General features: G+C 45.2%; 2 protein-coding genes across 6 annotated transcripts; both read right to left on the bottom strand.

Moving 5' to 3' along the window:
* Window positions 1–48,356: 48,356 nt before the first annotated feature.
* Window positions 48,357–104,300, bottom strand: LOC147750900 (regenerating islet-derived protein 4-like). Of its 2 annotated transcripts, none has more exons than XM_086937218.1 (6): window positions 103,972–104,300; window positions 78,879–78,963; window positions 78,407–78,504; window positions 76,714–76,851; window positions 71,638–71,752; window positions 48,357–49,465 (listed from the first exon to the last, which is right to left on the bottom strand). In XM_086937218.1, the coding sequence occupies exons 2-6, from the start codon at window positions 78,943–78,945 to the stop codon at window positions 49,398–49,400; spliced, it is 486 nt and encodes a 161-aa protein (XP_086793344.1). In that variant the 5' UTR covers window positions 78,946–78,963; window positions 103,972–104,300; the 3' UTR covers window positions 48,357–49,397. The 2 variants fall into 2 exon arrangements, with proteins under 2 accessions (XP_086793344.1, XP_086793349.1); XM_086937223.1 differs by lacking the exon at window positions 103,972–104,300 and adding an exon at window positions 87,657–87,903.
* A 17,108-nt stretch (window positions 104,301–121,408) lies between these two features.
* Window positions 121,409–265,802, bottom strand: LOC147750899 (src substrate cortactin-like). Of its 4 annotated transcripts, none has more exons than XM_086918702.1 (16): window positions 265,286–265,802; window positions 220,485–220,568; window positions 215,768–215,841; window positions 198,668–198,797; window positions 195,246–195,356; window positions 193,481–193,535; window positions 180,065–180,175; window positions 169,113–169,223; window positions 165,819–165,929; window positions 161,743–161,798; window positions 159,456–159,525; window positions 150,446–150,591; window positions 139,210–139,344; window positions 135,700–135,982; window positions 127,444–127,512; window positions 121,409–123,304 (listed from the first exon to the last, which is right to left on the bottom strand). In XM_086918702.1, exons 2-16 carry the CDS (start codon window positions 220,566–220,568, stop codon window positions 123,168–123,170), a joined length of 1,683 nt encoding a protein of 560 aa, XP_086774828.1. In that variant the 5' UTR covers window positions 265,286–265,802; the 3' UTR covers window positions 121,409–123,167. The 4 variants fall into 4 exon arrangements, with proteins under 4 accessions (XP_086774828.1, XP_086774856.1, XP_086774838.1 ...); XM_086918730.1 differs by having other exon boundaries at window positions 135,700–135,979; XM_086918712.1 differs by lacking the exon at window positions 265,286–265,802 and adding an exon at window positions 254,280–256,096.
* Between the last annotated feature and the right edge of the window lie 606 nt (window positions 265,803–266,408).

Below are 266,408 nucleotides of genomic sequence, written 5' to 3'. Positions count from 1 at the left end.
TTTGTCCACATTGCAATACAGATTTTTTGTTTCCTAAGACCAAAGGCTGTTCAAGCTCAGAACAGGACCCACATCTGCAAAGTTCTTCTCAGAAGTTGGTTCTAGGACTGCTTCTGAATACGCGCTATCTGATAAAACACAATATTGAATTTGCAGAGCTGCTCACATCACACAATATAGACATGGCCTTTGTCACTGAAACATGGGCAGACAGCACTTCTGACCCTAAGCTATCCTTAGCAATTCCTCAAGGCTACATACTAATCAGAAATGACAGAGTGGATAAGCGGGATGGCGGATTAGCAATTATTATTAAGGGCACAATGCTGATAAGGCGCTCCCCAACAGGAAGCTGTCCCGACTGTGAATTGCTTTCATTTGGAATCACACTAAGTGACAACTATACCTTTGATGGTGCATTACTGTATAGACCTACAGGAGCAAAAAATACATTTGAAGAAACAATTAGTCATATGATCGAATCTAGTATCGATTCACAGGATTTCTCCATCTTGGGTGATTTTAATTATCATCTTGAAAATGAAAATTACCAATACACAGTCTCTCTTTTAGAGTTGATGGCTAGTGCATTGATGCAACAGTTGGTTAAGAATTCTACGCATGAGGCCGGTCACACTCTAGATGGAATCTTCATGTCCAATTCCCAATTAGAAGTACAGGAAGTTCTGCTAATCTCATGGTCAGATCACAAGGCCATTTTATTTGTACTTACCTCCTCCCACCAGTCAGAACCCTGGTTTTGCGACACGCTACGCACCCAGAAGCAACTCTGCAGAAAAGCAGAGAGACGCTGGAGAAAAAACTATATGGAGGCTGAAAATTATTTATATACACAATTTCTGAGCACATACAAAAAAATTATCCTAGACAAGAAAAGCCTCTACTTTACGGAGAAAATCAAGCAGGCTGGTAACTCCAGTAAAATACTTTTATCAACCCTAAAGGAATTATCCTCTATCAGTGGAGCAGGTAGAGTAACTACCAGTGCAGAGTTCTGCAACTCACTTGCAGGTTTCTTTAGGGATTAAGGGCCCGATGTAGGTAAACGCGATTTTCCGATTTCAAAATACCGAGGCGGGCCGAATCGGTATTCTGAAATCGGAAAACGAGATGTAGGAAAAAAATACCGAATGAAAACCGATTCGGTCGGCATCGGTAATGAGATTCGGTACGTTCCGATTCAGCTCGGTCCGAATCGGAAATTACCGAATCGGCCAACAACGAATCGGAAAACACCGAATCGGCTACCACCGAATCGGATATTTCCGATTCGGCGAATACCGATTCGGTAAAAGCCGAATCGGTAAAAACCGATTCGGCAATCATAGACCCATGGCGAAAAAGCCCATAGGAATGCATTGCATGAACCGATTCGGCTTTTACCGAATCGGATAATACCGAATCGGATTTTACCGATTCGGATATTACCGATTCGGTAAAAGCCGACTCGGCAATAGGCGATTCAGCCAATGAGGTGGCTCCCCCTCCCCCACCCAAACAGGGAGTGGCAACCCTGGCAGGTGTAGCCAATTAAGAAGTTTCTAGAAGTTTCTGGAAAGCCTGCCTGAGCCCAACACACAGTTAGCAGCAGTGGGAGAAGGAGGTTGCAAACTGAGCAGGAGAGAATGGCAGATCAGGCAGGAAGCCAGAAGTCCTCCCAAAAGAGGAAGCCCAAGTTCACCACCACCGAACTTCAGGTGCTGGTTGAGGAGGTGGTGAGGGTGCACCGCCAGCTCTTTGGCAAGCTGTCCCTCAACGTGCCAGACAGCACCAAGAGGAGATTGTGGGCCGACATCGCCCAGAAGGTCAATGCTGCTGGTGTCACCCCCAGGTCCATTGAGGAACTCAAGAAAAGGTTTTACGACCTCCGCAGCCTCACCAAGAGGAAGCTTGCTGACCTTCAAAGGCAGGCTGATCTCACCGGAGGAGGCAAGAACCCGGCGCCACCCCTCACCGAGCTGGAGGAAATTGTCTCCAGCACCATCGAGAGGGAGAGCATCGTAGGGATCGGGACCCTGGACAGCACTGCGAGAGCCACAGCTAAAGGTAAGAAGCATGCGCATCATGACACACCCTACCAGACACCTCCCCATTAGACACAATGCATAGGCAAACACCAGCACTGTACTGTCACCAACATACAAGAGACAAGCATCATGGTACATGTAGTCAGCAGAAGTTAGCCAAATATGTCAGTGCAGAATCACAAGACAGGAAACAGTGTGACACGGTGTAAGGAGATGCAAGGACATGTGGAATGCCATAATTGTACTGACTGTAATACATCGGCACTCAGTTTACAAATGCTTCTTTGTACCTAGGGGCACCATCAGGCGGCAACACTGTGACAGCAGAGGGAGCAGCAACATCAGGCACTGCAGTCGCAGGGCCGAGCACCAGCCAGGCTGCCCAGGAGGAGGAGGATGAGGATGAGGAAGGAGACACCCCAGGGCTTGGAATGGAGGGAGTCCTGGTGATTGATTACCAAGCAGTGCACTCCCCAGTACTGGCCAGCACACCCCCCTTGCAATTTTCACCTGAAAACTCCCCTACAAGGCAGACCATTCCGCCAACACCAGCACCTGCCACAACCGTGGCCTTGCCACCCGTCCTACCTGTCCTGGGAGCAGGGGCTCCGGGACCGGCCAGCACCACACCCCCACCAGTGGCACCCCTGCCCACTCAGCAGGCCGGAGGCAGCAGTGCCAGACGCCGTGCCACCACCACCACCACCACTGCTGCACCACCACGGGAGGGCAGTGTGTTCCTGGGCCTGGAGGGCCAGATGGTCAAAATCCAGCGCCAACAGGCCAGATCCACCATGGCCTGCCAACGCCAGCTCCTGCAGCACAACCTGCAGATGGGGGAGTTGGTGAAGGGTTTCCAGGCTGTTGTGGACAGCAACAAGGAGGTGGCAGCAGGGTTGGGCAGGCTGACCACTGCCATCACCCACTCCTCTGCCAGGCAGGAGGAGCATGAGGTTGCGCGCAGGAGGGATGCCCGGGTGCTCAACCGGGCCATGGCCCGCCTTGCAGCGGCGACCGCACAGCTGTGCCATCGCAGCTCAAATCAGGAATCGGTGCAAAGTCAGCATACAGCTGAGCTGACTAGGGGGATGGCCAGGATCACCACGGCCATGGAGGCCATGTTAATATCAAACGCCGCCTCCAATCCTGCCCTGGACCTGGGTGATGCTGGAGACAGCAGCAGCCGCAGCAGCCCGGCCAGCGCTGCATCAGAGCCAAGGAGGAGCACCAGGCGATCCGCTGATGCTGCTGGCCATTCGGAGGGGGCCGAGGGACACCCCAGTGGGTCTGGAAAGCGGGCCAAAAAATAGGCTGGCAAGGGGGGATGGGCAAACCAGAACCCTGGACTTTATTTGAGTTAACAATCTCCATTATTTGATGCACATCAGTGCTGTAACTGTGGTGCATCATTATTAAAACTTTTTTTTCCAAGCAACATTTAGCTGTCTTTGCATCTGTACTCAGTCAGAAATAGTTCTCAGTGATCTCCTCACGTCTGTATCTGCCATCACATGGCGTACACACCCCAGCTGGCTGTGTCAGTGGCACAGCTTCGTCGTCGTCATAGTCCTCGTAGTCAGACAACTCCACCTCAGTGCCCTTCTTGACCGCAAGGTTGTGTAACATTGCACATACAGCTATGATCTTGCAGCAGGTGATGGGGGTATACTGCCTTGCACCTCCACTCTTGTGCAGGCATCTGAATCTACTTTTCCAGATGCCAAAGGTCCGTTCAACAACATTCCTGGTGCGTATGTGGGCCCGGTTATACCTCCTTTGGCTGGGTGTGGAGGGGTTGAGGTAGGGGGTGAGTATGAATGAGCGGAGGGCATATGCACTGTCGCCTGGAAGAGAAAGGGGTCACATTAGACACATGCATACATGTATTACACCTACCTACTATGTGTTATGGGGGTCTGATGATGTGGCTCACCTAGGAGGTATCCTTCTCCAAAATCGCCAGCCATCAGCCGTGCATATATGCCGCTCTGTTGGAATATATAGGAGTCATGGGTACTTCCTGGAAATTTTGCTACCAGGTCTGTGATGGTGCACTTGGCATTGCAGATCACCTGCACGTTGATGGTGTGTGTAGATTTCCGATTGCGGTATATGTATTCGGTGTCCGCTGGTGGGCAAATCGGAATATGCGTGCCATCTATGCAACCGATGATTTGGGGAAAGTGTGCCATCTGGTAGAAGTCCGCTTTGGTTTGTAGCAGTTCTGCGTGGGTTGCAGGGAATGAGATGTATTGGTCCATCCTGTCTATCATGGCGTCAAGGAATATGTGGAAGAACCTTGACAGGCTGCTCTGGCTCACCCCTCCTGCTGCTGCTACTCCACTTTGATAGCTGCCAGACGCTACCAGGTGTAGGCTGCATAGCACCTGGATGTGCGCAGGGATGGCGTGTGCCCTTGGGGTGTGGTGGTCCAAGTATGGCTTAAGGTCCCTGATGAGCTCAAGTATGGTGTCAGAGTCCAGCCTGTATCTCTGTAGGATCTCAGCCTCAGTGAGCATGAACAGGGTTATCCTCTGTCTGTAGACCTGTTCATTTCTTAGCCATTCCCTCTGTCCTTCCTGCTGTAGCCGTAGCCGCCTCGCAATGACATAGAGAGCTGCCATCCTGCAAGTTGCAATGCATTTTGGGACTGTTTATATGGGTTGGAGTTGGTTACCACCTGATTGCAATCCATGGTAAATACCGAGTGAATTCTACCGATTTTGAGCCGATTTCGGTGTTTCTGTGCCTCCCTACATCTCCCCAACTGTCGGAATCGGGGAATTTCCCGATCGGAGATTCATACGATTCGGCATGTTTTCCGATTCGGCTCATGTCCGATTCGGTATTTTTTCCGATTCGGTACATGGACCGAATCGGTGATTTTCCGATTCGGTGTCACTAACGAATCGGTACAAGGACCGATTCGGTGATTTTCCGATTCGGTGTCACTAACGAATCGGTACAAGGACCGATTCGGTGATTTTCCGATTCGGTGTCACTAACGAATCGGTACAAGGACCGATTCGGTCTTTGTAACCGATTCGGTGTTTTTCCGATTCGTTACATATCCGATTTTCGGTATGTACGTATCGGATTCTTTCCCATTCGGTACTCATTCCGATTCGGTTTTCTATCCGATTCGTTCTGTTTTTGGTTCCCTACATCTCGCTGGCTGTTTACCGATCGGTAAGGGCCAAAAATCGGTATTTTCGGCCAATACCGATCGGTAAAGCCCTACCTACATCGGGCCCAAAGTGCAGACAATTTTCGATTCCTTTTCAGAAAAGGGCATTGACCCTTTAGTGGATTCCCCACTACTTCCCCTATACGTCCTGTTCATGGTCTGGACTCCTTTGTTTCACCCAATGCAGAACAGATTTCTCTCATAGTCAGAGCAGTTAAATCCGGAGCACCATCAGATCCATGCCCCCCAAAAATATACCAACTGGCATCTGATGATATTAGTGAGCAACTTAGCCTACTGTTTAAAGAGATCATCAGTGCTGGTATTTTTCCAGAGGCATGGGAAAATGTCTTGATCCTTACTCTATTAAAAATACCAAATTTTGACCCTAGTGACCATACCAATTATAGACCTATTGCGAGGATACCTTTTCCAGCTAAGGTCCTGGAGAGGATGATAAATTCCCAACTCACCGCATATGTGTCTTCCGAAGACCTGCTGGATCCCTCACTATACGGTTTCCATCAAGGACATGGTACGGAGACTGCCCTGGTAATGGCACCAGAGGAGCTTCGTACCATGCTGGATTCAGGTGCAAGGGCCGCCTTGATCCTATTGGATCTATCGGCGGCCTTTGACACCATGAACCATGACATTCTTATCAAAATGATCCAAAAAGAGGGAGTCAAGAACTCAGCCTTAAGCCTGATTAAATCCTATTTAAATAACAGGCTATAATTTGTTCAGATTGGAGACTCTTGCTCAGAACAGTTGACACTTCCATGTGGGGTGCCGCAGGGCTCATCACTGAGTCCTACTTTGTTCAATCTATATGTGACCCCCCTAGCTGATGTCATCAGGCAGTTTGGTTTACCATTGGTCTCCTTCCCAGACGATACCCAGATTGTGGTGTCCATCTCAAGCAATCTGGAGGATACCGCGCTCGCTTTAATCAATGTATGTCTCACGTAGACCACTGGATGAGCTCAAACTGCCTAAAGCTCAATTGAAGTAAAACAGAGGGTCTGTTAATGGGATCTAATACCTATTTTTGGTCACAGAACTCTGGACATGGGAACTCTTCCTACTCCAGTGCACAAGGTTAAGAACCTAGGCATCATCTTTGACGGCAGACTTACCTTTCATCATCATATTCATAAAGTCGCCTCTCAGGTTCATTTAACACTGAAGTTAATCCGGAAAGTGAGACCATTTATTCTCCCAGATGCAGTAAAAACACTAGTGACAAGTTTAGCAATGTCCAGACTGGACTATGGAAATGCTCTTTACTTGGGCATTCAGAAACAGCACTTGCTGAAATTTCAGAGGGTGCAAAATGCTGCCGCCAGGCTGCTACTGAACAATCCTAAGTACCAGTCCATTTCTCAAGGATTAAAAACTCTTCATTGGCTCCTGGTAAAGAGAAGAACAGAGTTTAAACCTCTATGCCTGGCGTATAAAGCTGTTCATGGAACAGGACCGTGTACCTGAAACAGCATTTTTAATGGTACCATCCTTGTAGAACACCACGCTCAGCGCACAGTAAACTTCTTCAGATACCCAATTTAGGAAAGCTCACAGGGGAGGAGGCAGCTTTATCCTGAACACCATAAGACTGTGGAACATGCTTCCTCTAGCCATTAAAAACTGTTCTATTCTGCTTTCCTTCAGAAACGCGCTGAAAACTTGGCTCTTTTCAAAATAAATCCTTTTCCTTCTTTCATTACTGGCAGATTCCTCAGTTGCAGCGCCTAGACGCCCTTGGGCATTCGAGCGCTATATAAATCTCAAAATCAACCAAGCACTACCAAACAATGTTAAAGTTAAGAAGAGCACAACACAATACCATTTCCAACTACATTTAGAAATATTAATAAAAAGGTAATAAGTGTACAAAAATGTTTAAACATGAATAAGGGGAACCAGAGGTATAGATTTTTAGATTGTTAGGGTAAAGGGTCCCTGGGAACAATGGAGATATGAACTTTGCAGTCAGTCCGTGCATATTATCAACATCCAGGCACCAGAGGCCACTCCAGCAGCAGAAACAAAACAAAGAAAAGTTAGCAGCAAACTGTTCTGCAGCATGGAGGCTGGAAGATCAGGGACAGAGTCAATAATGTTCCACGCTGGTAGACTTCACTGCTTTCATTCTTCCTGGTGCTCTTTTGGAGGACTCCAATCACGACTCCAAGGGTCCCACATGCTTCTCTGATATGGTCAAGATCCCCAATATTTCTTGATGCTATGAAAGTCACTCCTGGTCTCTTTTACAGACCACCCAGCTCCCCATGACTAGCTTCTAAACATCAGTTCTCTTTCCAGCCAGGGTGTCTTTAAGGTATACTATAGTTCACACACAACTAGTGCTTTTTTTGTGCCTTTGCAGCAGTGCGCAAGAGACCAATGGTATGTCCCTTGGGAAGCAATTCCACGCATTTGGTGTCAGTAGGAGTTGGAATTTCTACAGTCCCTTTTTCCCCAGTAGTCAGGCTGAATCTTCTCTGTTCCCGCAGATGTTCTTCCAGGTCCAAGAATGATCTGAGGAGGTAGTTGTGAGGTGTCATTCTTTACCTATGGACTTGCCAGCGATTAGTGAATTCCTTACACCCAAACCTGCCAACTTTACCACCCAAACCCAAACTCCTTTTACAGCACTATTTTTCTTCATTTACTATAAACCTTCCAGAAACCTTCTGGGATGGTCCTAACCGTCTTACCTCTGTAAGAGTCTTGTATTACTATAAGACACACCTCTATAGAAATGAAGCACCTCCACTCTCCCTGTAATGGAATCAGTTTTTACTCATGCAGGGTAAACGGATTAATGTCTGCGTAGACTCTGGAAATGAACAGTTCTGTTCCTGGGTGCCACTTTGAGATCTCCACATCAAAGGAAGGACTGTAGTGGCAGCCTTTCTGATGTTGCTGTCAGTTCCTGTCCACTTTTATTTGACTTATCTCTGTTAAGTGGTAACTACTGATGCCCTTTCAGCTTTCCCACCACCAAACACACCTGTATTGTCTGAGGGAAGGTCAGCTATTCATATCTCTTCTATAATGGGAGAAAGAAGTGCACATTCTAAAAATTACTTTTCCGCTACAGTTATAAACATTATACGTTTCAATTTTTTTTAAATAACAAGTAGAAAAGAACTTTGAATTATTTTTCTACTCTTTTCCTAGGCATAATTAGGAAATAGATTGTAGTCACAATTAGGCCTATGCATGAAAAATCTAGTTTGGCCTACACAGTGTAAAAAATATTTTGGCAACTTTTCTCAGCAGGGACATGCTTTACCATAACATTTAGTATTTTCATCTTAAAGATTAAATACACATCCCTGTGGGCTTATGAGGTACACTTAGCAGTGACTTATCCACTATATAATAGTTGGTTTTATATATGGTCATACCCTTTTCCTTGTCATTTGTCACAGCAGTGATTTTAAACAGCTAGCCAGAGCGCTATGTTGCTATCTGGAACCATACACCTTAGTAATATATGATGGTGATCTATATGTACATATTGTAGCCCACATATGACATTTAACTTCCACATCACCAGTGCATTTCCTGCACCAACTTACAATGCCTTACTGGAAAATTTAATAAATCAAATGTCTAGATGTTTCACTAGAACATTGATTTATAATTTTTGTCCTACAAAAAGATTGCATTCAGAAGTCGACTATCACGATATCACGAAGGTGAGTTTAGATTGGTAGATGTCAAGTTAAGAATAGTACATCTATAATTACCTATCTACTTACACTCACAACATTGTGGTAATCATTAAACATTACTCAATACTTTTCTATAACAATATTTTTGTTGTCAATATTCAGACATAGATTATTTGGGTATAACTTTTTTACGTTACAGGTTTAAGGAAAGAGGACACACAATGTGGCACCGAATGACAGTTTCACAGTGCACAGAGCCATAATAACAGTAAAACAAGGTCCATCAAAGGTGGAAAAGTAGGTAAGATCACACCAAAAAGGCCAGTTGTGACACTGTGGCACATATAATGAAAGCTAAGGATCTCCCTATTTGAACCACATTGATAATTCACACTCAGAAGTACTGAGAATTAAAAAATCTGTGAATCCGAAGTGCAGAATTACAGCACAATTCAAAGTTACCCTTACCAAATGGGGCAAAGACTCTGCGATGTGTACCTTCACACCAATTCCCATAGTCTTTTTAGGTCGAGCCTGTAACAGGGCGCATGTGCTGTTCTGACGAAGACTCATGTAGGGGCTTTCAGAAATCGTTTCTGATGCTCGCACACATGTGTGCTTTTACTTTTGCCCCAGGCTATTGGCCTTTGCGTGCGCCGTTTTAACAAAGACAGCAGGCAATTGGCCAAAGGCTGGCGCATTGCTCCGCCCATGGCCTGTTGGTGTCAGTTACCCGCACGGCCGCCATGTGGTTTCAATTATCGTGCCCAGACACGGGCGCGATAATTGAAGCCAGATGTCTCGCTGTGGCGTGCACACTCGCACCACTCGCGGGCTTGTTCTTTTTTGGATCCATTTCACAGGGAAGCAACTAAATGAAAGAAGGAAAGAGAGGTTGTGAACCGTTTCTTCAAGTCACTGTTTTCAGTAATTAATTTTGTTTTTCTACTTGCTAAGATGCTTGCTACCTCTGAGAGGAATCAGAGGACAGTCCTTTCAGTGATGATGCAGCTTCACAATGGGTGCCTCTGATCAGCTAGGTGCATTATCTTCAACAGACCGGAAGTGCAGGAAAGCATACCTTCCTGCACATAAACAATCATTCCCCTCAACGCAGGCACCCTTGCACTATGATGTACGGGTTTTTGTGTTGGTGGTAGGCAACTAAATTAGCACCAGCGCAGGGGGAAACGCAAGGCTGCACCTAATTCTTGTACATACAGTTCAGCCCTGTGTTTCATAAGTGGCGGAGGGCGGGGTTAAGCCAAGCAGGCTAACGCCACCCACCGCCACTTTATTGTAAATATGCCTCTTCATGTTTTACAAAGGCTTTTCAACGTTTTACGGAGTTAGAAGGGAATGTGTCAATAAAATGATGTTGCCTCGCTTTGATGCAAGATAATTTGTTAGTGACTAACAGCACGTAATTATCAACCGTTTGGTACAATGTGAGACATGCCATGTGCCGAATACTCACGAAAAACCAGTAAGTGTTACACTAACTAACTAGAAGGGGCAGTGGGTTTTTTAAAACTACAAGCTTGCTGTACATAAAAAGAAAATAGACTCCTAATCCCTCCAACCGAATGGTGGGGATTCCAGGTTGCGGACCTGCAGCTTCCACAAAGGTAAACCATACAAGTGAATGAGGCAGGAAAATGTACCAAAGGCAAAAGGGAGAGAAGTCAGGTAAGGGCAGAGATTAACAAACATTTTATGCTGGATTTGCGTTACAAAGTGGTGCAAACCAGAACAAAATGTTCTTTTTATTTACTTTGTGCTGGAAAGTTCTCTGAAAGTCAATCAAAGCAGTACAAAATTCTACTTTTCATTACTCTGTGTCAAGGGGGAATCCCTGCAGTGGTACTTGGGCGTTCCCATGAAACCACCCATTGTTTTTGATGCAAAACTGTGTCTAACTTTTCCCACTTCACATATGTGCTGCATTGTGCAGCAGACTTGTAAAGTGTGAAAAGTTTTAAAATTCGACTATGCATAGTATTTTGAACTGGAAGGGCATCCTCAGCTAGGCTCAAGCAGACATCTTTGCGCTATGGCGCAAAGTTGTGTATGTGGCGCTTGGCAGCCTAATTGTCACCAGAAATAGGGAGAGAGAACGGTAATGCTATATCTTTGCAGATGTGTCACTTTCCTGCTCTCCCACTCAAGCTAAGCAGAGCAGCCTCTGCCTGCCTCATGTTGATTCCACACTCAGACAATGACAAACAGTCACTGGTGACCAGCCCCTGGCTTCTGCCGCCCATTTTGGAATTTAAGGATATTCTGACAAATTCTTTGTCCATGGATGTCTCCTGGAGAGCCTCAGTGCCTGCTAATATGGTCTCAGGCTCATGATAAATGTTAGAGTCCTAATGAGGATCCTGGTATTTGTTGAGGATCAAAATGCCCTCAACTGATTATACTGCAGACCCCCTTCTGAAAGTATGATTTGTTATGACTGGCTGTATTGTTATTGCTATTTTGAAACACAAGATGTTTACATTTATTACATGCTTTTGTCACTTATGAAGGAGCACCACACACGTTGTTATGCACTGGCACTTACAGCGCCATTTTTGTGACTTTAATTGTTTAATTGATTAAAATTGTCATTTGACTGAACATAATTTCTGCATATTCCTTCAATTAGGGGGAGCTGTTCTTTGTTCTACAAATAAACATAACATAACATGGCTGAGAAGGTCCACTTGAGAAGCTTGTGGAGTTAATGGGACAGCACTTTATTCAATGTGCTGCTTCTGCATTCAAGGGTTTATTTAAAAGAGAAGAGGAAAATGTTTATCATTACTTTGTTTCTGATTTTGAAAATGAAATTTGAAGATATTGATACTGAAGAACTACAATTACATTTATGGAGCTTTTCCTTTATGGACATAGAAAACGTGAAATAATAATGTGTGCCATTGTAATAGAACAATGAGAAGGAACATAATAGCTACAGAGGCACCCCCATCACAAGTTACCCAGAGCTGTATCCCTGGTGGAGATACCCACTGATTCATTTGTAAAAGGGTAAGTCATGTGGTTCAAATATTTCCTTAGAAGCCAAGGGCTGGTGATATAATCTTGGGGGTGAGGAATACCAAGGATGTGTAGTCTTGATTTCACTCCATTGCTCTTTCTTTTGGTTCAAACATGTTTTATTGATTTTCGTGGTCAGGAAAACAACAGTGCTGGGACATATGCCAATAAGGAGGGGCGGCTCTTTCATGTAGGTGGAGGAGCATCGCCCCACTGCTTTCTCGCAGTGCGAGAAGCAGAAACATAAGAAACGCAAGCCATACAACGTAGGAGTTTTTTCATTGAAGAAGGACATGAGGAGCAGGAAGGAGAGCAGCCAGGCGGGAGAGGCGGCAGCCACGCAGGTAAGTGCCTTCTTTTTAAAATTTTATATAATTTGGGAAGAGGGAGGGAGCCTCTAACTCCATTCCGCGTCAGAGTTTTGCTTACCTCCGTGTTCGCAATGGAACGTGGCACAGGAAACTCTCTGCAAACTCCACTGGCAGAGCGGAGTTACCCGCCCAGTATTACTGTAAACATCATAAGCTAAAGCGCAGGAGCATTGATTGCTTCCTGCCATCTCCCTACAGTGACACCGCATCTGCCGCTAATTGCCAGGGCACGAGGCGGGAGATCAAGGGGCAGGCACTGTCCTCAGAGAGTCAAGAGGACAGCTAATGCAATTTACAACCAGCTCTGACAATATTCAAAGAAAACACGCTATTGCTATGATGATCCCCCTGCCAGTGACCTTGCCGCTGCCGGCCACTATGGCGTTTGTGACTGGTAGGACTGCTGCTTTTGAGTAATGGGGGTGGGGTCAGGGGTGTCATGTGAGTGTGGGGACGCAGCAGTATCGGAGGATACAGAGCGCGTCCGATACAATGAAAGCATTAAATTAATCTTTGTAAAGTTGAAAACTCTATTATGAAACTGAAAGCGGGCATGGCCTGTCACGATTCTCTCCCTGTGTTCTCGTACCCACCACCAGGGGGCCGCATAGTGGGACTTTCCAGTCTTATAATAAGCTTCCAGATGCTCCCCTGCATGCTTATCCTGACTTACAGCTATTTGGACACTTATTGAGAATTGACATCCATTCCCAATCCATGCCGGGTTTTGTGAATTCCCTGCTCACTGCTTTGTCTCCACGCCTGCAGGTCAAGGATGGGTGGAGGAATTCAGCTCACCTGTGGCTGGCTGCTGATAGCCTGCTCACACATGATGCATATGATTATGGTAAGCTCTTTTAAGCCCCAGATCCCTTCAGGCCAAGGTTGGTCATTGTAGCTGTTTACTGGTGAGACCAATCCTTGTTTCCAGTGCTCCCTGAAATTTTGCTATCCCTGTTTCCTGAGCTTTAGTTATGCCTTGTTCCTGACCTGCTTCTGTTTTCTTTGTTCCTGAATTAGCACTGCCTGCAGTGCTACCTTGACTTCTGAGCCTTGGCATTCCTTGTTCCTGAACTGCAGCAGTTTCCCTTCTCCTGAATTAGCACTGCTTGCAGTGCTACCTTGTTTCCTGAGTTCCTGAGCTACAGCTATTCCTTGTACCTGAATTAGCACTGCCTGCAGTGCTCTTGTATCCCGAGTTCCTGAGCTATAGTTATTCTTTGTTCCTGGGCTTCAGCTAGTCCTTGTTCCTGAATTGCACTGCTTGCAGTGCTCTCTCGACTCCCTGTTTCCTGAGTAGTAGCTGTGTCCTGTTTCTTGAACTAGCACTGCTTGTAGTGCTACCTTGTCTCCTGAGCTAAAGTAATTTCCCTGTTCCTGAACCAGCACTGCCTGCAGTGCTACCTTGACTCCTCAAGATTTAGTAATTCCCTGTTCCTGAACTGGCACTGTCTGCAGTGCTGCCTTGACTCCTGAGGCTTAGCTCACTTCTTGTTCCTGCCCCAGCACCACCTTCTATGCTATTTTGTTTTCTTGATTCCTTAACCTGCACTATTCTAGAATACCATTGTAGCCTCCCCTTCTGTATATCCTTTTCCAGTCCCTGCCCTTCTTCCCATTTCCTTGGTTCCAGTTCTAGTTTGTTGTCTTTCTATTCTGATGTCTTGCTTCTGTTGCCTTGTATGTGTGTTACCTGCTTTCTGCCAAGTGTGCCCTGTCATTTCCTTCCTTTCCTGTTAAGCACTCCTCCTTGCTAGCTCCTTGTCTATTGTGCCTGTATTTAGTTCTACCCCTTTGCTGTTACTGCCTTGCGTGTTCCTGTTTGATCGCCAGGATCCGTGGGTACAGCTGACTACCTAGGTGGTGTTTCTTGTTCACTGTGAGTATTGTCTTTGAGTTACATTTATAACATCACCATAGGTATAAACTAAACAGACCCTGCCTTTGCATCCATATCCTACATGTGGGTATTTGCAGTCAGTAACTATAACAGCAATTGTGGGTAAGAAACTTACTGAGCTTCAGTCTTCCTGTGTGGAGCTCCTGAGTGCTTTACCCCACACACCCCTTTATTGTTAATGTTTCATATATGTCTTGCACATTCGTCCTGGGTGTAGCTATTCTGAATGCTAAATTGCTTTGTGAGTGCCCTTCCTTTCTAAGTCTTACCCATCTTGTTCACTTGTACAGGCTTCCCCTTTGGATCCCTCTTTCTCCTCCGACTCCCTGTATGATCCTGGGCCGCGCTGTACTCCTCTTCCTGTGTACGTTTTCTACCCAGTGCCCAGTCCTTGCCCAAGTCCCTGACTGTGTTCCTCACATAGTCCCGGACAATCCCTGACATGGCCCACTGTCAACAATTAAAGAAAATCATTGAACAAAAAGAAAAGCACGTCCGCCATTATCCCAGCTCAGGCGGCCGTGCTGCTTAAATAAACAAGTGACTGGCTGCTTTTTAAATGAAAGTGCGCATTGCCGCTGAATGTTACAGGAAAGCATGTTGTGCCTGCAGTAGTAAATACACATTAAAGAAAGTAGTGCTTACAAAAGATGTACTGTGTAACAACCGTAGTAAAGGGGCCAGTAGCCAAGGAAGGTTACAAATAAAGACAAGACAGTCCTAAGGAGGGACTAACAAGCCAATTACTAAATCAGTAGGCAGCATTTACCAATGACAAAGACCCAACCCAATGGAAAATATGGGCAGGGGAGTGGGCGAGCCTTCTCTTCAGTACTCTACTACAGCAAGTTTTGAGGAGCAGCGCTTGCGTGCTGACCGAGGCTCGACCTACAAACAACAAGGTGATTGGTGGAATGCTTGAATTAATCTCAGTCACTGGCATTTGCCATGGCCACATCCCAATCCATTGTTTTTTGCCCACCAGGCCACCTCAGTTTGGACCAAGCCATATGCAAATCAGTCTTGACCCTGCTCCTCATGGAAACAGTCCAGCCCAATCTGTCAAGCCAGGACTTCACTGAAACCGGAACACAATCACCCCAGGACCGGTTTTGCCCTTATTTTGGCTCTTCATCCAGGTAGGTCTTGATTCTGATGGTACAGTAAACCCGGGACCCACTTCTGTGTGTTCTTTGAGTGATTGAATTCTATTGATTTTCTTAGTGGAGTAGACCATTGTTATTTGTTGTTATTTGTATAAATAAAGTGAACAATAGAGGGGGAGAGGAGTTGTGAAGGAGGGAGAACTGCTGCGAGGAGCAAGAGCGACGTCATGTGTGCTGCGCTGGGATAGGTCGGTTGTAACGCTACGCTGGGATTAGTTGTACTCGTCATTTGGTGCCGCCCAGCTATTGGTGGTCACCTTCTTATGGAACTTGAAATTTATTGAGTTTGGAATTGATTTGCAATTGTCCAGATAAAGAATTTGAAAATGAGATACTTTAAAGCAATAAGGAATATGACACGAGGAGATGTGGACGTATCTACTAGATTGGGCAAAGTGTCACCACCGGAGGAAACGCCTGCTCATTATATGGCAACTAATGTAGAGCTCCACACCATTATTGGGCTTACAAATTGGCACAGGGTCACAGAGAAAGAAGGCGCATTAGCATTTCCATGCTACAGTACATTTAATTTGAGGATAATTAAGAATCTGAGAGGAATGTTGTTTGCATGAAACCCTTACCTAGACCTCCAGAGTTTGAAGCACTTAAATTGTGGGATCACGCTGTGCATGCAAAACAAAGAGACACATATCAAAGGAGAACTAAGAAAGCAATGATTGCATAAGTAGATGCGAGATGGGATGAACATCAAAGAAGATGTAGGGTAGATTTGATTGAAGGAGGGAGATTATACCCTGCCATAAAAAGTGAGGGTAGTGACACTGAGAGAGAGAAAGAAAAGGGAAAAGAACAATATGGGAGATAGATATGATAACAGTGACACAAGTGACAACCTTTTTTATGTACTGTTATCAGAACGCAGTGGAGGTATAGATGTTACTACATGCTCTGGGGGTCCTTCAGCACAGGTAGCTTCAAGCTCTGGTATTGTTGTGGTCATATCAACAGGCATGATACAAACTGCAGTGGGAGGGAATATGGGAGTATGTGTTCCTGGTTCTTCGGAAACTGGTAATTCTAATTTGGCTTCAAAGATTCCAGACGCCCTTACGGTACCAGTTACCATTGGTCCAATAGTCCCCATGTACAACCCTAGTCTGGTTGGGAACTTAAGTCAGAAAATACCTGTACCAATGTCAGAACATTAGAGAAAAGAATGGACAGCCCCAATGTGCGAGTTGTCCTGTTAGCTCCGATAATTGCAAGTTCACCTTGCGCAGCCGGTGAAGATCCGTCTGCAGTACAGAATGGATTCGGACCCATGACGTCCTTTCCTGGATTGGCAGGTATGAATTCATCTGTATGGGGAACACTTCCAAATATACGTAGCAGTACACCTCAAGAGAGTACTACCCCAAAAAGAAATTCCTGGGGCTAACACATATTTGATGTTCAGTATTTAGAGCAATGGTTAAAGGCACACAATAATAATTCAACGTCAGAGTATAGAGACAAGCCACGGAACTATAAAATTGGCTATAAAGGTAGATTGGATTGATGTGGTTACATTAAAACTGAATTAGATGAGATGATAAGCGGGAGCTTAGCCTAATAATTACTTACCAGCAAAACGAATTCCTATACATGAGTAAAGCTGTTACTTGGTGAGTGAGACGGGCTCATAAGAAATTATCTGCAGTGGCTCAAAGATATAATGTTGACAGAGTAGGACAAAGGCTTTATAGAAGAACCACATACTTGCACTCAGCGATTGAGACATAGAGAACCTGAGATTACCAGAGTTAAAGACTCAAATCCGAGAATTAATTCCAAGCATTCGGCTTTGGAGTACATTGGACAAATGGGAAGAGAAATGGGCTAAAAGAAAGAGCTCCAAAATACTAACAGTGGAACCACCTCCCTTATGGGAGAGGGGATTGGGTGACCAGGCTTTTCCTTTGTGAGAGCTATTAAGTGGAGGTTATGTACATGTGCATTGGAGTAGAGGTAATTTTGCGGCATTAAGCAATGATTTCCCGTGGTTGCGGGAGAAGCCTGTACAGTGGTACAAACAGGTCAATCGCTTTGTGCAGGTTTCGAAAGTATTATGGATCAATTTGAATACGCTGTTCGAGATTGTAGTTCCTAGTGATTTGTGGTCTGCATGTAAAATATCTACAGAATGGCCTGAAGGTGAGCCCTGGAGAGATGCAGTGACACATGGTCTTTCACCTCTAGTGATGAAGAAACATGATCAAGTGAACCCTTGGCTGAAGGTTAAGTTGTTCCCACAAGATATTGATTGGGTAAAGATTGACAGGATGACTCAATAGCCTAAGAAAACTATTCATGCATTTTACAAGATATTGTTGTAGTCTTTCACACAGTACAGTGGGATTGGCACCCTCGAACCAAAGGATATGGGACAGTTTGTGTCCAGATTTGTGACTGGATTGAGACTTGAAATTAGCATGATGATTCAACAACATTTGATTTGCTGGCAGAATAAGTCAGTCGACAAAATTCTGCATTATGCTAAATATTGTTGCGATGAGATTTAAATAAAACACAAGAAGGAGAAGTTGATGATGGCGCAGATGAAGGCTGCTCAAAGAGAAGGTCAAATTCAGCCTTATGTAGGGACTACCATCCCTATGCAGGGAGTCTACTAGTCAGGGGCTCCAGTGCAACAAGGTGGGGGATTTCAGGGGCAGGGAGAGAAAGAGGTGGTTCTATAGATCCCAAGACCGGAATTGATGTTGGCACTTTAAAGAAGTCTAACCCATGTCACTATTGTTAGAAGTTGGTGCATTGGAAGTGTGAATGTGATCTTAATCCTGCAAATCAAGAACAGAACAGAGGGTTTAGTCAACTGCAGGGTAATGTTATGCAACCTCAGAATGTGCTCAGACTGAGATCTCAAAAGTCAGTTGTTCTCCAAGGTCCCGTAATGTAAGTGTCACAACCCTGATACCACAGCAAGCTGTAAATAACACTTGGTTTAACCCGAACACAAACATGAATGGGAATCAGAATTTGTCCCATAACAATCCATTCCAACAGTACCCATTGTTTGAGACTTCTAATGGTTACAGCTCAGATCAGTTCTTACGACGATGCCTGGGTGTGGAGGAAGACTGTACACTGGGCACACACAATCTTAGATGTAGACCAGAGTGGACCATATGTTGATGCTGATATAGATGTCCACAATGTCAGTTCCCTGATTGATGCTGATGCTACCTGTCCTACTGTGAGTACAGCAGAGCTTCCAAACCTACGCCTCCCAGGAAAAACAATCCAAGTTGTAGGAGTTGCAAATAAGAAGTTGTCAAGCCCCTGTCTGAAGAAGTACCTGTAAAGATAGGGACATTTGAAGATAATCACTAATTTGTGGTGTGTGATTCAAGTCCTTTGTGTCTTTCAAGAAGGGATTTGTTGCGCAAGTTAAATTGCCCCACCTATTGCACACCGAAGGGCATTGAGCTCCAAACGAATGATGAGGACATTAAATTTAAATTGGCAAATCAAAATTTGTATGCCTCATCATTCTCAATGTTGATGGTAGAAGACTTACTGTTGGATCTTAGAGACACAGTGAGAGACATAGTTTGCGACTTTTCGGGGAAGTCAACTCACTAAAGGAGTTGAGCCAGTCAATATTCATGTTAAGCCAAAAGCTGAATTCCCGCGAACTCCACAGTATTAACCTGATGCCCGAAATAGTTGCAGGAATTACACCTGTAATTGAGACTATGATTGAACAAGATATTCTGAGAGATCCTGAGGAGTCCATGTAACTCACATATTATGTGCTTGCAGAAGCCAAGTGGTATGTACCGCATTGTACAGGATCTCCTAAAAGTAAACAACATAGTGGTTCCCTGTTTTCCCATGGTACCAAATCTTTCTGAAATATTATTTCAGATTCCATGTGAGGCTGAATGGTCCACTGTCACTGATCTCTGCCAAGAGTTGTTCTCCATACACCTTCACGAAGATAGTCAGTTTTTATTTGTTGTTCGGCTGGGGAATCATGTTTTAACAGAATGCAGTGTCCCACAAGGGTATACGGAAAGTCATTGCATTTTTAACCAGATCTTAAAGAAGAATCTGGAGCCTCTGTTCATGCCTTGCAATTCTGTCCTGGTTCATTACATTGATGACCTTTTGGTTGCATCAAATTCTAGAAAACATGTCAAACTAACATCATTGCCTTGTTGAACCATTTGGCTGAGAATGGACATAAAGTGTCCCCAAATAAGTTCCAGTAGTGTATGATATAAGTGCTCTACTTAGAACATCACATTGTGAAAGGTGCAAGAAAGTTTTTACAAGAAAGAATCTTGGAGATCCTGCAAATGAATCCGCCTCGCACGGAGAAGGAAATCAGGATGTTTCTGGCACTGGCGAGCTTCTGTCGTCAGTGAATGCATAATGTGTCCATAATGGTTAAACCTCTGCAGATGTTCACAGACAATAATAAGTCTGATCCAGTACCCTCGGACAATGATTGTTTGAATGCATTCCTGGTATTGAGCGAGAGTCTCTGTCGTGCCCTGGCACTGGGAATGCCAGTCTATAACAAAGCGGTTTCACTTTTCTGCAGTGAAAGGGAAGGTTATGCTCTCTTAGTGTTAACTCAGAAACATGGAGGTGCCCGTAGACCAGTGGCCTACTTCTCAGCTACTCTAGACCCAGTATCATCAGCATTGCCTTGATGTCTCAAATCCGTTGCGGTGACAGGTGTCGCACTAAAATATGTGAAAGTATTGTGATGGGTCACCCATTGACTGTTTATGTACTCCATTCAGTTAGAATGTTTTTGACTAGAGCACATATGTAGTATTTGACTACAGCCGGCTCACTAGGTATACACACACTATCTTGGCTTCTGAAAATGTAACCTATAAGAGATGTTCAGTTCCTAATCTTGCCACAATGTTACCATTACCTGATTGTGTTGCGGATGAGACTGAAGTACAAAATGACTGTCTTGATGTCTGTGAACTGTGCACCAAGCCACGTCCTGATATAATGGACAAGCCATTGCTTGAGTCCGATTACACCCTATTTGTAGATGGCTCTTATCCTAAGGGATAATGAGGGCTGCCTATGCTGTCTGTATTGTTACGGGAGTGGTGGAAGCTGCCTGGCTTCAAGGAGTATTCGCTGCGCAGGTGGCTGAATTGATTGCCCTTACCCGAGCATGCTGTGTTTCAGACCAGTTGAAAGTGACAATATTCACTGATAGCCAGTATGGGTTTGGTGTGGTTTACGACTTCAGACAGTTGTGGTCTAAGAGGGGACTCATGACCTCGTCAGAGTCCCCCATCCACAATGGAGAAAATGTGATGAAACTGTTAGAGGCTTTACAAATGCCTGATCAGATTGTTGTTGTCAAATTCCCTTGGCCATAGCAAAGGACATTTTTGGTTACAGTTGGGAATCGTTGTGCAGATGAGGTCACACGGTAAGGCGCTCTAAATGTCTACACAAATGAAGGAACAGATGAAACCAATTTGAACCTATTGACGACAATTGCTGATTCATGGAAAGAAGTGAAGAGATCGCAAGAACAAGTTAATGAGGAGGTGCAGCAGGGTTGGATTTGAGCCGGATGTGTGAAACGAGATGATGACATTTGGGTTGCAGAAGATGGAAGACGAGTACTGCCCAATAGTTTATTGCCACCGATGGCGAGACACACCATGGGTCAATTCATGTAGGATGGTATGCCATGGTGCAGTTTTTTAGGTAGACTTGGTTTAACCCAAAGTTTCGAGTGATGGCTGAGGCATTGTGTTTTAGGTGCATGATTTGTCAGCAAATCAATGTAGGAAAAAGAACTACACTGAGTCACATAGGGAGATCTGGAGGTAATTGCAACAAAAGGCAGCTGGATTTCATTAAGATGCCAGTATGCAATGGATTGAGGTATATCTTAGTATTGATGTGCATTTTCTCACGTTGGATGGAAGGCTATCCGACTAGGAGATGTGATAGTCTCACGGTAGCTATGCTGTTCTTGAGGGAACTCATTCCGAGATTCGGGTTTCCAACCTCTTTAGAATCAGACCAAGGAACCCATTTTAACAATGAGGTTCCGAGAATGTTACGTGCAGCATTGCAAGTGGAGCAAAGATTGCATTGCAGTTATTGGCCAGAAGCTTCAGGCATTGTGAAACAGGTCAACAGCACTCTGAAATCCAGGATGGCTAAAGTGTGTACTTAAAGGTCTTCAAAATGGCCTGATGAGTCTTTACAGGGTCCCAAATCAAAGGACAGAACTATCGCCCCTTGAGATTATTATGGGGAGGGCTATGCGATTGCCTGCTGTGCCTGCGAATATGCTCGTAAACACCACAAAAGATTTGGTGCTCGATTACTGTAAAGGATTGGCTGATGTGGTCTGTTCTGTATCTGATCAGGTTGAAGCAGTGACAGCCCCACCACAGGAGCAGTGTCATGACCTTAGTCCCAGAGACTGGGGCGTGGTGAAAAAGCATGTAAGGAAGAACTGTCTTGAGCCCGGTTGGTGTGGTCCGAACCAGGTGATCTTGGTCACTATGACTACTATGAAGTGTGGTGGCCTTCCTAATTTGCCGCTTGCATGCCACACTCATAAGGTCCTGTGTCCCCTTGAAGAAGTAATAGCACCTCAGCCCAGAAGAGGTGCCGGCTTTGGTTGAAGGGCCACAGGAAGAGGTCAACCAAGCTGTGGGGGACCAGAAAGAGCCTGAGACAGCACTTGAATGATCCGAGGGAGGTCCAGACAAATCAGAAGTTGAAGCTGGCTCAGAGGAAGCTGGTACAGTAGTGGTGAATGAGTCAGATCCCGACCCAAATGAAGAAACTAGTGATGTTGGACCACGAGTGACAGGGGAAGAAAGCTGGCCAAGAAAATAAGCAAGGAAAAGATTGAAGTTCTCTGAAAGAACACTTGTAACCAAAGCTGAAGGGTCTGGAGAATCTGAGCTGAGGGGAGAGGAAAGTGTGAAGCCTAATCTAAGAAGGTCCAAGAAATTGAGGGTACCTTGTTAGAGGCAATCTTCTCTTGTGTGGAATTATCTTGCTACAAATGACAGAGAGGCAGAATTGGAGGGTCCGGAGTAATAGTGGAGATTCCGCTGAGACTTTAGGAACTTGATTTGAACTTTCTGCTTACTTTTGAACTTCCTTACCCGAAAAGATTGAGTGCCTTGAGAAACCTAGTACTGAACAAAGTTGAATTTCTCTATCTGGACTCAGGGGAATTTCCTTTGCTTATTGATGAGCTAAAAATCCTGATCTTAGAAATGCACCTTTAAGAACTTGGTACCCTTGATGTTGAATGAACTTTGTTGAGTTGCTTAAAAGAAGATTACCTAGGCCCAAGGGGAAGAAGAACAAAGCAGGGTTGACATCTAGAAGAACTAGGGAACTAGAGGGCTAGGAAAGCCTCACAAAGATTTCCATACCTTTGTAAATAAGTTGAGCACAACAAAGACTGGTTCTGCTGTTTGTACAGGTAGAGAACGACAGAGAAGATTCTGTTGCTGCTATTTCTCTACCCACTTGGTCAGAGTCTAAGTAGTATGGAAACAAATAATTCTAACCAAAGATGTAGGAACATAGTAGGTGCAATAATAATACTTATAGTTTTGAGCTTAATAATACTGCTTGTATGATTATATTCAGATTCCACTAGTGTAGTAGAGGAGAAACGCACACCTGAGCAGAAATCATCACATGAAGTAGATAGAGGTTTATATTCATTGGGAGAACAGAATTTGCATTTAGATTTATCTAGCCGTGATTATACATTAAACGCTTACACTAGGGTGCTTTATGTGTATGTCGATACTATAAGAGCAAAGAATTGCTATGTTTGTATGCAGTTACTTACCTTAGTAGTTGAAGGCATTACTTACCATCACATACCCTAAGCATATGGTATCACTTGTAGTTTACTGTTGAGTATTTTCTATGGAAAGGGTCATTTTCAGTACTATTATTCTTCTAATTATGATTTTGTTCTATCAGAAGATCCTTTATTCAAACACTTGAATAGACATTCATAGGCTCAGATTACTGAAAATGGCTGTAGATATTTAGCCCCAGTTAAATTGTATGGCACCGCTTATGCACATAGACATAACTTGACCGGTATTCTCACTGATATGAAAAAGGCATTCTTAAATCAAGTAGAGGATAGATATAGAGCAGTAAAGACTAATGCAACTAAAGAAACTCACTTTCTCATTTGTTCAAAAGAAGCAAAAGATCACTAGACAGCAGGGAACACTGGAGCATTGACATTAGATTGGCAACAGCAAGGAAAGCTGTGCATACAAAATGACAAGAATGAATATGATACTACTTTTTGTAGGGAAGAGTGAATGTAATCATACCTTTGAAGTAAAAGAAACTTGGAATTTGTTTTTAGATGGCAGTGCTACTGCGATTCCTATAGTTTATTTTTTGGTGGGAAGTATGCCAATTTCACATTCCTGAAAACATGGCACAGCACATGTTATTTAGGAATAGTGTTGTTGACAGAATTCAATTGACTTGAGACATACAAAATGAGAAAATAACATTTTTATATGTGGAAATCACACTAACCAACACTGGCATAGAGACGGATTTGTTCAGAAAACCCACGGATAGGAACAATTCTTTACACTATTCTAAATTCCATCAAATGTCTCTAAAAAATCATCTACCGTTCTCCCAAATTCTACGAGCGAAGAGAATCACATCAAATGAAGCACAAGCCATCATTAGAATCGAGGAAATGTCACAAAGATTTGAAAAGAGGGGTTACCCAAAAAAGATCTTGGAACAAGCTAAGGAACGGGTGGCACTCATGCCCAGAATGGATTTATTAAGAAGCACAGATAAATCATAAGACCAGAGAATGGTCGTGGTTTCAAAATTTTCTACAATGAGCCCAGCGTTAAAAAAAATCATTCTGAAACATTGGCCGGTCCTTAGAATGGAACCCGACTTCAAAACATTATTTAAACTACCCCCAATCTTTGTTATGTTATGTTATGTTATGTTAGTATAGTCTTTTATAGCGCACGGCTACTCCATAGAGTGTCCCGGTGCTTTTATTGACAACCTGTAGCAGAAAAAAACACAACACAATAAAATAACACGGACCAGCAGAAAGAAAGAGGAGCGAACTAAAGGGCAAAGAGCCAGGTTTTAAGGCCCTTCCTAAAAGTCAGCAAATTAGAGGTGCTGCGTAATGCCAGAGGCAGAGTGTTCCAAAGCTGTGGCGCCAACAGTTTAAAAGAGCGACCACCAATGCGAGCCCTTTTTACTCGTGGGACCACAGCAAGGAACAATGATTCAGACCTCAGAGATCGGGCCGGAAGGTAAAAGGCAAGCCTCCTTTGGAGATATTTTGCTCCCGAGGCGTGGAGAGCCTTGTGGGCCAAGGTCAAGGCCTTAAAGACTATCCGATTCTGGATAGGCAGCCAGTGGAGTGACTGCAAAAGACCGGAGACTCTGGCTCGCCTATACAGGCCAAAAATGGCCCGCGCGGCCGAGTTCTGGACCACCTGCAACCGTTGCAGGAGATATTAAGGCCTGCACCGTCATCTTCCTATGATCTTCTGAGAGCAGAGGAAGGAACTTGCGGAGCATCCTGAGGAGGCCAAAACATGTTCCCGTAAGACCAAGGATCTGAGATCTTAACGTCAGACCGTTATCAATCTTGATCCCCAAATTCTTTGCTAGCTGGGTTGAGCAAGCTGGAGGAAACATATTAACAGGCCACCATTCCTGCCAGTCTGGGTCAGATGGACAGCTGAAGAAGAGTACCTCAGATTTATCTGAGTTGCACTTGAGGCTTTTAAGGTGGTACCATTTAAAAACAGCCCCAAGGCACTCACGGATACTCTCTCCATCGAAATCTTCTCCTTTCCTGCACGTAAAGAGGAGCTGGGTATCGTCGGTATAGGATACGATCTGGGCCCCAAAAGACTCCGCCAGTGCCGCCAGAGGGGTCATAAAGATGTTGAAAAGAGTCGGGCTCAACACAGAGCCCTGCGGGACTCCGACTCCCAAAGGCGGCATCACCGCAGAGCTGGGTGGGACCCAGACCGTTTGTCGACGACCAGCCAAGAATGATCTAAACCAGCTGAACATATACAAGAAACAAAAACCTAGGAGAACTACTCAAAAAGGAATCGTCAAATCCGGAAATATACAGGGGCCCTCAGGCATGTATGAATTGTAATAATTGTAACAGCGTCATTAAGGGAAATATCATAACCCACCCTATGAAAGATTTTGAAATCAAATAAAAAACCAATGCCACATGTGATTCTGCAAATGTTATTTATCTCGTAAAATGCCCGTGTGGGAAAACCTATGTTGGGAAAACTGAGAGGAAAATAAAGACTCGTATTAACGAACACAAATCCAACATAAGAACCAAAAATGAGAAATCATCCATCGCAGTGCATTTCAATGAACTCAAACATCAGATATCTTAATTGAAATTTCTAATCTTGGAACAAGTCTCAAAACAAGAAGGGAGAGACAATAACAAATTCTTATTACAGAGAGAAAACTATTGGATACTTAAGTTAAATTCCATGAAACCGTTTGGACTGAACGACCGTTTGTAATTTACTTGCTTTTTATAATAATGAAACGGTATTAATGTCCAGATGGACATATGATGCAATGTTCCTTTGCTGTAGTTCATAATTACCATGCACCAATCACCGCTGCCTATTAAGGTAATGAATCACATACAAAACACTAGATATACCACATCACTCACTTTCATATGTTTCATCGTTTGCCAACATTTTTCACCATTTTTTTTACCGTTTGATACTACTTTTGATCATTTTTTAACGATCCTTAAGCGAGGTGATCATTCCAATATGGCCGCCACCCTTCAGAATAGCACAGTCCCCTTTTCATTTTTTGGCACTCATAGTATCACGTGGTCTCATGTTCTTTATTGACACTGAAACCACAGACTCGCCCCGAAACCTTTCAGAAAACAGGAGAACGCGTAACGAGCTGGCGCTTATTTTTGAAAGTAAGTCGATACTCATCGCATTAGCCGCGAGACCCTTCGCGTCTCTTTGAAATTGAATCCCGGTAATTTTTTCTTTTATTCATTTCGTTTTTTACAGTGACCAAGACGCTAGATCTTTGAAAAACGTGAGTGCAAACACTTTGTTGGTATACCGCAAAACATGGCAATAACGGGTACACACAAACGTTGACGCACATGGTGAAACACTAAATGTTTGAAAAACTATTGGTGACATGTTGTGATAGCTACACATGTAAAACGCTAAGATGCTATATCCTTTTGTTTACAGATAAGCTCCCAGAAGAAGGGCGCTGAGCCCGAAATGCATTGGAGTAATTGTGCAAAGATATAATGTATTGTACGATAATGAAAAACATGGAAATGGAATGAAATATAATTCTAATTTCAAACAGAAATGTTCGATAAAACAATATTGAATGAAATAAATAAATGGAACTCAACTTGAAGAATAACTCGAGGAGTCTTTTGTAGAGAACCGGAGGAGTGCCTCTATAAGGGATGCTTCCAATATTTGGAAGCACATCTTTGTCATATTTAGGAATAGTTTTTTCAAAGATCTACCATGTAGAAATTGTGATCATCCTGTTTGGGAAGAAAGATCTGGGCCCAAACGAGGTGCTAGTGCTGGAGAGATTGTGGGAGACATTGTTGGCGCTATAACACCAAATGTAGGCATGATATTGAACGAACGATATTGAGATTAGAAAGCTATGGACTATAGTTGAAAGGTTATCCACTAGAACTGCAGGAGTTCTGTTGCTTGTAAATACTGAGATGTTTGATATTAGGTCTATGGTTTTAATCGGCTTGCATTAGATATTCTGCTCGCAAAAGAAGGCAGATCCTGCCGGAAGTTGAACGTTCAACAGTGTTGTACTTGTATCTAGGGGTGGATGGAATATGCGTGGTCCCGCTACGCACAGCTCTGCGAAACGGTAAATCTCTGCGAGCACGCAAAAGTTCCGCGCACACGTGGAATTGCTTGTTTTGCCCATTTGCGATGCTTTTTTCCAGTTTGCGAATGCTGTTTGCATACTCAGGGAGAAATATCTCGCGAACACGCATTTGAAAGCGCACACAAGCACAAAATTACGCGGATCGCTGACTTTTTGGCAATTCCTCGTTTTCTGAGGAACGCGCAATTACCCAAATTCTGCAAATTCCACGAGCGGAACGGAATTTATCGCCCAGGCCTACTTATATCCCAGATAAGAGTAAGGACTTACAAAAGTATATTAAGAACATTTCTGACATACAAAGGGAATTGAGTGATTTGGCAACCACAGATGTTTGGGATTCAGGTGGATAAAGATTGTGTGCTATAGGTAGATGGTTTGCGTACTTAGGAAGCAGTATATTTGGTTCCATCATGAGAACTATTTTGATCATTGCTCTTTGTGCAGTGGTTGCGGAAGTGAAGGTGTACAAGAGATATAAGGCAAAGAAAGGATTCTATTGAAGAAGTGAAGACATAGAGTTGGAGAAGAGACATAGTGATTATTATAATGTAGTGCAACATTTGGAGACGTTCAGACGAAAAGCAATTGCCACTACAAGGGTTTAGATTGGTAAATCTGATAAAAAAAAACAAAAGAAAAGGGTAAGAGATTATGTGATGGCTTGATACGCCATCAGAGTGGGCATTGGAGCAGCGTAATTTTAATTACACCCTAAGATACTGTAGGAGTGCATTGTAATCATGTGTAGTCGGCACTCGAATATATTCTCTGTGATTAACATTATTAAGAAAAGATGGGGTAATGTATTTTTAAAGTACTCAATGTGAAAACTAATGAGAATTATAAACTGTGTGCTTAGAAATGTGATTACTAGGGTATTTTTTACGCAACACTTACATATTAATATTCTAAGAGAAACTCAGGCTTATAACATCTCATTGTGAAGCTAATTATATGATATGTATTTTTCAGACTAATGTTTAGAGATTTATGCATGTAACACATAATTATATTCATATTGGTGTATTTTATTTTGAAATGACTTTTCATAATCATTTGCATTCATCCATTTGTTAAGAAACTGTATTTGTTTTACGCTTAGTAATGCACACGTATTTGTAACCCAGTGCACCATTAAGTTAACATGATTTTGTGACCTCAAGTATAGTTTCAGCACAAGCCATGTATACTTCTACCCTATGATATGTATTTAACCTGCAGTGGAGAATGTGTTTGCTTCCATTTTTGTTTCTGCTGCAGGTGTGGAAAAAGCTTCATTATTTTGTAAAAGAGGTCCTGTGCTTTAGTAAGATAGTCGAGGTATGTGAAGAGTGAGTTTGGCAAGGAGAAGCGTGGTATCGAGCAAGGAAACGAGTTGAAGAGGAGAAGAATGGCCAAGGACGAATACAGTAGCAGTTTGTCGATGTGGGAAATGTGGTGCCTGTAGCAAATTTGTGCTGGAGTCATGGAAAGTTACTGGAGCTGATCATGGGATTTACCTTGAAGGCAAATACTATCTTATGTTGTAACGTAGCGAGGGACAGAGGGACATCGTAGGACTTCAGGCGTTCCAGACCTCTTTTTCTGCTTTGAGATTCTTGGTTGGAGTTTCTTCTAATGAAGGCTCTGCCAGCTGAAACCTTTATATTGTACATACTAAATGCTTCTTAGCTTAGGGTGATCCCTTTCAAGGTAGTGTAGGGAGAGATAGCATGCTCAAGTTTGCCTTTGAAAATCAACTTATGCAATTTAACATTCAATTCTTTTTCCTTATTTCTTGCATCGTTATAATCGAATTAGCAGTATGCTTTTTGTTATATAAGGTAAATCTCTTCAGCGGATTTAGACTCATTTTGTTTGCTTTTCAGTCCTATACCGTGATGCTAAGACTGGTTTACATAAATCGCTTTTAAATTTATAATTAAACCTTACTAATCTCAAATTGTGTTGTTGAGTAGTTATTGTGTAACTGAATTGGTTACAGTGTATGAGATTTCAAATGTGATTGTTTCCTCCTTCTTACTTCTCAAGCAGCTAAAAAGATTATCTGATTGAGTAGGGATGTTTAAGCGGCCCAAGCTCTCTCAAAATCCACACAAAAGGCCTCGAAATTGGGATAACCTATGTTGCTTGACCCTGTAATTCTGGGTCCTGCAGGTTATTCCCCATACCTGGGCATGAAAATCCTGACGGCCATAAACTGTGCAGAGATAGCACCTGTACTCGTTATTTCCCCACCAGTTTCAGGCTATTTTGCAATGAAGATCGTAGTCTGTTGGAGTTGTCACCAGACAACATATGAAATATAACATCAAGCATATACACTCTATAGAGTTTATGAATATGTGTAAACTTGTAAACTATTCAACACAGAATAAAAGAAAGATTGGGTGGGTCTGCCTGTTCTGCTCATTGTCTATGCATTGCATATCATGTATAAACTTTGGAAAGACCAAAATTACTGCTGGTCAAATAATGTTTTGTTAAGTTTACATTTGACAACATGACTTCTGGAAAAAATTAGCAGTGAACTGCTGAAAAATACAGAGACTAGGACATTTGAAGATAAAAGGAACCCAGAGTAGGCCAATGTGAGATAAAGAGGACACACACTGGCCAGTGGAGCAATAAATTCAGTTTTTTAAAATGTTTTTCAAAGTGTCAATAGCAGCATTGAGAAAAATAGAAACGTATTACATGTAACAATCTTTGAGAATTAGAAATCCTGTGAGCGTTGCATGTTCTAGTACAGTTTGCTCAGCTACCTTTTCTTTAATTTAAGCTCTTTATCTAACTATTCCAGTTTTCCTCTTGAATCTGAAAAAGTTCTTAATGTAATGAACAACAATGAAAAGAAGAGAAAAAACTAAAAAATTTGTGAACCATCCTTAGAAGTACCCTCACCAATCATCATGCAGTTACCTAACATCGCCTATATCACACAAACTATGGGCCATATTATCAGGAACGGCGCAAACATTATCGCCGCTTTAGTGGCAGGAAACTGGCGATAAGGGACTTGAGATTTTTCCCTAGAGAATTCCAATAGAAGCCCAGGTTTGATGTCCTTGACACCAGAACGTGGGCTTCTTTTGGAATTCTCTAGGGCATATTATCAAGTCCCTTATCGTCGCTTTAGCGGCAGTTTCCTGTCGCTAAAGCGGCGATAATGTTTGCGCCATTCTTGATAATATGGCCCTAAAACTGTTCCACTGACATGGCGCAGAAATGAGATATTTCTACATTCTGAACAGGATACATCCTCAACAACGACCCTGGAACAACGAGTTCCAGAGTCACGAAAGCTGAACAACGACTTGCACGAACAACGACTTAGCCTGAACCACGTGCAAGTCGTTGTTCAGAGGAGCTTCAAAACAGAAACAGGTAAGAGGGTTTCGTTTCTAGGGGTTTGGGGGGACATGTTAGTTAGTTCGTTTTTTTGGTTTGAATGTGTATAAAGAAATAAAATAAATGTGAGTGAAGGGCTATGGACAGATGAGGGGCGCTGATCTGAATACAAAGTGAAGGTAAATAAAAACTGCATTTTTAATTTTTTATAAATAATCTGCTTTAACGTGCTTCAATATTACTGACAACTGGAAGAACAAGTGGTTAGGTACTCGGCGCTTGCAACATGCTCTTCTTTATGTTTATCTGCATGAGAGGCTGCGGAGTTTGCCTACACACATTTTGGTGATCAAAGAAACTTCTTGCTTTCACCTGGCAAGGCTGCAGCAGCTTGGCAGCGCGCGCCTCTGGGAACTCTATTGAGGATTCTGATGTTATGATTGATGGATTATTTTCTGTGCGTTTGGTGTAGTGGTTAAACGTGGAGTTCGTGGTTCAATAAGATGTGGATAAATAGTTAGTGGTTTGGCACAAGTCGTTGTTTAGCCTTCGTGGTTCAGGCACTCGTGATTTAGTAGGTAGTTGTTTAGTCATACAACCATGGAAATCCTGCAACCAAACTTCACTCCAGCGCGGCACTCTCCGAAAGGAAATTCGACCACAACTTCGCGCCGACGAAACACCAGACACCTGCAACACCTGAAATAGAAAACAAATTGAAAACAATTACAGCCTCTTAGCGAGGATGGTGCGGTAGGCTGGGAAGCGAGGAGCCAAGAGACAGACTCCTGCGCTCCCCAGCCTTTTAAACTACTCGTCCTGCCAGGCCGGCTCTAACTGGCCTGGCGTTAGCCCGGTTGTATGACTAAACAACTACCTACTAAGTTGTGGTCGAATTTCCTTTCGGAGAGTGCCGCGCTGGAGTGAATAACCCTCGCATGTGCCTACTCAGTGGGTCAACCGCCTATACTTACTTGCCGGTCGGCATCTGCGTACATCCTCCATATTCTCCAACAATCCTAGCAAATAATGTCAGCCAACAATCTCAGTTCTTGGTGATGGTCATTGTTGGCCGCAGATTTATTAATATCAATAATGATTATTAATAACAATATTAATAACATACTGGTTGTACAATCTTCATTTGCGAACTTTAACCATAAATCATGCACATCACATTACAGTTTATGACACCTTCCCCTGGTACAGGTGTCTGTCTCCCGTGCACCCATCAGTTCGTAAATGGCACTTGTGTACAACCAGTTCTTAATCAGTTTCTTGGTGTTCCGGTAGTTGGTTGGCCACACCCCTTTTTGGGTGTCATGGAGGGGAGCTTCTTTGCCTGGAGTTAGGTCCCCAACTCGCTACCATTTGCGCCCTGCCGTTCGGCCGGGTCCGGGCCGCGAGTGCCGTCTCCGTCTTTTCCTCCCCTCCTTTGTGTGGCCACGTCACCCTGCCGTGCGGCATTGAAAAGTGAGTGGCCCTCCTCCTACACACCGCCCACCGGTGTGTTTGGTTAGCCAACGATTGTAGGATTTCCGCCAACGCCTTCCCCACTGTCCAGCACTGCGACTCTGCTGTTCCTCAGGTGTGGGTGGGTGGGCTTCAAACGATGTCGCTGTCGCGCCGCTCTCCCAGCTCATTCGAAGACGTTGTGCTTCTGGTTGGGGAGCAGCAGTGCTTAAATCCCCTTGAGCCCCCTAAGGGCTTCAGGTGAACCCCCTTTGATTGGGGGGTTCAAAGGTAGCAAGGTTGGCCATTGGTCGCCCCCCATGGGCGCCAAGGTCACAAGGTCACTTCCTGTCGGGGTGGCTGGTGCGCACCCCGTTTCCGCTGGTCCTGGCCGCTTCGGGGCGCCCAGGACCAGTTCCATCCCCCTGTTGGCACCGCGTGGGTTATGGCGCCGGCCCTTGAGCCTCCCCCACCCTGCGGGTGGATGCGGCGGCCTCTGCAATAACCCTCGCATGTGCCTACTCAGTGGGTCAACCGCCTATACTTACTTGCCGGTCGGCGTCTGCGTACATCCTCCATATTCTCCAACAATCCTAGCAAATAATGTCAGCCAACAATCTCAGTTCTTGGTGATGGTCATTGTTGGCCGCAGATTTATTAATATCAATAATGATTATTAATAACAATATTAATAACATACTGGTTGTACAATCTTCATTTGCGAACTTTAACCATAAATCATGCACATCACATTACAGTTTATGACACCTTCCCCTGGTACAGGTGTCTGTCTCCCGTGCACCCATCAGTTCGTAAATGGCACTTGTGTACAACCAGTTCTTAATCAGTTTCTTGGTGTTCCGGTAGTTGGTTGGCCACACCCCTTTTTGGGTGTCATGGAGGGGAGCTTCTTTGCCTGGAGTTAGGTCCCCAACTCGCTACCATTTGCGCCCTGCCGTTCGGCCGGGTCCGGGCCGCGAGGGCCGTCTCCGTCTTTTCCTCCCCTCCTTTGTGCGGCCACGTCACCCTGCCGTGCGGCATTGAAAAGTGAGTGGCCCTCCTCCTACACACCGCCCACCGGTGTGTTTGGTTAGCCAACGATTGTAGGATTTCCGCCACGCCGCAGGGAGGCTCACGTCTTTCTGCGGCTCCCCCCTTTTGCCCCTTGGTTCGTGGCTACCTATATTCCCCCTTCTCTTGCTCCTTTTTTAACGACAACCCGCCAGCGTCATTGCGCCCCACAAGTTGCCCCAGAACACCTCCATTCCCTTGTCGGACAGATGCACCCCATCTTGTCCATATAGCTCTGGCCGGCCTGGGTGGATGAGGCCGTGCCGGATTGATTCCAGGCCGTTGGTTGAGCAAAACTTGTGCATGGCGGTATTTAACTTGCGCCTTGCGTTATCCACCGCTTTGTTGGAGTCGGCACCCCTCCAGTGCCTCCTGCTGATCATCTCCGACCAAACCACTGTTGTGGTCCCCAGCCATGCCGCCGCTTTGGCGATGTCCTTCTGGATGGCTTGGCCCACCGCCTTGCGGCCCAACCGCGTTAGGTCGTTCCCTCCTAGATGTATGATCAGCACGTCCGGCAGCCACGCTGAGTCTGCCATGAAGCCGTCCAGGGTCGGTAGCAACTGCTCCCATCTCATGCCGGGCCGTCCGATCCAGCGGATGTATGTCGCCTTGGGTCTGCCTTCCTTGTGCCCCACTCGCCTCCACCAGGATTCCATTCTGGATACGAATGAGTGTCCCACGACCCATACCAGTTGTGGGCGTCCTCCTGTCGAGAGAAAATGCTCCATTAGGTGGCTTTCTGCGCACCGGGTGTGGACGAGGAAGGGGCAAGAAACCCTGCCGTACGGCATCCCAAGGTGGCTGCTCCCCCCCCCCCCCCCCACTACCCCTCTCCCCTTTCTGTTTCTTTTTTTTTTTTTTTTTTTATATGAGATGCGGGCGTATGTAAGACTTGTAGGCCCTGGACCGCCATCTGCCCACGGCCTGGATCCTGTCCTCTGGCATGCCATACTGCGATGCCGAGGTCGCCGCCCCGATCCTGAAGGAGTGCGGGGCAAATGATGTTGCCTGGAGCCCCGCCTTACTGAGGCCCTGGCGCATTACGGCCGTGAACTGGAACCTGCGCAAGTTCCTTCCATCTTGGTGTACGAAGAGGGGGCCATCCCCCGCCGGGCGAACCGCCATGTATTGAAACAGCCAGCACACTGCGCAGCGCCCCACCTCTGGAATACAATGTAGGCGTATCGTCGCCCCTTTTCGGGCCCTATCCGTTTTGGATTGCCTAAGCGTGAGCTCCACAGCTTTTACCATCGGCTTGATGTCCCTTGCCTGCACGCAGCGCTGCGCCGGGCCTGACCTGTTGGGGGCCACTATTTCGCTTACCCGAAATGCCCCAAAGAAAGCCGTGGTGAAAGCGGCCCGAAGAGTAGCCGCTCATACCTGTCTGCAATGATGCTGGTTAGGGCGCTAAGTAACTGACCCAGCTTGTCATAATCAATGGGGCGTCTGGCGTCCTTCTTGGTCCCCTCAATTTTCCGCCAGCCTTTCAGGGCTGCTTTCAGGTAGACAGTTGCCGTGGGGTCCTCGCCTGTGTGGAGCCTGGCAAAGTATGCAATGGCGGCCAGGTGCGCCTGTGCCCAAGACCTCGTTTTCTTAGCGTCGAATGCCCATTGTACGAATTTCTCCACCGCTGTGCGCACCTTTGCTTTGTCTTCCAGCGACTCTATGCCCCCGATTCTCATTACTGTGGTCGCGTATTTCCTGTATCTCCTGTGTGCCTCAGAGGTGAGCGAGTGCCCTATTAATCTGGACAAGTCAACCCCCCCAGGTCCCACAGGTATGGTGGAAAGGGGGTCATCACCTCGTCCGCACCGGGTAGAAGTTGTTTGAACCGTGTCATCTGGGACCGGGATAGCGCATCGGCGACCGTGTTCTCTGTCCCCGGCACGTGTCGAGCCTTCAGCTCCAGGTTCCCCTCGAGCTGCAATTTAACCAACTCTCGCATTAGCCTCAACATGCCCGGGCATCTTGCTGCGCCTCTGTTAATGGCCTGCACTACCCCCAAGTTATCCGACCACAAGGTGAGCTTTAGGTTCCTTATCTCTTTTTTCCATACCGTCAGAGCCACTACTATTGGGAATAGTTCGAGGAACGTGATGTTTTTCGTGAGCCCCTGCGCATGCCACCTGTCTGGCCACTGGCTGGCACACCATCTGTTCCCTAGGACCGCCCCAAATCCCAGGCTCCCGGCTGCGTCTGTGTATAGGGATAGCTGATCCGCTGTTACCCAACCCTTTTTCCAGATCAGCACACCATTGAAATCCTGCAGGAATTCGTCCCATACCTGTAGATCCTGCCTTACACCCGTGCTCTGCCGGATGTGGTGGTGCTTGTGGGTAACGCCAGCCGTTAGCGCAGTGAGGCGCCTGGAAAAGACCCTGGCGGGCGGGATGACCCTCGCCGCAAAGTTCAGCCTGCCTACCACCCCCTGGATATCCCTGAGGGTGGCTTTGCGCCGGCCCCGTAGTTTGGCTATTTCTTCCCTGAACTCCTGCACTTTCTCCGGGGGGAGCCTGGCGGTCCCCGCCGTGGAGTCAAGCTCAATGCCCAAGAACGTCAGTCTAGTCGTTGGGCCTGTCGTCTTCTCTTTCGCTAAGGGGACTCCGAGTGTTTCGGTCAGGTCCTCGAACGCCGCCAATGTACTGGCGCACGTCGAGGATCCCGCCGGTCCTGTGAACAGGAAATCGTCCAGGTAGTGCAGCTTCCCGCCCCCCTGATGCCTGTCGTGGAGGGCCCATTCCAGGAAGGTAGCGAATTGTTCAAAATAGGCACAAGATATGGCACATCCCATGGGCATGGCTTTGTCGACGTATATGTCCCCTTCCCATTGGAAGCCCAGCAGGTGGAAGCTGGTCGGATGTACCGGTAATAAGCGAAAGGCAGATTCGATGTCCGCCTTGGCCATGAGGGCCCCCTTCCCTGACGCTTTGACTAGTGCGATCGCGTCATCCACTGACGCGTAACCCACAGAGCATGCTTCCTGGTCGATGCCATCATTTACGGACCCCCCCTCAGGGTATGACAAGTGGTGTATCAGCCTGAATTGGCCCTTTTCCTTTTTGGGAACCACTCCTAGTGGGGAGATGACTATTCCTTCGCACAATTCCTGAGGGAGGGGGCCCTCGATTCTACCCAGGCTCTTCTCCTTTTCTATCTTCGCGCTCACCACCCGGGGATGCTGCCTCGCTGATTGTAAGTTATTCGCTCCCGTTAATGGCAGTGGGCCTTGAAACGGGATAATGAAGCCTTCTTCAAAACCCTCGGCCAGCGCCCTGGCGTCTGTCTTGTTTGGATACCTGTTTGCTAAACTGCGCAGCTGTTGTGTATTAATGGGGGACCTAGCCAGCTGGCACTGTTGAATGTCTACTAGTGTCCTGCCCCCACTAGCCTTCGGGCTAGTGCTTCTTGTGTTTCTCTTTCTTTTCGCTCTTTGCTTCCCGCTTGGAGCCTTTGCATGTCGCTGCAGCGTGTTTCCCCCCGCAGCTTGAGCATGCATGTTGGAATTTGCACGAGGAGCCCCATGAACAGTCCCCCGCATCGTATCTCCAGCATATGGCCTTGGTCGCGGGGGGGGGGAGTTGGACCGCCCAGAGGAGTGTTTCTGGTAACCTTTGTTCTTCCCCTTGTGGGACGAACTCCGAAAGGACTGGTCGTATTTCCCCGTCCAGGCTCTCACTTCTTTGGCAGCGAGCATTTTATGAATAAAACCTGAAACGTCCTCCTCGTTCCACTCCATCTCTGGGTGCCTCTGCATCTTTAACCTGAAACCCTTATCATAGTCCAACCATGCATCCCCGGGGAATTGCCTCTGCGCAGAATGTATGTTAGCCTCATACAGCCATAGGTCAGCTGCACAATGGGGGAACCTCTCTACTATGATACACGCCATGATCCTGAAAGCGTCTAGCCAATTCTCGAAGTTCCGCTCCTTTCTAGCCCCTCGCCTCTCCCTTTTTTCATCCTCTCTCCTGTCACATGTGGTCAGGTCGAGGCCCTCTAGCTGTATTTCTAGGAGCGAGAATATATCGATGAACTCCTTGCGCCATATCCTCTCTTTCACTGCGAGAGGAATAAGGCACGCGAGCCCCGTGGCTTTCGTCGTCAAGGAGGCAGGGCCGGGGGACGGTCTGGCGTACAGGTCACTGCCTAGCCCCCCCGACCCCGGGCTCCCGGACCCAGTATTGTACCCCCACCCGGGTAATGGGGAAACCTGATCCCCCTGCGGGGATAGGCCCACCTGCTCCTGCACCCTTGACTGCCGGGCCCACCCCGGATCCATCATATGCCACGTTAAGCCCCCTGTCTCGTCAGTGCGTTGTTCCCTGGGCCCCACCGCCCCCTGCCCAGAGCTGTTCAGTAACGTCGGAGCGAGCGATTTCAAGCATTCTTTTACAATGGTACTAATATGCTCACCATTAACCGCTCCGCCGTTCGTCTCACCCTGCTTGCTGTCGTCTGACCTCAGCGGCGGGAGCTTCTGGCGCACTTTCTTTGGGGGATTCCTCTTGGACGTCTTCTTCCTCGGCGTGGTCTTAGGCTTCTTGGGTGCTGACGGGCCTGCTTCTTCCTCCGCCTGGCCGTCCGGCCTATTCTCCTTCCCTTTGGCCAAATGGGGCTGGAGCCATTCGTCGCCGTGTACCGCCGATATCTCGCGGATTTTCTTCAGCACTTCCGCCATGTCTCCAGGCTGATCTTCCGCCATGTTGTCCCCAAGGCCTAGGTCTGGTTTCTGCGGGCTGGTCTGCGCCGCTGGGTCGGAAGGAATTCCGGACCCGCCTTTGAACTTCCTTGCACGTGTGTGCTGTTCGTCTGATGAAGCGGCTCAATGCGCGCTCCAAACTGGACAATTGCTTACCGCGCTGGAGCTTGGCAAGGCCGCCGAGCTCGTCGTCTTTCTCCGTCGCTTCGGGTTCCCGGGGAGCTGGGTGGAGAACTTGACCGGCGCGCCGCTCTGTGTGTCGTCCTTCTGCTTCGGCCGTCCTTCGCCGCCTCCTGCCGCAGTCGGTCCTCTTCAAACGATGTCGCTGTCGCGCCGCTCTCCCAGCTCATTCGAAGACGTTGTGCTTCTGGTTGGGGAGCGGCAGTGCTTAAATCCCCTTGAGCCCCCTAAGGGCTTCAGGTGAACCCCCTTTGATTGGGGGGTTCAAAGGTAGCAAGGTTGGCCATTGGTCGCCCCCCATGGGCGCCAAGGTCACAAGGTCACTTCCTGTCGGGGTGGCTGGTGCGCACCCCGTTTCCGCTGGTCCTGGCCGCTTCAGGGCGCCCAGGACCAGTTCCATCCCCCTGTTGGCACCGCGTGGGTTATGGCGCCGGCCCTTGAGCCTCCCCCACCCTGCGGGTGGATGCGGCGGCCTCTGCAAGTTTGGTTGCAGGATTTCCATTCGGAGAGCATCTATGCTGGAGTGTGTGTGCAGATGAGGTTTCACCGGAGGAACAAGATCGTGTCCGGCTGGGAGTCAGCATGGTCGGTTTTCGTGTCGGACGGCGTTTGGGAAGGTACCCAGTTGAGGTGGCGCGGTATTGAGAAAGCGCTCACCCTTCCGGCTTTGTGTGGTAGCATTAACTGGTGGCTTGGTGCGTTAACTAGCTGTTTTCCCACAGTAGGAGCAGCTGGTTTCCCGAGTGGTATTGGCCGATAGCGGCGCACGCGCTCAGGTGCGGGGAGTTGTTATTGATTAACGAGTGAACAAGTTTAACGGCAGCAGTGCGGAAACAATCTGTTGTCAGCGTACCAAGCAGCTGTTTTTTCCCCCACTAGGGAGCGGAACTGGCGATAGCGCCAAATGCTCATATTCCAAAGTTCTGTTGGGTTAAAATGCAAAAGGGGCAGTAGGATTAAGCCGTGTGTATCGCTGCAGTGGTGGAGCAAAGCGTGCTAAAGCTTATTTAAACACTGACTGATACAGGTAGCAATATTGACTGATCCTTTCAATGCTAAGTGTGCAAACGTTGATGTTGCCAGTGCATGTGGCTTTTGTCAACTGCAAGGGTGTAGCAAGGGGTAATTTCTGGTTTTCCGGCAGCAAGCAAGGGTCAGTTTTATCGCACAAATGTAATTACGTGATGTATTGCCAGGGTGAATTTTAGCCTTTTTTGCTTGCCAGGGAATTACGCAGCCTCATAGGAGGCCACACTTGATTTGTTTCTTGTGGTGTTTGGCGTTTCTTGCATTTGGGTCAAGTTCATTTTCTTGACTGGGGGCATTTGTATAGCGGTTTACATCGCGGTGCAGCGAATACCGCGAGGGGGGGCTGTTTGCCCGGGCTGACCTTTTGGGAACAAATGTACATAATAAATACAGCAGCAGAATCTTGATTTTTTTTATTTTTTTTTTGTTTAAAAACGAATCTATCTTTTTCTCGATTATAGAGTCCAAGCACAAAAGGGACTCATCTCTGTGACGTTTTGGGGGCAACACAAGGGCATCGCTCAAGAGGACACAGACAGGCCTGCACTTCACCGCTTCTGTGAGCTGCACAGGCTTGAGATTACTCGCCTAAACCCCAGGTTAGCTGGTGTGGCGAGGCTCCAGTTGCGTGGGTGCTTATGGTCAGTCTGTGTACCTCCAACAGTCCTAAGGTAAGGACCTGGACAGTGTACCAGGTCTGGAAATACAGTGGGGTGTCTTTCGGTGTGAGACTAAAATACTTAAGTGCGGGTAGCATTGTTTACGCGGTGTGGGTGACCAGCACTTTCAAATTAATCCTGCAATTGGTTAGAAGCTATGGCCAGTAAGGCAAAGCGTGGGGTGAAGCGCTCTCGCATGGAGCACATGATGGAGACAATGATGCACAAGATTGTGACTATGGATTGAAGCTGGAAGAAGGTGGATAAAATTGGGCAGAGCCTTGCAGATCTCAGAGAGAGGGTAGAAGGTCATGGTGAGGCTTTAGAAAGGCCTAGGTGAACCATAGTGCCCCCCAAGGCCAACCAAGGGGGAGTTAGCCCCACTTCTCAGGCGGGCTAGGCCCAAGAAAGGGGTAATGAAAGAGAAGAATTTCCCAAAAGCACCTGTGCCAGTCACTCATCTCGGGGGGCGGGGGGGCGGGGGGAAAGTGCCCGGTCCATCGGGTGTAGTTCCTCTGGGGGGGGCGTTCATTTGGGTGCCCCAGTCCCGGTGGTTCCTGCAGGGGGGTCCCTCTGGGAGGGGTTCCATTAGGTGCCCCAGCCATGGTTGTTCCTACAGGGGTTGGTTCTGGCAGGAAGCCGCGCACAGGATCCAGTGGCCACTGGGGATGGGGACCCAAAGGACGTTCCTGCAGTCTCTAACCCAGTTCCACAGGACTTAGTGGCACAGTTAGCGGCAGTCTTCCTTGGTTAGGGGAGAAGGGGATGTTGTCAACATCAGTTGGGCAAAAGAAATAGGGGAGGACCCATTGGCTGAAGCAAAAAAGATGGTGGCGCAGTTTGTTGCAACACCAAGGGGTGCGCCAGGTGAAGGGCTGGGTATTCCTTCTCTTCCCAAACCAACCGGTGGGCTTCCCCCACTTGAAACCAACAAAGAAGTGCCAGTGAGCAGCCTGGCGAAGGAGAACTTGGCGGAGCCAGCTGGAGCGGCTTCAGTAGGTAAGGAGGTGACATTGCCATTGTTTGGCATGGGTGAATCACACACCGGGAAGGAGAATCTGGCTAGGCATGTAACACGAGAGGTGAAAGAAATTATACGGTCAGGTAGTTATGTTAGCATGTTCTCTATGCTCCTGGATGAAAGAAAAAGGGAGGAAGCAAGGAAACCGAAGGATTGGATGCTTCCTAGGGAATGGGCTAGTGAATTGTTGAAATTCAGGATTGAGGAGAATTTGAATAAATGGATTAGAGGTTTTTCAGTATTCATGGCAGTGACGGCTGAACGTTTTCCTAACATACAAGCAGAGATGGCATGTTATCAGAGTAGGATTACTATGGCTCATGACAAGTATATGGGCATATGGTGGAAGGAGTATGATAGAAACTTCAGGAAGACTGAGGCATCTGACCCATCCATTTCCTGGGACTGCGTTGACACAATCTCCTGTTTGGATCAGTTTGGCCCAGGGCAATCTACTAACCCAGGCCAGTCCTTCAACAGGGGTCAGGCATTTCAATCCTTTCAGCCCTTTCGGCTACCCCAAACCATGGGCCCTGCCCCTAGTCCAGGTAGCGGGGGAGGACGAAAGGGGACATGTTGGGACTTTAATAGGGATACATGCACCAGGACCCCAGGCACGTGCAAGTTCAGACATGCATGCTCTATCTGTGCTAACCCATCTCACCCAGAGTCCAAAAGCTCAAGAAATCAGGATATAAAGGTGGGAAGAAACAGGAGTGAAGTGAGGACACAACATATGGCACATTCACCCATTAATATAACGGCTATGACCCCTTGGTTGAACAAGTACCCCTATCATTCCACTGCTAGGACATTGCGAGAAGGTTTCATGTATGGTTTTATGATCCCTGCACTTGACTACGTAGGGACACCTTAATGCAAAAATCAACTTTCTGTTAGGACCAATCCAGGCGTGGCAGCAACAAAGATTAAAAAAGAACTGCACTTGGGCAGAATAGTTGGGCCATTTGATTGCATCCCTGTACCCAATTTTGTCTGCTCCCCATTGGGAGTGGTCCTCAAGAAAGAGGAAGGGGAGTTCAGGTTGATTCATAATCTATCGGCTCCTAAAGGCAATTCATTGAATGACGCCATCAGTGATGAGATTTGTAGTGTGAAATATGCTTTCTTTGACCAGGCGGTGGAGATGCTAAGGGATTTGGGCCCTGGTGCTCTGCTGGCAAAATCTGATATTGAGTCTGCTTTTCGTTTGTTGCCGGTTCACCCATTGGCTTTTCACCCCCTGGGTTTTAAATTGCAAGACAAATTCTACATGGATATGTGCATGCCCATGGGGTGTTCTGTCTCCTGCGCATACTGTGAGAAATTCAGTTCATTTTTGGAATGGGTTTTTAGACAGGCGACTGGGCATAAGTTTGTCATGCATTATCTGGATGATTTTCTAATCTTGGGGTCAGCGGGCTCCCGGGAGTGTGCGTGGGTGCTGCAGGAATTTTGCGCGCTCATGCGGGCTTTTGGGGTTCCCCTGGCCCCAGGAAAGACAGTAGGTCCAACAACTGCAATAGAATTCCTAGGCATCGAGTTAGACTCCGTCCAAGGGTGTTTTCGGTTACCAGCTGACAAGATTAAGAATTTCAGGACAGCATTACAGCAATGTCTGGCAAAAGATAAGGCGACCTTGCATCAGGTACAACAGACAGTAGGACAGTTGAATTCTGCTCTGAGAGTCATACCAATGGCACAACCATTTTCCGGCTCCATCTAGCAGGCCGCCAAGAAAAACACCACACACAAGACTGTCAGCTGAGGTTAGGCAGGACATGCAGATTTGGATGGCATTCCTGCAGGACTTCAACGGCAGGGTAGTGTGGCCCGGTCCACCCACTTCTTCTGCGGAGTTAGGTTTATGGACTGACGCTGTGGGTAGTGTGGGATTCGGTGCCATACTCGGTAATGAGTGGGTGGCTCAACATTGGCCAGCCTGGTGGGTGGAGAATGGTGTGACAGCCAACATTGGTTTCTTGGAACTATTTCCCATCTGGGTTGCATTAACAGTTTGGCCTGAACATCTGCGTAATCAATCAGTGGTGTTTTGGTCGGACAATATGAATGTAGTTGAATGCATCAACCAACAGGCAGCACGGTGTTTAATGATTCTCCACCTGTTGAAAGAGATAGTGTTATGTATGAAATTGAACATGCAGTTTAAAGCTAAACATGTGCCAGGGTCTTGAATAATGCTGCTGACTCACTCTCTTGCTTCAAGATGCAGGTTTTCAGGGAACACGTACCCTCTGCAGAAGGGACCCCAACATCCTTCCCAGAAGTACTTTGGCAGATTGGTGCCCCCAACTACCGCTAATCAAGAGGGGGGAGGGGGGATCACTTGTCCTGTATAACCTGGGTGCAGTTCTTACTAGAATGACCCTTGGTAAAAGACCCTCATACACGTGTAATCATGATGGTATGGGCGGTATATCTTGATTCTCCGCCTTCGTTTACACGTCTGTGCAGAATCACGGGGTCAGTTGGTATGCATTCTCCACCTGGAGGAGAACACCCTAGGTTAAAACAGTAGTGATCAGTGATTGTTGGTGAAGTGAGAGTGAGTTTCTTAAAAACAATCCAATCATGCCGGGAAGAAAATGATTTTATTGACCGGGATTGAATTGATAATAGAGGATATAGTTGAATACGTTGAGGAAATTATTAGGTTTCACACATATTCAATCCTCCAGTGTTCAAACAATGGTCGACATGTTTCAGCCTTATTGCCCAAGGGGTCGGTGCGGCTTTCTTCAGGACCAGGTGAGTTCGGAGGGACCGAGAGAGGCAGAGACAGCACAAGCTGCATGTTCGCGAGCGGAGCAACGAGGAGCCCCTCCTTCAAGCCTCTGGGTACCTGTGTGAAATGTTAAAAATTAACTAATGGAAGGTCCAATCTTGACCTTCATTAAAGAGTAGACCTCAGTCACTCTCTTCACTGAACTCACCTGGTCCTGAAGAAAGCCGCACCGACCCCTTGGGCAATAAGGCTGAAACATGTCGACCATTGTTTGAACACTGGAGGATTGAATATGTGTGAAACCTAATATTTTCCTCAACGTATTCAACTATATCCTCTATTATCAATTCAATCCCGGTCAATAAAATCATTTTCTTCCCGGCATGATTGGATTGTTTTTAAGAAACTCACTCTCACTTCACCAACAATCACTGATCACTACTGTTTTAACCTAGGGTGTTCTCCTCCAGGTGGAGGGTGCATACCAACTGACCCCCTGATTCTGCACAGATGTGTAAACGAAGGCGGAGAATCAAGATATACCGCCCATACCATCATGATTACACGTGTATGAGGGTCTTTTACCAAGGGTCATTCTAGTAAGAACTGTACCCAGGTTATACAGGACAAGTGATCCCCCCTCCCCCCTCTTGATTAGCAGTATTTAAAGCCAAGGAACTTGGTGGGATCACTAATTTTCCTTCTCCCCATTCTTGATTGCTACACGCCCCCAACTACCGAACATCGTGGCAGCTAGCCTAGCCTAGGACCATGAAAGCTTATGAAGGGGCATTTTGGGCCTATTGTGCATTTTTGGGAAAGGATTGGGCAGAAAAATGGCATGACACAGGGGCACTCCTGCTTTACTTAGGTGCTTTAAATGAGGAGGGGTGCTCAGCGGCAGCAGCCAGGCGACATGTGGCAGCAAACTTTTTTCACGCAAACTAGGGACTGGGGAGACCCCACCAACAGTTTCACTGTTAGGAAAGCCTTGAAAGGGTGGCAACGCCTCCAGGGGTCAGCACCAGACACGAGACGTCCAATAGGGGTAGAGCTGCTAACATCTCTACTGGCGGCTCTTTACGTCATATGTAGCACTACAGGGGAAGCCTTGCTATTCACAGCTGCCTTTTCACTAGCCTTTTATGGTTCTTTTAGGATAGGGGAATTGGTGGCTCAGAATAAACAGGATGTGCAAGGGGTCTGCAGTTAGAACATGCAAAGGTGCAAGGCGATGCCTTATTGATATCTATTAGGAAATCCAAAACTGATCAAGAAGCCCGTGGCGAGGGGGTAGTACTGCACCGTGCACATGGCAACCCTTGCTGCCCCATGACTCAGTTAGAGGCATTCCTACAGCAGAGAACTAGCACAAGGGGGGGACGTTGTAAATTCATGCGGATGGTACCCCACTCACCAGGTTTCAGTTTAAGAGTCATGGATAGAAGTATATATATATAGTATAAGTAATTCCCCACCCTTCTTCAAGCGCCTTGAGACCCTCCGGGTATGTAGCGCGCTATATAAATCTTTGACTTGACTTGACTTGATATGGCAGAACAGTAGGCAGGTTTGGATCCTAGTTGCTTTGGAACTCATTCTTTCATAATAGGGGCTGCCACTGAGGCGACAGCGAGAGGTTTTCACAGCAGCAATGCTAAAAGGATTGGGAGGTGGTCTTCCAATTGTTATAAGCGCTATGTGCGGCTGCACATGCTGTAAGTTGGGCATTTTGCGCAAGTACTGATGCATGTTCCTCCTCTGCTTACATTTACAGTTTCTCAAGCCTGTCATGCAGGGGGAAACTTGCGGCGGAACATCAGGAGCTACACTCAATACAAGGACGTGCACATCCACAGGAACCAGGACCACATGTCGTTTGGATTATTGGCCATTCATATGGGAGACGTTTGAATGCATTTTTCTCTTCAGGAAATTACAAGCAGAGAGCTGAGCAGACTGGTTTTAGGGTGTCATTGCATGGAAAAGGGGGTCGCCGCTTTAGTCCGTTTAGAGGTTTCTTGAGGGACCTGTTGAGTAAGGGCGGGGCTCTCCCTAGTATCATTATCTTACACCTGGGAGGGAATGATTTGGTAAATCTGGGTAGAAGGGGGCTAGTGGAAGCTATAATCACGGGGTGGGTTGGTTAGCTAAGACATGCCAGGGGTGCACCATAGTACGGTCACAGATGGTACCCAGATTTCAATGGAGGGGAGGAGAATCTGTGAAGGCTTTGAATCACTCAGTGAGGAGGATCAACAATAAGATAGAGAAGTTGTTTAGGTCTCCTCATTTACAGACGATCGCCCACGGGTGTATCAGGGGGGAGCCGTGCTTCTTAAAAGACGGTGTCCACTTGTCTAAGGTAGGTAATAAAATCCTGTTCGAGAATCTGCTGCCATGGTAGGGGGGTTTCAGAGGCAGGATTTGACCTTCCAGTTAGCAATTAGGGGGGGGGGGGGGCAGATAGTCAGTCAACTATGCCTGCCTGTGGCTTTAAGGTCATGATTGGCGAGCACTAAATTTAAGGTACGTAGAGGGTGGCGCCTTTCTTGAATGGCGTCGCCCAAGGGGGAGGGACAAGTGGTCTCTCCTAGAACTCCAGGGGCAGTTACAGCCGGTTGGCTGGATGGGTGTGGGGGCGGGGGGAGTCACGCTTTCCCTAGGCTGGTTGGACACCCTGCACGTGCACAATGGTGCCAGTAAACGGAGCAGAACTGCAAGGGCCCCCTTTATGGACATAATAGCATGTACGGGGTAGTCGGGGGGGGGGAAGTACCCTCACAGTAAACGGGTCCTCTGCGCATGCGTACTCCGACTGGAGGGCGTAGTTAATTGATAAGTGACCTTGCCGTAGGCCCAAATAGGATACGCAGAAAAGTAAATGCTGTGATGATTATTGATGATATGTTAGATTCGGATAGGAAATACCTTTGTACTAGAGTTATGTTAAGGTTAGCCATCTGACATCTGTACTTATCAATTGTATTCAATGTAATGCAATATTTTCTGCGTACTTTTGTAAATATTGTTTATTTTAAATTTTGTTTATTTTATGTTTAATAAATACGGCCGGGAGTTTTACGACCCCTATATCCAAAAAAACTCTTCTCATGTCATTAACCAGGGCTTGATATAGGTATAGGTAGTCCCTGGCCATACTCATTTCAAGTCCCAGAGCAATGGACTGAATCTGTCCAGTTTCAAATGGAAGTGGTGCCCCCCTACGCTCTCATAAAAATAGAGTTTCTCTAGTCAATCTCAGACACCGATGGCCTCAAACAAATGTATTACCTGTGCAGTCTTAACTAGAGGTGTATGAAGTTGGTGACTCAAAACTTTGTAATTTGTATTATAAGATATATTACATTTGGGAAATTAGTAGCTCACACAGTTTTTGGTTTGCAGTTCACTACCACTAAATCTACCCCTCTTCAGTAAGAAACCATTCCTAAAATGGTGAGGTGCTGTGGGTGGACTGGCCGTTTTTGGCAGCTTTCCCCATCAGAGCTTCCACCACCAGCATGTCGGTCAACTTCCAACTTGTTACCTCGTCCCCATCAAAATTACCTCCACCTGATACAAGTTACCCTGTTACCCCCACTTATCGTTGTTAGGTCACTTGCCCCTACCACACCATATCTTTGGGCTGTGTTTGCAGCTGCAGGATATCCTACCCTTCATGAATGGGACACCCTGCCGCTGGAAAACCAAAATAATCCTGTTGTGCACGCCATGGGCCAGGAAACTCCATCTTGATAAAATTAAAATTTTCACCCGCTTCATCGGTTTTCCCTTCGCCCTCTGCTAAACGTAGTGGGAAGTTGATCTCTCCCATCTAAGAAAATGAAGCTTCTCTCCATAGTCTCAGAGAAGCCTCATCTTTACCTCTAGCCACAGGGAAATATTACATGTCACTTTAAAAAAAGAATGGGGTGTCTCTATGTAGTCTCAGCAGAGTGGGTCACTCTCCTCCAGTCTCAGAAAGACACCATGCATTTGAGGTGTACGGTCTAATCACAAATGATTGTCATGTTTCAGAGGAATGGCATGTATCTCTCCAGTCTTCGGAGAGGAGAGGCGCAGCGGCCAGAGCGGCTGACTTTAGAGTGGAGCAGGCCGGGCGGGGGGTGGGGGGGGCACGGTTCGATCCCCGGCGGCAGATCAGCTCCCAGCTCAGTTACTCTGGGCAATAGCTCACTTAATCTCCCCGACAGCCCCCATCGCCTTCAAATCTTAAGGGGTCATATGTTACCGCTTTACAAGTAAGGATTTATTTATTTAGTCTTGGAGGAACAGAGTGCATCTTTACAGTTTCACATGGGCCGGGGAACTCTCTGAAGTCTCAACGGAGCAGTGTGCTTCTCTCCAATGTCAGAGAAAAGAGTACAGTCTGAGGCATGCTGTGTCTCTCTTCAGTATCAGTACAGTAGAATGCTTCTCTCCCTTGTCCATGAATTAGGTGACCCTCTCAAGTCATTGATGAACAAGTTGTTTTTCTCTAACATCAAAACATTCGGTGTGTCTCTGCAAGCTCAGAGGAATGAGGTGTGTGATCACTCACTAATACTAATCTTAAAGGAGTAGATTCATCTAACCAACAAGGATGGGGTGTCCTGCCATTCTGCGGATGCGTACCCTCCCCGTAATCAGAAGTATGGCGTGTCTCTCCGGTCTGAGAAAGACAAGAAAGTAATGTAGATTCAGCAGGACAAGATGTGGTTGCATTTCCAAATAAGTTGCATGCATGCCCATTTGTGGACTAACTATTATTAGGAAACATTTCTTTAATGTAGTATTTTTCATTTGGGGGTGCAGGATTCAGCCATTTGACATATTTAGATGCTGCTCAGTTCCAGAAATATTCAGGTTCACAGGCCCAGGTGTGTCTTCAGCCTCTGAACGATTGGTTTTCCCTCCAGTCTCAATGGTGTAAGGCGCCTCCGCAGTCTCTCTTCCATTTTCAGTGCAATGCTGTGGCCATCTGGTGACTCAGATTAGGAAGGGAAGGAAAGCTTTAACCTTCTAGTCTCAGAAGAATGGGGTGGAGTGAGCAATACTGGGCTATTATCATTATTATCATCACCATTATTATTATCATTATTATTTTATTTTTTATTTTTATCAGTGGTAGTAGAAGTAATTATTATTCTTTTTGGGAGCTTCTGGGGTTATTAGAAGCGTGTGTTATAAGGTTATTAGTATAGAGGGCTATCAGGAGGCTTGTCAATCTCGAATAATGGCATTGGGTTCCAATGAGGCTTTCAGTTCCTCTGTTGTGTGGGGTTTCTCAGGCATAAATGTGAGGGGGATTGACAGTCCCAGTGGTGCAGATTAGACCTATGTTAGAATGTATGCTTACGTTTGGATTACGCTGGACCTTTAGGGTTAGACTGATGAGTCTGAGCAATCTCAAAGGAAAGAGTCGGAGCTGTACTTTGAGGGGAGCTGGCATTTCTACCATGGGGTTTCAGTTTGAATTTACAAATGGGTTTAGGTATCTGTAAGATTAGGAGTATGGGTTTAAAATATGGTAAGATTTAAACTAAGGCTATAGAGTTCATGGTCTTGAAGTTTAAGTTAAAGGATGGAATTAGAGTTTCGAGTTAGGATTTGGACTAAGGTTCATATGAGGGTATGGATATGGTTTGGATTTCAATTTGTATTCAGCCTTCATCGATAGGATGAAATCCTAAAACTAGGGTTAAGGTATCGATTTGGAGTGGTTATGTTAGAGTAAAGTACAAGGGGTCTACTGCAATTTCAGAGGAGTGCATGCAGTTGCATCTCTAAGGTTTATATTTGCACAAAAATGTTTTAGATGCACCGCACCGTGCATTTTTCCACTTCTTGAAACCTGAAAAGAAGAAAGACAATAAAAATTCATCATCATTTTAGATAACAACATGCTACCATAGACAATCACATTCAACTTCTGTGCAGTTAATGATCATAGAATGCCACACTCTCCTATGAGCCTGACCTATGTGAGATTCCTTCTGTCGTCTAGTTTCTAAAAAAACTGCTTAACTTTAATCATCTGCAAGATAAAAGATGCTCTGCAGCGTGGAGCAAAACTAGGAATGACATCTTAATGCAAACTTAAGGTACGTTTTGCTTTTTAGGTCTCAGCTACATACAGACTTATGTTGTCTAATACATAAACATGTTACTGAAGTGGACTTTGGGTCAGCCCCTTGTTACACACTTCTTTTATTTGTGCTCCTACACAATTAGTTTTCCTTTTTAGGTTTATTGCTAGCCAAAAACTTTTTTTTATACATCTTTTTATTATGAACATAAAATAACAATAAAATAAAAAAACGACAACTGAAAAAAAGCAATTTTCAAATAGGACACATCATTCAAAATAAATGCCTCACATATATGATTAATAAAATCAAAATAGACAGTAGCGATGACATATAGATATCACATAGTATTAAATCTCTAAGGGGACTATTTATCGACAATATATGGAGTATCAACTGCAAAGGGGGTACATAAGAGTCCTCTATATTCATTCCATGGGCCCCATAGTCTAGTCCATTTGCCCGGACAGCCCTATTCTTCATATATAACCCACTCGGCTTGCATGCACCAATCCATATCTGTAGCCCAGTCCGTACGGCGGGGCACAACTCTTCCCTCCCATGTTCGGGCAATGTTCCTGTTTGCTACAATACAGCCCAGAGAGACCCACGTTTGTTCGGTGGGATTAAGATCTGTGGCGTCCCAGATGTTTAAGAGACAGAGCCTACGGGAAGCCCTATCAGTTTCCAACATATTCGAGACATCATGGATATGATCTCGTTCCAGTAATGTTGGAGAACCGCGCAGTCCCACCATTGATGTAGATAAATTCCTACGACACCACAAGCACGGGGCAGAGTGGGCAGGTTGTGAATCCCACCTTAACCACAGATGTGGAGGTATAATAGGTGCTATGTAATAGTTTCAGTTCAATAAATTTAATGCGGGACCTGATGGCCACTTTCCTAGGAGATGACAGAGCCTCCGTCCAATCCTTATCCGTATGTTCCCTAAGTCGGCCTCCAATTTCTTGCTAATTGTGTCAAGTGGTTCTGGCAGATTATTAAGTATCTTAAAATAAGTTAAGGAAATAGCCTTATCCGGCAGGTAGTCGTCTAGGAGTCTATCTTCTAAAGGTGATGAAAGGGGAAGATCCGAGCCTTTGGGGATGGCTTTGGTGAGTGTGCTACGTGCTTGTAGGTAGCGGAATATTTCCTCCTCATGCAACTGGTATTTAGCTTGTAGTTCAGCAAATGAAACCACCCTGCCCTTCTCCCACATGTCTCCAACTGCAGAGAGACTAACAAGGTCCCATTTATCAAAATCGGGATGGTTTGACAACATCCCTAGATGACAGGATTCCAATAATGGGGTAACTCGTGTAATTTTACCCTTCCAGCCCAGCGCGGTGGTAGCTGCTTGCCAAATTGAAACTGTGGTGCTGGTGGGCGGAAATATAGGTACATGCTGGGACCAGCAGTATAGTGCCCTCATATAATTACCTGGCTTCATATTAAAACAGTCCATTCTATACGCTGGACGATAGGCCCAGTGATTGAGGACCACCAAATGAGAGGCCCAGTAATATGTTTTAATTGCGGGGAAAGCAATACCCATGTCATACCAACTACGTATGAGTTTATCCAATGCAATCCAGGGAGAGCCGCCATTCCATAACAGGGAGCGGACCTCCAAATCAATCGTTTAAAAATAATGCAGTGAGATTGGATAGGGTGTATTCTGCATGGCATACAGAAAGCGGGGGAGCGCCATCGTTTTAAAAAGGGCCACCCTTCCAAGTAGGGTAAGGATCAGCCCTCCCCAATGTTGCACATTCCCTCAAAGGCGATATAGGGGAGGAAGGAGATTTCTCCTATGGAAAGTATCCTGGTCGGTCGTGGCATAGATACCCAAATAACTGAATCCCTCTGTTACAATTCCAGCCGTACAACCCCGGGGGAGCCGTGGAGGATTTCCACCAAGGACATATATTAAGGATTTGTCCCAATTAACAGTGTAGCCCGAGTATTTCCGGAAAAGGGCCAGGATATGGAGCACTGAGTGCAACGAAGACCAGGGCTTGGCTAAATACAAAAGAATATCATCCGCATAGAGCAGAGGTCTTCAAACTTTTGGATGCCGAGACCCCCCCAGTCAAACATTTCAGGCGTAAGGACCCCCTCCTGACAAACAATTCTAAACCTATAGGCAGAGCTACTGGAATTATGAGGCAGGTGAGGACCAAATTATGCGTCAGGCTCGACTAAATTGTATGGTAAGAAAAAATAAATAATGCTATGTGATGCCGCATATTTTGGGACAGTATTGCTTCATTATTTTGACATTTTTTACACACAGTAACACTGAGGAAAGATTTCATCTCATCAGTACCAGTTTATAATGAAAATACATCAATAAACAACAGAAATATGTCTAGTCAACCTTTGTGAAGGGCCTTCCACTCCACAGGAATAAGTGCTGCCACATTAGAAGCTCACCTGGCACAGGCCGGGAGCAGCAAGGGCCCCTTAAAACCCGGGCAGCCTTATGCAGAGTTAAGCAGTTTACCCATGCCACTTTCCTCTCACACCCTCCCTTCCATCCCTCTCTCCTCTTCCAACCCTGGATCCTTCTATCACTTTGCAAGCCATTTTCTTTCACCCATTTTTACAACTTCTGAACTCTCCCCATTCAACCTTTCACTTCATGTTTAATCACCTCTTGCCATTGTGTCTGTTCACTGCCCTCCTCTCTCAGATTTATCTCACGGCCTCTCTGGACACATCACCTCTCTCCCCCATCAGCACCTCAAGTCTCTTCCTACAAATTTCTGTCTATTTGTATCTTACACCTCTCCAGTCCACCATTCATCTTTCACATCGCGCCTTTGTTCTTCCACACCTTCTTGAACCAACATCCTTCTCCCCTATTACCTCAGCACCCACCTCAGTACTCCCTCTCTTCCCTCAACCCTGTTGTCCTTCACCTACGTCGCACCAAATTCTCTTTTTATGTCACAGATCATCACTCAGCTATCTTCTCTCACCATATACAGTATCCCTCCTCTGTGCCCTCACCTTTCGCACACAGTCACTTCTCCTCTTGAGTTTCTGCACTTCTTCAGCACTTCATATTTCTACACATCCCTGACCTCTTAAATCTATTTCTCTCACTCCCATGCTGTCCTCTATCATCCCATCTACTCTCACCCTCTCATCTCTCTGCACTGGGCATACCCGTAGGCTCTTCTCGGCCTGTGACAATCTTTATTGTTGTTCCCTAATTTAAAAAAAAATGAATAGTCGGCCTCACTGTTTTGGTGCGGGATGCACAGTTATGGAACTTTCACCCACCTTTGCTTCGCTCCACCATTAATCTATTATCCTTTAGGAAGGTATAAACACCTGGCCCTTCTACCCTGTAGGTTAACCCATTTGGCTGGTTCTCCTTCCCCTTCTGTGTGTTTCTTATTTGCCTTTCAGCCGGCAGATGGTTATTAGCCCCAGGACACCTTTTTGGAAAATATAATAATAGACAGAAGTGTGACCTGGAATGTGAGACCCACTTTCTATCACTCCACGACCCCCCTGTGGGTCGGGCCCCACAGTTTGAAGACCCCTGGCATAGAGGGATATTCTATCCGACCAGTCCAGCGCCCCATTTAGTCCACGGATGGACGGGTCCCATCTCTAATACATGTTGCTAAGGGCTCCAGAGCTAATGTAAAGAGCAGTGGCAACAGGGGACAGCCCTGCCCCGTGCCCTTCCCCAGTTCGAAAATAGCCGACATGCCACCACTGACTGCAACGCGGGCCAAGAGATTGGAATATAATAGACTTATCCAGCCAAGAAGCGTGGACCAAAACCATAGCTCTCCAAGGAGGCAAATAAAAAGGGCCATTCCATCATATCAAATGCCAGTTTAGCGTCTACGGACACAATTATCGCGTCTTCTTGTATGGTAGAGGCCCAGCCCAACACTCCGAAGAGGCGGCAGAGATTGAGTGCCGAATTTTTGGTTGGCATTAAGCCTGATTGGTCCGGTTTGATCAATTTATGCAGATGGGGTGACAGGCGAAGAGCCAAATGTTTAGCCAGGATTTTGACCTCAGGGTCGAGAAGGGAAATCGGTCGTTAGGAGCCACATTGATCTCGGGGTTTCCCTTCCTTGTATATAACTGCTATATTAGCTAAGTGTTGCGTCTCAGGGAGGGTCCCATGTTCTACACTTTCATCGTACATTCGCAGGAGATACGGAGCAATAACTGGTGAGGCCGCTTTGTAGAGCTCGATTGGAAGGCCACTAGGTCCCATGGCCTTCCCAGAACTTATGAACTCATCAGAACTTATGGCACCAATAGCCTAGCCAAGAACTTTTAATTTTTCTAAAATATGTATAATATACGTTTCCCTTTCCTTTTCTTTCTTTCGCCTTCTCTTTTTTCTATTCTCTTGCTTTCCTTCTCTCTTTCTTTTCCTTTCTTTCTTTTCTTCTCTTTCTTTCTCGTGTTCTTGCTTCTCTCTTTTCGTTTCTATTTCCTCCTTTCTTTCTTCTTTTCTTTCTACCCTCTCTTTCTTTCCTTCTTATTTCTTCTTTCTATCCTCCTTTTCTTCTTTTTCCTTCTCTTTCTTTCCTTCATGTTAGCCTTTTTCTCCTTTATTCTTGTTTTTCTTCTTGCCTTCTTGTCCTTTTCTGTCGCAAATTATTATTTATTTTACACGGATGTGTGACAAGCATATACCAAACAACAACTTTTTGCAACAACCAAAAATAAACTAGAATTGCCAGAATGCTGGCACCAATGTCAGACCCATGGGCTTGGACAATGCTTGTTGAACTTTAATTTACCATTCTAGCATGGCCTTCGACCATGTCAGGATGGAATATTAAAAATAGCAACCAGGTATCACTAGGCATGCACATGCATGTGGTATTAGGCATAAGTATGCATGAACCCCATCACCAGCATCTGCATGCATCATGAAACATGCCCACACTTTGCCAGCCATTTTGGAATTATTTTCTTAAATAGGTGGCTATGTATGAAGCATGTGTTCGCAGGCGATCTTCAATAAAAAAAAACCTCATTGGTAATGGCAAATGCTCAGCCTTATAGAGCTTAGCCCTATTGGGTTTTCCAATACTTGGTACCATTGGCGACTTAGATATTCTCAGTGGGTTCAAGCTGTACATTGAGATTGTGATCTCTCAAAGTGAAGGTTATACATCAGATACCACAAAGACCTCGTTGTGTCACAGGTGCTTACTACTAATAAAAATACAAATCATGTAATTGTAAAGTAATGTATTGAAGGTGCTACACCCGGACCTACTTGCTACTTTAATGAGGCAGGTAAAATCCGGCTCTCCCTGTGATCCTGCACCTCCGAGTTCCCTAATGGCCGTTAGCCACACTATCCTTCCTGTTATGTTGGAGGTACTTAATGCCTCAATCTCCACTAACACGGTCCCACCAGCATGGAAAGAGGCTAGGGTGAGGGCACTCGTGAAGAAACCCAACATGAACATAAATAACTTCAGTAATTATCGTCCCATTTCCCTGATCCCCTGGTTCAGCAAGATACTAGAGAAATACATCAACAGTCTCTTGACTAATTTTCTAGAAAACAATCAATTGCTCGACCTTTCACAAACGGGTTTCCGCACCAAAAATGGGACGGAATCTGCTTTGCTGGCAGTTCTGGAGGAAACTAGAAGAACCTTAGATCGAGGAGGATCGGCGGCAGTCATCCTCCTCGATCTAAGTGCTGCTTTTGACAGGGTGAATCATGAAATCTTATTGCAGCGTCTCTATGACATTGGAATTCAGGGGGGAGCGTTGAAATGGATCAGGTAATTCCTGAGTGATAGAACCTTTCAGGTTTTTGAGGGAAATACCACCTCCACCAGCAGACCTTTGGGCTGTGGGGTCCCGCAGGGCTCCTCGCTTAGCCCGACGTTGTTTAACGTCTATATGAGGCCGCTGGCTGGGATCGTCCGTCCATATGGTATTAAGATCATTACCTATGCGGACGATACCCAGCTAGTGGTCTCTCTGACGCGGGCCGAGGGCTCTGCGGCCATGGTGGATCTGGCAGGTTGCCTGAGTGAAGTGAAAAGCTGGATGACCCTGTCTTGTCTCAAACTTAATGGGGACAAGACAGAGGTTATGCTGTTGGGACGCTCGGCTCCATCCTCGGTAGGCCCGATTTGGCCAGCCTGTCTGGGTCCCCCTCCAGCTCCCAAGAATGCCATTAAGAGCCTGGGCATTTGGCTGGATAGGTCCCTAACGTTAGACCATCAGGCCATCAAGCTATCGGCCACCTGTTTTGGCCTTCTCAGAATGTTAAGGAGGATACTACCCCTGTTACCATTCAAGGCCAAACAAACCGTCGTACAGGGACTGATCCACTCTAGGCTAGATTTTGGAAACGCACTTTATCTTGGAGCCCCCGATTCCACATTGCGGAAAATGCAAGTTATTCAAAACTGTGCAGCCCGTACCCTACTGCAAATTCCCCGTAGGCTTTCTGCTAGACCTGGACTGAAAACACTGCACTGGCTCCCTGTTAGGGACAGGATTAGCTTTAAGTCCCTCTGTATTGCCCATCAGTCATTCTGGGAAACATGTCCAGCAATTAATCTCCCTTTAATCACCCCGTACCACCCTAGCAGACAGCTGCGTTCAGCCAATGCATTTCTTGCTATCGTTCCCAAGGTCAAACGGACTAGAGCGGAGGCCGTTTTTTCACCCTAAATGTGGCCAGGTTGTGGAACACTCTCCCCCCCACTTAAGGTCCAATCCTGACCTAACTTCCTTCAGGAAACAACTGAAAACCTTTTTGTTTAATAAATAGGCCCTCTTAATCCTCTGTGCTATCCACCCAACTGTAAGAACACCTCTTAGTCACAGCGCTTGGACGCCTCCGGGCAACTATCTGCGCTTTACAAAACGCATTTTCATTTCATTTCATTTCAGGTGCAAAGTAATGACTGACCAATGCAGAAGTGAACCTTTGCTGTTGGGTCTGCATATTATTGTTTGGAATGTCAGCTATGTACCATTTGAAAGGACATGAGATATTCAAAAGATGTTGATTCTGGCTGCCTGTGATTGACTCCTGAGTGGTAGTTCATGTGATGGCTGCATTTGCAAATTAGACTGCAAGCTAATTGGTCTGAATGTCTACATTAATAGCTGTACTATATAAGCACAGGAGAACTGATTCACAAAGATAACTTACACTTTTGAGTAATTTACTCGTTTTAGTTTAATGCAGAACAACATAAAAATTGCTAAACCTAATTTTGAAATTAAATAATTCATTGAATAAATTAAATGACATTACATTTGTTATCATGCATTATTAATTATTAAATGTGGTGTATAGAATTAATTAAAATAATGCAATTATCTTTCAATAAAAAATATTGTTACATTGGTGTTCAAATATAAAATAGGGCATTTAAATATTTTATAATTAAATAATAAATACTGAATATTTTTATATATTTTGTTAACATTAAATTATGTTTTTATTATCTTTAACTATTTTAAATATTATAACTTATTTTAATTTGATTAGTTCCTTTGAGGGTTCATTTTAATACCCTACGTCCATAATTTTCCATGGGAGGGTGTCACAGCACAAATGGGTGTCGATGTGTGGTGCTGGTCTTAATACTATTTTTAGGTCTCGCCTATGCAGCACGCATGCGCTGCATAGGGCAAAAAGACCTTTAGCTATCGCTTTAGTTTTTCAGCCAAAAACGTGTGCGTGTTCCATTGCCTTCAATGGCAACGCGTGCAAGTCTGGCGATTCACATGCGGGAGCGAGCGCCACCACATGGTAGCAATTATCACTCCGCAAGGGAATCGCGCAGGCCCCGCTGCTGGCACACGCTGCTGGAGCTCGCACTTGTTGGCTGTGAGAATGACCCAGTGGCATTTCAAATATGTGTTATTTAGTTAACTCCTCTCCTTATACTATAACACGGTCACTGACTCTAATCCTTGTATACTTATATATGCTGACTTTCCTCAATATACACTAGCTCAAAATATCTTTTAAGCTCACTTCAGCCACTTTGTTCCTCCTATCGCGTCTTGTATTCACCAAGGTTCCGTCTTGTCCCCTTGGTCAGGCACTAAATTGTTTTGTGATTTTAATACTTGCACATTATAAGGAGCGTAATATTATGGATGTTTTTAATGGTTGCCACTAATAATGTATCCACTGGCATGATTCTCTAAGTCTGCACTTTCCCCTACTACCTTTCCAATTTTTTTATTTAGAAATATATTACATTATACCGTTTTGCACAATAGTGTGTTCCCTTATGTATGCAACTTGTACATTCTATACAATGTGTGCTTTCGGCGAACAGTGGAGAAAAGTAGTGACCTGCTATTTACTGAGTTTCGTGCGCACTGCACAGAACCACAACATATATAATTAAGAAGACTGCAACACCTTTAAACCAATTAAAAACTCAGCAACCTGCCTCACGTGATCCCTCTTCACTGGAGTTAGGTGCCCGCACAGATGTCCACAGTACCTACACCGCCGCACGCACAGTACGTACAACGTAAACCAAGTTCCACGCTCAAGTGTACAGACCCATTGTCGTTATGTCGGCGGAAGGATGCTGTGAGAGCACAAAGAGGCAGGATGGGGGTCTCACTCAATCCCTGGGGGCATGAGGGGCATTGGTGACTCTGCTTATCTTCAAGGGCCTGGAGACAGGGAGTCATTTGGGGGAAGCCGAGCAGACGGAGAGGAAGAAGACCCGCATGAGGCTTTAGGCCCGGGCCTCCCCAGAATCTCGAAACCAGCTCTCTAAGCCCGACACTCTGCTCCGGGGTGAGTGATGCTCTACTGCTATCGGGCCTCAGATAAGGGAAGGATGTTTTGGTTGGTGGGAGACTCGGGTGAATATTTCTTGAAAGGGAGGGCACCCGACCCCCACGCCGTCTGCTGGCCCCGCTGCTACATACATGTCACTTATACATCCGCACATGTGCCCTTGTTTACATTATGTTTTAGTTCGACTTTTGATATACTATGTAGTTAAAGGAGAGCATTTTAAAAGTGTATATAATAAGACGGTGTTGAGGGTCAAGAGCCTCTGTGACTTTATCAAAACAGTTGTACTTGCACAGTGTGACTTTTTTACCATGCAGCAAAGTTATATACACAATTACAGTCACTTTTTTTCTACTTTTACACCAGTATTTCAAGGGTAAAATGTTTTAGAATTACTGTTTCCACTGACACTACCTTATATTTCCTCAACTTTTATGCGCTATATTTTTATGTCTTTTTTCACAGATTATGTTACTTTCAGTGTGTCTATTTTTTCCTTGTGAAATGTCTTTTAAAGGATTAGAGGTGCTTCAATAAGCCTTTTTGCCTAATAAACAACTACCCTCTATGACATGCAAACTACTGGTGACAAAAGGGGACAAAAGGGGATTAGCCAATAATAAATTACTGCCATTGTTCATGCACTGTTCTTGCATCCTTACTTTGTCAACTAACAATCAGCACAAACCAGTTACAACACAACCCTCCTCCATGTTGGACCCTAGCACTGGAATTTGGCTAAAAAAACAGATTCACTTCTTGTCTAAAGTGCTCATATTAAACAATATTTCCATGAACAACTTTAAATGTATAATAGTTCAAAGAACGGGCTAATGTTACTACATAAGCAGAAGGTAAAACATGGACCACACTGGCCTTCTGCTACTGGTGTTTGGTGCACTTCATATCTGTCCCTTACGTACCAACACCACATCCAACACCACCACCACCACCACCACCACCAATCCAAAACCACCACCACGTCCACCAACAACACCACCACCATGTCCACCACCACCACCTCCACCTCCACCACCTCCACCACCACCACCACCACCACCACCTCCACCACCACACCACGTACACCACCAACTCGTCTACTACTACCACATCCATCACCACGTCCAACACCACCACAACGTCCACCAGCACCACGTCCAACACCACCACCACGTCCACCACCATCATCATGTCCACCACCAACACTTCCACCACTACCACATCCACCACCACGTCCACCACCACCACGTCCACCACCACGTTCACCTCCACGTCCACCAACACCACCCCCATATCCACTACAATGTCTAGCACCACCACATCCACCACCACCACCACGTCCACCACCACCACCATGTCCACAATGTCCACCACAACGTTCACTCCTCGGTCTATTGATGGTAGGTCTCGGCCCAGAAACTACACTCCATGCAAGAGTAAGCAACTTTCTGCATTACATTGCAAGAAACATGCAGCGCACCCAAGTTACATATGCAATATGGAGAAGCACAAGAAAGGCTATGGGTCATTTCATAAATAGGGGCACTGCACAGCTATTCCTCATAGAAAATATTACAGTACAGATCACTTCGGTGGGTGGGCTGCATCCGAACCGGTTTACACGCTCGTTTGATCTTGTGGACGAAGCATGCGGTTTCCCTCAAGGGGTATTTTGCAGAGTTGTTTTGAGTGAGCTTCCTGAATAGAATGTGAGAAAAATAGAAAGCGAGAAAAAGGGAGAGGGGGAGAGGGAGGGAGAGGGGGAGAGAGAGAGAGAGTGAGAGGGAGAGAGAGAGAGAGTGAGAGAGAGAGAGAGAGAGAGAGAGAGACAGAGAGAGGGGGGGAGAGAGAGAGAGAGGGAGAGAGAGACAGGAAGTGAGAGAGCGAGATTGAGAGTGAGAGAGCAAGAGATAGAAAGCGAGCGAGTAAGACAGAGTGTGAAAGTTGGAGCGAGAGAGGGAGGGAGTAAGAGGGCGGGAGGCATCAAGAGGGAGAGGGCGGAGTCACATGTTGAGGAGAGGTAAGCGGAAGCAGGATCTTAGAAAAGCTCTGTCAAGATTCTTTGGGACCTGAAAATGGTATTCCTCACGGTTTCTATTTTCCACATTACATCACTCCAATGCCCTAACTCTGCAAAGTGAGAAAACAGACCCTGTGAACCGTGCCTTCCACTGGAACCCCTGATGTTGCAGCCCTGCTCATCACTACCATCGAAGCCATTGTTAGATTAGAAACTGTCAACATGGTCATTTTGTTTTCACAAATCAGTCCCCTGTGCAGACTGCTGACGCAGGGACAGCAAGGTTTAACAGTCAAAATACAAGCGGTGCTCTCCTCGATAGGGTACCTTTTTACTTCCCTCTTCAGAGACTACCCTAAGTGCATACTGCTTTGATACATGTCTGCTCTATTTGTAACTCTCTGTGGCTGTAATCAACTGTTCTCTGCTGATCGCCAAGCCTTCATAAAATATTGAACTCCATTATATACTTGTTCAAGGCTGGGTCGGCATGAGAGTCAGGAATATTTGTCCTGCCTGCCTGTCCTACCCTCATACTAATAATGCATTTTGCTTGGCCAATTAGCCCCACATCTGTCTAACTCAGAGTCGAAATACACTGGGCCTGTTTGTCATGCGTTAGAAACAAGAACTACATGGAGTTTCTGCTGCTCTAGACGTAAATGCCCAAGGACACCCCTTCACACCAATGCCTTAATGATCTTGCACACACTCGCACACATGTGTACCCAACCCAAGTGACACACATAGCAACTTGGGGCAAAATTCAGGAGGACAAACGGGCATCTGCATCTGCTTTGTGCGCCTCCTGGGCACCATGGTATTACAGAAAGGGCTGCAGATGCTTGTGTGGCCCCCTTCTGTAATGGTGGTAGAGCTGCAGCACATGTAGAGCCAGTGCTATCATCAGAGGACATTACCTCCTCGTCCTGTCTTCCTCGCCACAGTAATTACCCATGAGCCTCCGGCCCAACACAGAACTCCAAGTACAAAAACAGCGCTCTAGTCTCCCTCTCCCTCCTCCAAGATGGCCCCCAGTGGCTCCAGCCAATCCCATAAAGGGACACAGAAGCACCAACACGACCTGTTCTTTTTTTCTGCACTTCTCCGAGTGCTGTGTTCCCTGCTGGTCAGGTGAGTGAGGCTGGGGTCCTGCTTGTGCAGCCCCTTATGTCCCTGGGTATCAAGTTGGGGGAAGTAGTTTAAGTAAGTTATTGCTTGTTGTTTTTCATTCAGCGTCTTTCTTTATGTTTATGTTTGTATTCCCCCTTCTTCTGCCTACACGCCTCTAGTCCTGCTTTAGCGGGCTTGTGTGGCGTCTGTTTGCAGCTGGGGTCGTTTTTCGACTCATTGTGCTGAACGCGTGGGATCCTGCTCTGCCGTTTTTGTGTGTTTTCCTTCCGGCCGCGCGTCCTGATGAGCGAACATAGCACTGCCGGGTGAGTTTCTTCTGGGCCCCGGAGTCTCCCGTTGTGTGTGTATATTTTCTAACTTTCACTCTTACGGGGGCGCTTGGTCTGGGAGCTGGAGGCTCCCGGTCGCGTTTGATTCGTTTTCCCGGGGCCGGGTGAGCTTGCTATGGGGGCCGGAGGCTCCCGTTCTCTTGTTACCTGCTGCCGGTTCTGTGCAATGGTACGGTGGGTGCGCCTTCGGGTATCCGTGGCTCCTGATGCCGGTTACGATATGGGGCTGTTTTTGTGCTTGCACGTGGATCTTCATGCTGACTTTCTGTTGGTGTGGGTCGGGCGGGGACTGGTTTGTATGGTTGCCTAGCAACCTCAGGTCCTTTTTATGCCGGCCGTGTTGTCCCATTCCTTGCCTGTTTTCTTTCCACTACTTCACTCGTGGGAGACTGTGATGGAGGGTGGTTTGCCTGATTGTCTGGATCCTGGTTCCTTGATGGAGGCTTCTGGTTCGGGGGTGCAAATTCCTTCTTTGGAATTGTTGCAGCATATGATTTATTCTGCTGTGGCTGCGGCATTGCTTGTTCAGGTTCCTGTACCTCCTGCTACATGGGCAAAGGTTGATGGCGCTGCTCCTGCTGATTCTGATAATGAAGAGGAGGTTGATGTCAGGGGTCGCTTTGTGCAAGGTGCCATCCTATAGGAGGTGCTGGGTCACATTTGCGAATACTTGGTGTTCTCTGCTTCTGTTGGAGAACGATCTGTTTTCACAGTATCGGCGTCCTGCACCTGATTCTTTGACTGTCCATTCTTCTATTTTAGGGAATTGGATGTTGAATGGTGTGATGAGTACGAGGGCTTTTTTCCGCGTTTTTTGTGTACACGCTGTCCTCTGCATGACTTTGTTGATGCTTTCTCGTCCTTGGTTGGGGTTGAGTCCTTGATGACGGTTTATCCTCTCATGGGGCTGTTGTTTCTGGGGATTCCTCTCCTGTGGATCCTGTAGATCGTAAGGTGGATGGTGCGGTTAGGCGCTCTTTTGCGGCTGCTTCTCTCTCTTTCAGGGCTGCTGCCTATTCCTCTTACGCATTCCAATCCTTGCTTCAGTATTTTCAGTCTTTGGCTGGATTGTTGTCCCGAGGGGTGGATGTATCTGCTGCTTTGTCCTGGATGGAGCAGCGGGTTCGTCTGCTTTCTGATGTTTTTTTTTTTTGATTCGTTGGGGGCGGCGGCCTCAGCAGCTGGGTCTTCGATTGCTGCGGGATGTCTATTGTGGCTCCGCTCCTGGATGTCTGATGCGGCGCAGTGGGGTCTTCTGATGGTGATCCCTTTTTCTGGGGTCTAATGGTTTGGGTCTCCTTTGAGGGACATGGTGATAACCTGGACGTGCTGGTCGCTTCCGAGCCTTTGGTAACCAGAGGGACCAGAGTGACCATTGTCCCTTCGGGCCGGTCACACCACACACTGCGCACACTCCTCGTGAGTGAGCCCAGGCTGCCCCTCGTTGCCGCCACTGCCCGAAGCTGTGATCCTGGTTCTCCTCTGCTGCTGATCTTGCCGCCGTGATCCTGGGACACCGCTGTTGCTGACCTTGCCCCGCTTGCGCTGCAATTGTTGTTTTTACCCTGTGCTCCTTTGTTTAGTGGTCTGTATCTCCCTTTGCCCCGTGCTGTTTTCTTTTTGCGTTGTTGTATTGTCCCTGCTCTCCCCTTGTCGCACCCAGCCCATGCCGTGCTTCCCGCCACCTCCCCGCTCCCTGCCGCTGCCCCCCGCCCCCTCACCTCGAGCGCCCTCCCCATTCGCCCCCCCGCTCCCGCCTCCCAGCTGACCCTCCCTCGCTCCGCCCATCCCCACTCTCCACATATGGCAGAGTGGCAAACGCGGAGCGTTGACGCGCAGCGAGCACGCCCAGCACCCGGACCCCTGGCCCCCGCAGACACCAGCCCACCCGCCGGACCTACGACGCCACCGAACTCAATGCACTCAACACAGGCCGGATACCTGGATGCTACCGAGCCACCCCGAGACACACCCACAGACCTTTCAGCCGCCATTCCTGCAACTTCTCCTGCATCCGGACTTGTACTGCACCCGCCAAACTGAGCTCCAACAGAAACCACCTGAAGTGCATCCTAATCAACACTCGCTCCGTCCACAGACACGCCGTCCAACTCTTGAACCTGATCGACTCAACATCTCCAGACGTCGCCTTCCTCATGGAAACCTGGATGAACGCCTCCTCAGCATCCGACATCGCCATCGCCATCCCGGACGGATACAAGATCACCCGGAGGGACCGCGGCAATCAGACCGGAGGAGGCATCGCCATCGTCCACAAGAACACCATCCGCATCACGACCAACACCGACGACACCCTCAAAGCCGCCGAACACCTGCACTTCCAGATCCACACCGACCCCAAGACCACCCTCAGAGGCACCCTCATCTACAGACCCCCGGGACCACGCACACATTTCAGCGAAGACATCGCCGACTTCATCAGCCCGCACGCCCTCGCCTCCGCTGACTACATCCTCCTCGGGGACCTCAACTTCCACCTGGAGAACAACAACGACCGCAACACCACCACCCTGCTGGACAACCTCGCCAACCTCGGCCTCAAGCAGCTGGTTACCACCCCCACCCACTACGCCGGACACACACTCAACCCCATCTTCTCCTCCAGCAAGGACATCGCCTTCAGCCACGCCACCGGACTCCACTGGACGGACCACAGCTGCGTCCACTTCAGCTTCAGGAAGAACACGATCCACCACCACCAGCCACAGGTTGCACGCAGAAACTGGAACAAGATCACAGCCAACCAGCTTGCCGCATCCCTGAGCCATGACCCCCCCGCCAGCTCAGCGAACCCCAGCCAGGCCGCCAACAACCTCACAATGTGGATCACCAAGTGCGCAGACGACCTAGCCCCACTGAGGACCCCGCCCATCAGTCCCGGCAGTAAGAAAGCACCATGGTTCACCAACGAACTCAAGAGCTCCAAGAAGAACTGCCGTGCCCTCGAGAGAACCTGGCGCAGAAACCCAACACCAGACAACATGACCACCCTCAAGCTCGCCACTCGAAAACACCACCAACTGATCCACGCCACCAAGAAAACCTCATTCAAGGAACGACTGGACAACAACGCACACAACAGCAAGGAACTCTTCAACATCGTCAAAGAGCTCGCCAACCCCAACGCCGGAAACAACGACATCACCCCATCACAAGACCTCTGCAACTCCCTCGCCTCCTACTTCCACAACAAGATCGCAGACATACACAACAGCTTCAGCACACAGCCGACGCAACCCACGACCGCACCGGCACCCCCCACCACCACCCTCCGCGCCTGGACCCCGATCAACACCGAAGAAACCCAACGCACAATGAACTCCATCCACTCCGGATCTCCTACCGACCCCTGCCCCACCACGTCTTCAACAAAGTCGACGCCGTCATCGCACCCCACCTGCGGGACATCATCAACACCTCCTTCGACACCGCCACCTTCCCGGAGAGCTGGAAGCACGCCGAACTCAGAGCTCTACTGAAGAAACCATCAGCAGACCCCACCGACCTCAAAAACTACCGCCCCATCTCGCTCCTCCCGTTTCCGGCCAAAGTCATCGAGAAGACCGTCAACAAGCAGCTGGCCGCCTTCCTCGAGACGAACGGATCACTCTACCTCTCGCAGTCTGGCTTTAGGGCCAACCACAGCACCGAGACCGCTCTCATCGCAGCCACCGATGACATCCGAGCCCCGCTCGACAACGGGGAGACTGCGGCCCTCATCCTCCTGGACCTCTCCGCGGCGTTCGACACTGTCTGCCACCGCACCCTAGTGCAGCGCCTCAGCAACGTCGGTATCCAAGAGAAGGCCCTTGATTGGATCATCTCCTTCCTCGACGGAAGGACAGAGAGTCCGCCTCCCCCGTTCAGATCAGAAGCCACCGAAGTCATCTGCGGCGTTCCTCAAGGCTCCTCGCTCAGCCCCACCCTCTTCAATGTCTACATGAGCCCCCTTGCGGCCACCGCACGTCAACACAACCTCAACATCATCTCTAACGCTGACGATACCCAGTTGATCCTCTCCCTCACCAATGACCCCGCCACCGCCAGAGCCAACCTACACGAAGGGATGAAAGACGTCGCCGAGTGGATGAAGAACAGCCGCCTGAAACTGAACTCAGACAAGACGGAAGTCCTGATCCTGGGCTCGTCACCCTCCGCCTGGGACGACTCCTGGTGGCCCCCCACCCTGGGCAGCGCACCCATACCGACAGACCACACACGCAACCTGGGCTTCATCCTGGACTCCTCCCTCTCCATGACCAGACAAGTCAACGCTGTCTCGTCATCGTGCTTCAACATTCTGCGCAGGCTACGTAAGATCTTCCGGTGGATCCCCACCGAGACCAGGAAGACGGTCACCCAGGCCCTCGTCACCAGCCGACTGGACTACGGCAACTCCCTCTACGCCGGAACCACTGCCAAACTCCAGAAGAGACTCCAGCGGATCCAGAACGCCTCAGCAAGACTCATCCTCGACATCCCCCGACACAGCCACATCTCCGGATACCTGAGAGACCTGCACTGGCTCCCGGTCAACAAGAGAATCATGTTCCGACTCCTCACCCACGCACACAAGGCCCTTCACAACCAAGGCCCAAGATACCTCAACAGCCGCCTCAGCTTCTACACTCCCTCACGCCAGCTCCGTTCGACCAACCATGCCCTCGCCGCCGTCCCCCGCATCCTAAGGTCCACCACAGGAGGAAGGTCCTTCTCCTACCTGGCCGCCAAGACGTGGAACTCCCTCCGACCCACCACCGCCGGAATCAGGACCACCTCGCCTTCAGGAAAAAGCTCAAGACCTGGCTGTTCGAGCAGTAGCAGACCCCCCCTCCCCCCCTCCCCAAGCGCCTTGAGACCCTCCGGGTGAGTAGCGCGCTATATAAATGCATTGATTGATTGATTGATTGAGAGGGCTTTTTTGGTCATTCTCGTGGGGGCCATGCATGGTCAGCCCTTTTGTGGGAGGGGGCATGGCCGGGGTGTTCCTTCCTTTGTCTAGTCCTGGTTCTCCGTTGCTTCTACCTCCTCCGCTCCCGCATCGACATCCTGACTGGTTCACTCCTGGGGTGGGTCCGGATGGGGGTCCCCTCGCTTGCTTCATGGTCTCTGGACGCGAGACTGTGTCAGATCAGTGAGTGCTACAGGTGGAGTCCGGAGTGTGCGTCTTGGATTTACCCTGTCTCCCCCTAACTGTTTCAGGCCTGCTCCTTGTCCCAGGGACGCTTTGAGGCGGGTGGCTTTTTGGAGAATGTCGAGTCCTTTGTTCCAGGGACTGCCTTGATTCCCGTACCCGTGGATCAGTTGGGGTTGGAGGTTTGTTCCTTCCTGTTCCTGGTGACACGACGCCCTGAGGTTCTCAGTTCTCCAGGGGATTTTCTGGCCTCCATAGGCTTGTATGATGCTTTTCTGCATATGCCTGTTCACCCGGATTCTCAGAGGTTTATCCATTTCTGCTTCCTGGGTCGTCGCTATCTGTTCCGGGTTTTGACTTTTGGCCTCTGCTCTTCGCCCAGAATTTTTTACTGCGATTCTGGCTCCTCTTATTGGACGTTTACATGGGGAGGGCGTTTGTGGTTTTCCTTTTCTGGGCATTATTAGTATTTCTGCTTTTTCTCTTCGGGGCAGAGTTTCATGTCCGGAGGGTCTGCCTTGTCCTGATGCATCACGGCTTCCTGGTGAATGTTCCGAAGTCCTCCCTGGTTCCTGCGCGGCACTTGACTTTCATTGGGGCTCTGTTCATGTCTCCGTTGGGAATGGTGTTCCTGCCCCGTGCTTGGATTCTGTCTCTGTTGTCTGCTGTGCGGTCCATGTTGTCGGGGCCTTTCTCATCCTGTGTGCTTGTTGTTACGGGTTCAGGGCCTGATGTCTGCATCCTTGTTGACCGTTCCATGGGCTCGCCTTCACAGGTCCCGGAGTCCCCGGCGGTTCGGGTGGTCCTGGAGTGGTGGTTGGTTTTGGGTCATCTCTCCGGGGGGCGCCCGTTTCTGGTTGTTCCCTCCCGGGTTCTCTCTGCCGGTGCCGGTCTACTGGGGTGAGGGATACTCTGGGGGATTCGACGTCTCTAGGGATTTGGCCTCGGTCGGTGTTGTTTTCCACCTACAGGGTGCTGAAGGCCATCCTGTTAGGTCTGTTGGATTTTTCGGATCTTCTTCGGGGTTGCCTTGTGCGGATCCGGACGGGCGATCAGGTGGTGATGTCTTTTGTGATCCTTCATGGGGGGTGCAGGGTTCACTCCCTCGGTTGCCTATACCGTCGGTTTTGTTGTTGGGCGGTGGTGGACCTGGATTCCCTGTCTGCCATTTTCCTGCCTGGTACGGTGTACACTGTGGCAGATTGTCTGCACCGGGTGTTTCATTCCATGGGGTCTTTGTCCCTCATGCGTTTGATGTTCGGGTGCTTGCGGGAGATGTTTGGCTGTCCGATTGTGGACCTGTTTGCATCTCGGTACTATGCCAGGCTCCGCTGCTTTTGCACGATTATGCCTTGCCAGGATGCCTGGAGGGTGAACACCCTGTAGTTCCTTTGGCCGAGAGGCCTGTTATATGCCTTTCCTCCCTTTCCCTGATTCCGTTGGTGTTGCAGGAGATCGAGAGGGTGGGGTCGTTTGTCCTTCTGGTTGCTCCGGGGTGGTGCCGTCGTTCTTGATGTCCCCTGTTGCTGGAATTGGCTGTGTCTCCGTTCCAGTCCCTGGGTCTGCGGGCCTTGCTCTTGAGTGGGGATCGCTGATGCGTGCTGGTTGTTCTTTTGCGTTTTCTGGCGTCATTCAGCAGTCTCGGAGGCCTTCTACTCTTGAGTCCTATGCTAAGCATTGGGATGTCTTTGCCTCTTGGTGTATGTGTCATGGGTCTGTCGTTGGATTCTTGGACCCTATTCGTCTTCTGGATTTTTTTGAATGATGGTTTCCTTTTGTGCTTGTCCATTTCCACTCTCGGGGCTCGTTGGGCCACCATTCGGGCATTTCATGTCCTGCCTTTGGTTCATAATTTATCCTTTGATGGCTCGACTTTTAAAGACACCTTTCGGGCCTTTGGTGTCGGTGGGCCTGGAGTTCTTGACACTCACAGTGGTGTTTCTTGTGGCTCTTGCCTCTGTCAGGCATATTGGTGCGCTGGGTGCCTTCCTGCGGTCTGCTCCATTTTTGGTCATTTGCCTGATCGTGGGTTATTGCGCCCTCATCCCACGTGTATTCCTGAGGTGGTTTCTTATTTCACCGTTCTGCTGGAGTGGTTCTTCTGATTCTTTGTCCTGATCCTTCCTCGACTGAGGATTGCTTCTCCTCCTGTTGGATGTGCGTCGTGCTTTGTTGGTTTATTCATCTAGCACTTCTTCCTTTTGTGAGATTGACAATTTATTTGTCAATTTTAGTTTGTCTCGTCATGGCCTGTAGCCCTCCATCAGTCTTTGGATTAAGGTGGCCATGCTGTTGGCTTATGGTTCTGTTTCTGACCTTCCCCCTCTTCCTGTTTCTGTATCGTGGGCCACTTTTAAGGGAGTGTCCATGGTGGATGTTTGCCGGGCTGCCACTTGGTCGTCCCTGCATTCTTTCATGTCCCATTGTCGCCTTCGGGTTGGGGGTGGGGTTCTGTTTCCTTTGCCTCTTCTGTGCTTTCGGCTGGGATTCCTTGAGGCGTATGTTTCTGTGGAATTTTTGTACTTCTTGTGATTGAAATATGTCTCTCTGCATGATTTCTGTGGAGTGTTTTCCTTGCATGAAGCTGATTGCTTTGGTATCAGCTCATGGGTAATTACTGTGGTGAGGAAGACAGGACGAGGAGGTAATGCCCCGGTTACTTACCGGTAATCTTCATTACTCCGAGTCCATGTCTTCCTCGCCACAGTATAGTTTCCCTTCCCTCCCGGCCCTGGTGGTGGCTTCATGTCTGCGGCTTGGTTCTTCAGGTCATGTTGGTGCTTCTGTGTCCCTTTATGGGATTGGCTGGAGCCACTGGGGGCCATCTTGGAGGAGGGAGAGGGAGACTAGAGGGCTGTTTTTGTACTTGGAGTTCTGTGTGGAGCCGGAGGGTCATGGGTAATTACTGTGGTGAGGAAGACATGGACTCGGAGTAATGAAGATTACCGGTAAGTAACCGGGGCATTCCCCCATTTGCATGGGGGCATGGACCCATGCAAATGAGGGAATCACTTTGCCTATGCGCCTGCATAGTTTTACCAACATGGGTCCAGAGTCAATATGCCTTTAGGAGGTGCACTAAAAGTGTGCCACAAAAAGGTGGCCCACTGTCAGTGCGCCTCCTAAAGGCAACCATATAGAGGGGAGAAAGGGTATTTCATGGACCCCCCTGACATCCTCCTGCAGGCGGATGCAGTCACTTACTGCACCGGCGTGCAAGGGGATCTCTCCCCCCCACTTCAAAGTGCGGGTGGGTCGCCTCCTGCATAGTGAAACATGCTGCTGATTTGAAGCAGCCGCTCTGTACTTCACTTGAATGCGTTGCTTCCAGGGCAGAGCGTGTTCTTGGCTGACCCAGGGGCAGCACATTCTTTGTGATACGGTGCACTGTCCCTGTTTGTAACCGGTTCACCTTTTGAAAAGTGTGCTGTGGAGCAAATGGGGAAAGTGCACTATATGCATAAAACAGCCCCAGGAGAGAACACAGATATTTGCCTATTGTAAATCATCAGATGAATCTTCGTTAATAGAGTAATTGAGCTGAGAAGTCACTCAAAGTGAATAGATGTTTAGACAAAGGGCTATTTTGCTTGGTTTACTAATATAAAACGTGCACTCTTCATTGTCATTGAATAAATAACATGTATTGCTTGCATTTTGTTTTAAAGATGGTGGGTTTCTTGTTAAATGTGAGTGATTGGACTTTAAACCATTTCACAAGCAGCACATGTGCTCAGTGACAGCATGCTGAAGGCTGAAGCTGAGAAGCAAATATGCATCTCAATAATACTCACCCTAGCAGCTTTCAGGGTGCTTATCATTGTAAAGGCCCTTTGAGAAACAGACACCCTGGAAACAAAGCAATAGAGCTGGAATGAAGTGTGCCCTTGGAAGAAAGAAATCCAGACTCTTATCCCCTGCAGTCCCAGGCAACGGTGTGGGTACGCCGGGTTAAAGGTTACCTGAAGTTACCCGCCACACTTGAAACCCTATTTATGCATCACACACAGAAGGGCAGGAGAAAGTTCTACTCTTTAACATCAAGAATGACAAAGAAAGAAGTACAGACTGATAAAATTCCAACTTAACTTCATTTTTAAATATCGACTTTACTATTATCCCTCTTGAATATCACGAATATGACGTTTGATTCACAAAACTGAAAAGGGAGGCGTCTCCATTATAGAGTATTTTTTTTGGACCCAGCATTGTGGACCATACTTTACTGACAAGCCTAAAGAACAAACGATGAGTCTGAAAATAGCAATAGGAGTGATGGAGGCCTGGCTGATTAGGATGCCCTCTGGTGGTGGGGCTGGCCCTTGTAGGTTTTCTTTTCAGAATCATTCAATTCTAGAGGAGATCAGCTACCTTCTCAGTAAGGACAGGATCTTTCCCATCCTATTAAATAAGGGATTTCTCTCCTCAACTTTCCCCCTTAGAGCACTTCGAAGATAGAAATATGCTAACAAAGGGATCGTTTTACTCACCAGAGCCAGAAATTAGAACAACACAGAATTCGTTCCCCTTTTTGGCTTGGGGAGCTCCAGATTTCCAGGCCTTGTAGCTGTACAAAGCCCCATCATTCCATTTCCAGCGTCCATTCTACAGAGAGGAGGAAGACCAGTACAACCAGTGAAGAACTCACACTCTTCCAAAGCTTGATATTATAAAATAGATATCATAAGTGCGAAGCTCACGATGCTCTCTTATAAATGTACAAAGCATTCCCAGTCCTAAGCATACCTTATCCGCAGCACACACAGAAGTTACAAATCGCCATTCTGGATTGTTTATGTGCAGTAAGGGTCACCTTCCTGCACATAAACAATCATTCCCTCAACGCAGGCACCCTTGCACTATGGTGCAAGAATGCCTGTGTTGGTGCTAGGCAGCTGAATTTAGCAACAACGTAGGTAGAAACGCAGGGGTGCACAGTATTTATGTAAATACGGTGCATCCCTGAGTTTCTAAAGTGATGCACCCCGCCCCTTCATTGTAAATATGCCCCTCTATTTCAAGATACCAGGGTTAAAATAGCACTGGGCAATTATAGCTTTTCATGAAGGCTGCCTGAATCAACCATAAAGTTGAGGCAAACATACACTGCCCTCTACCTTGTGGACAAACTCAAGCTATCAGGCGGGTCCAAAGACCGTTGTAAAACGCCGAAGTAATGCTGCTTGAACCCCTGTCCTTTAAATTGGAGCGACTGATGCACAGTCCTTCTCAACCCAACTCTGACCCCTCAGTCCTGAGTAACTTCCGCCCCATTTCCTTACTCCCCTACTTAAGTAAGATCTTATAGGCCCACGTAGCGAACTGTCTTGGCTCATTTATCGAGCACTCTCAGTTCCTCGATCCTCAGCAGGCAGGATTTAGATCAGCACACTTCCACGGAGTCAGTCATCCTAGCAGTCATGGACGAGCTCAGGAGAGGAGCCGATAAAAACATCACCCATGCCCTGGTACTTTTAGACCTACCAGCCGTGTTTGACATGGTCGATCATGGCCTCCTGATCGATTGTGTCAGTAATGCTGGTATCCAGGGTCTGTCTCTGAAGTGGATCTCCTCCTTTCTCTGCAACCGATTTCAGGCAGTCCGCCTCGCCATCTTCTCTGCCAAGAAAGTGAAGCTGACCGGTGGGGTCCCACAGGGTTCTATCCTCTCTCCCCTCCTGTTTAACCTGTACATGCTATCTTTGATCTGGTCTTTATGTCAAAGAAAAGTAGTAACTTTCAACTATGCTGATGACCTTCAGCTGGTGTTCAAAATTGACTCCTCTAACACTTCTGTAGCCAACTTTCAATCCACCATGAGCTCTATTAGCGAATGGATGTATGCTAACCAATTGAAACTTAACCCTGACAAAACTGAGCTGATTCTAACTGGTGGTCATGCCAACCCTTGGAACTCTCATTTCTGGCCTCTCCTCTTAGGCAGTCCTCCACGCCCAGTAGAATCTGTAAAAAGTCTAGGGGGTAATAATCAGTAACAATTTAGCTATGAAACCCCAGATCAGTGCAGTGGTCTTTGCCTGCTTTTTTCACCTAAACAGAATTCGTAAGATCTGCAGATTTCTGACTACCGAGGCCTTGACCTTAGTCATCTTGGCCTTGGTTATCTCTCAAATTGATTATGCCAACTCACTTTATGTCGGCATCCCGGCATACCAAATTCACCATTTGCAGCGGGTACAAAACCAAGCAGCCAGGCTCATTTTCCATCAACCCAAACACCAACATGTCCGCCCTCTGATGAAGAGCCTCCACTGGCTTCTGGTGGACAAACGCTGTGCATTCAAGCAGGGCTGTACCATCTTCAAAGCCCTCAACGGGAACGGCCCAGCATTCATCTCGTCAAGGATCCATCGCTATGCCCCCTCTCGTGAACTGCACTCCTCCCATCTGAACCTGCTTACCACCCCCACTTTCAAACCTAAAAAACATGGCTGCCTCAGATTTTCATTCATGGCCCCTCAATTTTGGAACTCTATCCCTGCTGGACTGAGGTCAAACATCATACGCCCAATTCAGAACACTTCTCAAGACCCTGCTGCTCTCTCAGGCATTCGAGTAAAGACTCACTGTGTCACTGTCGTCCCTCCCACTCTCAGTGCCATGAAACCACTTGGTGTAAGTGCAATTAACAAGTATTTTTAACATAACATAACACCTGGATGACAACACCTCGACATCCCCAGTTTGGAGCCTAAACCAATGTGCCTCGCGTATTTCATCTTACCCAGACTAGGCCCCCTGTGGCTCCTCACCTCTTCCTGGTTGCCTTTTTCATTGTATAGAAGGGTACGAAATTGACACCTCAGCTATTCCCCTGCAGAGCTCCCGGAGTAACTGGTGCTGGTTTTCACCAGCAACACTCAGAGATTGCCACATTTTGACCCTGGATGATTTTTTCGAGGACTGCAATCTCATATCTTATGAACCACTAGTTAACCGTTGCAGTGTTCCACACGGACACTTCCTTGCACAATATGCCATGAAGTGAGAGATGAGTTCTACGTGGCATACATGGCATTCTATATAACCAAGACTAAACCCCTGTCTCATTATCTCCTCCAATATCTTCATACACTGGGAACTGGCAACCATCTTATTGCGCTTCCTAGACCTTTCCATACTCTAGCATGGAGCACAATAGCCCGTCTCTGGAAGGCTGTTCAACTCCCCAATGTCTGGTGCTATGGAGATTCTTGGACCTGGCTTGGGCCAAATGCAGAGAGCACTGCATTTTGCAGGGAACAGGCCAAGGGACTTCCGGAGCATCCTATCCCGAGGGAGTCTGGAGTGGGACTCCCTTGGCACTAACAGCGCTTCCAAGAGCAGAATACACTCACTCCGAACCTGCCTCAAGCTTCACTCCCTCTCATTCCGACAACACACTTTATATCCAGCCCCCCTGCTGGTACCCTTTTAATGGTCTGCAGCCCCAGGTCATGATAAATCTCAGGCCCACCTTTGCCTCACTCTACGCACATTGCGATGTAACACCTTAGACTACGAGTGGAATCGCCACACTAGTGTGGTTCATACTGGGAAGTCCTCTATCTCCTCTCCCCTTTTCACCCCAACGTCACGGTCATGCCTTGCCAGCCTATCGGTGCCAGGTTGTTTTACTTTCTCTTCCTGACCAGGCCTTTGATGGGTCGGCACTCAGCTCCCACTCTTATCTAATTCCATCTGATTTTCCACCCTCCTTTAGGTTGGCTTCAAACCCTATTTCGCCTACTACTTCTATTAATTTCCTGAGGAATTAACAATTGTCATGTACCTTTGCTACTGTTACTATTGCACTATATAAAAGCAATAAAAATAATTTTAAAAATGTGATAAGATAAAGACAAAATTTAAAGGCATCGTTATGTTTTGCTTCGATCGCATGCCACCAGAAATTAATTTGTGACCAACTTAAAGTTTGTAAAACTCTGCTCTTGAATATTTGCAAGCAAAAGTAACTATCCCGGTCATGATCATATTTGCCAGAAGGTTGGATCAGCTGTTATGGTTGGTGCTCTCTGCAAAGATATCCTAAGATATGGGCGTCTTTAGATCATGGTCTTGCTTCAACCTTAAGATGCTCTCTCAGTCCAGTAGGCAGCAGGCTTCGTTCTTCAATAATGTATTCCCAATCAAATCGGGAAACATCCCTGCACTAGCTTATGCTAAGTGGGGAATCCTGCTCTGCCTGGACAGAAACAGTACTTTCAGATCTTCCAATTCTTTTTTGATACCTTTGAGTCGGTAAGTAAAGGTAAGAATACTTACACTCCACAATTTCCCATTTTATTAGGACTGCAATTGCTAAGTGATATAATCTGGCTTCTATTCATCTTTCCACAAATATTTTGGTCTGAACTGGAAATGTTGTGTCTGCCTCTTATGAAGGGTCAGTGGGGAGTATCTCGGTGGGAAATTTGAAGTGGAGCAACTTGGTCCTCCCAGGACCCATTTATTGAATGTCATTGCCTCGGTATGACTGGAGGGTGGGAGATGGGTAATACATTCTTTACACTGTGCACAGTTGAAGAAACTATGGTGGCTTTTGCAGTCATATTGTGGTCTTGTTCTCTGTCAGTGAATCTCAGAGCAAACTATGTTTTTCCTGTGTCCACATTAGATAGGACCTCTAGTGAAGAGGCAATATGTGCACAATGTCAATTGTGCGCTGGTAAATGTCATTACTAAGATCTAGTCAGGCAAAGTTGATTAGGGTCCCTAAATTCAAGCAGGGAAGGTGGGGGGAGAAGCTTCCTGCTGGAGACAGCTAAAACCTGGAACCAACTCCCTATTACAATTAAAAAAAAATAGCCCCTCTCAACTATCATTCAGGAAGGCTATAAAATCCTGGCTCTTTACCTCCTAGTTAGAACATCATATCACCGGCAGCTCCAGACTTTTGCATTAACTTAGCACCAAGATGCCCCTGGGCATTTGTGCGCTCTACAAATTCAAAAATTAAATCAATCAATCAAATCAAATCAAATTACTCTGAATCTCAGCTTCTTCTTCAGAGTCCTCAAGACCAACATGTGGTTCACTTCACAGAGAAGACTTTATTGGAGGAGGGTATGCAGAGGGAGAATCTTCTGCAAAGTAGCAGATACCGATGTGGGTTCTCATGGCTTCCCTAGTATATTTTCTATTTCTTTAGGAAACAATGCCAGCAACAGGGTTATCTGTCTTCTTTCAGGAACACAGAGAGTGAGCCGTTAATTAAGGACTGTGGCAAGGAAGATTAGATTCATAGTGTAAGACAAACCTGTGTCACACTTATTGTTAAGCGTTCTTTTTCTCCCGCTCTGGCTTACTGTTTATTTGCTCACTCCCATTCAAAACCCCAATTCCACTTCCTCAGTCCCGCCCATTACATTGCAGGTTGTCTTTGCTACTCCTTCCCATAATCCCACTCCTCCGCTCCGCCTTGATCCCACTGACTTCAATGTCCTCACTCCACCACTCCCGGAATATTTGAGCCAATGCTCAATTGACCTCTGTACCACCCTGCTCCACCTAGACACATATTGTCATGCAGGTTCACATCTTACCTGCGCTGGGTCATGGAGTCCCACCCAGACACCATCGTCCTTTTGATAGGCAGAAATGTGGCTGCCAATGATCCTGGCTTCAGCATCATCAAGGATGGAGGCGAGATGGGCACCAGTTCCATAGCTGTGGCACTCAAACTGTGACAAGAACAAATAGAAAATGCATTGGATTATATGCCCACACCTCCCTTGGTAATGGAATATAGCACGTTACTATGTGTGCTATTACCACACAGTGAGTTACAACGCGGTCGTTACAATGACTGCGTTGTTACCACGTGTGACTTTACATCTCAAATCATTTCTACGACTTGTACTAAGTGGCGCCCTGGACTTAGGAATAGTATACATTACTATTCCTACTCCAGTTGGCGCAACAGCAGGGAATGTGTTCGATTTAAAATCAAACATATTCCCTGGTGTTGCACGCCACCTAACGCAAGTCGTAGAAACAACTTGCGATGTGGTAACAATGCGGTCGTTGTAACAACCGCGTTGTTACCTACCTTCGTGGTAATAGCAGCGCTGTAAATGTTGTTTCCCTTGGTAATGACTAACACCACACTGTTATTATTCGGCACATCTTAATGCCCTATCTTTCTTGGGCACTGCCACTCTGGGCAACTAGTCTGCCCAAGCATTACCTTTCCCAGAAACGTACTGAACCAAAAAATTATAAATCTACTCAAAGGAAACCCACCCCACTGTCAAGTCTAGTCAAGAGAGAGGCCTGGTAAGCAAAATTACCAACAGGTTGTGGTGTGTCTTTACAAGGTACGCCTATCCTCAATGATAAGCTTGTAAGACGCAAATGTTTTTTGTTATTACTCAGGATGGTATCTACCAACCATACCTTGTTCTTGCACCCCCTCACATAACACTGTATCTAAGATATCTAAGATATCTATCAATCACCTCATGCTTTCCTTGTATTCTTCAGATAAGCATGGATTTAATAGTACAGCAATTACTTTTGGACTCAAATGCACTTCTACTAGTTTGAGATTCTTGTTACATGAACGTCTCTCCGAGGTCACTCCCTTTGTAGCCACGAAGCGTCATTAGGATCCTTAGCCCCCTAAGTGTCTTGACAATGTCGTAAATTGCCTTGAACATTCAGCGACCCAATCCAACTAATACAATTTGAAGTATTTATTAACATGTCATGCTGAACACTGGAATGACCTGGATGAGGTAAATATAGGATGATGGTGTCATCTGCGCCATATAAAAGCCAATAATAGTAAGATTTTCCGAAAAAACATAGCTAGTATTAGCTAGATGGCTAACCCATGTATCTCGCATTATGGAGTCAAATTAAAATAAAGAATAAGGTCCCCATTTAGATGTCACAGCCTACTCACACACATCTGTCTTAGTAAGAGCTGTTGCATCCTTAGTCATACCAATGCAAGAGGCACCCCCTTCATCGCTTTACCTGAGCCAGGGTTTCAGGGGGTGCTCCCATAACCGCTTTTGTGTTTTTTTCAGGGTACAGGGATTTGGCTCTGTGTCCTGTCATAGAAGTCACAACATGTTTCCTGAAGTTGTGACCAATCAATCGGAGAGCTTTGGGATTATGATTCTGCAATGGCTGGCAGGAGAAAAAGTTCCCTCCGTAAATGTTAGTAAGAATCTAATTCTGCTAAGTCCTGAACCAGTCCTACTTCAGCAGGGGGTATACGGTACTTACCTCAGCATCCGACCAGGGTAAGGCATGTTGGGTGAAGCCATAGCAGTGGGACTTGTAGAAGAACCACCCAGGAGGACAACTGGAGCGCACAGAGGCACCTGCATGATTCAAATCAAATCAAAATAAACTTTATTTGATAGAACATATACATCATAAAAGCACAATTATATCAAACATGATTTACAAAAAATTCCAATCACGTTTATGTAATTAAAAAGAATGTCAAATCAGCATTTAAAAACCAGATTCGTATCTCACATTTTTTCTAGATTATTGAAGAAAATTTTAAATGATTTTGTTTTAAAAAAAAGTAAATATTTTTTTAAAAGATTTCAAGGCTAAGCACACACTGGGGCATCTGTTTTCCTTGCTATGAGACTGGTCTGTGTGTCTTTCTACCTCCTGCCGTCCCTCTTTTGTTTGACTACCATGAGCTAAATAGAAACATGTGGTACTATACTTAAGTACTAACCTTCAATCAATGTGCTGCCGATAGCTCCAGAAAGAAGGCACAGACTGACCCAGGTGGATAGAGGCATTGCAAATGGAACCCTAAACTGAAACAACAAAAACAGAAATGTATAAAAGACTCTTTACTTCCAAAGAAGCATTGCAATATTTAGAGGGAGACATTCCCTTACATGTATTCTAGCAGGTTTAATCAAAAATAACATTGGAGTTCATAAAAAGAGAAAATGTCGATTCAAAAACAAATCGAAAACACCAACTCATTTACCCCAAACATGCAACTCTTTTAAAAAAACGAAATGTATTTCAATAAAAATCAACACATTACACAATGCAAGAAACACACCACTTTGTACAATTGCAGGAATATCAGCAGAAAAAGGTGTTTTTTTTACCTATTTTGGATATCGAAAAGGTCCCACCACTAACACGAGACCGGTTTGTATTAGTGACAGCTGTGCCAAACGTTATATATTGATTCTTTCCACTTCGTGCATTTGTCTATGGCTTTCAACCATTCCAGGATCAAGGGGAAGGGGATTCTGATTTACAGGTTCAGTCCAGATATCTCATTTGGGTACCACGATGATGTTACCCACCAGTGTACGTTCACCTTCGTTGCCACTGAGGTCCATTAATAGCCCCTAGAAGGCAATGCGGGCCGAGTGATCTATTGGCCTGCCTAGTTTTTTCAAAGGGTTGGTAAGTATTGTTCAATATTGCGCAATCACAGAGCAGTCCCACACTACAAGGAAGAAAGTATCTTTAGAGGAGCCAAAGCAAAAGCAGGGTAGACAAAATGTTACCCACATGCCACATCATTAAACGACTGAAGTCAGCAGCATACAAACTCAAGCTGCATGACACATGGGGTCTAATTTAGAGTTCGGCAGATGGATCACACTGTCGCAAACGTGATGGATAATTTGTCCGCCGTATTACAAGGGCCATTGGAAATAACGCGCTTGTAATACTGTGGGTGGGATATCTGTTATATTTGTTAAGGAGTAACCCGTCCGACAAACTCAAAATCTGGCCCACAGTCTGGCAGAGATGGCAGTCTTAATCGAGTTCATTTTCACATCCCTCCAGTCACATTCTTCCAAGGAGTCCACCCATCCGTTTTTTATTACTCTGAGGTTGGTGAACAAATCCAGGTTGTTAAGAACAAGGGATCTGAATATATGGGTGATCCATCTTTGCCTAGTGGATCCAAACCACCCTTGCTTCCAGTGGACTGTACACTGGGGAATCTATTAAGATCCTTCGGCGAGAGGCCAGGGTATGCCTTAATTGATGATGTTTAGAAAACTGTACTTTATGAAGATTCAATTCTGCTTGTAACAACAGGAATTAATCCATTTGCCTGCCCTGGCAGGTATTGCCCAACTAAGAGATGCCAATAAAAGTCCCACTGTCCAGACCCGGACAGTTGCACACTATGCTGCAGCCAAGTCTACATTAGAAGGGGCATCGGTCACTCATGTCAGTTCATCCAGCAGAGCCCCATGCTCCAGCATCGTGTGACCACGATTGTAGGACCTTGCTGGGATTAGGCTATGAGATTGCCTTACATAAGACCCAATAGGTTATCTCTATCAATTAGGGAGAGCTTTGTCTGAAACGCAGGTTCCTCATGCCCTCTCAAAAAAGTCAGTCATTCAGGTCAAGGATAAGTGATGGCCAAAAATATAGATACATGTAAACTATTCCCAGGACACTGTAGAAAGAGGATCACATACATTTGTCAAAGACAATGCCCGGTAGATGACCAGCCCCCCAGAAATGAGTCTGCACTGGTTGGCAAATCATTGAACCACTTTTGGGGAATCTCAAGAGGAAAATTCTGAAATAAATATAGGAATCTAGGCAACAACATAATTTTCTATATGGCCACCCTGCCTATAATATTTAGTAGGATATTCAGCCAACCATTAATATCTTTCTGTATCCTAATTAACAGCAGAGCTTAGGCTTTTGAGTAGCATCTATTCTAAGTTAGTTAAAGTTGTGGGTCTGAATGCAGAGCTGGGTCTTCCACTTCGACTCCCCTGAATAACCCCTGATGTGTCTTAAGTAAACACACCGGAAGTTAAATTTGTAGAAGAAGTTTATTCCGACTCGAACCTGGTCAGAACTCAACTTCAGCCCAGAGGCCCCAGTGTATAGGTCAAGTATTTTGATGAACCTAGGGGCATTCTCTTGGAGACAGCCCATGAAAAGCAACACGTCATTCATATAAAGTGCTGTGTGGTCTTTGTTGTCTCCTTCCCATTGGAACGCACGCACCTGAGTGTCACATCTGATCCAAGTCACGAGGGTCTCAATCACTAAGGTGAAAAGAAGAGGCGAAAAGGGACACCCCTGCCTGGTGCATGGTGATTTGGAAAGGGCAGCAATAGGATTCTGTTGACTTTGACTTGTGTATGGGGACTGGCGTGCAATACTCTAAAGTAGGATAAAAAGTGAGTCCTAAAACCTGTGCATGTCAGAACCCGAAAGAGAAAAGCCCAATCAAAGATCTTATCAAAATCAACCAATAAGAGTACGCTGAATTCCTTTCAAGTATGGGCCTGTTTGGGGCAATCTGCGAATGCAATGCCATGTGCTGGGATTTAGGATGACACCATATTGGTCAATATGGATCAGAGGAGGATTAGCAAAGTAGACCCTTGCTAGGATTTTTGCAATTTTTTTTGTCTCAGCATTTATTAAAGAGACTGGAAGTCATAATTCGAAATCTAACTGCGGGTGCCCTGGTTTGGGAATAACGAGAGTAGCTTACTTGTCGAGAAATGGAGGCAAAGCAACCTGCTGGGTCACTTCTTGATATATTTTTAGCAGGTGTGGGTACAAAAGTGATATAAGTTTAGCATAAATAATTTAGTATAATATTCGTGCAGAAACCCATATGAGGCATTCAACCTGATGGGGTTTGTTATGGTCATAGACTCTGCAAATGGATCCTCTGTAATAAGACACTCACTCCAGCATGTCCCTATTGTGCTCGTTGATGACTGTAAGGGAAATGTAATCGATAAGGGACAGAAACGGTTCACTTTCTGAAAGTTCCTGCTTAACGTATAGTGCTTGGTAGTAGGAAACAAAGGCAGATGCAATACTGATGGGAGAATTGGCCATTACACCATATGAACTACCATGGAGACTGTGTGCCCGGTGACCAGCAAGTAGGAAAGCTTTGCTGATGTATCTTCCATGCCATAGACAAACCTGGTGGAGGCCATCGAGATTTACCTAGATTCAGCTGTCTCAAAGATTCACTATCTGTAGCGAGCTGATGTTCCTAAACGCCCTCCATCACCCGGGTCGGCCCTTACGCTCCAGATCAAGGACTCTGGTCTCAATATCAGTGATTATTTGCTCTTTTCCTTTTTCCTTCTCCTTCAAAAACGTCTTTGCCCTGCCACTGAGAGCAGCATTCCCCACCACCCACAGTATACCTGGTGAGTTCACGGCGCCCTTGTCGATCACTAAGTACAATTTCAACTAAGCTTGTAGAAATCGGGTGAGTCAGATCCCTAAGGGCAAATGATTTGTCATAACCCTAGGAAGTCAAGTCAAGTCAAGTCAAGAGATTTATATAGCGCACTACATACCCAGAGGGTCTCAAGGCGCTTGAGGAGGGTGAGGAGTTACTTGTCGAATATCCAGGTTTTAAGTTGCTTTCTGAATGTAAGGTGGTTCTGAGTGAGGCGAAGGTGAGTGGGAAGTGAGTTCCAGGTTTTAGCTGCCAGGTAGGAGAAGGATCTGCCTCCCATGGTGGTTTTGTTGATGCGAGGTACAGTTGCAAGGGCTTGGTTGGAGGATCGTAGGTGGCGGGAGGGGGTGTAGAAGGAAAGTCGTGAGTTGAGGCATTCGGGTCCAAGTTCGTAGAGTGCTTTGTGTGCGTGGGTTAGGAGGCGGAAAGTAATCCTCTTGTTAACGGGGAGCCAGTGGAGGTTTTTCAGGTGTCCAGAGATGTGGTCTTTACGCGGGATGTCTAGTATGAGTCTGGCTGACGCGTTCTGGATGCGTTGGAGTTTTTTCTGGAGTTTTGCGGTGGTACCGGCGTATAGGGTGTTTCCGTAGTCCAGGCGACTCGTGACCAGTGCGTGGGTGACCGTTTTTCTAGTTTCGGTGGGGATCCAGCGGAATGTTTTTTTGAGCATGCGAAGAATATTGAAGCAAGAAGATGAGACGGCGTTGAATTGTCTGTTCATAGAAAGTGAGGAGTCCAGGATGACACCTAAGTTCCGTGCGTGGTCCGTCGGGATGGGTGCTTTTCCAAGGGCCTCTGGCCACCAAGAGTCATCCCAGGCGGAGGGGGATGTACCAAGGATGAGGACTTCAGTTTTGTCGGAGTTCAGTTTTAGACGGCTGTACTTCATCCACTCGGCTACTTCTTTCATTCCTTCATGTAGGTTGGTTTTGGCGGTGTTGGGGTCTTTGGTGAGTGATAGTATCAGTTGGGTGTCATCAGCGTAGGAGATGATGTTGAGGTTGTGTTGGCGTGCGATGGCCGCGAGGGGGCTCATATATACGTTGAAGAGGGTGGGACTGAGTGAAGATCCTTGTGGCACGCCGCAGATGACTTCTGTAGCTTCTGATTTGAATGGTGGAAGGCGGACTCTCTGAGTTCTTCCGGCAAGGAACGAGGTGATCCATTCCAGTGCTTTTCCTTGGATTCCGATGTTTCTGAGGCGTTGTATTAAGGTGCTATGACAAACTGTGTCAAAGGCTGCGGAGAGGTCGAGGAGGATGAGGGCGACTGTGTCTCCGTTGTCTAGCAGAGTTCGAATGTCGTCAGCTGCTGCGATGAGTGCGGTCTCAGTGCTGTGTTTGGCTCGGAAGCCGGACTGTGAGGAGTCGAGGGACTTGTTGGTTTCGAGGAAGGCGGCGATTTGGTTGTTGACAGCTTTCTCGATGACTTTGGCCGGGAATGGAAGGAGCGAGATGGGGCGGTAGTTTTTGAGTTCGGTGGGGTCAGCTGTAGGTTTCTTCAGAAGGGCGCTGAGTTCGGCATGTTTCCAACTTTCCGGGAAGATAGCGGAGTTGAGGGAGCAGTTGATGACGTCTCGGAGGTGCGGTGCTATAATGGAGTCTGCTTTGTTAAAGATGTGGTGAGGGCATGGGTCTGTGGGGGATCCTGTGTGGATGGAGTTCATCAGGCGGATGGTGTCCTCAGTGGAGATTGGGTTCCAGTCGTTGAGGATGTTCAAAGGGGGTGGGGGTCCTGCAGAGGGTTGGGTGGGTTGGTCTTCGGGTCGGTTGTCGAAACTGTTGTGGATTTCTGCAATCTTGTTGTGGAAGAATGAGGCTAGGGAGTCGCAGAGGGCTTGAGAGGGGGTGATGTCGTTGGAGTTGGCTGAGGGGTTGGTAAATTCCTTGACGATGTTGAATAATTCCTTGCTGTTGTGGGCGTTATCTAGTCGGTCCTTGAAATCGGCTTTCTTGGCAGACCGGATTCGTTGGTGGTGTATGCGGGTGGCGTTTTTGAAGGCGTCCCTGGTGCTGGTGTTTGGGTCTTTTTTCCAGGCCTTCTCAAGGGAACGACAGAGTTTCTTAGATTTCTTAAGATCATCGTTGAACCAGGAGGCCTTCTTGCTGCCTAGATTGATTTGACGTTTTTTCAACGGTGCTAGGATGTTGGCGCTGTTGGATAGCCATTGGGTGAGGTTAATGGCTGCTTGGTCGGGGTTTGTGGAGTGGGCAGGGGGGTTTTGAAGAAGCGATGAGGAGATCTGGTCGATGGTGATTTTGTTCCAGTTTCTTCGCAGAGTGGGTTGAGGATGGTTGTTGGTTGTGGTCTTGTTGTAGGTAAAGTGAAAGCAGCTGTGGTCCGTCCAGAGGAGAGCTGTGGTGTGGCTGAAGGAGACATGTTTGCTGGAGGTGAAGATAGGGTCGAGTGTGTGACCTGCAATGTGGGTCGGGGTAGTGACAAGTTGTTTAAGTCCGAGGTTGGCGAGATTGTCCAGAAGGGTGGTGGCGTTGCGGTCGTTGCTCTTTTCGAGATGAAAGTTGAGGTCTCCCAAAAGAATGTAATCCTCGGAGGGGAGGGCGTGTGGGGTGATGAAGTCCGTGATGTCGTCACTGAATTGTGCACGGGGTCCTGGTGGCCTGTAGAGGAGGGTGCCTCTGAGTGTGGTCTTGGGATCGATGTGGATCTGGAAGTGGAGGTGTTCAGTGTTTGCGAGATTGACATCTGAGCTGGTTGAGATGCGGATGGATTTCTTGTGGACGATAGCGATGCCTCCTCCTGTTTGGTCGGTCCGGTCCTTACGGATGATCTTGTAACCTTCCGGGACGGCAATGGTGATGTCTGGGGCTGAAGTAGAGTTCATCCATGTTTCTGTTAGGAAGGCGACATCTGGGGAGAAGGTGTCTAGTAGATTCCAGAGGTCGATGGCGTGCCTGTGGACTGAGCGGGTATTGAGTAGGATGCATTTTAGGTGGTTGGCGTCAGGTCTCTGTTTAGTGTTAGTGGATGTGGAGTTGGTCTTGGTGCCGTCAAACTTGCAGGAGTTGCACGTGAAGGGTCCATGGGTGTGTCCGGGGGCGGCTTGAGCGCAGTCGGAGAGGCGGCCGGGGTTAAGGGCTAGGAGGGTGGAAGCGGCATAAGTAATGCGGGTGGGGTGGGTGGGACGGGGGCCAGGGGGTCTGGCGCTGGGCGCGGTCCAGGCGCGGACGTGCGTAGACGGGCTTACCTTTGGCGCACCTTCGGCGCGGCCGTAGCGCGTGGACGCTGCGCGTTGGGGCATCTGCCTTAAATGGTGGATAGGGGGCGGAGCGTGGGAGGGGCAGCTGGGAGGCGGTATCGGGGAGGGTAGGCGGGCCAGGAGACTGCACACCAAATGGAATGGGAGTGGAACGTGAGACGAGGCAGAGGGCACAGAAGTTCCAAAAACAATAAATAAATGGCGAAAATGCTATAGAAAGCAGCAGTATCAAGCAGCACCTTGAGTTCAGCGAAAATACCACGAATAATAATGCTAAAGCTCACAAATGCGCAAATCAGGGGGCGTGACTCAGCGCTAGTTAAGGTAGAAAGCGCCAGCAATTACAAGCCAAACGAGGATGCAGACTACTGTTGTCCACGGCTAGCAGAAAGAAGCAGTGATTTTTGGTCCTAGATTTGTTTCCTTTGAAGTTATGGGTGTACTCTTCGGCATCGGGGTTCCATACTCACCACACATCACATAGGCCTAAGGAAGATGCCCAGTTCACAAGGGCAGTGCTCACATGTGAACCAATCGCCTGTGTCCATACATGAGCACCTTGAAATACCCTCTAAGAACAGACAGGCCATGCTGGAGACCAACTAACACTAATATTAGTCATCCAGACCATATCCTAGACCCCAGTTCTAATGGAGCAGAACATGTGATGGGAGAGTAATTGTTCACTAAGGTCCACAACAATTCCAGTTAGGTTCAGTTCATGGAAAGGAACTCCTCATTAGCAATCATTCAACTCTACAGATATTTTAAGACATCTGGTACCACAATATTAGCCAATGACCTGAATTAACCTGTGTCGACAAATGCTCTTCCATGCTTCTGGCAATCAAAATTCAGCTCCGAGTTGGAAGTCAAGGAAACGTGTAAAAAGTAAAAGTTACAGATTTCTTATTGCTCATGTGTTTGAAATCTGAAATAGCTGAATCAAACTTTCCTAATGTTTGGTAAAGTTTTATAAATGTTATAACTCTGTTTCGGAAGGGTTTATTGCCGAGACATTTATAGCGATTTTCTCGATATGTTTTCTATTTTTTTGAAGGCATTTGATCTTAATAACATGTATATTTAAACGTTTTAATATTTTCGCTAGAACCGATTTTACTTGTTTATTTTGTAATGCTTTTGTATTGCAAGGCAGCTCAGTGAGTTATGTACTTGCTACTGACATTCGGTGAATTATGAAGGTCAGATGTTCCAAGCCGGTAAAGTCAACTTGGTCTTCCTTACTTATGAGCTTGGTAAACTCAGCACTATTAAAATGGGTGATACTGACATCAGTTATATAGGGTGGATCTGTGGAAGCCCTCCTCCAAACCACTCATGGAGGTAAATTTGGTGGCTGCTTCTGCTGTAATCCCCTAGAAAGACAAACCTGGAAACAGAACTGACTCTTTACAACCCTACTCAGCATCCCACAAAAACCTCAATCACCAGACACACTATCCTCTTTTTGAGTCAACAGCTCACTATATGCTTGCCCTACACACTTTAACCTTTAGCACCAATCCTCTAAGGGGCACTTCTTGGCATCATCCTCAGTGCAATCACCACTGTGCTTAAGCCCTACAAAATGCATTTTAACAAGCTTGCTTAACACCCACAAGAAAATGGGCCCACTAAAGCTATCCATCACTAGCACGACTAGTAGAGCATGCAGGGGGTGAGAGGGATGTTGGGAAAATACAGCTCACCAGCAGGTATCCAACCAAGAAACCCCAGACATGTGATCTGCAGAGGTAAGCGTGCCTACACAAGGGCAATTACAAATGCAGACAAAATCTCCAAGTTCTTGAAAACCTCTCCCAATATGCCGCAAGTTAAATGCACTAATTAACAAATCGCCACAAACCTATATCTTTGCAATTATCAAATTCAAACACATAATTGCAAAATCTGCATTCTAAACCACTTATTGGTCTCTCAGAAACACCCGCCAAGCTTTCTACTTTTGTTCTGTTTCCCCGCCTCAATTGTCATTCAGTTTGCAGAACACAGCTTCTGACATCAGTGTCTTTATCAAAAAAAAAATTCAAATGGATCCTTACCTCAGCACCTACAACATACCACTCTTTTAAGCCAAACTCTTCCCCCAATCACTGCTATATCTCAGATCTTCCTGAATTGACAGACTTCTGGCGTAGCTGATGATTGAGAGACTCAAAAACTGTCAGAAGAAGGCCACCCAACCAGCCAGCTTTCAGACTACTACAAGGTATGGACTCTCCCTTCCTGTATGCAAAGGCAAGTCTCCTAGAAGAAATACACACCCATCAGACAGTCCTGCTTTTATTCCTTGGTGTGGCGTCAGCAGGCGATAGAGCAATAATGATTTCCGGGACAAGATAAGGGACTGATTCAGGGAAGTATGCTCGGCGCTCATGTGGATGATATCCTTCTATATGAATTTCTCTCACCAGCTGAAACTCAGTCCATTCCTTCGGGTTATGCTGGCACAGAGCTGGAGTGCCAGGGGAATCTCTTTTTCACCCTGTTATCTATCTATGCTTGCATGCTTGTGCTGACCAAGACCCTCGAAAACTTGGTCTGAGTTCCAAATGTGTGTGGATGATGGGTTCTGTAGTCCTACATTCTGTTCAAGCATGTAGCCCTTACCCCTTAGAGTCTCTCTCTGGTTGCCTCAAAACACTTATGAGTGGAAGCTACATCAAAACTGAAATTTTCCAGATCAGTCTCTATAAACGTGCCCTCCTTCCTTCCCACTAGCCTACAGACTGGAAATAAAGTCCGCATCAAAACTAAAATAGTTAGAATTCTAGAATTCTTGTTCGGTGACAATCACGCCCTAAATAACCAATTTGACTTTCCTGCAACTTTCACTTAAACCGTTCAAGCAACATCATAACTTTGCTCAACTCTCTAAATTTTAATAACCTCAGATTAGAGCCAGCATCCTCTCCAGACAAAACTATACCAATTCTCTCTGTATTGATCTCCGATAAACATAGTATTGTGTACTCTGTGCAAAATGAATCAGGAAATATTTCACCCTAGAGGAGCCAAACAATCAAACCTCTCAGGTCCATCATAAACTTCACATGTTGACTTTGATTTCTCACATAAAATGTAAAATCCTCTGATTCACCTACATAGCACTAAACAAAGCAGACCCTACTTAACTTTAAGCCATTATCAGAGGTTCACCGGTTGTATGTTCCACATTCTAAGATTTCCAAAACAAAGAATCAGCAATAGTTGTTTATCGTTATCTGTTTCTGCTTACAAAGATTGGTGGAGGGTGAGTTTGCTTGCTTCTTCACAGAATTGAGAAGCCTCTGTTTGATACAGCATTCTCACCCCTTTTTCTAAAACTTTCGACAGCTTCCTTGATTTATTCTGCCCTGGCTACTTTTCCCTCATTTTGGACCTGCTTTTTATACTCTGATGGGTGCATCTGTTTGCATGAGAATGTAATAATTATCACATGTGTTTTTTACACAACGAAAGTCGCTCCTCGAGTACCAAATTCTCATCTTCAATTGTTGGTGTATGGTCAAAACAGCGTCTGCAATTCAGGCTTCAGCTCTGCATAAAGCCCTTATCAACACTTGAAGCTAATTGTTTGTACTGACTATGCTCAACAATACCAAGCCTGCTTTATCTCTTACACTCACCCCTTCCAGTAGAATCACACATTGGTCAGCCTTCAAAGCCCCATCTCTCCTTAAGCTGGCTAAGATACTCAACTCCCTCAAAGTTACTTCTTATGATGAGGATGTCTTACAATAATCCTTCATCAAAGGTCTCTCTGTGGGTGCTATCTTACCCTTCTTACTATAACTATGCCTCCCTTACTAAAGGCATCTTCCCAGAAGCTCTCACGACTGGCCAGATCCTCCCACTCCTAAAGAACCCTACTCTAGGCCCTTCTGGACTCGCCAACTACCGGCCCATCAATCCCCTACCATTTGTCAGCAAGATTATTGAAAATACCATTTGGTTCAATCCAGAGATCAAATCAGTGCTAACTAAGCATGGGCGAATTTTGCGAATTCGCGATCCGTGAATTTGCGGATTTGCGAATTTGCGATCCGCAAAATTCGGGAATTTGTGCGAATTTGCAGATTTTTGTTTTTTTGCGTGTTCGCGGGGTTTTTTGCGTGTTCGCGGGGTTTTTTGCGTGTTCGCAGGGATTTTTGCGTCTTCACGAGTCGCTTGCATAGCGAAGTTACCCATGCAGTCGTTTATGGGAGAGGGAGAGAGAGAGAGATAGATAGAGGGAGAAAGAGAGGGAAAGAGAGAGGGAGAGAGAGAACGAGAGAAAGAAATAGAGGCCGGATCTCTGAAGGGCCAGATTCCTGAGTTGCCCCTACAGAACATACAGCTTTTTATTTTTAGCAAAATGCATATGAAAATTGTGCTGTAAAGGTCTCTTTTAGTTTAACCCCTCCTGACAACTCAAAATGGGTGTATTTGCCATCCTCTCCCTTCTTCCTGTTTTTTATATCTGTAAGTGCTTCCTGATGAGGTTTAATTCCTTGGACAGGTGCCTCGTTGCCTACTTGTAACTATTCTCTGACCCTGCTTCAAGGGTCAGAGCAGGGTCAGAGAATAGTTGCAAGTAGGCAACGAGGCGCCAGGAAGCAATTAGCAGCAGGTGTCCAAGTTGAAGTTAATTTGTTTGTAACCCTTTTGTAAAAGGTTACAAAGAAATTAGGTTCAACTTTTGCACCTGCTGCTGTAACCCTTGCTTGGCTGAAAATTCATCCCCGCTGATTCGCGGATTTTACCGCGATTTCTCGAGATTCGCGGATCGCGGAAAATCCGCAAATTCGCCCGCGAAACGGATTTTACGCCCACCCTTAGTGCTAACCACCTCGTTTATGGCTACCAGGCAGGCTTCAGATCAAGTTGCAGCAAGGAGACCTCCATATTACACATCATTTTGATGACCAATGAAGATCACCCCTGCCTCATGATATTGCTGGACCTCTCATCTCATCTGCCGTTAATGCAGTCGACCTTTCCACCTTGATATGCATCCTCGAGTTGTGAATGGGATTTATCAGCAACGTCCTTCACTGGTTCTCCTCTAACCTTTCCATCCTACACCAGTTTGTTCATATTGTCACCTCAAAGTCACAAAAGATCCCTATCACATGCAGGGTTCCCAGGAGTTCTATACTTTCTACTGTCATCTTCGACCTTCACATGGAGCCGCTTGGTGCTCTTCTCACATACAGCAGCATTAAAATTCACTAGTATCAGTACCAGTATTTCTACTTCAAAGCTTCCTTTGCTTCAGACATCCAATGCCTTAAACACTGATTGCATATCATCCACAACTAGATGGCCAGCACCTGCCTGAAGATCAACCCCAATCAAGGTTGAATTCCTATTGTTTGCCAAGAACAACAAATAAGATCCATTGCAACCCTTGCTCAATGAAACAAACCTTGAAATATTCAAACCATTACCCTCAAGGAACATATTGCCCAAAAAAACCAAAGACAGCATGATACCAGGTTTTTCTTCTAAAGAAAATCAAACGGTTTCTTCCAGAAAGCAGCTTCAGAGCTGCTGTTCATGCTCTTATATCTTCCATCTGGATGGTGGTAATGCACTACACCAAGACCTCCAGAACGCCACACTGGCACCCCTCTGAGCATTCTACACCCTGCAACATGTCTCACCCAGGGCTTGCAGAAATGTATTCACATTACTCCCATTCTGCTGGCACTCCATTGCCTCCCCTTGCCAGCTCGGACCATCTGCAAAACCAGCTTGATTGTTTACAAAGCCATTACAACCAGCACCCCTGCTTATCTCACAGGTAATCTCACCATTTCTGGTGGTTCTCGGCACACCCACAACCAGGACATCATCAGGCTGCAGACTAAGAAGGGTAAAAAAGAAAAGACAAGAACAGCAGCCTTTTCCAATTTATGCAACTAGAATATGGAACAACATCCCCTTATCCATCAGATCTGCCCCAGTTTAGAAAAGAGTTGAAGACTCCCCTCATTAAAAAACACCACATCTAATGCATTAACTCCACAACCCAACTTCCTTTTCTATTAATTGTTGACTTTAAGCTACCCTGTGACCAAGTACAGTGTTCTGCTGTCTTTTGGCTTGGGCAAAAAGAACAATTGATGGACAGAATACAGAACAATGTCATACATTCACCGCAGTACAGAGATCTGGGCCTAATCCATCGTTTTTTTACTCCCTATGCCATTCTAAACTGGGGTGGCATGGTGAGAAAAAGAATGATGGGTTTAACCGAGAACTCTGACTGGTGTGAAGGTTTTGATTTGTTGGGAATTCCGTCCATCAATTTTGTGTCTTTTGCCTTTTGGCTAGGTTCACGCTACAGAAATTCAATATACACACCTACATACATTCATGTTCCTGCTACTCTAAAGATCAGCTGACTGAAAGTTATCTAATTAGGACATGATATGTATATTGTTGTGTGATGGTAATAGGGAAGTAGCTTGCTAAGGAGTTAATATATGCTGTTAACCACAGACATTCTGTTGACAGTAACTGTGCAACAGTATGAAGCAGCAGCTGAGGCTGTAGAGAAACCTAATGACCTGCAGCATGCTCTGGACTGTTTACCACTGCAAGGCACAATGTGAATGCATTTTATTTCACATTGCTGGACTTTGAATGAGAATTTGTGATTATTTAAAAGTCAGCACAAAGATCACTAAGCATTGATTTCTACTGAGCATGAGAGCCTACCCGAAAGCAGTGCGGAGACTGTGCACTTGCTGGGCACGTGTGAGAGTTGGACAAGACCCTTTGTGTTATGTGCTGTGCAGCATGCACTGTTGTAGGGCATTTTCCATCCCAGGGTAAAGAAGGAGAATAGCTCAATGTGTTCCCTTTAATGCAGCCACAGTGGTTTGTACAGGTGTTGGAGCCAAGTTTCAGGCCTTGTTTCTGCACCTTACGTTCCAAGTTTTATCTATAGAGGCAGCAGGAATGGATGTTGAACTTGGTGATGTTGGGGCTCGATCATGGGCTCCTTATACGCCAGAGCGCAGGCTCACAATAGGTCCATGCTCCTGCTGAAATGACACTGTGTGAAGCACATACAAGGATACTGAACAATGGTTACATTTTCATGTTCTGAGCTGAATAGTGTACATACTGATCATACACTAACTTGTAGATTTTATGACTTAATGTATGCCATGTAGGCAGAGCTGTTTCAGCAAAACCAGCATATGCTGGTGGAGGCGGTGGAAGACGGTGGCAGTGTCTTCCCACCGCTAGCTTGCTGTATGCGGAGTCAAATTGTCAAGTGAGAGACTAGTAGCGCAATTTTAATTAACAGCGCATTTTAAGATTTGTGGTGTTTTAAATTACTCAGCGCACGTTTTCTAGAGAGCGCGGCTCGAAATTGTTTAATTCCCTTTTAAATACCTGCATTATCACTATTATAACTTCACCGGAGTGCTGACCCGATTCCTCTTCCTGCCCGCCTCGGTCCGACTCGGTAATTCATTACCGTTGTGCGGAGGGCGGACAGGTGAGGGCCAGGCACTTCCGGGAGCGGTTAGCGCTCTAGTTGTCCACTGGGGGCTACTTAGCCATCGCCTCTCCGGAAGCGCGCAGCGATTGCGCGCAGCCTCATTGCAGCCGAAGACCAGCCAAAGAGCTGCCCGTCTGCGCCCGTCCGCGACAGGACGTGGCGACGGGGCATGACACTTACAACATGCCGCCTTTACGAGCGGATAACCATATCAGGTATGAGGCTACCTTTCTGAAAACCTTAAACCAACAAACATCTCCGTGCTATTCAGAGGATAGCAGACCCTGCTTTGTAGGACCGTTTTCATGCAAAAGATGTCATTACTCCTCTATGCCTTTCACTGAATCCCATATACCTAGCAAGTCACCTCATGATTTGCACTGTATCCTAATTAATGCTCGCTCAATGCCCAAACATCAAATTGAGATCTGGGATTTAATACATTCTTTGACTCCAGATCTCTGTTTCATCACTGAAACTTGGCTAAAGCCCCACACGGTATCTGCCATTGCATTGGGAATACCTCTGGGATACAAACTTCATCATTCCGACCGTCCTGACAAAATTGGTGGCGGCATCGCCATAATTTATAAAGAGTCCTTCAAACTAGACATTTTGGACAAACAATGTTGCAAAGAAATGGAAACTATGGTTTTCAGAATTATTTTCCCAAACAGAAAAGCTAGTAAAGGCGTACTTATATACAGACCACCCCCTCCTTGTCCCAATTTTTCTACATCTCTCTTAGAGATGCTTGGCCCCCATATACGGGCCAATGAGGATTTTCTCCTTCTTGGAGATTTTAATATTCATACTGACCAACCTGACTCCATAGGCGCTAAAAGTTTGATTACCGACATGAACACCATCGGTCTGACACAAAAAAATCAGGATCCCACCCATGAAGGTGGACACTGCATTGACCTGATATATACCAACTTTGACAACATACTGTGTCATAAACCCATCCAACTCAATTGGTCAGATCATTTCTTACTACAATTCACAATCTTTAAAGCCAATGCAGGTCCCCACAAGAAACCACTACCCCCCTCTATACGCAGACAGTGGCATAAACTTACACTGGAGACGTTACAAAAGGTGTGGGAAAAACCCGAGATTAGAGACACCGAAGACGTAGAACACAAGTTAACTATGTTCCAACAATCTCTTACAACAGCCATTGATAAAATTGCTCCCCTGAAAACATTCAAACAACTTCCTGTAGCTAAGCAGGAGAAATGGTATACCGAGGCCCTTAGGAAAGAGAAACAAGAATGCAGGAGGATAGAAAAAAGGTGGAGGAAATCACACTCTGAGGAGAACGAAAAGGCACACCGTGCAGCGCAAAACAACTACTACAAACATATTAAAGCTGCCCGCAAAAACACTATTGCTCAACAACTATTAGAAGCAGGCAATTCTCCTAAAGAATTGTATAGGATTTTGGAAACTTTCACTAAACCCATGGCCTGCACAAGCCCAGATGACTTCTCACAAAATCTATGTGAAGAGGTCTCATTATACTTCGAAAACAAAATAGAGGCAATCTATGAAAAAATTCTGGCATCCCAACCAAATAGTGATACCATGAATACCTCCTCCCCCAATAACAATACCAACTTCACTTTAACCACATTTCCTCCTGTCAATACCGAAGAGCTCCACACAATTATGACCCAAGTAAAATCTGGCTCACCGAATGACCTCATTCCTGCCAAAACCCTGACTTCTCTCCGCACCTTGCTAGCCCCCCACATTCAGGATGTAATAAATCAGTCTTTGAAAGAGGGAAAAGTACCAGCTGAGTGGAAAAATGCAGTGGTGAACCCCATCCGCAAGAATGCGGCACTCCCGTGGACAGAGCTTTCCAACCTCCGTCCCATCTCCCTTCTGCCTTATTACAGCAAGATGGCCGAGAAACACGTTAATGCACACCTGTCTAGTTACATCGAGGCAGCGGGCAGCCTAGACCACTCGCAATCCGGTTTCAGGCCTAACCATAGCACCGAATCAGCTCTCCTCTCAGTGACAGATAACATCAGAATGTCACTTGACAGGGGGAGCTCAGTGATTCTGGTGCTATTGGATTTGTCCGCTGCCTTCGACACGGTGTCGCATAAAATTCTTCTCGACCGTCTGAAGGCAGTGGGAGTAAAAGGGACCGCCCTTGCATGGCTTGAAAGCTTTCTTGAAGACAGACAACAAGGGGTCAAACTAGGCTCTCATAAATCTGTCTGCAGGAAGCTTACCAAGGGTGTGCCACAGGGCTCATGCTTGAGCCCCACGTTATTTAACGTATATGTGGCCCCTTTGGCAGAGATTATAAGATCCTACGGGTTCTCTCCAATCTCCTACGCTGACGACACTCAGCTGCTGTTTCCCTTTCAGACCATCACTCCTGCTGTCATGAAATCCTTCCAAGATGGCATGAGAGCAGTGGCGGGATGGATGGCTCAGAACTTCCTCCAGTGCAACGTGTCCAAAACGGAGGTCATGTTGTTCGGAGGGGCCACTTTGCTCTGGTCGCCAGATTGGTGGCCACTTGAGCTAGGACCTGTCCCAGCGCCCAAACTCACCATCAAAAATCTGGGAGTACGCCTAGACCAAGCTCTGATTATGAAAGATCACGTCAGTCAGGTTACAGGAACATGTTTCCGTACAATAGGTCTTCTACGGCGTATCTTCCCCTTCCTACCCAACATCTATAGGAAAACGCTGGTACAGGCACTAATCCTTGGACGAGTGGACTATTGTAATAGTCTACTCATTTCCGCCAACCAGGAACAACTACGCAGACTGCAGGTGGTGCAGAATACTGCGGCAAGACTCATCCTGAATGCTCCCCCCGCACCCCTTCCCGCCCTCTTCTCTCCCATCTCCATTGGCTTCCAGTGCAACAGCGTATAAACTTCAAAATGTGCTGCATTATGCACAAATGCATATATGGATCCGGCCCCAAATATCTAAGAGAAACTTTTCTTCCATATTCTCCTGGACGGGCTCTGCGCTCCAGCAACACCATGCTGCTGCATGTTCCTAAAGTCTCCAAAGCAAGACAGGGGGGGCGTGCCCCCTCCTATAAAGGCCCCTTGTTGTGGAATTCTCTTCCACCTCAGTTGAGGCTAACTCCTAATCTCTTTTCCTTTAGGAAAAAATTAAAAACTCACCTGTTCTCATACGAATAACATGGCCACTCTCTTTGTCACCTCACTTACTACAGTCTGCCCAATTCATGCAAGCTACGCGCGGAGATACCCCTTCGGGGCTGATTCAGGCGCGATACAAGACTATAAATAAATAAATAAATGCAACCCTTATGGGCCTGCAAGTGGGCACTAAATATGTTCATCATGACATGGCCCCTAACCCTTTGGTAAGAGGGGATGTGGCTGTTTTAAGCGTACTTTTCAGGCTATGATGATGTAAATAAGAACAGTGCGGCGCTTTATGGAAGGACATTAATTCAGGAGGTATTTGTATGTATAGTTATAGTTGATGCATAAGTCGTGATACCTGAGCTTTCAGAAAGCAAATCTTGGTCCCAATCTCAGTGCACAAACCTATTTCCCTCCTATCTTTTCTGCATGAACAGTTCTACCACAGTGGCGGGTTTCTCTGCTCACGCAGGTATACACACTATTAGTAAATGTGGACGGGATAAGAGGGTGCGAGGGGAAAACGGGGAATAATTACTACTAAATGGGAGGAATTTGGGGAGATTTAAGGAGGGATTTGGGACATGCTAATACAAAACACACTCCCACAAAAGAGTAAAACAATTTCAGTCCGCAAAATGCTAATATAAATATACTACATCCCTAAACGTGTCAGAAAAGGTTCAAATATATAAATATATTCCTGCCCCTCCTTGAAGGAAGTCATGCATCACCCATGGCCAACCACCGGTACTGCAACATACTCCGATAGAAAATAATAAAGGCATGGAATTAAAACAACCCCCTATAGGAACTAATGTTAAATTCACTAAATTAGTATGACTTTTAAAATTATATATATATATAGGGCTGACATTCTATCAATAACTCTGACCCATAACATGGTTAATCAATGAGATGAGGCGGAAGGATCTTGCTGTTTTTTCCTTCCCAGAAGCCTCCATCTCCTTCAAGCGCGGCTGTGCTACTCCCTTCTGCCACCCACCGGTCCTGCTTTCACCCGTGTGGCCCAATAAGTGCCTTATATAATGTTTAGGTGTGTGTGTATGCATGATTTCATGGGTATTTACACGTATGTGCTGTGACTGGGTGAGTGCTAGTATGTGAGCGTATGTGCTAGTGAACAGTTTGGTGTCAGTATGTGTGTGCACATGTATGTAACTGGGCGGGTGAGAGTATGTCTGTGCATGTGATTGGATAGGAATGAGTATGTATGTGCGTGTGTGCTAGTGAATGGATGGGTGTATGTGTTTGCTTGTGGATGGATGGGAGTGCGTGGTTGTGTGTATGTGATTGGATATGAATGAGTATGCATGTCCGTGTGTGCCTGTGAATGGATAGGTGTGAGCATGTGCGCATGAGTGTGCTTGTGAATGGATGGGAGTGAGTGTGTGCGCGTATGTGGTTGGGTGGAAATGAGTGTGCGCATGTGTGTCCTCCTCACTGCTCCTCCAAATTACCAGCGCAAATGACAGGGACCCTTTCTGCATCTGCGACCTTTATTTAAAGGCATCATGAGATGTGCATTTGACAAAGTTTGTTTTCTTCTGAATGTCTTCATTACTAACCCTAAATGCCTTTCTACAATTCCTTGTAATTACAAAACAGTTGCATTGCTTCTGTAATTTGTAAAGTTCCCTGATATCAGTATTAATCTAGGGCCAGATGTACGAAACACTGGTCATACTATATTTAGCAACCATTGTGGAATTTTGAGAACTGATCTATGCACAAATAGGTTGGTTCCAAAAATTCCAAATCATAATGGGTTGTGACCAGCCTACTCCACCAACATTCATTAGGTAGGGCCCAAACTGTGGCTCATTACTTTTGGTGGCCGTCCTAGGGAAGTGGCCTACTAGGGTCAGCAAACCACCATGTCTGAGATCACTTTTTAAATACACATACATTTCTTTAATTACAGTCCGTATTCCTTGAATTAAACGGGACAATGGTTAAAAAAAAAGTTTGAAAGTTTTTTACGTTTTTGGGAAAGTAGGCAGTGGTTCACTGGACCACTGTTCCTTCCCAACAAACTGTGTTTAACATTCACAAAGGAAAGACAGTCCCAATGGAACCTACTCCCTTTAATGAATGGCTTGCCATTCCATGTTGGGAATTGGTAAAATGTCCATGATTTTTTTTTACAAGATTTAGGTTGCAAAACATTGAAACATCCCAGGGGAAATCTCGATTTGAAAAGTATGTCTTAAACATGCCCCTTCTAAATAGCAATGATTAATGCCCTTCAACACCAATTTTGGGATTCAGTAACCTGTTACTGAATCACAAAATGGGTTTAGTACATTGCAAAAAGAATGTTTACAGTCGCAAACTATGACCTGGAGCACAAACATTCTTTGTACACCTTCCACTGGATTAGCAAACCAAATCTATTCTTATTCTTACTTTTTCTATTTTTTTCCTTAGGCTATCTTTTATTTTTGTGAATAATTTTCTATCTTTGTAACAGGAAGTGACAACAAATTACGACAGGAAATGTAGTTTGTAGCCCAACTCCCCACTGAATGTTTACCAAAATAGCCACTCTTAAACTGGTTTGTGCCATCACTAATAGGCACATTTTTATGACAAGTTGTGTAGTGGATGCAGGACTGAGCACACAATAATACATGGTTAGCTCGTGATCTCGCTTACATGGTTAGTTTTCTACAGGACTTCAACCTACACCTCATTGGACTTCACCCTAAATCTCATAGGGTTGGTGAAGAGCTTCCTTTTGGGGGGTTTTCTGGTTGTGGGATTACCACTTAACATAAAAAGTTTTTTTTGTAGATCAACAAAGTTTTATAGTTTGTGAGAAGTTTAAAGGCAGTAACAAGATGGGAAGTTGCCCAGTACCCCCAGTCTTCCAAGTGGCCAACTGGAAAAGTGGCCTTTCTCTTTACCTCCCCTCTATTTCTTTTATCCCAGCCACGCTCCTTCTCTCCGTCTCCCTCTGCTTTGCACACTTTCTGTCCCTATCCAGGATCATCCTAAGACGTTTGGAGACACTGGGCACATATTTTATTTGCAAGCCAGTCATTTCTGAAAGGTCAAATATAATGCAATATGGTTTGGCCTTTCGCAGGCTTAAATTAGCAGAAATTGTGCAGTACAATCCTATATTGTTCCACACCGGAGCCCAAGAAATCCTTAAAACAGCATGGACGGCTTAGGGTATCTTATAGCGCCCGAGTCTGTATAACTCACAGTGTGCCATTGAGAAAGCCTGGTAGCACTTTTTGCAGTGCTGCGGGCAGGGTTGTGTGGGTGGGGCTGGGATTTATTGGGAGTGGTAAAGTTTTATGGCAGATTCATTCTTCAAAGCAATTTACATAAGTAGGTAAGGTAAGCGCTTTCCATAGGAAGGCTTGTTCTAAAAATAGGACAGAGACATAAGACTCCAGGAAGATGCTAGGAAGCTGCGTTAGAAAATATTTCCCCATATAAAGATTAGAGAAATCATGGGGCCGCCCAGCAGCAGATGGGGAGAAGCAGGTGGGTGCGACTTATCCAGCACTGTGCAGGAACATATGCCTATAGAGAACGGGTAAGAGGGAGAGAGAAGACGCCCACGTGTGTCACTTACTGCTCATAAACACTCCTTGCCGTGTAAGAGCACCAGGACCCTGTGGATGCCCAGCCCGGGTTAGATAAGAGCTCTATCTATATACATATATGTTGGTATCGGTTTTTACAAGTCCAAGCCAGATTAGAGCAATGCATTATCAGGCCCTGCCCGTATAGGAGCACTAAATACCAGGCCCCAGCTGTGATAAAACAATGGCTATCCAGCCCTAGACAGATAGGAGCACAGCACTAAATATTATCTGTAAGTGTGGATGTCTGACGGTGTGCTTGTGTGCCCTTGGGCATGTGTGGGTGTATGATAGTTTGCATGGGCAGCATATTTTATTTATTTATAAAATTTCTATAGCGCACAATTACCTTCCGGTGTCTCGCCGCTGGAGTTCACAGAGATTGCAAGGGGTTCCTACTTAATTTTACTGGTCAAAAAGCCAAGTTTTAAGGTGTTTTCGAAATATTAGTAAAGATGAACTGAATTTAATATGAGGAGGAAGCGCGTTCCATAATTTCGAGGCAGCAACCACGAAGCGTTTGTCTCCGCATGTTGCTTTCATTGTGCGTGGGATGTTAAGCAGTTGAAATGCCGATGAACGTAAGGATCGGTTGGGTTTGTAGACACTGATAGATTTTATGTGTTTGGGTTTCATACGGTGGGTTTCATATGGGTTTCTGTGTGGGGGGAATCTGATGGTGTGTCAGGGGGAATCTGAGGCTGTATAGGGGTAGTCTTATGGTGCGAGCGGCTACATGATGGCATGTCTGTGGGCTTTTAATGGTGGCATGGTCAGTTTCAGCCAATAGGGCTATGTTTTGGGTTTGAGAATGCAAATCAAAGGGTACAGCTATCTCTATTTTAACTCTTTAGGCATGGCTTGACTGTTTTTCTAATTATTATTATAGTGCAACCTAATGTCAATGCAGGCAGCCTTGCGCCATGGTGCAAGGATGCTTGTGTTAGAGACAGTATTGTTTTTGTGCAGAAAGGGGCTCAAGAATGCCCCAGCATTATCAATAAGTGTAAGAGTCCACCAGCTTGGAAAAACTACCTCTGGGCACGTGCACAACATTGTCGACGCACTGTCATAGTTTCAGCGCTAAGCGCTATTGCTCACTGTAGCCGGTGTGCACAGATGGAAGTAACCCTGCAGCATGCGAACTCTCAACTGTCTGTAAGAGTCAAACTATGCAGCAATATTACACTTGCGTACACTTACACACAGTAAATGCCCAGCTGCACAGTTGTGTAACTGTCTCCAGTATGGAAGTATTTCATCTGGGTTTTGATTAAGCCCAACGAAATTTAAATTACGCTGGCATTATGTGCTTAATTACAGGAATTTGACGTTATACGTATTATGTGAAATTCCAGAAATTATCCTATTATGCCCGTCACATAATTAATCTGCCATTTGTGGCCAAATCATAGTGCAGGAACAACCAGGATGCAAGCAGATGTTGTTCATGGCCATTGTGGTTTTCGTGCTATTTTTTAAACAACTGATTTGCATTTTGTGTAATAATGGGTACCTTTCCCAAAATTTCACATAATTTCATTAAAGCAATTTTCGCACACCCCAAGTGTAAGTGCTTAACTGGGAAGTAAGAACCCCACTGTGTCTAAATAGAGCCCTGTTCATCAAAGTTGAGACTGTGAAAGAGTGTCTTTCTGAGCAACAAGGTCGCCATAGTGGATTAGTGCCCACCATTCAGCAAGCTTCACATTGGGTTTACTCAGGGACGTTTAAAGGACTTTGGGGGCCCAGGGCCAAATGTATTTTGGGGGCCGCTGTTCAGAACAGCTTTGATTTTATGATCCAGTTTCACCTCTTTCATGCCCTCTTTGTTCAAATTCTAAATGTGTGTACGTACATCTAATATTCAGGGATAGTGATGTGTGTTTTCAGCATCACAACAGAGTAGTAGCTCAATAATATTACTGCAAATAATCTCTGTCACAACCTCCCATTTCTCATATGTGAGGTCCTGTATTGATTTAAAAGAGACTTTTTATATGGATTTTGCATGAAACAAGTATATTTTGTCTGAAAAATGCCTGTAATAGACTCTCACACATTAAAAATAAATTATAGGAAAACGCAATTTACAATAATCTGTTTCAAAATGATTGAAGGTCATCAGGGCAAGACTCTGCAGAGCAAAGCTGACTCTATCTGGGGGCCCCTGAAAGGCTGGGCCCTGGGCCAGAGCACACTTTGCCAATGCCTTAAAACGTCTCTAGGTTCACTGTGTGCTTCTCACTCTGTATTAGCACAGCATTTTAGCAAGATGCTAATGGTGTACAAGGCTCCACATTACAGGAGTATTGTCTCTGTGTATGGGTGGGGTGGGTAACGCTGTACAACGGTGTCGATTTGATCTGTATTTCCAACTGTGCAGAATTAACCCCCAGTGGATGTCTAACCACACAGAAAAGCCTCAGTAAGAAGCATTCAACTGTGTAAAAGGATCCCCACTATGTGTACATATAGCCGCTGTGCATACATTTCCAAGCGCGCAGATTAATTACCCCAGCTATACAATGGTGCTCAGAGCCGTCCTATATCGGTAGCTGTTCAATTGTGCCAGAATACACACAGGCTCTAAATGTCCAGTTATGTATATTTTCGCACACTGGGCCATATTATCAAGAAAGGGCGATACATTATCGCCGCTTTTATCGGCAGGAAACTGCCGCTAAAGCGTCAATAATGGGCTTGATAATATGCCCTTGTGAATTCCAATAGAAGCCCATGTTCTGGTCGAACATGGGCTTCTATTGGAATTCTCAAGGGCATATTATCAAGCCATTATCCCCGCTTTAGCTGCAGTTTCCTGTTGATAAAAGCGGCGATAATGTATCGCCCTTTCCTTGATAATATGGCCCACTGTCTATAAGTAGGGCATCGTTGGGCATCACTGTCCACCTTATAGAAGGGCTCTCAACCCCCGGCTTAACATACGGGTCCCTACGAAGCATCTGGATGGATGTAGGATTCCTCATTAACAATAACTCAGCAATCTTCCCTTTGAGCTTCGACATTTGTTTGTCAATTAAAGAAAAGGTGAGTACTTAGCACACTGCAGTAGAGCTTTATCATCGCGGCCCCTTAGGGCATTGTAGCTACTGTTTGCAGTGTTCTCCGTGCTCTTTCAGAAGACAGACACTGCAATATGCAGGGATTTAGACAAAGATGGAAGGAAGGGATTAGACAAATACAAAAACCTCAGGTAAAAGAAAGAGCGGGAAAAGAAGGGAAGGAGTTTCTCTCATAAGAAAAAACGGAGAAAAGAAAATACTGCAAAAAAAATGGGTCAACAGAGAAACAATAAAAATGGGAATCACAGAGAAGTATTAAAAATAGGGAGGAGGTTACCACGATAAGGAAACCGAAAAGATGAGGTTGAACAGATAAAGAAATGGGGAGGGAAAATCCGGAACCACGGGGTGAAAAGCTCAAAGTAATACAAAAATAAAACAAGAAAAAAGAAGTAAAAAGTGAGAAGGACAACATTGGAAGAAATACAACTGAGAATCAATACAATCGAAAAATTCAAGGTGCACTCAGAATGCGCTCGTTACAGGCTTAAAGGAATATGGTACTTTCACCCTAAAAGGGCTTCCTAATGGCATAGCAGAGGCATGTCAGGACTGCGGAGATTGGATCACATTTACTCCTGCGTCTTCGGCTTCTTCCATGGTGTCTACAGCTGAGTCTGAAACATTAGTCCTGGACCTGGCCTGCATGGGTCCCTCATCCCACTGGGTTGGGCACGGTCACCGCTCACCATCCTCTAAAACACAGATTAAGCGATCTCCCACCCTAGGAGCTTCATATTTAAATATGTTTGTGTTTCAGGATTTTTCAGGACTGTCCCCTTTCAACAATTACTCGACTAGACTATTACAGTCACATAAAAAAGCTGGCACTTCCTTGTAGCTGAAGGCTACCAGCCCCTCTGTGGTGTGCTACGTGATGGGCACCGGTTGGTGTCTTACCTCCATCCTTCACCCATCATCCCTTTTTAATGCCCTGAAGCAGACAAACAACTTCCGCAAGGACAGCCAAATAACAGAAAAAATACCTTAAAGTAAGTCTTCTACCTGTCTGAAGACTGATGCTTCACTCTTGACTCAGTTGCTTTGGCTTATCGACTGGTTGAGCTCAGTCTGTGAGGAGTTCCCCAGAGAGGATATCGTAGAAGTGTGAGTGAGAAAAGGCAGATTGCACAGTCGGTGGATGTTGCAGTTATACTGGGCGCCAAAAATATAGAAAATGCGACGAAATGACACTTCGTATGTTGGTTAATGAGCAAACAGGAAAGCCAAACATATCGACGGGCATCGGCTTAAAGGTCACGGAGCGACAACAGACGGACAGCGTCTGACTATTAGGAACACACAAGGACAAATAACTGCTCATACAGCCCTTCCCAGATAACATCACTGACTACCCCCCGCCGGCGCCGGCTCTCTGTGGGTGTGAATTGTCAATGATAGTCTGATGTTTGCCTTAAGTAGGCCCTCCCGACCACTTGTTGGTATACAGTTGTAATTGGGGTGCAGTGGGGACTCCAGTGACGCAGCGCGTGCTGCACAAATCCTAGCACCATGGACGAGGCGTGGAAGATGGTGGCACGTACCGCTCGTGGTATTGAGATAATGGCAGATTCCTAACCTGGAGAGACAAGATGGCGTCCGCGCGTCCCCCAATTCCTTCCATGCACTTTGCTGTTCTTGCTCCTCAGTTTAGCAATAGCTTGTTCTGGGTCACTGGATAGTCAATGATGACCATGCTCATCTAAAAGAGCCTCGTACAGCTATGCGTTACTCTCTTGTTTTTTGTTGTTGTGTGTTTAGTCAGCAGGAGTCAAAATGCGCATCACAAGGAGTATAATTTTGAATTACACTTCTCAAATATTTTCCTCTTTTTTGTCTTCTGAAGCTTCGCAGGAGGATTCTTCCTGTGAAACCTACGTATGCAGAATACCACCAGAGCCTAGAAATTGCTTTCTGTAGGGTGGGGTGAAAGGCACATCAATAAGTAAAGCCTTCATGGAATACTGATAAAAACACGCTATTGTAAGGGCCTTCAATGGGACACAGCACTCACTGCCCTTACTTCACACCAACCAATAGGAACCCTTCTACTAACTCATTTCTGCTTCTTATTACACCTTGGAAATCAGGGGCAAACATCATGAAGATAGTGAACATGAATACCTGGATGAATCTTGAAGCTACAGGCGCCTTCAAAGAGGAGACAAAAAAAAGTGTATTTGTTGCTGAGATCTCTTCCTTGATGCAGCTGCAATCTTATTGAAGTGCCAAGAGGCACCTATTTAGGGTTTGACTTTTGGGGGGGTAATAGTCAAGATTTACTCTTAAAGACTGGTGTGGGGGTAGAATATCTAGTTCGAGCAGAACATATTAGATTGCCTAAGTATCATTATTAGTTTTATTTGATAAAAAATAATACACATTTTATAATGTAATGAGCAAACATTTGCAGCAACTTTTTATAAATTCTGCGGCACAGAGATTACTTGACGCTCTTCCGGTAAACAAAGTGCTACCACTTTCTACGTTTAGCAGCCAAGGGATTGTGGAAGGAAAATCAGGGTGGTGATTGATGAGGTAAACATTTTTATTGAGATTTACCAAAGTGTCGAGTTTGCTTTCACTAACAGCACTGCTGTTCTTTCTCCTACAGAGTCCCGGCCAGATGGTTTGCAAGTTCCACTTTGGTTGGGCTGCGCTGCAGAATACCATTTTTAGTCTCAGCCAGACTTTGCAGCGTTAATCACCTCACAGCAACACAGGCACACATTATCTCAGGTTCTAAGCACACAAGGCAGGCTACCTCCCCAGCAAGGCACAGCAGAACAGATTTTCTTTTCAGTCCTGTGGATTTGCTCCTAATGCTTAATAGTAAAACAGCCATGGATTCCGCGTCTGGTTCAGTTGTTTGTCTACACACGTGTGCCGATCTTCAAGGAGTCAAAAAGTGACACCTGGAAAGTGTTACTAGCCTGCTTAAAAACCGATCCAGAGGGCAGTTGGATTTACCAAATGTACAATCAAATGTAAAATTCAACCCAAACCTCTTTAGTGCATGTACCTTTTCAGCTATCCACATTACCATAGCAACGATTTGGGGTGAAACTCTTGCTTTGCTCATTGAGTATTGCAGTCCCTGCCTTTAGCACTAAGAACAATATACAGGGCTTTTTGAGGAGTGCAGCATTTGGAGGCACTATCGGAGTGTGCCGTTTTGAGTACACTATCGGAGTGTGCCATTTGGGGTGCACTAGCGGAGTATGCCTTTTAGGGTGCACTATCGGAGTGCACCGTTTGGAGGCACTATCAGAGTGTGCCATTTGTGGTGCACTATCGGAGTGTGCCATTTGGGGTGCGTTATCAGAGTGTGCCATTTGGGGTGCACTATCAGTGTGTGTTATTTGGGGTGCACTATCGGAGTGTGCCATCTGGTGTGCACTATTGGAGTGTGTCATTTGGGGTGTACTATCAGAGTGTGCCATTTGGTGTGCACTATCAGAGTGTGCAATTTGGTGTGCACTATCAGAGTGTGCAATTTGGTGTGCACTATCACAGTGTGCCATTAGGTGTGCACTATCAGAGTGTGCAATTGGGGTGCACTATCAGAGTGTGCCATTTGGTGTGCACTATCACAGTGTGCCATTTGGTGTGCACTATCACAGTGTGCCATTTGGTGTGCACTATCAGAGTGTGCAATTGGGGTGCACTATTGGAATGTGCCATTAGGTGTGCACTATCAGAGTGTGCCATTTGGTGTGCACTATCAGAGAGTGCAATTGGGGTGCACTATTGGAGTGTGCCATTTGGGGTGTACTATCGGAGTGTGCCATTTGGGGTGTACTATCGGAGTGTGCCATTTGGTGTGCACTATTGGAGTGTGTCATTTGGGGTGTACTATCAGAGTGTGCCATTTTGTGTGCACTATCAGAGTGGGCCATTTGGTGTGCACTATCAGAGTGTGCCATTTGGTGTGCGGTATCAGAGTGTGCCATTTGGTGTGCACTATCAGAGTGTGCCATTTGGTGTGCACTATTGGAGTGTGTCATTTGGGGTGTACTATCGGAGTGTGCCATTAGGTGTGCACTATCAGAGTGGGCCATTTGGTGTGCACTATCAGAGTGGGCCATTTGGTGTGCACTATCAGAGTGTGCCATTTGGTGTGCACTATCAGAGTGTGCAATTGGGGTGCACTATTGGAGTGTGCCCATTTGTATGCACTGTTCGAGTGCGCCATTTAGGGTGTACTATCGAAGTGTGCAATTTGGTGTACACTATCGGAGTGTTCCATTGGGGTGCACTATCGGAGTGTGCCATTGGGGTGCACTATCGGGGTGTGCCATTTAGTGTGCACTATTGGAGTGTGCCATTTGGGGGCACTATCAGAGTGTGCCATTTGGTGTGCACTATCGGAGTGTGCCATTTGGGATGCACTTTAGGAGTGTGCCATTTGGGGTGCACTATCAGAGAGTGACATTTGGTGTGCACTATCGGAGTGTGACACTTGCATGCACTATCAGAGTGTGCCATTTGGTGTGCACTATCGGAGTGTGCCATTGGGGTGCACTATCAGAGTGTGCCATTTGGATGCACTATCAGAGTGTGCCATTTGGTGTGCACTATCAGAGTGTGCCATTTGGTGTGCACTATCAGAGTGTGCCATTTGGATGCACTATCAGAGTGTGCCATTTGGTGTGCACTATCAGAGTGTGCCATTTGGTGTGCACTATCAGAGTGTGCCATTGGGGTGCATTATCGGAGTGTGCCATTGGGGTGCATTATCGAAGTGTGCCATTTGGTGTGCACTATCGCAGTGTTCCATTTGGATGTACTATCGGAGTGTTCCATTTGGATGTACTATCGGAGTGTGCCATTTGGATGCAGATTACAGGACAACCTGGAACCTGTACCTAGTTTTAGCCAGAATACAAAAGCTCCAACCTGGGAATAAGTATTGTAAGCCATATTGTGCTCTTAAAACGAGAAGACTAAAATCTCTGACTATTGCTAACCATTTATTAATAACTAGCAGCCCGCCCCAGCGTTGCCTGGGGCAGAAGGGGGCTGGGGGCAGCATTTCAGGCTTGCGTGCACTCCCGGCCCGGCCCCCGCCCGCCACGACATTGGCTGTGTCCCGGACAATGTAGTGGCGGGGCAGGAGTGCACACAAGCCTGAAATGCTGCCCCCAGACCCTGAACCTTACCGCAGTTGATCCGGGCCAACCTCTCGCACCGGCTCCCTCCCGTCCTGTGTCCCAGAGCCTTACCTGAGCCGCCGCTCCTCCCCGAGCTCCTCACTTCACCGCCGCTCCTCCTCGTCATCACGTACGTGGCTGTCAGCGTCGCGGCCGGCGCTACTTTCAGGGCACTACTTTTTTTTTTAAGTTATATTTTTAAATTTACGTTTTTATTTTATTTTCTATTGCCCATGTCCATCTGCACACCCTGAGGATTACAACAATGTTTTTTTTTTTTTTTTTTTTTTTTTTATGTTTTCTAGAGCGCGCAGCTACCCTGAGGCATCCCGGCGCTAAAAAAAAGACCACGGTACTGAGGGAAGGAAGGGTCAGGAGGTGAACTCAGGGGAACAGTAAGGTTTTTAGTTGTTTCCTAAACCTGAGGTAGTTGTGTTCTTGCCTCAGGGAAAGGGGAAGGGCGTTCCACAGTCTAGGAGCATTATAGGAGCCTGTTCTGGCCTTCCTAATTCTGGGGACCTTGGCTAGGGAAAGAGAGTTGGATCTTAGTTGGCGACTTGACTGTTGTTGAGTCACCAGTGTCCTGAGAATGGGAGGGCCTTCATTGTGCAAAATTCTGTGAGTAATGCACAGGGTCTTAAAATTGACCCTCTCCTTCACTGGCAGCCAGTGCAGACTTCTGAGAGCTGGTTTAGCTGAATTCCTCGTTGAAGTTCCTGTGAGGATTCTCGCCGCCGCATTCTGTGCGCATTGAAGTCTATGGATCACCGAGGCTGGGGCTCCCAGGTACAGGACATTTCCGTAGTCCAGTCTGGAGTTCACGAGCCCCTGCAGCAAGAGTTTCCTGGACTGGAGCGGAAGTAGATGTAAGATCTTCCGAGCCATTTTTATCAGGCCGAAGCAGGTTCCCGCCGTTTTTCTCGCCTGAGTTTTGAAACTTAGATCCTGGTCAAGCCATATCCCTAAGCTCTTGACTTCGGACTTAGGAATGGGTGATATTCCCATGCACGGTGGCCAAGGGAGGGAAATGGGAATTTTGTTGGAGGTTCCTAAGAGGAGAATTTCCGATTTTTCCCCGTTTAATTTTAGCCTTGATTCGCACATCCATTGATGCACCTCCTCTAGACAGCTGCTCAGGTTCGACAGGGCGTTGTCAGCCTGGTTAAGGGAGACGATCAGCTGGGTGTCATCAGCATACATTATTGATTTAATGCCAAACGGCTTTACAACATCCTCAAGTGGAGCCATGTAAGCATTAAAAAGTGTGGGGCTCAGGGAAGATCCCTGAGGCACACCACACCTAAGAGGCTGAGCCGTGGAGACGGAGTAACCGTCCGCCACTTGGAAGGACCTGTCTTTGAGAAAGGATGATATCCAGGCCAGGGCGGATTTGGCCACTCCCATTAGGCTAAGGCGCTGGACAAGGGTTGCATGGTCCACCGTGTCGAAGGCGGCACTCAGGTCGAGGAGGATCACTGCCACTGATCCTCCTGCGTCCAATATGCCCCTGGCTTCCTCGACAACGGCTAACAAAGCGGTGTCAGTCCCCTGTCCTGGTCTGAAGCCTGAAGAATGTATTGGGTGTGTGGATTGGCGCTGTGGTTCCCGAGTTTACCTTGCCAAAAGGTTTGTGTTCTCTCTTTATAATAGTAGTATAGATAATAATAACATATGCCTGCCTTTTCAAACGCCTTTTCATACACCAATTGGGTGCATTTGTCAAATGCAATTCACTGCTATTTACCCGCCAACAGGAAGCTATGAGAGCATGCATGCATCCCATCAGAAAAAGCTGTGAGAATTAATGTATGTAATTTTTAAAAATGCAAAAGAAATTGAGGAAGGATCATTTATATAATGCAAGCCTGACTCGTATGGCTATTGGGAGTCTGTTTTAAGCTCGTTAATCGGTAATCTGCACCGCCACCACGGGAGTCATGTTAAGGTCCTAGACCACTTCAGATCAACAGCAATGTGAATATCAAGGTATTTAAAGCCATTGGTTTGATTGCATAACTTGGTATGCCAATTTGCAGCTGCATTCCCCTATTGGATCGGATTTATGATTGATTAACACCAGTTTACTGCCAAGCCGTTAATTAAAAGACTTTCCATCAGTCCTGGCCCTGTTCTTTGTGGGTAGCGCAAGAAGAGAAGCAGGTCATCTGCATACAGGCATATATGATTTATACGATTCTCAATGGTCCCTTTCCAATGGAAACCATGTATATATGTATTGCAGCAAATCCATGTCACAAGTGGCTGCATAGCTAAGGCAAACATCATGGGAGAAAGAGGACTGCTCCCTGTCTTGCACTTATCTCTCTCTCTGGTGAAGGGACTGAGAGGGCATCATTCACTTGAAGTTAATCCCACTGATTATTACACAGTATACCGATATAGGACTGAGTGCAAGCACCACAATTCATTTTATGAAGCACTTAGTCACAAAACTTTAACTAAAGGGAATCAAGACCTTTATGAAGTCTATTAGTATCAATGCATTGATTACTTATTTTCCATTATGCCGACTGGCATGTAGGCCAGCAAAGGAGAACCGCCATGTCTCTCTGTCTTGAGCAAGTGTCTGTATGGTGCACAAAGCTGTGGTTTAGGGTCTAGGTTTCTGTTTCAACAGTTTGCCTTCAGGTGTTCTTTGGCCTGCTTCTCTTCCATTTGCCTTCTAGGGTCCAGTGGAGAGCTGCTCTTGTAATGGAGTCTTGTTCTATTCTGATAGAGAGTTCTATCCATATGCAGGGGGTATTTGAGAGAGCAAGGCTAGGTCATCTGCATAGTCATGGTCCTCCGGTGTAGAGAATAAGGTCCATCTGATGCCTTCATCTTGGTCTTCTGCTGTGCGTCACATTACACCGGTCGATGATTAGTTTGAAAAGCATTGCTGACATCACACATTCCTGTCTTAAACTGGTCTTGACTTCAAAGCAGTGCTCACCATCTCCCACCGCACAGCTAAATTATTATAGAAGCTCTTGATGAGGAGAACTATCTGTTATAGTATGTCATAGACTCTCAGTATACACCAGAGGCTGTCATGGTAAATACTGTCAAAGGCTTTCCCAAAGCCAATGAAATTGATATGTAGTTGTCTCTGCACTCTGTGCCCTGCTCTACAATGTTGTGTAGAGTCCGGGTCTGATCAACACACTCAAATGCCTTTGTAGAACCCAGCCTATTCTTTTCTTAACTGCTTGCCCACAGCATCAGAAAATCATTGTATAAAGATTTTTACCAGGATTTTACTCTGGATTGACAGAAAGATGATCCCACACAAGCTGTTACAATTGATTAATGCTCCCTTCTTTGGAAACCTGATGATGATGATGCCTTGATCCCAGTCACCTGGTTCTTTCTTCCCTCCCAATTCAATGGAAATAATAGGAGGAGGATCTTAGCTGTCGTTTCAGGGTCTGCCATGAACATTTCTGCATTCAGGTTGTCTGGGTCAGGAGTTTTCCCATTCTTGAGAGATCAGATAGCAGTGGCAATTTCTTCTTTCTGTGGTGGGGCTGTGTTCACATTCAGGTCTGTCTCTGCTTCTTGGATGTTCGCTGTGCTTGCTGGTACCGGTCTGTTCAAGACTTCTTGCTCTTTCTCTGTTGTGAGTAGTCTGTCTTGCTTGAACATGATAGGGGTGCTATATGATCCATCAGATTTACCACTGACTATCCTTGTGATCTTGAAGATCTTCCCCTGTTTTACTCTACTGGCTGCCTCCTCTGCTTGACTTGCAAGGATATCCATGTTTGCCCACTTTCCTCTCTAGTCATCCTTTTGATTGCTTTGTTTGTTTCTATGTACTATTGCTTGTACTTCTCTTGCACCCTCTTAGATTTGGCCTCCATGATTTTATTTTTCAATTCTTCTAATGAAATGCCGTGTCCAGCTTTCCATAAAGCAATTGTGCGCAAGTTGAACAAAATATGTTATTACTTTAACTAACCTATTTGTGAGTGCCTTACCAATAATCTTGGTCTCTGAATTAATAAAGGAGATCGAATTATACAATATGCATTGTTTAGGGGGCTATCCTGGTTTCAGTGGGACAGAGGTTGTAGCAGTCTCCAGCTTTTCCAAAGTAGAGCCTGCCTGTTGGATCTCATCAAAGATTGTCAAGAGGTGGGGTGGGGGAGAGCCAAGAGCAGGCAAATTGCTTAAAGTGTTAAAGCGGGAACCCCAATTCTTTGTCCTTTGTTGAACCTCCAGTCATTATCATGTCCTAGGTGTGGGGGGAGGCATACACACCCTAACAAAGGCACTGACTGGTCCTTAATCCTGCCAATCAGCAAAATACATACTCCTGTGTGTTTGTCTGGGTAACCACCAGAGGTTAGGATTTCCACAGCAGAATAGTTATCCCTAGGATCCCCTAGTGAATCCTGAGTAGGATTAGGTTACTCTGTTCCACACCAGTTAGTGCCCTAAAAGGTGTGGCTCTTGCAATAAGAAAACATAAAGGAAGCGTTGTTGGACACATTGTAGTACTTGCATTCCAGAACATAACCTACTATCTGGCCTAACTATCCTGGTGATCCATAGATACCATGGTGTAATGGGAGAGTCATAATTACACCATGTTCTACCATAAACGGAGCCCAAATTAAACTTGTTTTGATATAGTACGACCTCCCAACTTGCCCAACCCTCCACTTGCACCCCAAATCACCTGTCATCTGGTTTAAACCCCACTTATAATCAAAACAAAGAGAGCATCTAACTGCACTCACAGACAACTAATGCAGTAAACTATGTGGAATGATAACCTAAAAGGATCCACAGTAACATGTAATCTGCAGAACAGCCATCTACTCACCCACCACCCAGGCACAGTATATGGAAGGTCATTCAGCTACATATCATCCCAACTAAAATCAATAAGTTGAAACATGTAGATCATCTGACTTAACTAATTCTGATCTGGATAATCCTAGCGGGAAGTATGACTTGGCTATGCAATAGCCTTCTATGGGGCCCAACTGTTAAGCACTGTTCCTGTGACTCCTTAAAGTACACAGGGTGTGACCTCCTCTCCCTCAACACCTGCCATGGTAGGTCCAGATTGCATCCTTTTCCCCTGGTCATGTGTTCCTAGGCCCAGCTCCCTAGGGCTCAAGTCTAATGACCATCAAAGGCCGATGGGTGCACCCCTGGGTGAGGCTCTTCTTTTCAGTATGTATACTATGTTCCTAACTATCTGCTTTTGCTGAGCTTCTTTAAAGGAAACTTTTTGTCTTTGGACTAGACAAGTGTGGTTAGGAATGTCCAAGATGTGGGAGGATTCAAATTGTAACACTAAAAGATGATGGACGGAATGCTAAACATTGTCAAGCATTCACCCCCAGTCACTGATCTGGGTTTAAACCATCGTTATTTTGCTCACCACGCCATTCCAGTTTGAACCCAGCCATATGCAAATCAGCCTTGACCCGTTGCATCATGGGAACAGTCCAGGTCAAACTGCAAGGCCAGGTCCTCCCTTGGTCGGAAAAGAAGCATCCTGGATCCGAAGAGTCAGCAGTGGAGAATAACTTAGTTTGACCTGTGTACACCAGTGTACACCAGGTGAGTTTGCTTTGGTTTTGTTTGTGGCTATGGCGCCTCTTTTGTTTGTGTTTGGTACAGTCTGAGGATCGTTTTTGGACAAGCCGTTGAATTTGTTTGAATTTTTAATGAACATGGTTCTACTTTGATTTGGATTTGGTGAGGTCTGAGGACCAACTTTGGTCAAATATTTACAAATATCTGCTTGGTATAAATAGTGAACGTTTTGTTTGGAAAAATGCCCTGCTTAAGTAAACTCTGTTGTGTGAGTTTTTGTTGCTGTTCTGCTGATGCTCGATTGGAAGAGAGTCAGCCTGCGCCAAATTTTGAGATGTATGCGAAACACGGCCTTGGCCCTATTATGTTTAGTACATTGTGGCACAAGGATCCAAGGGATTCGCATTTCAGGACCCCAGTCGGGATGACCACTGGGCGAGGTACCGCCCAGTCAGACAGACCGGGCAGTTGCGAGTATTAGACTCTTGTGCAAGGATCCTCCATCTGCCCATCCGACCCGACGTGGCCCTGTCCTCCCCACCAGTCTGCGGGCGGAGATGGGTCACCTGATGGAGTCCCTGTTCAGGCGCCAACTGAAGTAAGTAACTCCTGACTGTAATGTTTTAGCAGTCTCACGTATAAGACTAGTGTCTATAAAGGATTTAAGATACATGCTTGAGCATCATATAACTCTATGTGCTCCACTACCTGTGTAGTTGCATATACTGTTAAATGTAGGTTTCATAACAGTTGCCCTGAAGAGTGAGCACTGCTTAGACACTCAGGACAAACAGTGTGCAGCGAATTTTAGGCCACCACCATTTGTTGTATTTGTACAGTATTTACAGACTCACCATGAAGGCAATGAAAAGCATTTCTCAGGCCCAGGGAAGTAGTTAATTGGATTTCAGCTAGAGGCACCCAATCTTCAGTAGAATCTCATATGCATCTTTCTGGTATCTAGCTTCAGGAGTGCCTGGGTTGTGTCGCTCAGGGAGCATCTAGTGTGTTCCTCTGTAAAGAAGGGAAGACAGAGCAGACAAGTCTACATTGTGACACTACACTCTCCCAGCAACCCCAGGCAAAGCCTGCACCCTGCGGTTTCTGTAGCTTCGCCTTCTGTGCCTGCAATAACTGTAAGTCTCCCTGCTACACCTATTGTGTCAGTGTCACTCCTCTCCTCTCCCCAACCCTTACCCCTACAACACAGTCATTGACAACTTTAGTGCCTGTCCCTTCTGTCACTACTCCTTCCCTTGCCCTTCATTACCGACCGTACTGGGTAGCGGGACACCTGTACGAGGAACAGGGACTGGGCGACTGCTAGGGAGCGACTGGGACAGATTGATACGGTTGATGTGGCAGATGAGCAGAGAAAGCGGTAGCCAATCAGGCAGCTCAGTGTACCTATCACCCCCATCCATAGTAAGGAAGATGTGTGGGGTGTAATGAAAGAGTATGAGCTGTTCGTGCAGCAGCATGCCCTTTAGCACATGTCAGCTACACTGATTGGATTGAGGGAGCAGTGCTTCAACGCTGCAGCGCCTCAGATTATTTATGATATCAGGGACAATGTGTATGCTGCTGGTATGGTGCCTGAGGAGGTTTTCGGCAATGTTGCAACCCTGTTAGCTTATCGAGGGAGAATGTTTGAGAAGAGTCCGAAGACAGTGATCCAGTTTCCAATGAGGGAAGTTCACCCCACATATCACCCTGAACTACCAGAGCTACGGGATCAGCAGAATACTTTTATTAGACAGAGAGTAGAGGCCTGTTTCCAAGAACAATGGGTCTACACTCCGTGGAAAAGGAGTGAGGTTTTGTCCCTAAAGACCCAGTTACCCGACTCTAGAAAAAATCGAACTGCATATTATTAGGAATTGACTGAGGCAGCTTCTTCGACTGTAATGATGCTTGCAGACATTGAAATGTTCTTTGGTCTGCTGGTTACCCTCGACATTTGGAGGCAGGTGCACATGCAGGACCATGTTGGGAAATTGCGTGGTCCGGCACAAAGAAGTATCTTCTAGGACGCCAACAATATCATTTGTTCTTTATAATTGTACATATATTTGTAATTTTGGTTAAACTTGTTTACAAATAGGAATGTCTTTGAAACATACATCAATGTGAAAATTGGAAAATATATGAAAAAATATATGAAAAACATAAGCAGTAATTAATTGATTAGTGTAGTATTTTGTGAAATTGTTTAAATTATTCAATGTTGTTCTAGAGGTAGAACCACACCAGCAACAGTGCACGGAGGTTAAGTGTTGTGTTCACTTAAGATAGGATGTTCAAGGAGTGGCACGGTTGGGACAAACGTGCTAACTCCGCAGCACGCTTAAGTTTAAAAACAAGTTAAAAATAAGTTGAAAGTTTAAAGCTTTTACAGTAGTAAACAGAGGAGTGCTTCTCCAACTTCAAAACAAATTGGGTGGTACCTGGGAGCAGATTAAAGAATGGGACAAGGGGTAAAGGGGAATTAGGAAAGAAACACCTCACTGTGCAGCACCATCTCTAGGATCTGGTATGGATTTGTCTCATACAGTCGAACGCCAAAAACAGTAAGCAAAAAGCATTCATATTTAATCTCCTGAATAGAATTATCTAAACTATGTACAAAACAGTATATGATATACCATTCAGAGTTGGGTAGCACCCTGCAGTTAGGTCTGATTGTGAATACAAATGGTTTTCCTGCAATATATAAAAAGAAATATTAGTTGAAAGTCTAACTCTTCTGCAGAATGATGATATATGCATGCCTAACATAATCCCTCACCTACCTTAAATAATATAGAATGCAGTTTATTTCACATTCAGAACATCAAATACAGTGCACAGTTCAAAGTCCTTAAAAGGAATGGGAGATTGTAACACCACAGCAGAAAATGTAACTTTAGTTCAATGGAATTAGTCGAGAAACAATCCTGCTTTTGAAGAAATGTCCGGGTCCATACAAACACAGATGGCGGCACTCCAAGAAGTCAATTCCACTGAATAAATTCGGATGATGCAACAAAGAGGATTTTCCAGAGATGATCATAGCACCATTCAGACTAAAAACTAAGCAAGACACAAGCAGACAGAAAACGGCCACTGGGAAGCAAAGATCTTCAGGGTTAGTGCCTTGATATACTAGAGTTCAAAGATGGCTGCCACATTCTAGTTCATTTGTGTTCTCCTTTGGGATGTGATTTTCACTATGTGGCAGCCATCTTGGCTTGAGAAAGAAGCACAAAACACTCACCATTTTGGCTTCTATCTTAGAAGTTTAGAACGTTACTTAAATTTCTATTTGATATAAAACACTTGAAATCAATATTCACAATTTAAATGTACAGATTGTCTAAATGTAGAAAAATATAAAAGTACTTAAGGCCTATGTCCAAGTACCTGATTGACCCGGTGATGAATCTTCTCCTACTCTGAACACAAGTAATGTATACTGTGCTGATGTTCCGATGATACCCACTATGCCCTTCTAGGCACAGACCGTGTCAGGTTTGGTTGGGTGGGAATCATGACATTTCTTTACGAGTCTATGTGCACAAATGTGCATAGCTGGTTCTCAAGATCTTTCTTCTGGGCCAAATATACTCCGAGCCATTAAATATTGTAGTCTACCTGATATACCTGAGAATATAAATTGCAGTTAACTTCATATTCTCGTTTGGAGCCTACTACAACAGATGGAGGAGACTGCACCAGAGGAGTATTGTTCCTCATCAGTTTTAAAAGAGCCACATGAAAGACTGGGTGAATTTTCATAGTTGGTGGTAAGGCCAACTTTACAGATGCAGCATTTATTACTTTTGTGATGGAAATTGGATCAGTAAAACAGGATGAAGAGTTTGTTTTCCATACAAATACTGATGCTTAGAATATTCAGGCAGACATGTTGTGGCCTTACAACAATGTTTATCTGTATTTTTCTTGTTCTTTGGCTTTCAATAATGCAGCCTTAGTCTACTCAAGAATAATAGAGATTAAACAAAAATCTTCATCCACAGATCGCAAAGAAGTTACTACTAGATCTATAACCTAAGAGCAATCGAGGATGATATTCTTGATAACAAAAAATAGACTGTGATTCATTGAAACACTAAGTGGATTATTATTACAAAATTCTGTCAACCATAGCCACGGTGCTCAAGAAGTCTATTTTTGCAGGCAGCATTGTAGACAAGCTTGATCTGATTTGATATTAGGTTTTATAAAATGAGCAACTACTTGGGGGTATTCTGGCGCAGCAAGATCTTGATTTACTCATTCAGTTTGACCATCATATTGCGGGTCGTATGCTGAAAGCAGTCACAGTTTCAGATTCTAGTATGGCAAAATAAACCCCGAAATTGTGAAATAAATAGTGATCCTCGATCTTAAATTATTACTGAGGATATTCTGTGGATCCCCTCAATATTTTTTGAAACAACTCCTAGTTTCTGTAGGATTGCCTTTGGCTAGTATACAGTGTGTCATATTTGTGAATAAGTCCCTCATCACCAGAATAGTAAAAACTCCATTGTCAGCAGATAGTTCAACTATGAAATCTACTGATACAGTATGCCACAGATTAGGAAGCGGGTGTAAATAACCCATTGACCTGATTCTATCATTCTTCATCCTGACACAAATGTCACAAGTAGATACATTCTGTTGCACTTACTTTCTTAACTCTGCCCACCAGAAATGTTTTTTGAATTAGTTTCTCAGTCTTAGTGATAGGAAAATGACCAGCAAAAGGAGAATAGTGGATTTCACAAAGTACATGTTGTCATAATTCAACAGTAGGTACCTAAATACTCCAGTTGTACCACAAAACAAATCTTTGTTCATCTTTTGGCACCCACTGAACAATTAATTCAGAGATTACTTTTCCTGTTATGGGTTCTGTAAAGCTTAGTTCTTGATCTTTAGAGTTTGCTCCAATTATTTTTGCACTAGGTATTATCAGCACAAACGACTCCACCACCATATACGAATCAAGAGTTTGAGTTCTTGGTTATGTATCTGCTGTTTCATTTTCGTTTAAAGGTGATGACAGAAACATATTGAGTGAATAATAAAGACCATATCAATAGTTGTGCAGTTAATGATTTAGCAGATTTAAGGAAAGTAAGATTTTGATTATTGGTATACACCATGACTGGAGTTCTTTACCGGACATTGTATATTGTATTTCTGCTGGTGTTCGTTTTCTGGAAAAATATGCCATAGTTGTAATTGACCTGAAACTGGATACATTTGGGACAGAATTGCTCAAGGGCAACATCTGAAGCATCAGCTTCTACAAAGTATAGTTGTTGGGAATTTGGATGACAACAAATAGATCAATACACTCACAAAGGGTCAAATGAATGACATATTGAATTGCAGCTGGTGTGTGGCACAATTCGAATGGCATAACTTGATGCTCAAAGAGCCTAAACTTAGCATAGAAAGTGGTCTTACATTAGTCACATTCTATTACATGAATCAGATAATCCACACCTATCACAGCAATTTTGCTGAAAATGTTTGCTTTCTTAATCTGATCAAGAATGTTTGGTATTGACTGTAATACAATGCAACACAATGTAATCTAAGCAGGTACATAACTCACCCTCTTGAGCACAAAGAAAAGATGGGCATTGTTAGGTGATTGTGATGGACAAATAAATCCATTTGCCAAGCATTCTTCCAGATATTTGGGCAGATACTAAGTCTCTCAGGCCCTGTCAATGCACAGATTTGGCTGAAAGGTATTTCTGTTCCTAGTTCCACAATCAAAACAAAGGGGAGATGAGGTAGTATTGTTTCTACCTTCTTCTTACTAAACATATCTATATATGTATGATACACTGGAGGCATAACAGCAAGTGTGGATGATGTTGGTCGCTCAATGTTATCCTTAGTGGTACCTCTCAGGTGCAGCCATCGCGCCATTCTTTTGTGACCTTGCCAATCATACAGAATGACATTATGGACAGGTCAATTGTACAATACTCTGATCGTAATTAATGACAGGATTATGCATGGTGAGCCAAGGAAGTCTCAAAATAAGTTGGACGTGTGTGTGGTGTCTATCAAATGAAAACCTAATGTTACCTTGTGAAACTAGAAACAGGTCATGGTTAAGTATGATGTGCACTATATGATGGGTCCTGAACTAGGCATGTGGCATCCACTGCTCTAATTATTTGGTTTTATTTTCAGACATATAGGTTACCGCTAACATCTTAGCTTATTTTCAATCAATAAAATTCAACATAGCACCTGATCAAGTAGAGCAGATAAATGCATCTCTTGACGTTCCTGTGATTCATATCCGAGCTAACCACAGGTGAACTGTATTTAATATCACCTTATCTGGGGAATGAATAAAGAAGTGCTTAGTGAATTCCTCTGCTTTGTCATTTCCCTAATACGGACACTTGCTTTTCCTGAGACAACTTTTTGAAAATGTGTGTCTAACCCGCAATAAAGACATAAATTCTTACACCTAGGATTCTTCTTTTTTCCAATTATCATTTGGTGAGTCAAGGGATTTGCACAATTTGGCTACCGCCAATAAAACGTATTGCCTTAAGTGAGTCAGAGGCAGCATGCCAGAGAAGCAATTTCCTTCCTCCAGTCCGAAAAGTGCACCATATTCATAACAACAATGTATTGTACCCAAAGGCATGCTGCCTAATGTGCCCCACCAAGCCTCTAGAGCCACGCCATCTTGTTGTGATACCTACCTTTTTCCTTTAAAGACCTCTGTCTGCCTGTTACTCTGCTTCTTGGCCCATCTACATCCAAACAGGGCTCTTCAGTTCTTCCTAAGACTGATTGCCCTTGCTGGTGCCAGTCTGGGGTCTGCCCTCTACTTCCTGTATTCTGCTCACACCCAGGTTAACTACCACCACATAACACACGAGGAGCACAGGTAGCTAAAAGAAGTCCAAGATATGGGTAAAGAGGTCTTTTATACCCCTGGTGGAGCCTGGGAGGACTTCATGCACACGATTGGGTGACTCCAGGTAGAATTGTTTGGGCACAGAGCCTTAAAGAAGCATGTGCACCATCCTGGCTAGGCCAGTCTTGACTACATCATATTAATGATCTATACAACTGATGCATTTTCTTGAAAGATGAATGGCCACTGGCCTCATTGAACAGTCTCTATATCGCTGATTTCTTATATGACAGCTTTCTTTACATATTGGCCACCTCAACAATATCCTATAGACTGCCTTTTTAACAGGGAACCAGAACATTCTTTTGACATTCTTCACAGCACAGCCTCTCCACATATGCCACACACTGCCGCTTCTTTAACTTAAACTTCTCATCACAACTTAAGACATTCCGTAGACATGTATCCTCTGGTCACACTGCAACACCTTTTACTCATTCCTCACACGTCAGCTTCCTTTACATATGCTTCACACCACAGCCACTTCTGAATATTCCTCACACTCACTTCCCATTGCAGAATCCCTTCTCCTCAGCTTCTTTTCGATATTTACCACTCCAGAGTTTTGTTTCCACATTCCTCACTCCAGACACCTTTGGACATTCCTCGTAGCATTGGTGCTTTATACCTTAATATCAACAACGGTCTTTACACAATCCTCAGGCTTCAGCTCCATGTGCACGTCCCTTACCACTCAACCCTTTAGCAAACTCTTCCCACAAGCCCTCTACGCTATGTCTTAACAAAACAAGCAGAGTTTCCAAGTTCCTCTTGTGTTTTTTCTTTATTCCGCAAAGAAAACTAGGTTGTACAAAGATGACGTATAAACCAGCAAAATATACAAAATAGTTCAAAAGGGTTGCTGGAGAGTTGAACTTAGCAGAGGGGGAGGACAGTCACTCCCAAAAAGGGGTTTAGGAAGAGTTGAATCCAGCATGGATGGGAGACAGACATACCCAGCAGGGCTGGGGCGAGACACCCAAGGTTGATAGGGGAAATTCACACGCTAACATGGCGGAGAGTCATAGCCAGTAGGGATAGGGACAGTCACCCAGCAGGGAAAATGAGAGTTTCACACAGAGAAGTTGTACATTTCAGGTGTGGGGCAGAGCAGCATCCAGCAGACCACAGGGAAGAGTAACACCCAGGATGGGCAGAAGAGAGTCATACTCAGCAGGGCAGAGAGTAGTACACCCTGGAAGGGTGGAGAAGAGGGACATCCAGCAGGTCAAAGGAACAGTACACCCAACGGGGTGGGACTGCATCCTGTACAGCAGAGTAGAGTGACAACCAACAGGGCAAATGAGTAGTACAGCCGGCAGAGGCGGATGAGAGCTGCACACGCCATTGTGTGGGGGAGTCACACCCAGCAGGGTGGCAAAGAGTCATAACCAACAGGATTCTGGAAACAGCCCCACCTAGAAGAGTGCATGTGAGAGTTACACCCAGTTGAACCTGGAGACAATGTCACAACCACCAGAGCAAGGGAAAGTCATTCTTACAGGGGCAAGAGAACTGTCACACGGAGGAGAAAGGGTCACACTGAAGAAGATATTGCATAGAGTCTCACTCAGTTGGAGTATGGAAGTCACATGTTACTTTGGCAAGTTCGTAACCTCTGAGCAAGATATTCTTAGACATTTCTTGAATGCTGCAGCATAGCAGGGGTGGAAGCTTAGAATGCTCATAACCAGGAGACAATCTACCCCATTGTTTGATTTCTTTAGTCACAGAGCGCAAGTAAGATCAGCCGCAAACTGCTATTATGTTATACTTTCTTTTGACCACAGGGTCCTGCCTTTTCAATGACATTTCTCATTTTCAGGCAAATCCTAATATGGTGCCTATTCCCAGTCACGCGATACTGTCTCCATCTTAGGCTCTCTGCGACTCAATGTGTTGCCTTAATCCTGATGGATCTGGGAGATAGAATGAGTGTCTTGATCAGTGAAAAGTGGTTTGCCTTTGCTTCACAGCCACAGTGGACAGCTGATCTGGATAAGCAGTTTGATTATACAGGATAAGCAGTAATAAATGTTTGTGGCTGAATATTGTTGGGATCTCACTGCATTGGTTCGAGGCTGAATGTAAAGACAGACTTGCGGTGTATGTAGGTCAAGCACTGACGGTTTCTGAAACTGGTCTTGATAAAAGTCTGGAAAGCCGATGACATCTTCCCTTGGGTTTGGGATTAAACGCAGCAGGAGTCCACGGCCCTGGTATTTGTAGGTGAACTGCTGAACGCTTTTTCTGTGGCTTTGACAATGGAATCAGTAGTCCACTGAGGTACATTTAGGGTCAGAAATTGCAAATCCATACAGTGTCCCGCTTTAGAGTCTGTGGGCGCAGAAGCTGAGCTTCCTCATTCAATTGCTAAACATGTTGTGCACGTTACCTTTTGCCTTTGGTTATGGAAATGGGTCATAGATCTTGGTCTGTCCGTGCATAGGAAAGTGATATACTTTTAATTTGACAGCCACCAGCATGGTTACTTCGATGTACTGGGCAGCACATTGGGCTACTTTTACTGAATGAGTTCCACATAGTTAGCCGGGAAGAGGCCAAACTTTCCGTTACAGAATCCACGCCACCAGCCCTCATCCACCATCTCAATGTTTGTGATCACATCCTTGGGGTCAAAGGATATCTCATCATCACCCTCTGTAATGAAACAAACCATGAAACAAGTCAAAACAATAATTCAAATAATGGTCCTTCTCATACCCTCCACATGGAACCCGAACCCCATTTCTATTTGATTGCACTCAGTATGCACACTACAGTGAGGTTGGGTGTGACCTTACCTTCCCACTTCTGGCACGAACATGCAAAAGTGTACCCTTTGGTTAACAATCACCTACAGTCAGTCACTTGTGGTTCTTAGTCCATATTGGACTTTGAGTCAAACTGCAAACTGTTGTCACTTTGCCCCTGGTGTCACAGTGGGTTACCCCTTCAGCATGTCTCAATGACACACTAAGTAATGGATACATGCAGAGGGCTTAGAAGACAACTGTAGGCACTGCATTCTTCCTGGCTAGGTTTGTGCTATGCAGATACTGGCAAACATACAAACATACGTGAAAGTGTAGAAATGAATGCCTTTGCTGGGCTCTACGTCCCAGAAACCATAGTATCGAGCTCCATGGACAATTAGGTTTAAAGACAATGAAGCTAGGTGAGGGATGTCTGGTACTAATGTGCAAGTTATTTGGCCTTCAGTAGCTCACAACGATTTTCACTGATCACATGTAGCTCTCATAACAGAAAAGGTTGGACAAAGTACTGATGGACCAGTGCAAAAGGAAGGGCACATGCTGGACTCGATCTTCTTAACGAAACCATCTTCACCTATAAATGAACACCAATCAAGGAAGAACAGTGCTCCAATAACTTGTAATATTAACAACTCATAGCAAACTTCTGAAGCAAAAAGCCAGGACGTGCCCTCTATTAATAGTTGAGAAGGTAAATAAGTGAGGAAATATAAAAGAAGGACATTGTTTAGAAGTATTTTAACAACCAATTTAGAGTATAGTTTCTATACGTTTAAACAGGAATATTTAAATATGATTTTTAACAATGCACTAGATACAATTGTTCTGTAACAGAAATTCAACATTCTAGGTTGTTCAAAGAATGATAACATATAGTATTCTAGGGAATTAAGGCTAGCATGGAAGACAGAAAAGAACATTTTAGAGTAATGCCTAAACTACATTTTAGAAGGTACTAAATCTACATCTGTAATTCAAGAGGGGGCTACTTTACGATAGGTCCAGTGAGGTAGACATTCAAGATCTATAAAGTACTACTAATTCCCTTTTGAGGATCCTTTCACATAGTTGGCCGTTTGCAGCACTTTCTGAGCTCAACAGTGGCAACTTAGTCCTTGTCTGGCTCCAGACCTGTTTTTGGTAAAGAGGTATAGTGACCGCTCATTCTCATTAATAAAATAAGGATGTAAGCTGGGCTTTAAGTGGGATGAAAAAACTGGGGGGTCTCTCATAGGAGCGTGCCAATGTATTTAAGAGTGGGGTTTAAAAACACATAAGCTAAAAAACTGTGTTTAGCACAGTGTGCAGCCTGACTTGTATTTTGCTGTTCCTGTCATTGCGTCCACATATATGTATGATACAACAAGTCACAGCATACCTACAAGTCAGGACTATTTGCTTTGTCAATGGTTGGTAGTTGCACAAGATAAATAAGCAGCAACTATGGCTTGTATATAATATTGAAAACACTTCCACTTAAAGCCCTGGTGGTGATACCACGACAATGTTGCTGCTCCTAAGATTCAAAACGAGAAGGGAAATCCACAGAGAAAATGACTCTCTTTAAATATTTTCCCTTCCCTCTACAATGCTCAGCACACGCACATTGATGTGCCTGCTGTCACTGCAGTCCGGGGAAAAAAACGGACCGCCTGTGCCAGGGCACAAAACAGAGCCCAACAGAGACCCGTTTCGAGGCCCCCTTAAAAAAACTACCAGTGCTCAGACCCGGTGAGACCCGGCCCACTTAAAGCCCTGGATGTAAAGTTTAGAAGAGCTGATCATAACGCTCCCATGCTTTTTCTGTATTTAGTCTCCCTAACTGTAGGAGAGCTGATGTGTCCTGACTTGGACAGCCTTGCTCACTGTGTCAAGAGATGGTCATTACACCTCAGCAAGGAGGTCTAATGAGACGGTATCATGTCAAGTGCTGCCTATTGCCTAATTCAGAGAGGAGGTGGTCTTTGCAGTTTAACCGCTCTCTTCTCTTTTTGGCAGTGCATTTGGATTTATTTATTTGAGGGTGGCCATGTAATCACACAAATGAGCTAAATAAATATGGTAACCTCTGGTCTACACTCAAGATGTGCCCAGCAACTTAGAATTGTAAGCCTAAGTGTTAAGCCACAGTTTTGTTCTCAGTTGAGCCACTGTAAGTGATTTTGGCTAGTGTGACCCTTTGTCCGCTAACCATAGAAACTCAAGCGACATATCACTGATAACTTAAATAACCCAATAGGACAAAAACGCATCTGGAGATTGGTTTTGGTCTTGTTCAGAGGAGACATGACCTAGCACCTCTGACCAGACTGCTCCTTTTGGAATGCATACCATTAATCACATCCTACGATAGCAATGGTGAGCTATGAAATTATGTAAAATATTGCCCTGGAGTAATAGCTGAAAAATTAGATTTAGATTTGCAGTACTACAAGGACCACTGTCAAGCCCTCATTCATTCCAACTTTGAGATCTTCTGTTCTGTGCAACTCCACCTTAAAAGCCTTTGGTAGCTCCACCTTAAAACACCCTGGAAGCAGCTCCACCTAAAGAACCCATAGGAACAGCTCCACCTTGTGGGCCCTTGGGAGCAGCTCCACCTTAAGAGCACCTGGGAGCAGCCTTGGTGCAGCCTGAATCCATTGGACTAATCCTGCACCCAGTGAAGAGTACAAATTTTACATATCAGTTCCATTTTTACTGTTTGTTGCCTCAGATTAGCATTTTCCACAGGCTGGCGGCCATTTTTAAATAACAGTCCTTCATTACTGTGTATCTTGCACTCCCCAAAGAAGAGTACATTGTAAATTGGTCTAAGGCAGGATTTGTAGGATTGTCGTGTCCCTCAGAAAACGTGAGCACATCTATCACGTACATATTGTCATTCAAAAATATAAAGCTAGAGATACACAAGCACACACAAATGCAGATTAACACACACACAAACACATGCACATACAAAGGAATGCACACATATTCTCGAAAAAATATAGAAAGAAATATAGATTGACATTACCAGGCACAGCACCGATAAATACAAACATACCCAAGCACACAAAGGTCACACCTTCAAATAAGCACCCACACAAAATACGCAGGCAGCCACATACTAAAACAGGCATACATAGTACACATAGACAAGCACGTGAAACACACACTTCCATTCCTAATGTATGCAGGAACATACAAAACTATGGCAATATACACTCAAATAAACACATGAAGATGCATACAAGCATACAGGCACAAAAGGCAGATACACAAAGAAACGACTTATTTAAGCATGTAAAGATCCTCAAAAATACCTACGCACTAATATTCTAAAACCTTCAAACGTGTGTAGATAAAAAGCAACTATACAGACACATAAGCTCATTGTGATATGTAAAGAAAAAACAAATACTTAAACAAAAAAGACACTAGCACTCACAGCCCCTCCCTACTGTTTTTATGTACAATAGTTATGACACCCGATAAAAACCGACACAAATGTGTACGGAATATATCGCATGCAGTTTTTATAGCCTATTATGAGTTTTGCCCCTAATATGGAGCATAACATTAAGATTTCGGCGGCTAAAAACAAAAATGTCTTGGTATTTACCAACCATTTCCCCCCCAATGAATATCAGCAGTTTGACCTGCTGAAATATATCCGGGGTTTGAATCATTTATCGCACCAAGTAACACCGGTGGAATAAAAACTGTAAAACTCATAAAACCGATGGGTGCAGAAACAGGAATGGAAAGTTACTGGACCACTCGTAATGGGGGTTATGCATGCCTTGATCCCATAGCTTTGGACACACACAAGAGACGAGGATGGTCACTATTGCTGCACATCAGTACACACCCACACACATGCTAGTGTACAGTGTTCCAAAGGAATCATTCTGAAGACAGCCATTAGACATATACAATGTGGACACCAGCCAGGCAGCTGTAGATGAACATATGCATGCAACCGTGACACACGCACAAACTCTCCCAGGCTGAAGCATGCATCCAAAGAAGTGTCCTTACCTCCTTCGTAATCGTAGAGCGCTACAGCCGATAACCCACCGTCAGTACCCTCATAGATATTCTCTTCCTCTGTGGCAAAGCAAAGATCAGAGGAGGTGATTAACTCAGCATGTAAAATAGACAGGCAAGGCAGAGGGCAAGACAGTGGCACATTAGCTGTGTGATACACTGTGAGACAATCTCTGAACATTTGGGACATTTAAGGGTGGCATTACACATATTCTCATCTTAATTTGACTTTCATGTCGCACTCAAACTCTGCCCTCTGGCAGGCATGCAAAGGTGATCCATCCTTAAGGGTGCCCACTGCTGTGAATGTGTGGGTGGAGATCTTGCATGGTTCAAAGCCGCCTGTGTGATTATAGTTAGGGGGATTACACAGTACCTACTGCTCTGGGCTATAGTGTGCAGAACTGCCCTGAAGCTCCCAGGCTACTGGTAGCATGGTGAATAGTATAAGACATTTAATATAGGCCGGCATGAGATTTTCTGCTGAGTGGCATGAATGTAGCCTGGGCATCGCTGCGGAGTGCTTCCCTGATATTGTGTTGCTTCTGATCTGCCCAAACTCCCTAGCAATTCAGCAGCCCGTGTAAAGGCCTGCAGAATTTTTAAATTCAGTCAGTCCATCTGCTTAAAGCTGGGGATTCAGCATCAAAATGAATGATTCTTTGGAGAGGGAAAATTACCTCCCATATTCAGTCTTGTTTCTCCCAGATGGGATACCACTCCTGATTTCAAGGGGTCCCCTGACTGTATAGCTGACTGAGGGAGAAGTGTGTGATTCACAGTGGTGTCTGCCACACAGGAGAAAAGCTCCACAGTATGCGGTCAAACAAGGCATGTCCCACCCACATCCATCTTACACGAGGTTATCTGCTCACATCTAAATAAAGCCAGTTGATGTGATTCATCTCTTGGGAATATGACCAACACAAAATATGTTGGGTTATCTCTAAAACTAAGTTAACCTTTTACAAAGGTGCTGTCTGTTTCCCAATCTACAACCCTGTAAAGACTATGCTGTTTTTATGTTGATCTATTTCTACATATGTTATTTTTGTTTAGTCTGTAAATTATTTAGCTTTTATCCTTTTACAAACTTGAGACTCCTGATGTGCTGGTGCACTTGCAGTTCATCCAGCAAATCAATATATTGGTGCCATGTGCACAGCAGCGTGTAGAAATACAATTTGCTTTACAATTTAAGAACTGGTTCAGGAAACCTCCCAGAGCGATTATTAAAGGGTCAGAGACTGTCAACTTTGGGAACATCAGATTGGAATTGGCTTACGGAATAATCCAGACAGATCATGGCCCCTTCCAGAGAAGACAAGTAGCCACTACCTGAAAGAAGACATGGTCCAGGCAGAGGACAGCCGATGTCGCACACATGCAGTTGATGTCCCACTCGTAGAGGGGGTGCTGTGTCTTTAAAAGAAGATCCAAGAGGAAAGTCAGAACTCTCACAGAGGGAGGCCACTGACCTTCTACAGAGGAGTCATCATCTTTATAGAGGAGCCAAGACCCCATCCAACAGGGAGCTTGGACACTCCCAGAGGAGACACTTTGAAATCATGATCTTTCCATCAACAAGTTACAATCCCTTCCAATGAGGCGATATGAAATATTCTCAAGAGGAGGAATGGTTCTCGCATTTAAGGAATATAGTCTTTGTTAAAGAGGAAGGACAGCCCACCCTACAAATAGGCCATTCATCCAGCAATAGAGGAAAAGAATGTTCCACCTACAGAGGAAATATGACCTCTTACACATTAGTGGTGTGGTCACCACCAGGGGAAGAATGGCCACTTCCACTAAGGAGATATGGACTCTGTTATAGAGGAGGTGATGTGTTGTATCTCCCCTCATAGAGAAGGTTCCTACATCAGAGTAATGGACTCCCCTTGTACGGAAGATTTTTTACTCTAAATTCCTCACTAAGGACATGTTCCCCCTCCCAGGCAGAAGGTATGAACTGTCAAAGACGTCATATGGCTCCTCCCACAGAGGACTAGTGGACACTCTTACAAAATGTAGTGTGGTTCCAACCACAGACTACATGTGAACCCTTGAAACGGAGGTATGGCCCCTCTCACACACTGGAATTTATTCCCCACACAAGAGGAATCACCAACAGTGGACATACTATTCTACCCACTGCTGAGACATGGACCTTCCGAATGGGCGGTGTGGCGACTTGCACAGAGGAGCTGTGGTCTCTCCTGAAGGCAGCATGCTCTCGCTCTTTTCTAGAGCCATGTCTGTGATTGATCCTGTTAACCTTCTATTTGCTTTCAAAAACGTCTCCTCTGGCGACAATATCCAGAGGTGCTGGAACTAGGGGTGCGGGAGGTGTTACGCCACCCCATATATTAAATGAGAATCAGTCATAAAAAGCACTTTGAAGTGTTTTGTGTAGCACTTGCTGCTTGTTGAAAAACCGAGGGCAAGGTGTCAGCCAAATGCATTCAATAAATTGCTAATTCTTTCTTCTAAATTAGAAATCTTTAGTTGACTTTAATTTCGCTGAAAACTAAGTGAGCACATAAATAAAAGCATCTGCTTCTTTTGTGCACTTCAGTATATCTCAACAGCTGTGTAAATACAAATGGGACACATTATCTTTTAATCCTTTAAATAAACCATGACATATTCATTTTACCTGTGTAGCATATTAATTATACGTTTTTAATATACTTTTTATTTTCATTTGAAAAGAAAAATAGTAAAAGCAAAGTAATCACAGCATTTGGTGACACGAAAAGCAAGCCTCCTGTATTATTGTGATACAGGCCCTTTATATTACACAATGGCACTTATTAAAAAGCCCTGGATACATCAACATATGCAAAGATGAAAATTAAAAAACATATATTACTTGTGTGCATATTTGCACTTTAGGCCTCACCAGGGGCATGGAAAGCGTTCTATGAATGCCCATAAATTATACACATTTAGTGGTAGGTTGGCTTTTGCAAAGGAGTTTCCCAATATCGACTAAATCTTCAACACAGAAAGCTAAAAATATGCACTTTGCTACCAGCAAAACAATGGTGCTGACTGCACAGATGCAAATGTGCAAAATCACTCGGTGAGACTTTTACAATATGTCGTGCCTCATTTTCACCCGGTAGTACTAACTCGGGAGTCTATTGGCCAGAGAAACAGTCCCGTCAGCTAATGAGTATATATTCAGTTCACAATTATAATAAATATAATTGTAAATCTTCAAGTACAGATAGTACCTTAAATAGTTACTTTATCTAATTAAAATACATATGCCACGACTCCGCTGTGATGTGGAGGCTCGGGGAGTTGGTAAGTGGTAGTCTGGGTTCAGTTCACATTCAAACAGGTGTCTGCACCACCCTGTCCACAGGTTCAGGTATAACTCTGACTAGGGTGCAGTGGAGACACAGGGCCGGGGTGCTGCTCGGTATGGGCTCAGGGCTGCTAACCTGATTTAACCATTGACGACTCTGCCTAGGTTCTGTGGTGTAAGTGAAGGGCTTGTCAGGTCTCTTCAGATCAGCAGGGCCCAGTATTCCCGAGCTGTGCTTATATTTAACAAATATGTGCATTCTGAGAGTAACATTTTTTGTTTGCTAACAAACCAACCAATGATTTCCAAAAATAAAAAAATGAAGAAGATGAATGGGATTGCGGTATATTGCCAAACATGGAGAAATGAAGCAACTCTAGTCAGAGAGCACGGCATGATAAGGCTAGTAAACTGCTTGCTCGGCTCTGGGCTCTGCACAGAACCCACTGTTCCAAGAAGCTGAGATCTGTTACTCAGTATTAAGGGATTGTACTACCTCTCACAGCGTCACTAGGGCCTATTGCCTCTCCTGTCATCACCTATCTCACCACACAATATACTGAATCTTATTTTACAATTATTTTGTAGGCTCTCCCTTTCTCTTCCTGATGAAGACCCCACCATGAGGCTCTGAACTAGCCCTATAGCGTAACCAGGGGTCGAAACGTAGAACTACGCCTTCACTTACACACCATAGGAACCAACTAAACGATGGACTCGTGTTCCCTATGTGTGATGTGACTTTGGGAACCTTTGCTCATTAACTTGCTAGTAGAGGTTTTTCAAGTGTTAATTTGGATGTAACCACTGTGTCACCACACCTTTACCCTGTCCCTTTCACTCAATCACTCACTCTCCCTTCCTTTTCTCTGAGAGCACGTCCGATGAATATCTTATGTATTGCTTTGAGTACATGTTGATACTACAATATGCTTCTGAAATTTTTCCGCTTCTTGATGTAATCTGACTGTGCATGATTAAATAATGCCAAAATGTTTATAAATGAGTAAGTCACTTTTTCCTTCAAATTCTATGGTGAGTGTGTTTGTTGTAAATTATTTGGTACTGGTTCAACTCAGACCAATCCTTACTTATACTGACCCACTGACCCAGGTCCTGAGTGTTTAGGGCTTTCCCCGTTTATACTCATATTGCCTCTCCTGAGCACACGGTTCTACTGATGAAGGATGTATCCTTGTGGATAGTTATTTGACTGAAACTCTTCCTTCTTGATGGGTTTACTTTTTCTGGCACAGTACTTGGGGTGTTCACTACATGTGACGTGGCTCTGTTTCGAACAAGGCTGTCTGTAAAAGTACACAAACCAGGCACAAAATATTTCTCTAGAGTTGGGACATTTGGAAAAGTACTTGGTGTGTTCTTGAGGTCACTACCAGTTGTGTTTTGTTTATGTTTGTGGGAATTTCTGTGCAGACTGAAGGGAGACTGGGTAGCTATAACTAAGAATCAATTACACCTCCACCAACATAATTACGCACTGTTTCACATTCTATGCGGCAATAGCAGAAAGATGGAGAGAGGGAGAAAAACAGAGAGCACGAGGAAGAAAAGAGAAATACTTCCCTGAGACACCATACATTTTCTAATGGTCTCAAACTAAATCATGATGGGCCACCCTAACCCCAACAGGCAAAGAACAGCAACCTAGGCAAAGAACAGCAAACTGCAATCAGATTGAAACCGATTTCATATTTCACATATTTGTGAGAACCGATGGTGGAGTTTGGTATATAACTAGTTTGCTTGGAAGTGGAAAGCCCCGCACCACGATGCTAATTTGTGTTTTCAGACAACACAGTTTCCCAGGTCTGTCATTAATACATACCATCAGACGTTGCGAAAAGTCATTGAGACATTGTTCTTCCCCAATCAAAACAGAGTTGGCGGTTAGTAGTTAGTAGATATTTCTGGTGATTTCTTTGCACAAGGAAGTCATATTACTGAAGAATGTGCTCTCTATGAGTCACAATACCCTACCGCACTACAATTTAGCAGTATATTGTGACAGAGCACTACATAATGCACCGCTGGACACCGCTACTCTCCCAGACTCTCCCAATGCGAGGTTCGCCGTATAAGGTACACTTGCGCCCTAAGAAACATTTAGTTTATTCTCACTTCTTACGGCTTCAGCGAGGTGACACCGATGGCCAGCACAGTCACTGTTCCAGCACCACTGACATTATTGCATCCTCTCCACCTTGCAAATGACCATCCCGGGGCCAATATGTTCAACCCCCATGATCTGCTGGGTGCCCTGAGAAAGCAGAATATATCCTACTTCTTGCAACCTGCTCTTCCCCTCCATGAAGCATCATAGGCCCTTTCTTGTGGCTCACCAGGCCTCTTTGTACAGTGGTGTAACACACCGGTTTCACCTTGTCATTCCCTTTACACGACCTCATTTCACTCATGAAGCCCTCAGTCAGTATCTTCTTCAGGTTGTCTGTCCCTTCCCTGTATTAAACGTGAAATAGCCATTCGGGTAATCCGGCACTAACAGTTGGGCAGTCTTTGCAGCCCAGGGTTTGGGCCGGTTTTCTTGTCCTGTTTGCCTTCTTTTTTTGGTCTTGTGGGTCGGCTGTGGAAGCACCGAACCTGCTCTCTTATACTGCAAAATCAGTAGATGCTGCTGCCACGGTGCACTGCATCTGAGCCCAGGGCAGTCATCAATGTCTCAGCCACATAATTTTTGGGGGAGGATGGTGCCAAGATACGAAACATTTAACAAAATCCCAAAACTGCTCTCGCTTGCATCCTAGCCACCTTCCTTCCTCCAATGCGGCCCATATATCCATGGGTCGCATGTCACTGCATGTTAATACCCACCCCATGAGCCAATTGGTTTCCTTAGGCCCACGGGTAGGCCCCGTGTTGCTTCGCCTGTTGGCGAGCTCGTGGCTCATCTTCCAATCAGCTGCTCCAGCACCACCACTTGATCATTTGAACCATGGTCTGGACTAACATCAACTGTTGCCGTCTGCGTGCTCTGCTATGCCTGGTGTTCTTTGTGGAAAATGGTGGGTGGCACTTAACAAGCGAACCTCGGCCTTCGCCCAATACTGGTAGTGAATAATTGTAACTGCGTAACTGTATCTGCACAGCAAATTTACCCCATGCACCACTCCTGTTTAAGGGTTAAATGATGCTGCTAACCACTATTCATGGGTTCTCAATAACAAAAACAATCTTTATTGGTGACTGCCATGGATCATTGTTGGATAACACTATAAATACATCCTCTCTATGAGGCACTGCATTGTCCCAGGGGGTGGGTAACTTACTGCACAGGTAGGTAGGCAGTGTCATGTTTTGGGCAGATTCAGGGTTCCTTCCTCCGCATAGCTGTATGGCTTTCAGCTCTTTCTTTAGTTAAGGCCGGCCACTTGAACAGCGAGCTGTAATCAATCACTGAGCTGTCTGCTACCCAGATTATTGACTACAATTTTATCGATCATTAATTTGCTAATTCTTTGAGTCATTGCTGGATCAGAATCAGGTGCAAAAGACCTCAGATTCCTTACTGAAAATAAATAGAGCAGGGTCAGAAGTGTCATGGGGCCAGTAAAAGTACTGGCGGTCAACGACATTGCCTTGGCTGGGAAGATTTGTAGGGTTCCTTCCTCCTCCTGGCCTGGCATTGCTATCAGTTCATGCTCTAACTCTGGCCCCCGCTACCAGTTCTTATTCGATGGGAGCTGTAAGAACTCCGAGCTTTATCCTGGCTTGGTGGCACTGAGTGCTTTCATCTTTCTAGACAGTTCAACCGACGATAGAAGGGAGCTTCATTGCTGGTCCGGAGGTCACCATAGACAACTGAATTTCACCAAATAAAGTATGCTGAAAGTGGGAATCCTGCCTCCCAGAAGAAGATATGCCACAGAGCCTTTAGTCAGTGCTGCTGACGCTTGAAAAGGCTTCCCAGAGGATGCTAGAAAGCATAACTTCATTTAGCTAGAAGAACTAGCTGCTCCTTTGGTCTCCCTAATGGATGTCTGTGGTGTTGGAATCCTCTAATCTGGATTCCAGCAATTTTAAAAGGACAGAATTAAACACAACTTTGAACATGAGGGCATCTTTGTTGTTGCCACGTCATCCCATTTTGACCCAAACAACTTCTTTCCAAGGACTAGTATAATAATTATCAAAAAGGATTTTGCAGAGGATATCTACCTTCCAATCATGAACGGAATTGTTTTGCTTTTCCACCGCTCACCACCTCTGCAACCACACAGCCATCTAGAAGGACATCAACCACAGCAGCATTGTGCGATGAGAAGCACTTAGTAACCAACCCTAACAGAATTAGGCACACCCCAATCCCTTTGGCCTTTTCCAACACCATTGTTTTGCCTGGGATTACATCCAGACACTCCTTCTATAGTCAAAATCACGTAACACCTGGGGTCAAAACCATGTAATAAATAAGCCACAAGTCACCTCCCAGTTAACTGGCCACCAAGCTGAGGGTACACATATAACCAGTAGCATCCTTACCCGCTTACCAACATGAAAGCCTCCTATGTCTGTCATGAGAGAGAGAAAACTGGAGCTGGGCCAGAAAGGGTGGGAATAAATATGCTTCAACTTTGTAATAAACAAGATTCATGTATGCCGGTGTGGCGAGAAAGAGAGACAAGGTGCTGAATGTTGTTACCAATTCAGTTGTACCTCTTCCTAACGATCCGAAACATTGAATTTCCACAACCTTCAAAGACCATTACGAGCATATGTCAGAAAGATCCAAGCGACCACGATTTACCAACAAAGATCATTTTTTGTATTGGGCCAATGTTTTGGTACCTGAACCTATTTTATGTCACAGACAGACACTGCCTGCATCCTACAAGGCCTGTCTGGTTAGTACTTCGCGTGTGCATATTCTTACTGTCTCCATACCCGTGGCTCACCTGTGACCCCACCTTGGGGAGCTTTGGCTTCATAACCCCTGGCAGGAGGACGATCTGGCACTTCCTCATAGTCTACCTCATGTACATCCCCCACATCGTACACAGGCTCGTTCTTCACTGGCAGATCTGGCATATTCTCATAATCTTCATCTACATCAACTTTGTCAGGGAGAGGTGGTGGGGCCTCCCTCGGAATTACTTCACAATCTTCATAGTCATCATCCATGTCGCTGGGTCTGGCGGGAAGTCCAGGAGGCTCTTCGTACTCAACTTCCTCCTCCTGCTGAAAGACAAAGAAAAGTCATGACAAGAAACATGAACCTTACATTATTTTCTTAAAATAATGCTCACAGTGCTAGCTGTGGCACTGCACTGCACACACTTACAACATGCCTAAACAAATAACAATATATTCCTCCTATAAAGCACAGTGTTAGAAATTGGGTTATTGATTGAGGAAGTTGTAAACCCATTTCAAGCAACAACCGCATTCCTAGGTAGAATGAACCAAAAAACTCACTAAAATAACCTGTGCTTAACCCTCTGGAAGCTTGGCACAAGAGCAGTCAGGCTAACTTAGCAGTAGTGTGAAAAGTATACAATCAGTAATAAGTTGAAAACACAACACAAGAAAAAGCACACACCAATGGAGAAAACTAGAGTAAACTTTGAGAAATAAAATGAGTCCAACATGAATTTAATCCAATCAATAGAACAGGAGTGATGAATTTTTAAAGCTTTAAGTAAAAAAAAAAATATTGTTTAAAAGATCAAAGTGCCAACTATGGTTATCTGGTCACACGAGACCGGGGCAAAGTCAAAAGTTAAGACCGACTGCAATGGAGCGTGTTTCGGCGACAAGAGGTAGATTGGGACTGGTCTCTGCTTACCATCAGGCTTCAAGGAAATTTAAAGGGAAGGTTTTTAAAAGGTAAAGTTCAGCAGGGTAAGGCAGCTGGCGGTGTCCTAGGAGAAGGTCTGACGGTCAGGGAGCCACTGGATGGAGCCACAGTAAAGATTTCTACGTTCAGAATTTGTAACTTTTTTGGAAGTCGACAATTTCCAGCAGGACGAAGCTGCTGGCTGTGGCCAATGAGGGTTCTATGAGGCCAGATACCATTGCTTGGAGGTCCAGCCGAACAGGATTTGTTGCTGTGGAGAATAACGTAATCGGAGCTTCCGCAAAGTCAGGCTTACTGGGGAGGCATCTCAGGGTGATCTCAGGCCAGTTTCTTGTGAATGTTTTTTAAGTCGCAAGTTTTATGTTTGGGCTGGAGGAGCACCGTTAGCCCCACTTCCAAAGGTCTGAGACTAGATGGACAACATTTGAGGGGTCAGGATTTAATCCAAGCAGATGGCAGGTGCAGAGTTCAACGACTCTGGAGTTTATTATATCCTGTAGCTTACACAGGAGGCCAATCGACTAGCCCTTGGAGTCACATTGGTAGTCCTGTGATCAAGCATTAAGGCAGGTCTCAAGCGACAGATCAGTCCTGTACCCAACAAGCTTTAAGTAGCATGACAGTCCTTCCAAGGTACACAGCAGGCCTCAAGAAGCAGGGCAGTTCTCAGGAGTACAAGGCAGTCCTTCGCAGGGTCCTCTGCAGGTTCAGGAGTGTACTGAAGAGTTGATCTGAAGTTCCACTATGTATACCTGATGCCAGTTACCCACACATCTGGGTCTGCAATGTCCTTCCTTCCCCTGCAGAAGTTCAAAGTACTCTAGGGTGACAATAGGCTGTTGTCAAGTTCCTTTGTGAGTGTGTTGCAGGCAGCCCTTTGAAATTTAAGTGGGGTAGGAAACAGTTCTGTCCCGCCCATCCTGGCAAGATGGCCCAACCTGCCCACAACTAGTCTCCATTTGTCTCAAACTCCAGTACAAATACTCATAGGCCAACTGCCACCTATTCACAGTCATGTGACCCAGGGCACAGGCTGAAGGCACCAAATGGGTAGAACAAGGCAATGCCAAATTTCTAAAAGTAAAAAAACTTGCAATATTCTGAAGCGGAAATCATTCAATCAATACTTTTTCATAAGATCAAGTAATTTAATTGACTCAATCATTATGATTTATCTGAACTTCAAATTATTAAAAGACATTTCAAAGACACCTTTTCATATTAATTGGCCCACATATGAATGAGGCACATTTCTGCAGCATTCTGTAATATATAATAATTTCAAACCAAAATATGGATGAAAACATTCAACATATTTAAATATATATCCACCATGAACAAAAATGCACAAATCCATGTTACATTACACCAGTCAAATGGTTTCATTGGCCTCATACATATATGTGGTATGATTAATATGAAAAAATGTGTTTTGAAATGTATTTGAATAATATGAAGTTAAGAAACATCATAAAAAGATTGAGAACTAAATACTTGATCTTATGAAAAAGTATTGATTGAATGATTTCAGCTTGCTTCTGTGTGAGCAGTCCAGTTCCGCCCCGCCCACAAAACTGCAGCAGCAGGAAAAAATAAAAAGATAATACCATTATGTTATTATCATTTTATTTTTCCTTTTTTACACTGCTGCAAAGCAGAGGGACTGGGCTTCTCACACAGGAGCAGGGGGGAGCAGAGGGAGGAGTGGTGGGCACGCTGAAAGTACACATGAATGTTTGGCCAGCCTCCCGCTTCCTGTTCCAATCGGACCAGGAGAGACAAAATTACAGGTCAGTGTTTTTCTTTACCCTACAACCACCCCAGATCCTTGTCACCACCACTGGATTTGGAGCGATTTCGAAATTTGCCCTACTCCCAAATTAACTCATTACAGATCCCAGAGGTCATACGTGTGTATTCACGGAGCAGTGCTCATATTCAGCATCTGAGAACCTGATGAAGCCAGTTGACCAAACACGTGTTGGCTGGAACATGATTGACTAGAATGGAACTACTGCTTGGCTAAGAGCAAGATCATTGAATAAAGAAGTCTATGAGTAACTATTGGACTATGGGATTATTTGAGAAATTACTTCATAGATATTATAGTGTGCATAACGGAGACAGTTGTATTTAGCTTTAGATGGGTCTAGTCATCTATGTGTACATTTACGTATATAGCTTTATTAATAACATTTTACAATATTTAATGTCATTTTTTAATTAAAATTTAATTATAGCTTTTAATGAGCCAAATATTTTTCTAAACTAAATTAATGTTACTTTTAATTTATTATGTTAAACTATAATTCTCTTATCCCTAATAAAAACCCTAATCACCCTTATACACTACCCATTTCAAAGCCCTAAAAACAAACTCCTTGTCACCCACCCTAAACACTGCCCATCCCTGAGCCCTACAAACTAAGATCAGGAGAGAATAACACATACGAGCATACCGCAGTCCACACAACTGCACACACATATATGCAATTACATGTTTGACGACATAAAGAAGCTCACACACACACTCACAAATGGGCCGAATGACATAAACATGGGCAGACATCAACACACATTGCATGAATACATGGGCATACATACACACCTCTCTGGTGGGTTCACTTTCCACTACTACAGGGGGCTTCGGTAACTCCTTGGTAATTCTCGGTGTGATAGATGGAAGTGGAACTGGAGCTCTAGGGCTTGGCTTCTCCTCAGGCTCCTCAGCAGGTTCCTCCGCCTTTAAAGCAAATGTGAAGATGACGATTAGTCTTTTTTGAACCCCAGTGAGTGCTTCTTTAGCACTGGAATCAATGTAACCTCCCAAACACTAAACATTGTTGTATAAATGTAGGATTTGGAATAAGGGAGTAGGGTATCTAAGGTGCTCTTCTATCCTCTATAATTACATATGTGTATTTTCTCCTCACTGGACCCACTCTGCTATAGGACTCCAGACTCTGCTGAGGTGCTGCAGGATACTCACCATAGACGTGTACCATGCTAGCATCGGAAGGCATGTTGGATATGCTCAGAACTGCCCTAGTAGTAAGGGTTAGCCGGACTGTGCGGTGTTGAAAGACTCAATATCCTCAATTTCGGGTCTGCTGCATCATAAGAAAGACCAAACTGTTATATGCTTACATACAGGCAGATCATGTCGGATCAGGAGTGGATACTTGCAGGTAGAAATCACAGTTGGTGGAGAATCGGACTGAGGGCATAGTTGTTACCGAGAAGCACCAAGGAATGCCAAGTTCAAATACTTATACTCAACCTAAACTCCTGGAGTAAACCTAGTGCAAGCAGTATTGCACACATTTGATGCTGGAGGGGCACACAACTAAGAGAAAAGAATGTTTGGAGTGAGCTTTTCCAGATTTCTAGGAATGCAGGATGACTTGTAAATTTTGGGGAAAAGGTGACAGATAAGCTGATGTAGGATGAGGAGGCCACTGTGGCATTCTTCAGTCATTTGCAGACTTTGTCAACCGCCCGAAAGAAATAATAAGAGCCATATCTATACCTGTTGCTGGAGGAGGCTATATTTGATTGTAAATGATCCTGTACTAGATTGTTTGGGATAAGGCAGTGTGCTGAGGTGAGTACCCTTTTATTTCTGAATGTGATACGTGGTGGTCAGGCTGTCTGTTTTCAACATGTCTGTTTTGAAACTCTCTGAGCACCAATTATACTGTTACCAGTTAAAGGAAACTAGTGTGATTATTTTGTATATTCTTCCATACAAGTACCCTGAATAGCCCCATCGTGCTCTCCGCCCCGTGAGTGAGGCATCTGTGGTGATGGTCAGCTGTGGCTGAGGGTCCAGAAATGGCCAGCTAGTGACCCATTTTTATCATTTCATCGTTTGAGACTGTGCTGAACTCTCTGTTCCACCAACACTTGTGACCACTACTTGGCTAGATACTGATGTAGTGGGCGAATATGTAGTTGTGTGTAAGGTGCTATGGCTAAGTAGTGAGCCATCACCCTTACATTTCTCACACTTAAAGGGCGTGGTATCTGAAAAAGAGCCATCAACCTCTGTTGGCTTGGGTAGATTTTGCATGCGACGGATTTCAACTCTGTTCTCAGAAAAGGCTGAATCTGCTGAAGATTTAGAAGGCACTTTTTAGCTTTTACTGTGAGCCATGACCTTTGAAGGAGTCCCACTGCTGCCTGCGTATGCCTGCCTGGATGCATGGAATCATGCTACTATACGCATTATTTTTTTTAAAACTGCGTTAATCCCAGAATAGACACATAACTATAGACGTTTCTCATGGCTTCCAGGTGTTGGTAAAGTTTTGAAGAAGGCGATTAATATATATATCTTTGAATTCCTGAAAAAGAATAACATTCTGCATCCTATGCAAACTGGTTTTCATGGAACTGCGGCATGGAGGCTGCATTATTAATAATCACAGAGGACCTATAACAAGTCTTGGATCAGGGTGGATCTGCTGCACTCATTCTTCTTGACTTAAGCGCAGCCTTTGACATAGTCTCTTACCCTCTACTTCTTCATAGGCTGGAAGAAGTTGCCATTAGTTTAAAGTGGCTATCATCCTTCTTAACTAACAGGAGATTTCAAGTGAGCGAAGGGCCATTTCACTCCATGATGCATCAGTTAAAGTCAAGTCAAGTCAATCAGCTTTATTTCGAGAATAAAAATATCATAAAAGCATTACACAAAACAGCAAAGTAAAACCATGTTAGTTAAAATCCAATGGCTAATCAAATAAATAAAAATGATACACTTTCCAATAAATTAGATAAGAAGGTCCAATACATGACCGCAATTAAACAATGAGTATTAGCCTTTTACATCTGATTGACGAAGCCCAGCCAAGGTATTTGACAATACCACAAACATACAGGGGCCGGGTATCCGACCTCAAGATTCGCAAAGCGACTATATGGTGTCTGGTACGCAGCTCCCTGCATAAGGGCTTTAGCCACAAAGACCTTGGAGTTTTGTAGGCCGGGCATTCAAATAAAAAGTGGGCGCAGACTCAACTCTAGAAGTACAAAATATGCAAAATGGAGAGGTTTGTGCGGGAATGTTCCAGCGGGCAGATAATTCTCTCAATGGGAGCAAACCCACCCTGAACTTGAAGTACAGCGCTCGATCAAAGGATTTAGAAATTAAATCCATATACGGTTCACAAAGGGGGACATCCTTGATCCTAAGGAACTCAGTGGATGTCCTACTAAGCTTGGGGTTTGAGTTTAGTTTGTTAGCTACCCACTGCCAATACATGGTTGAAGGACAGATTTAGGGGAGCACTCATGGATGCCCAAGCATCTCCAAGACCCAGATTGTCAAACATTGTTTTAACATTGGTAAGCCACCCGATTCTTGACCAGCCGGGCATTAACAATATTTCCATTAGCCCCTCCGCGTAGCTAGCAAGATCGGGAGTTTTCCATAAACGTGCACACAATACAAGCGGGCGCAGTTGGGCCTGGACTCTGATCGAGCAACAACCCATATCCAACAGTAAGGGAAGCGTGGAGATGCTATGGGGAAGTCACATTAAGTCCTTTAAAAATGTATTTTCGGATTTTAGGAGATGGTCAATAGTACCTAATCCCCAAAGTTCAGCCCCGTAAAGCGCTGCACTAACTCCCCTTGCTCTATAAATATCTAGGACTGGGGCAATAGGCCTAAATGAGAATGAGCGTTGCTCTTTGATCAGTGCCCCCACAACCCTTTTGTGACCCAGCAGCATTTTCTGGAGGTGGGGTCCCGACTGCATAGAATCAGATAAACGAATACCCAAATAGTCAAATTCCTTGACCCTTTCCAAGGGCACAAGGTTTAGAGAAGGAGGGCGACCAAGGTTCCTGGGGGGGTTCAATACTAAATACTTGGTTTTATCAGTATTGATTTTGAGGCCCCTGCTCCTACAAAAAGATTGAAAATTGTCCAAGAGGTTCTGTAGGCCCATTGGGGACTTTGAGATGAGCAGGGTGTTGTCAGCGAAAAGGAGCGTGGGTATTTTCTTTCCCGCCAAAGAGGGAGCGTCAGATGGCTGATTTAAAAGATGCTCCACCACCCCGTGCACATATAGTGAGAACAGGGTGGGGGCAAGGACGCACCCCTGGCGGACGCCCCTATCCACTGGAATTTTGGCTGTCTTCTGGCCCTGGGTGCCCCACCTCACCTGCGCATAGTTCCCATCGTGTAACTTCACCAACAAGGACCAAATGTATGCAGGAATCCCCAGATCGAGAAGTACCCCCCAAGAGCGGTCCCGAGGCACCAGGTCAAAGGCAGTCTTTAGATCAATAAAAGCGAGATAGAGACTGCCTTTGCCTAGTACTACCACCTTCCAGTAAATGAGCATCAGTCTAAAAACCTGCTCGATGGTTCCAGTGCCAGGCCTGAAACCGGTTTGAAATTCTGAAAGAATTTTATTCTTGACCTCCCAATGGAGCACTCTCCCTAGGACAACCTTTCCGGCTACCTTCTGTGTGGAGTCTATAAGACTTATAGGGTGATAATTCAATGGGTCGTCCCGACAGCCCTTTTTAAAAATCGGGACGACCTCAGCCCCCTTCCAAGAGTCTGGAATCGCCGCACCATGCATAATGGCATTGAGTAAAGTTGATATAAGTTTACCCCAATCTGGGGATGCGAACGGAGTAGGCCCCCCCGTAGCCTATCAGGGCCTGCTGCTTTGTTTGGCACTAGGGATTTGATCACGTCTTCCACCTCCTTCGATGTAAAAAGTAACGCCTTGCTTGCCTCAGAGAGGCCCAAAGCAGGAGATGTAGTCGGCCCCAACCCCTCGACAGGATGGGTGGAATAAAGAAGACAAAAGTGATCAAACCACGCTTGCACCGTGATATTAATAAGGGTACAATCGGGCCTATTCCTGGTCCTTACCAAGTTCCAGAAACCTCCAGCATCCCTCCTTACACTGGCAACCTTTAGATCACACCAAAACTGATCATCCCAATCCCTCCTATCTTCCCTAATGGTAAGCCTGTAATTCTTCCTGGCGGTTCGAATCAGCGCAAGATCTTTTAGCTTGACAGCCTTCACCAAGTCTTTGACGACCGGCACTTTTTGGAAAACCACCCCGGATTATGTTTCGGTTTCTGATCACCCCCTGCGTGGGCGTCCCTACATGGTTTTATAGGTAGTCTTCCCAGGGCTTCAATGGTGTTGCAAAAGAGGCAGAGAACCTCAGGCGGGGCCCAGATGGAGGTGTCCAACCTGGATACTGCCCCTTCAATCAGGGCCCCTAAATTTTGCACCAGCCCATCATCAAGGACAACCGTGCACCATTTAAGGCGCCTTCCCCCATTTGATGGACGAACATCTGAGGTTATTCTGGGTTGTGGTAGGGGAACATCGAGTGGGGATGGCCACATAGACTTTAGGCTTAAAGACAGCGGGTTGTGCTCGCTGTCTGTGGTTGGCAGTACCTCCATATCTCTCATATAACTCCAGAGCTTTAGGTCAAGTAAAATGTAGTCTATCCGTGAGGAATGGTCTACCCTGTTAAATGTGTGGGCCCCTGAGGGGTCTGAGGATGTTCTACCATTCACAGCCCTCAAGCCAAATTCTAAGGTCAAGATGTTCAGCTGGATGGCCCGTTGGGACCATCTCTTAATAGGCGGAATAGTAAGGGCTGGAATGCCCCTTCTACCATCCTCATCGGTAGTGCCCAAAATGTCTTCATCCGCCAGGGGTTCAAAAGTGCAATTGAAATCCCCTGTGACCAAGACATTTGCATTCTTGCTACACTTACTGAGCTCCTCTCCAAGGATAGAAATAATTGGAGATTCAGTGCCTCTGGCGTAGATATTAAATATCTCAATTGTGAGCCCTCTGTGTGGACCCCTCACTGACAGTCTTAAAATATCAGGAGTTTTGGAAGCAAGTTGTCTAGTGTGGCAGCCCAAGGAGATGTTGATCCAAATTAAAAGACCTCCTGAAGGGCGACCTCTCCGGGTGTGTGAGGAAATAGCTGGAACAAAAAACGTAGTGTAGCCAACCTTATGGCAGGGTTCCACACTCCAAGTCTCTTGAAAGATACAAATCTCATAGGACTCGATCAGTGAATTCCAATCAGAAACATCTAATTTCCTGGAAATGCCAGCTATATTTCAACTTAGGATCTTTAGATCATTACTCGTATTTACCACCTCAGAGGGATAAAGTGTAACTGCCAGACTAGGCCCAGCATCAATCTCAGCAGAGATAGTCTCCTGCTCCTCCAACCCACTAGTGTTCTCTCGAGCCGAGTTAAAGTGTGGTGTGCTGCAGGACTCCTCCCTTAGCCCCACACTTTTCAATGTATACGTTTGTCGATTATCGGACATTATATGCTAACTTGTCTCTACTATGGTTTATTATGCTGACAATACCCAGGTTACTTTCTCTCTTTCTCCCAGCAGCGATCTGACATCCAAAAAACGAAATAGGTGCTTAGAGCAAGCCACCAACTGGATGGCGGCGAGCTTTCCTAAATTAAATGGGGCGGAAACGGAGGTCTTGGTAGTTGGAAACAACCCATCTTTATAGATCCAACTTACCCGACCTCCGTCCTTAAGAGATCGTCCATCCCCCAAACCAAAAGTGAAAAGTCTGGGAGTCATTCTGGACAGTGACGTGCTTGGGCCTTCTCAGAGCCTTGAGAAAAATGATCAAATGGCTCCCTATGGAGGCACAAAGAATAGTGGAACAGGTACTCATAATATCGCGCCTTCACTATCGCAATTCTCTGTTTTTAGGCAGTCCACTTTCAGTGACTAAAAAGCTGCAGATCATCTGGAAAGCAGTGGTGCAATTATTAGGTCCCCACTGGTTCCAGTCAGCTCGCCCAGTGCTTGCCACACTGTACTGGCTGCCAATAAACAAAAGAATTCAATTTAAGGCACTATGCGTTGCTTATCATACTAAACACAAATCAGGCCAACAGATCATCATCTTAACTCCTACAAGGCCAACAGAGAATTCAGTCAACGAAATTAGGCCTTCTAACAGTTCCAAAAATTAAGAGGGCCAGAATTTGCGAACGCTCTTTTTCCTACCTGACTCCCAAACTATGGAACTCTCTGCCCATCAGACTGAGACTTAATGATAATTTGTTACGTTTTAGAAAGCATCTGAAAAAATACTTGTTTAATTGGTTTGGTCTCCAGCACGGATGGCTAGTGCTGGTAAGCCATGTGCACGATAAATGCAATAGCGGGCCATCCCCTGCCAAAGTGGGCAGGCGGGCCAGGCCAGAGGAGGGAGGTGGGGAGGAGTGAGGTGGAGACTGTTTAGGGGGCAAAAAAAGAAAAAAGAAAATAAACTTATCTTGCTGCCACCATCTCCCGCGCATCGCTTCATCCTTCTTCTGGCCCTGGGCACAGGCTCACATGAGAGCAGCTTCTGGATTTGCTGGAGTGTCGGCAACTTGCGCTCCCAGGCACACTTTGAGCCCGTTCCTGCTCTTCCAGGCCCAGCAACGCAGCCGAGGCTGGAGAAAGCCTGATTGCGCATGATGGGTTTGGCCGGCCTGAGACGGCCAGCCAAACACCTCATGCGCAGTGAAGGGAGTGCCCACCACTCTCCCACCAGCAGTGTCATACCCTGGACCCGCCCCCAAGACTCGTCAGAGTCCAGTAGGCAGGTCCAGGGGATTCAAATAAAACGATAATAAAACCGGTTTAGAACCAGTTTTATTATTTTTTATTTTCTGCTGGTGGTGGGGGCGGCGGTCCTCTGCTCTAATGGAGAGGCCGCCCCTGGATAAATGCTGTTGATAATAATATTAATGATGATAATAATATATAGACAACACTATCCACAAACAAAGACTTGCATTTTGCTGCAGGGGTGCCTGGTCCTAATTCACACACTCTGGGCTTAATGCACAAAGAAAAGTAGTCTCTGGCACCCAGGGAACCTGGGGCCTGTTTGACCGCCTACCGGGAAACAGATCTAGTAAAGTACATCACCATGGTAATCTGGAAAGGAAAGTCAAAGAGTCATGTGAGCCGGTGACAGGGTCTAAATCACATGCGTTCCCCAAACGTTTAAATGAGATGGCAAGCATGCCAGGAAACCTTTGGGCAGTACTTAGCTGAGGACGAAGTATTTGGCAAAGCTCACCCCATAGACCATGCAGGGGGACTGATAGCTCTAACAGTGAACATACTTACAGCACCCAGTTACTGGTGCTTAGACAAACGTAGTTCCGGGCTTTCCTCCAAATCCCTTTTTTCCACTTCGCATGCATACCTTTGAAGACGATTCTGAGGGTTGCCTCAGGGAGTCTGCCCCTCTGCAATTCATACCTCGCTCTGTGTTGCACTGGCCAGGTTTGGGACTCTTAGGATCATTTCATACAGAAAGACATGCCTAGGATCGGACCCTCCCAAAAGAGAGGCTACTCCACCACCCCCACCTCAATTCCAGGGGTGCAGGGCTGGAGTCCTTTGCGGTTGCCTTGCACCTAGCTCTCCTATCACTTTCCCCAAATTACAATAACTAGCTGCAAAACCCCATAACACTTAGGTCTTTCTCTAGACACTCCCCTGCAGAAATGTAACCAGTTGTTCACCTGCTGGCTCTGCTACTTATTCACGTACCAACCCAGGCAAATTCAATTACTCTCTCTTTCTTCCTGTTATACAATGCTTTCACAGACTCCTGGGCACACTACTTGTGGTGGCCTACTAAAGGCAAACAGGATCGCAGCATAGACAACTTCAAACAGACCTGGTATGAAGCACACTCTTCTATACTAGTATGGAAGAGGTTTCTAGACACTTGGTGCTGTTACAAGGTTTTGCTGACAAATGAGTGCCATAGCTTGTACTGCTTGCTTTCAGTCTTGCATGCCTAGCTAGTAAGGTGTCTTAAAAAACAGAACTGTTGTCTCCTGCCTGCTACAGATCTTTCTGATTCCTCACAATGTTTTAATGCATGTTTCAAGTTTCCTTCACTTCCTGCACACATGTGTGCACATCTTTTCTCTTGTCCCAGGGTAACACTGGAAAATGACTCACTGCTCACAATGGTACCACATACTAATAAGGTTGACACGGCTCAAGGCTACACCTACCCTACCTTGTTCAGATATTAATATAACAAAGCAACCTCTCCTGTCCCTGGGTTATTAGAACTCTTCCAGGCAGGGTAACCAGAGAAGTCTCAGTTTCGTTGTTCCTTTACAAAAACTCTCTTGTGGTGCTGACAAATATTTATTCTTAATTCTTTGGACTGTTATTCTAATAAGGGCAGAAGTTAAACAGTCTGTATGCTGCAATTGTTCTACTAGAGGCAAGGATGTGCTTCCTGCTGCTCTGGGTCACAGTGTGTGCAACAGAAAACCCTGTGTCTGCGGATGCTCCCTCCATTTAGATGAAGATATTGGCTGGTCTCTGTATGATACTTTTGTTGAACGCAGGGTCATCTCTTGGAGGTGGCGGAAAAAAATACAGTTTATAGGGCCATTCTGTTATTTTTTCATGCAATACAGTTTGGATGATATCACGGGACACAAGATTAATTTCATCCACCATGTACATCCTGGGCTGCTGGTAGGTAATTCAAGGATATTAAGTGTCCGATTATATATCATCTCTACTTGCTAAAGAGGTCTTTCTCTGGGCAAAGCAGCACTGGCTTATTGTTTATATTCACTACAAACATTTCACAGGCATTAACATCTTGTACATTTTTATTTCAAAAGTATTAGGTTTGAAAGAGATTGGATTCGTCCCGAGGTCTTTCAACAACATGCCTTTGAGCATCCTCACTTATTTCTAAAGAGTTCTGCTTTTTTCGGCCTAGTTCGTATATTGATGGCCCACTTTGGTAGCATCTTGTTTTGATGGCTTTAGTTTTTGTGGAGCCTAGTGTACCAAAGAAACATTTGGGTTTTATCACCCCAAATGTTTCCTATTGAACAATATTTCTGTTACCAGTGATTTCGAATAGTGACAGAGATGATGTTTGCCACAGGACGATCGAGTGTTGTGGGTCTCCATCTGAATCTGGTCCTTGGGGACTATGATAGACTCCGAAGGAATATTCTTTTCTGTTCTTGGGATGAAGTATCATAAGCCGCCTTCTACTCCTTTTGGACTCATCTGTGAATAAGGCTCTTGTGTGTCAGAACCAAAACTGGAATGTTCATCTTCTGAGTTCCCTCTAAGGCCTCTACAAAGACTTTCAAACTACAGCATTGGTTAGATGCCATTAGGTATTAGCCTAGTATTTGCCTTGATTTACAGAGGCTTGTGCAAGAACTGCCTTCCGTCTAAACAGGAAGCATCATCAGGTCTCCTGGTATTTGACAATCCTTGGAATGCTAAATACCTATACAAGGACAACTTAAAATAAGCATTATACATTCTCATTCCACCTCTCTGGCCCTCAAAGAGCCTTAAAATTATAAACATGGATACAAGGTGATACAGCCTTTCTCTCAAGTACAACCCCAAAATCCGCATTGACAAGTGTCCCGTTGGCTCAGTCTTTTGATCTTATCACGGTTCTCTAGAGTTTTTTTGTTATTGTTTCCAATTTATGTACTGAACTCTATGATCTGGAAAAGGCCAGACAATGTATTGCAATTTGGAGAAGAGATTGATCCGGTCAATGTCATAGGGGGGGTGTGATCACAGGCATGCCTGGAGCTGGTGGCCATATTTGTTCTGTTGAAAAATACAACTTACAATAACAGAAGCAACTATTAGTTGGCAGGATGATGCACAACATCAGAATCTTTGACTGCGGCCAGATGCACCTACCCAGGGCCAGACTGGGAACGCAAACCCGCCCTGGCAATTAAGTCGAACAGGAGGGGTGAGGGGGCTTTGCTGGCGGGAACACTGCTGCTGCTTTTGGTACAAGGGGACGATATTGCAGCACAGCTGTAAAACCGGCCCACCGGGAAAACGCCCGAAGCCCGCTACAGCCAGTCTGGCCCTGCACCTGCCCAGACAACGCTGTAAGGTCAATCCCAATTACAAGCACAAGTAATCAAAGCTAGAAATTAAAGAACACGACGTGCGGAGAGGTCTTTTTGGTGAACTGTTTTTGTGATTGCTGGTTCAACACCCAAACCATGTTTGTCCGCTTTGTGTGAGACTTAACTAATAGTTTTGTACTGATTCATGCAGAGAGATTAGTCATATTCAGTGAGATATATATATATATATATATATATATATATATATATATATATATATATATATATATATATATATAGTTTAACTGTATTAAGGTGTGTGTGTCTACTGCAGTCTGTGTGACAAAGATGGTACATCCCTTACAAAACTTCCACAGCCATGATTCTGCATGTTTCAGTCTGAGCAGCAGACTGTCGTCCTCATCATGTGGATGATGGAATGAAACCTTAAATATCAACAATGAAAGAGGCCTACAGACGACTACGTTCACTAGTGTCATGCAACATCTGGTTTGGTACAATTCACACTCTCCTATATCACTGCAGGAGAATCCTGGTCATGACCAATCATTTTCGGCACCATGTCTCACACAGACATCCAATCACGGCAAACAGCAACAGCCCTGGAACATACCTCTCTCACCTAATATCATCTCTCTCAGTAGAACATTTAATCTGACTCTGATGCCTATGTATGTTCTCTCTTACAGTCTAACTTTAAAGTGACCAGCAGGCTGCATCTCTGGCAATGGCACTTCTACCAAACCACCACATTTTGTATGCAACAACGATGTTGCTAGACCCTCCGGCATATGTCCAGTTACTACAGACAAGTTCTCAGCCACAGTAGCCTCTCTTTAGAACAGTGAATTTTCAGCAGGCAATTCATGCTTTATTTACCCTACTTCTCACCTTCTGCTTCTGGGCCTGCTCCCGTTCCTGCTTCTCCCGGGCCTGTCGCCTGGCACGTTCTTCCTCTGCCCGCTTCTTGTTTTCATCATCTGCAGATTTTGCCATGTTCTCAAAGCGTGCTTTCAGGGAGCTGGCACCACTGGATGCTATGAAAATAATGCATGATCAGGGCTTTAATAAAGCCTCATATGTATTACCACAAAGTTACTGGTGGTTATCAGGAGTGCTTTAAATGGACTAAGGCCTGCCATGAGGCACAGTAGAGAAAACACACAAAAAAAACAGATATTGAGTCGGGGACAAGAGGATCACGGTAAACAAAGCTGTACCTGTCTGACTGTCACATGCCGGAGCTGACACGAAATAGGACTAGGGGCTCCTTTATGACTTAGGGAGCCTAGAACTGGTCATCAGCCACTATTTCAGCGTTTGAGACTGCCTGACCCAGGCTCCTTCTCTTCTATGTGGAGCCTCGAGGGAAGAAGGCAGGGCCCTTTTGGTTCACACTATTTAGCGCGGATGGCTGCCACGCATCGTGGAAGCCTAGAACAGGTCACCAGCAACTGCGTGTGCTGTAGGGACTATCTGTCCCAAGATCCTTCTCTTCTACCTGGATCCTTGAAGGCAGGAGGCGGGGCCTGTTTGTTTCACGCTATTTAGCGCTGAGGGTCACCCTGCAGTGCGGGAGTCTAGAACTGGTCACCAGCCACTACGTTTGCAGTAGGGACTACCTGTCCCAGAATCCTTCTCTTCTACTTGAAGCCTCGAGGGCAGGAGGTGGGGCCCTTTTGGTTTGCGAAATTTAGTGCGGAGTTCTGCTTTGCCGCGCAAGAGCCCAGAACTGGTCACCAGCCACTATGTCTGCAGAAGGGACTACCTGTCACAGGAACTTTCTCTTCTAACTGGAACCTTGAGGGCAAGTGGTGGGGGGCCCTTTTGGTTTGAGCTATTGAGCCCTGAGTTCTGTACCACAGTGAGGGTGCGCGTGGGTGGCACCAGGACAAAGTCTGGGTCAAGGGCGGGCCCATCTTTGCCCGTATTCACCTGGAAGAGGCTGTGCTGGGCCACCCCTTTGGTTTGTTCGCAGGAGGTGTAAGGGGCCCGGTTTTTGTCTTCTCCTTTTTACTTTTGGTATTCCATGGATCCTCTTCATGTATGTTTTTTAACTGTAAAGCTATGCCTTAGCTATCATTGACTTCCGTCAAGCCTTCTATGGTTTTTAAGGTACTTGATGTGTTGGGTTAACAGCCTATTGATATACTTAAAATTATTTGGCAACTTTCGGGGGTTTGCTTTGTCTTCCCAGCAGCGACAGTTCCATTCTACATCTGCTGGACATGGAGTAGAGGAAAGCTGCTGCCAGCCCAAGAGCTAAACAAAACAAGAACAAACTAGTTAAACATGCTGCTACTAACTGTGTAATTGATGAATTTGACCATTTAATTGTGAAGAAGTGAAGTCTATACTGTGCAACAATGGGAGGCCTCTTGGCAAATCGGCGAAACAAACTGAGCTTGCCAAGTTCTTTGAGAAAAGGTTAACGTTTCCCATAATCAGCCAGCAAGCAGTTAGCTCTTTTGCAAAGTTCTAGTGGTGCTCCTGACCTTCCTTCCACAAGCTAAAATCTCTTTAAGGATTTTAATGTTTTGTACACAAACCGATTTACTACTCTGTTGCAGGACAATCCATGTCTCAATAGGGAGTTTTCTGAGTGCTCTTCGATGTTGATGCATAGTGTGGAGACTCAAACTATGTTTATGACCCATGATTATTTGCTGCTAAATTCAAATTAAATTGTTCTCTGATTGTGTCATTGAAAATCGAGGTTGAGGCATTGAAACATATAGTATCAAATGTAACCAGTCTACTCTCAAATCATGCCCCAGATTTTGCCAATTGTTGAGATCCTGCATCTGTTTTAGGCCTCCATACTGTAACAACCGTTCCACAAGGTACAAGCTACATGGAGAATAAGCAGCCCAACAAGGATTGGTCCCATATCAATGTGCGAAAATCTAGTAATTCCACCATCAAAAATTGCACAACATCGCAAAAAAAAAAATTAAAAAAAAATACCCAAAGGCAATATTATATGTCCATGGGTAATTTCGGGAGCAGTGCTAGTTCAGCCCAAGGGAGGAGGGGAAGAATATCTTTCTCCTCACAAGTTGTTCCACATCCCACTGGGGCCATCAGACCATCAGAGTATCGCTGTTTCTGCTAATAATGCAGGAGCTTGGGTTTCGGGAGATTAGTGTCTAGAGGTACCAGCATTTGTACTGTCATTTGCAGATAACTCAGCCCAGTCAATGTTCTGAAATTGCACACCGGATTACGCGAGAATCCTGAAATGAGGAGAAACAAGGTGCTCATTGGATCAGGTCAGTGCGTCTCATGACCCTTCAAGTCAGTGGGATTATTCTTCTAAAATAAGCCTGGATGGCGAAAGGTTTAATAACGGTCAGCCTTTGGACAGTCTCTCCCCAGGGCTCTAGAATGCAGTTAAATAAGTTACCCCAAGTTTTTTAAAGGGGTGGGGTGGGAGCTGCCTATTTATTTATTTTATTTATTTAAAATATTTATAGAGCGCGACTGTCACCTGGCAGGTATCCTGGCGCTGTTGGCTACTCCTGGGGGTTCTTAGACGGGGGGTTGAACTATGGCTGGGGATTTAAAGGGGCGGAGGAAAGAGCCAAGTTTTAATTCATTTCCTGAAAGGAAGGAGATGGGGGATTTGGCGAATATCGACAGGCAGACTGTTCCACAGCTTGGCAGCAGCTACTCTGAACGATCTTCCCCCAGTCCTGGCCTTCTTACATCTGGGCACTTTCACAAGGCAGGCGGTTGTAGACCTAAGTGTTCTGCCTCCAGGCTCTATAGTGACACCCATCTTGTTCCCTGTTCTGACCATATTACTTCCTAGCAGCATAGTAGGAGGTCGGCAGGACTTAATCGAGAGAGTAGACAATTATGCAGTAATCTTGTGCCCTTCCCTCCTTAACATAATTTTTGGAAATTCATTGTAAATCCCAGCTGCAGTTGGTCAGTCAAGTGCCCAGTCGTGACCTATTTTGACCTACTTATTTGAGCAGAATTGTGTAGGTGGCCCTAAAACAGTAGGCGAGGTCAAGGATATACAATGGCCTTTGGGTTCCGGATTTAACTGTCCATCTAACTCAAACAGCAATAGGGGTTGTACTCTTATTATAAATTATAATGTACCAATTCTCCTTCCCTTCATGTATATGGGTGAAGGGATCCAACTTTCTACCTCTTTCTCTCACTGAGAAAGAAAGATCTGGAACCCTGCTTAGTTGGAACGTCGCAGGTATAAAGGCAAAGCAAAGCGACAAGGATTGGGGGCCTTGGTTGACTCGTTTATTGTGTGTATATTTTAAGAAACGTAGGCTACTGGTGAGCTACATTGACAAGGATATATAAACTATCAAGCCTCAGCCAAATAATCCACTGCTGTCTGGCCACAGGTGTCTTAATTATAAACGCTAAAACATCATTGGCCTGTAGTGTGAAACTAGTTGTATCAACAAAACTAGGGTACATGCTCAATGTCAGAGATCTTTATAGTAAAACAGCAGTGAAGGTCCTGAAGAAACGCCTTGGATTCTCTTGGACTAGATGGTGTGAAACATGTCGATGTGGCTAAGTATAAACAACTATGTTTTTATACTTCACTCACAAGGCAGTCGTGCTTCATAATACTGCATCGACTGTCAATCTTTGAATTCCTTTTTTAACCTACAAAAGGGACCCCTGAATAAACTCGTCACCGGGTACTCTTAAAGTAGTTTTAAATCACAGCTACACTCACTTGTCAGCTCAGCACACCTGCACGCACCATCACGGCTGTTTTACTATAAAGATATCTGACAAAGAGCCCTTTCGCAGAGCCAGAGGGGGATAGCAGCGCCAGCCCCACGAGGAGCAAAAAGCCCGATGATGAAGCATGACAGCCACATGGGTGTGTGAGGGAACACTTCCTAATGAGGAATATCCCCCTCACATTTCTCTCTCTTTTTCCAACTGTTATCTTTAATCCTTCTCAGACAGGAAAATGTACTCTAGTTTTGTTGATACACATGTTAAACCTTGATAAGAAGCATGGCTGCTGGACCTTATTTACCTCTTATTTCGATATTTGTGTAGAACTAGTTACCATTGGGTCTCCTGACATACGTGCCCTAAAGTCTATCGCCAAAGGGCAAGTCAACAATTTTTCTACTTCATGTGTACAACAGAAGTTCTCCAAACTCCACTGCATCTGTCACTTTAAATTGCTTGAGGAACATTATTAGTGTGCACAGAGGGGATTCTGCTCTTATAATTGGGGGCGATTTTAGCACTGCTTTTGAACAATCCAGGTTACTTATGGAGGTGGCCAGGGAAGAAAATTATTACTTGCGTATTCCAGATCCACCAGCTTCTCCAAGGAAAATCCTTCTAAATCGGACCTGCAATTAGTAGATGTTTCTTTATTGTTTGGAGTTCATGGCTGTAACGGTTGCATGCCTCCAGATCGCCTGGAGACCCCTTCGTCCTAGTATCATTGATTATATATTTATTGATGTTTCCCTATGGCGTTCGCTGAAGGACTTGAAGGTACTAGATAGATAAGAGAGTGAACACAATTCCTTAGCCTTCTATTTGAATGGCTCTTTATTTCCGACTTGCTTGAGGCTTCTGGATCACTAGTTGATCCCCTTGTCATCTGTAATAACCGTAAAAAGGTTAAATGATCAAGCATTTGTGGCAGTTATGGTGCTATGAGTTCCATGTACAATGCAGTAAGTAAGAAACTGGAAACTGTTAGCACTAACTTACACAATCCCACATTTTAATGCATGTGCATATACTATTATTGCAAGGCCTAAAAGTGATTTAAAAAAAAAAAGAATATTAGGACTGCTAGTGTACCAATACCGGTAAGGAATGGTTCAACAGTCATTGCGTCTTAGGATACTTGACCCTATTGCCACTATTTGATTGGGCACTAACTGCAGAAAAAAATCCTCTAGAGCTTTATACAGAACTGTGACTAGAGAAGGTAGATTAAATTGGGAAACATGCATCTTGGGCAGTCTTTTAGAAGCAGCTAATTCTGAAAACTCAACATTTTTCTGACACCTTTTATCACACAGTTGAAGCAATAGACCAATGAAACCGGAAATTCATGCCAATGCTGAGTAGATAAAATACCAGTTGATCCTTTTAAGTCAGAACCAGATGTAGGGACCCCTTACATTAATGTGTATTAAATGCTGTAGCTGCATGTTCCCCCACTCCAGATACCTGGAAGGGAGCAATGATCATTCCAATTCATAGGAAGGGATCTCAAACAGACCTCAGACATTATCGTCCTGTCAGCTTAATTGATAGTTTTCAAAATATTTTTTGTAGGTAGGTTCTTCATAAATTAACAACCTGTCTGTTAGAAAAAGATATTGTTAGCCACCACCAAGCTGGCTTTAGAGAAGTTATAAGCACAGTCGACCAAGTGTTTTGTTTTCTTTTGATAAAATGGAAAACTGAGTCTCCTGGGAGTAGAGTTTACATTGCCTTTGTAAACCTCCGGACAGCTTTTGACATGGTCCCAAGGGGCAAGCTGTGGGAAGTTCTGCAAGATCTAAAATTCACCCACGACCTTTTAGATTTACTGAGCCAACAACACTCTATGATAACTCAGGTTATGTGGGGCCTCAACTGTGAATTTACCCCTAGAATTGCAGTAAAGACATGGGTACGACAGTGGTGTGTTTTTGCTCCTACTTTGCTCTTAATTTTCATTAATTGATACATTAATTTCCTATATAATTGTACCACCAATTCCCCTGTCTTGGCGGGGAGCAAAGTGCCAGCCCTCCTTTTCACTGATGACACTGTTGTTGTCCAAAACGGAAAAATGCTTACAGGTTCTTCTGGATAGTGTTATGCTGTTCTGTTCCAATCACTGGTTGGAGTTAAATACACATAAAACAAAAATGATGGTTTTTAACCTTTAGAAGAAGTTTTGTTATAAACATTGTTCTGGCTGGAAGTCCCCTTTAGAGAGTCAGGGAGTATGTTTGCCTTGGAACTGGGAACTGAGACTTTCTCCTGGTTGAAACAAATAGATACAAGTATTGCTTTGCTAAACCACAGGACATTCACCAATCGTCCTCATCAGCTTTAGAGGTATACAGAGCACAAGCGGTCAGTGCAGCTATGTATGGCTCAGAGTTGTTGGATTACTGCAACTCTCGCAAGCTTGAAAAAATGGATAATAGTTTTTTCCACTCTCTTCTGAGACTCCATCAGAGTGCCCCTAAGTTACCTATTCGATTAGGCTTGACCTTGAAATCTACAGTAGACCATGTGAAATTGAGGCATGTTCTGTATTGGTTTCAAGTTTGGATGGTGAAAAATCTCTCACCCTACAGAGAGAGTCTGTTGGATGTTTTGGAGAAATCGAGTGTACACAAAATCCCTTGGTTAGGCGAAGTAAAGAAGTTCCTTATTAACTTAGGGTTTGAGGCCTTTTGGTCACTTTTCTGTCCATGACAAAGCTTGACCAATGATTTCTTGTTAATTAAATAGAACTTTAAATGTGAGGATTTTACAGACTACATTCAACCAAGGTGGGCGAGAACCCTCTACATAAAAACTAGGTTGGGAACTTACTGACGGCCTCTTTCTGCAGCAACTGGTAAGTAGAGGGCCTGATTTCCAGAACATGCCCTTCGTGCAAGTCCCAGGATTAAATCAAGGGTTATATTTTATTTTTATGTAAAGCATATAGTAGAGCTGGATTCAACTCGATAAAGCTGCTATGTAAGTTATAGGAGACAAGGAAGTATCGTGTTGCATTAAGAATTTGCAGGACCACTATGAACCCCAGGTTAATCTTCTCAGTTTTTATACTCTGCCTGGATCATTCGAATTCATGCTTAAAAGTGGTCCGTAATTAATAATAATCTTTTTATTAATTGCTATAGACTTTTGTATTTTGCATGATTACAGTTTATTGAACTATGGGATGCAGCTGCTTTAGCTGCTATATTCTGTTGCTTTTGGTCACAATATATTGGTGTTTGGTTGGGTTGAGTAAGATAGATTGGGCAGGAACAATGATTTACTCAATTCAATCAATTTTAATGAATTTCAAGATTTGCTTGCTTGTTTTATGTGATTTAAATTATGCGTTTATGCTTGCCTTTAAGTATCAATGGATGCGGTTTCCAAACTGACAATAAATTTGGAGAACTTTGGACTTGGGGACAAAGCAACATCTTGGATACTGTTTACCACTGGTGTCCCAAAGTCATGAACACGATTTTATTCCAAGTTATCACCATTAACATCTGACTCTCGAAGGGTAGCAATACCAAGCAGACAAGGTGCTGCTACCTCTTAAAAATAGCTTATATTTCTCATGGCACAGGATAATGGTGCTATGTAAACAATTAGATTAATATGTTGTTACCGGTTGATTTCATAATTCGTTCTTCAGCAAGACTTTAATTGATGTATTTATCATCCATAATTCTATTGTTACATGTATTAGTGTACAAAGGCTATGCCTCTTGTGGAAATGTCAAACATACGCTTCTTAAGCCACATCACTTTTAAAATCCCTTCACTTTATTCATTGTACTTATAGGACTGATTGTCAGCTTTTCCTAGGGCGGAAGACTGTTATACAAACCCACAAGCACCCTCACTCTTACTGTTTCCTTTACAAGCTAGAAACAACCTGCAGAAGAAGCGGTCACTGTCCACAAGTGGATAGGAAAGGATATGTGTTTCTAGGTCTTTAGACAGGCCAGTTGGCACAGGGGACAATTTCCCTCTGAAGATCTGTGTTAAACTGCTTATCAATTGGAAGAGGTTTTAAGTCCTTTGAGGTCACCCGAGTCTGTTTCTTGTCATTTTGAAGGGGCAAAAAGTGCACATGAATGGGTTGCATTCCCTACAATAATCCTCATTGGTGATCCTTCTCAATTTCCTGCTTGCTGGAGTGGTGCAAGGAACTGATGAGTTGACTCCCATGGTTGAAGCCCTATCCCTGTTCTAGGTCATCTTCCATATGGTGGTAAAGTGTACGGTACAGAGTTGGGGTATACTGGGGTGGGTGACAGGGGCATATTATTGAAAGAGATGCCTGGCCCGCTTCCTAAAATGTCTTCATAGACTGTTGAGGTCCCTACAGGATTCCAAGGTCCTGTTTCCATTACACCTCTGGCAAGTAAATCTCACTTGTGTTTTTCCTCATGAAAACCACAGGTCCAGTTTCTTGGACTTAGTAAGGCAAGCCTCAGTTAGAGATTCTCAAAGAAGAGACTTGTTTGCTGCTGATGAAGAGGAGCAGTCCAAGGGTGTATTCCCTAACAATGACACATGCCAATTTCCCCCACTGTTATACTGGGGCTGTATTAGGAGAGTTACCATTCTATTCCATAAGGTGATTCCATGCCATCTTTCCTATGGTGGTGCTGAGGCTTTCGTGCTGGGTCCCTGGGTGAACTCCTTTTATCATATGCCTATACACATTTACATGTTTCATTTCATGTATAAGCATTTGAGGTCTTAAGGATAATTTCATGGGATAAACATTTCCCAGGGTGTTGCAGAGGCTATGGAGGTAACTCCCAGGGGTTCAGTAAATAAGACAATCACAAATTCTTTCTTCTGGGGTGGTGTAATGTTGGTGAGGTGAGTTCCAAGGGTGTACTCCCTCTGGTGATCTAGTGTCCACTTTGCTACATGGTGAACCAGGAAGTGAATAAAAGCCATTAGATATGAAGATGATAGTCCCTCTCTTTTCATACCGACCTGCCTTCACAAAGCACGTTCCAAGGAGCATATAACACCATCCACAGGACACATACTGGCCTCCATATGACACCACAAGCTACACTTCTGAATGCTGACCATCTACAGCCCTCCATAGAACTGGGCACATACAGGCTTTCTCAAGGCTAAGCACCTGCTAGCTTGGAGCCCAGAGTGTGCTTACCAGCCTCCACAGGATTGGTCTTTTCATAAGATGATGTTGGCGCTTCCATCTGACTGAACCCTGCAGCACTCTAGGTAGAAAAGACAGAATACTTGTCACAACATTGTAAACCCGCCCATGATACTAGAACTAGCAAAAGACACCCTTGACACAGATTAAAAGCAAGCAAATTAAAGCTTGCTGACAGGCTAAAAGTAACACAAGCACACTCACATTCAATAAAGCATGGTCTAATCAATGACTAAATTGGCAAAGCTATGAAAACAAGCAAAAACACCAATGAAATACAGTTAAAATGCAAAACGAAAAAAAGTCACAAAACATAGTAAACAAACTGTAAATGACAACCAAAACCAAACTGCAAACTGTAAATGAAAACCAAAACCAAACTGCAAAAATAACATACCAATGACAAACACTGCTTGTTCTATGAACACTGGATTTCCTTTGCCTTCATCGTGATCCTGGTGCGCCTGCTTGAGAATATCCTCCTAATAACTATACTAGGACTACTTTACTTTCAGTATAACTTCTTTATAATTAGCAGTAATTCTGTCTTTATCTAATCCATGGTTTGTGCAGCTTGGCTACTTAGTTATCTAACATATTCACTGTGCCCTAGTGTTAACGTCTGTAGAGTGACAAGCCACAAGTCCATGTCCATCTGCAGGAATCCTGTTCAACTGAAGGACATCTAGCTTGAGTGATCAGATCTCTGGGGTGCATGGTTATCCTACTCTGTAGCCATTAGCTTGACTTACAACAGATTGAGGGCCGGATTCGTTTTTTGCGTGTTATCGGTTTCTTTGTCGTGGTGACAGAGGAAATTTCTCCATCGCCCTGACAGAGGTGCCACCCTCCAAATTTAGAAAGGACTGCCAAACTGGCATTAATTTCTAAAACATTGGCAAGAACAGCCGTCACAGTGACTCCTGCCAATGCTTTTTACAGTTTGGTGCACAGCTGGATCAAGATGGCAAAGCAGTGCACCATACTGTTTTCTTTTGGGTTTTGATTCCAAAAAGAAAAACCCAAGCGGAAACCTATCCAGTCTTCTGCTGTTCTTTTCTTTCAATTCTGTTAGTTCTTTAAAAAATGCAGGCCCACAAATATCAGAATGTAAAGGAAAAATAGTATTGACCATACTACTGATCAGTCACTTTTGACCTGCAGGTGAAGCACACCTTAGTGGAAACAAATAGCAAAATCCAATTTATGTATTTTTTTTTATAGTGCTTCACAAAATTAGCTGAGGTTAAAAGGAGAACTGCACCGAGTAGTAGGGGTAAAATAGGACCACCGACAGCTATAGTGCCCCTACCTCGGCTAAATTGGATCAAAGTGCCATTACATCTGAGATAGTACATAAGAATTACCACTACTGAAAAACTACTACATCGGGTAAGGAAGGTTCAAAAGCATTTAGTTAATTTTTGAGCAAAATAAATTAACTAAGGCTTCGGGTTGGCAATTTGGATAGGTTAAGGTTGTTTGCGTTTACTTTAAATAAAATAAATTGGTTATAAGGAAAGCATCCGGGTTACATTTAGGTAACATATTTAATTTCATTAAATTAATTGAGGGTTAGGTTTGGCATTGAAGTTAGCTTAAGTTTAGTTTGTACTTAAATTAATAGAAATAAAAAATAATTAAGAATAGAGTTAGTGTCTTCGTATGTATGATTGTGGAATTTCTATAGTGCAAACCTGGTCAAAAGCCAGCAGAGCCCTGTACATATGCATAACGTTTAAAAATGATAGGAAAGGTAGCTGGTTTATGGGAAATTAATGCACTGTTATGCAGTATTCTTTACAGAGGTGTGTCTTCAAATTATTTCTAAATTGAAGCAACATTGGTGTGGTTCTGATGGATATGGGGATGGTGCCCCAAATCCTAATTGCATAAAAGGAAAAGGCCTGCTGCAATATTATTTTCTTTTTTTTACACTTTTACACTTTTTAGTGTGCAGCCTGATGGTGTTCTGGCTGCAAGTGTGCCAAGAACCACCACAGATGGTGGGGTCTCTACAACTCAAACAAATTCAGCCAAACCCAGACAAATATCAAGTCACAATGCAAGGATCTCCAAATTTAAAAATTGCTCCTAGTCCCAGAGAGTTGAAAGAGGAAATATCTGGAGTACGGATGACTACTGTCTATAGGAGTCAAAGCAACTTAGATGTGATGAGTCTGTCAGTTTAGGGTACTCAGGACCAAGTAAAGTCAGGAACTGATAAGTGAAGAGTAGATGAAACATGCATCTGTGTAGGAACCCTCAAAAGCTTTACCTTGTCCACACGGTCTTTCTGGACTCCATACCGACCGCCGAAGCCCTTGGCATGGTCTGTGGGATACAAAGAAGTAAATAACCTACTTAAAAAGAGTTAACTTCTTGAGCATGCTTGGAGGGGCTGCAACAACACTAGAGGCTGTACATGAGGACATGGGAAGTTGTAATATGTAGTGAGACAGCTCCTATTGACATACACAGAAAAAGAATGCAGGAGACATCAGATGTGGATACAGAAGAAATAGTGTGTTGACAGACAGACAGAACACAAGGACACAGTAAGAAACTGCATATGGAAGAGTTCTAAGGACACAGAAAGAGACAGCATGCATAGGCTTGAAGATATAGGAAGAGGGAGCAGGCAGAAAGTCAATGGGGATTTAAAAAGGAACTACAAACCTACAGCTTTTAACTAAGTGCCCTGGAAAAAAGTTTGAGTAGAGAGAAAAGAGGATTGGGAAAGAGAAGAGACATAATGAGAAATAGCACTGGAGATACAGTAAGAAAAGGGTTGCAGAAAGACAGCATCTGAGAGCACTGGAACAGACAACATAGAGTGGAACAGCACACAAGGCTATGAGAAGAGCTTAGCCAAGATGTGGAGGGGGGGGGACAATGGCAGCTGGTGATCTTTGAAAGTGGTGGGGTATAATACTGTCCCCGAATTCCAGTGCATAAACGAGAAAAAACGAGCAAGTCCATTTTCTTCTAGGGGCATTTTGGGGGGCTGTCGGTGTTCACTCCAAAGAAAATTGTTAAACAATTAAGTCAAATAATGGATTTTTAAGCACAAGTATTAAATAAATTGCTAACAAGCCATAGGCTCTGAAAGGGCACTGGCTTAATAGTCAAGTACTTTCATTGTATTCCAAACCAATGATGCCCGACATTCCAAAGGATTTTACAACATTTCTTTATAAAATGTACAGGGGGTGCCCCCATTTCTCAATAATATCTCCATTGTGTCAGGACCAGCATACTGGCACAGCCTCCCCTTCTCCCAAGACTTGCACACAATTTGGCAGTACCAGACTTTTGCCTTTGTTATCATCCATACACAAGGGGTGACCCATATGTCAAAATACCTCAAGCAGGATGGCTTCCTTTCTCCCCTTTCACTCACTTGCATTCACTCATGCTTTCACTCCCAGTCTCACATGCTCTCCCTTATTCTCTCAGAATCACTTTTTCGCACTCACTCAAACTCAATATTTCTCACTCAGTTACATTCATCGTCACTCACTGTGATCCATTCTCAATCACTTTGCTGTCACTCCCTAGAACACATTCAACCATACTAACACCCACAAATGCTCACGCACCAACACATACACATGCTCTCACATGTACACACGCACTTTCTCTCACCTGTGCACACATAGAATCAACAGTTGTTTTCACCTACTTCCTGTGGTCTGTACCTGTTCGCTTCAGCTACTTAGCTGTTGGTGTTGGATGGACACTCAAGGCAGGTACACAATTCGCTCGCACCTCAGGGCACTGAAGCATGAAACTAAAAGCTAGAGCATGTTTTATTTATTTTATTTAAGAGGTTTTATATAGCACTGCTGGACCCAGGAGTATCAGAGCGCTTTACAGGGTGTTTCCATACAGGTACAGGGTGTATAAGCACAGACAATGGGATAATAAGAGAGCAAGTCCACATAGGATACATGACATCTAGATAAAAAAGTAAAAACAATTGCTAGACACTATGAGTAATACCAAATAGCGGTCACAGTTTGGCGGGAAGCCTCACTTAAGTATACAAAAAACATGCAAGAGAACTGAGGGTCATGAGGAGGGGAGGTAAGGTGATCAGATAGAAGGATAGGGAGTTGGCCAGGCGGGTGGTCACAAGTCATATGCGTAGCAGCTAGGTGGGGTGATGCAGAGGGGTGAGGCTACCATGGAGGGATTATAAACCCCAGTATTTATTAAGTAGAAGAAGTTTGAGTTCTTTTTTGAAGCTGGGGTTGGACTGGTTACAGCGGAGGTCTTTTGGGAGGGTCATTCCAAATAAGTTGGGCATTGCCTGAAAAGGAGCGTGGCTGAGTGGAATTCTTTTTCTGAAGAGGGGGATAAGTAGGAGGGTGTTGGAGCTTCTCAGTGATCGCGTGCAGCCTGCTTTGGTCAGTTTGTTGGAGAGGTATGCCGGTGTGTTTTGGTGGCTATCAACTTCATGCCTTTACACACCCCAACTAGCCAGGAGGTAGGGGTGGGTTATTGAAACTCCTGACTCCAACCCTTCCTGTGACAAGATGAATGTAGATGATATGACATCCTGATTGACTTATAGCGCGAGACACCACAAGGCTTGAGACTAAAGAACCCAGGGCTACCTGCATCCGTGATGCTACAGCGCGCCACAAATCAAACGGCACAGAAGCATGTCAGGTTCTCGAAGCAAGGGTTGTGACTATGGCTGTTGCCTCTACGTAGCTACGCCAGCCATCATACAGATTCACTGCATGCCTCAGATAGTTACATTGAATTGCAGAGAGGACCAACATTTATTTATGATACCGATAGTAAATGATTAACTTTTGTTTGCAGAAAAGGCAGAAAACAATGAGGAAGGAGCCGAAAAAAACATAACCTCTGGGGAGAGGAATGTACACATCAGAATTTGTGGGAAAGGATCTATGTACCACCTTTATACCATACCGCCCTTTATGCCTGGTGGGGCGGTGTTAAGAAATTTGACTCCCAGGCTATGGTTTAGGTAGTACCTTACCTTCTGAATTTTATGTCTTTAGAGCTTTTGGGGTTACCCATGTTACATCGCTGTCATTCGTAACTCCCTGCTAACTTTAGTTTTTTCAAGTATATATGTATATATGTGTGTGTATTGTGTGTGTGTGTCCTTTCAACCTGTTTCCTTATAATCTTCGACTTCATTTTTTATTACATTTTTATTTATGCATTTCTTTACAGATTGCTAATGCCACAAGAATTGTTTTATGAAAGCGCTTTTAAGGATAATAGCAAAAAACAGCAGGTGAGAATAATGACTTTAGAAAGGGATTCTGGAAAATGTGTGCCAATTATATTGTACAAAAAGTATAGTTTGAGGAATATGTGTCCTATGATCGATTTTGTTAAATTCCCCGGTTAACCACCAGAGTGTTGTAATTTATGATGCTTTAATCCATAAAATAAATCGATTTCATAATACATCTATTTTTTGTGACAAAAAATTCAGGGTTTCTTCTATAAGCTGTGATAATTATACGTAACCCAGAAATTGTTCTGGAGCAGAGTCCTTAATTGTGCTTAGCTTAGCATATACTGTTTACTAAAACATGTACTAGGTCTGTAAACATAATCCCTGCCTCTGGTTCTGTTGTAAAATCTGTTTCACTTTAATCTAATGCTCTGCTGAACTAACTGTCGTTCTATATTATTTTCTTCATCTGCCATTCCTACATATATTTGAAAGATCATTTTTTATTAGGATGATCAGGACTTTTTGATCAAGATGGGATGGTGTTCAATCATGTCACCAAAAGCTTAGTTATACAGTGGTGCATTGTTATTAGCACAAGTTGTGTTCATAGGAGTCAATCGTGAGCCTGTAAAGGTAAGTGGAGAGTGTGTCATTATGGTAGGCTACGACACCTTTCATGAGGCCGAAGATGATCACTTACAAATGCATTGATATTACTGGAACTGCAACTCATTATGCAAGTGCGAAGGTGGATCTGTTGAGCTTGCTACTGCAGCGATATAGAATTGCGGATGGCGAGGTTGAGAAATCTAAATAGCGTCTGTTTTTTCTCAATAAACCTGTATGTTCTAGAAGATCAGTTATTCAACTGCAAAGGTGCTGCCGAAGGTTTTTATAAGCTATGGACTACCAAATGTTCAGAGACATCTCATACTTGCACTGACATACATAACACACATACAAATATTTAGCTAGTCAGTGATATTGCAAGGACACGGTTACAACACTCATAATATTAGTAGCTCGTGGTGATTTCAATTCAATATAAGTAACTAAGTAGCTATTATTACAGAAAAGGTTGGAGTCCCCTGATTTTGACTGTGATTGGACGGAGCAGTATGTACCTGTCTGTGATTCGTGAGGCTTCACTTCTTCCTTGTGGTCCCAGCTGAGCGCGGATTTATCCTGACGGTCCTTCTGAACTCCATACTTTCCACCAAATCCAACTGCATGATCTTTTAAGAGAAATACGAGGTTAGAAAGAGAAAACGGTCCAATTACAATGAGGGAGCTTCAAGGAAAGAGGCCAGTGAAAGAGTTAAGAAGGGGAAAAGTCTGCAAGGATGAGTGTTGAGTTTGAGATCCAGGGCAACAGATTTCGGGAATGGATTTTGTCTTTCCCCGTCATTCAGTTCTTTCATTGGTTATAAGTGTCAAAATGTGTTATCAGTGGTAAACGTTATTGTCAGTGATAAAAATTATTGTCTCACAATACAGTAAAATTTCGGAGTTAGGCTTACAGCTTTTGTTGCACAAACTACCTCTTTCCTCATCGGGGTATATAGTGACAACTCCTATCCCACGCTTTACATTTTGGCATCTAATTCTGGGTTTATATCACTTTTCGGTAGCCAGGAGCTTTACAAAACATGCATATTGATAATAACCCTTTTTTGAGTGGTATTGCCAACCTTTTCAAGTGGTTTTCTGATCAATAAAGGAGACTACATGGGGTAAAGCAATTACTATCAGCTGTAATCTTGCCACAGCAACTAACCAGAAAGACTGGAATTTAACATTAGGTGGTATAATTTCCTACAATAATGGGTGGTTTTTATTACCACCACCGGTCGTAATTGCTGATTATTAGTAAATTGAACCCCTTTAACGAGTTCTTATTAAATAGTAAAGATTTGATAATTTTCTAAATTATTTATCTTTTAATCTTTGATTGTTCTTCATAAAATGTTCATTTTAAATTAGTGGCAGTAATCTTTTAAAATCTTTGTTGCTTTGGCAATAAACTGTGTGTGTGTGTGTGTGTGTGCAAGTCTTGTGATCCTTTTTTTCTATCATTGATTTCTCTTCTGCCCGTTATGTTGAATGATTTTAATCTTTAACCAGACTTCGATTTTGACTAACCTCTCATGACTCTTACTTTTATCTGCGATGGGGAGGGTGTCTGTCAGCATAGCGAGGGCTAGTGCTGCAATGCAGATACCAAATGTCTTTGGTAAGGGGAGACTAAGTAACTCTGGATCGGTCTGATCAATTAGCAACAGGCCATCCATACATAAAGTCCCTTTTTAGGATTACATTTTTTGGCGCATATTGTTTTCTATACAAATTGTAAGGGACATTGGTTCAGTCTCTTGTAGACATTATAATAATTGACTCAGGAACCCTCGGCTACTAGCTAAAGATATTGTCATTCACATCCTAGAGTAGTCCCCTGGAATATTTTAGTCTCACCTTCTTTCTATTGGCTGTTTGTGGGGCATTCTTTCTCCTCCATTGGAGTACATGAGGGGCTATTTAACATCGGAAAATAGTACTCTGACATAACATAGTTTTGGGTCAGATGTACTAATATTTCATTTGTAAAAAGCATTTGTAAATGGCAAACAGACGTTTTGCAAATGAGATACTTTGTTGTGAACTTACCTACGTGCTTATATGAAGTAGGTCATACATTGCCACTTACCCCAACTGGATGCCTTAACAGGGAAGGTGGGCTGCAAACCACCATGTTTGTGACTTCATTTAAATAAAAGACGTGTTTTTTTAAAGGAGCCTGTTTTCCTTAAAAGAAATGGGGCTGCATTTAAGAAAAAAAAAAGCTTTCCACAAAACGGTTGCTAAAGAGTTGGCAGGTGTCCCCTAGGACATTGCCTATTCCCATGTAAACTTTTGGATCATTAACAAAGGGGGGAAAGGTCCCCTACAAAGAACTGTGGAATTGGAATTTGAAATGATGACCCTTCTAGATTATGGTTCATAATGCAATTCTAAACCCATTTTACGATGAAGTAACCATTTACTGAATCACAAAGTTGGTTTAGTACATTTGTAAATGGCATTCAGTAGTCACAAACCGTGTGATTTAGCGAATCACACACTTTAAGACTACTAGACAAATTTGTGCATCTAGCCTTTAATCACGAGCAAATCCATGCACTGTAAACACAAAGCAATCTTTTTTCAAATGTTGTGCACAGCAGTAGTTAGTATGAATTGCTTTTGTTAGCACTTGAGGGCAAGTGTCAAATCTATTGCCTTTGTCAATCCTATTTAAATATTGTGCACAGCAGTAGTTAGTATGAATTGCTTTTTTTAGCACTTGAGGGCAAGTGTCAAACCTATTGCCTTTGTCTATCCTATTTAATAGTTGCCTCGTATTTTTATGGCGAGACAAAAGTTAGCTTTCCCTTGAGTGTTGTTGAGTTAGGAAATTAAGCTTAGTGGCGATTGGGACTTTCTACCACTTTTTAAAAATATATTTTAGATCTCCCTTGGCAGATATGTAGACTGAGATGTACCAAGAGCTGGGTTTCATGAGGTTTTTTTTTTTGGGGGGGGGGGTGGGGTGGGGGCAGTGTGAATTTAGGTATTGGCATTAGGACAACATTATTTTGAGTATCTCCAACACTGTGTATGTTATAAGCAAGGTGTTCTGAGACCACGACCAATCACTGCTCGCTCCAGGTAGATGAACTGAATTTTTTTTTCGGGGGTCGAAAGGCAATATGTTGCTGGTGTAGGCTACTAGGTTATTGGATTTTTTTAGGCTACTCTGAAGCAAACAGAACGTTTAAGGCGCTCTGTGCAACAATAAAAAAAGGTTATGGAGGATAAGCAAGATCTATGTTATTCATGTAGAACACACCATGGATATAAACAGAGAAACCCATTTTAAAAGACTGGAAAAAAATCAAAACAAACTAGTGAAAAATTGGGGAATTAGAAATGTCTGGAACAGTGGGCAGATGACTATTTATTGTAGATCAAGAGTAAGTCACATCCATGGAAAGGCACTTTGTATGGTGCACAGAATTATCAATGTTATTTAGAGAATTTAGGATGAACAAGATTCCTTTCCTTACAGGAGGATGCACTGACTACTGTTTAACTAAAGTGATGCTGCACTTTCTACAGTTAAGTCATTCTTATTCTTAGTTATTCTGCAGAAAGAACTAGAAACCCGTTGGACACCCCAGATGAGGTTTGTACTATGGGCACGTTTTCAAATCCACAAAAGGATAAAGAGACAATTTGTGAATGGATGTTCTCGATTTTACCCATCTGTAAGTCGATGGTATGGAACACGCCCACCTGTGTTTGGCTGATGTGTCATATACCCAGTTATGAGTGGATGGTATAGTATGTAGTGACCTCGGACTATGTGAGGTGCGACATACCGGTCTGTGATTCGTGGGGCTTCACTGCTTCCTGGTGATCCCAGCCAAGGGCAGCTTTATCTTGACGGTCCTTCTGAACACCGTATTTCCCTCCAAAGCCAACTGCATAATCTACCACAAAGAAAACAAAGATTGGAAAAAACAAGAATATGAATCTAATATAAATGATAAACCATAATTGAGAAAAGGAAGAAAATGCTCACTAAACCGAAAATGGAAAAAATGGGAGCAATCTTAGTACCAAAAAAGAAAGTTATTATGTCTGAAAATGTGTTAAAATGATATTCTTTTATTTTGTGTGTGCTTTATTATACTACAGATAAAATGGCAAGATTGTTATCCAGTGTGAATAAAAAAATACACTGGTAGGTATACCAGCTAATTGTTTTAAATCAGGGAAGCTAAGGATAATCATTTTTGATAAACTAAGCATAATTACTACTGAAACCAACAAAATCTACACTTCTGCGTTGTTGAAGTGTGAGAAGCCCCAGCGGCTAAACTGGTAGAAACTGTGTCGATAAAGAATTGGACACTGGTTGAGGCTATTAACAGAAATCAATACAAACAGGAATAGGTAATTGTGGTTGAAAAGAAAGGGTGTATCTCAGAGCCAGAGCTGGGCAATGGAATGGCAAATAAAAGAAGCAAGGAAGAATAGATAGGTAAGACGCAGACTTAAACAAGATTGGAAATTTCAGACAGCTGAGGCACAAACGTGTGATAAATTTGACTTTGCATTGTACTTTATTATCCAGTGCGGGTATGCAACAATGTCTTTAGCTGAAAAATGTTAGTGATGTAATGAAAAACCAGGGGGAGCTGAGGAACAATGAACAACAGGACTCGATACGAAAAGAAAGGGTGAAAATGGAACTGTTTTGTATACACCAATATTATGAACTAGTTGTGCCACTGTGTGGTGCCTACAAATAGGGACACACATTTAGAATAAATTGTGGGGAGAAGTACCTCCAGGTGCTTGCCCTAAAATGCATGCAAGAGTGAAAAATGAAAGTACCGACTGAAGCCACAATACACTGATCCTAAATATACCTTTTGCCTACTCCGGTGTGAGAACTGAAGATACAATGGCACTCTAGCAAACAGAGAAGAGCAGACACCATTCTGCTGTCTCACTGGTTCACAATACCCTCATAGTTCAGAATTGTAAGACAATCCAGTTGGGCAGAACTGAGGGGGACACTGGCAGGACGTTGGTTTCAGTCTTTGAGTCGCCAAAATGCAATCCACTGAACCGGACTGACTGAAAGACAGTCCTATCAGACACCTGATGTGTATTATTGCAATCCTTATACGTTTGCATGAAGGAAGGTGGGAGAAGGACTCGGAAATTGCGAGTGATTTTCTGTACATTACAGACCCTTCTACTATGGACTTCTTTTTCCCTAAGATTGCCAATCACTAAGAAAAGTCACATTACAAATATGGCATGGGTTACAAAGGATAACAATGATCACAATATGCAAAGTGGACTTCACACGTGCAAATCTCTAAATAGATTCTGCATGCAGCTATTTAGGGGGCTGTTTAGGGTTTGTTGAAGGGGAAGAGCCACCACAAATGGCCAGACTATCTGCCCGCCAATCACATGGTTATCCACCTTAGAGTTGTGCGAACCACCACGTTTCTGATGGGAGAACCATAAGAAACCCTAGACCCTGCAGCCGATTCATCAAGTGGCAGCCGAGTCAAATTGGTGGATGCACTATTCTATTTAGCGCGAGCTCCCTAAACTGATGTTTCTGCCAGTGACGGCCATGCAAGGCATAGTGGACCCAGTCAGGGAAATAGAAATACGTTCCTACCGTGTAAAGAGAAAACTTTCTGCACGTTATGGATATTCATTTTTATCTTTCTAAGCAACAAACTCCCAATAAGCCCCTGATGTTAGTTTTTGTTGCTGACATAGAAAGAATAATACTGAACAGGCTGCTTCAATATGGCAACTCGCTTTGTATTTAGCGGTGCCAAATGTGCATCTACTGTACCGGCAGATGCACATTCAGCACAGCGACCCCCTACAGGCGGGTGGGGATCTCTAGGTAAGGGGGGTGGTCCATCACCAACCAGGCTGGTGTGCCGGCCGGCAGGCTCTAGATGAGCTTGTTAGTCCATGTGGGAGCCTCTCAATGCCCATTCTGAAATTACTGTGGTTTGGAAATTATCATAACAACTGCAAAAGATGCAGTGGGCATTGCATAATAGTGCAGAACCCAAGTGGGGCTTGGAAAGTTTCAATTACCATTTAGCGTAGTGGGAGCCCCATCATAAACTCCATCAATTCCATAATTCCCCGCCTGAGTTAGAGGTGGGAGAACAGCAATATTCTCAATGATGGAGCCAATGGTGACTCTGCAGTTGGAAAGCTTTGGCCCAGTGGACCATTCACCATATGGCTGATAGGTCGCAGTAGCAATAGTCTCACCCTGTTTAGGGTAGATGTTCTGTCACTGAATTGTGAGGGTTTGAGCTATGGGGCAGGATAACAAAGAAAGGTCTGTGACAAACAAAAATAAAATAACTCAGGCCCGTCAGGGAGATTGCTTTTGTGTTTCACAGAAACTAACCCGTTTTTGGGGGTTTCATTCTGTTAAGCTAAATAGAGAAGTGGTCTCAAAAACAAAGCTTCCCAGGAGGAGTCACGCGTGTGTCCATGATGGCTGCGTGAGCTCTTAGCTCCCGAGACCCAAGCCACCTCCAGACCCATCCTGATAACCATCCTGTGCCCTTCGCTGGGAATTCGACTTCGTAAGGGAAGCGATACTTGACGGCCCGATCCGCGTCTCGCTCTGGTGCGGGGATCTGAGGGAAAGGCGCCCGCAAGGTGTGGGGCCTGCTTGCCGGTGAGCCGGGGTCTCGGGTGTATCGCGACCCCGGCCGCAAGTGAATAACAACGGGGCCGGCAACCGGAAGTTGCCGGTCCGGCCCCGCGAGTGGTCCTCGCCCCCTGTTGCTGGACAGGGCTTTAAACGCAACGCGATCCACCAGGCGTTGTTGGATGCCAGTGGCTGCCCCTCGGTTTGCTGAATATTGGAGCGTCGGCAGTGGGACCCCCGGGAGTGAGGATTGCGGAGATTCGTCGTGCCTGTCTCGGCGGGCGGCAACTGGTGCAGTATCTGCGAGGACCAAGTGGCGGGTCGGGCGCCTTGCGGCGGGCGCCAGTGATTGCGCTCTCTGCCTGCGGAGGCTCTACCTGGACTGGTGGAGCGCAGTGTAAGGGAAAAGTAGGCCAGATCTGGAGGCCTGCAACAATAAAAGACATGGAGCGCAGCTGGTAGAGGAAAAGGACACCGGTCACGCCTGGAGACATGCAACAATAAGAGGCATGGAGCACTCCTGCCAGTAAAACAGTCAGGAGAAGGGAAAGACATATTCAAGGGACTCTTTCAGAGATATCAGGAGATCTGCAGCAACAACAATAGGTGGAGAGAGCTGGCTCCTTAAAGGCGGGGAGTCAGATGAAGTGTGGAAATCCATGTGGCTGTCTGTCTCACAAGACTCACAGAACCATAAGTCACACAACTGTTATCAGAGGAATAACCGGCCTTCAACAACAACAGCCATGGAAGGCTGCCACTGAGACAAAGTAGACAGTTCCTTATGGTCTGCATAGATGAGAGCTAAGCAATACGGCTGTGCTATCTGGAGAGCAATCCAGCTATCTGCGCATGGAGGAAAGGCTACTGACTAAGGGGACTGCGGTGGCCGGGTGCTGCGCTCCGAGTCCCACAGCACTGGACCATTGCTAATTTCGGTGGCAGGGGGTCCAGTTGAGATTTGCTGCCTTCCGTGCGAGAGAGGAGAGCGAGACGATGGCGGCGAAACCTGACTCGGAAAAGCCAGTGCCCAGGTCCTCGAAGGGGGCAAAACATGTGCAATCTAACAAACTAGATCGCTACGCGATGCCCAGGGGATCCCCGGCGGATCCAGGAAGGCCCAATCTGTAGGGGGAGACATACCGGACGTTCTGACTGAGCCAACTGTGGCAGACGTTATGGCAGCAATCAATGGAGTTCAGTCTTCACTTGGTGGCAAAATTGAATCCTTGGATAATAAGCTGGATACAGTCACTATTGAGGTGAATCTGATTTGGGCCGATCTTACGAAGACCAACGAGAAGGTCAAGTCGTTAGACATCAAAACGGCAAGCCTGATAGATGATGTAGCCGAACTGCAGCGGGAGGTGTGCACCCTGAAAACGTCTCGAGAAGCCACGAACCGGAAGCTGGACAATTACGAAGGGAGAGCCAGGCGCAAAAACGTTCGCATTCTGGGAGTGCCCGAGAACTCGGAAGGTCTGACACCAGATCTATTTGTAGACGATATCATCCTAAATCATCTCAAGCCGAAGGGTCTTAGCAACTACTTCACTATAGAGAGGGCCCATAGGGTGCCGGGGGGAAGACCTGGGCCTGGGGCACACCCTCGACCAATGATTGCCAGAGTGCTTAATATTCAAGACCGTGATGTCATCCTGCAGACGGCGTTAATGGGGACCCCATTATGATATGAGAATGCAACACTTTCCTTCTTCCTGGATTTCACCCAGACAGTCCAGAAACAGAGACAAACCGGCTTATTCATCAAGCTAAATTGCACTCGCAAAGGGCCAGATTCTGAGAATCTGGCCCTTTGCGAGTGCAATTTTTGCATTTGGGATTCATCATCCCAAATGCAAAATTCGCTAATTAGGAATTCGCACATTTGCGAGGAATTGCACTTAAGGAATCTCTATTTGAGATTCCTTAAATGCAATTCATGATCCATTTTAAAATTGCGAAATCGCAATTTTTGGACGCTATTTACCGCGAGGTCAAACCTCGTGGTAAATAGCGTAAACTTAGAAAAATGCTTTTAAAAGCATTTTTCTAAGTTGCATGTTACACACACACATGTCCTTTGGACATGTGTGTGTGTAACATCTGTGTAAATTTACATTTCAGGGGTGTTACAGGGTGTCCTTTGGACACCCCTGCACCCTTGAAATCGCAATCTCATTTGCGATTAGCTAATTGCTAATCGCAAATAAGGAATGACTCCCCATTCATTCTTATGGGCCTTTAGGCCCATAGGAATGAATGGGGAGTTATTCCTTATTTGCGATTAGCAATTAGCTAATCGCAAATAAGGAACCTGTAGGAATCACAAAAAATATTGAGATTCCTACATGAATCCCGTTTTGCGAGTCTGGAATAGCGATTGGTTATTAATCGCTATTTCAGACTCGCAAAACTTCACAATGATGAATCGGGCTGAAAGTTTCCTACCAGTCAAGAGGAAGTTAGGGGATAAGGGGCTGCGATATGCAATGATGTATCCGGCTCGCTTGCGAGTAGAAATGGAAGGGAAGACCTGGTTCTTCGGAAATACAGAGGTGGCAGCAGACTGGATTGATAGTAAGCCCACGGGTGGGGGTGCAGAACACTAGTCCAGATCTGAGGAGGAGAGATTGAACAGTAAGACTGTGTCCAGGGACTTATGGATATTGGCGGAGAGGCACAAAAGATGGGGCAAGAACGTTACCATTCCCGTTTTTGTGAATAAAAGAACTGTAAACATAGGGCACAATTGATTACCCTGGAGGCAGGGGGGAGGGGCGGGGCTTTGGTTTCTTCCCCGTTACTACTTTTAGTTAATTGTTTGGGGAAGAATGAGCCGACAGGCACACCGCGAGTTGGGGATGGGCATTTGCCATGTGCAGGGGTGCTGGGAGGAGGGGGGATACTGGGTTGGGTTTTGTGGTTTCGTTTTTTGATTTTATTTTATGTAGCACTAATTGTACTGTTTGGGTTTGCATTGTTTGGTTCTTCTTGGAACTTTCTTTTTCTTTATGCATTAGGTGGCAAGGTGGTAGTTGAAAGATGCTTGTGTAAGTCGAATGTCGGACGCTAGCCGGGGATCGGGGATAAAGGTGCTTAGCTGGAATGTTAACGACCTGGGTGACAGAATCAAGAGAGAGATGGTGAATCAGCTTGTTAGACGACACTCCCCGGATGTGGTACTATTGCAAGAGACCCATCTCATCCGTAACCGCTGCATGGCCCTTCATAAAGGAGGGTTTAAATTGGTAGCACACGGTGGGTTTATCACGGGGTCACGGGTGTCAGTAATTTGATGAAAAACTTCTTTCCCTTGGTAATCCAGGTGACGCGGTCCGACCAGAGGGGCCGCTATATTGGTGTTTCGGGACAGTATTAGGGGGGGGGGGCGGAGACCTTTTTGTTAATATATGTACCCCCTGGCCTCCAATCTGATACGTTCCAGGATCTGGGAACAGTCTCCCTGACCCTGCCTCTGGGCCTGTTGGTATTGGGGGGTGACTTTAATGCTGTACTAGACGGTAAGCTCGATCGGCATCCGGCGCGGGTACCGAATTTTCTTGATACAATGGGGCTTGTAGATAGCTGGGGGGTACAGAATCCAACGCAGACGCATTTCACTCACGTGCCCGCCGCCTATCATAGCTTGTCCAGACTGGACTATGTGTTGATACCGGCGGTTATGGCAGCAACGGTTAGGGAGGCGTGTTATCTTGGCAGGGGTATTTCCGATCATTCTCCAATGTGGTTACGTGTCGAGCTCAGGCAGCCGGCGGTAGGCAGAGTAGCCCCCATCAGTGCGTGGCACTTAAAGGACCCAGCCACCAAAAAAGAGATAGTTGAGACATTGGATCGTTACTTCAGAGAAAATGTGGGTACTGTTGACTCAGCGCAATCACTGTGGGAGGCATACAAGACAGTGATGTGTGGTGAGGTCCTGTCTCTGGTGGCCGGGAAGAAAAGGAGGCATCAGGCAGAGGTGGTCAGGGTGGAGGCAGAGGTGATTCGGTCAGAGGAGGTACTGGCGAGATCTGCTACTCCGGAGGGCCCTGCATCTTTTGAAACTACGGGAGGATGAGTATAAAAGTTTAGCTAGAGATAGGATAATAGCCCAGAACAATGTCGTCCAGAGTCAGATAAATGAGCATGGTGACAAGGCCGGAAAATTGATTGCATGGCTTGAACGTGAGGAGTGGGCATCGAGGTTGGTTCTTGAGTTGCAGGGTACGGATTCCGATATAGTTACGGATGCCCAGGCAGTTGCAGATATGTTCTCGGATTACTACAGTGGGGTATATACCACTGTCGGTGGATATACGGAGGCAGAAAACAGTGAAGTGATTAGGGACATCATGATTGAATTGTCCGATGACAATAGGGGATATTTGGACTCCTCTTTCACAAATGATGAGATTGCGCAGGCGATTAGGGGGGTAAAATCTGGGAAGGCTACTGGCCCCAAAGGAATACCAATAGAGCTGTACAAATTGAATGCTCAAACTCACCCCTTATGTCCGAGCCATGTTTATAGAAAGCAGGGAAGTGGGACGACTTCCATATAATCAGCGGGTGGCAAATATTGCGGTTATCCACAAGGTAGGTAAGCCTAAAACACTCTGTTCCTCATATAGAGCCATTTCGCTGCTCAACCCTGAGCTTAAAATCCTGGCAAAACTTCTCTCTACCAGATTGGTTAAAGTAATCACAACTTTGATACACCCCGATCATTCTGGCTTCATGCCACGCCGTAACACGGCTCAGAATTTGCATAGGCTACATGGAATCCTAGGCAGTTCCCTGAAGATACATGAGCCTGCTGTTCTGGTGTCCTTAGATGCCACCATGGCGTTTGATAGGGTTGAGTGGGCTTACTTATTTGCGGTATTGGCAAAGTTTGGCTTTGGACCAGAGTTCATCAGTTGGGTACGCTTATTGTACGTTGATCCCTTGGTCAGAGTGGTTGTGAACAACTGTAAGTCAGCTGACTTTCCGTTGGGGAGAGGCACGAGACCGGGATTTCCTTTGTCCCCGCTTCTCTTTGCTCTTGCATTGGAGCCTCTGGCGGAGTGGGTCCGGTGGGATCGGTCAATACGGGGCTTACGGTAGACGCCAGAGTGGGAGGATAAAATTTCACTCTATGCAGACAATATCCTACTTTATCTTACCAACCCCAAGGCGTCTTTGAGTAATTTTCTGGATATTCTTGCCATATTTGATAGGTATTCCGGATTCGCTATAAATTGGCTGAAGTCGGTACTCTTCGTCCTCGTGGGTGAGCCGCCGGTGATTCCATCGTCGTACCCGATTCAGATAGAGCCAGTGGGGTTTAAATACCTTGGTATCTACGCAACACTTGACCCAAAACTGAGTTATGCCAACAATCTGGGTCCCCCTTTGAGTCGGTTCCGAAAGGATGTTGAGTGCTGGAAGGCACTCCCGCTGTCCTTGTTTGGTAGGGCAGTGCAGTTTAAGATGATAGCACTCCCCCGATTTTTATACGTGCTTCAGAATACAATGGACCCGGTGCCTGTATCCTATTTTAAAGAAATAGAGGCCCTTCAGAGGAAGCTGCTTTGGGACGGGAGACCCCGAATAGGCTTTACCAAGCTCACTCTCCCATGGTATGACGTGGGATTGGATTGCCAGACCTAAGAAAGTACCTCCAGATTAGGCACGCCCTCCTCGCCCGCATACCGGGGGGAACCCTGCTTCCAGAGGACTCTCCTCTCGAGGACAGAGTGTTAGATGGACATCTCCCCGAGAAAACCATCTCTTTAATATACAAAAAGCTTATTAATCATATGGAGAGCCCCCTGGGACTTATCAGATCACAATGGAGCGTGGATGGGAATGGATAGAGCTTGATGAAGAGGACTGGACAGAGGCGATTTCCTCCCGAAGGTGGTAGCGATCCATATGAGGCTTCGACTGGTGCAATTAAAGATTTTACATAGGTTGTATATTACAGGGCCGAGATTTGAGCGTATGGGGCGAGTGGAAAGTGGTGAGTGCCAAAGGGTGTGCGGAGAGTTGGGCACCTTCATGCATATTTTGTGGCACTGTGTAGAAGTGCAGGAGTATTGGATGAAGGTACATGACGAGATAGGGGAGGCCTTGGGGGAGAGGAGTAGACCAAAAGCCCGGAGATGTATACTGAATGTGTGGGAACCCACGGACCTGAATGTGTATAGTAAGCAATGGATGATGCTGGCATGTGTGATAGCCAAACAGAATATTGTTCAGCTGTGGGGAGCCAGCCAACCACCCCGGGTTGCTAAATAGATGGGGGACCTAGATTGGTGCATATTCAGGGAGAAGTCGGTGTATGTGGCCAGGGGCTATCCAGAGAAATGGGGAAAGGTCTGGGGGGCTTGGAATAGCCACCGGGGTGAGATCTGCACGCCCGGCCCGGCGAGTAGCGGAGGAGGCGCAGGAATCCCCGTGATCCTATTAATCGTATATTGTTTTATTGATTATGTATGTGCGATATTGGATTCATTTACTGTGAAGTTATCACCTCACCTGATGTATTTTCTTTTTGTTAATTTGTTAATAAAAAGATGTTTAAAAAAATATATATATAACGCTGCCTATAGGGCATTCAGTTTTTAGTGAGTGCATCCACCACGTTGGCAAATGCAGTTTCAGAAAGTCAATCGCCACCAAGCAGGCTGGCTCCTTGACTCTGCTCTGCGGTGACAGACAGGCAGGCCATGTTCATCTCTGGGCCCTATTCCTGAAAGACGTTTCGAAGAGCATGTCAGTACTCCACAGGTGAGCTGCAAGGACACTCCTTAAAATGCTTAAACACACTCTGCATAGGATGGAGAGGAAAATCACAGCTACCCATGGGCTACCCTCTGCACTTACATCTTTATCGCTGGAACCTGCTCTGAACAGATGATTGGAAGGAGACTCTTACCAATGGGACCTCATGCTTCACAGTCAGGCGAGTTGTCTGGATCTCTGGAGCCTGCTTTGCACTTAAGCATATGAAGGGCATCACAACCCTATGGAACACACTCTGCCATGATGGACATTAAGATGGGTGGGATTGAAATGTCTCTGTAATTTCAAGGAATTTCCAAGATCCACCCCTTGTTCAAGTCAAATGCTTCCTTACAATATGAAGTCTGTTTAGGGCACCAAATAGTTACTACTCTTGCCTCGGTATAAGTGAACGTTTATAGAGCCGGAGGCAATGCTATCCCATTGGTCATTCAGCTCTGTCCATCTCCATTCAGACGATCACAGTTCTTACATAACAATACAGCTACAAGGACAGCTGCAAGACACTTTCAGAAAAGGCAGCCTAGAAATATCAGGAATGAAAAGGGAAGTGGCTTCTGAGCAAATATGTCCCAACCGCGAAGGTGATGTAGCAAGCAACTGAGGGGTGGTTGGATCTGTTCCTGATTAAAATGTTGGTACATCATTGACAATAGTAACAAATGTCTTTGGGCTGTTACTACTGTGCCATTGATTGATTATATGCAAGAAATACCAGTCCTTTGATTGCTTTTAGCCATGTATGCACTGTTGTCCAATTCAGAGCCATCAAAAGGAGAGTAGGAAGTAGATTGGCTAAAGGCTCCGGACTCGCACTTTCAAATTTTGCTGCCAGGAGACGTCTGGTATGCCATTGATAACAAGCCAGCAAAAGGGGAAGGCCCTAGTTTCTACCAAATACCTCCAGAAGATCTAAGATATTGATCATATATATTTTAGCGGTGCATATAAGTACTTTAATGTATACACAATGTAAACATTTGTTTTAAACATAAATAACATGAATGGCCTAGTCAGGACACTTTGTGTGGGTAAGTAATGAGTAAAAAGCAGACAGAACAAATTACTGTAGGTTTACTTAAGAATTATATATTTTTGTTTGCATTCACAAGATGAGAGCTTTTCAATTATTCAATTCCTCTGGTAAGTATTTTCATTGTCAGTGAAACACATGCCCTACTAAGAACAGCCACCATTTTACGGGTCTATTTTTTCAACTGAGTGGATTCAGGGCATATGACGAGCAGACAGAGTCCATGTGATTATCTGTCTTGTACAATACTTTAAAGCCCACAGTCATTCCTAGCCATAATTTCTCACCTTTCTGTGACTCGTGCTTCTCTGTCACACCCTTGTAATCGAAGCCCACGGCCGTCTTGTCCACCTTGTCCTTCTCCACCCCATATCGTCCACCAAAGCCTTTGGAATAATCTGAAAGAAATAGATTCCAAGGATGTCAGAACTGATGGATGATTTTGAGCACACTAGCCATAGCAGAAGACACTGAGATGGGCCTGAGAGCATGCTGGTAGTCAAGCACACAGGACTATAGGAAGAGAATGAGCATGGGGAGAAATCAGTGAAGAAAGACCAAAAAGGTCGCAGACTTCCCTGGAAGCTCACAATGGGGAGTGAGTCAGCACCAAAAAAGGGCCATATATAAGTGAAAGGAATACCATGGCTAATTGCAGTAAATAGGGATGCAGATTATGTGTTTTACCAGTGAGAACAGGTTGCAATTCATGCACATGCTGTCCAGGCTTCCACAGGTGCCAGAAATGAAAAAAACTAAAAAAAAAAGACTGCAATACCAGGGTAGCTTGCAGTTCAACGGAATGCAGGATGTGTTTGACTAAGGTTGGAGGAAATTTGGTGATGCAGGAAAAGATTGAATTTTATGCTCCCCAGTGTCTCAGATGTGCAGCAGAAGACTGTAGAAACCAACAAGAGCATAGTATGACTAAGTATAGAGAGGCCCCGCTATAAAGTGGAGATCAGTAGCACAGCAACTGACCAACACTGGGAAGAATCATCCTAGGAGCTTCAAAGAGAATGGCTCTGTGTTGTGGCAGCCCTGAGAGAATAAGTACAGTCTGAAAAGGGGATGTAAGCGGACAAAGAAGCACTCATTACTACAAAAAGAAGTGAAACTGTAATCCAACCCAGAGCAACCTACAAGAAGAAGTCGGTGCTAATTCTGAGGAACTTTGGCTCACAGGAGATGACTGAAATGGAAAAGGTTACTATTGGTATATCTGTGTTTGTGATGGCAATACTTATTCACGCATGTATTATAGGTAGGTAAGGAACTAGTCTTGAGGTTCTGTGTGTAAGTTTCTGGTGTGTTTGTCTAATATGTTAGCATATACTACATTGAGGTTATCTTGTTATGATGTTACTTCAGCTGGGACTTGTGGTGTCATACGCTGAAGCTCAAGCTATGGTTAAATATCAGGCTGCATTATATTGTGCATTTTCTTTGTTGAGCTGTTGTTGTATAGTTGTATAGTTGTGATAATAGTGTGTTGCTCTGTTATGTGCTCTGTTATGTTCTCTTTTAGTTATGTGATAGTTGATTGTTGGGTTTTTACTGTAATGCTGATACACTGTTAATTTTACTGGCAGATATAGTTGAAGTTGAGTTTTCTACATGATGCTCACTTGAAAGTAAGGGTATCCAAGGAGCTCGTAATTGATGTTGCATGTTGGTGAGCACATCATGAAAAGAGATGGCTCTTCGCCATTCTTTTTTTCGCATTCTAGCAGTCCAACTAAAAACGGTTTCAGGCAGTTCATTCTACATGTCAGAGGGTACCAGGGAAAATGCCCACCTCAGCTTCAGATCTCCTGAACTGTGGCATTTGGATTAGGAGTCTTAGGGCAAATTGTAGACCCTGTGAGGAGTAAAAGGTGTTGATGCTATAAGAACAAGGTTTTAGTATGTAGGAAGAATGGCGCTCAGCTTGTTAATGTTAGTGTCTATGATTGCAAACGTAAGCTATGGTGCTAACTGGGAAGGGGAAACCTTTTAACCCCTTAATCTGTGTAGAAAGACACTACAACATATACATTTGCCCGTCTCCCGTGCACAGATATAGTATCACAATGTATCATAAAAAAGAATTTGATTAAAGCAAATCAGAACAGAATTCTTGAATAATGTATTTTGTTCTTTAATACAGTTTGTACAGCGCAGCCAGCCGACACGTGTTTCTTCAGGGAAACCAGTAGTTTTCTGACTCTTCAGGGCTGTATGGTAATACAAACGCTCAGGGTAGTCATTAGACTGGTGAAAATTCCAAACCGGTAGGGTGCACGCAACGCTGTAGATCAATAATGGTGGTGCTGTACGAAGACTGTCAATAATAAGGACTGTCCGGTGAAATAATCTGATGGAGTAATCGTAATGCCGGTGATAAAACCAAACCGGCACCACTGTGCTCGGTCACACTGTATTTGTAAAAACTGAGAACCTCTTGGATAAAGTGGTCCCTCAAATGCCATGCAAGTAATCACGCAAGTCAGGAGTACGAATCAAATAAGTATGAAAGCGGCAGTAGAAGTAGAAGTCAAATCTGACATGAGTATGTGTCTATCAAGTCTATTTGTGTGACCTCATTGCAGGCGTCTTGGCCTCAGAGCCTGCAATGCAGTCATACAAATAGACTTGACAAGCACAACCCATACCACTAACAGGGTGTTTCACAAGGAAGTAAGTGTTGAAACCACCGTCAATGTGTCTGATAGAGGACATGATATTCTGGTCAGTGGGTACACAGCAGAGGAGCTAGATCTGACATCCTTCACCTTCGGAGTACAAGTGGAGGAGCTATCTACCACTCTCAAAGAATTTGTTGACCTATTCAAAGGCATCGGATGTCTGAAAGGGAAAGAGGTGAAGCTACACATCGACCGGTCCATTCAGCTGGTAGAACTGTGGTTCGGGCTCATTGCATTTCATTTCAAGCAAAAGGTCGAGGAAGATCTGGAGAAGCTAGAGCATGCTGGCATCATTGAAAAAGTGACTCTCCCCACCCCGCGTGTCTCACAGATCCTAATAGCCAAGATGCAGAAGCAGCCCGGGGAAATCTGCATCTGTGTGGGCATGCAACTTCCCAATGGCGCCATTAAACAGGGACGCCATCTGCATCCCACAGTAGAGAATATCCTTGGGGAACTCAGTGGAGCGAAGTGGGTTTCAAAAGTAGACCTTCGCTCAGCCACTCATTCAGTTTTTTTGAATACACCTTCTCGGCAGAGTAGTGCCAGAACCAGAGAAGGGGCAAGATGTACAGGAAGTCCCAGCACCCACCAACAAATCGGAAGTTCAGAGCTTTCTAGGTATGGTAAATTATTGTGGGAGGTTCATCACGGACCTCACCCATTCTCTGTGCGAACTCACCAAGACAAACGCCACACGGACCTAGAGCACAGAACATGAAAATACTTTTCATAGAACCAAAGAAGCCCTGTCAGCCGACACCACTCGGTCACAGAGGCCAACAAACTTCGCAGTGGATGCTAGCCTATAAGGGCTCGGAGCTGTTCTCACTCAGTGATAGGGAGCCTGGACCCCAGTCAAGTATGCTAGGAGGTCCCTTACAGTGAGCATTAAAAAACGATACCCACAAATCGAGAGGGAAGTATTGCATACACTGGGCCGGCAGACACCTTCACTGATATGTGCATGGGCACCCATTTGTAGCCACAATGGACCACAAACCCCTGGTGCCACTGTACCACCGGTCATGATCCAAACTGCCACCTTGCATTGAGAAGTGGATGCTCCAGTCACAAGAGTAGGACTGCCATATTGAGTACAGACCAGGCCCCACCAATCCAACTGACTACCTCTCCCACCATCCCTGAGGTGTGACCACCAAGAAAGCTGAGGAGGCAGAGGAGACAGTGGAGTACTCTGGTATGTTGACGAGAGTCCAAGCCACTAACCTTGTCACTTGCCACTCTCTTGCAAGTCACCAAAGAAGACGAATGCCTATAACTGGCAATTGCTAGGGTCCAGTCCGGTGAGGGGAGGATGCTGAAAGCACACTTGTCACAGAGGACCCCAGAGGCAAAAAGGGTCCTAGAATCTCTGGTCAACATTTGCCAAGAGCTCTCGACAGATGCCAGTGAGTGTTTGCTCAGGGGACCTTGATTGGTGAATCCCACCAGCCTTACCAACCAAGCCATTCAGCTGGCCTACCATGGCCACCAAGGCGTAATCAAAACCAAGAACAGGCTCAGCATGAAAGTCTAGTTACCCGGCACGGATAAAACGATGGCGGCAGTGGTGATGTCATGCCAGTGGTGCAGGTGGCCAGATCTCCAGAGGCACCTGCCCCAGTGCTAACCAAAAAGGGTCCCCAGTAGCCATGGGAGGGAGCCAGTCTGGATTTTGGCCACCTAACAGATGGAAAATACGTTTTAGTTCTACATCAAATACCCAGAGTTTGAACTAGTCAGTCACAAATGGCCTCAGAAGTCCTTGCAAAGATAGAAAAGGTGATTGTCATCCATGGTCTTATGAGAAATTGCAGACAGACAATGGACCACTTTTTCAGAGCCAGGAATTTGTGGATTACCTTTGGTTGTCGGTCATCCACCAACACAAGATAGCACTTCTCTGGCCGCAAGCCAACGAGGAGGTGGAGTGGTTCATGCAGTTCTTGAACAAGGTAATCTGCATCGCTCATGCTGAGCAACAACCAATGGAGAGAGCGATTTATGGATTCCTATGGGAGTATTGGAAGATGGCGGAATCAACCACTGCCAAGCCCCAGGGCATGCCAGCATGGAGTGCGTTGTCAACTATACCACCCTACACCACCCAGTTGGATTCAAACCCCAATGACAATGCAAGGGTTCTCAGCAGGAGGGCAAGAAGCAAAAGTCTCAGCCTTCTGACATCCAGCCTAGAGACTTTGTTTATGTTCAGGACCGGCATCTTGGTTGCAAGTTCCGGAAGCCCTTTGAATGACATGCATGGATTCTGGTAGGATGCAAGGGTACAAATCATTGCACACAGATGTGATGAAGAGCACACGCGGAACATCTCTTTCTTCAAGAAGATCAAGGGAACCCTTTCAGGAACCGCTGACTCATCCACAGTTTTTTGGTCTGAGACAGGTGTGTGGGCGTCATAATCGCCTTCGCCCATGATCCAGACCAAGGCCTCTCATGGTCTGAACGAGACACAGTCAAACTCCACACCCCCAGGGGTTTCTCCAAGGTTTCTCCACGCTGCAGCCCTGGACAGGAGTCCTGTACCCCAAGATCCTCAGAACGAAGTGACCACCCAAGTTATCATTTGCGTGCCATCCACCCACCTAAAGGACTTCCTGGTCTGATGAGCCTATGATACTGCGAGGTGACTGTGACCTGGGGTGTGGTAACGTTATGAGTTACCTGTAAAAAATTAATGAATTGAATTGTTATGCTTTATTAAGGTTGAGTAGGAATGTACTGTAACACCTTGCCAAATATTGCAAGGTGGCCTTACTGTGTATCACCCACATACATGTATTGTGGTTAAAAGTGCATGGGTGTGGTCTGTGTAGGCAGTCACGTGCCGGCAGTATAGTCATTAACTGTCTCATGTCATTTGTTGCACAATCACTAAAAAGGCCATTAGGCCCGGCTGGCCCGAAAGTACAACAAGAATGACATAATCACGTTGTCCCTACCATCGTAAATCCAGTCTCCTGCATCCCTGTCGGTGGTGTAGTTGAGCAGGCTGAGGCGCAGCTAATAAATGCAGTCCAGGGCATTGAAGGATGAAGCTCTGCATGAAGCTTCATGTCACTCATGCCAGAGGTCTTTGCACGGATTGTCTACTTTTGCCAGGCCCTGCTACAGGTGGAAAGGAGGGGAGGACTACAGCAGGAAGTGCGTGTGAAGTTTCTGTGGATAACTTAAACGCATGTGCTGCCGAGAACAGAATTAAGCTCCTTTTCCACATTATTATTGGAGACAGCACTGCTCAGAACCACTTAGATGGGATGTGAGCGGCACAGAGTCGGTGTTGTATGTGAACTAACCCGAGCCATCTGCAACTGACAGCCTGCACTGCCAAGACCAGAGTAGTCAGGTCAGGCATAGAAAATAAAACCAGATCTCCTTGCTAAAGTTTTGCAGCATTGCCATCAGTGGCAGTTGGTGACCCTCAGCATTGGAGGACGTGGAGCAGACGGAGAGCCAAACGCAGTGATAGGCATTGTAGTAAATCTCAATGCCTTTAGGCTCAAAGCTCTCAATCATGGTGTGTTAACAGATTTAAAACGGCCTGTGACCGAGAGCTCTGGAGGGGAGGCTCAAGGCAATGCGAGTTTCTCACAGTGCCTGTCAGTGGGCCAAAAAGATAAAAAATTCACTTACCTAGGATTCTTCCTCCTCCTGTTTTTGTTCTTGAATGCAGTCAGCACGACAGCACCTCGTCGAGCCTCAGCCAACCCCCTTCTATAAATCGCAATCCTGCTCTCATGCTGCAGATGACCAGAATGAGAGCAGCGCCAGGATTGGCTGGAGCGGGCTGCCTCGACGCTCCAACAGGCACAGGGGGCCTGTGCCTGCTCTCCACCCACCTATCTAAGACAGTTCAGTGGAGAGGTTGTCAGGCTGGCCATCGCAAGACAGCCGGCAAACAGTGAACAATAAAATGTTGATTCATTGTATTCTTTTATTTTTAACCTTTGCTGCTTGGTAGAAGGGGGGCGATGCTACTCTGCCCCAATGGGAGGCCACCCTGGATGCCAGATGCAGCCAAATTAACCAATAAACGCTGCTCTAGCGAAGTGTGGTGGGCAGCTGTCCGACTATTGTATTGTAACAGTCTGTGTCCTCTGTTCTGCCGCTTCTCTTTCCACATGTTCTCTAAATTAATTTTATAAGTGAAATGTTTTTTTATTGCGCCTGTGTACACAACATCAATAGTGCAAGAGCAGCTTTCACGTGTCCATGCTTGCAGAACAGGAATGTTGGAAATGCCTTCACCAACAAGAAGAAGAACCCAGACAAATAATTAAAGTGTTGCTGGAGTTAATGGGGCATACCGCCTCCTGCTGCGAGAACACTCATGGTCCAAGGTACAGTCACAGACGCCATGCATCAGTTCATGAGGTGCCTCTCAAGGGAGTAATTTAAACTGGTGTATTACTATTAATGTGAAACACTTCTGCATGTTTAAAAAAATACACTTTTTTGAATTTTGAAGAGACTAATTTTTGCATGAGGTTTGTCGGACTTTTACATGAGAAACATAATTATGATCTGGCTCGTGCATGGGCTCTTGGAGCCAAGCCAGACCCTTGCCTCGGTTCTCCTCTTTAATTTATTGACTTACCCACCTCTCAAAAAGGTAAAGGCCAAAGGGAAATTGAGCAGAAAAAAGCACCCTTTAAAAAGATTTTGGGAAGGAACACCGCATTCACTCCACTTCCCCAAAATATAGGATATGGCCTCGCTCGCGTGGTGTGAAATGGGGTATGGGTGTATGGGGTTATGCCTCACCACTTCCAAAGTTTACCAGCCGCCTCTGTAAAGAGACCATTAAATGTGTTCCAGCTCTAAAAAAGGAAGCAAGGAAAACAACCTGTGCGAGGAGAACAACCTGTGCTGTTGTGGCTCTTTGGCTGCTACACATGGGACATTATGGTGGTGGATATCTAGATTTTTGATGCATTAAATAGTAAGATATAGATTTTGAATGGTGTATAGAGCCGTACTAACTTCCCCAATTTTCTGCGAGAATGGCCAGATGGCAAGGTTAGCTGCTCCCAGGATTGGGAATTCTCTGTATATATTGCCTTGGAGTTTTGGAGGGATTAACAGGAAAGAGCAGATGAAAATGCAATGATGGCAAAACATTTTCACGTTTTCATTCTGGGACACAAGACATGCTGAACTCTGTCCCTCCCAACATTTTTTAAGAATGTGTCAATCACGTATCTATCTCATGTGACATCAACATGAAAGCCAAGGTTAATGATGTCACCAGAGCTTTCTTCCAGTTTGGCAGCTAAGGAAGATCACACTCTTTAAGGTGCATATGGCACTGGCTGACACGCTGATCAATGCAAAGCCATGCTATGCCAATGCCCACTATGGTAGTCTTACAGAATATCATCTAATCTGCCTTCAAATGATTGAAAACGTAATCCGAAGGCTCCTAGCTAACCAACAAATCTTGTCACCACAATCGTCAGAAACTTCCACTTGCTAATTGTTAGAGAAAGATGCATTTAATGACCCTGTGCCTCCTAGTACTGCCTCTGCTTGTCGGTCCAAAAAGGTCCCTTCCTAATTTTTCAATAGGTATCTACCATGAACCAGTCCCAGTAGATTTAACTTCACTGCATCACAAACAAAATCAGACTTGAAGACAGTCCCCTGAGTTATAAAAGTGCCATTTTTTTCCAAATCATTAACAAAAAATTATTTATCACCTTGATGGAGGCCCATAAATGGTTCCCCAACCCCCAGTTTATTTATAAAGTTTTATATAGCGCGGACAAGACCCGGTGAGGGTATCAGAGCACTTTACAAATGTTACATTAAAAAAAGAGATAACAAGGCACATAGATATGAGGAGCTAACAGTTAAGCCTAATCTGTTCCCCATTGGAGAACGCAGTCAGAATAAAAGTCCCTGCCAGCTGATATTCTTTACACACATAACTGTGGCTCATTGGATGAGAGAGAGAGTCTAGAATAATGTCTAGCACTGGCACCTTACTCAGAGTAAGGATGAACCTGGTGGAGAGTATGGAGTTCTTGGAAGAGTATAATATTCCTACTTACTCTCTACATCATTTACAATCAGTATTGTTTGTATTCTCAGGCCTAGTTATCATATGTAAGGTTGAGGTCCGGCATTAAAAAACACATGGGATAACCATCGCTTTGCAGGATTTTCAAGCTTTGCCACAGGTATCCTGAATGACATCTCACGAAGCATCCAGCTGGGCTGCCTAATGTTGAGGTGCCTCTAACAAAAGAGAGGGACCCACACAAACCAAAGGGGTAGGGTACCAAAAGACAAATTGTCAGAAAAGATTCCCCTTTGGGTGAATTTTTGGACTAACCGCAGTTTAGAAACACACATACACAATCAGTACCAATAAACATAACTCAGGAGCAGCAAATGATGTAACCGATACAATCATACAAGAAAATAAATGTACATTTTATTTTGATATATTAAAAACAAGGTTAAAAAACAGATTTAAAAAAACACAATATATAATGGGACAGTACATAAGGAAAACAATTCCTAATTAATAAGAGGGAAATACACTAGTCCAAACTGTTATCTAGGATCACACTCCAAAATGTATAGTTGGTCACTTTGAAAGGAGTTCTTTGTCCAATGACTTAGTGCTTTTCCACCCAGCAAAGCATTGTTTTTAATATATCAAAATAAAATGTACATTTATTTTCTTGTATGATTGTATCGGTTACATCATTTGCTGCTCCTGAGTTATGTTTATTGGGACTAATGTTGAGGTGCGCCAGTGTTTTATCAAGTAATGTAGCAGATTGAGCTGAGAGGTCACATTTGTGACTTGTATACAATTATTAAATAATAGTCATTTGAAAGAGCCAGTGAATCTTGTCATATTAGGTCTTACACAAACTATCAAATGGTGATGCTGCATTCCTTATTTCCGGAAATTACTGGCAATGCAGGATTAGGTGAGGAGTATAGAAAATAAATGTCCTGCCAACAGAGGGCTCCTATGAAGAGGCCTGGACCACATATTCACCTACAAGAGGGGTTACAGCAGTTCAAGGTTAATGATGAAAGTGATTAATCAAGAGAGGGTGATCTAGGTGGCTAGTGGAATTGACTCGATGTATGAGCCAGTTCCATCCTAGACATCGAGAAGAGCAAATAGGGCAAATAGTGCCGAGCCCCATAGACAAGAGAGAGAAACAACAGGAGGGAGCCAGCTGGCATATGATGATGCTTACTTATAAAACACGATTACATTTAAGAACAATCCCTATCTGCTTATGGTACGAAGATGCGTTCTTCAGATAATCAACCATTTGTTTGCCATCTGTTAATGCAATTAGAGTGTTTTTATATACATTCTTTCCATACACTCTAGGCTTAGTCAGGAACAAATATACACTGGAGACAAAACAGAATTCGGAATATTTATTATTTGTCCAAAAAGGTAAAGACGGAGGATAGAAGCGGAGATAGAGCAGGCGTGTATCTGGATCAGCTTCCTTCTTGTGTGTGAGGGGATTAGATAACCAGCCTCGTTTTGTACCCAAATATCAAGGAAGTTGATTTAGGTACTCCTAGTGCCCATAATCTCCCTTTTGGATAAATGTGAGAAACCACAAATATAGTTCCAACAAAGAAGATAATTTCTAACGTTCATAACGCTTAATGGTTTTAAAAAAAGAGGTCACCACTCAAAAAAAAAATGTTTATCTGCATAGTTCGACATGATAAAAGTATTCAGAGACTTTCCAACACTCCACAGCCATAACAAAGAAACAAAAAGAAACATCAGCTCACAAGGTTGCATGTCTCAGATGACACAAGCGACAAACGCATTCCAACAGGCTAGGCCAACTCTTCCTGTTACATATAATGATTACTTTGAGACAAATGCAGTATATCTATACTACTATTATAAAGCGAGAACTGTGAACCTTTGAGGCGGGTAAACTCGGGAACCACAGCGCCAATCCAAACACCCAATACATCATTGGAATTGGCAGGGTCTGCAGAGTGACATAGGCTATATACCACAAAAAAATATACGTTCCTTAAAAAATATACGTTCCAAAAAAAGTAGTCCCTTGCAAGTAGCGCAGGCCGTGTGCGCTAACGACGTGCGTGCTGACATAATCAGGAGCGCTTGGAGGAGCGGCGGACAGGAGCGCAGGGAGGAGTGGTGAACTTTGGCGGTCTGGAGGGGGCTGAGGTAGGTCAAGCAAGGGGAGGAGCCGTTAACTTAGAAGCGCGGGGAGGAGCGGTAAACTTTGGCGGACTGCCTGCGCGATGCCTAATTGCTCTTGGAGGGTCAAGCAAGGGGAGGATCGGTAAACTTTGGCGGACTGGAGCGGGCCGTTTGGAGCGCGGGGAGGAGCGGTAAAGTTTGGCGGACTGCCTGCGCGAAGCCTGATTGCCCCTGGACAATGTCGGGGCGGGCTGCTAGTATCTAATAAAAGTATACTTTTTTTATCGTGGTCTCCTGTGTAATAACAAACAGGTGAAACTACACCAGAATTCCAGAGTGTCTGTTAAATAATTAGATGTACATACTACACGCATGTATAGGCCCAGATCTCTGTACTGGGGTGAATGTATGACATTGTTCTGCATTCTGTCCATCAATTGTTGTTTTTGCATTTGTCACCCCGAGTGGGATGGGTATGCTCAGACGTGAGTCCCATGCTCTCCACGCCACTGGAATCAAGCTATCCTGGCTGATGACGGCTGAAATGCCAGAAACCAGTCCTAGGATGCTTGATTCCGGTCCAGGGAAGACATGGCTTGGCAGTTCGGGCTGGACTGTTCCCATGAGGCACAGGGTCAAGGCTGATTTGCATATGGCCATGTCTGAACTGGAATGGCATGGTAAGCAAAAAAACGATGGATTTAGGCCCAGATCTCTTTACTGGGGTGAATGTATGATATTGTTCTGCATTCTGTCTATCAACTGTTCTTTTTGCATTTATCTGCATAGTTCTACATGATAAAAGTATTCAGAGACTTTCCAACACGCCACAGCCATAACAAAGAAACAAGTAGAAACATCAGCTCATAAGGCTGCATGACTCAGATGACACAAGCGACAAAATGCATTCCAACAGGCTAGGCAGACTCTTCCTGTTACATATAATGATTACTTTGGGACAAATGCAGTAAATAGCTAATAAAAAAAAAATCTTTTTTTATCGTGGTCCCATGTGTAATAACAAACAGGTGATACTATACCAGAATTCCAGAGTGTCTGGTACATAATTAGATGCACATATTACACGCATGTATTGCAAATAAACATATTTTATCACATAGGAAATTAACATTCCAATCTAACATCAGCACAACGTTCAAATCCCTGATGAAGATCTAACAGAAAGTGTGGCATTACGGAGTCGAAATGGGCCACACAGGGAGGGAATGGGAGTGATTAATCTTTACCCGACCAATGTCAAAACAGAAAATACTTTTTGAATTCAGTCCTGAATTCTGGCTCCCATTCCTCCTCTTTCTGTAGAAAGGAACGTGGATCTGGGAGCGCCCACACAGGGACTGCACACACTAGACACTGCATGACACCCCTGACGCTAAAAATCTCATTGGACTGTTGTCTCTACTGATAAGGAATGCTTTATAACTTGATGAGGTTTTTGTTTTCCATTATTCTTTATTAATTATTGGTTATTTTTGGTTCCACTGTACTGGCACTGAACACACTCTTCTTATTTCAGACATTGATTCGTGAGGGTGCACTCTTATGACTGCACATGCACCTGCACTTTAAAATGAGTGATTTAGTCTGAATTCGGTTTCTAATTTATGTTTCTTACAGCCATGACGAGGGTGTATGGAAAGAACATATGAAAATTGCAATAAATGCACTAACAGATTAAACATATAGGTTTGTATATCTGAAGGAAGTGTTTTCAAGCCATAACCATATCCAGGTCCTTCTTTCTGATAATCCTTCGGTCCTCTTTACTAGAGGATTGATGGTGGATATGATATTTATCCCATTCTATAAAATTCCAACCCCGCAGAGGTCACATCTTATCGGGTGCGATAAACCGCTCCTTTTTGAAGATAGCAGTGAAGAACACCGAGGTTTTGGCCTATACCACAACAAAATCCACATGTCCAGTTCATTAATGAGCACTTCTCCCGTATTAAATTCTGGCATATTTGACCTGACAACATTGAACGAGGCTTGCACATAGTCACGCTCTCAGTAAATATCAGGTGCCATAAACTTTGCATCACTTTAATTCCAATCACTGGACAAATAGGGGTCTTGAAGTATCTGGGTCACTTGTAATGAGGACCTAGTAGTCAAGCCCAGCCCTATGGTTAATCAGGGCTTTTACACCTTGCTACTATACATTTATGGAACGTTCTGTCGAGATGTAAAACTGAAAAGAGAAAGAGCCATGGGGAGCATGAGGAGTGACCTTTCTGGTGAAGCGGTCTCTTTTCCAAGAGCAGGGTGGACTCAAGAGTGACAAGTGGAGATGGTAGAGAACCCTGAGGAGGTGAGGGCAAATGTGAATCACCCATGTTCCACTGACGGAGAAATGGTGACGGTGGATGTGCAACGGAGACCGTAAGTGGGAAGAAAAGTGAATGTGGCTATGCATGAATGGGAAGGTGTATTGTCCTATATGCAAAACCTTTATCACACTCCCACTGACTGTAGAGTATCGGGACTAGTAAGGGGAGGCAATGGCAGTTCTAGAACAAAGCTAGATTACCATCAGCACCACCAGAAGTGGGATCCTATTTGCTCACACAGGTACTGAGCATTGGCTCCAGGCAGATGGTTTGGATGGATGGACAATGTTACCTCACCTAGCAACGTAAATACTAATGCATCAGCCAAGCACGAAAGCAAAACACATCTTGTGGTTACTGTGGTCTTCAGGACCTTTCTATGACTGGGAGGCAAACGTTCAGGAGTGACAAGGGAGCGCAAGCCTACTTTAAGAAACATGAGCATTATGGGAGTAGACCTACCTTGCTGGGATGCATGTTTCTTGACTTCTCCTTTGTATTCAAACCCCACAGCTGACTGGGGAAAAAAAGAAATAACACAAGCATAAGTTATTCTGTCTCGCAATAAAACAGATGCAGAGTGTGGTCTGTATCATCAAAAGCACACCTTTGTCTTGCGCAAATTATTTTGAGGTGTAATATTACTTTCAATCAATAACCTTCATGCTTCCATGACTCTGCGGTATCCTTCAAGCATGAAACCTGCTAACACAGGGCAAGGTCTTATCGATGCCACATGCCACACACTACTAGAACCCTGCAAGAAAGCCAAATGTAACACTGAGTACCTCGAAGCCTCAGTGTTTCATTCACTTCACTTGTGGCCAGGATTTGATATGGTCACTCAATGGTTATAGATTGACTGGGTCAACTGGTGGCTTAATACTGGGTGGCGTCTCTAAGTAGTAAGTTTCACATGGGAGCCAGTCTCAAAAGATTGCTACAGTACCCAAAAACCTTTCTGTGGATCAAACCCCCTCACTCATCGATCCACTCATTCATATGTCTACTGAATCTCCTTAATCAACCAAGTTTTCCATCCATCCACACATCTTCTTGTCTCTCTATACATCCATCAATCAATTTGAATCTTCGGACCTACCCAACTGCTCAACCAAATGATCCAGCCTCATTCCCTCATTACCCATCAGTTTACCTCACCTTCACTCTTCACATTCTCCCCCCCAAGCAGGTAATCTTTTTTACTTATCCCAGTCTTACTCAAATTTCAATTTGTGGTTCATTTTCTCTCCCACGCTCTATCTTCAGTATTTTGCTTGTGTTTGTCATTCTCCTGGACTTCTCCTCACAGGCTTCCCTCGCTTCTTTCTCTACCACTTCCCATTGTTTTGCATGTTTCATCTTTCTCAGGGGTTCTCCATTTCATTACAAATTTCTGAAGTCTTGAAGATTAGCAACATAATTATAGTAATTTAACTCCATATTAGAGCTAAAACTTTTTTTGTCCCAATTAAATTTGATTTTTATACATAGTATGGAAAATTTTACTTCAAAATTATAAAACACATGATTACTGGATCCAGCTGGTTTGAGGTCTAAAAGAAGGGAGTCAAGGGTTTTAAGCAGTATGGGCCAGCACTCATTCCATTTAAGCTTCCAAATTAACCTTAAATCAGCAAAAAGCTGCCTGTAACATCTTTAAAAATCACAGGGAGAATGCCTGATATTATGTGATATTGTATTTCCGCGGTGGTAACCAGCTGCCCGTACGTCATTTCCTTTGTGCACCATTATCACCTTATTCTAAATGAGAGCTTTAAGCGCTCTATAAAAACTTAATCCCAAAGGGTGAACTGGTAGAGAGCAAGTACATGGGGCTGTCAAAGTGATCTAAAGGTTCCCGACACAAAGGAAACAGTTGATTCTCTCCCATCATTCCCTCTGTTTTACAGCATTTCTCTTTCATTCTGCCTTCGTTCGCTTGCTCTCGTCCATCATCCCTTCTTCTCATTCTTGTCCTCTTTACCATTTAACTACTTTCAAATATTGTTTATCCATTTTCCTCTCTCGTTTAGTCTCCCTACTTACAAATTTCTTCTCTAATATTTTTCTTCACTAACTGATCTTTTTCTTCCAAGTTTCAATTGACTCTCTCACTGATTCATTCCATACATTCTTCCTCCCTTGCTTTTTTTAATTGTCCTTACTTCCTTCCTTCCTTCATGACACTTTCACTTTTATTAATTTTTCCTATCTCATTTCTCACCTTGTCTGTCCGATCCTTCTGAACACCGTATTTACCCCCGAAGCCCTTGGCCGCGTCGGTCTGTGAGGAGTGTTTTTCCACATTTGCTGTGTAGTCATGGCCCAAGGCACTCTACGAAGTAAAGATAACAGTTGAGAGTTACTATCATTCCAACCTTATTCATCTTATAGCTGTCAACACAGACCTTCCAGAGTCAAGGCTGTCCATACTAGCAGAAAGCTGCCCTTCACAAAGAGATTCACAAAAGAATTAGCATTTTAGGAACGTGAAATGCTAATTCTAGTTACCTGGAGAGTCGTTATATTCTGGCCAAATCACAAACTTCAAAACTATTTCACTAAACAGTACCCTGTCAAATGGAGGAACTTCACATTTCCCCTAATTTGGGAAATGGCAAACATCTGCAGTTGGGCCAACAACAAATCTTAGTGACCTTGTTGCAAGAGTAGTGGTCTTATTCAAGAGACAACTGTACATTTTTTCTCTTCCCGTTTACTAAGTAAATCAACTTATTTGAATTTTTTTGGCATGGCATTAAGACAGTAAAAACGTCTTCACTTCTGGGTATTTTGTAGATGTGAGCACCACCGCTCAGTGCATCACGCTATTGCTTAAAAAACACCTAATAAGACATCCAGGAGGACTCAAGCGCACATTACCACCGCCATGAAAGAGGGACTCTCCAGCTCCATCTTTCACCGCCACTGCCTGCTGAGCTCACTGATTCCAAGACTCCAGGCCCCAGGTGAGAAACGCAGCACCGAAGAATTGAACATTACCTATGCACCACATGCAAGAACTACACTGTTGAGCAGGCAAGAAATCTCTTCCTCAACATAGTGGGTGACAACGTTAAGGATCTCTTCGTAACTTTTACTCCAGAGTCCATTGCAACTTACAAAGGCGTAGTGCAGGGCCTAAATGAGAAGTTTGGCCCGTAGCATAACATTTATTTAGAAATGTGGACACGATGAAAGCTCCATGTCACGGAGCTTATGAATCCCTGGACAATTTTGCAACAAAACTGCAGAAGCAGGTGACTCACTGCGACGTTGACAGGCTCAACGATGAAGAGGCCATATGCCTGTAATTCATTGAAGGGTCTAATGGAGCCCCTTACACTCCACATGGTCCAGGATGACGTACGAATGGTGATGCACGCTGTCAGCATAGAAGCTGAATGAAACAGAACTGAGCAGGCATACCAAATGGCTTCTGGAGGAAGCCCCAGGACAAGATGGTGTACTCAACATTCAAAGGTGACAAAATATGCTGATGTTGTGGCCCGGCGTCTCCTTATGCAGAGGAACGGCTAATACTCGACCAGAGACAGCATAGCTGTAGCAGAGAAAATCACTTTGCAAGTGTGTGTCGAGTAGGAACTGTTGGAGTTCAAAACCAGATGCAAAGTATCAAGGATGACCAGGACACAAAGCTCATTCGACATGGACATTCAAAGAGTTGCCTAATCCATGAAACAACCCCAAGAAAGAGTGGAGGACAAATGCCTATAATTGATGAGAAAAGCCCCAGCACCTGCTGATTGGTTACATCAAACCTATGTGCTAGAAAAAAAGGAGCTCAAGAAGGGGGCCTCAACTGCAATACGAATGAGGAACCACATCACTCTTTTCCTGTGGAACAGTCGAGCTACTTGCATCATCATGTGTGCGACTGAATATGAAAGGATGTCAGCGCAGCCAAAGCGGTCACCATTGAACATAAATGCCTTGCAAGGGGGTGAAGCATTTGGTGACAATGTTATAATTCTGCAAGAAGATGTCCACATATTCAAAGGTGATACATCACCACCGTGCCTTCTAAGCAGTGCCACAATATAGCTGATCTCCACGGCCTACCCTGTGTCGTCGCAGCATTAGATCATGAGTGCACACCTAGAGCTATTTCAAGGATAAGGAAAACTGAAGGACAGGCACCTCACACTTCATATAAATGAGGCACTTGACTTAGTGGCTTAGGAAGGCCGCTGGGTGCCTGTCCATTTACAACAGCAAGCAAAAGAAGAGCAGCTGGACCAGGACATTTTCAAGCAGCCCATTAGTTCATGTCTCCCACGAATGTCTCCCATTGTGGCTGTATACAAATGAGACGGCAAGACGATAGACATCTGCATGGATGCGGATACAAAATATAGCCATCAAAAGAGAGAGGCACCCAGGACCACACTTGACTGACATGGTCAGCTGCGTCAATGGACCCTGTCTCTTAAGTAAACTGACTTATTCAAGGGATACCATCATCTACAGCTGTATACACAGTCGTGCTGTACCACTACATTATCATCACACCAGTGGGTGTTTTGATACAAATGTCTAAACTCTGGAACATCGTCAGTATAAAAAAATCTTTTAGAAAACCATACCAAGCGTTCTAAGGCCAATCAAAACTAGTTTAAGTACAGCAATGACATCCTCGTCTAAAGAAGCAGCTGGCAAGTGCGAACTAGAGCTCAGGTGTCACATTCTGTCCCACAGATGAATGCGCCCAGACCCTACTAAAGTGGCATAAGACAATAAAGAGCCCAACCTAGGGATTGTACCATATTTTAGGTAATTTCTAGGCCTAGAAAACTACTGCTTCCAAGGCATTAAAGATTTTACCACCGTCAGTGCACCACTCAGGTGTACCCAGATAAGGACACTTTCAGCGGTCAGGAGATTGTGACTAGGATGTGACTGGGACTTCACAGAAAAAAAGAAGCAGTGACATCAGATGATTAGCTCACATACTTCGACCCCAAACTCTGCACTGAACTAATAGGGGATACCAGTGGAGGGCTGGACAGCATTTAAGCTCAAAAGAAGCCACGTCAAGACTCCCGGAGGCGGACCAATGCCAGTCGATGCCTGACAGAAATAAAAAAGCCTACACCCAACCTGAGAAAAGAGACCCTGCCTGTAGTGTGGCTCGTTAGCCTCATCGCATGGTCCAGTGTGGAAGGTTATGCACCATTGTGAAGGAACACCAGGTGTTAATGAGAGTCAATGGGAAATCCGGGAGCCAAACTCTCCAAAAATAAAAAGGTGGGGAATGCACCTACTGGAATATCGCATGAAGATCATGCTATGGACCAGCCAACTATGTGCCAAGATAGCAGCTTCATGTCACGGATTACAAGCCATCAGTCACAGAAGAATACATCAATTTTGTGCTACTCTGGTCAATTCCTGAACAAATACCCATGGGTGAACTGTCCCAGGAATCCAAGCGCAATGTAGTGTAATGCAAAGTTAAGCATCCATCATAGGATAAGACAAGTCCCTGAATGCTGCCAGTGTCAGTGCTTCTCTACCAAGAGCATTGATCACCCTAGATCCACTGGCATACAGGTAAACCAAAAGAGAATTTAACAAAACAAGTGATATAGTAGGGCCTGCTCGCTTTAGGCACTCTTCGTTTACCTTATCCATCCGGTCCCTCTCTGTTCCAAATTTTCCTCCATAGCCATAGGAAGCCTTGGGACCTTCCTGCAGTTCCTTTTTCTTCAGAACAACGTGTTCCTCAGACACTGTATTCCTCAGTTCATGGATGCTGCATGAAACATTTACAGGTGATTAGTGCAATGTCTAAAACATGCAAACAAGCCTTGTACATTAGTAGTTTTCATGAAATAATATTGTTATATTTGATTTTTTATTGACTTCGTACTCATAAGGTTTCCCATATCTCCTTATGCACTCTAAAGCGAGTGTGGGCATTCACGATAGAAAATAATATTGCCATTTCATAATTAAGTGTAGGCCCCCACCCGAAAAATGTGAGCATGGTTGTTTTGACAAGACTATGGGTGCGACATACAAAAGGTTGGGTCACAAATTAGTTGCAGTGCAGAAACAGCGATAGACATTTTTGCACTGCATCCGAAGCACAAATCTGTGGTATTACAATTAATGGAGCAGATCATTTGTGCTAAGACAGTATTCTGGTTGCAAATATTACAGGACAGGCTTCAAATACAGAGCTGATTTCAGGGAAGGAGCCCAGGTGGCACGCGTCTTCAAAGAGGGTGAATAGAATAGGTGGGGTAGAAGTAAGACTCATCAGGTACTCCATGGGCTCTGCCCTGAGAGAGCATCCACAATTTCTTCCATTGTGATGGGTTTGTCTAGTGTTAGGGCATCCGCCTGGGAGAGTGATGGGTGGGCGACCTCATGAGGAAGACGGTCTCTGGTTGCCTCTCCTCAGCCCGCGGGTGCAGAATATAATTCCTTATAGTACAGGGCATAGGTCCGTGCAGTATCGGGCATGGTTCGAAGCTTATGGCCTGCGTTTTCACTAATCTCTGGGACTATTCTGTTGGCCGAATGATGGGAGGCTAACCAGTACGACATTTTCCCTTTTTTATCACCCCAACCGTAGATATTGGCTGTCGTTGCCCACCAGAGAAGCTTGGCTGGCTCTAAGGAATGTAGACGAGTGTCCTGCCGATCGAGGCACAACCGACAAGAAATGTTTTCTCACGGGTCAATGAAGAGATGTTGATCTAGGTAGGAGGATTCGGTTTCTAGTTTCGTGATAAGGGAGAGGCGCTTGCATTCCCGTTGTCTAATCAAGTTTTTCGCGAAGCTTTAATGGCCGACCATAGCGTGCTCACTCGGGCTACCGTTCCGGAGTTGTGATTGAAGTAGGATTGGAGCTGTGTCTTTAGTGCCTGGATGAAGTTTTGGTCTTGGAGATACCACGCTTTGTTGCGTCACATGGGTCTAGGTGGTCAGGTCGGCTTTAGTCTTCCGGAGCAATGGTTGTAGGTTCAGGGCCCATATGAGCTCGGGTGCAGTGCCACCCACACTCCCAAATATTTAAAGCTTAGATTCCAAAGAGGGATGGTCGATTGCCAGTCTAAGCAGTCTTGTACAAGGGCCATGGGGACCAGCACCGATTTAGCCCAGTTTATTCTCAGCCCTGGGGCCAATCCGAAGGCTTATAGAAGATGCAGGCATCGGGGCCACTCCTCGCTGGGTCTGCCAAGTATAAGAGGACATCGTCCGCATATAAAGCGATGCGGTCCTCATGGCTGATGTCCCAACTCCATCCCTTGTATAGCGGATCCCATCAAATGAGTTGGGCTAGTGGTTCCATTACCAAGGAGAAGAGGAGGGGGGACAGGGGACAACCTTGCCTGGTGCCACGCTTAATGGGAAACAGATCTGAAAGGATTCCGTTTACCTGGACCCGGGCTTAGGGGCAAGGGTAGAGCACATCGACCATGGCTCTGAAGCGTGGGCCGTGGCCAGCGTGGGTCAGCACTTTACGGAGGTATTCTTAGTCTACTGTGTTGATAAGCTGCAGGGCGAGGCCTTGCGATAAGGAGTGCCGGTGGGCTAGGGCTATGCGGAGCCTCCGAACACAGTGTTGTGTGCTCTTTTGGGGCCTGAAGCCACATTGATTGGGGTGGACAAAGGTCGGTAGCACTCTTTTCAGGCTGTTAGCTAGGATTGTGGTGAAGATTTTAATTTCACAATTGAGCAGGGAAATGGGTCGGTAATGGGCACAGGAGGTGGAGGGGGGTTGTGTATTGGGGATTACCTTTCCACTCAGCTGTCTCAGACAACTGGGTTGAGAGCAGGCACACAGTGCCTGTAGGAGCATCGAGGCAGCCCGCTCCAGCCAATCCTGGCACTGCTCTCATGCTGCTGAACATTATCAGCAGCATGAGAGCAGTGCTTAAATTGGTGCGGAGAATTCAACTGCTTCAAGCTTCCAGTGCTGAGGGACTTGAGCAGAGGACGGAGGAGGTGAGCCAGCGGAGTGAGTAAGTACTCTCTGCTCATTCTGCCTGTTATTTTGCCTCTTTTTGCTTGTTTCTGACCCTTATTTTGCTTTCTGCTCGTTTCTGCCCGTTATTTGTCTTCTTTCTGCTCATTTCTGACCTTTATTTTGCATATTTCTGCTTGTTTCTGCCCATTATTTGTCCCTTCCTGCTCATTTCAGACCTTTTTTTCTCTTTCTGCTAGTTTCTCACCTTCATTTTTCCTCTCTGCTAGTTTCTGGCTTTTATTTTCCCTTTTTCTGCTCGTTTCTGTCCTGGCACCTCTACTGAAGCGTCGCATCCTCAGAGCCTAGATACCCCTAGGGGTGACAGTGCTGCCCTATACAAATGCTTATTGATAGATTGACTGCGCATGATTCTACCCACCCCAGGGCTTTAAGTGGGCCGGATCTTGCCGATGCTCAGCAACTGCAGTTCTAAAAAGCAGGTGCTGAGACGGGTCTCTATCACGCTCTCCATTCTTACCCTCACCTTCAAGATGACAAAAATAAATCTTAACTTTGCAGCAGTACCACCCTTCACTGCCTTTGATGTATTTTCAAAGAGACTCGTTATAGTTCTTTCACAGTCTCATCATTTCAGAACTGAAGCAGTTTCAATATTATATACAACGAAGCCGTAAATTATTGCTTATTTATATTATGCAACCATTGACAAAGCCAATAGTCCTGGCTTGTTGCAGGTGTAACGTCACTGTTTGATTTATGTATCTGGACCCCTAGATTTTTCATCCCACTCAATGCCCTGACCCGACCACCACCCATTTGCGTGTCCCACCACTCTCGGGGGTTGCTGGACAAGTGGTGGGGGCCTCTTCGCTGTCTACCACTTTGGTGTTTTAGTGGGCACCCGAACATTTCAAACTCAGGAGGTGTCATGCGATGCTACGCGAACGGTAGGTTGTAATTGGCATGGTTTGTGCGCTGTGAAAAAAAAACAGGTCGGCTGACTAGTTTGTGTCAGACACGAGCGCTTTGTCGCGTCCGGCGCTGTAAAGTGTATTGCTAAATGGAACCTGAAAATAGGATAGACACACTGACACCACTTAGACCACATTCCACGTCACTTGGCCTCCGCAGGCCCTAATAAGGCAGCTTCTCTAAAAGCCGCACTTCCTCTTCCTGCAGTCGCCACAAGCAGCGCGCGCGCGTGTCCAGCCGCGCTCAGCATTCCGCGTGCGCACATTCTGCTACTTCCGTGCCGCGCACGTCACATGACCCACAACATAGACCCCAATGCAATGTACCACACGAGAAGAGACTCAAGATGCGGATGAGGCCGGGCCGAAGCAAACTCAAATTACAACTACGGAACGACATGAAGAGAACCCGCTTCACACCAAGGACACAGACGCAAGAGAAACAGAATGGAAACGCCTCATATACAATGACATAAGGGCACATACGAGAAGCGCCTCAGCCTGCCTGCGTGACTCAAGTACACGAGAAGCAGCTCATACTAAACTGAGACATTAACCGCGAGGCGCCTTTAGTCACTGCACGTGGGGGTGTAAACTGTAACAAGTGATCAGGGATGTCTGCTCGGAAGTGCTAGATTGTAGCCACTATTGAGTTTGAGTGTACCTTATTCTCGAAATCTTAAATGCTGCTACAGCTTAATGAGGATTGCAAAAGTGCGAAAGTCTGTGAAGTAAATGATAGCCACGCCCTGAGGGATTACCGTAGAGGTAGCCTCCATGTTCTTGGGGGGTGCATCTGACTATGAGTGGAGGCAAGGGGGAGGCGGTATTTTGTCCCTGTTTTTCCCCCGTGCTACAGCTTCCACTGGCTTGCCTTGTGCATTTTCGCAAACAATGACACTTTGGGTGAGTACCGGTCTGTACGTAGAGCTTCCACTAACGTGCATTATGCAATGTCATGCCATTTGTGCGTGATGCTGAGTGGGATGGGTTCTCTCTCCTGGTGGGCCCGCTCTGAGCTCCTGCAGCTATCCACTGGCCCCATCCCTCTACCCTACACGCTGCACCCGTCCCCAGTGCCATACCTTTTCAGCCTTTGTCTCTTTTTCTGGTCACACAACCATCCTCCCCATTGGCATCAGTGATGCCCTGGAGTCTTTCATATTGCAACACAGGAGTGCGAACTTGGGCCTTCAAGGAGGTGGTACATTACTGCAGGTCTCCCTGACCAGGCTGTGTGAGTTGCATGAGCTGCAGGCCCGGTGGCTTAGACCCTAGTACCAGGGAGTCAGCGTAAGTGAGAGGAGGTGAAGTGAGGGAAGTGGAATCAGGAGGAGTGGAAGCAAGAGAAGTAAGTGGAGCATGAATGAGAAATGGCTGCGACTGAGAGAGTGTATCTGAATGTTGTGGCAATGTGTGTATGAGAAGTCAATGTAGGTGTGTCCATCGACTATGCACATGGGGAACAGAGAACGGAGAGGGGGCTCAAGCCCTAAGTCAGGAAAAGTGAATTACTGCAGCTTCTACGAGAAAAGAGAGTGGCCTGTTCAACCTTCTGTCGAATTAATGAGAGAGGAGAAGAAGTTGATTGATTGAATTATTGTGGGATATCAATACACTATTTCCCAACAATATTGTTTATGTATTTGGCAGTGTTCTATAGTACTCATGTAATAATGTGACACAATCTTACATGTATTTTAAGTTGAGCTAAATATAAAGACTAGAGATTATGCAAGGTTATCTCTAAAACATATTCTTCACCTGGTGAGGTAATAATGATTCTTAAAACCTGCACTCTGTCCGAGCATAGTGGTATAGTGGCCTCTTTGAGGCTTTTGGTTGCTGGCCGCCATGTTGAAAAGATGTTGTGCCGGGGCCATGGCTCCGGAGACACAAGCAGCCCGACACACGAGAAAAGGCAAGAGGAACACTGAAGTCCTGCAACCGGTGTCAGGTGGAGAGGTAGGTGCTGGCTTGGGACAGAGGAGAAGGGACTCGAGAGACAGTTGGACCAACACAATACATGCGCACAGAAGCCTGAGTCGAGAGGTGGGTGCGTGGACACCCAGAAGCTTATCTGGGGCACACAGGGGCACTCGCTAAGAACGGACAGTATGAACTGAGGAGAATGTCTGCATTGAGGCCCGTTTGCACAACTCAATTTCACACTGCTGTTATGGAAGAAGGACAGACAGACCCCCAGGTGAAAAAAGCCTTGAAGTCTGGCGACAATGCGTTGACAAATTAGTAGTCCTCAAGGTCCGCAAAGAGAGTCTGCCTCTTAGACGCCACTTGATTGCAGAGAGGTGGGTCTCCTGCTCTGAATTGAACCCTGGAAGCTCTTGTGTGTGAGGTTGGTGCTTGACCCTAGATGGAGCCGAAATGTATGCGCCTTCTAAATTTATACACCATTTTCTTAAATATGTAAATAAAAAGAGAGGTGGTGACAAAGACAACCTAAAAGAATATCTCAAAGAGATCCAAAAAGATGTACAGGAGCTGGGCACAATAGTTGACAATCTAGAATGCACAATCAATGGCCTCTTGGACACCTCAGCCACATCGCCAGACTACACAACCTCAACATCATCTCCTACGCCGACGACACACAGCTGATCCTCTCCCTCACCAAGGATAACATGTCTATATCATTAATTTAAATAGCAAAATCAGCTTTTGGGTGGAACGCCAGTCGGATGCACTAACCTGCCTACAACTTAAAAATAATTGTATTCTGATTTCCTTCAGCCTAATTGAACTGTCACAGGTCTTAGGCCATTGTAAGCTTGTGCTGATACAGGCCATTGTAAGCTTGTGCTGATACAGGAAGAAGTACTTTATTGCTAAATTGTCCAAATATCCTCTATCTTCCTTGTCACATTACTCTGGAGTGCTGTCATTTTAGAATAAATACAGGATTCACATCCGAGTTCCAGGCGTGAAGAATTCCAAGCAGTAATTGTTTGGAAATAGTAGACCCTGCCTCCCTGACGGGTTGTTCTGATCGTAGGTACCTTGAGAAGAAAGGCTCAAGAATAGAATAAACCTCTGGGTGGCATGTAACAAGGATACATTTGTTTGATAGGGATTGGGCTTCTATGATGAAGAACTTTAAAGCTAATACAAACCCTTTTGAATATAATCGGACTATGCATTAGGAGCCAATGCAGACTCTGCAAATGGCCTGTGATGGAGATAAGAAAGGAAATTTGAGAAGTAGAAAACCAGCTGCATTCTGCACCAATTTAAGCACAGACAGTGTGCTTTTCGGCAGGGCAAGATAAGGCACACTGGAGTAGTCTAATTTTTCTCTTAGTCGACTCTTCAAGTTGTGAAATAGAAACATTTAAAATGATACATTGTTCTCAGTCTACCACAAGCCCTTGGTGATGCATCTCTGTGCATCGCAGGCTTGTGGTGAAGATTCCAGTACACTATGAATGTCTGGAATGCCCTTCCTACGCCCATCAGACTGGAAGAGGATTACCTCACGTTAAGAAGGGGCCTAAAAACACCTCTTGTGGTCCGCCTATGACTTAAATCAAACTACGGACAGGAAGTCAAAATATGGCATCCAAAACAGCTCTCCCTCATCACTTGGTCAGATACACAGGAGCCGCTCTTGCCACAAGGACTGAAAAACTCAAGCCTTTTCCACCAGATATCCTGAACTTGCACACGGGCGATGGCTGTTGTAGGGCAGATTGCCAGTGTCTGAGGATTTGCAGTGCAAAGAAGTGCACCGTGTCATCATCTTGTACCACTTTCACGCAAGGCAGCAGAAGTCAGAAATGTAGCACTTTACAAAAACATAAAGATGCTTAAATTGTACTGTCCGTTTGGGCCGTACCTTTCAGGTAAATACTCCAGCTTACCACAGTTCTATAACGAAGGCACAAGCATACAATTAGTTTTTGACAAAGGCACAGTACACCATAAGGCTGTGGTGAAGTTCTTAATATATTGATATGATTACCCTGAGGTTAAGGCCCCAGTATACTATATGTTTTTTGTGGAGATTTCAGTTTACCAAAGCCAAGCTTTTGGTGAAGACCACAGAAGCCCATAATCTTGTTGTGAAGGCCTAATTGAACCAAAGCCTGTTGTTAAGATCCCAGAACACAACAAGCTTGTTATTTAAACTCCTGTATACCAGTAGCTTTTGGTAAAGAAGCCTTGTATATCAAAAGCTTGTGGTGAATGCCACAGAGTAAAGTTAAACCTATGGGGCCGCAGGAGAAAGGAGCTCAAGGTACAATCTCCCAGTCTATCGATGAAACATAATAAACAGAGAAAAGATCCTAGAACATAAAAGTACTATCATTTTTTCATTTTCCAATCTTTATTTCGGCCATTTGGCCATAAAAGATACACAATACACACATACAATCACAGATAAATCAGTTCATAAAAAGATAAAACCATTGGAATGCATGTGCTAGAAATGCTATACAAACTGTGCATCTAAAAAATTTTTTTTTTAAGAGGGACCCAACGCCTTTAAAATATGGTTACGCGTATGCCAAACATTGATAAGAAATTTTGTTAATGCAAAGACAGTTGGGCCAGAGACATCAGATTTTAAAATCCTGTACATTGGTGCATATCCCCTGCAACCCATATTCCTTATCAGCGGGAGGAGCCAGTATTTTCTTGCTACCTTGTAGGCTGGGCAGAAGAAAGCCACATGCAAGTCAGTTTCCTCCGTTGCATCACAAACCGGACACTGCTTTGTAGTGGGAGCCGATGACCAGGTGCTTGTAAAAGACCGGAAGGGCAGTGTGCCGTATCTCCATTGGAGAAACAGCTTTCTGGCCAGTACAGGGGAAATAGGATCCAGTACCTTCTCAAACCTATAGAGATCCTTGCTTTGCAAAAACACGGAGGATAAGGACCCTTCTGCCTGGGTAGCTTGGGCCCTGTCTAATTTGTGTTCGTGGTATACATTAGCCAGGGACCTTTTGGAGATGTTTAGTGTGGCATTCGCCGGCTCAGTCCATAAATCAGGGAGCCCTAATTCCATGCAAGTGGCTAGGATGTTTTTGACCCAAGGGATATTGAGCGCTTTTGGGTGATTCAGAAGTTCGACCAGTTCCGCCCGATATTCTGCAAGATCATTGCTGCTCCACAGCCTACACCAGGAGGCTATGGGTCTCAGGCTTATTTCATCAGCTAACGGTCGTAAACCCAAATCAAGCCTCAGGGGGAGGAGCGGGGTGCTGGGCGGGAGTGCGGCTATCTGTCTTATAAACTTGTTTTCCGTTAGTGACAGACTCCGGCAAGGTGTGTGACCCCATAGTTCCGCCCCATACATAATCGCTCCCCTAGCCTGGGCCTTGTATATCTGGATTAGTGCCCCCAATGGACGGTATGATGAACCGGTCATCATCCGGGCGATGCCCCCAGTGGTTTGTATGAGTTTGAGGTTAGCCCTACTCTGATGAGATCCCCAAGTCATGGTTTCGTTGAGAGTCACACCAAGGTATTCAAAGGTGGCTACTCTCTCGAGCCGTACAGCTCCCAATTGCGGATTTGGCCGCAATTTTTGGCTCTGATTCAAAACCATGAATTTGGTTTTTGCTGCATTAATTTCTAGCCCCCTATCAGTACAGAAGGCCACAAAGGAATCAAGAATCCTCTGTATACCCATAGGGGTTTTGGATAGCAGTAGGGTGTCGTCCGCAAACATAATTGCGGGCACCCTGCTGCCATTTAATTTGGGGGCGTCAGTATAGTCAGTGGCATTCAGGTGGGCGATTACCCCGTTGACGAAGAGGCAAAACAGGGTCGGTGCCAACACACAACCCTGTCTTACCCCCGGCCAACGGGGAATCTATCGGTCAGTTCCCCCGACCTCCCGCACCTCACTCAGGCGTAATTATTGTGGTGCAGCCTCTGTAAGATCAATAGGATGTCCGGGGGAACGCCCATCTCTGCCAGGACGCTCCAAAGTTCCCCCTGGGCACCAGGTCGAAGGCGGCCCGTAAGTCCACAAAAATTGTGTACAGACTACCGCCCTCGAATTTTGCTGTCCTCCAATAGATTAGGTTCAATCTGAAAACCTGGTCCACTGTGGATACCCCCTTCCTAAATCCCACCTGGTAGGGACTAAGGGCGCCCACCTCCTCCATCCAGTCCTGGAGCCTATTCAGCAAAACCCTACCAAACAGTTTCTGTGCCACGTCTATTAAACTGATTGGTCTGTAGTTGGCTGGGAGGAGAGGCGAGCCCTTTTTAAAGATGGGGACCACCTCTGCCCCCAGCCAAGTACTAGGGATTTCCATGCCACCAAGAACTCCATTGAAAAGGGCGGCAAGGTAAGGGGCCCAAACAGTGGGCTCCTGTTTAAACATATCCCCTGGTAAACCATCCAGTCCCGGCGCCTTTCCAGAAGCCAGTCCTGAGATGGCAGCGGTGACCTCGCCCAGCGTTATTGGCTTCCCTTCATAGTCCGGCCAGCCCACTTCAATAGCAGCAGGAGATTCTCCCGGCTCAGAACTGTATAGGGACTGGAAGTGAGCCTGCCACACCCCTGGGGCAATGTTAGGCTCTAGTGCCGATTGTAAGTTCCCCGACCCCCCGTTCACTATCCTCCAAAACAGGCGTTGGTTTTGGATCGCTAGGGCCTTGGTGAGTTCTTCCCACTGATTTTCCTCCCATTCTGCCTTAGCGTGGGCAATGAGTTTCTTGTAAGCTCGCCTGCTTTGTTTAAGGCTATCCCCCCCTGAACCCATTTGATTAGTCTGAGGAGTTCTGTTTTTGCCCTTCTGCATGCTAGGTTATACCATGATGTTTTGCCTTGCCGCCCCCCTTTTGGTTTTCGTGAACTACAGGTGAAATGAGGTGCCGCAGCTTTTATGAGGTCCTCATGAGCCTTGTACAATTTGCCCTGGGAGTCTTTGTTGTTTGCCTCGGTGTCCAAGCTCCCCACAGTTTCCAAGATGGGAGTTATCCCATCATAGAGCATGGGGAGTTTATTCTTGCTTGTAACCAAGTGCTCCCACCTGATTCTTCTCCTGCTGTTATCAAGGAGGAGCGCAGGGTTGTTCCCTTCCGCGTTAGTCACAAGAGCTTGGGGGCCAGGGTGGACAAGGTCAAGCTCAAGTGCATTGTGGTCACTATCGGTCCTTTCCATCACCCTAAAGTCCTGGATTGTCGGCCACTTCACTATTTGGGCCAAGACATAGTCCAGAAGGGACTCTCTTCCCGGTCTGTTGTAGGTGGTTTTACTGGGTATGTCGGATTTCATTCGCCCATTGCAAGCTCTGATTCCGAACTTTAGGGTGAGGGCTGTAATTTGTAGTGCTAGTGGGGTCCAAGCCTTCGGAGGTGGAGCTTCCACTAGAGGCACTGCCCATCTGGCCTCTTCTTCCGATGATAACCCGTCCAGAAGGCCAGGGAGTGGCTCGAAATGAGAATTAAAATCCCCTCCCACTAGATAGAATGAATCACTCGGTAGGTCAGATATAAAGTTGGAGAGTTCATCTATGGGCGGTGATTCCTTTGCAATTCCCATTGGCCTAGAATAAATGTTAATAAACACAAGTTTAGCTTGGTTGGGCCATGATAATGAAACCACAAGGATATCTTCAGAGTTAGCCGACAACCGCGTTGCCACGCAGCCCAGATGAGATGTGACCCAGGTCGTAAGCCTTCCTGACGGACGGCCTTTGCCTTCCCACCTCGCTGGAATAAAGAATGACATGTAGCCTTGGTGACCATAGTCCTCTCTGGCCCAGGTTTCCTGGAACATACATACGTCTCCAGTCTCGATATAATTTGCCCAGTCCGGATCACCCAATTTATTAGCCAGTCCAGCAACATTCCAGCAAATTAGCCTCAAGTGTTCAGGGGTGTTAGTTGCCGTGCCAGAGGGGTTAGAGGAGATGGTTCCAGACTCTACTACAATCGGAAGTTCTGACGCATTACCAACAGTAGGGGCAGATGGTTCGGAAAGTCCACTGGAGCCGTTCTCCACAAGTATTGACTCATTCAATATTCCAGAGGCATTGTCAACATTGTGGGCAGATAGATCAGAAAGTCTGCTGGTGCCATCATCCAGGAACACTGGATCGTTCAGTGGACCAAGGGTTTTACCAACAATCGGGGTAGATGGCTCGAAAAGTCTGCAGGAGCCGCAATCTCGGGTCATTGGCTTATGAACGGAAAGTCAATCAACCCCATCCAAGCCATTCAAGCAATTGAAACGGTTGAAATGAAAATAGGGTGTGTCCGGCAATTGGAGATTTGGGCGTTGTACATAGTCCTTGTGTCTGCGTCTATGTTCCACCCTTATCCACTCATCATGCGGTGGAGAATGATGCATGCGAATAGGGGGGAAAAAGAAGGATACTGGAAGGGTCTGAATAGTGGAATCCAGTGATCTATTTATTCCTTCACAGATATGCAGAACAGTGCCCGGATCTTTAAAAGTTACCAAAATGCAATCCCCTATTATTGTTTTTCTGGTCTTCCCTAACCAAGGGACCCTTCTAACCATAATAATCTCATTATTAAAATGAGATGGTAGGGGTCGGTTCCAATTTAGCCATTTAATGACCTTTTTCTTTAGGGATTGGTAGTCTTCATTTTCCCCTGATCTTAGCTGGGGGGCACCTGCTAGGACCACCGTTAGACTATTAGCTTCTGGCGGCAGATCTGGTCTCCGTGGTCTTGGGGCTTGCTGGCCTGGGGAGAGTAGAGGGGCGCTGCCGGCTTCTTGGTGGTCGCCATTAATCCCTGTCTGGGAACTTTGAGGGGCAGAGTCTATTGGTTGTGAAGGCCTATTGGTTGAATTACTGTGCGGTACCTGGACTGAAATAGCCATTAATGGCTGCAGGGGGGGGGGAAGTAGGCACACTCTGAGGGGGGACTTTGTTGGCACCATGTGGGGCTCCTATTTTAGGAGGGTTTCCTGCGGGGAGATAAGATCCCATATTTTTGGATTGCTTACTAACTAAGGTGTTCAAGGTAGTAAGAGATGTCTCTAGTAGAGTGAGCCTAATCTCCACTTTTTTCAGGCTATCGCTAATGGGCTGCAGGAGGGAACGAAGTAAGAATTCTATACTCCCTATAGATGTGAGAGGGGGATTTGTATTAGATGTATTGGACACTGGGTCGTTGTTGGTAACAGCTATATTGGAGCTGGGGGCCTTAGAGGGAAGAGCGGTAGGCACAGTCTCATTGTCCTTCCCAGATTGAAGTGCGTTTATATGTTTTTTGCCAAAATCTAGATGGGATAGTTTGGCTTTCCCCCTCCCCCCATTGCCTTCCTACTACGTTTGCTAGGTGGAGGCCTATGCAGCTCCACCACAACACTTTGTTTTGGCTTGCTTTTCTTAGTTGCATGCAAAGGGGGAGTTTGGGTAACCAAATTAACGGGGGTAACACATGTCATGGGAGGAATTGTGTCTATAGACTTTCCAGGGACCAACCCAGGGGAACTAGGAATTTCCCGAAGTAAGAGGGGGAAATCCTCAAGAGTCGGAGGATTTAAGCTATTAGGGGGCATACCTTCCTCTTGGGAAATAGGATACGGGATGATCTCTGTCAAGGGTCTGCTCTTCATGGATTCAATGGAGCGCCGCCGCTCCGCCCTACGTCTCTCCAGAGAGTTTTCTTTGCCTGCGTCTCCCTTGGAAGATTTGAAGTAGTTGTCCAGTGTCCTTGTGTTGCTGCCCCCCTCCCTTAATGGAGTTTCACGTGGTGCTGGCGAGGGCATCACCTTAATCAGATTTGGAATTAAAAGGTAAGGGATATGGCCCAGCCCGGCCTCCTTTGGCCCCTGACGGCCACAGACGGTCCCGCCCTTGTCCCGGTGCCCTCCCGCGCGCTCCCGCGCAGCTGTGCACTCAAGCCGGAAATATGCTGACAGGGGAGGAAGAGGCGGGGCGGTCAGGGAGAGCGGGCCAGCTGGAACGGCCTGAGCAACCCGGGACTCCTGGGAGACTGAGTCCGGGTTGCAGCTCGCAGCCCTGTCGCTCACTCACCGCCCAGCAGGAAGCAGCCTGGATTGTCCTCCTCCTGCGACGCGGGACCCGCGGAGCGGGTTCCGCTAGCTGTTAGCAAAGGTCCGTAGGGAAGCAGAGAAACTGGCGTCCTTCAGGGTTCCTGTTTTAATTCGGATTAGACCCTCATGTTCAGACATTATCATCTGAAGGGCTTTTTTGATAAATCTCACTTTCGTCGTCCAGCACTCTCATTCCATCCAAAGTACTATCAGATGTGCCAAAATAATAAATACATTGGTGTCACATTATATTAAAATGTAACACACAAGAACACACCTATTGAATAGTACCAATCACATGAAACCCACAAGCAATGAAACAATGATCACCAAACTACTATTGTTAAAAGAGCAGAAATTGACCTACAAACTGTCCACCCACATTATGGGTCAGAATGAAGAGATTATTCGCAACACCCTAGGTTAATCACAAAACTAAGGGCAGTCAATATCAAACCTAGTCCTTATATATATATATGTTGGCTGTTGTACTGGTACCCAGTTGTTTTCTATTTGGATAAATATGATAATGCTAGAGTAGTGGACCGCCATCCATCTATATTAGCAACAAGGCTGATAGAAAAGAATTTGGAACCTTGTGAAAAATAAACCATGCTACATGCAATATCAAATTGTAGGGACTACAGACCTCATCTATGTAGGACATAGGATACCAGCCAGCAAATTTAAGCAGTCCGTACATTATACAACTTGACCACAATATAGTCAGGTCTACATATCTCATGCAGCCTAAGAATGAGGCATCTGATGATGTACTTTAGATCATTAAGAAATGTATAGCCGACCTTAGGCTCAGTGACAACTAATATTCTGAAGAACACAAACCAAACAGAATGTCTTTTAGATCACAATAAGCAGCCCGAATAGAAAACTAACACATAGGGACACATAGCACAGGGCTTGAGGCTTACAATGACATCATGTGACACAATCACTGAGAGTAAGCTGGCGTATGAGAAACAACAGGGTCTGATGAGCAGAAATAACAAAAAAACTTGTGTCTGCTGTCGACCAAAGATATTCAGACAGAGCTACATTGCGTTAGGGCAGAGGCACAATCCAATCTAAAGGTGAGCAATTTAATCCTCAAGGGGTTAAGGCCATTCAGGGAACATAGGTACTAGCTAAAAATGTGAGAAAAACGGAAAGTGTTGCTAGTGAGTCACCTCCCTAACCATAAGGCACAAACACATTGCAAATTAGGTGAGTGTAACATTACGAAGGAAGAAGCATCGTGCATGCAGCCCAAAGTGTTGACACGTGTATGGGAGGAAGGAAGGGGGTGCTGGTGGTTAATACATAAGAGATATAAATGCGACTCAATTTTTGAGACATTGTATAAGCATAAGTACATGTTTCAATTTCAATTGAAATGCTCTTGTCATTATGTTTCCACGGAACAAGACCATTTAAGACCAAATAGGAAAAAAGGATCAGGTTACACAACTTATTTTTTCTCACACTATACAACAAGTTTGATATTAAGGAAAACAAATAGCTGTGAAAGGGATCTAAATAGTCTTGAAGAAGGACCACATCTACACAGATGCTGTACTAAGGCAGAAACATGTTGATCATTGAGTATAAGAGGAGGAAACCATAATTAAAATTTCTACGCTGTTTTTACACTTAAGATACCCAGGTAATAAAATAAATAGAACAGCAGCTCTCACGACAAGCAATTTTAACATAAACATGTATAATCTGAACATGAAAACCTTAGATTCTCTAAAATCACACAAACAACTAAAAGAGCTAATGGACAGCCTGCTGAGCAACAAGAGATATTGGTGAGAAGCTCCCTTATCATGAAACATGCCAGCTAGTGTGGGATAGGGGCCTTAGTCATTTTAACAGAAAGGCCAAGAAAGTATGCAGAGAATGTGACTTACCAAGAACAAAGCGCACAACAAAAAAGAATATCAATAGACTTGTGAATACCCGTTCTCCCACAGCAAAGGTATAATTAAGAGCACAGAATGCCATAATCTTGCTGTGAAGACCTTGACTAAAATGGTTCGGTGAAGATCCCTTTATGCCATACTTGTGATGAAGAACCTGCATAGCTAAAGCCAGTGAGGAATACCACAAAATATGATATTCATGTGATGAAAATCTTAGTGTACTATGTACCTGCACTGTAAAATATTGCATACAATACACCCATGGTTGTATGAAGGAGCACTGCAATACAAAATATCTCCAAAGAATAGCAAGGACACAAATATCGGCTACATATTTTGTATGGAAAGAATAGAATATGAACTTTGCATATTTTGAATGTAAACTACAACATGCAGAAATAGAAAAGATGAACATTGTTAAATATATTGAATTGTAAATACCATTGTAACTTAAAAAATATAGTAGCTTAAAAAAGATGACATTTAAAAAACACACGTAATACAAAAAATACAGAATCACATTTTACAACTTACAAAACATAAAATATATATACTCTAAAATAAAGGTAAAATATAATAAATATAACTTATAAATACAGATATGAAATAATCAGGACTAATAAACAATAATACACTATATATAAAAAAAATACCTAAATACCTATACAGCACATTTACAAATTAAAAAATATATACATTAATAAAAATAATATTACTCTAAAAAATACATTAAATTCAAATAACAAAATTAATTTACAGAAAATGTATCTTAAAAAAGTTAAAAAACTCTCACTAATAGAAGGATCAGATGTGCTATTCCCACTCCAACATAAGCAACAGTGAGAAAGAGTTTGTCTTAGGAGTTGTTAGATTTACTATTTTCACTCCAGCATAAGCAACAGTAAGGAAGGTTAAATTAATTTAAAAAAATGTGTATATATATATATATATATATATATATATATATATATATATATATATATATATACACACACACACACACACACACACACACATATATATATTTTTTTAACAAAAAATTATTTTAGCAGATGTATTAAAACCTACAGAATTAACATTAGTACATTGGCAATTACATACATAGATTGTTTTTTAACACTTTCCAGCCTACTTCAAACATTCATCACCAATAAAAACAAAATCAAATAATGCTTGAATAATGTAACAATACACATTAACATAAACAATAATACTAAAACATAAATTATTATATAAAAACCCAAACCATAATACAATTCAATAATATATAAACTACTAAAAACAATTAAATAATTTACAAAATCAAAAATCCTATTAACAATTAAATGTAATTGCCAATGTCTTTCACATTATATAATAATGTTTAAATAAAATAATTTACATAATTATTAATCAAATTAACAAATTAAAAATAACATTTTAATATTAAAAAGCTTCCCACCTTATTCCCCTACAAACCTAAGAACCTGCCAATAAATACATTTAAATGCAATGAAATATGTTTAAATATAGTATAAAATAAAAAAATAGAATAAACTATTCCAAAAACATTAAAATAATAATGCCTTATAACATAAAAACTGATAAATCACAACAAAGTAATTACAAAACAATATTATAGACACATTTTTAAAAACAAAAAACGATACACAGTACCTTAAAAATATGATATTCCAACCTGCAATTTTCTGTCCCACTATATTTGTGTCAATCAAAACTTTTGAAATTACATTAAGGTCACCGATCACACCCTTCTACAATTCCTAGTTTACAGATCCTGTACTATATACCGTAGTGCAATATCTTTATTTTATAGCTATGTGCTGAAAATCACAATATGACACTAGAACTACGGTGAGGAATTATTTCACTTACTTGATATGTTGAGGACGTCCTGAACCCTCAATTGTTTTAGCCCCCCATCTCTGCTCCTGCTCCGAGATATCATTCTGCAAAAAGATAAATACCCGAAAGTCAAACAAGCAGATACTGAGCATCACACATGAGCCTTTTATTTAGTGAACAGCATAGATGTAGCCCATGTTGGTATTAGTAAAAATTCTAGCTACTAATAGTAGCAATAACAACACTAATCAGTAACTTTTACTGAAATTAGCAGAACCTCATTCAATGGGTACTACTGACTGACGGATATTGGCACAATCAGCACCCGTATGTCCCATCCAGGGAACAGCAGCACAAAGAAGTCACAGTCACCAGCAGCAAAAGGGAGAAACTTATTTTAATGGCAAAAGACCCCTTATAAATAAATAAATCACATACACATTCCCCACAACGACGCGCTGCATGCTGACGCAGCTCACCTTCAGCTCCTTTCTTTTCCAGGAACATCAGGACCTTGCCGGACCCGCTACGCGGGTCCCGCATCGCCCCTTGACACCGGCAACAGGGGCTACAGACCACCGGGGGCAGTAACTTCACGACCGGCAGGGCTGCGAGCTAGAGCAGGGACTCCGAGGACCAGGAGTCCCTGCGCGCCACTTGGATCAGCTGGGCTGCTCTCCCTGCCGGCCCCGCCCACCCGCTAGTCGCTTTAATAGTTATTTAAAGGTGGCACTGATTCCGCTGCGCGGGAGCGCGCGGAAGAGCGCCGGGAGAAGCCCGGGACAAGGGCGGGACCGTCTGTGGCCGTACGACACTGACAATATCGCGCCATTTCTGACTTTGCCATAGACTTCCAACGCCTATTCGTATCATTCTAGCCACAGTAGCGCTTGTCATCTTTTGTATATTTTTAAAAGGTTCTTGCTATCTTTGCTTCTTGTCCTGTCCGTGGGACGAGATGTCATCTCTCGAAGCAAATTCTATGGCAGGAACGGTCGGGTCTCCTATTTTAGGCCCTTTGGATAAATTCTTTGCCAAAATTAAGAATGAAGTTGATAGGGAGCTCACACTCGCTGAGAAACGAGCTGGGCGACGTCTCTCCATTGAGCTACTAAAACAAAGACCCCTCCCGCCCCCGGATGTAGCTACAGGCACTTCAATAGACTTAACTAAATCTAAAGAACATGATAGTGATTCTTTTACTACAGAGGATATACCTCTTATCTTTCAGACCAAGACCCCTGATCAAAATGATACTATAATTATTCCTGACCCTACCCCCTCTGAGTTAACCGATAATCAGATAATTGACTTAAGCACTCCTTTTAATGATTTAGCCCCTCTTCATGACATAAATGTACCTTCCCCTATGTTTACACCAGTGGGGTCCGACCATCAAACCCCTAGTATACCAGATAGAAAGCCAAAAAAATCACCCACTAAGAAAATCAATAAGTGCACCAACAGTTCCTCTGGCTCCCTGCCGAGGAAGAGAAGAAGGAAGGGTGTATCTAAAAGGGGAATTACACCTCCCACCAACCCTATGTACACTCCGCACACGACTCCCCAAAACGGAGGGAAAGCGGACTCGACAGGGCACTTGATTCCTAAATCGATATCCGTTCCTAGCTATGAAGGGTTATTAAACGATATCGATTGTCTCATAAAGGCTCTGATTCTTCCCCTCACCGAAAGGGTTATAAGGTTAGGCGAAAAAGTTGACCAAATCCTTCAAGGGCATAAGGGTATACCATGTCATAAATCTGAGGAACCCAGAAACGCAATCCAGCCTACTAAACAACCACACATTGAACAACCTAAGCAACCGACTGGTACTCCTAAAACAACTACAAAACCTACAAAAGGGACCCCCAAACCAGTGTTTGACAGTAAATCCCTCAATAAATCTTCTTTAGCCAATAACACTATCTCCAAAGACACGCCCCATCTCAATACAGGGACCCAAAAAAGATGCTCTAACATTACAAATCCCCCAGATAATTCTACCCTTGCTCCCAAAATAAGAACAAGATCAAGAAATGTTGTTGACTTACCCCCAGAATGCCTAAACTATGTCATCGTACTCACAGGTGTTCCGCCTACGCCAGAGGGTAACCTAGAACATCATTCTAACCTCAAAAATAAGGTTATCTACTGGCTGCGGAAAAACAGACCACTTCCAACACACCTGAACGGTGACATAGTTTCGGTTAGGCGATGCAAGTGGGTGGGCTCCAGACCTAAGGACATCGAAGGTGATGTGATTATAGTCAATTTTAAAGACCACAGACTGGTCACATACATCAGCGATTGGTTCCCTGGGAAGGGTGAGGGGGGGATTGCCACGCATAACCTAAGCTATTTTTACCCGGAAGCTCTCATGAAGCCCCCACCCCCAAACAAATTACCAATGAGGAGGAGAAACCATCACTCCATGAACAAATGGAAACCTGAAGGCCCTTATGGACCTACCATAGCCTTGTATCCAGCGCAAAGACATCATAATGGATATAACTCTCCCTTCATTCAACCAATGCCCACCCCTCTTCAACCTAAGAGCCATAGACCACATGTTCCCTACAGACTAGATCCATCGATGAATCCGAGGGCCCATGACCTTTTCAATAGCACTAGCGTTTTTTGTTTCCCATCTTGGCCGCCAAATCAACCCTTGCAAATTACAAAAATCCTATTACCTATAATCATTGAGACAATTTTCAATCCTATAATCCCAAGGACTCCTGGAATATACCGTTGACTAATTTATTCCATCCTCTCTCTGGACTGGATGAGAACGAATGACTCAATGTGATTGATACAAGGGTGAAGCTGCTTGATGGGTACTGGAAGCGTGAATGTTTCACTGTCCAAAATGTTTTATCTAGTCCGTCAAAGGAGCAACAGGATAACATGATAGTGGGGGAAATTTCACCAAGACATGCTCTGGATCTGATTCCCGCACCATATCATTCCCAACCATCTTCCCACGACTGTATTTCTGCCACTCCCACAACTACAATGGCCACCCCAAATATATCTTCTCCGCTTCCGCGGAATTCCGTAGTGAATACTGGTAGCCCACAGGTGGCCATTAGTAGGGTACCCCACTCCTATTCTCTGCTATCATGGAATGTGGCGGGCCTAGGAAGCAAAGTTGCCAATAAAGCCTGGTTAGATGTCATACACGAACATGCTATCCTTTGCTTCCAAGAAACATGGCTTCTTGAAGAAGTACATTTGTTAGGTTACCAGACCTTTCACTCCCCGGCCATGCCGTCAGCACAGGGACATAACAAGGGTGGCCTCTGTATTTATGTTTCAACAACTGTAGATGTTAAGGTTCATGAATTTTTCTCCAGTCAATATTTCCAATTATTATCTTTTAAATGGGGCCATAATGAGAAAATGTTATTAGTGAATTTCTACAATAACATGCCTAATAGTGAAATGGAGCCCACTATGACAAATATGTTGTGTCGCATGGCCCGATTTGATGATTCCGCGGGGGCAAAAAAGATCATTTGGGTGGGGGACTTTAATTGTACCATTTGCTCGCCTATTGAAACAGACTTGTGTGGTTTATCAGATTATGGGGTGGAGGGCCCAATACATTTTTCTCATACAAAGATGGGGTCCCTTCTAAATCGTATTGTCTTCAATTTTGATTTTTCATTTGTCAACCAGATTTGTTCACCTTCTGCCCCTTTTGAGCCAACCTTCTTTGGTAGGGGTTGTAACTCGATAATCGATTTCGCCTTAATAACCCATGCTAACCCAGGGTTTATAACTTCCTGGGAAGTCGGAAAAGAAATCACATACACTGGGACCACATACTCCAAAGCAAATCATACTACTCAAAGCAGCACCAGAGGCGCATAAACGGGCACCAGCAGCACCACTTACACATAGATCCAGAGCTCAGCAGTAAAGGCAAGTCACTGTTACTGGGGCCATCTGCACTAAAGGTTCACAGACACTGGCACCAGCATTATAGTACGTTATTGTGAATCATGACTACTGGCACCAGAAGCAGCTCTAGAAAGTCCCTGTTAGAGGGGCTAGCAGCAACGGTGAGTCACTTATGCTGAGAAAGGCATCACAAGTGAATTCCAGGTATTAGGAGCAGATACACCAGTGAGTCAAGAGTCACTGGTAACAGCAGCACCAGCGAGTTACAGCCACTGGGACCAGTTAGGTCAGAGAGGCTTTCGTTCAACTCTAGCAGCACTGTATTCACTTCTAGACAGGCTGTATTCACTTCTAGAGGAACCTGTAGCAGCAATATTAATTCAGTGATACTGGGACTAACCGCACCAGTAAGTCACTGATACTGAGACAAACAGAACAACTAACTCATTGATACTGGGACCAGTGAGTGGGGTGAACAGCCCCACTAAGTACGTGATAGTCAGTGCTACTGAATTCTGTTCTTGAAAAATATACAAATACTTACAAAAGACTGTGTAAGATAATTATGTTGGGCAGGCTGAAAAGAAGAATGTTTGGGCTACAGACCATAGTCAAGGAGAGAGAGCAGTAGTAGGGGTAGTAGGAGTAGTAGTAATACTTTATTCGGTGACCATGCACCATCAAAGTATGCATACACAATATAATAACAGAGCAGTATATGAACTCCTACTTATTTGCAGACAAGAGTTTTGTTTAAGGCAGTATCTTCCTCACATCTGGTGTGGTAAAGAGCTAAGTCCACCCCTTCCTTTGGACAAAAGCAAATATCTGGACTTACCACAAAATCAGGGTCTGTGTCCCAATCGTCACCAGCTGGCTCCACCGTTGCAGACACATTGTGTCCAACAACTGACTTCCACATCTGTAAAGGAAAGAGAAGCAAAAGAGAGTGAGTAATGACTTAACTACTAGCACATCTGAAAGACTGGTCAGGGAACTAATATCCTACACTTCGTAAGTGAAATAGTGTCACATTCCGGAGGAAAAGGTTCGGACTGTGGTGTAGGTCTACTCCAGAAAATGTCAAGCAATGTTGCCTTTTGGGGAGAGAAGAACTGATAAAATCCAACCCTTAGTGTCCCAACTGATGCCACAGCTGGAAGAAAAATTATGCAGATGAGCGTTAGCATAAGACTTCACTAAATAATTCTGTTGGGAAAGCTATCTCCATTTCTTGTACTCCTGTTTTTTTTAATTTATTCTGACACTGATCTGCCTCTGTTACCATGAGCAGATAGAGCAACGATAAGACCTATTTAAAACAAATGCATGATTCTGTGAAGATGTTATTGGAAGGTTTCAGTTCAGTGGATACACTTTACAGATAGTTAGGACAGTATAGCAGGCTGCACATCACGAACACTCAAAAGGCGGAATACAGAACGTCCTGACTATGTCTGGAGTGGAAAACGGGCTCTCCACTGCCCAAAGGCCCTCTAGTGAGTGGGGGGGGGGGGGGGGCTGTCGGATCTCGCGAGGTGGTTATACCCTTGGACATATTTTCATACAATCCAGATGCAAGATAAAGTGAGCAGGGCAACATCCCCCAACCGTCTTGAGATCCTTTCCTGCAAATGTAAATGGATTAGGGGATGAAATTAAAAGAGGGGTGGTATGGCAATACATTAAGTGACGGACACCCGATATCCTCCTGCTACAAGAAACTCATATACAGGGAACGTCCTACTGTGCATACAACAGATGGGGCTATCACCTAGTTGCACATGTGGGGTACACCAGAGATTCAAGAGGGGTGGGTATTTTACTATGCAGGTCCTTTCCTTTTTCCAATACGGGCAGTGACACACATCCCTCTCAATCGCTTTGTGACCCCGTCAGGGAACTGGGAAGCTAGACTATTACATATTGTATCGCTGTATATTCCTGCATGGCTCCATTCCCCCACACTGGCCGAGTTGGGTGCTCATTTAGTGTAGCTGCCACAGGGTAAGCTATTAGTTGGGGGAGATTGCAATGCAGCCCTGAATGGAGAAATGGACCATTGGCCAACCAGACAAAAAGACAGTTCAGGGAACGCACTGGCTGAGTTCCTGTCAGCAATCGGCATTGTGGATGTGTGGCATGTGCTCAATCCTTCTACCCGACAATATACCATCCACTCAAGTGTACATGGAAGTTTGTCTCGTATAGACTATAGCTATCGCACTTTCTGGCGGCAACCCTCCGCCCAAGAGATATTTCTGATCACTCTCCAAACAGTGTAACCTATAGAGAAATACCCCCAACCAGTGGAAACTACATATCACTTAATCCATGGTACCTCAAAACTCCATCTATTAGGAAAGACTTATTGAAAACTTCGATTAATTATTTTGAAGAAAATAAAGGGTTGGTAGATTCACACCAAACCCTGTGGGAGGCCTATAAGGCTGTAATTAGAGGTATGGGAGTCTCCTACATTTCTGTTCATTTAAAGGAGAAGATAAGGGAGCTAGTTCACAGCATTAGAAGAGTGTAGGAAGCTGGCTCTGTATATACTCTACCAAAGCGAGGTATAGTGTGTGCAGAGTCCAGTGGAACCCAAAAGGTAGTCAGAGGTAAAGTAGATAGCACCTCACTCATTTGATGTAGTGTCGTCGAGCAGTAAGGCTTTATCAGAGGGCATTGTTAAGCATTTGTTGTACACACTCACTCAGCAAATGATTTAACTCACTCAAAGACTGAACTTCAGACCAATTGTCATTGTATAAATATATTTCTTTAGTTATTTAATTTCCTAGAACCAAACAAGCCTGGCACAGGTGATAAAAACGTTGCAATAAATATACAGCTGTAACACAGTTTAGATTGCAATTGTATATGCCCTTTGTTTTGATTTACAATGCTTTGGAAATACAGTAGATATACTTTGAATGGGCTTTTCAGTAAAATGACCAGTACATTACTTTCAGATTACTTTTCTTACAGAGTGTAGTGTACCTGGATACTACACTGGGACATTTCCTGTAAACAGGTAAGTAAAAGCGTTTTTGTTATTTAGTACAGTTGTAAAAGGATTTATTAGATGTTCCAACTCCACACTTAGAAACTTTTCATAGAAAAACAGTCAATGTTATCCTATAGAGGGAAATAGTTTTATCGGTTCAAAGGAAAGTACTTTGTTGTGGGAGCTGGTATTCTGGGGTTAGACTCGGGGGTCCCCCAGGGTCAAGGATGCACTCTTGTTACACCCTCAGTGGCACTAGGGTGGCCGGGTGCAGAGTGCTGAGGCTCAATGTTATCCAACGGGGGATAGGGGGCCTCCGGTTGGTGACTGCTGACGAGCAGACCACTGGTTTGTGGGAGAAAAGCTCCTGGACTTTAGCTCAGGGCAAATGGGGGTTTAGGCCAGCACAAATGATGCACCCTCAGCGGCACTGGGGCGGCCAGGTGCAGAGTGCTGTTTTGGCATTGGGTGCCCAGTAGCTTTCAATGGGGAGTCTCCGGTTTGCAAAAGCACGGCAGGCTCGGGGGGGAAGTTCTTCTGGGTGTCACAACCACTTGGATAGGTAAGTTGGGATGTATGGGGTTGGTTAGGCACCATCGGTTAGGCCACCCAAGGCTGTCGGGCGTCGGGTGCAGAGGTGCCTTTTAGGGTCGGATCTTCTTACCAGGTCCTGGTTGTGGTTAGGGGGACCTTCTGGTTTGAGGCTGCAGGAGTCGGCTGGAGGATTGAGGCAGGTCAGGGGTCACCGGATCTCGGGTCAGGATTGCCGGGGAGACCTCCTTTGGTGTTGGGCCACTCGAACTCGGACCATGGGAGTCAGTAAAGAGTGGTGCAAACTCGTGGATCCTTGCGGCGCTGGAGTCTGTTGTTTCAACAAATCCGGTGTTCACGGGAAACAGAGTCTTTGGGATTGAAGGCAGGTAGATCCTCCGGGTTTCTCGAGGTTGCTGGCTGCAGGACATGCTGGGATTTTGCTGGAGCAGGTTCCCGGTGGGGACAGGCCGGTAGGGCTGTGGCCAAGTCAGTCGTCGTCCTCCTCCTGCCAGCTCCGCCACGGCTGTTCGGTGCTTCTTTTTCATTTCTTCTTCTGGTTTCTGGTCTGCCTTCTTGCTTCAGGGCTGCCCCCTAAATACAGTATTTAGGGGGCATTTTAGGGGTCTCCATGTCAGTAGTCAATGGGCTACTGACCTTAGGGTGACTACCCCCTTATTGTGCTCGCCCTACATGGCAGAGTGAGCCCAATCCCTAATCCTGATAGGGGAGTGCCTGCAAAATGGGGGGCACTGAAGAGTGGGCTTCACCTCGCCTCCCCCAACTGAGGGGTGGGGTTGGCAGAGATGGGCACACCTTCTGGGCTGGCTAATTTTTCCCACCTGTCTTCCCACCGAAAAGGTGGGGAGACAGGAAGGGGGCCTGCTCCTGATAGCAGGAGAGGCTGGGGGTCGCATCACAAAGGTTTCCAGGCCTTTGAAGCTCCCCTGCCACAAATGCCTCTTTCTGGCCTGGGGAGGTATGAATACCTCTGCCCAGGAAAGGCTTTGTTTCTGGGCTCAGGGAGCGAGGGCTCCCACCATAGGGGTCCAGAAACATGTCTCATGGTGGCAGGCTGGTGTGTATCAGTCAGAGAACCCACCAGAGGCTGGTAGTTTTTCAGGGGGTATCTCTAAGATGCCCTCTGAGTGCATTTTTCATTAAATCCCGCTCTGCCATCAGTGTGGGTTTGAAGTGCTGAGAAATTTGATACCAAACTTCTCAGTTTTCAGTGTAGACATTATGGTGCTGTGGAGTTCGTAATGACAAACTCCCAGCACCATATACTCTTAATGGGAGCACTGCACTTACAATGTCTAAGAATGCCCTTAGACACTGCAGGGGTCCAGGGCTCATGGACCTGTACCCTCACCATTGGTATAGGGCACCCAGCTAGAGCTGTGACTGATCTATGCCAGGGCAGTGGGTTGAGCATGGCACAGAGGGGCGTGTGCTATGTTGACTCTTTACTTTGCTCTGCACCAAAACACGCAGCCTGCAAAGGCAGTGTGCGAGTGTAAAGGTGCAGGACCTCTAAGGGTGGCACAATAAGTGCTGCAGCCCTTAGAGGCCTTCCCTGGCTACCTGTGGTACCATTTACCAGGGACTGACTTGTGGCCAGAGAGTGCCAATTGGGTGTATAGGGTACAGTTTTGGGGGAAATGCCCATGGAACCTGATTAGCAGGGAGCCAGGCACATCAAGTCAAAGTGCATCAGTAGTCTGGCAAAATGTGGGGTGTTACTTGAATATAAACCCAGCTTCCTACAAAGAGGAGATTAGGAAACTAGAATCAGAACTGCTGCCATCAGATACCCCAGAAGGGCAACATAGGCTACAGATTAAGCAGAAGAAGTATAGGGATATAGCCGGGGAACAAGCCAGAGCACATAACCGTGCGACCTTACACCAACTCTAAGGAGTGGGTGAAAGAGCATGTAAATTGCTGGTGTGGTCGGACAGAAGGGAGCACGCTTCTAGATGAGTATTCAAAGTCACTTCAGAAGTGGGGGTACGAATCAGAGTCAGACAGGGAATAGCGGATGCCTTTGCAGCCTACTATCGACAACTGTACACGTCAACTCAAATTTTCCAGGTTGAGGCGCAGGAACTCCTATGCACTCTCAATGTACTCGCCCTCGAAAAGACAGATAGAGTCAGTCTAGAGCTAGAGTTTAAAGAAAGCGAAGGGACACAGGCGATTCAGGCATTGAAAACTGGGAAAGCAATGTGACCCAATGGCCCCAATTGGACTATATAAGGTAACAGCCTCCACAATTGTATTGTATATATTACAAATGTTTCAGGAGAGTATCAAAGTGGGGAAGCTGCCTGAGAGGCAGAGGCTGGCCAATATCATCATAATCTACAAAGATGGCAAGTCACCAGACGACTGTGCATCGTACAGACCGATATTGAGCAGCGGTTAAGGTCTTAGTCAAGATCCTGGCAACTCACCTGGCCCTGTTGATGCATAGGTTGGTTCACCCCGACCAATCAGGATTTATGCTGAATAGAAATACTGCCCTCAACCTAAGATGACTCCATGGAGTGCTGGGAAGAGCGGAGAGCATTAGGGAGGAGGCAATTGTAATGTCATTGGACACTAGGAAGGCGTTCAACATGATAGAATGGCCCTTCCTATTTGCGGTCCTAGAGAGGTTGGGCTTTGGGGATAAATTCTTGCCATGAGTTAGACTCCTATATTCTGAGCCCCTGGCGCAAGTGACGGTAAACGGGGGATGATCATCAATTTTTAAACTCCACAAAGGTACTAGACAGAGTTGCCCCCTGTCCCCATTTATATTTGCCCTGGTATTGGAGCCTCTGGCTGTATGGAGATGGGTGACCCACTTATCAGAGGACTTAAGTGGAAAGTAGATTGGGAGGATAGAATCTCCCTCTAAGCAGATGAACTCTCCTCTTTCTGGCCAAACCTTATTCTTGCCTACAAAGAGTGCTTCATATTTTCACCCTATATCAAAAGCACTCAGGAAACACTATAAACTGGGATAAATCTTAGAAATATGTTCTGTAGGGCGCAAATCAGAGATTCCATAGAACCTGTACAGCCCGGGTGGCGACAGAAGGATTTAGATACTTGGGACATTATGTACCCAGAGACCCAACAGTGTTCCACACCCGAAATTTAGACCCCCCACTAGAAGAAGACTTTGTCACTGTTGCGCAAGGCCACCCTGTACAAGATGATGGCTCTTCCCTGCTTTGTATAAATATTGCAAAATACGCCATACCTAGTCCCTCCGGGGTACTTCGAAACAGTGGAAACAGAGATGAGGACACTCCTCTAGGACGGGCGAAATACACGTATCGCATTAAATAAATTGACCCCTGAGGGAACAGAGGGCCACGTACAACCCCGATGTTTCCTCACTGCCAGCATTTTCATGGTGTGAGAACTGCCATGAGACTGCTGGTGGTGAGGAAACTAGTAACATGCTTGGAGGTTCTGCAGTGGCACTACCAAACATATTGCAACATCAAGACTGCTGCACCAACTCGAGGGACCCCGGATCCATGGCGGCTGAGGTGGTCCCATGGAGGTCTGACCGCTGTGCTCTTAATACGGCAGTTGGACTACAGTCCCCGACTTCAACCACTGCAAATTTTGCAGCCCTATGGACTGCCAAACTCGAAATTAGGTTATAAGTCCCTACAGAAGAGTTACCACATGTGTTTTGATGATGAACCCATAATGAATATGACAATTTAAGGGATAAAACTACAAATCGGGGAACTGGTCGGCCGTAAACGAAAGTGGAGCGAGTTAGACAAGACAGAAGGCAGATGGGCTAAAAAGACCATAAGGAATCATAGGTAGGAGCCACAACAAGGAAAGGGGAAGAACAACCTCCTACTTCCCCAGATGATGAGGAAACAGAATAATCCACTGAGTGAAGTGCCAGGTGGAGATTATGTGCCATGAACTACGAGTGATCTTGCATCATTTACAAATGATTTCCCAAAACTAATAAAGAATCCTGGCTAGCGGTACACTGAGGTTGAGAGGTTTGATAGAATTTTGCAGGTGTTGTGGGTTGATTTTAATACCTTTTTCAAAACTGTGGTGCCAGGTGATCTAAGGGCTGAAAGTAAAGTGGTTTTGCAGTGACCGCAAAGAGAGCCTCACCCGATTCAGACATTGCATGAGCCACCGCCGGAGTTGAAGAAAAATTATCAACAGGTGATTACATTTCTGAAATGCAAGGTGCCTGTGAAAGATATTGATTGGTAAAATAATCACAAAGTAACCTGAAGAGGCAGTGCACACTTACTATGAGAGATTGTTGCATATGGCTGAGATACCCGCCACCCCCTCTCAACACATTCCCCAAGAATGGGAAACCGGAAACGGTTCTGAACTTTTGGAAGACGGGAGGGAGTGACCCTCCCGGCCGTATTTATTAAAATATGAAACAAAATTAAAACATTAAAATAACAGTTTCATATTAATGTACAATTTCATTTCCACATTGCGATGTTTGGCTAACCTTAACATATTCTCTAATACAAAGGTTCTCCTAGCCGACTAACATCCTACAAAACGTTTAACTTGAAATTGTACATCCTAACGTTTAAGGGCCAACGGCAAGGTCGTAAACGGTGTCAAGATCCCTAAACCAGACATATCCCCCTCACTTGTGAGGGGCGACCGCACAGAGGCGTACCTCAAGTGCATTTACCAATTTCCCTTGACTTGACGGGGGCCCCAATAAACTCGACGCCATTTAAAGGTCGTCCGAGGACTCGTGTGAGGTATCTAGAAGGTAGCGTAGACCCCCTCCCAAACCCCACACAACTTACCACATCTGCCGTCGCAGATGTCCCGGCCCCGGGAAATTCCCCAGGAGGGGGCTGTAACCCCTCCTACCCAGGAAGGGGCCTTGACCGCCTTTCCTTTCCTTTCGGCGGCCCATCCTTAGAAGGGACCGCCTCCCCGTTGAGGGGCCAATGGCCACCTCCCTCGAGCGCTCCCATCCGTAATGGGTGACGCCCACCCCTAGGGATCTTCCAATTACTGCTCACCGATCATGACCTTGCCGCCCGACCAAAATAAATACGACAATTCTAACTAAATTACTAAATGACTAAATTACTAAGAGACAGTAACAATTACCATTTATTAAGAGGCATGATTACTGATCAACACTAGTGCATAACTACTTTATTTGCAAAACATATTACGATTTGACCATTCTTTATTGCATATTCAAAATTTATCACGATAATTATCATAACCTGCAAAATTAGTGTTAACACATCAAACTTTATTCCAAAACCACATGCTGTCCTCAGGGGCTGGTGGGTGGGTCAAAATTGGCTCTTCGTTCCGTCTCGAGCTCACGTGCAGCGAGGAGGTGCAGCTTCAGAGCACAGGAACAAGAGGATGCTTTCTTGGCTTGTTGCTCCTTTTATCCGTCTTCAGGGCGGGCGTAAACCCGCCCCTGCCTGCCCCAAAGGGCGTGGCCGGCCGCGTCGGTGTCTAGGCCAGCCCACTCCAGGGCGGGAGAAAGCGCGCCCCGGCTACGCCGCTTCGGGCATACCAGCCGAGACTCGCCTCCCGCCCAAGATGGCTTCCCGGGGGGATCGTGGTACTCCGCCATACGTTCGGGGGGACCGAATGGTCGCCCCTTTCCATATGGCTGAGATACCCGCCACCCCCTCTCAACACATTCCCCAAGAATGGGAAACCGGAAACGGTTCTGAACTTTTGGAAGACGGGAGGGAGTGACCCTCCCGGCCGTATTTATTAAAATATGAAACAAAATTAAAACATTAAAATAACAGTTTCATATTAATGTACAATTTCATTTCCACATTGCGATGTTTGGCTAACCTTAACATATTCTCTAATACAAAGGTTCTCCTAGCCGACTAACATCCTACAAAACGTTTAACTTGAAATTGTACATCCTAACGTTTAAGGGCCAACGGCAAGGTCGTAACCGGTGTCAAGATCCCTAAACCAGACATATCCCCCTCACTTGTGAGGGGCGACCGCACAGAGGCGTACCTCAAGTGCATTTACCAATTTCCCTTGACTTGACGGGGGCCCCAATAAACTCGACGCCATTTAAAGGTCGTCCGAGGACTCGTGTGAGGTATCTAGAAGGTAGCGTAGACCCCCTCCCAAACCCCACACAACTTACCACATCTGCCGTCGCAGATGTCCCGGCCCCGGGAAATTCCCCAGGAGGGGGCTGTAACCCCTCCTACCCAGGAAGGGGCCTTGACCGCCTTTCCTTTCCTTTCGGCGGCCCATCCTTAGAAGGGACCGCCTCCCCGTTGAGGGGCCAATGGCCACCTCCCTCGAGCGCTCCCATCCGTAATGGGTGACGCCCACCCCTAGGGATCTTCCAATTACTGCTCACCGATCATGACCTTACCGCCACAGGCCGGATAGTTGACCGGCTATCCGGACCCCCCACAACACTCCTGCCTAAAGGTCATGTCACAAAGTCTTCAGCCAAGCTATCAGGTCTCCTATGAGTAACTCGTTCCCCATCCGGGACAAATGAACACCATCCCCCAAATACATACTATCCCCTTTAATACAACCATGCGGAATAGAATGCAGTGTACTTGAACGGAACAATCTACTCATTTTATTATTAATTTTTCTTACTGAATGGTTCAGAGCAGAAACCGAAATAGCCCCCCGCCACACTTTCCGTGGAATCATATGGGACCATGCAATTGTGCACCCTGGAACTCTTCTCGCTAACCAACTTACAGTGGAAAGCATCCCCTCAAGAAGAAGTCGTCTACCAGTGGTCACCAAATCGTTGCCTCCAAGATGTACTATGACTACAGACGGCGGTGACCTCGTCCGCCCTAACAAACCCTCGAAAAATGATTGAAACTGGTCAATACAGAGCCCGCCCTTTCCGTAGAAGGACACACTGTACCCGTATTCCCCAGCCACGTGAATCATGTCACCTGCTTTGAATACGTCCGCGGCACGCCTCACGTATGAGTGGCCCACGACCCACACTTCCTTTTTCACAGCCGGTGATGTCTGACCGCTGGCCCCCCGGTGTCGGGTCGACTGCACAGTCCGCCCCGCCTCGTAGGCTTGCGCAACTGAAAACCAAACAAAAACAAGAAGCGTGAGTACAACATTACAGCTTCACAACATGTGCAACCGCACATATCTCTTATAACAGTTTGAGGACCAACGCCCCACACGTTTTACTTGTTCAACATTCAGACCCCTGGCTGTAGCCTCTGTAGCAGCCCCTATCCGAAAGGAATGGGTCCCAAACTCGCCGGGGTTCAGGCCCGCGGCCGAAATTGACATCGCAAGCACCCGCTGAAACTGAAACCTCGTCAGTGGGGTGGCGTCAGCGTGTCTCAACAAGGTCCCCCCCCATAATGCCACCCTATGCGTTAAATATTCCTCCACGCACACCACAGGGCACATGGAAGACCCGGGAATCCTTTGTATGATTATGCTGTCCCCGATCGCACTTTGATCGGTCTTGGACCTGACAAACGAGACAGTCATTGTCCCCCCCCTGATCTGAACGTGCTCTCGGCACAGTCCCCCCATGGCATCCTGCTTGTTCTTTGCCACTAGTTCGCTTACCCGCATAGCCCCATGGAATGCTAGCACAAAAGCGGCTCGGAATAACACTGATTCATACTGGGATGAACACGTTGCAGGAAGTACCGATAACAACAGAGCCAACCTATCCAAACCTATCGGGCGCCTTTCATCTACTCTGCGACCCTCAAGGCGTTGCCACCCACGTAGCGCTTTTTGCACCACGAAAGACGCAGTCGGGTCTTGGATCCCATGAGCCCTTGCCACAAAGGAGATGGCGGCTCGATGCCTCTGGGCCGTAGCCACTGATTTGCCTGCCTGATGTAAGGACAGCAGAAATTTTACCACTAACTCTTCCTGACCCCAAAACTCTCCCCTAGCAGTCCCCAGAAAGGCCCAATAGGATCGGAACGCCCCTTCATATGCCTTCCTCGTCCTGGGTGCTAAACTCTCTCCCACGAGGTTCTGTAGTTCGGGGCACCGAGAGACCAGAGAGCTTCGGGAAAGGGTGCCGCCACCGAGTCCGCTGTGGGCAGAAAACCCCAGAAGGCCTGCATACGAAAATGAGAAAGCGCATCAGCCGCTTGATTCATTACCCCCGGCACATGTCTTGCCCTAAATAGTACGTTCAATTGCATACACAATAACACAATTTCTTTGAGCAATCTCAGAATCCATTTGCATCGTGCTGCCTGGCTATTGATACACTCAACCACGGTCATGTTATCAGACCAAAATACCACAGAGTGATCCCTGAATCCCTCAGGCCAAGTTTTCAGGGCCACCAGAATGGGAAAAAGTTCAAGAAAGGCAATGTTACTCGTCAGCCCACTCTCATGCCACCATAACGGCCATTTTTGAGCCGACCATTGTGTGCCGAATATGGCACCAAAACCAACGCTCCCAGCCGAATCTGTCCACAGCCCCAGCTCTTCGGAGGACACCGCCGGTTTATTCCAGACAATTCGACCATTGAACTCCGCCAGAAATGCCAACCAAATGTGCATGTCCTGGCGAACTTCTGCCGATAGTCTCGTGCGATGATGACCCTCTTTCAGGCCGACCATGGCCTGAGCGATCGAGCGGGAAAAGGGGCGGGCCATCGGCATTACTCTCAGGGCAAAATTCAGCTGGCCCACCAATTGTTGTAATTGATGCAGTCTGACTTTAGACTCACTAATACACTTTCCCAGGGAAGCCCTGAATCTTAACACCTTTTCTCTTGGTAATCGAAAACAACCTTCCTCTGAATCGAGCTCGATCCCCAGGAACTCGAGGCAGGTCGAGGGACCCACAGTCTTACCTGGTGCCAGTGGCACACCAAAATGCTTCATTAAGACACAAAATTCATTCAAAGCCTGTCCACATTCTGGATCCCCGGCCGCCCCCAGAAACAAAAAATCATCGAGATAATGCATGACATGTTGAAAACCCGTCCTCTTTGTGAAGACCCATTGCAGAAAACAACTGAACTTTTCAAAATAGGCACAGGATATAGAGCATCCCATCGGCATACATCTATCCATGTAATAGTGACCCTGAAACATGAAACCAAGGAGACGCTGATCGTCTGGGTGTACCGGGAGCAACCGGAACGCTGACTCAATATCTGATTTTGCCATCAGCGCACCGGGCCCTAGGCGATTCAACATGGCGACGGCCTCATCGAAAGATGCGTACCGCACCGAACACACTTCCGGGTCTATCGCATCATTCACGGAAAGACCACGTGGGGCTGATAAATTATGTATCAGTCGGAACTCACCCGGGTCCTTCTTAGGGACCACCCCTAAAGGGGAACAAACAAAGTTAGCACATGGTGGCTCATCAAATGGACCGGCGACTCGACCTCGAGTAACCTCCTTCCCAATCTTCTCCTGTACTACGGTCGTATGTTGCAAGACCGACAGTTGATTTTTACATTTTGCTACACCCTGAAAATCCCCCACTGGGATGCGGAAACCATATGAAAACCCGTTCCGCAACACCCCAGCGGAAACATGATCCGGGTACTCGCTGAGCCAAGGAATCATTGCCATGGTATCAATCGGAGTAGGTAAAGGCGCCCCTCGGACTATTTCAGACCTGTTTGGCGCCTCCCCTACCACCGTTATCACCCGTTTTGGCTCTGCACATGGACTCAGGATGGGATGGCTGCCCACACCCTCCACACTCATGTCTAAACTTGCATGACCCCTGGGGCCTTGTACATTTACCCCTGTTAAAGTTCCAACAAATCCCTCTTTTACCTGCGTTGCCGTTTGGCTTCGAGTGGTAGTCATTAACTGTACTCGATCGAAAGGGTGTCCCAGCATATTGGCGGGAGGATTCACCCCGCTACTCCCTACCAATGGTAACTTCAACATACCAGTACTCTCCATTTTCGACCACGAAACAGAATCGTAACAATCCCAAGTCAAGTTTTTGTCGTGTTCTTTCGCTTTTCTAAAAATATTATCGTAACAGAACCACTGATTGCCCCATATGATACAGAATATTCCATGATTCGTGACTGATAAATAGGCAGTTCGGACAACAACTCGGGCCTACGTTCACCCATGATGGCGGTAAAAATTCCCCATGCCCTGCCCCAGTTGCCAATGTTTTCGTCAACCTTAAAGGCGCCCATCTTTGCGCGCCAAACACTCGGATGCATGAGCTCCTTTTGGCTCTTAACATGCTCCATCTCATAATGGTCTGTAAGCAACGAGAACATGTTTACATACTCATCTGCCCACATCTTTTCCTTAATAGCCAGAGGTACATGCTGACCCAATTTTTCCCTTCGTGAGGGTGCAGACTCATCCCTCGCAATCGGCAATGGCCGCTTACCTGAACCGGAAGCTGCGTCTGCCGCTGAACCTGCTCCTGTCGATTTTTCACCCGCCGGAGACGGCGTGATAACTGGCGATGGTGCCTTCACCGCCTCCCTATTTTCACGCAGTTGCTTCATCAACACCCGTGCGTCGTCAGCCGTGGCGCCCTCGCCATTTTTCCCCAACCACGCTGCCAATTGTGCTGCCAACTCGGGCGGCATATCCTCCCCGGACACGGGGGTGACCACCACGGGAATCGGGTTCCCCTCTGTCGGCACCGGAGTTGGCCCTTCGAGTGGGGTATCGGGAACCGGGGTGTCTCCCCCCGCTGCCCCCCGTCTGGGCCTCTTGCCCTTCCCTCCTGGAGCGGCTCCTGCCGATGGTCGTTTCGGCCCCCCTTCCCCGTCTCTAGCCGCCACCTTCTTCTTTAGGTCGGTTACCTCCTTCATGAGCATACGGAGCATCTGATCGGTAGTAACTCGCTTTCCAACTTTCTTAGGCATTCTCAGACAGAGTATCTGTAAGACAAAAAGAAAGATTACCACGTTCAAAATTGGCTCTTCGTTCCGTCTCGAGCTCACGTGCAGCGAGGAGGTGCAGCTTCAGAGCACAGGAACAAGAGGATGCTTTCTTGGCTTGTTGCTCCTTTTATCCGTCTTCAGGGCGGGCGTAAACCCGCCCCTGCCTGCCCCAAAGGGCGTGGCCGGCCGCGTCAGTGTCTAGGCCAGCCCACTCCAGGGCGGGAGAAAGCGCGCCCCGGCTACGCCGCTTCGGGCATACCAGCCGAGACTCGCCTCCCGCCCAAGATGGCTTCCCGGGGGGATCGTGGTACTCCGCCATACGTTCGGGGGGACCGAATGGTCGCCCCTTTCCAAATATTTAAACAGCACAGTGGAATGGAAACCTCAGAAGGGAATAATATGAGAGGTTTTATGTCCAGGTTTGTGATGGGATTACAACCCAAGATTAGTATGACGATTCAGCAGCATTTGATCTGTTGGCAGAACAAGTCTATTGATGAAATATCGAGGTAACACAGATATTGCAGTTATGAGCTGGAAATGAAACCGAAGCAGTTGGAGAAGCTCATGTTGGCACAAATGAAAGAGGAACAAAGGAGAGTTTAGAATCAGTCGTATGTAGGCAATGTGGATGGAGTGCAAGGAGTTGCAAACCCACAGGAAGGACCTGTGATGCAGGGTGGAAATGGTGTTCCACAGGGTAGAGGTCGTAGTGTTCCGAACCAACTACTGATATTTATATTGGGACATTGAAGAGATTTAATCCTTGTCCTTCTTGTAATAATTTGGGGCATTGCAAGTACGAGTGTCATTTGAATCCCAATAAAATGATGAACGAGACTCAAGTGCAGAATGAAAGGTTTGTACAGACACAAAATGGTAATTCGGTTCAGCTACAGAAAGTGCCAATGCAGAGAGTACAAGGTCCTAATATGCCACAAGCTTCAGTGATGTATGTTCCTCAAGCCCTTGATGGAGCAAGGATTTGCACGTAAAGCGACTTGCTTGTATTCAAGAACCTCGAATAACAGTATTAATAAGTAACCAACATGTTTGTCATACAAATTTTTCATTTTCCCATACATACCGGGTATCCGAGAGAAGCTTGCTTATGTGTTTACTAATACATTATGCTTGCAAATAAAATGGCCGCTGCTACGCGGGAATTTGGACTGCACATGCGTCGGTCATACCCATGTGACGTGACGTATTCATTGTCTTGGTGGGATACTGTTCGCATCTGCGCACTAGAGCTAAGATGGCTGCTTTGTGTTCTCACATGCGAGAAGTTTTCACTGCTGCTTTTGCTAAGCTGTTCGTTCTGCTTAATCCTAATGCTGTAGTTGATTATAAAGTAAGGGGTATAGAGTAGAAAATTCATGGTATACAGTGAAATCATTTATTCTGTGTTCTAAAACGGTTTCCTTTTACTTTTCATGTATCGTATTCTTTGGGCCTGAGAGACAGGAATACTCCATTTTGAAAATTCCTTTGCACAAAGCACTCTACAAGAGGAGGGCTGAAGTCATTTGTCACTGAACCCAGCCAAGACAAGACACAGCCAAGATGCGCCTGGGAAGCTGACCTCTCCCCTTGGTCGAAGAAGACAGAGTGTACCTGTGGAATTACAATGTATTTATTAATAAAGCGACCATTGTGAAGTGAAATGAAGATGTAATATGAACCTGAAATGGATGGGCGGGAACGTAAAAATTAATATTCAATACTAAAGTATCAAAATTTAGGTGGTGCGTCGACCTCTCCTCTTCTCTAGTCTAATCGAAATTGGGGATCCTTACACTTGCAACATTGGGGGGTGGTGCACTGACCTTGAAAATAGTATAACTAGCCTAGGTTTAGCTAGAGAAAATGTCCGACTTGTCCGAATAGCTGACCGGTCTCTGATCCAACGCACTCAATAGCTGATCGAGATCAGAGGTGCTGCGAAGCACTCTGTCAGAAGACTCGCTGACCCAATCAGGGTTCTGGGACCTGAAGTGCTGGCGAAGGACTTTGCTGGGGAATTCGATAGCCCAATCGGGGTTTTGACTGATAGCTGCAAAGAGGGAGTAGCGCAGGCATTGCACCTTAACTGCGGGTGCTGGTCTCAAGTTTCGGTGGTCCGGTTCTGATCCAAATCTGGCTTTCCTGTCCTGATTCTGACCTGCACTTGCTGGCCTACTGGCGTTTGCAACTTTTGGGGTTTCTGTCCTTAACTGACCCATAGCCAGGGTTGGTCTTCACACCGTTCTAGGTAAATATAAATCTCTGTGGGTAAACAATAGTATATTTGAGTCCTTTTCTTACCCTCCCCATTTCTTGCTGAAGTTATAATGGCATATGTTTCTTTTTCTTTCCCCTTCCTTTATGATCAATAATAAATCATAAATCTTGCTGTTATTAGCATGTTCCATTTTTTCCCTACCTTATAGTTGGATGTTAAGTATTGTTCATGAATAAATAGATAATCCTTTTCTTTTACCCTCCCTTTACTGAAATTTGAAGTGATTACTCTGAATTATTAGCGTGTTCCATTTTCTTACCTTCCCTTTAGTTACATGATAAACTCAGTTACGTCATTACAATGTGTGTTCCCTCTATTTACCCACCCTCTTGAAATCAATTGAACTGTGACTTATAGTATGTTCCTTATATTTCCCATCCTTTAGGAGATATCATTTCAAGTCTGATTTCTATAAGTTCATTTCAGTATGTTCCTTGTTCTAACCTTCCCTTCAGAATACTAAATGGTTGGCATAATATATCTTTTGCATAGTTATACGCTGTTTGTGATTCTGATTATTGATAGTCTGCTTACAGTTAATCTTTGGCTTATGACTTTTGATGAAGATTAGATAAAGGTTTTCAAAACTTCTAGAGTCTGTGGTTATTATATGAGTGCATATTGTCGTATTGCTACCATATCTATTATGCTATACTCCCTGATCCCATAGGTTCACAGATACTGATGACCAGGAGAGTAAGTCAAAGGGTTTAGGACCTAGGAAGTACGAATAACTGATAGTTAGTGCCCAGGTTACCTGTCCTAAGAAATTGTGATTAATTGGCATATGGGCCTAGGTGAGTATTTTGATAAAATTTTAGACGGGGACCTGCGCGCTCTATCACCCCTATGCTTCCGCAGAATATGAATGGGCCTCGGTTCCCCAAGTTTGACTTATTAGATTGCTATGGCTCTGACCGGTCATAATGACGGCGCATGAGAGAGAGGACGGTTGCATATTTGGTGCAGTCTTCGATATAGACCAGAGTGGTCCATTCGTTGAAGGTGAGGAGAATGGCCATCCCATTTCATTTTTGGTTGGCATGTGTGCTGCTCGTTCCACTGTAGGAACTGGGGAAGTTCCAAACCTACCCCTCTTGGGAAAAAGAGTCCAAGTTCAAGGAGTTGTTAACAAACAAATGACAAATCCTGTTACCAATGAAGTTCCAGGTAAAATAGGATCATTTGAAGAGAGTTACCAGGTTGTGGTCTGTGATTCCAGTCCAGTAAATCTCTTGGGCCATGATCTGTTATGTAAATTTAACTGTACCATTTACTGCTTCCCGAAAGATGTGGAATTTCAAACCTATGATGAAGATGTTGACTTCAAACTTGAAAGTCACTAGACAGCTGTTGGACTATAGCCCTTAAAGTCTACAGATGATTGGACACTGGATGTTAAGGATATGGTGAATCCTGACGCAGGAAAGGATATAGTCTCATCAAAGGAGTTGAGCTTGGTTGAATACATTTTAAACCCAATGCAGAGTACCCTAGAATGCCTCAGTATAATCTAACACCTGAAATGATAGCTGGGCTTACCACAGTAATTGTGTCAATTATGCCGTAAGGCATTTTGAAAGAAATAATGAGAAGTCTTTGTAACTGACCCTTTATGGGCCTGAGAAACCAAGCTTTAAATACTGGATTGTGCAATACTTTAGGAATATTAATAACATTGGTGTCCTGTGGTTCCTAATCCAGCAGTGATACTGCTTCAAATTCCATGTGAGCCCGAGTGGTTTACTGTGGTCGATTAGTGTCAGGCTCTCTTCTCCATACCCTTTCTTGAAGACAGTCACTCCCTTTTCACCTTCCACTTTCAGAACCATATTTTGGCATGGTGTTGAGTCGCACAAGGGTATACAGAGAGCCTCTCAATCTTTTATCAGATTCTCAAAAAGAACCTGGAGTACTTGACAATGACCTGTAGTTCTGTCCTGGACCAGCATACAGAAAACCTTCTTGTTGCGTTGGATACCCAGGAGGCCTTTACACAAGACTCTTGCGCGTTGCTGAATCACTTGGCTGAGAATGAATATAAAGTGACCTTGAGAAAATTACAATATTGCCAAAGAGAGGTCCTCTATATGGGACACCACATTGAGAAAGGAGCAAGGAAGGTGTCACAAGAAAGAATCTCTGCCATTCTAAAAATGAATCCACCCACCACTCTAACAAAAGGTAAGGATGTTTCTGAGAATGGCGGGCTACTGTCAACAGTAGATACCCAACTTTTCCCTAGTAGGCAAGCCTTTACAGAATCTGACACACAACGATGTGCCTGATTCGCTATCATGGGACAACTGTTTTGTTGCATTCCTAAAGCTGACAGAACGCCTCTGTTGTGCCCCAACACTAGGAATGCCCGACTACAATAAAGCTTTTACACTTTTCTACAGTGAGTGGGAGAGCTGGGTTCTCTCACTGCCTTCTCAAATTCATGGGGGTGCTCGAAGGCCTGTGGCTTATTTTTCTGGTAGTCTACAAAAAGGGGGAGAGCAAAGATCAGTGAGATCTGCAGGGCAAAAATTACCACTCAAGGATGAGTGGAAGGTCCAGCCACAGCGTGTGCCCCTAGCGCTAAGGTTTATCAAAAAGGAATCTGGGCTGTTCCTGGGGAAGGCAACCAGGAACGGACACAGGGATTGAACCTTAGACACAGAGGCTTCTCTCCTGATGGACGACCCGCTGGGCACTGTTGACACATATAATTCCTGACCATTAGGCAAGAAACAGTGTCAAACAGGTATCTCTTTCTAAAGTAAACTCGGTAATGTCAAACTGATACTTATTTAGATCATGTTTTTGTAGACAGTAGTTTAACTCTACTTAGGTCCTGAAGAATCGCATGTCATTGTACTACCAGCGAGAAACATGTCGACCACACCTTGCACATCCTAGTCCTGTCTTACGTGTGGACACCTTTTGTCCTAGCAAGTAGAGACTAGTTTTTGGTTTTATTTGAAGCAAAGGACCACCAGAATAAAATTGTTTTCCCGTACCTATTGCTTCATTTTAACTCACAACACCGTCTACACTTTCCTGGCCTCTCACCCGCACTTCACCCATAGGCAGTTGGATAAAAGATCTCCGCTGAAGAGCCCCTCTTTGAGGTGTTGCCTGTTGGTGATTGCACCGCCTACCCAACGAGGAGCATTGCCTATTATGAAGCATGACACCTGCAAAGGTGTGTGAGGCCATTATATCCAACATATTGGATAACCAATGGTAGGTCTCTTACGAGCCCTCCACTACACATCCCAGTGACCGCTCACACTCAGGTTCCCCAGGAACAGCCCAGCTTCCTTTTTGATAAACTTTATTTTTCTGGTACTCTTGATCCCGTAGCTGCAGGACTGCCCGGTTGCCTTAAAGCTGTAGCAGCAGTTGGTAACTACATTAAATGATGTGAGCGCATAGTCATCTTACTTTCATGGTGCCACACTCTGTTGAGACCCTGTTAACACGCACCAGCACACAACACTTGACGAAAGGCAGGTTGACTAAAAATGAACAGATTATACTTGCAGCAGAAATCATCATCCTAAAGTGGTATGTTTTGCAAAATCCTGCTACCTTGTTACCATTGCCCGAAAATGATGAAAGGGAGGTTGGACATGACTGTCTAGACATCACAGAACTAAGCATCAAGCTGAGACCAGATATTTGAGATGATCCCTGCCAGAGTCTGATTTTATACTGTTTATAGATGGCTCATGCCTGAGAGATAACGGCGGAAATCTGAGACCTGCATATGCAGTCTGTGGTAGTGGAAGCCTCCTGCCTCCAATTTTTTTCAATTCAGAAAAGTCTTTATTTCGATTAGTCATCTTAAAAGACCTCAATTAAAAAAAGAAATACCTAATACAGGTGGGCGCAAGCAGGATTAACACCGTAAAACTAACAATAAAAATGTACCTATCGTAGTAAGAATATAAATACATATATTTACAGTTTTACAACAATTCATTAAGACAGAATTAAATATGTTACACATTAGACTTTCCCTTTATCTACAACAGCGAGGACTAAAAAAAACAACATTTCTATTTCATACCATGCCATACACAAGGATAACTTATGACTAGCTATAAGGAGCCCCCGTTTTTTTCCCCGAAGAGCCCAAGACCAACTCAGGAACTTAGCCACCCCTATAACTGCGATGTTGTTGCAACCAGTTTTCAATAACTTTTTGGAGACCATCGTGGAGCTGGTTCCCATAGTTCTACAAAGGGGTTTAGGCCACATACTTCGGGGTTGCTGGTAGGCGGGGCAAACGTATAGGTGGCCGCCAATGTCTTCAATATGGTCAGGGCAAAATGGGCATTTATCTCCGGTGCCTGATATACATTTACATGTGAACTTCTTAAGTGGGAGTGTCTCAACTCGAAACTGGTGATAAAGCTTGCGATCTCTAGGTTTCGTTATTAGATCCCAATAACATTCCATGCTGGGCTCATCTTGAAGCTCACAAAAGTCTCTAGACAGGGGTGAGCTAGTCATAGCAGAGAACCTCCTGATTTTAATAAGGTTCCAGTATGCCGCTCTGTAAGTTATTTTAGGTGGGAATTCTGCAGACTCTGGACTATCCCACAGGTCCCTCATCCCCATGTCGGTGAGCAGAGATTTGATACTAATCAACCATGTAATTTTGTTTGAGCGGTCCAGACCCCTTACTTCTTTCAGGCCCCTTGCAAATAAATGTAATTCTGGAGTAATCCAGAGCCTTCTCCAGAAAGCCAGTATCCTATACCTTGCTATATCCTCGATCGCATGACAACCAAGGTCTAGCAGGAGAGGGATACGCGGGATCGATATGGGGAGGCCCACGATTGATCTTAAGAATTTGTTCTGGGCTAGTGCTAGATGGTATATATTACTTGCTCCCCAAATCTCAGTGCCATATAAAATTGCAGGGAAGATTTCCATGGAGTACATTTTAACAACCGGGGCTATAGGCTTGGTTTGTGACTGCCTATGTTCCTTAATCATTGCACCTGCTAGCTGAGAGTGTTTCAGTACCAGTAGCTTCAGTTGGGGAGCCCAGCTCAATTTTTCACCAAAGGTAACCCCTAAATAGGTGAAGACGTTGGTCTGCTCCAAGAGCTTCCCGCTCATGAAAACACTTGAAGTGATGGGCCTAGCCCCATGGAGAACCATGAACTTAGTCTTCTGTACATTGACCACCAGATCATGATCGCAGCAGAACTCCTCAAACCAAGACAGAGCCCGCTGGAGTCCCTGTCTCATCTTGGATAAAGTCAGGGTGTCATCTGCGAACATGAGCAGGGGCACCATTTGGCCAGCTAGCACAGGCACGTCCATAGGGTAGTTGTCAAAGTACAGCACCACCCCATTTATGAATAATGAAAATAGGGTGGGTGCAAGCACGCACCCATGGTGGACGCCCTTCCCCACTTCGAATTTCTCTGTGACCTCCCCCGGTTTCCCCCAACGGATCTGGGCATAATTAGAATTGTGTAGTCTTACCACAAAGACAACCAATTCCTTGGGCATCCCTAGACCTAGCAAGACATCCCACAGTTTGGATCTTGGGACTAGGTCAAACGCGGATTTTAGGTCCACGAAAGCAGCAAAGATCATACCCTTACCCAAGAGGACCTCCTTCCAATAGAGCAGGACAAGTCTAAAGGCTTGATCCAGGGTCCCCATGTGGGCCCGAAACCCTGCTTGTAGTGGGGATAGGATGTTTGCTTCAAGCAGCCAACACTGGATCCTTCCCAATATAACTCTTGCCATGATTTTTTGCAAGGCATCGATAAAGCTTATGGGCCTGTAATTGACCGGCACGGAACAATCGCCCTTCTTGTAGATCGGAATGATTTCCGCGCCGCACCAAGATGCAGGAATTGGGGCTCCCCCTGCTAATGAATTGATTAAATTAGTTATATATGGTATCCAGAGATCGGGGTCCTGCTTAAATAAGTCTGGTGGAATACATTTGGGCCGAGGGGCCTTGCCACTTGGGATAATTTTCAAGACAGCCTCAACCTCTTTAGTGCTAAATAGCAAGGGGGCTTCTAGGATCATTTGCAGGGAATGCGCTTCGCTTTCCATGCCCTTCTGAAATTGGGTTTCGAAAAAGGCAACCCACTGCTGTGGTTCCACGTTGTTATTTGGAATAATAGACCTCTGCCCTTTTCACCATTTTCTCAAATCCCAAAACTGGGTCATGTTCCTGCCTTTGCATGCTAGTAGCAGGTCCTGCCAGCGCCCCTCGTCCCAGTCTCTTTTTGCCTTTTTAAGGGGGATTTTATAAGCTGATCTAGACTGTTGGATAGAGCAGTAGTTCCTTGATTTAATGGCTGCCACTAGAACCTTGTGTGCAAGCCCACATGGTTCGTTATACCATGAGTTAGGTTCAAGGACGGTAATCTTCTTAATTGGCTTGGTGTCAATGAAAAATCTTTTCAACCCGTTAAAGAGCTCGTTGTGGATCCCTGCTAATTTGGCATTCAGGACCTCTTGTGAGCCTGTTCTGACATGGTTTTTGGCTCTATTTCGGAGTGATGAAGACTTTAAGCTTGCTAACATCTGTATTCTTACCTGTGTTGGCCCTTTTAAGCCCTTTCTTCCAGACCTAGAAGAGGATAGCTGCTTTATATGATGATAGATCCCTTATTCTTGACTCTAATCCATCTATTGCCTTTGACATAATTATGTGTCCTTTGTGGTCCTGACTTTATATTACACATTGGTATGGTTTGTGTGGGTACTCTGACAGAGCTAAGGGTTATTTCATCCTTCTCAGGCCTACAAGGCCCAGAACTAGAGAGACTCCATTTTGCTTTCTATCCCTGCAGAGCTGAGATGCTTGCAGGGTAAAGGTAATGTTTATAGTTAAAGCTGTTGTCCACTTGGAGAACCGGTCTGGGCCAGCCCTTATCGGTAGGCTGTATTATTCTCTGTGTGCAAGACACCACAAAAGGCCGGCCGGCTGGGTGTGTGTCCTTGACGCGGAGTGGTGCAGAGATCTGATGGGCGGCGGGCTGATGGCTGGAACTTTCCATGAGGAAACTGCATTCCATATTAGTGAAGTGCAGAGGCGGAGTCAGTTAGTTGAGCTGGAGTTGCAGAAAGAGCTTGAGCTGGAGAGAGTTCGAGCGAGAAAGAGTTGAGCTGGAGTTCCAGAAGCAGTTGAGTTGGAGGAGCGGAGAGAGTTCGAGCTGGAAAGAGTTTGAGCTGGAAGCAGTTGAGTTGGATTGAAGCAGAGGAGAGGAGTGGAGTTGCAGAAGGAGTGGAGAATCAGAAAGAGTTTATGTTGAATTGGAGGAGAGGAGTGCAGTTGCAGGAGGAGAAGAGACAGAAGATGCTTGGAACAGAGAGAAGACAGACAGACAGTCAGTGAGCTGGAACTGAAGGAAGCAGTCAGTTACTTATCAGGAGGAGTTGTGAATAGCTGGAGTCTGAAGTAATGCCTTTTGGAAGAGACTGAAGTTATATCATGGATTAATCTGTGGGAGCAGCTGGAGTGAATTGGACATTAGCACAGAGACAATCAAATAGAGTGAAGAAGCTAGTGGAGCGAACGGTTATCAGAGCGGCAGAAACCATTAGACTGAAGTTGGAAGGTGGAGAGAGTTCGTGGGGGAGAGGAATCCAGTGCAGAGTGATCAGCGCAGATGTGTGTCCAAGAGTGAAGGAGAGGATCTAAGACGAGCTAAAGCACAGACGAGAGAGGAGCCCAGATGACAGCTAGAGCAAGACCTCATACCCCTCAGGTGATATCCTTCTGTATTTCCAAACATTAACCTTGTCCTTATACTGTATGTCTAATCCTTTTTCTTTCAGTGGTGTGTTCCAGTTACTGTTAGTTACAGAGACCCCGCAGATCTGTGTATGTGTCTATTCCCATTTTATTGTTATTGTAATAAAGATACCCCAGTTCTTAGTGAACCAGTGTGCATGTGTTGTCCTTATGATAGCAAAAGGAAATAGGAGCATTTAAATCAGGGAATAACTCTTGCATACAGTGTGTGTCTCTTGTTCTTAAAGCACAGGTAACCTTTCCTTCTAGTCAGGTGTTACAGCCAGAACAGATGCTGCCCCTGATCCGGTAAGTAGCCACTGAATAATTAGGGAGAGAGAGGAGCCCTTGAGCTAGGGAAACATTCATACACTAAGTGATTATTGTAGTAGTGAACCTTTAGTGAATAGTGAGAGAGACTTCCCAACATAGAGAGAGAGAGAGAGAGAGCTGAAGGTATTCATAGGAAAGTGATCGTCGTTGGTAAGCGGCGTTAATGAGAACACCAGGGGGGACACTGGTGTGTAGATCCGCCGGATTGCGGATCGGGCTGTGAGTGAGAGAACACTGGGGGGGATACCAGTGTGTAGGTCCGCCAGATTGTGAACCGGATTGTGAGGAAGAGAGCACTAGGGCTGCAGCCTAGTGTATAGGCACGCCGGATTGCGTGTCGAGTGAGCACTGATGGTGATCAGTGTGTAATGGTAAATAATCAGAACTGCCCCAGGGTAGATTAGTCTGGACCCATGGGGTCGCGAGACTATGAGGTATGAGTGTGGTTTAGGGCATGGACGTCCTTAGTAATCAGTGAGTATTCCTAGTAATCCCTATAGATTTAGTGGTGTTTCTGATGATATGAGCTTGTATATTGCGAGTTCCCCATCCTCAGGTAGGTACCCAGGTGCCTGGACAGATGGGTCCTGAGGAGGGAGGTGGTTACGTTCCGGCTGGGTTGGAGGTGCTCTGAGGAGCTCATCCTATCTGGTTCGAGAACCCGGTCGTTACAGAGCCATATTCATTTAGTTTCTTTAATGTCCCTGTTACTAGTGCCCTAATCTCTAGCACCTTCTATTCATTAAGAGCCACCTTGGCCCAACTGACCCTTCTCAAATAATTTCCCAAGATTACTTGGTTGGGGCAGGTGGCGGCCTCCGATGGGAGTGTGCCACAAAAGCTCCTGTCGTTCAGAGTAAGGACCAGAGGATTATGGTCACTTCGGGGCGGCCTTGGACTTCCATATCTAGCACTAGGTGCAATGTCTCCAAATTCACTAAAGTGCCTCCACATAAGTGGCTGAACTGGTTGCTCTTACCAGAGCCTGCTGTGTTTCAGACCATTTGAGAGTGACCATTTTTACTGATAATCAGTATGACTTCGGTTCTGTCCATGATTTTGTACAGTTATGGTCCCAAAGGGGATTCATGACATCATCTGGGTCCCCAATACAAAACGGAGAATAAGTAATGAAATTGCTGGAAGCTCTGCACATGCCACGTGAAATTACAGTTGTAAAGTGTGCAGCACACAGGAGCAGAAATCACTATGTGACAGTCGGCAACCGTTATGCTGATGAGGTCACACAGTATAGTACTTATGGGTCCCAAACCTTCATTGGAGAATATGTAAATGAATCCAGAACTGTGACCAGCTAAACATGTTGTTGACAGGGTCTGAAACTTGGGAGGAAGCCAAAAGTTTACAGGAGGAAGTACCACATGCCTGACAGCAGGGTTGGGTCAGAGCAGATTGTGTCAAAAAGGATGATGAAATGTGGGTCTTGACAGATAGAAGACCTCTGTTGCCTGATAGCCTGCTGTCCTCAATGGATAGGCATTTTCATGGTCCTGCACACATTGGGATGAATGCCATGGTCAGGTTATTTCGACAGAATTGATTTTTCACCCGTTCATGTTAACGGCTGAAAGTTTGTGTCAAAAATGTGTTGTGTGCCAGCAGATGAATGTAGGCAGAAGGACTCCAGTGATGATGAGACACAAAGTTAGATCAAGAGGTTCCTTCAACCGGATGCAACTGGACTTCATCGAAATGCCTGTGTGAAAAGGGCTGAGATATCTCCTGGTGATTGTGTGTATTTTCTCACATTGGGTTGAAGCTTACCTGGCAAGGAGATATGACAGTCTCAATGGAGATACATTTTTGTTGAGGGATTTAATTCCCCGGTTTAGATTCCCAACTTTTCTGGAATCAGACTGAGGAATTCATTATTTTAATAATGAGATCCTGAAGATCTTGTGCACAGCATTGCTAGTGAAGCAGAGACTGCATTGTAGCTATCAACCTGAGGCTTCTGGCATTATGGAGCAGGTAAATTGCAAGCTAAAATTAAATTCAGCCAAAGTGTGAGTGTTGACGTCTCTGAAGTGGATGGATGTTTTGCCTTTGGCGTTGATGATTCTCCGCAGTATTCCTGATGAGAGGATAGGACTATCTCCCCATGAGATCATTATGGGCCAAACAATGAGGTTGCCTGCGGTGCCTGCAAATGCTAAGGTACTCAGCCCCGAGTGGACTTATATTGTGGCCTGTGACAGAGACAAAGAATTCTATTGTTCAGATGATGACAGTATAAGGCCAATTGAGCCTCCGTGAAATTGAACTCATTGTGGAGTGTTGCTTTTGAACTTATCCCATCACTGGATGAACTGACCAGAACTGGGTCTATGCTTGATTTCTGGAACAAAACCTTGACATTTGCTTAGAATTGTGACAATTTAATGAGCTTTGTTTTAAAGAATTAAGAAGATTCCCTAGGCCCCAGGGCTGCAGAAGGAGCGTAAGGGTGTAATTTTAGTAGAAGATGGAGTAAGGATAGGGATGGCTCACAAAGCTTGCTGTAAATAAATTCATCACATTTCATTTTTTAATTCAATTTTACCATTTTCACAAGTAGAAATGTAAAGAGAAGCTCTGTTGCTGCTAATACTACTCAAACTGTCCGATTTTAGAAAAGCTGTGGGATCCAGTAACTCTAGTAGGCATAGGGTCAAAGTAGCTAGAGTATTAACCCCCTGGACGCTGATGACGGAACCGCTCCGTCATCAGCTGCGGGTGCGCTGTGCTGATGACGGAGCGGTTCAGTCATGGCCCGCTCAGTGCGCCTGCGCGGCGCGAATTCCGCGCCTGTGCTGAGCGTTCCATTGAGCGGGGCGGGCCATGACGGAACCGCTCCGTCATGAGCACAGCTCAACCGAGGCTGGTGACGGAGCGGTTCCGTCACCAGCATGCGGCCGCCGCGTGGCCGCCCCGCCCCCTTAGCACTGGCGGCGGAATAGCCGCCGTAGTGAAGGGGTTAATAAGGGTTGTTGTTGCATTAATCATTTTATGTGTACTACTTCAAATCCTATTAGATCTAGACCAAGTACTACTGCTTCTGCTGTAGTGAATTTATGGACTTTCAATTTCAAACTGTTCCATACAGATTCTGCCAAGGGAGCTTTTTCTTCCAAAGGCTTGTTTTAGATTGCTTTATGAATACATTGACAGTATGGATATTAAAGATTGCTATGTATGTACAAAATTATCTGCTTCACAAGCTGTGGGCACCACCTACCACCATATTCCTATCATTTATAGTATTTCCTTTAGTATTTTGCTTAGCCTTTTATATAGACGAGGTCATTTTGAATATTATTTTTCAAATTATGATTTCATTTTCCACAGAAGTCGCTGTGTAAAAACATTTAAATACACATCCTAATGCTAAAGAGATGGACACTGTTTGGAGTTCTTTTCCGCCTGTGAAAAAGCTTGACACTGCTTATGCCCATAGATAGAATTTGACTTGTTCTCCGACTGATGTTGAGAAGAAAAGTATAGATGAGTTGGAAGAAGGGAAAAAAGGGATTGAGGAAATTAAGAAAACTGGACAATATTTGGGGAAAGATAAGTGGAAAGAAGAACTTGAACATAAAGAGTTAGGGGTTCAACCCACATTGACTTTAGATTGGCAACATAAAGGCAAGTTATGAGTACAGAGGTTTGAATGTAGTTCACAATACACACATGGGAAAGTAGGAGTGTGACAACACTTTTGAATTGGAGCTCATGCTTATTTTAAGTTACCTCATATTACAAATTAACTTACTGGCACATGTAAGCTGTGTTACTGTATCACTTAACTCTGTTTTTGCTTTGCATATATACTGGTTGGATTAATATTCTAAAATAAACTTTCATGGTTGAAATAACTGATTCCTTATCTTCATCACGGAGCCACACTGAATCCACTACGATAGAAATGCATTTCTACACAATGTTTCAAGTCTAGTAACAAAGGTCCATACGTCTAATGGGGAAATTTGATTGATAATTTTACTAAGAAATTGAGGTTCAGATATCCACGCTTCAAGAATTATCAAAATGTTTCCTTGAGCTGTTGCTCCTGTGCACCACATCCTGTTATGTCTGAACAATAACCACCAGGTCCAAAAGACCTTGGCTGACCTCAAGTATTTAAGTATTATCCAATCCGATGCCTTCCGATCCTTTCTATCGGAAACCATTTCCTGTGGTAAACATTTGAATTGCCTAAAAGCAAAAATATGTATTTGTCTCAAAAGGCACACTTTGCCATAGTAGTCCTGGGAACTACAGGAAACTGCTTGTATGTTGATGTGCTCCTTGTGAAAGATCAGAATGCCGTTTTTCACAGTGAAGCCAGTCAATGACCAAAGAGAGCTCAGCTGTTGCCCCACACTGTAGTGAGAGGAACACAAATGTGAATGACACACTAACATACCAATGGATGAAGGAGGTTGCGGAAAGCCCCTATATGTAAGTATATTAGACATATCATTTTAGTAATATCAAAAGGTCTTGGCTAATGTCAGTCCTAGAAAGAGGATCTCTAAATCAGAGAAATGAAACAATGCAAAAAAAACCTGATGCCTGGCATTGTTAGGAGCGAAGATACATGGAAGAATAACTTATGCAACTTAAAATGCTTGTAAGAACAACTGAGGAAAGAATAACATGAAAAAGGGCGTATTAGATGAGGTGTGTCAAAGAAAAGTTGTATGGAATAAGTGGGAAAATGGACAACCCACTTGCTACCAGACTATGTACTTCTTTATGAACTGGGACTGAGTTTTGTGGGAATACTCATACCTCAGATATTTCCCCCTTTCCTATTTGCCAGGAAAAACAGGTGACATGAGAATGGTATAAAGTATCCAATAATTGGTGACAAATTACAGAAGACTCAATTTGCACCACAGATTCCTCATTCTGAAGTTAAAAACGTGTAGTGAGTGGGTATTACTGAACCAGGAAAATCCGAACCCAGAAGTATCGGCATTACCCCAAGGAAGTATTACACAAATTATTACCGACAAATTTGTATGGAAGGTTGAACACAACAAATACAACAGCAAATAATCAAAGAAAGGCCACTGAACTGATAGGCAGTGAGGAGGAGAGGGCCCAAAATAAATAAGGAAAGCAAAAGCTGTTTAATTTAGGATTTATCATAAGACAATTTGCTAAATTGGTTTCTTATTTCATTCAGGCCAACAGGTTGAGTGCCTGAGTTAATCAACTTGACTGGATTTTCGGTTTGACCAAAAATTGATATTTGAAGACATCAGTTGAAAAAGTAAAAAACACGGGTATAAGTTCTGGATATTTTACAAATGAAGACAGATGCACCAGACACTTTTATACAGAATGAAGTGGGGATAGACGCTCCTGTTATTATTCAGCATAAAGAAGATTGCGATCAGATCAAATGATCTTTTCTTTTGACGTTATGAAGAGAATGGGTTTCAGCCCCATAGACCTGACCTGCGATGGAGCTCTTTACATGGCTCCAAGCCAAAGATGGGATTAATGGAGTAATGTTTAAGGTTTTTGTGCTGTCTCATGTGACAAGGGATGATGTCCCCTGTCCTCATTGTCTTTGCTCTGGTTACGGAGTGCCTCCATGAGGTTAAATTCAGTGTTTGTGAGAATAAAATGAGAAAGCTCTTTAAGGTGGACTTTTTCACCAACCACATCCGCTACCACAATGATTAAGTGAATTCTATCAAACAAGACTATCTATGAATTGGTCAAGGGTGTGGAATTTAATTAAAGATCTACTTGTCCATGGAGCAGGTTGCTTGATAAATCTACTTGTCCTGTAACAAAATCAACTTGTCCCTTTTGTGGCATGTAAAGCTACAACAAATTATGGCAGAAATCTCATCATATAAGCGCTCTAAAATAGCCTCTCTGATTATGTCAGGACTCCTTCCGTCGTAGGGGTTGACTACTAGCAATTCCTTATGTTGCCACGTTTCTGAAGATCTACATACTGGGGCTCAAGGTAACAGTAAGCAACAGTTCCAGGGCTGGAATGCCTTTTTGAGTCTGTGCAAATCTACTAACTTGCATGTTTTAAGGGTTTTCACCAACTCTTCTCTAATCTTTTCCCATACTGAGAAAGGTTAGACATTTACTCCTGACAATGGCATACATAAAACTTTTTCCAGGGTTGGGAAAAAAGTGGTTGGAGGTAAAGAGAACTTGCAAACACTCAGATTTCCGCATTAGCAAATCAACACCTGCATATTTGCTCATGCTAAAATGCAGTTCATAAATATTTTCCTGGAGAACTATTTCTTGGCCTACTTCTGTAAAGTCTTGTGAATTGACAAAAGTCTTATATCTGCCCTGAATGCAAGTACATGTGTGCGCTTTATTTAAAATAAGGCCTCTAATTAGGTCTGGCGTTAACCATGACCTTTTGTCTTTAGTATAATTGTGTCTCTATCTCTCTATCAGCTAGCTTCCTGTGAGTGATAGCATTCTGTTCTTTCACAAGGAGCATATGGACACAGAGTTGTTTTGGTCAGTGCCAGGAACTACAGTGCAATGTGCGATTTTGTGAGACCAAAACTATTTTTGCTTTTGCCAATGTTTGTTATAATGGTGAGGGTCCAGCAGTTACCACACCAATAAGGTTTTACAAAAACCATGCCAAAACAAGTCACGCATTGACAAAGGCTGACCAACAATTTCAGACCCACTGGCTTTACCAGTGCTGGTTTATTTTGCTATTTCCCATTATCTTATCAAAACTGGTTACCTTGATTTTCCATAATGAATATTTTTGGTAAATACTAGCGTACATCAACACATTTACTAAATTATGCAGCAAAGAAATGGTACCTAATTTCTTTCAGTAGTTCAGCTAAATGTTTTTGCATTTTTTTTTTATTTTGAAAGCAAAGCTTCTGCAAATATTTGCATCTAATCAGAGAGTATTCTGGAAGCAGTATACATGGCCTCATATTGCTAAACGTTGAAAACTTGTGTACAAGTTTTTATACTCTAACCACTGTCAGTAGTGCAGTCTGAGATTACAAAATTTACTTTAATTGCTCACCTAATAATAAAGCCTTTGCATGAATGAACCAGAAATACAAGTTTGAACAGCATTAACACATGGACACAAATATTACCTTAACTTCAGGCAATGCCTTTCACTGATCCATAATTTGATACTGTAAACTGGCAGACAAAGGGTTTGCGCTGTAGGGGGTTGGGCCAACTTGTCCCAAGGACAAAAAACACATGAAAACGTGTTGCCGTTGACCCCAAACAATATGTCCCGGGCGTCGAGCTATAGGAATACCACATCCCTGATTGGTGTCAGCAGGCTGAAGGTCACTCTTTTCTAAGTGCTTCTTGTTGCAGCTAGGAACAGACTGGGGAAGTAACCTTCTGGGTACAGCAACTTGGGATTATAGGTAACTGAGAGACACATGACACATACACCTGTATGCAGAGGACCTTCCAGACGAATTGGGAAAGAGGCTTGTGCTGAAAGATGCCTGAATAAATACAACAGACTACTGAACAGATATATAACATTAGTTGATGGGGGACTGTGGCAATATTGCTGGGGTTTAATTTTTTCCACAATAGGCAGCTAGATCATTAAAGATTCTCCACAATTTTCAAAAACGATTCGGGTCTATGCACAGTTTGGCGCCAGCAGAGAACATGTTATTTTGTGGTGGGTCTGTGGGAAGCTCAGGTTTCCTGAATTGGGTGAAAGGCATAACATGAGAGCCTGTACCACAAGAACAACTTATATTGCTGTTTTGCAATAAAACCGACATTCATTCCAATGATACAACACACAGACTACTAAGGAAGAATGGTATCTGATCATGACGCGCACCTCCTAACCATTAGATGGCAACCTCCACTGCCCTCGGTCCCGGCATGGTGACTACCACGCGATTGCCTTTAGGACCAGGTATTCCGCCACGAACAAGAAAATTGCATTCGGGGCTGTTTTGCAACAAACGCCCACACAGCATCCTCCAGGACGCTGGAGTGGGACGCCTTCAAGGTGGTAATCATGGGGGCATGCATCAGACAGATAGCTGGGCTGCGACGGATGTTAGATGTCCAATGGCTAGAGACCGAAAACAGATTAGCGTCACACCCAGCCACTAGCAGATCTCCGCAGACATAACTTTATGACCTGTTTGGGTACGTATACTGTGATGGGTTGGATATCTCTATCCTGCTGGACCAGCCAGGCTAAAAGTGCTCCCACCCGGTTCCCTTCTCTGTGCACCAGGCTACTACCATACATAAGACTACCATATACCAATCTTACATCCCTCGTCAGCCTAAGTCAATATATCTCAGCACACTTCCAAGTGAAGTGCGGCACGGGGCAGGGGTGTCCGCTCTCCTCCCTCTTCTTAGCCTTGGTAATGAAGCCCCTGGCAATCCACCTACGCCAGGAGGGGGGAGAACTGGGGCATTCCACTAGCAGGCGTCACTCACAGTGTGTCACTGTATGCTGACAACTTGCTGCTGCATGTGTGGGATGTGACACTAGGCCTGGGCCCCCTATGGGCCACACCCACGGATTTTAGCAGCTGCAGCTAGACTGCGGGAAAACTAGAGGAAATCCACCTTATATCCCTTGAGCGCAGATCTCCCTCCACGAGAGGTACAGGTAGGAAATATTACACTTGCCTGGAGTGCCCAAACCCCGCGATACCTAGGTGTTCAACTTTATCACATCCCTGCCGACCTATATGATGGCAACCACCGACAAGTACCGATGAGCATACAAAGATCAGTGGGGTTTTGGAAAACTTTTCCCTTGGCCCCAATAGGCACAATAGTCATAGCAAAGATGATCATAGTACCTAGACTCCTATACCAGTTCCAGGCGAGTGTAATATTTCCTACCTGTACCTCTCGTGGAGGGAGATCTGCGCTCAAGGGATACAAGGTGTATTTCCCCTATACCAGTTCGCCAAAATAACGGTTATCCCCCCAGATCTTTTTTCGGAGAGCTGGACTCCTTGCTCGGCTCCCTCATATGGGGTGATAGTCAACATAGAGTAGCCCTTAAAACGATGCAATTGCCTGCAGACCAGGGAGAGTTAGGAGCTCCATCCTTTGAAGCATATTTCCTGGCGGCACAACTCCAAGGGTTATCCCGGTGGACGGTGGGATGTCACATGGAGGAGACAGCTCTGAAACCGGCCCTATGCTGGCATCTGCAATATGTCGCCTACTGCTACCAGAGACCTACCCCAGTACAACATACCCCATGCAGGTAGAGATAGTCCGTAAATCTATGATGAGAATCCACCGTCTCTCCGGAGGGGCACCACCTTACACCCCCCTGTTAGCCCTGGCTGGTTTACCAAGGGGCTCAGGATATAAATCCCAACATTTGCAGATATGGATGGACCACTCGCTACTCAAAGTGGAGACCCTGTTCGTGGATAGGCAGCTAGTCCCAATTGCTCAGTTGGCTGAGGAAAGTGGTCTCCCGAGAGGACAGTTCATGCTCCACGGACAGATCATTTCAGACTGTCGCAGATTGTGGGACCTGTCTGAGGGAGAACCGACACACCTGGTCCTGCATACACGGCACTGCACATGGGCTCCGGACAACACTTGATTGCTTGGCTATATAAAGCCATGCGGGAACTAACAGCCACATCACTAAACCCATTGCAACAGAAGTGAGAGGAGGAATTCAAGCTCCCATTACATGACAAAGAATGGGAGCACACCCTTGAGTACCCAAAGAAAGTCTCTTGCAAGCCATGGTTTAAAAATATCAACATTTTTATTTTGCATTGAGCCTACCTAACGCCGGCACACCTCCAGAGATTCTATCCAAACACTCAGTTCCTGTGCCCCGCTGTAGCACCACCACAGCAACATTTCAGCACATGTTCTGGAGCTGTCCAGATTCTAACTCGATACTGGAGCACAGTACACAACAGGATACGGGAGGTCACGGAGCTCAAAGTCACCAATACATGGGATGCCAGCGCACTGGGAGCGTTCGGCCGTCAAAAGCAGCTCAAAACCCAAACGCGATTTGCATCATTGCCAATTTTATTAGCAACGAGTAGGATATATATGCACTGGCGAGCCCCAGAAGGACCCCCATTAGTAGCTTTGATAGGAGCGGTCAGTGAGTGGTGAGCAGCAGAGGAATATGCCATTAGGCAGGAAGAGATATGAGGGGTATTGGCCGCACTCCTACAATGCTTGCGACACAATACAACAGATACACAACCACGCCAAGACTCAAACGCACCAACAGAGATTCCATAACTAAGGGCCCGCCAATCGTGATCAGTGTGGAACCCCAAACACCTCAGAACTCCTTGCACGCAATAAGCGACTAGAGCCCACCCAACAGCTTAAAAAAAGGCAGGACAGCCATCATCAGACACAAGCCCCTTAATCCCCAGACAGAAGTCCCTAGAGACAATAACTGTCTGCCCCCCACACACTTTTTACCCAACATTCTACCCAGATTGAGCCCAAAGATAGTAATAAACTAAACCTCCTAGTAGTTCAAAATATAAGACACAAGGCAAGATGGAGAAACCGGAAAATGACGGGTAAACATAAAATAAGTCATCGTTACATTACCTACCAATGTATCACAATCAACCGACACCCTGAGAAGAACACAATTGTAACTACCAGTAACCGAAATGTAACATCCTTAAACAATATCCTATGTTGACATTGAACGAAATGTGATGATAAAATCAAATAAAATGGTTAAATAAAAAATCTGTACAGCAGTCAACCTATGTTGGTGTTCTGTTGCTCCTTATATGTTTAAGATTGTCATTTTCCCCCACTTGACTACTAAATCTGTTAAGCAGTCCATCCTGTAGTCCCATGCCTCCATCCCCTCTTCCCCCATGAGTCTCCTCTTCCCAGACTCGCATAATTGTAAACGCAAAGCTTATTAGAAACTATGAAGCATAACATGGGACCTGCAGAGTCAATTACAAGTGACAGCTAATTTCGATGGTAATGTGTGTACCTGTCTCTCTCACACCTCCTTTACTGTCACACTGCTATGAAATGCACCGCAAAGCAGGAGCAACTCTCTGGCTCCTCCGGCGAGACACCAAGACATGTCCCATGCAGGATCACGACACATATAACACTCTGCCAGCCACGATGCACCGCGTGCCACCCATCCAATGATGTGCCTGAGCGCCCTTCCGCGGGCAGTGAGGAGCTATATAAATGCTACAATACCACGCAGAGGGTAGAGGGACTAACAGGCGAAGGGACAGGGACCCGGAGGGGACATGTAGGTGCCGGGGATATGGGCAGGTTTACAGGCAGGGATATTGAGACGGAAGGGGCTGTAAGGAGGGACGGGTTAGTGGTAGTACAATAGAATTAAGGTGCAATGAGGAACAGGTGAGAGAGGTCGTTTCCTGCCAACCTTCCCAGGTCCATGAGCGATGACCTGCTCCAGTCCACAGTTTTCCGCTAGTCCTGTTCAGTTACTTTGCTTTCCATTGCTTGTGCTTTTTTTCTTCGCCCTTTACAAATAAAGGACTAAAATGTCGGCCATCCTGATATCGCTGCAACAGAGACAGCTCGGCTGCTTTCACAGCACTCAGCTCCCACAGATTTCTGCACTATAAGAGGAACGCTAGAAATGAAAACAGAAGTTTTTAGTCATTTCCTTTTCACAACATGGTCCCTAAACCACTTCCTGGTGCAGCGAGCAAGCAGGCTCTGGTGAAAGACCTCGCTCCTCCACCGTCTCTTGGTGGAGACGAGGAAGGCATTTCTCGACACGGACGGTGCTGTTCTTTATTGCAAACACTTTATAAGAGCGTAACTCATGGACCTACCAACCCCCAGAGAATGTAGACGGATCCTGAATCCACTTACCCATGGGTAACGTGGGTAGAAGCAAAAAGGGACCTACGCTACTCAAGACAGAATCAGAGGTGTCAGAGAAGGGGAAATTGCGACTTTCAACCACAGCTGGGCTATTGGGCCATATAGGCCTTAAGTTAAGGCACTAAAGGTGAGAGAAGAGGTTGTGGCCCAATTCATTTCCAAGAAGTACAGAGTCAGAATTAATAAAACTATATGTTGTCTAATAATGTGAATATTAAGACCATACATCTGGAAAACACAATACCAGTTACAGCATACGTGTAAAATTCAAGGAGTGGGCATCGAAATGGAGCCCACCCACCCCCCCACTACCAAGAGAGCATCCACTCAAGCAAAATGACCCAACTGATGTCAGAACCTAGAGGTGAAGGCCAGAGGGAGGGCTATGCTGGCCCCCAGATCAAACTTTATACTCACACGCATTTGCACAATCACAATTCTGGAAATTAAAAGAAAAGGCAACATTTTTATTATAAAGGCTTCTGTCCATTAGTTTCCACACAGGCGTAAAGGGCTGGTGCTGGTGATACTATCCAGATGTGTGGCAGTGAAAGCACAAAGAGGCCAGACTCTACATGACACCAGGTGGCTCCTGGCGTTCCAGGTCAGCCAGAGGTCATTAGACTTAACTGTAAAAACTGGAGTTGTTTACCACTGGTGTCCTGGGACAACAGAACAGCTGAACCTCAAACTGGGTAATCAAGTCCCGCTCTTACCACTAGACAAGAGAAGATGTAGGATGGGGGGCTGATCTCTTACATGCAGAGGCTTAATGAGCAGTGCAATTGCTGTCTGGGGAATGGAAGCATTCGCTCCAGGTAGTGTGTCATTGGGCTTAAGACACAGATTTAAAAACATTTACCTTTAAGAGACACCACGATTAATAGAAGAAACTAGAGACCCATTAGGCACCTCTTTTAAGGTTGTACTCTCAAGGCTGCACAGCAGAGCAGTCAAAAGCAAAAGGTGATGGCAGTTTAGACATTCAGAATACAATGCGACACTTAAATAGCCCCCATTAACTGATTATCCAGTCAGTGTTTTTCTTTATGGAAGAAAATGATGCCAATGCACATAAGAGAAGTATACCAAAAACGTTACAATGACTAACAAAGAAAACCTGAAGTCTCTAGCTCCTTCCTCACCGTAAATAAGACCACAAACACTATTACAGCGGTCATGTGCGAAGGCCTATAAAATAATTTAATGTGGGGGCCCCACGCCAATGTTATCCAATGGAAGGCGCTCATGAAGCCCAAGTGTAGTGCCTTTGACTACATAGTCTGTAGTACTTGAAAAACAACCAGGCAAACAGCAATACCAAAATCACTCTCATAAAGCTTAACTTCAAAGGCAGATATCCTGCTTGCTATACTTCAACGGGGAAAATGTATCTCTTTGCAGAACAGTGATTTTGATTTCAGGTGCAGGTTTTGGAATGTTAATAGGGTTGGACTCGGCCTTCTCTATAGGGTCACCCCCAAACTTTTCGTCTTCGGTCCTCCAGTTTTCTAATTTTGTTTTTTTTGGCCATAGGTCTCAGTGCACTTTATTACTGCTAACCAGTGCTAAAGCACTTGTTATCTTTCCTTTAAAGATGGTAAAAAGGGCCTAATCGCATAGGCACATTTCACTTGCTTGTAGATCCCTAGTATATGGCACTACATGTACTCTGGGCATCCAAATTAACTGCTACCAGTGGGCCTGCAGGACTCATTGTACTACCCACTAAAGTAGCGCTTTAAAACATGTCTCAGTCCTGCCATTGCAGCCTGTGTGAAGTTTTAAACTGCCAGTATTGACCTGGCAAAAAAAACCTTTAGCCAGGACTAAACCTCTTTAATACATATAAGCTACCCCTAAGGTAAGCCCTAAACAGCCCACAGGGCAGGATGCATTGTATTTAAAAAGTAGGACATGTGTTTTTAAGTTTTAAATGTCGTGGTAGTAAAAACTCCCAAATATGTTTTACACTACTATACGGCCCAACTCTCCCAAGGAATAGCATTGGGTTACCCTTTTACATTTAATCAGTATTTTGATTGGTAGCAGTCATGTGTGAAATCAAGTTAATTGTAACTTAAAATCTCCTTTAATGGTAAAGTTTGATTTTACATTCTAATTTTTTATAAATGCTACTTTTAGGAAGCTGACATTTTCCTGCCCTAAACTTTCTGAGGCCTTCTATGAGTTTTCAGCTGCCTAGGCCGGTTAATCCCTGTCCCAGTTGGAATGTGTATTGAGCCCAGAAGGTGAAAAAATAGGACCTGGGTATAGCTAGGAGAGAGAGGGCCATCCTGCCAGGATGTGAGAGGCAGAGGTATTCCCTGCCCAACTTACACTTCAATGGGTTGCCTCCAGCACACTCACAAAGGTACTTGACACTAGCCTTTTGTCACCCTATACCTCTTGGAGCCTAGGCAGAGGAAAGAAGGGAAAGGAAGGAACTTTACAGAACCAGATGTGGGGGTGGACTAGATGTTCCCCTACTTCAGATAGTGGCACCAGGTATAAATGTTGGACCTCCTGAGTCACTCATCAGTACACTCCTGGATCTGTGAACAATACAGAAGAAGGACTATCTTGTTCCCCAGAGGAGCAGCGGGGAAGTCCTGAGGACTGCCCCACTGCTTGAGGCCTGCCTTGTTCTTCAGAGGACTGCCGTGCTGCTTGAGGACTGGCCTACTCACTGAGAAGGAAGACTGGATCTGCTTCCTTCATCCCAGGCGAACCAGAGTGACTGCAAGAGTCAGTTGGCTAACCTATTGTTCTGAGTTACAGGGACACAACAAGTTCCAGAGGCCTCCCTGAAAATACCCAGCTTACCTGCTGCGATTAGCCCTGCCTGGACCTCCAACTGAACCTGCCTGTACCTGCATCTGGACCTGCTTGAGCCTTGCTGTCCTCTGCTGGAGTTCATTCTAGATCCCCAAGAGGTGCCTCCCCAGGTCTTGTACCCTTGGCTGGCATCAGTTGAGCTCCTCCTGTGAAATCCTGAAGTTTTGAACTCCGCACACCGGACTTTGAGAAGCTAACTTTTTCAGCTGGACTAACCTGGTCCCTGTATCCGGCCCGCACTCAATTGCAGACTGAACTTGTGACTTTTTCCTAGTGTAGTGCAACCAAATACCAACACTTAGCACTTCCTGCTTCTTGGTCCTATTTTTAGTTAAACCTTCAAAATTGCATAAGTCTGGTTCTACTGACTGTAGTTTTGCCATTTTGGTCTCATTTTATTTATTAAATCTTACTCTTTTCCCCTAAATTGGAGTGGGATATTTCTTGTGTTTTATTTTCACTTTATGGTTGCTTGTGTGCAGAAACAGAAAATTGTCTGTGGCACAAAAATAAAAGTGACCTCCATTAGCACATCAAATGGTTGAAACAGGAGCAGTAAATATTATGTTTATTTTCCTTTTCAGTGCCTTCCACTTATGTGACCGACATGTGCTTATCAATTCATCCAAAAGGCATATGATATCAAGTGCACATTCTTTTCATACTGTTCTGCATATGTGATAATCAAACTTGTGTGAATATATTCATGGTATTTAATTGGATCATTTCATTTTTTAAATCATTGTTATGAAATAGCAGAGTTTTTTTAACGAAGAACACTGCCTAATAGAGCAAAAATTGCTGAAAGAACATTACACTACCCTTGTTGATGGTTTATTCGGAAAGGTTTTCAACAAGCTTCTGAATTATCTTATAAAAACTGGGCACAGACAGCTAAAAGTTAGAAAGGACCTTGGCGTGCCCAGGAAAACGAGACAGGCACAATCACAACATCCATTCTAATTGGAGGCTGCTGGCATTCAGCCTTCGCCTGCTGTCTGGTTGGCTATCTGGTGTGCTTACCATGTGTGCACTGCTGCTCCAGGGTGCTGCAAATAGCAGGATTGCTATTAAACTGAACAATAAATGTTATTGTTCTGATTCAGGTTTGCAAGTGTGATCCACCTTTGAAACTCAGAATTGGCTTTTAATTTTGTTAAACGTGCTAAAACTATTATAGTGCTAAGACATAGCAAATACGGGTGTTAGTGCTATAGCACACATAACTAAAATGTTACAGTACTAGAGCTTGTTTAAACTATTCGTAAACGTTTGTGTTGCTTTAATGTCTTTTTTCTTTGTGGTTGCAAGTCATATTGTGTGCACTAGATTGACATTCCAGAATACATATTTCAAGATGCATATTGTGTTTTCTAGTAATCCTTCAGTGTATTAATTTTGAAAGAGGATTTGGTTTTCCACTAACTGTCCCTATTATGTGTCATGGGACCGATTGTTACCATAAACATATCCAATGCAAACATTGCTCACTGCTCTAAAAAACTCTATATAACAGGTCACAAGTGGCCACATTTGTAAATTGGAGCAGTTTTGAACTGCAAGGAAATCAAGAGGAAAATCGGACCCAGAACCATTAAAACAGTCCCACAGAGTGATGTGTCAGAGCAGGCCTTCTGGCAATACCAGTTAGCCCAATCGGCAGTGTTACTGATATTATGCAATTTTGCATCTAAAGCATTTTCAGCACAAATGTGGCTTTCCCTCATTTACCACACACTCCATCATCTGCTACATAATCTGTAGATTTGAACAACAAATTGTGTTTCTAGCTCAAACGGATCAAAGGCTATTAAAAAGGAGGCAACATATGTTGCTGTACAGTGGGAGGCCCTTCACCAAGATTGACTGGTCCTCTTTTTGTTGCTTATTTGCGTGACAGGCAAGTACTTATTGGGTGAAACTTGTGCCAGATAGTGTTAAATGTGTTGAGTAACATAGAGGCGTCAGATACCTAGGTCTCTTTGAGTGCCACTGCACCAAGTTTGGTTTCCCGCCTGAGTGACAGCCTTCAGAATGAATCCCAAGAGCCCGTACACATTTCGCTGTGGCATGCCACGCTGGAGGCTGGCTGCAAACACACTCTGCATGTAAACATTTCTTATGGGCCCAGGGGTCAGTCATATTGTAGGTGGGCCCTTCGTAAGAGGTGTACCCGTTCATAGATTACAAATATTTAGTGCAGGGGAAGAGAAAACCCAGTCCCCGTTACAGGCACCGTTAGCTGTCTCGTCATAAGATGGGAGTCTGCTTTATAGAATCTATAAATAAATATGTTGCATCACGAGTATGGGGTGGGGCTTCTAAAAAGCGCAAGGCCTGGGGAAGATTGACCCACTTGTCCTCCTCCCACTCCATTCTACCTCGCCCACGCGCACACTTGCGTCTATCTATCTGACTCCGTGTGAAGGGGCGTGGCTGAGGCCTCCGTGCAGCAGGAAAACAATGCGACGCTCGTGATCCACGTGAGTCCGCAGACTGTCAGCAGCGCCGTCTGTCCACCGAGCTGGACTCCCACCCCCGCCTGTCCTTCGTCACAGGCGTCTCTTGAAGCCAGCCATTTAGACACTGGAATGGGTGAGGGGGCAAGAGGAGGAAAACCCGAAAAAGGTGACATCGTGACCATGAAACATCAAACTTAGAGATTATAAAAGTTAACTTTCAGAAGTCCTTAAAATGACTGCATACAAAGCCCAGCCGCCTGTAAGCTCTGCAAGTTGAATGCTAATGATATGGTGTAAATTATTCAGAGGACATTATAAATTGAGACACAGTCCAATAGAAATCTTCCCTGGCCCAACATTTTCCACTAAGTCCACTTGAGTGAAAGCAGGGTCTTCTAGGTTGGATTGGCCCATCTCAAATACCAGATAACTGCGGTGAAAACCAACAGGGCCTGTACTGTCTCCTGGAACATTAGTTACATAAAGATCAACATTCCCTCTTCCTCTCAGTAGGACACGCCTCTCACTGGGCGCCCTACGGCTCTCCCAGCACTACCTGCCTCTCCTAACTCTGGCTTCAACTCTCCTGGTCCTGCGTGCACCCCGCTTGAGAAGCTCTCCCTCAGCCTGCCTGGGCAGCACTCCTAGTCCACCTATAGCTCGGGCAGCCTGGCTCAGGGGCGGCTGGGGCTGGCCGACACCCACAGTACCTGGCTGTGCTCTAACCTGGAGCTCTTAGAGTCTAGGTGAGCTAAGCCAGGTTTTGACAGTCTAGCTTGACCAGGTCTGGGTCTGCAAAAGTCTAGCTGTGATCTGGCCTACATGTGATCAGAGACGTTTGAAGGTATGGAGAAAGTGGGCTATTGCCCAGGACATGCACCTTGCAATGGGCCTCGGTAAAGTGAATGGAACATACGAACTTCCTGCCACTACAACGCTGCTCATAAAAAGCAGCTTCTTTTTCTAATTTGACAGGCAAGCATGCATAACGGAAACTTAGCACCAGATTTACTGAGGGTTCATGCTGGGGAAAAGTCACACAAAGTGATGCAAAGCAGTGCACAATCTTACAAGGCCATTTACTTGCTAGAGTAAAAATCTTTCAATAAACAAAGGTGTGTTTACTCATTGCACAACGAAAGCCAAACGTGGGGATATTTCCACATTTTCTTGTTTCGTAATATTTGCAACATCACTCCTGTTAATTGCTGTTGCTTGGCACAATACCATATATTCTCGAGCTGCACAGAAAGAAACAAGCAGACGTGCATACACAAGCATTCCACACATTTCCTTTAATATACCTTCCAAGAGTGTGTCTATTCTCTCCCAGTCTCTCGTATTTCTCTCACACAAAAACAATCACAGACAGGCAATAGCAGACACTTACACAAAAGAATCAGGTGGGATTAAAGTCATTTGAACCTGGTTACCTCCCATGGCTTTCTGAATAGCGTTGTCACCGGGCTGCCTCGATTTCTGTGTTTGCAACACAGCATGATGGTGAACACCCAGGCGGTATGCAGATGAGTAGTTCAGCGGGGGCTCAGCATAGGTCTTTAGAAGTGCTTTGGCTGTCAGATACAGGCCACCAGCACCAGGCCTTCATGAGTACCGGCACTCTCCTTGGCAGTAGAGAAGTGCCGGTACTCAGAGTGATAAAACTAAGAAGTGCCGGTACTCAGTACCGGTGATTACCAGCCCATTTAAAGCACTGAATATATCCAATAGAACTCACTCAGCTTTGTCTCCCTCTACCTCTCTCTCATGACCTCACCCCTCTCTCTATCACATTCTGTGCTTGCATGTATAGTTGTGACTCCTGATCCTCTCTCTCTACCTCAGTTCTCTCTACCTCATCCCTCTCACTGTACCTCACTAGTCTTTATCCATCTGAACACCCTGCATCTCTTCTCCATCTACTTCACTCCTCACAAAACCTCATGTCAGTCTTCATCCCACCTCTCTATGTCTCTCTTAATGCCTCTACTACCATGCCACTGACCCTTTTCTCCATCATCAACTCCTATCTCTTACTCTCTCTCAAACAAACTCTTACTCTCTCTCAGGACCTCCTTTTCCATTTCACCTCACCCCTTCTACCTCAAAAATCTCGACCTCTCACCTCACCATCTCTTCCTCTCACAACTCTCTACTTTAGTATAAACCTCACCTCTTTCTCTATTTCACTTATGTCTCTCAACTTACTCTTGTCGTTCCACTCCAGATATCTCGTTCTACCCTTTACTCTTCTCTCTACCTTTTGCCTTCCTCACTACTCGTTACCTGACCCACTTGTTTATATTTCTTCTCAGTTTGCTCTCTCTACTTTGCCTCTGTTTTCCACTAGTCTCTCTTTCTCTTCCTCAGTCCCTGGTGTACTGCACTTCAATGTCTCTATTTCCTCTCCCTATCCTTATCTCTTTCTACTACACTCTTTTAAAGCCTTGCCTATTTCTCTACCTCTCTTTCTCTACATACATCTTCCTCCTTCTACCACTCCTTATCTTTGCTTCTGGCTGCCTCCCCTTTCTCTATTTACTTATTTTCAGTCCCTACCCCATATATTTTCTTTCTGCATCATCTCTAACTCTATTCCCTTCTCCTCCTGATTCACATCTCTCCCTATGCCTCTTTTTCACATCTGTGTTCATCTCTGGCATTCTGCCCTATCCCATTTCTCTTACTCAGCGGGGTCAAAGGTAAACGTCTAGCCTAAGCAGTGTACACATATAAAGAGGAGAAAAGGAAGGGACAAGGCAGGGGGGAAATAACTTAGGAAAACGTTATTACACTTTAACCAGTGAAATGGTCAAAATCCTCATATCAGCACTTTGATCTTCACTGTTGCAAGAAGAACGACACTAGTGAAGGGGTGGAACATTTGTGATGACCAAATATGCCCCAACCAAAGCTACAATTTAAAGCACCACAAATCGCTCAGCTGTTCCTGTGCATGAAATGGCCGAGCCGGCCTCAGCCCTGACTGAAACAGAGCCTGTCCTGAGGCTGATAAAGCCTTCTATGTGGGGTCAGGCCTAGCCATAACAAACTATAGCTGCAGCCTAACAAAGTCTGGCCTCGTTATGCTTCTGAATTTGGCAGTTGTTAGGGGTGTGGGTTAGTGCATAATCTGGCTGGTGGGACCTGGCCTAGCTTGGTGAGCTTCAGCTGAGGGTGTGGGGAACTCCATCTTTTTCTTATTTAACTTTTTTCGTATACAGCGCGAACTCGACCTGAAGGTATCAGAGCGCTTTACATGGGCAGGGCACCAGTTGCATTACAGATAGACACATTCATTTCAAAGTCGCGGGGAGATTAAGTGATTTGGCCAGAACCACGGGATGTTTGAGCCTCTCCCCAAGATTCGAACCTGACTTCCCAACTTCAAGGTCGGTCGCTCCGGCCGTTACGCTACATCCTATTGTAGCCTTTGCGGCGGGGTCCCTCAGAAGTACAACTCACTAAACTGTGTGAATGACAGGCGCGGAGCACACGTGCACTCGGGTGATGTTGCAGCGCGCGAGCCTCGTTAGAAGCACCGGACGCCCAGAAGCTTGATTAATTGCTCGACGTCTCACCCCGCGGCTCGAGCCGTTGCTGGTCCGCCCTTACCTTGTATCCTCGGCTCTCGCAGCCCTCTCGGGTTCTTGCACGGTGGGTGAGCCCGGACGGTCGGGGGTTCTGGTCTCTGCGCTGTCAGTCCTCCACCGTACCTCAGGTGCTCCCCACCGGGACCCGTAGCCACTCCCCGCCGCACAGCGCCTGGTTTCCGGCTCAAAGGTACATTCCTGTCCCTCGTTCCTCTTCTGACTGCATGCCAGGGCTCTCCGCTTCTGAGAGTACTTCCTGCATTTCAGCACCTCCGGGCTGCCGGCTCAGCCCTCGAATCCACTTCCTGCATCTTAGCGCTGCGCCGAGGGCTGCCTGAAGCCAAGAGGAGAGCTTTCGGGTGGAGCTGCCGCGCCTGATGGAGGGCAGAGCTGCCGAAGACGGTGATGGGAGATGTGTAGGCACCGGTGTGCACCCCAGCTCTTCAGGCTCCAGTTTTGAACAACTTCGGCAGACAAGGCACGCTGACGAGGCGATCTGGATGCCAACCACCTCTGCTAGCGGCAGCCTTGTTTATGGCATAGGCCTTGCTGGGAGCACACGCCTAAGTAGCAGAAGAGCATTATGTAGCATGTGACCGGTTCTATGAGCAATGAACCCACCTGTAAGAATTTCACGCTTTATCGGCCCAGGTGTGGGAGCATGCCTAGGTGTAGGCTCCCAAGCTCTGTGTGCTATAGGGACTCATAGTGGCCTTCCCAACGAGGGGCAAGAAGCCGCATCAGTTCTACACTACAGCTACTATAGGCAACTACTTCATACCACCACCATAACCGGCCACCAGAGGGCGCCGGACTGCAACAACTCCCTGAAAAACGCCTGGAGAAACATAGGTGTTTTTTCTGTTCAAATGTCATTCAGTGAAACATGTAACATGAAAGCACTAATAACGATGTATATAACTGTAGACAAAACAGGTGGAAGTCCCCAGCGTGGCTTACGTTTTACTTACAATTAACCTGGCATTTTGAAACTCCACTCTGGGTGCCCCAGTTTACTGTGCTGTTCACCAGCAGAGATTACATTGGCACCCAAAGTGCACCTCTAATTCCCCACCTGATAGAGAGTGGCTCATGGACCCTCATCCGAGGCTATGATGTGACAGTGGTAGTTTGGGCAAATGACC

The sequence above is a fragment of the Lissotriton vulgaris genome, chromosome 1_1 (assembly GCF_964263255.1).
Source record: "Lissotriton vulgaris chromosome 1_1, aLisVul1.2, whole genome shotgun sequence".
Lineage (NCBI taxonomy): Eukaryota > Metazoa > Chordata > Amphibia > Caudata > Salamandridae > Lissotriton > Lissotriton vulgaris.
This window is presented reverse-complemented; position numbering and strand designations above follow the sequence as displayed.

Excerpts from the sequence above, each read along its gene's own strand:
- LOC147750900 (XM_086937218.1), bottom strand. The coding sequence starts at position 78,945 with ATGCCTCTATCCACCTGGGTCAGTCTGTGCCTTCTTTCTGGAGCTATC. Across the intron at positions 78,505-78,878 it reads CGGCAGCACATTGATTGAAG|GTGCCTCTGTGCGCTCCAGT; the intron begins GTTAGTACTTAA and ends TGAATCATGCAG. Across the intron at positions 76,852-78,406 it reads TACCCTGGTCGGATGCTGAG|TTTGAGTGCCACAGCTATGG; the intron begins GTAAGTACCGTA and ends TTCTTGTCACAG.
- LOC147750899 (XM_086918702.1), bottom strand. The coding sequence starts at position 220,568 with ATGTGGAAGTCAGTTGTTGGACACAATGTGTCTGCAACGGTGGAGCCA. Across the intron at positions 195,357-198,667 it reads AGAGGGACCGGATGGATAAG|AGTGCCTTGGGCCATGACTA; the intron begins GTAAACGAAGAG and ends TTTACTTCGTAG. Across the intron at positions 161,799-165,818 it reads GCCTCACGAATCACAGACAG|ACCATGCCAAGGGCTTCGGC; the intron begins GTACATACTGCT and ends TGTATCCCACAG.